The 243,793-nt window shown below is 41.1% G+C and overlaps 1 protein-coding gene and 2 pseudogenes across 1 annotated transcript; 1 reads left to right on the forward strand and 2 right to left on the reverse strand.

Annotated features, from left to right (window-relative positions):
- Window positions 1–102,433: 102,433 nt before the first annotated feature.
- Window positions 102,434–218,423, reverse strand: LOC138848741 (uncharacterized). The gene is made up of 4 exons (XM_070069521.1): window positions 218,311–218,423; window positions 202,801–202,867; window positions 201,220–201,380; window positions 102,434–102,935 (listed from the first exon to the last, which is right to left on the reverse strand). Exons 1-4 carry the CDS (start codon window positions 218,421–218,423, stop codon window positions 102,668–102,670), a joined length of 609 nt encoding a protein of 202 aa, XP_069925622.1. The 3' UTR covers window positions 102,434–102,667.
- LOC100354592 (E3 ubiquitin-protein ligase RNF13 pseudogene) lies at window positions 112,891–113,727 on the forward strand (annotated as a pseudogene).
- Window positions 218,424–221,052: 2,629 nt separating the features above from the next.
- On the reverse strand, window positions 221,053–222,837 carry LOC100354848 (serine/threonine-protein kinase 4 pseudogene; annotated as a pseudogene).
- Between the last annotated feature and the right edge of the window lie 20,956 nt (window positions 222,838–243,793).

Consider the following 243,793-nt stretch of genomic DNA (forward strand, 5'->3'; position numbering starts at 1 on the left):
GGATGCCCACTCTCACCACTGCTATTTAACATAGTTCTGGAAGTTTAGCCAGAGCCATCAGACAAGAAAAAGAAATCAAAGGAATACAAATCAAGAAGGAAGAAGTCAAACTACCCCTCTTTGCAGACGATATGATTCTGTACTTAGAGGAGCCAAAGAACTCTACTAAGAGACTATTGGAACTCATAGAGGAGTTTGGCAAAGTGGCAGGATATAAAGTCAATGCACAAAAATCAACAGCCTTTGTATACACAAGCAATGCCATGACTGAGAAAGAACTGCTAAGATCAATCCCATTCACAATAGCTACAAAAACAATCAAATACCTTGGAATAAACTTAACCAAGGACGTTAAAGATCTCTACGATGAGAATTACAAAACCTTAAAGAAAGAAACAGAAGAGGATACCAAAAAATGGAAAAATCTTCCATGCTCCTGGATTGGAAGAATCAACATCATCAAAATGTCCATTCTCCCAAAAACAATTTATAGATTCAATGCAATCCCAATCAAGATACCAAAGACATTCTTCGCAGATCTAGAAAAAATGATGCTGAAATTCATATGGAGGCACAAGAGACCTCGAATAGCTAAAGCAATCTTGTACAACAAAAACAAAGCCGGAGGCATCACAATACCAGACTTCAGGACATACTACAGGGCAGTTGTAATCAAAACAGCATGGTACTGGTACAGAAACAGATGGATAGACCAATGGAACAGAATTGAAACACCAGAAATCAATCCAAACATCTACAGCCAACTTATATTTGATCAAGGATCTAAAACTAATTCCTGGAGCCAGGACAGTCTATTCAATAAATGGTGCTGGGAAAACTGGATTTCCACGTGCAGAAGCATGAAGCAAGACCCCTACCTTACACCTTACACAAAAATCCACTCAACGTGGATTAAAGACCTAAATCTTCGTCCTGACACCATTAAGTTATTAGAGAACATTGGAGAAACCCTTCAAGATATTGGCACAGGCAAAGAATTTCTGGAAAAGACCCGGGAGGCACAGACAGTCAAAGCCAAAATCAACTATTGGGATTGCATCAAATTGAGAAGTTTCTGTACTGCAAAAGTAACAGTCAGGAGAGTGAAGAGACAACCGACAGAATGGGAAAAAATATTTGCAAACTATGCAAATATCTACAAAGAGATCAAGAAACTCCACAAAAACAAAACCAACAACCCACTTAAGAGATGGGCCAAGGACTTCAATAGACATTTTTCAAAAGAGGAAATCCAAATGGCCAACAGGCACATGAAAAAATGTTGAAGGTCACTAGCAATCAGGGAAATGCAAATCAAAAGCACAATGAGGTTTCACCTCACCCCGGTTAGAATGGCTCACATACAGGAATCTACCAACAACAGATGCTGGCGAGGATGTGGGGAAAAAGGGACACTAACCCACTGTTGGTGGGAATGCAAACTGGTCAAGCCACTATGGAAATCAGTCTGGAGATTCCTCAGAAACCTGAATATAACCCTACCGTTCGACCCAGCCATCCCACTCCTTGGAATTTACCCAAAGGAGTTTAAATTGACAAACAAAAAAGCGGTCTGCACCCTAATGTTTATTGCAGCACAATTCACAATAGCCAAGACCTGGAACCAACCTAAATGCCCATCAACGGTAGACTGGATAAAGAAATTATGGGATATGTACTCTTTAGAATACTATACCACAGTAAGAAACAACGAAATCCAGTCATTTGCAACAAAATGGAGGAATCTGGAACACATCATGCTGAGTGAAGTAAGCCAGTCCCAAAGGGACACATACCATATGTTCTCCCTGATTGGTGACAACTGACTGAACACCAAAAAGGAAACCTCCTGAAGTGAAATGGACACTATGAGAAATGGTGACTTGATCAGCATAGCCCTGACTGCTAATGGACAACTTAATACATTATCCCTCTTAGTATTTTTTTTTTTGTCTGTTCTACTTAATATGACTGGTTTAATTCTGTAATTATCACACAGTTATTCTTAAGTGTTGAAAATTAACTGAAATGTGATCCCTGTTAAACATAAGAGTGGCAATAAGAGAGGGAAGAGATGTATAATTTGGGGCATGCTCGGGCTGACTTGCCCCAATTGGTAGAGTTGGAAACATACCAGGGGATTCCAGTTCAATCCCATCAAGGTGGCATGTGCCAATGCCATCTCACTATTCCAAGTGATCAATTTCAGTTCACAATTGATCATAATGAAAGGACTAAGAGTCAAAGGGAGCACATAAACAAGTCTAGTACCTGCTAACACTAACCGATAGAATAAATAAAGGGGAGAGTGATCCAACATGGGAAGGGAGATACATAGCAGACCCATAGAATGGCAGATGTCCTAAATAGCACTCTGGCCTCAGAATCAGCCCTAAAGGCATTCGGATCTGGCTGAAAAGCCCATGAGGGTATTTCAGGCATGGAAAGCCAAGGCACTCTGGCAAAAAGATCTCTGTGAGTGAGATCCCAGTGGAAAGAACAGGTCATCAAAGAAGGAGGTACCTTTCTCTGAAGGGAGGAGAGAACCTCCACTTTGACTATGCCTTGTCTAAACAAGATAAGAGTCAGAGAACTCAGAGGGCTTCCATAGCCTTGGAAACTCATGACTGGTGCATAGGGAGATTACTGATGCCATAAACAGGAGTGTCAATTTGTAAAGTCAACAACAGGAGTCACTGTGCACTTGCTCCTCATGTAGGATCTCTGTCCTTAATGTGCTGTACATTGAGGCTTAATGCTATAACGAGTACTCAAACAGTATATTTCACTTTGTGTTTCTATGGGGGTGCAAACAATTGAAATCTTTACTTAATGTACACTAAACTGATCCTCTGTAAAAAAAAAAAAAAAAAAAAAAGAAATTATCAACTCCCAACTTGACTCTCACTGGGATTAAACATGACAATAGGTCTGATCTGATTTCATCATCATTTAAAAAAAAAACATCTATTATTTTTCACTTTATGTTTCTGTGTGGGAGCAAACTGTTGAAATCCTTACTTAAAGTATACTAAGCTGATCTTCTGTATATTAAGATAATCGAAAATGAATCTTGATGTGAATGGAAGGGGAGAGGGAGTGGGAAAGGGGAGGGTTGTGGGTGGGAGGGACGGTATGGGGGGAAGCCATTGTAACCCATGAGTCGTACTTTGGAAATTTATATTCATTAAATAAAAGATAAAAAAAAATCAACAGCCTTTGTATACACAGATAATGTCATGGCTAAGAAAGAACTCCTAATATCAATACCATTCAAATAGCTACAAGTGAAATTAAATATTTTGGAATGAATTTATCCAAGGATGTTAAAGACCTATACAATGCAAATTACAAAACATTAAAAAAGAAATAGAAGAAGACACAAAAACATGGAAAAATCTTCCATGTTCATGGATTGGAAGAATATCATCAAAATGTCCATTCTACCAAAAGCAACTTACAGATTCAGTATGATTCCATTCAAAATACCAATGACATTCTTCTTAGATCTTGGAAAAAAAATGCTAAAATTCATATGCAAACACAAGAGATCCTGAATAGCTAAAGCAGTTTTATACAACAAAAACAAAGCCAGAGGCACCATAACACCAGATTTCAAGACAAATCACAGCACAGTTTTAATCAAAACCATCTGGTACTGGCGAAAAAAAAAAATAGATGTGTGGATCAACATAACAGAATAGAAACTCCAGAAATCAATCCATGCATCTACAACCAACTTATCTTTGATAAAGGGGATGAAATCAACCCCTGAAGCAAGGGCAGTCTCTTCAACAAGTGGTGTTGGGAAAACTGGATCTCCACATGCAGAAGTATGAAACAAGACCCCTGCCTTACAACTTACACAACAATCCACTCAAAATGGATCAAGGACCCAAATCTACAGCCTGATAGTATCAAATTACTAGAGAACATTGAGGAAACCCTGCAAGACATTGGAACAGGCAAATATTTTTTAAAGATTTATTTTATTTATTTGAAAAACAGAGTTACAGAGAGAGGTAGAGACAGACAGAGAGGCCGTCCATCTGCTGGTTCACCCCCACATGGCCGCAACGGCTGGAGCTGTGCCGATCTGGAGCCAGGAGCTTCTTCTGGGTCTCTCACGTGGGTGCAGAGGCCCAAGGACTTGGGCCATCCTCTACTGCTTTCCCAGGTCATAACAGAAAGCTGGATTGGAAATGGAGCAGCCGGGACTAGAACCGGCACCCATATGGGATGCCAGCACTTCAGGCCAGGACATTAACCCACTGTGCCACAGTGATGGCCCCCAACAAATACTTCTTGAAAAGACATCAGAAGCACATGCAATCAAAGCCAAAATTGACAAATGGGATTACATGAAGCTGAGAAGCTTATACACTGCAAAAGAAATAGCAAAGTGATTAGACAGCTGATAGAATGGGAGAAAATGCAAACTCTGCAACTGATAAAGGATTAATATCCATAATCTATGAAGAGGTCAAGACATTTAATAACAGCAACAGAAACAATTCAGTTAAGAAAGGAGCAAAGATTTTGAAGAATCAATGATATTGATTTATAGCCCTTGTCTCTTTTATTGAGGAACAGTATTTTGTTTTACTTTGTTTTTTCTTTTCATACTATTTGTTGAACTCTTTTCCTTAAGGTAGCATTAACTATACAAGCATTAAGTGTACTAAATAATAATCATTATAAAAATTAAGAGTAGGAATACGGGAGGGATGGAGAGGAAGTGCTGGAGCATGAGTGGGAAGGAGGGTGTGGGGAAGTGTCACTATGTTCCTATAATGATATAAAGCAAATGTATGATACTTATATATGAAAATGTATCCCACTCCTGGGAATTTACACAAAGGAAATGAAATAAATATGTGAAAGAATTACCTGCAATTGCAAGTTTATTACAACTCAATTCACACTAGCTAAGATATAGAATCAACCCAGATATCCATCAACTGAAGACTGGATAAAGAAATTATGTTACATACATATGAAATATGTTTGTTATATACAATTTATAATTATGTTATATATATGTTATATGTTATATAATCATGTATATTATACATTATATATGTAATATATAATTGTTATATACATACATATTAAATATGTTAAATACATTATAGATTACTATAAAGTGGTAAAAAATGAAATCCTGTAATTTACAATAAAATGGATGCAACAGAAAAGCATTATGCTTAGTGAAATAAGCCAGTCCCAAAAAGAAAAATACCATATGTTCTCCCTGAAATGCCATAACTCTTAGAGTACCTAAAAGGTAATCAATAGAAGTGAAATTGACACCTTGAGATGCAATGATTTTGAACAGCCTTTGTGTCATCTGTTGGAGAACAGTGCTTTATTTTTTCATACTATTTGTTGAACTCTTTACTTGGTGTAGGGTTAATCTCATGAGTATAATGTTAACTGCAAAAAGATCTTTGGGAAAAATAAAAATGGGAATAGGAGAGGGAGGAGGAAGAAGGGTGAGAGTGTGGGCAGGATGAAAGTTAGGATGGGAAGAATCACTATGTTCCTAAATTTGTATATAGGAAATGCATGAAGTCTGTATACCTTAATTAAAATTTCAAAAGAAAAAGGAAGAAAAGGAAGTTGTGCCAAGAACAATGTGGGAATTGGGCTATTATCAGAAAGATACCTCCTTTATTGCAGCAGGGCAAGAGGGGGAAATAGGATTGAAATGCAGAACAATAAGGAGATTCCGGTACAATGGCTTCCTTATTGTCTGTTGAAGATGAACCAGATCCAGCAGCTTGATGGAAAATGGAGAAATTTTGACTGGAAGTTTGAGAAGAGTGGGACAGTTTGAAAGGGGGTATGAAATGAGTGAAACATTTCTGGGCTCTACTGTATGGTCAGATAGCAATGATGCCCACACATTTACAGTGGTCTCAAACTGTACAAAACTACAATCTTCTCAAGTAACATCCAATAGATTCTACAAAAGATAAAACAAAGTGAGTGAGTGAATTTATCCAGGGTCTGGCATTTCTTCAGGTTGATGTACTGAACACAGGAGGTTAGGTCATTAGAAAGAATGTAGTTTAATGATAGAAAATTGCAAATAAGCCAGGTAAGAGTATACTATATTTCACTATATTTCAGCATCAATTAATGAGAAGTTCTGATGTAATGGAATAAGCGATGCCCTGAGAACAGTTGAGCCATCAAGCTCAGAGTGACAAGTAATGAGTCTTAATTATAATTTTGGAGTAGTTTGGGCTCCATATTATGGCTGTACAAGGCTAAAACTGAGTCCCTTGGAAAGAAAGATACTGGGACTGAGGTATTGTGCGAGTCATTAATAGAGTATGAAAACCCAGGATGATGACTGCTCTTTGAAAGTAGAAGCATACTATAATCAGGTTTGGAAATTGAATAACAGGGTGGTCAGTAGAAAATAGCAAAAAGGTAAGATTTAGAGGTTGGTAGAACCAAAACTCCTGAGCTCCAAGAGAGCAAGGTGGAAGTATCATGATTTGCAAGTCTTAGTAATAAAAATAATAACATGCATCCTCCAACCTCCTCAAATGAATAAGTTGTAGCAGAAAAAGTTCCTCAAGAGGGACCCATGTTTCTGCCATAATCAGGAGTTGTACAAAATAGCTTGATAGCAGATAGAAGGGAGTTTGCTAACCATTGGACAGGAGTTCTGAATGGCAATGGGAAGGGGTAAAGGAGAGAAAGTATTGTGTGAGGCTACATCAGTGGAGAGGAAGCACATAGAATGGCAAAAAATAAGACACAAAATCAAGGCCAAACTAAGGCAGTATGGAAGAAGATTGATAATCGCATGCCCTTCAAATCATATTTTTAATTTATTTTTTAAGGAATATAAAATTCATAAGCCAAACTTTAGGAATATAGTTATTCTTCCTACCATATCAGCCCTCTCACCCACAGTCCCACCCTCCTCCTCCCTCTATCCTTGCCAGTCCCATTCTCCACTAAGATTCATTTTCAATTAACTTTGTATACAGAAGACCAACTCTATACTAAGTAAAGATTTCAATAATTTGCACACACACATAAAACTGAAAACTGATTTTACAGTTAATCCTCCATATTACTCTTTAGGACAGAGGTCCTGCATGGAGACTCAGTGCAAAGTGACTTTTGTTATTAATAATCATTAACACTCCAACAAAATGGAGGAATCTGGAACACATCATGCTGAGTGAAATAAGCCAGTCCCAAAGGGACAAATACCATATGTTCTCCCTGATCGGTGACAACTGACTGAACACCAAAAAGGAAACCTGTTGAAGTGAAATCGACACTATGGGAAACGGTGACTTGATCAGCATAGCCCTGACTGTTAATGAACAACTTAATACATTATCCCTCTTAGTATTTTTTTTGTCTGTTCTACTTAATATGACTGGTTTAATTCTGTAATTATCACACAGTTATTCTTAAGTGTTGAAAATTAACTGAAATGTGATCCCTGTTAAACATAAGAGTGGCAATAAGAGAGGGAAGAGATGTATAATTTGGGGCATGCTCGGGCTGACTTGCCCCAATTGGTAGAGTTGGAAACATACCAGGGGATTCCAGTTCAATCCCATCAAGGTGGCATGTGCCAATGCCATCTCACTATTCCAAGTGATCAATTTCAGTTCACAATTGATCATAATGAAAGGACTAAGAGTCAAAGGGAGCACATAAACAAGTCTAGTACCTGCTAACACTAACCGATAGAATAAATAAAGGGGAGAGTGATCCAACATGGGAAGGGAGATACATAGCAGACCCATAGAATGGCAGATGTCCTAAATAGCACTCTGGCCTCAGAATCAGCCCTAAAGGCATTCGGATCTGGCTGAAAAGCCCATGAGGGTATTTCAGGCATGGAAAGCCAAGGCACTCTGGCAAAAAGATCTCTGTGAGTGAGATCCCAGTGGAAAGAACAGGTCATCAAAGAAGGAGGTACCTTTCTCTGAAGGGAGGAGAGAACCTCCACTTTGACTATGACCTTGTCTAAACAAGATAAGAGTCGGAGAACTCAGAGGGCTTCCATAGCCTTGGAAACTCATGAAAAGAGCCTAGGGTGATTACTGATGCCATAAACAAGAGTGTCAGATTGTTAAGTCAACAACAGGAGTCACTGTGCACTTACTCCTCATGTAGGATCTCTGTCCTTAATGTGCTGTGCATTGAGATTTAATGCTATAACGAGTACTCAAACAATATATTTCACTTTGTGTTTCTATGGGGGTGCAAACTGTTGAAATCTTTACTTAATGCATACTAAACTAATCTTCTGTAAAAAAAAAAAAAGAAATTATCAACTCCCAACTTGACTCTCACTGGGATTAAACATGACAATAAGTCTGATCTGATTTCATCATCATTTAAAAAAAATCATCTATTATTTTTCACTTTATGTTTCTGTGTGGGAGCAAACTGTTGAAATCCTTACTTAAAGTATACTAAGCTGATCTTCTGTATATTAAGATAATCGAAAATGAATCTTGATGTGAATGGAAGGGGAGAGGGAGTGGGAAAGGGGAGGGTTGTGGGTGGGAGGGACGGTATGGGGGGAAGCCATTGTAACCCATAAGTCGTACTTTAGAAATTTATATTCATTAAATAAAAGTTAAAAAAAATAATCATTAACACTCTTATGTATAATGTCAGTGACCACCTGAGGCTGTCTAGGCTATGGAAGCCTTTTGAGTCTGTAAACTCTGTCAGTATTTGTACAAGGTCATAAGTAAAGTAAAAGCTCTCTCCTGCCTTTAGAGAAAAGTACATCCTTCTTTGATGGCCACCTTTCCACTGGGGTCTCAATCACAGAGATCCTTCATGTAGAACATTTTTTGCCACAATGTATTGGCTTCCCAAGCTGAAATGCTCTCACAGGCCTTTCAGCCAGACCAGGAAGCCTTAAGGGCCTATTCTGAGGTCAGAGTGTTACTTAAAGCCACTGTCATTCTATGAGTGAGACCCCACTTAATATGATCACTTTAACAATTAAGATGGCATTTTACCACCAAATTTAATGGGATTTGGAGTCCCATGACAAGCTTTTAAACTGTACCCTAGGAAGTAAGTCTGTAGGAATGTATGCAGAACTATACAGCTTTACAGTTACAAACTTCCTCCTCCCTCTTACCCCTACTCTTATTTTTTACTGAGATTCATTTTCAATTGACTTTATACACAAATGATTAACTATGTTAAGTAAAGAGTTGAACATATAATATGAAGAAGAAAAGGACAAAAAAAAAAAAAACACACAAAGAAAACAGAAACTGTTCCTTAATAGCCAAGACCAGGGCAGCTCAAGTCATCCCTTCTTGAAGTATCAATTTCACTTCTACAGATTTTGTTTTAGGTGCTCTATTAGTTTTCACAGATCAAGAACATACAGTATCTGTCCCTGTAGGACTGGCTTATTTTACTAAATATGATGTTTTCCAGATTCATCCATTTTGTTGCAAATTACCAGATTTCATTTTTTTTACCACTGTGTAGTATTCCATAGTGCACATATCACATAACTTCTTTATCCAGTCTTCGGTTGATGGGCATTTAGGTTGATTCCATGTCTTAGCTATTGTGAATTGAGCTGCAATAAACATGAAGATGCAGATAGCTCTTTTGTTGACTGATTTCATTTCCCTTGGGTAAATTCCCAGGAGTGGGATGGCTGGGTCAAATTGTAACTCCATATTCAGATTTCTGAGCTATCTCCATACTGTCCTCCAAAGCCACTTTGCCATTCTACAATCCCATCAACAGTGGACTAAGGTATTCTTTAAATATTTTTCAACATTTATTTAAAGATGAGAGAATTTTGTTTTTTATTGATATAAGTTATCTTAATTTTTATGTTCAAAATCTAGGAAATTTTCACTTGCATTAAGCATGTGGAATGATGTTTTTGGAGATATAAAATCTCTCCTCTTATTTTCTTCTATTAAATTCAGTCAGATAATGGGTATCAGGCAAAGACTCTTTACCTCTCTGACTTGACATTTCTTATTGAGGAGCTTCTAGAATTTTACTTTGAGCATTCCTGGCTCTGTCACTGTCCCTCCTCAGAGAGACATATCTTACTGCTGAAGTTGGAAGAGGTAGGTCAGCAATTGGCATAGTGTCTTCTAAGACTCCTCCTTGGTTCTGCCTACTCTCAGGGTATATACATTTTATGCTCTCTGCCAAATGCACAGTTTTCTAAGATAGATTTGTAGAAAATGAACTAGTAGAGGTCAGGTCGGCTGGTGTCTGGATTCCAAGAATTTCTTAGTATTAGGAAGTATACAGTGAACACAGATGAAATATTTTTATTTCTGATCTTCTGGCTCTCATGTCTCATTCTTCAGATGGCTCTAAACTCAGGAAGAATATATATAGGTTATGTATTACTTTTCTATTGTTGCCCAAATAAGTTACCACAAACTTAGTGACTTAAATCAATACAAATGTGTCATCTTATAGTTTTGTAATCCACAGGTTCCAGGTATTAGGCTTTGGATGTCTTAATGGGACTTGTAATCTGCTAACTATGGTTTATAACCCATCTGATAACCACCTGAAGGCTCAGTACTTAACTACCCTTGGGAGACATTTGAGAAAGGGCAGGAAGTAGTTTTAGCTGCACAATCTCATCTTTCCCAACTTTGTTTCCAAAAGTCTACAGCCATTGTAGAAATTTTAGTAGGTGATTTGGAAGATTTATAAGGAAATAATGCCTAAAGAAAAACTCAGTAAGAGTAATTTCTTCCAGGTTAACAGGTTTCCAGAGCTAAGGAGGTGGAGGGAAAGGTCTTTGAATCCTGAAGTCTGCAAGGAGTTTTCACTATCCTGTGAATATGGAAACAATGGCTACGTGTGCCCCCAGGAAGGCAGGATCTCAGACAAGCACTCCATTCTCCATAGAAATGGTATGGAGACAGAGACCAGACCTCATGGAAATTCTGTGGCTCAGACAATATCACAGTACCCAGGAATATCCTGAATCAGCATTAGTGAGGCCTACTCAAAAGCAACACAACTTTTTTTTACCTTCCTTTCACTTTGGAAAAGCTTCCCAGGTATTGTAGCATGGTGGGTTAAGCTGCGGCCTGAAATGCCAATATCCCATTTGAACTCCTATTCATCTCTCAGCTGTTCCACTTACCACAAAGTTCCATGCTAATGTGCCTAGGGAAACAGTGGAAGATGGTCCAAGCACTTGAACCCCTATAACCAGGTGGGATACCCTGATGAAGCTCTTGCCTTCAGCCTGGTCCAGCCCTGGTTGTTGTGGCCATTTGTGGATCCCTCCCCTCTCCCAATCCCGTCTCCTTCCTACTTGTCTTTCAAATAAAAATTATATCTAAAAAAAGAGGTTTTCCAGTTAACTACAGTGACTATGGGGGTCCTGGTCTGTGTCCCCTTCTCCCTCTTCAATTTCTTGAAGAGAGTATTAAAATACCTGAATTTTAACTAATCATTCTCAACAAATCGAACAAATCCATGCATTGTTCAGTTTTTTGAGCCAACAAGACACAAGGTGCTAGCTTGATCTTAAGGCTGATGGGTATAACATGGAGGCACAGAGATAAAACAGGTAGAGATAAAGATTTATACACACACCCCCCCATTTAAAAGTGCTATATTTAGAAGTTTCACTGATGGTTATTATGCGGAGATGCTAGTAGAACCAGGGCAAATTCATGTTTCCTATAAGGAAACATGAGATAACTACACCAAATTCCCAAAATTTCTTATTAGAATTCTGGCGTGTTCCTTAATGTGGCTCGACTGAAAAGCATAGAAGTCCAAAGGGACCATCTTCTGGGTGTGCCTGAGAGGAACTGATGTAATGTAAAATAGCTGGGGAGATGGAAGTCAGACCGTACAGAGTTCAGCTTCAGCTGTGTTCAGAGACTTGGAGCTTTGAAATGAAGCAAAAGGCTCTTTTGCCTCCTGCTCCGAACCAAGGGGCAGCAGACTGGGTGATTCAAAGGGTGAGTAGGAACCTGGATACCCTGCATGAGTGAGGTTTCTCTCCATTTTCCTTGACTGCAATTTGGACTCCACAGAGCTTCTGAGTCTGCCGTAAATGAAGAATCTGGGCTTCTGGCTCTAACACTCTCTGAGTGTACAGTTTAGACATTTTCCTCAAGTATTGCTTGCTATTTTAGCCTCTCATGATAATTCTATCTTTATTCTTCGTTGACACAGCAGTTATCAGATAGTTATTTACATTTTGTAAGTAAGATCCTACATGTAACTCTCCCAATCAGCACTCAGTCTTAGGAAGAGGAACCATTATGAGGAGACCGATGGAGTGGTAATTTCTAATGTCTCCCCCTTCCCCCTGCTGCAGACTTGGATTCTATGGTCAGCCAAAAGCCATACATGAAATTTTGAACAACAGCAGAAGGAAATTTTAAGGTCAGGTTAATCAGAAGTGACAGAAGAGCAGTGACTCTCGGACCCAAGTGGTTTTGCAGCAGGACACCAGCTGGAGGTCCACTTGCTCCACTTTTTTTTTTTTTTTTTTTACTGTTTGAAGACAAGTTTTACTGTTAATTCTCATAGTACAAATCACTAAGAACAGAGGTCGTACATGGGGAGCAAGTGCACAGTGACTTCCGTTGTTGATTTAACAATTGACACTCTTATTTATGATGTCATTGATCACCTGAGGTGGTCCCTTCACTTGCTCCACTTTTAAGACTCCCCAGGCTTCCTGCTTAGTTGCCCATTTGGGATATTGCATCTCCTATCAAGGCAAGGACTTCCTCCCATGGCAAGTATTCTTTCTGGGTAAAATGTTTAAAACAAGAAACTAACCATTATAAAAACTCTTTGCCCATCAGTCAAAATAAGAAACATTTAATATTCTCCCCCATTCCAGTAAAAAAGTTGAGTTGGAATGAGCATGGAGACAGAAGGAAGAGTACAGATCAGCTAGAACTTAGGCTGGTCCTCACATTATTTCTGAGAACAGTACAATATGTTCCCAGCACCACTGACAGAGAATGGATGTACTGAAGCGAGATGGTGAGACAGGAGAACCAAGCTGTTTCCTAACTTTGTCCTGAGCTGGTGTCATCCTTTGTGAAGAAATACTGAGAATTTCCAGAGTCCCAGACATGGAAATTCAAATTTAATCAGAAAATTACATTCTAATGCAAAAATAATTCTTCCTATAACATTAACCATATGTATTATCTCAGTTAACACAACACAATCAACTCCTTGCTATCCATATTCATAGAAGTTAATGTGGAACAGAAATAAATGACATGAAGAGTGCAAAAAAATCAAAAGAAATCCTGGAAGATAAAACCAAAAGGAAGTGATATTTAATTCCAAGTCTTTGTGATTCCAGGCCATCCTAAGCACCACAGAGAGATTCAAGTACACTTTTATCTTCTTTCACAGTGATAAATAAGGTTACACTTATGAAAACTCTGACTGTATTTAATACCTTTTACGTAAAGAAAGGTAAAGAATTCTAAAAGGCTGAAAAATATACATTCAACAGAAAATAAGACGTGCAATGCCAACCAGTACAAGATCCATCAACAGTGAAGAGCTTAGAAAAGACCAGTTGAAATAATCTGGAGAAAGCACACTTCCTGTGAGAGCTTACTTGGCAAACAACTGTCTTCTTAAGTAGCATGGCTGTTACACGCTTTAAATTAGGCCACTGCAACTACAATAGATTAAACGTGAAGTGACACATCTAACAAGATAATTGGTTTATTAGTTGCAAAAGAACCATGTGAAAGCTGAACAGCTGTGAACTACATACAAAGACATAAAATGAACATGTAGTAACTGCTAGTGCTAGGAATTTTTGTAAATTTAGCCCCAAGACGGATTTCTGAATTATCACATTCAGAAGCCTGTGACTACAGATCTCTAGAGTGCTAGCCTGGATCATTTACTTATGCAATATGTACTATCTGAAGATTTATACCTGCGTATTTTATATATATATGTATATATATATGTCTAGTGTTAAATATACCTGAAATTATGAACACAAGTGTCTATGATAAATAGAATTTAAAACATAGAGTCTAAAAATAAGGACTAAGCAATCCAGAGCTTGTACAATTGGAAAAATTGTCACTGGCAGTATTTGAAGCAAATTTCTTGAATTGTGGGTGTTTTTCCTTTATGATGTGACTCTAAAATGGGACAAAATGAAATGTAAATAGTCACATCTTGAAGACTTATAAGAATACTTTTATAAAGTTTTACCCCACCTTCAGCACCAATTCATCCCTAATTGCATAAGCATGTGACTGATATTTTGAGGTAGGAACAGTAGTTTATGTAAGCTGTTATCCATCAACAGCACTTTGGAAACATGAAACACAATGGACACACAGTACCTGCTCCACATCTTCCTGCTATTTATGTCAGAAATGAATGGGATACAACCGAGCCAATGGAACAACTGCATGCTTAAAGCTGCCATGGGTGCGGCTAAGGTGGTCTCACCAAGTAGACCCCATCTCCAAACAGTCCCACCCCTTCCTCCCTAGTCCCCATGAACATTATCAGTTCACTTCACTTTTGATTCTGAATGTCAGACAGGCTAAGGGCTTAAGAAAAATTGACCCAGGTGGCAAAGTACATGGCACCCCTAGCTGGAGGTAGATAGAAATGCCTATAGTTCTCTTTCTTTGTTGTACCTTTTTCTGGTTTTGAAAGTAAGGTGAAGATGGCCTAATAGAAGGAGTTTGGGAGGATTCCCTCCCTTTCAACTGTTTTGAATAGTTTGAGAAGGATTGGAATTAGTTCTTAAAAGTGTGGTAAAATTCAGTAGTGAAGCCATCTGGCCCTGAGCTTTTGTTCATTGGGAGTGTCTGTATCACTAAGTCTCTGTCATTGTTATTGATCTATTTAGGTTGTCTGTGTATTCATGACTCAATTTTGGTAGATTATATGTATCCAGAATCCACCGATTTCTTCTAAATATTCCAATTGGTTGATATAAAGCTGTTGTAATAATTCCTGGTCATTCTTTTTATTTCAGTGAGATCACTAGGATCATCTCAATTTTTATCTCTAATTTTATTGAGTTTTCTACCTTTTTTGGTTAGTTAGACCAATGATGTGTCAATTTTGTTCATTTTTTCAAACTGCCAGCTCTTCATTTCACCCATCTTTTGTATGATTTGGGGGGTTTCAATTTGGTTATTTCTTACCTAATTTTTATTATTTGTTTTCTGCTAATTTGAGGTTTTGTTCTTGATTTTCTAGGTCCTGGAGCTGCATTGTTAGATCACTTATTTGATATCTTTTCAAATTACTGACTTAACCACTAATTTCTCTAAACTTTCCTCTCTACACTGTTTTGATACGTTGTATTGCCATTTTTATCTCCTTTTTGATTTCTTCTATAATCCACTGTTCATTCAGGAACATCTTGTTCAGTCCCCATATGTTTTTGTATTTTCTAGACTTTCTTATGTTGTTAATTTCCAGCTTCATTCCATTGTGGTCAGAAAAGATAAACAGCATGATTTTAATTTTTAAAATTTGTTTAGAGTTGTTTTATGGTCTATCCTAGAGAACATTCCATGCATTGATGAAAAAAATGTGTATTCCATGGCTATGGGTGAAATGTTCTGTAGATATCAGTTACATCCATTTTGTCAATAGTGTACATTAGCTCTGTTTGTTGATTTTTGTCTAGTTGACCTGTCCGTTGATGAAAGTAGGGTACTGAAGTCTCCCATTACGATTGTATTGGAGCTGTTGTCTTCCTTGAGACACATTTAAGTAGCTGGGTGCTGTAGTACTGGGTGTGTATACATTGACTGTAGTCACATCTTTCTGTTGAGTTAATCCCTTAATCAAACGACCTTATCTCTTTTAACAGTTTGTGTCTTAAAGTCTGTTTTATCTGATATGAAGATAGCTACTCCTGCTTAGTTTTGGTTTCATTTGTGTGGAATAATCTTTTCCATCCTCTCACTTGCAGTATGTATGTATTTGCTACTGAAGTGTGTTTCTTGTAGGCAGCATGTATATGGGTATTATCTTTTAATCCATTCTGACAGTTTGCATCTTAATTTGGGAGCTTTGCCTATTGCACAGCCACAGAACTCTCACAGTCACAGTGTTCCCAAAGTAGTGTTCCCAAAGCCACAAGCTGCAGGGGATCCTCTCCGCCCTGTGAAGCTCCTCATCCAAAGAGAGAGCTGCCCTATCCTTTGATACAGTGCTCTGATGGGAGGAGGGGAGGAGAGAAACACACCAAATGGGTACCCTGCCCCCACCAACTCTCCAGGCCAGACTCCGCTGCCCTTACACTGGGAAGATAATGCTTCCTGCTAGTCCCCAGGCACCTTGGTGGGGGAGAAGAGGGAAGCAATGCACCCTCCATTCACAGAGTTAAATGGGCACTCTGCTCCTCAACCTGAGCTGATCTGCCTGAACTTAAAGTCAGTGGGGGAGCCAGCACTGCGGCTTAATAGGCTAATCCTCCACCTTGCGGCGCTGGCATACCGGGTCAGGGTGCCGGATTCTGTCCCGGTTGCACCTCTTCCAGGCCAGCTCTCTGCTGTGGCCCGGGAGTGCAGTGGAGGATGGCCTAACTTGGGCCCTGTACCCCATGGGAGACCAGGAGAAGCACCTGGCTCCTGCCTTCGGATCAGCGTGGTGCACCGGCTACGGCGGCCATTGGAGGGTGAACCAACAGCAAAGAGGAAGACCTTTCTCTCTGTCTCTCTCTCTCACTGTACACTCTGCCTGTAAAAATAAATAAAATAAAATAAAAATAAATCTTTAAAAAAAAAAGTCAGTGGGGGACAGATTTTCCCCTCTGACAAAATCCACCAGAAGCACAAGTTGCATCCATGGCCTCCACTTGCCTTTTTCTGAGATGATGGAGCTTCTCCCACTGGTGACTGGGTGCCCTGGTAGGGAGAGGGAAGGGAAGCAATGTGCCCTCCATTCACAGAGTTAAGTGGGCACCCTAACCTCCACCAACTTGTCTGTTCTCAAGTTAGTAGGGACCACGAGGATTTCCCCCAGACAGGATCACCACTGGAGAACACTCCTCTCATCTTGCCCTGGGAAGCTGGCATCCCCATTACCTACGGGCCTCAGGAGTCGCTGGTGATATCTCACAAGCTGCTACACATCTGTACAATTCTTGTTGCTCCACGGAGTCTCTCTTCTTTCTATAGACTTTCCACCGAAAAATTCTCTCAACCTATCTTCTAGGAACAGAAATCCTCCCCTGCTTTTATGGTATCTTCTTGTGATCAAAATCAGCACGGTTTTTTCCTATTCAGCCGTCCTGAAATCCACAAATCTTAATGAGTTAAAATAACAGCAGCTCTCTTTCCCAAGTGGACAAGTCCAATTCAGCCAGGCAGCTCTCCAGGACAGCTGCTGTCTGGTCCATGTTTTCATTCTGTTGCTCACCATCTTAACACAGCTTCCACAACTGCAGAGCTCTGCACTGACTACTCAATACTTCAGCTCTGGTATGATATGTTTCACCTCTGTTCATGGCTCATCACTCAGACTAGTCACAGGGCAACAACCTAACTGCAAGGGGAGCCAGAGGATGTGGTCTTCTGAGAGCCCAAGAAGAGAAAAATGAAATGGTGTCTCTGCCAAAATGCTTTCCATCACTCAACTAGAAAATTTCTGAAGAGGCTGTTTCACATATCATATGTAACTCCATTCAATGGATGCCTTTTAGGAAGAGATCTGTCTGAATTTATTTGCTTGAGGAAACTGTGAGAGTGCATGGGAACTCCAACGGCAGGATAAAGCGCCAAAAAAGCATTACTAACCTGTCATGAAGTGAAAAAGAGGAGAATTTGCTTTGCTTCTAAGAAAGACAATCAAGGAAAAAAAGAATGTATTAAAACTATGATCATCTAACAATCAATCAAAATAGGCCAGTAGGAACAAACACTAACGTAAACATCCAGTGTAGCCATAGAAGCCCATTCTTGCTGCAATAAAAAAAGGAAACATTGAAGAAAAATCAAGAAGATTGCCTAGGATTGAAGAGTAATGTGATCACTTTCCATGATCCCAAGTCCTCAGTGAAGTTGGGCAGGTGAAACACTAAGAGTAAGCTTTATTTTTTGTTTCGTGGAAAATGAAGTAGGTGTTGTATAACTGGATTGATGTGACCTATGTCAGGGTTTGTAAGTTGGACTTGGGAGCCAGAAATCAAAGAGGCCATGAAAAATTAATCCTTCAAGAAAGAACAGAAATCTAGATTTTAAATCCTCACTTTACTTATTTCTTAATCAAATATTTCTGGAATCTCCCACTTTAGAAAAAGTCCTAGAACATTCTGCAGGGCCAAGACCAGACTGATGACTTCAGATCATCAAGTCCAGTCTATCAGAGGTGCCAAGCTGTTGCCATTCTAAGCTATGGCCACCTCCCCAGGGGACAACTACAGACAGGGAGGCACCCTGATGCACGTGAGGACCTCATGCCTCTAGAAGCCCCTCATTCTTGGTTTAAATCTCTTTCTTCTTTTTGCTATAGTCAGGAGTTTCTTAATTTCCCTTTTCCCTCTAGAATAATTCCTGGAACATTCTTACGTCTTTACAAAAACACAAGAAGATGCACTGACCTCATATACCTTCTACTTTTAGTTCCTTGAAACTCCCAAGACAGATTAATACAAAAGATCAATCTTCTTTGAATAGTGGAGAAACAGCAAGAAAAACAGTAAAATTTCAAGCAAAACAGAGTAAAACTCTGACAAAATACACATGTGGAACATACACATACAAAATACAAAATGAACTTTTTCTAGGAAATACACCATAGTAATAACACTGTTTTTCTGTAAGAGATGGAGATCATGGATGGTCTCTATTTTCCAGACTTTCTACGGTGAATGAATATTATGGTTCTCATAAATAATCAAGAACCCCCTAAGCTGAGGTGAGCTTACCAATAGCAGATGTGGTTTTCAGCCTGCTGATAGCTTCCCACTCCAGGCTCATGGTTCCCTTTCCTCTTCCAGAAAGCTTTCTCAAGCACTGGAGAGTCTGCTCAGACTGGCTGCTCCCGGTAATACTGTGGAATTGACAACTACAGGCCAATCATCAAGTCGTGGGGCCTGGGAGTCAGTACATAAATGTCTCCCCTCCCCACCCTTTGGCAGTACAATTCTGACTGGTGTACCACAAAGAACTTCAGAGAGTCCTAGCAGGATTCACCTCCGATTACTCAGAGTGGGACAGGCTCAATGGTATACTTTGTAGTGACTTTTCTCTTTCCTGATCTACCTTCCCCAGTTCTCTAGATTCAAAGAACCAAGTTGAGAGAAGCCCTATAACAACCTTCCTCTTCAGCACTAACCTTCCTCTTCAGTTTCTCTCTCTGTATCACCTTGACATAGAACTTTCCCATATTAGACATGCTATTTAATGCCTGTGGAATTAACTTAGACATTGATCCAACATAGCTGTAAAAAAAATTTGAATGCTCCATTAAATAAGCCAGCATCCATTGTGGCGTAGCAGGTAAAGCTGCTACCTATGATGCTGGTATCCCACATGGGCACCAGTTTGAGACCCAGCTGCTCCACTTCTAATCCAGCTCTCAATGTACCAGGGAAAGCAGCAGAAGATGGCCCAAGTGCTTCGGCCCCTGCACCTGTGTGGGTGACCTGGAAGAAGCTCCTGACTCCTGTCTTCAGCCTGGCCCAGCTCTGGCTATTGCAGCCATCTGGGGAGTGAACCAGCAGATGGAAGACATTCATTCTCTCTCTCTCTCTCTCTCTCTCTCTCTCTCCCTCCCTCCCTCTGTGTGTGTGTGTGTGTGTGTGTGTGTTCCTCCCTCCCTCTGTGTAAGTCTGGCTTTCAAATAAATAAATAAAGCATTTTAAAAAAAACGAGGCAGCATCAGTGTAGAGTCAAAATCAGGCCTTTGATTCACAAACTGCTGCCCAAAGTGTGCATTTTAAAAGCGCAATGTATAGTCATAGCAGACCTACTTTGTTTATTGTTTTTTGTTTGTTTTTAAGATTTTATTTTATTTGAAAGTCAAGAGTTACAGAGAGAGGGGGAGAGACAGGGAGAGCAATCTTCCATCATCTGGTTCACTCCCCAAATGGCTGCAACAGCCAAGGTTGGGCCAGACTGAAACCAGGAGCCAGGAACTTCCTTCGGGTCTCCCACATGGCTGCAGGGGCCCAAGCACTTGGGCCATCTTAGCAGGGAGCTGGATGGTAAGTGGGGCAGCCAGGATTCAAACCAATGCCCACATGAGAAACCAGCATCATAGGTGGCATCTTTACTCGTTAGGCCACAGCACTATCCCCAAGTGGATCTATTTTGTAACTCACCACAAGACCCAGGTGTAGACAGCTGAATTCAGTTTTATAAGCTTACAAGTTAGTTCAGGTGGGCACAATTTAAATGTTGGCACAACTTCCTGTGCCCATTCCCTCTAGAGTACGCATGCCCTTTTCCACTAGCCAGATCTCCACAATGGCTCGTTACCCTCAGAGAGTAAAGAATGGCACATTGACATTTTCTCAATATGAGCTCTCCATGAGCCATTGCTTCCATAATTTGCAGGTACAACTAGAATTTATATTCATAATGATGAAACGGAAGCACTAATTTTATGATCCCCAAGTGCTTTCATCAAAGAAAAATTAAATGAGTTTAATTGCAGTATCATATTTCAAATATTGGCTCTCCATCTGTGAGCAGCCAGTGTTTCTCAGTTAACCAGAAAATTTTATTAATGGCAAGCCTCACGCATCTCAAACAATCTGATGTATGCAGGACTTCACTTCTGCCTTGCTAAAGGCATCGACTCTCATATCTGGCACTTAGTGGCCCTGACTCCTGGCTCCACAACGGGTGTGCAGTGCAGCCCCAGTCTTTCAGCTCGACATCCCAAAAGGAAGTGTCGAGGCTGAACGGAGAGGAGTGGATTCCACCGTGGATATCAGAGTCAGATGTAAGTTGAGTATCTTTGTTCCCACATTTAAATTAGCCCACTAAGAACTAACAGGGGTTGGCATTTGGCCTAGTAGTTAAGAGGCCAGTTAGAACACCCATGTCCTACATCCCATACCAGGGTACCTGGGTTAAATCTGGCTCTGGCTCTCAGTTCCAGCTTCCCAGTAATGCAGACCCTGGGAGGAAGTGATGTTGGCTCAAGTGTTTGGCTCCTTCCCACCTCCATGGAAGAGCTGTACTGAGTTCCCTGCTCCTACCCCACTCCAGGGGAATAAAACAGCAGCTGAAAGATGGGAGCATTCTCTTTCCCTAATTTTTAAGAAAATAAGTTAACGAGCTCACCATGACCTATTAGACATTTGAAATAATAAAGACGAACATGATTTTCGTGGCCTTTTTAAATACTAGAAAAAGAATCTCAAGCACTTGATGGCATTTAATACTTACAGAAAACAGTTCTCATCCCTCACTGTATTTGAAGAATAGAATTAATTTGGACTAATCTTAGCAAAGTTAAAAGTCATCAAAGTTCTTCTTTCTTCTAATGTCTTCAATATTCATGCTGAGCTCTCTTCACTCTCTTCGTGGTTTTACAAAGCCAGAACAAAGCCAGGCCTCTGTCTCATATCCCCTTCCCTATATCCTCTCTGATGGAATCACACATCTTCGATCATATGTTCTCCTGGTTTCTCTTATTTCCTTTCCATCTCTTATCACTACCTCCATCTTTTTGTCTTAGTCCCCATCTCAACTCTTTCCAAGAGGTAGATGAAGATTTAAGGTGATTTTTTTTCACATAAAGAAAAAGCTATTGGTTATGTGCTAGGCACCATTCAGGTTAAGAAATCATATCTGATACTTTAATGCCTTTGACTTTCAAAGCCAGCTCACCTTCATATAAATTTTGTGCTATTTTCTCCACGTAAAATTATTGAAGCAGTCAAAGTAACTAGTAAAAATGCATCTGTACATCTTTTATCCAAGTGGTTGGCTTTAAGGCAAACACAAAGGCAGTTCTGAATTTAAAAGAATCAAAAATATACACAAGTACGTCATCCTCAACGAGTTACAGAATTTACCAAGAGAAAAGTACTACCGTTACTGCAATTGGTACCCAGACAAGGAAGTGAACCCAATAATGGAGTAGCTACACTTTGGGCATTTGAATTAGTTGACCAGATTCCATCCCTCGCTACTTAAACTTTTCAAGTCCCAGTTCATTAAAGAGACAAATAGGTTGGCATTGTGGCACAGTCAGTTAAGTGCTACCTGTGATGGTGGCATCCCATAATGAGCACCAGTTGGAGTCTGAGCCTGCCTCGCTTCTGATCTAGTTCCCTGTTAATGCACCTGAGAAAACAGCAGAATATTGTCCAAGAACTTGGTCCCCTACCACCCATGTGGGAGACCCAAATGGAGTTCCAGGTTCTTACCTTCAGCTGGGCCCAGCCCCAGGTATTGCAGTCATTTGGGGAGTGAATCAGTAGATAGAAGATCCCTCTTTCTCTGTGTCTGCCTCTTTCTAACTCCACCTTTCAAATAAATAAATAAATATTTTAAAAGAGAGAGAAAAGAAACAGTCCTGCGACATAATAAATGACCACAAAAGAGGATGGTCTGAGCACAGATTTCTTTCTCTTAAATCTCACTTTCCTTCTCTTTCTTGTCTGATGTGTTTTATATTTAAAATCAATGGCCTCTTTATTTCCATCTTGATTTGCTTGTGTTCTCTGTGTACTATCAATTAGAATCTCAGCTATTCTGAGACTCAAGGTCTGATTTCACCATGGATTTTACCAGTTTCATTGATAGTAATTACATTAACGTTGTGGCTGTTATTGAACCTTAACTAGAGCTGTCTTCAGAAATACTGACTAGTTTTCTCTTCCTGGTAGCATCCTCATTCTGCACTTCCCTGCCACACTCACTCTTGCTTTCAGCATGGTATTGAGGAGGCTATATTCTCCAGCTTCCCAGTTCTGTTAAGGCAATCTAAAGTGTTGCCCAACTGAAACTCAGTTTAAGAAATTATATGGTAATGAGGAAATAGGGAGTGAGTTAATAAAGCAACCATGCACAACGGGAGGTCTGACATGATTCATCCTTGAAGATCAATGAACGTGAAGAAGAAAGAATGTAGCCAGAGATGGAAAGTAGCACAGATGTGTCACATTGTATTTTGAGAACTGTATCCTTACAGTCCCAAAGGCAGGAAGTAAAAATTTGAAGTTATTAATTCATTCAATAAATGTCTGTGGAATGTCTACTATGTAACAGGTACTCTTTGAAATGCTGCAATATAATGCTGAATCAAACAAACAAGAATCTCTAACAGTAGAGACTTAAGGTGGGCTTCCTGCTGGAGTCTGACCAACTTAGCTTTCTCTTCTAGGCTTGTGGGTCTGAAAATAGAATGTTTCATAGGTTTGAAAGAAGCCAAAAGACTTTTTCTCTTCTTTTGCTGATTTTTAGCAGGCAGCTCTTAGAGGAGCTACATGAGTGCATATAAAGATAAGCACTAGGGAAAAAGACTTGGAGAAGTGGGATAAAGAGCTTCCATGAAGATAAAGAACGCCAAGCTCATCGGAGCCAGAAAACATACTTGAACTATTAAGTGAAGGAGTCATAAAGCTGAACACTTCAAAACAATTTCTAACAGCTTAACATTTGTGCTAGAGATGCTGAAGAACACAATTAAATCAGTAAGCATCAAGGAGCCAATGTGGTATGGATGGTCAGATTTCCTGAACGGAACCTTGTTTGTTTGTTTGTTTATTTATTATTTGAGAGGCAGAGAGAGAAAGAGCACTCTCATCCTCTGGTTCACTCCCCCAAATACCTCTATCCATTGGAGGCTGGGACAAGCTGAAGCAAGAAGCCAGATTGAGTTTCTATTCAATCCAGGTCTCAGGAGAGTGACAGGGTTTCAGACTAGAACCCAGGCACCCCAATATGGGATGTGAATGTTCCAAGTGGCATTCCAAGTGCTACACAACCTTTTGTATCTCAAGTGGCAGAGCATATCAATCTACTTGTTCCTGAGACCTGGCTATATAGATGATTTCTGGGTTTTCTCACACTTTAAAGTCTGGAAGCAGCAGCCCTCAAACCATGAATATTTTTGTTAGAAACTAAAATTAGAAACAGTGTAAGTCTATCCTCTGATTCTCCCAAGAATGAATGTCAGAGATGCATATTGATAGTAGATGAGCAACTACTTGTTAAAATGTACAGGATTTAGTCAGAAAAGTCCACGAAAGAACTGAAAAATCGTATGAAGTTGTCAAGAAAATTATGTTTACAGAATATTTTTCTTATTATATCCAAAATGAGAGATGACATATAATCTACTGCAGTCAAATTATTTGACAATATTCAATAGTTTATAACTTTCTCTGCTCCAAAATCCACCCCCGAATTGTAAACTGTACTATCTTATAGCAACACTAACTCCCTGTTAAACAAGTATTACAGTTATATCATTATATTTACTTGGATATGGATTTGATTGGTCTGGTTCCCCTTCTCAGGCAATACATACCACAAAGCAATCATATTTTTTCTTGTCGCTGAATCACTACTACCTAGCACATAGTAGGACTTCCATAAATATTTGTAAGTAAATGAACTTTCAACCTTTAAGATTGTGAAATTGGTTATATTCCAAACACAACATTATAATGGGCAAAGGTGTACGAATAAATCATAAGAAATTGGGAAGTGAGCTTATTTTTGATCATTCAAATTCCAGGAAAGGGCAAGCATTAATCCGTGGATTCATATATGCTGATGTCAACTTCCTCACAGTTGTCAGGCAGTTATTACCACTAATCATTATCATCGTCTGGGGCTATTCTGTGCTAGATACCTTACATTCATTATTCCTAATCTCCAATCACCCTCTTAGGCATGCATTATTATCTCTATTTTATAGCTGAAGAGATTAAGGCTTCCAGAGTTCTTAAGCAGCATAGCCAGTAACTGAGCTTAGTTCTGCTCCATATATACTCTACTTCCAGCCCAAAACTAGCTTAGGAATAACAATTTACTTCCAGTGAATGCATGGTCAGAAATTCCACCACCTTGGATTTCACGACATTGCAGTTTTATTTTTCTGACTTGTTTTGACCCCCTGGTGGCCATTCACTGCATCTTATGGTTACAAATAAATTGTTTCTTGCTGTGATATATTAATTTGTTATAGAGTCCTATACTGATATCTCTGGCTACTTAAGGTAAAAACATAAAACAGACAGCCCTAGCAGGAACACCATAAGGGATAAGCTCAAATAATTCCTTTTTTGACTTGCAGGGTAGAATCAGCTTGAGAATATTATTCTTTTCTCATTGGAAGACAATGGAATATAAAAAGAATTAGTCCTTTTGTTTAAAGATGACTAAAAGTGCACAATTCTTTTCATGTATGAGAAGTTCAATAGTTCAACAAAGCATGCCACATTTTAATCAAAGTTATATTGTGTTCTCATCTCTAAGCACAATTATCCACATAATAGAAACCTTATAAATGGTTTATTTTTCCTAAGAAGTTTATGATTATTGATTGCTTATTGAATCTGTTTGATAGATTTTTCTAGAGAAAAATGAAGATCTTGTTTTCAGATGATAATGAAGACTTAAGGAATAGACCTTCTTGGATTTGATGGCAAGTAACTAGTAGAATTGAGTAGAATTGTGCAAAGGACCATGGCCCTAATTAGTGTATGCCATGGCACATCAGTGTGCCACAAGCTCTAACAGCAAGGCCTACAGAACAGTCAGAGATCAGGCCAAAGTAGCAGCTGGCTTTGGTAAAATGGCTGACTTTCACTGACCCTATATACATGAAATGTCAGCTGCTATGTGGGTGTCCAAGAATGACTGGGCAGTCATGCTGGATGCAATGCATAGAGCATAGGTTGGCTCATAAATTGTTAAGAATGATTTTCTCTTCCCTGTATTGAAACTCAATACCTAGCATGTTAAAACACACATACACATACATACACACGATATACACCTTCCATTTTCCATCCAGCTTCAAGATATATGTTCCATTGCCAAAATATTATGTCATAAGTAAATGACCTGAAGAGAAGAACCATCTCTTAGGCAGCAATCCAAAAGGAAAAAAAAATTGCCTACATTATGTAAATCTAATCTGAGATTGTAAGATTTTGATTCAGAATTTGTATATAAATTGTGGCTGCATAGAATGGCAGATGTCCTAAACAGCACTCTGGCCTCAGAATCAGCCCTTAAGGCATGCGGATCCGGCTGAAAAGCCCATGAGACTATTTCAGGCATGGAAAGCCAAGACACTCTGGAAAAAAAAAAAAAAAAAAACTAAATGAAAGATCTCTGCGAGTGAGATCCCAGTGGAAAGAAGGGGTCATCAAAGAAGGAGGTACCTTTCTCTGAAGGGAGGAGAGAACTTCCACTTTGACCATGGCCTTGTCTAAATATGATCAGAATTGGTGAACTCAAAAGGCTTCCATAGCCTTGGCAGCTCATGACAAGAGCCTAGGGTGATTACTGATGCCATAAACAAGAGTGTCAATTTGTTAAGTCAACAACAGGAGTCACTGTGCACTTACTCCTCATGTAGGATCTCTGTCCTTAGTGTGCTGTACATTGAGATTTAATGCTATAACTAGTACTCAAACAGTATTTTTCACTTTATGTTTCTGTGTGGCAGCAAACTCTTGAAATCTTTACTCAATATATGCTAACCTGATCTTCTGTATATAAAGAGAATTGAAAATGAATCTTGATGTGAATGGAAGGGGAGAGGGAGTGGGAAAGAGGAGGGTTGCGGGTGGGAGGGACGTTATGGGGGGGAAGTCATTGTAATCCATAAGCTGTACTTTGGAAATTTATATTCATTAAATAAAAGTTAAAAAAAAATTGTGGGCTGGAGGAAAGAGTAAAGGGCTTATTTAAATTACTAAAATAAATCTGTTATATTATAAAAGATTCTCTGACAAAATCCTTAAATGGTGGATTAGTGCCTTAAAAATATGGCAGAGCTATGGCCAGGGAGTGCAGTGGAGGATGGCCCAGGTGCTTGGGCCCTGCACCCCATGGGAGACCAGGAAAAGCACCTGGCTCCTGGCTCCTGCCAGGATCAGCGCGGTGCGCCGGCTGCAGCGGCGGCCATTGGAGGGTGAACCAACGGCAAAAAGGAAGACCTTTCTCTCTGTCTCTCTCTCTCACTGTCCACTCTGCCTGTCAAAAAAAAAAAAAAAAAAATATGGCAGAGCAAAGCTGTTAGACCTACTTGTCAAGACGCTGGTTAGAATAACCAAGTCCAAGATCAGAGTACTTGAGTTCAAAATTGGCTCTGGCTCCTGAATTCAGCTTCCTGCAAATGCAGTCCCTGGTAGGCAGTAGTGATGGCTCAAGTAATTGGGTCTCTCCCACACATGTGGGAGAGCTGGATTGCTAGCTTTGGCTCCCAGCTCAGCTTCAGCTGGAATTTGGAGAGCAAACCATCAGGTAGGAGAATACTCTTGCTTTCTCTCTCTCTCTCTCTCTCTCTCTCTCTCTTCCTCTCAAATAAATGAATGGTTGATTTTTAAAAAATGCATGGCAGGATTTAATGGATGAAGTTAATATAACATCCCGAGGCTCCTTCTTTCAAATATTTGGCATTTGGACTTTTTTTTTTTTTAAGATTTATTTGTTTGAAAGGCAGAATTACAGAGAGAAAGAGAAAGAGAGAGAGGGAGGGAGGTCTTCCATCTGCTGGTTCACTCCCTAAATGGCTGCACTGGCCAGAGTCGGGCCAATCCAAAACCAGGAAACTGGAACTTCCTCCAGGTCGTCCTCATGGGTACAGGGGTCCAAGAACTTGAGCCATCCTCTACTGCTCTTCCCCGGCCATAGCAGAGAGCTGGATCAGAAGTGGAGCAGTTGGGACTCAAACCAGTGCCCATATGTACGTAGTGACCTTACCCACTATGCCACAGCACCAGCCCCTGGCCTTGGACTTAAATTGACAAGCTTATTAGGAGAATTTGGCTGTGGTAAATATTGGAAGTATAGTTAGACATCACGGAACCACCTCACCTCCCACATACGTTGTCCTTTTGTCCTGAAATGTTTAGATTCTAAGACCAGCAACCATAATTTAAAAGACTAGCTAAATGAATACGCCTTATTGTTTTAATCAACTAGATGGAGTGATAATTGGCATTAAGGATAACTTAATTCAAACTGAAGTAGAATGAGCTGCAACTGAAGAGAGGGGAAGTGTTATTAAAACTAAAGCAGGCGTTCTTCTCATGCCCTCCAGCTTCAAGCACACAAAACAGGCAGAAGTGTTTATAGGGAATGTCAGTGCCCTTTAGGATAAAAATAACATGCTAATAATCAAACCATGGCCCCTGTAATAGTAATTATAAAGCATTAATTTTATTGAACCGTATTGCTAATAACATCACAGTAAAGATTACGTTACTGAAGTAAATCTCAAAGACTAGTTTTAATGATTAATACCAACCTTAATGCTATTGAAACTGTTTCCTCTGTCCTGCAAAAACCATATGCACTCAATGACATGGATGAAGGAGATACCTTTTTTAAAAGTCCAGAGAAAAACTTTTGGGAAAATAAGGTATCTTCCCTTTTGTATCCCAAGTGGCAGTGAGTATCAGTCCTCTTCCTGAGACCTCACTGCAAAGATGGCTTCCTGTACTTTATCACATCTTTATCTATCTTCCAATAAACACTCATCACCAAAGGTAGCCAAACATTTCACTGTTTATTGCAACCTGAAAAAGTACAGCCAACTTCTCTGGCTAATTCCAAGTTTACTCTACTGCTCAAAACTCACTCCACTGCTTTAAGAGATAGCGAGAAGAGAAAATCTATGACCCTTGCCACACTTCCTTTCTTACATACCATACAATGTTAGAAGACTTCAGAAAATGTTAATATTTGAAAGGTAGAAAAAAACAGAGATAGATCTTCCATCTCTTATTTCACTCTAAAATGCCACAACAACCTAAGGCAGGCCAGGTCAAAATTATGAATCTAGAATTTAGTCCAGGTTGACTTGAGCCATCAGTTCCCGCTTCCCAGTGTGCTCATTGCAGGAAGCTAGAATCAGCAGCAGAACTGGAACCCAAACCCAGGCACTCCAATATGGCATGCGGGTGTCCCAGGCAGTGTCTTACTCTCCATGCCAAACACCTGTCCCTAGAGAACCGCTGAAAATCAACACTGTATCTCTTCATAAAAAGACTGGTAATTTTTAATCTATACACTTTGCTAACACTCACGACACAGGCTGGGGTAAAAATATCAGTTGTCAGTCAGTGCTTCCTCCTTACCCTAATATACCACCTTACAGCTACCAAACTAGCCCTGCACAGAGAGGAAGTCATAACTGTGTTGCAGTGACTGTGTTGCATGGAGTAGTGAATCATGTTTCCTATTCCCAAACCCTGGCTTACTTTGTGCTCCAGAATCTAAAATTATGTGCCCTTATATTTCAGGCATGTGGCTTGTTAGCATATAGGCTATTTAAAAAAAAAAAAAAACAACCTGACAATCTTTATTTTAAATTAGACTATTTTATGGTGATTATTTCAATACAAAAAGTTCTGTATTACTGTTTGCTTCCATCCATTCTGTATTATTCTCTCCCTCTCCTATTTTTGCTTCCTTTAAAATTATTAAATTTATTACTTGTAGCCTCTTTTCCTTTTGATTACATTGTGTTGCTTGTACTAGTCCTGTTTAGGGTATCTATCTCAAACTTCAAACTTTTTCTGATTTCTGGAAAATTTATCACTGTCATTTCTTCAAAGATCATGTCTACCAGGTCCCCTCCCTTTCCCCTATCTCATTTAGCATATTAAGCATAGCTATTTTTAGAGATTTATTTGACTTATTTGAAAGGCAAAGTTACGGGGGGAGGGGTGCGTTTCATCAGCTGGTTCAGTCCCCAAATGGCCACAAGAGCCAGGACTGGGCTGGGCCGAAGCCAGGAGCTTCTCCTGGGTCTCCCACTTGGGTGACAGTGGTCCAAGCATCTGGGCCCTCTTCTGCTGCCTTTCCCAGACCGTTAGCAGGGAGCTGGATCAGAAGTGGAGCAGCCGAGTCTTAAACTGGTGCCCATATGGGATGCTAGTATTGCAGGTAGAGGCTTAACCTGCTATACCAGAATGCCAGCCCCAAGCATAGCTACTTTAAAATCAGAGACAACTAATCCTATAAAACGAACCCCAGTGACTCTGGTTCCTTTGTCTCTATTTCTCGGTTTGTGATCACAAATGCACACTTCTGCACATTATATGAAAAAAAAAAAGTTGAGAAACTTGAGGCTGTGCATAGGCTATCTTCATCCTAAGAAATTTTAAATTTGCGGCCGGCGCCGCGGCTCACTAGGCTAATCCTCCGCCTTGCGGCGCTGGCACACCGGGTTCTAGTCCCGGTCAGGGCGCCGGATTCTGTCCCGGTTGCCCCTCTTCCAGGCCAGCTCTCTGCTGTGGCCAGGGAGTATAGTGGAGGACGGCCCAAGGCCTTGGGCCCTGCACCCCATGGGAGACCAGGATAAGCACCTGGCTTCTGCCATTGGATCGGCGCGGTGCACCAGCCGCAGCCCGCCGGCGGCGGCGGCGGCCATTGGAGGGTGAACCAACGGCAAAGGAAGACCTTTCTCTCTGTCTCTCTCTCTCACTGTCCACTCTGCCTGTCAAAAAAATAAAAAAAGAAAAAAAGAAATAAAGAAATTTTAAATTTGCTTCTGGACCTAAGATAGCAATTCCAGATCACCTCATTTCAGACAGTATTTGACATGCTTCAAAGTCGGAAAATGGTACCAAATCAGAGTTAGAAAGCAGGAGTAAATTCCTAATATTGTGGGATAACTATAATAATTCACAGAAACTACTATATATTTTTCTAAGAAGACAAAAGAGAGGAGCTCCAAGGTTCCCATCATAAAGAAATGTCAAAGATGGGAAAGTCAGTACCCTGATTTAATGAGTACACATTATATACATGCACTGAAATACCACATGGACCCCATGAATACGTACAATTATTAAACAGTTTTAGTGTTTTGAAAGTACATAAGATTTTTAAAGCCATCTCTGTTTATTTCCAATTACAAAGTGCACCACTTTGGATCCCAATACAAAGTCCTTGTCTTCCACAGCTTGACTCATCTACTCTCTAAGCCCTTCACAACTATTCTTGCAACTTCTCAGCCCTTGTGTTGCCTCCTAGATGAATGGCAGGAACCTCCAAGGAAAAGAATCAAGGGCTAGACTCAACTCCTGTGCTGCCTTCTTCTCCTAGATTTTTGATTCCTAAGTTGTCAATGTCTTACTTAATTCAAAAACTTAGAATTTTTTATATATATTTTATTGAGCTTTTTCCATTATTCCCAGTGTGAAGACTGGTCCAAATGACCTAGTTTACCATTATTAAAAGTGGAACTCCTCATTCCTGGAGCCCCTTAGTGAAATGACCATGGAAGAGTCATTCTTGGCTTAACACTTTGCTTATTCTTAAAACCCAAATGCCAGTGAGGAGCACAGTAAACCACTGCACCCATCCACACTTTCAAGAAAATGCATGTCTATTCTTTCCTGTGTGGTAGACTTAGGGGTAGAGGACACAGAGGAAATATTAGATGTGTTAGGCCATAGTTTCTAGCTGGCAGGAACGATCTCACAGAGCCTCTTGGATGTACAGACAAGAGAAATAAATGAGCACACAAATCAATCTGCACACACTCTTTTTGTCTTACAGTTTTCCAGATGCTGTCTAAATGGATATTTGCTGCTGAGAGTGTCTCACTAATCAGGGTAAGGACAACAACCCATCCATCTGTAGCTGCCAAGGGCAAGGTCAATCACCATTTGTACTGTTCCCCCTTAGCAAGAAAAGTCTGCTCAACCTTACCCTGATGTGCAGTTCTCGTGCCTTTCCTCAGGACAGCAATGGCTGATAATTGTGAAATAATTCTCTCAGAGTTTCATGAAATGTATGCTCCCAGCCAAGAGTAACCATGGGCATTTATTTAACTAAATGTTTATTCTCAAGCATGCTTTAAATGTAAAAGGCACAAAGCAAGGTGACATGGAAAGTTAAAAAAAAAAAAAACTGCAAAGATGTAGCTAGTTCCTGTCTTTTAATAAAATGACTCTAGTATTGTTACCATGGTTTTAAGATTTCTATTGTAAACATCCTATTGTAAGTCATGTTAAGTCCTTTGTGAAGGCAGATAAGGTTTAAATAATTAATAAGCCTGAGAACAAATCTCTCTGCCTGTCCTCAAGTTTATGATCCAGAACTAACTCAGCTGATTTGAAGTTAGTCAAACTGAGAGGTCCTTGAATGGAAGGTCACTGGGCTACTTCAGACCATGTAGTGATGCTCTTATGAGGTGGTACCGTGAACTGCCTGCCCAACAATTAACCCTCCTGTCTTAACCAAAGAAAGATTTTCAGACAAAGAATGTAGGTCATTTCCCAATGTTTGGTCCAGGGAAAGGAACAAGGCTATTACCTCATCTCTTCTCTATCTTATCTGTGATCACACAGGTGGATACTCCATGGCAATCACTGGGATTAAAAGGTAATTATTAACCACATTCCTCTCTCCATTTTGAGTTTGAACCATTTTGGTAAGAGGCAGGAATATGACAAATGACAATGAATATGACAGTTCCATTTGCAACAAGCTAAGCTACAGAGTTTGGTTTGATCTATGACCAGAGTTCAGCTTCTTAACCTACATCTAAAATGTGCATTGACCTACCAAATGGAGTCCCCTACCCTCACCCCGCTACCATCGCTGTTAAGGATGGGACCTATCTAGAGAGTTCATCACAGTAATAAGGAAATGCTGCTAAGATCAGGTCATTCCAAGAGATACCCAGGCAAGGCTGAGGCTTCCATACTCAGATCCTTTTGTTGTTCCCATTCACCAAACATGGGTGGTTCATTTTCCCTGAAGAGTACAATGAGGAGTTAGAGGAGGTCACCATGTCCCTCACATTCCTTTCCATGTAAGGGAAGCTGAGTAGTGATTACTTCCTAGCTATGAAAGCAATGGGAGACAGCAGCTTCAGTTTAATTTTGTGTGGTAGAAACTTTGCTTGACAAAGTAGCACTTGTTTTCCACTTGGTTTGAATTCTAATCTTCATAACATAAAAAATAAACTTATTTTTAAACATAAAAATATGTTTTATGCTTAAAAATAAACAGTTTTTAGAAACACTTTTATATATATATATGAGAGAAAAACATACATTTACATATATACATTTGTATATTTCATGGTATGATAGGAAACCAAACTTCTCAATTAATACAATATTAGATTGTTTCAGACATTTTATTAGATATTTATTCTATAAATGTTTAGTTATTGCATAATATTTTTATTAAAGAAAACTCTTGTGGAGTCACTTGCAAATTGATAGGGAACCTGCCCACACAAGCCTTGTAGTCTCTGAAGCTGACTTCAACACTCTTTACTATTTCCAACTCTGTTTTCTCATTGTTCATCTATTCCATCTCCAGACAACTTCTTTACCTCTTAAATATGTACTGCAACATATACAGTTTTCTCAAGATTCTACTTTGTTTCTCAAGATTTTACCTGCTTCTCATAACTAGCAAAAATCTAGAGAGAATAGAAATGACTTGTATTGAGCTTTCAGACCAAACAGGGAAAAACAAAATTTTAAACACTGTGGTTGGGCACATACCCTTGAGTAATAAAACTCAAAAACAGCTGAAAATGGCTATCTCAGTTGAAAAGAGGTCAGTTGTACTCTTCAGTTTACAGAGTACCAGCTCAGAGCCTTCTCGCATTTGATCTGCGACTAGTGTACCATCAGAGGAAAGAATCACAGGACCCACAGATGAGTTTAGCAACTTAAAGTTCTTTAGTTAAATAATTCTTTAGAGCCCCACTGGAGCTTCCCAGCCTGACAAAGTACATCCCATTGGTAAGGCAGATATAAAATCATCTTTGCACTCATCTACTAACTTAAATATAATATAAACCCATGAAGTCTTCCTAATTTGCATGGCCATCCCTGTTTCTTTTATTAGATGTATTTATTAATTAGAGAGTCAGAGTTACAGAGAAAGAGGGAGAGACAAGGGGAGAGATCTTCCATTCTCTGGTTCATCCCCAAGATGGCCACAATGGCCAGGGCTGGGCCAGGACAAAGCCATCTGGGTCTCTGTGGGCCAACTTTCACTGCTTTTCCCAAGCCATGAACAGGGAATTGAATGTGAAGTGGAGTAGCCAGGATACAAACTGGCACCCATAATGGGTGCCGGCATCTCAGGCAGCAGCTTTACCTGCTAAGCCACAATGTAGTCCCACTGTTCCTCTTTTTTTTTTTTTTTTTTTTTTTTTTTTTTTTTTTTTTTTGACAGGCAAAGTTAGACAGTGAGAGAGAGAGAAAGGTCTTCCGTCTGTTGGTTCACCCCCCTAAATGGCCACTACGGCTGGCATGCTGTGCTGATCCAAAGCCAGGAGCCAGGTGCTTCCTCCTGGTCTCCCATGCAGATGCAGGGCCCAAGGACTTGGGCCATCCTCCACTGCCTTCCTGGGCCACAGCAGAGAGCTGGACTGGAAGAGGAGCAACCGGGACAGAATCCGGTGCTCCGACCGGGACTAGAACCCGGGGTGCCGGCACCACAGGTGGAGGATTAGCCTAGTGACCATCGGCGCTGGCCCCCACTGTCCGTCATAAGAAACAAATTATTATTAACACATTGTAAGCCTTTCTCATCTGCCTTATGCTCCCTTGCTACCTCTACAACTAAATATTATCTTGAATTTGGTATTTATCATTTCAGTGCATGACATTTTTGCTATATATATCTAAAAGCAACATAGAGTATTGCTTTTCAAAATTATTTAAATAGTATTACTGTGAATATCACTTCTGCAACTTGCATTTTTTTCTCTCAACATTATGTTTTCCAGATTTAGCAAGCAGCAACTTACAATTTAAGATTTTTGAGCAGCAAAATAGCAGGATTTTCTTCTTTTTGACTTTTAGACCATCATGGTCTTGGAAACACTTGGATAAATGAATAATAACTGATGTATTAACAACTCCAAAATCCAACCAAGGTTATTACTGAGTCTGTCTATAAAGAGTTAAATCAATATCCATATATTTTTATGATGATAACATCACTTTTCGTATGCTACATATCATTTCTTCTTTGATAACTACAACCCCAGACTTCACACCCCTCCATCCTTTCCAACTGCCACTATTCCTCTAAGACAAAGAAAAATATTCAGATAATAATGTATCTTACAGGGACTGACACTGTGATGCAGGTTAAATCACCACTTGCAACATCAGCATTCCATATCAGAGTGCCATTTGAATCTCAGCTGCTCTGCTTCCAATCCAGCTCCCCGCTTCCCTCAGTGCACCTGGGAAATTAACAGAAGATGGCCCATGTGTTTGGAACCCTGACACACCTGTGGGAGACTCAGAGTTACAGGCTCCTGTCTTCAGCCCGACCCAAACCTGGCTGTGGCAGCCATTTGGAAAATGAACCAGTGGGTGGAAGATATTCTCTCTCCCTCTCCCTCTTCCCTCCACCCCCTTCACCCTGTCACCATCTCCCCATCACTGCCTTTCAAATACATAAAGAAAATTATATATGCATATATATTTATATTTAACTTAGACTAGTAAAGGAAATAGATAAAATTATTCATTAATCATTCCACTTTATCCCAGGAAAACAGGAGTCATCTTCAAAGACTTATGACACAGTGAGTGTAGAAGATACTATCTTAGTCATTAGAAAAGCATTTCCCAAAAGTCACAGTCCCAGTTCACAGGGCCTGTCTGAAAAGTAAGCTCCAGGAAGGCAAGAAGCCATGTCCGACTTTCCATATTCCAGTGTCTATCATAGTGTTTGGCACAGAGAAAATATTCACAATGAATATTTCCTGATGAATATGGTGATGATGAAGACAAATTGAAACCCTCCAAAAAATGTGACACTAAATTTTTAGGGTTTAAATGATCAGGATCACTGACTTGTTGCAATTTTACATAAGCTCTCCTACTTCTTTCTAATTTTCTATCACAAACATCCATTCCAGTGTTTTTTCAGTCTCATTAGGGAACACTTGCCATCTTTGAATACTAATTATCTTGACATTTTCATACCTGAGGCCTAATGTATCATCAATGAGATTTAACCTTATCAGTTAGAGCCCTACACCACTGAGCTGACAGGAGGGCCCTTCAGTCCCAGGGGGTATTCTGTCACAGCTGTAAATCCAGACCTTCAAGGAATCAACAAATTCTGCTTCATCCAGGTCCAGGAAGGGAAAATGAAGTAAATGTTTCAGAGAGCCAACGTAGTACTTTGTGAGAGAAAAAAATTCCAGAAGAGGTTAGTAAATATCTGATGCCAAGCATGGGCCTTCTCTCGCTCACATCATTCTGGAGACTTACTGAAGATCCCTGCTTCCTGGAAGGTCTCCTGTGTGTGCCTCGTTGCAGACGTGCAAGGGTTACTGTTATTCTGAGCCTGTGAGGGTGTCCTGCTTGACCTTGACCTATCTTACCTTTCTCTAAGGTCAACTTTGTATTTAGTAGGCTCCTAAGCAAAATTATTACTGCGTGCTTTTAGCTCCATTTGAGTCCTTGTTTGTCCTCCAAGAGCCCTTCTTATTCTTAAGAGTCCATCTAATTAAGCCCTGATCCCTAAAGGAAACCTCTTCAGGGCACTGAGTAATGTGCATGTGAGGCTTGAGCCTAGTGCCATAAAACCCAAGGAGGCACTTTCTTTCTGTTTGAAAATAGTCCAGACTGGATTTCCTGGATCCAGTTGGTACTTATAGACAAGGAAAAAATTCATTAAAATATTACTCATGAAAGAAGCATCTCTTCAAGAAATTTATACAGATGTTCATACAGAATGCTCTCCATTCTAAAGATATCATGGGGGCCGTCACTGTGGTGCAGTGGGTTAACGCCCTGGCCTAAAGTGCCGGCATCCCATATGGGCACCAGTTCAAGACCCGGCTGCTCCACTTCCTGTCCAGCTCTCTGCTATGGCCTGGGAAAGCAGTAGAAGATGGCTCAAGTCCTTGGGCACCTGTACCCATGTGGGAGACCTAGAAGCAGCTCCTGGTTCCTGGCTTTGGATCGGCGCAGCTCCGGCCATTGCAGCCAACTGGGGAGTGAACCAGTAGATGGAAGACCTCTCTCTCTGACTCTCCTCTCTCTGTGTAACTCTGACTTTTGAATAAATAAATAATTCTTTTAGGACTAAGAGCCAAAGGGAGCACATAAACAAGACTAGTGTCTGCAAATACTAACTGATAGAATAAAAAAGGGAGAGAATGATCCAACATGGGAAGTGAGATACACAGCAGACCCATAGAATGGCAGATGTCCTAACAGCACTCTGGCCTCAGAATCAGCCCTTAAGGCATTCGGATCTGGCTGAAAAGCCCGTAAAAGTATTTTAGGCATGGAAAGCCAAGACACTCTGGAAAAAAAAAAAAGACCTAAATGAAAGATCCCCACGAGTGAGATCCCAGTGGAAAGAACAGGTCATCAAAGAAGGAGGCACTTTTCTCTGAAGGGAGGAGAGAACTTCCACTCTGACTACGACCTTGTCTAAATATGATCAGAGTCGGGGAACTCAAAAGGCTTCCATAGCCTTGGCAACTCATGACAAGAGCCTAGGGTGATTACTGATGCCATAAACAAGAGTGTCAGATTGTTAAGTCAACAACAGGAGTCACTGTGCACTTACTCCTCATGTAGGATCTTTGTCCTTAGTGTGCTGTACATTGTGATTTAATGCTATAACTAGTACTGAAACAGTATTTTTCCCTTTGTGTTTCTATGTGGGTGCAAACTGTTGAAATCTTTACTTAATGTATGCTAAACTGATCTTCTGTATATAAAGAGAATCGAAAATGAATCTTGATGTGAATGGAAGGGGGGAGGGAGAGGGAAAGGGGAGGGTTGTGGGTGGGAGGGACGTTATGGGGGGGAAGCCATTGTAATCCATAAGCTGTACTTGGAAATTTATATTCATTAAATAAAAGTTAAAAAAAAATAAAAGTAAAAACGCATGATGTGTCCTATGAAGGCAAGTATGCTCCAGCTCCAACTATCCACTCCATATCAGATTCAGCACAGGCCTCCCAGGATGCCCAAGTGTGAATCTTTATGGACTTTATTTAATCCCAAATACATAGGAAAGAGTTGGAAATTAATAAGATCACTAGTTAAGAGGCCCATCATGTATGACTTCAATGGTATTTATACAATTTGGGAAATGTCAAGAAAATTCTTAGAAAAGGAGAAAGAACAATTATGTCTAATGTTAAAGGCCATTGCTGTGATAATTCCCCATGAATTTAATAAACCCTGAGGACAGGGCCCCAGAGATTGTCCTCAGGCTGAGTGACAGAAAGCTCAAACCGGGCAACGTTCAAGGGGGAAGTTCAAAGCAGCTTCGAATATTGACTCTGTCTTGTCTAGCAGATACAAAACAGGGGAAGGAAAAGCTAAACTGATATCCACAGCCTCCAGCAGAAGGAAAATCACTACACCTCAGTGTATTTGGAACTTTCAGTAATTTCTCTTAATAATATTTACGTATTTTGCATCTAAGTATAAACCAGCAGTTGAGCCACCCATGCCTTGCTGTTCACAGCTATAGCAGAAGACCACAAACTCCTTCCTAAGCAACACAGGTAGGATGCAGAACACGGTGCAAGTAGATCCTGGATTTCTGCCATTTATAGTCCTCCTGTCCACAAATCATTTAACCTCTCAGAGCTGCAGTTTCTTCTTGACAAAACAGGGACCAAGAGCTCATGAACAGATGGCCTACAGTCATTTCTTGTGACTTTCCATGGCCTTTCTTGTCAGACAGCATAGTCTAGTATACAGAACAAAGCCTTACAGTCGGAGTCACAAACTGGACTCCCAAGTCTCCCAACGAGCACCATACCATTTAGGTATAGCAATTAACAACTCTAGGCTTTCTTTCCCTCATCGCAAAATAGGAGTGATTTCACCTACACCTTGCCTTTTAAGGAAACTTTGCAATGAGTTTTTGCAAGGGCCAATACTGGTCACATAGTCGGTACCCAGAGTAGTAGATGATGTTGCTGTTGTTTTTATCATCATTCTGTTGATTGATTGATCTTGCAGAGGCTGGGGGACTGACTTAACAATAAGGTAAAGGAGGAAACTGATAGGAGGTGGCCTTGAGAGAAATAAAGGGAACTAGGAGTCTGAGGAGAGAAGGAATAGGCCAAACACCATAGGAGAGAAATATTTTAGGGAAGAGATGTGCAATTCGGGACATGCTCAAGCTGACTTATTTCAAACGGTAGAGTTAGAAACATACCAGGGGATTCCAATTCAATCCCATCGAGGTGGCATGTACCAATGCCATCTCACTAGTCCCAGTGATCAATTTCTGTTCACAATTGATCATAATGATAGGACTAAGAGCCAAAGGGATCACATAAACAAGAATAGTGTCTGCAAGTACTAGCTGATAGAATCAAAAAGGGAGAGAATGATCCAACATGGGAAGTGAGATACACAGCAGACCCATAGAATGGCAGATGTCCTAAATAGCACTCTGGCCTCAGAATCAGCCCTTAAGGCATGCGGATCCGGCTGAAATGCCCATGAGAGTATTTCAGGCATGGAAAGCCAAGACACTCTGGGGGAAAAAAAAAAAAAACTAAACGAAAGATCTCCACGAGTGAGATCCCAGTGGAAAGAACGAGTCATCAAAGAAGGAGGCACCTTTCTCTGAAGGGAGGAGAGAACTTCCACTTTGACCATGGCCTTGTCTAAATATGATCAGAGACAGTGAACTCAGGGGGCTTCCATAGCCTTGGCAGCTCATGACAAGAGCCTAGGGTGATTACTGAAGCCATAAACAAGAGTGTTAATTTGTTAAGTCAACAATAGGAGTCACTGTGCACCTACTCCTCATGTAGGATCTTTGTCCTTAGTGTGCTGTACATCGAGATAATGGTATAAATCTCAATACTCAATACTCAAACAGTATTTTTCACTTTATGTTTCTGTGTGGCAGCAAACTGTTGAAATCTTTACTTAATGTATGCTAAACTGATCTTCTGTATATAAAGAGAATTGAAAATGAATCTTGATGTGAATGGAAGGGGAGAGGGAGTGGATAAGGGGAGGGTTGCATGTGGGAGGGATGGTATGGGGGGGAAGCCATTGTAATCCATAAGCTGTACTTTGGAAATTTATATTCATTAAATAAAAGTTAAAAAAAAAACAACTAGACTGAGAAATACCTTTGTAGGGGAAATAACCAAGTTAAAATAGGTTGGGGCATTAGGATTGGCACTGTGGCCCAGAGGCTTAAAGCCCTGGCCTGCAGTGCCAGCATATCATATGGGCACTGGTTTGAATCCCAGCTGCTCCATTTCTGATCCAGCTCCCTGCTAATGCACCTGGGAAAGCATCAAAAGATGGCCCAAGTCCTTGGGCCCCTGCATCTGTGTGGGAGACCCAGAAGAAGGTCCTGGCTTCAGATCAACTCAGCTCTAGCCATTTCAGCCTTTTGGGGAGTGAACCAATGGATGGAATACCTCTCTCGCTCTCTGTCTCTACCTCTCTCTATAACTCATTCAAATAAGTAAAATAAATCTTAAAAACATAAAATGAAAAAAATGGTTGAGGGATGAGAAAAACAGAAGTAATGGGTATGGTTCTGGTAGGGAACTGAGGGATGGGAATTCTAGCAAAATCATCAAGCAAAGTCATGAGAACAAAAGGCTACCCTGGGAAATGAGACCACGGGCAGGCACTGTGATGAGTGTGACTTAGAGATTCTGCTGGATCTAAGTGTGCTACCACCACAGCCAACAAGAAGCACAGGGGAAGGTGTGATAGCTGCTGCCATGAAGGTATCTAAGAAGGAACATGCTATGATTACAATGAGAAGATGTAAAAAATGCATACAAATTCTGCCAGGGTATTCAACCTCCTGCTGCCTCCTGGTTTAAGGGAAAGAAAAGAGGGAAGAAAGCACTGCATAGCACAGATATTGGGAGAGGGGACACCATGCTTCTACCCAAATTCAGGACTTCAAACACCAAAATAGAAGACACCAGGCTTGTTTCAGGTGAAATGTGAGAGGAATTTACTGCTATACAAATCAGCCTTGTCAAACTAGAATCAACATATCAGGGTTATTAAAAAAATCAAGCAGTTGCTTGGGAACTATCACACAGGGATTCGGACTTTCTAGCACGCAGTGGAAATGCCTTCCTGGCTCTGGATCTTGAAGGAATGGCAAAGGCACCCCTTAAGTGGCCCTGCACCATCCTTAATCACAGAAATTCTTCCCCTGACCTCCCCACCTTGCTTAACGTACAGAAACTCTTCAACATCCAGAAAAATGAAGCTTGCTCATAAAAAGAACTGAGGGATACTTTTCGACATTGACTTTCAAGGATTCAGGGCATCCTAATGCTAAAAGAGCTTTCTACCCCTCCTCTCCTCCACAAAGAAGAGAAAAAGCAGATGGCATTCTTGAGACACTGGTAAATAATCCAGGTTATAACAAAATACTCCTATCATCCCAGCAACCATACTTCAGTGCTGAGCAAGAAGACAAGAATGAATCCCCCGGTGGGCAAGCAGTATGCTGAGACCCAGCCTGAACAAGGGCAGAGTAATGAAAGGTACGGAGGGACTAGCAATGACAAGTAGGTAAATGCACAATGGGAGGGTCAAGGCTACGTGACCAAGGGGCAACGCAGTCTCTACCCCTGGGGCTCCAAACAGGATCAGGCTGAGAGTGTCAATCCCTGCATGAGACCACTGGCAGCACAGACAGCATGGGTTGGAGGAATGCTGTAACACAAACACTTGCTTCTGCAGTCTCAGCTAGTAGCTTAAATATGGCTGCTTCTCTGAAGAGCACAATCAAGTTGTTTGTCTTCTTTATGGACAGCATGGATTGTTACAGAGCGTGCTGCTGCTTGGTTATATTTTTACATTAAGCCATGATTTATGAGGCAAGAACATGGTGCAGGGTGAGAGAATGTGTTCCTTAGACCTGAGTAGCTTCTGTCAGCCAAAGTATAAGATGTGTAGAACTTATTTCTACAAATCAGCTTTCTAACTGTCTTCATCACTAAGCCTACACATCCCTCAAATGCCTACACAGGGCAGAGTTCAATGGGAAGACAACGTTCACTTTCCTATAGTCAATTAGATCTCAAAATACCAAAATTACATTAAAGGGCAAATCTCTGTAAATCTCTCTGAAAGGTCAATGCTCTCACAAGTAAGAGGTTAGATGTAAACCCCAACACTCCCTTTGTTTTGTCTTTGTGCTGCTTGGTTACTGACACTGGCCCCTATTACAGGATTGAGCAACCATAAGTCTTTTATTGAATTATCCTTCTTTCCTAAAATACCAATCTTCAGGCAGATGTCCTTATACCTAATAAAATTTACTTGGCATCAAAATTTAAATGCAACAAATTTTACAATAGTATGTAACTTAGCATTTGAACTGGGAAGAAAGGGGGAACTAAAGTGGCTAACCTCTCCAGCCCTGTGGAGGTCCCGTTGCCCTGGAAAGCTTGGAAGGACCCCAGTTTTCTGTTATCAGTTATCTGGCATCTTACAAGAAGTAAGACCACCAAGAATTATAAATGAAAATGGATGCCACAGAGTTCAGGATTTATTGCTCTCCTCTTCCACTTCTTTCTTATTAATTCATACACCCAATCTGGAGACAAATAAGAAGACTGAAGAGAATAGAATGACAACAAGAAAGAACCTGGGAAAAGAGAGAAAAGGTGAGATTCATCAGGTAGTAGAAGACTTGCCTAACCAACTAAATACTCCACTCAAAGTCATATGTTCCAACTAAATACTCCACTCAAAGTCAGATGCTGGCTGGCACTGTGGCACATTTGGGTAAAGCCCTGACATCCCATATGGGCACCGGTTCTAGTCCTGGCTGCTCCTCTTCCAATTCAGCTCTCTGCTATGGCCTGGGAAAGCAGTAGAACATGGCCCAAGTCCTTGGGCTCCTGCACCCATGTGGGAGACCCAGAAGAAGCTTCTGGCTCCTGGCTTCAGATCGGCTTACCTGGGGAGTGAACCAGTGGACGGAAGCCCTCTCTCTCTGTCTCTACCTCTCTCTGTAACTCTGTTTTTTTTTTTTTTTTCAAATAAATAAAATAAATCTTTTTAAAAAGGAAGATGTCACTGAAATAAGCCAGGATAATTCACCTGCAGAGGAAAGGGAGCCATTCATCCATTTGGATCACAAAGCCTCCTGAACTTCGTCTTACTGGTTTCTCTTTTCCTTGCTGTGGAAGGATGAGTCACAATTTGAGATACTGAATGGGATAGTAGAGACAAACCATTCTGAACTGAGCTGCAATGATACCATCCAAGCAGTTATTGAGTAAATATGCTTTCTTGATACCTAATTCCTTGCAAGAGATTTTAAATAAAACAGAATACAAAATTATTTTGTTATAAAATAAGAAAAATATGGCAAATCAAACTATGTAAATAGTTTTGCTATTCTAATAGTGTCATATTCATATTTTAAGAGAAAGTGTCAAATATTCATTATGATTGGATTCGGCAATAAAAATATTCCAAGATTTATTATTTCCTGTTAATGAAATATCTCAGACAGGCATCTTTATAAAGAAAGAGGTGCATTTTGCTCACAGTTTTGGAGGCTGAAAGTCCAAGATCAAGCAGCCCACTGATTTGACCTCTGGTAAAGGCCTATTGGCAGAAGACATCATGGTAGAAGAGCATGGGGGAGGAGAATATCACATAAGCAGAAGGGAAGGCAGAGAGATTCAGGGGAAGGGCTTACTCTTACAAGAACTAATTCACAGGACATAGCAGAGCTACCATAAGAGCTACCTTGATCCCTTCCCAGGGCAGTTTCCTAAGGACCTCCCACTGGGCCCCCACCTCTTAAGGATCATAACCACCTTCCACATTATAATACTCAGAACAAGAATCCAACACCAGAACCCTTGGGGGATACACTCAAATCATGCCCAAATCATAACAGAGAAACATTTTGCTGTATTCTTTGTGATTCATTCAACAGCTCTTTGCCAACTTTAAGGAAAGATATCCCGAGTATTTATTGAACATCTATCATGTGAGTAGTCCTACACTGAGTACCTTGCTTCAGTTATGTCATTTAATCTTCACAATCACCCACCAAGTAAATGATTACTGCTACCCACTTTTTAGACCTGAAGAAATGAAGAAACAGGGCTCAGAGAGACTACATAATTTTCCTAAGGACACAGAGTTGGTAAATGGCAACACTGAGATTTAGATGTTCTCTGCTGAGTCTAAGTGTGTCTTGGGAATAACTCTCCTCCTTGTGAGTGTTCCCCAGGAATCCTACAGGCTTACAACTAGAAATCATTAATGTTAAAGTGAAGCACAGGTACCAATTTTGGCCAAACATGATGATACATATAACCACGGGGGAATCATTAAGACTAAGATTAATTTTTCATTAATTTTGCTGATACATTTTTAGCAGGAAGCATGAGAGGGAAAAATAGATATGGAGGGAAAGGAGTGAATGATAGCACAGTTGCCCACCACATTGCTTTGCAAAGTATCCCACAATAGCACAAACATGAATCATGATAGTACTCCAGAGGAGGCATCAACAGGGGATCACCTTAACTTTTCAATTATAGCAGAAAGGTATAGCCCATGACATGCAACAATTCAAATCACAGTACAACAACCTGATACTACCTAACTTCAACAATCATTTGATATATAATGGTAGCAAGAATACAGTTGTTTAGCTTTGCCTCTTTAGGATTTATCGGAGAGTCCTTTCATCATGTCTCCTGTCATTTAGAAAATTGCAACCATTAATGAGGAGGCTCCCTCAGTTGCTGTATTTGACATTTCAAAGTGCTGAAAATTCCTTTCCAGAAGAATGGCAAAATGTGATTAGTACAAGGTCATATTTATCTAATCCCTTTGAATATCCATAAAACATCTCCCTTCAATTTTGATGGACCTTTTGGTACTTTTAAAGATGTATATATTTAGATAAGTCAGAGATTTTCCCCAAGGACAAAAAAAGGTTAAATCCAAATAGGTGACTTCCCAAGTGAAGCAACTCACTTAAGGGTAGGCTGCATTTCATAATCCTCTTTGGATTTCAGCTTTTTGGCTTCCCAATGCTGGATGGTGGAGTCACACTGGCTCTGAGATGCCTCAACTGGGGAAGGAGACCATAGGGTTCACATGGTTGTTTAGCACATCTGAGTTTTAATCTGTCATTTAGATACATATATGCTTCCTGAACATATTATTGCCAACCGTGAAGCCAGAGGCAGACATTCCTCAGGATTTTAAACATAACTGGTAGTTGATAAAAATACTAGTTAATTCAGCTTGTTTCATGTGAAACCCATGTGCCTGCACTTCCTTTTTTACTGCTTCTGGTCACTGTGTGTGGAACTTGAAACCTCCACTGAACTCATCCCAGGGGCCAAATGGAGGACTGGCATATTTGGGGCCAGGAAGAATGTAAGGGATCTACAGTAAATACTGATTCCAAAAATTTAGAGAGAAGTCAGCCCTAGAGGAGGAAACTACTAAGATTCACCCTGTTGATTAAGAGGCGGTTTGTAAATCCACTGCTGATGGAGAATCAGAAAACCCTCAAGATTAATATAACTTACTAGCAATTAATGCCAGCTGAAAACAGAATGCTTTGTCCTGTAACCTGTCTGAAGAAAGAGCTTAATTGAAGTAGTTGAATGGTCTCCATGAAGGATTTTTTAATATCTCGGGGTAGTTAACTTCCTCGTAATAGCAATGCCTCATCTATTATAGAGCTATCATGGTTCATCTTAATTTAACTGATCTACAACTTGCATTTTTTTTTCGAGAATAATTTACTTGCTTTTTTTTATGTATTTATCTTTTAACCCTGAACTCAAACCAGTGCCCACATGCGATGCCAGCGCTGCAGACTGGGGCTTTAACCCACTGTGCCACAGCGCCGGCCCCTGCTTTTATTTTGACTTTATGATTTCAAAGCAACTTTGTGATTATGAGTTTGGCACAGCAGACATTATGACATGAAAAAGATGTTCTGGATATTGAACACATTAACAACTGGAAAACAGTGCTGGCACTGTGGTCTAGTGGGTTAGCCACCACCTGTACTGCTGGCATCCCACATGGGTGCCAGTTTGAGACCCAGATGTTCCAATTCTGATCCAGCTCCCTGCTAATGCACCTGGGAAAGCAGCAGAGGATGGCCCAAGTGTTTGGGCCCTTGTACACACATGGGAGATTGGGATGAAGCTCCTAGCTTCGAGTTTCTGTCTAGCCCAGGCCTGGTCATTGTGGCCATTTTGGTAATGAACCAGCAAGTGGAAAACTTCTCTATCTTCCTTTTCCTCTCCCTCTCTGTAATCCCACTTTTCAAATAAATAAATAAATCTCTTAAAATTGAAAAGTATTCACCCCATTGTAAATCAACCTCCTGTATCAACCTCCTGATTTATCACATAATTCTTGGGGGTTTGGAGAGTGTGTCTGTACCCATGAGCCTCAGAAACTCTGAGCAAACTGAATCCAGACAGCTCTCTTCAGCCATAGCATCTCCACCAAGGAATATCCAATGAGGCAAGAGCTGAGCCATAGCTGACTACTGAACAGCATCTTCTTTCAAAAGCAGAAGAGACGCAATGTTCTCCCTAAGTACTCTTCGATTTTTCAACTTCATCCAACAACACCGGTACTCTCAGCTCATTATTCAAATGCATCCCTGACTATCACAATTATGTTTTGTTCTGGAGAACTGTAATTCTGAAGGCAGATGTTAGAATAAGGAGTCATTTTTATTATGAAGCCTTGATAAGTGAGCTTCTAACTTGTAAATTTGGTAACTTCTCATTCTAGTACCCGAAGGAAATGTGTCTAGTCTACTTGATTGCAATCCAATGTCTACATTTCACGGAACACCCATTTAGAAAGAACAAGTCATGGCCAAATTCTTACAAAATTGCAGTAAAGGATCCTTGCTGGGTACATGTGTGAGACTCCAGACTCCTAACAATGAGAAACCTCACAATTTCTTTATGGAAGAAGTCAGTGTCCTTTCTTTTTTTTTTTTTTTTTTTTTTTTTAATCAATAAGTTATCTTTCCTCCTCTTCTTTGGAGCCTAGGTCTTTCATAAAATGCAACAGTTCATGGCTTTGCATCTAAAATATTTGTCTAAATGAGCATCCAGATGAATCAAGGGTGTTTTATTTGTCAGCGTAAATAAGGCTTAAAATTTGACACTAATTTAGAATGTAGACTTGAAAAGACTGTCAAACTAAAAAATTAAAACAAATTATAGCCAATGCTTATCTTGCGCCAGACAATACTTGGAGACATTTGACACATTTAAATTTTCCTCAGCTACTCTACAAGATAGTTATTATTAATGGAGAAACTGAGGCTTAGAAAGCTTAGGGAACATTGCCAAGATCACACGGCCAAAGTAAGTAAGAGAGTAAGAAAGTAAGAGAGTTCAGCTAGCCAGTGTCTAAAGAATTTTTCCTTTAAATACACTAGAGAGCCTCCCAGAACATCTTTGCTCACTCTGCATGAATGAATAACTTTAAAGCAACAGGTTCCCTTTCCTCAGCTTGTTTATCTATGAAAATAAAGGTAGTACTCTAAATAACTTTTGAGTTTCCTTTCTGCTTTAAATCATTATGACACCTTGTGAATACTGCAGCCAAAGAGCACACTACCAAATATGCCAGTGGCTCCCTAGGATTTGCACAAGCCTGTGAAATCCTAAAACACAAAATCTTGTTTATAATATATTGCTTAAACATTATGTTAGCAATTCCCCTTAATGGCAATTACAAAAATTGAACCTGGAAAGCCACAGATTGACGCAGCTCTTCCATAAAGTTTATATTCAACAGAAAAAAAAAATTCTCCCCAATGAATCTCACTATAATCACATAATCAAGGGTAATCCTTGATGACTGTGCCTGTGAGGAGCTGCAGCCATCAGATTTCTAGATGTACTTTGGGCAGACTTTTCCTTTCAATAACACTCTTTCTTATGTAGATATTAGTAACTGAGGCCTGGAACAATATAGCTGGGATTCTCAACAGAATTTCAGATTCAAATAACCTGGTTTGTTTATAATAAATGCCATGTTTCTATTTTTGGTTTTAAATAGATAAAATGGTCTTTGCTTGTAAGCAAGAAACTTTTATGGGAATAGAAGTAAAGTCAGACATAGGTTCGAGTCCTGTTCTGCCACACACAGTCTATGTGATAGGAAGATAGGTGAAGAGCTTATGAACCCCCTCAGAGCCTCAAGTCCTCACTGGTAAAAGGAGATAATATTTAACTTAACAGGCTGTTATGAGAAAGCCATGAGGAAAACCATGAATAAGCCACCACCATGTCGGCCCTGGATTACTGAACTGATCTCTCTGCTTCTACTACGGCTCCTACAGACTTTTCTCAGCACAGTTGCCAAAGGAATTCTGAATAGGAACTGAAGTGAGATGACTTCACCATCTCATTTGCAGTAAAAGCCAATATCCTTAAAAGGCCTAGAAATCCTCCATGATATTCAACCCCATCACCCTCTGCCACCCACTGCTTCTCCAGCCGATCTGTGACCATGCTCCATCCCCAACACTGTTCCAGCCATGCTGATCTCCCTCCTCTGAGTATGCCACTCTCATTCTCCATTTCCTCACTCCTTTCAGATCTTTGCTCTAAGAGTACTTTCTTGGCGAGGACTTCCTTGGTGTTTTTTCCAAAATTATAACTCCTCTGCCCCCAAGACATCCTTTCTTCCTTCTCCGCTATATTTTTCATCTTAGTATCAACCACCATATGACAGAATATACAATTTACATATTTGATTATTAGCTATATTTTTTTCAAAGATGTTGTTACTTATTTGAAAGTCAGAGTTAGACAGAGGCAGAGAGAAAGATCTTCCATCCACTGGTTCACTCCCCAAATGGACACAACAACCAGAGCCACGTCAGGCTAACACCAGAGATTCCTCTGGACTTTCCATGTGGGTGGCAAGGGTCCAGACACTTGAACCATCCTGTGCTGCTTTTCCCAGGCCATTTGCAGAAGAGATGTATTGGAAGCAGAGCAGCCAAGACACAAACCAGTAGCCATATTAGATGTTGAGGCAAGTGCTTGATCTGCTACTTCACATCAGCCCTCTTATTAGCTATTTTGACCTCTAGACTCTAAGCTACAGATATTTGTCTACTGCCATAGCCACACTTCTTAGAGTAGTTTCTAGAATGTTAGTTTTCAATAAATATGTGTGACAAAGAAAATGAAGAAATGTGGCAAGGATTTGGAGAAAGAGATAAGTCATGGCATGAGACAACCCCATCCCAAACCATATCAGAGTGACTGGGTTTGAGTCCTAGCTCTACTTTCTATTCCAGCTTCCTGCTACTGCATACCCTGAGAGACAGCCAGTGAAAGCTGAAGTACTTGTGTCCCTGCTATCCATGTGGGAGATGCAGATTGAGTTCCAAACTCTTGGCTTCAGTCTAGCTCAGCCCCTTCTGATGCAGGCATTTGGGTAATGAACCAGAAAATGGAAGATACATCTTTACCTGGGTGTGTGTGTGTGTTCATCTGACTTTCAGATAAGTAAATGCAATTTTTTAAATTATAAAAGAAATAGAGGAAGGGACTTTAAGAACTAATGTCCATAGCTGCACAAAACTGAAAAATAGTATCTGCCAACAGGTGAAGGGATAAGTAAATTGTGGCATATAAGAAATAATGACAATAAGTTTCTATGTACAGAAAATATTACTCAGAAATAAAAATGAATTTAAATATACAAAAACATATAAAACTCTTAGAAATATAATTTGAGAGGATTCTAAGATGGCTGGATACTGATTTTGATCCTGAGAAGATACCAGAAAAATGTGAGGATCTTCATTCCTGGGATAGAGTTGGAGAGAAGTTTTCAGTGAAAAATCTGCAGATAGAAGTGAGACTCCATAGAGCAGCAAGGACTCTACGGACATGAAGCAGCTCATGGGATACCACCAATGACTCCCATGGCAAGGGGCTGGCAGGGACACATCTCCCCAGAACAAGCTGAGAGGAGTCTGCAGAAACTCGTGCTCTACTGATCTTGTCTGGGGAAGATCCTCCCAGACCCCATTGGCTTTGGATCCAGCTGGATGAGTTGGTGGGGAGCAGCATACACGCTTACTCTGTGAGCACAGGGCACATTACTTCCCTTTCTTCTCCACACAAAGGCACTCATCAACCAACAGGCAAAGTGCTGTGTTCCCAGAATAAGGTGAGTGGAGGCTGCAGTGGCCTGTGTGCCTCTGGTGGATTTTGTCAGAGGGAGAAGTTTAGGGTCCCCAGAGACTTGGGTCCAGGTAGACAAGCTGGTGGAGGGCAAGATGCCCACTTAACTGAATGGAAGGCATAGTGCTTCCCTACCCTCCCCACAGCAGGTGCCTGGCAACCAGCGGGGGAACTGTCATCTTCACAGAATAAAGTGAGTGAAATCTGGTCTGGAGAGTTGGCAGGGGGCAGGGTGCCCACTTGGCATGTTGCTCCCCTCCCCTCTTCCTAGCAAAGCACCAGACTCAGGGATGAGGAGGCTCTCACTTTGAATGGGATGTTTGCAGGGCAGAGTGGATCACCTGCAACCAGGAACCCTGCACCATGTAAGCATGGGAATCCTGTGACTGTGCAATAGGCAAGGAGACCAATAAGAGCATGGGGTGTGACTGGGTCTTTTGGCAATTACTGAGCCTGAGTCCAGAAGTTCAAAATTCCCTGACTGCTGGCAACAGAAATTATAGGGGGCTCCATGCTTACACTATGGAATGCATGGCTTCTTTATGCAGTTCACGCCCCCGAATGAGTACAGGGTGGAGGCACAGAGAGGTTCACATTGACACAAAGAGGGTCAGAGGCAGTGATCACACCAGCCAAGTTGAACATCATCTCTCCCCTACTTACTACAGAGGAGAGCTATCACACATAACTTGGATGTTACCCTGGACTCATGCCCCATCCACAAATGCTAGCCACAGATCCCTGTCCCAAACCAGCACACATCTCAGGATATCCCCTGAAGGTACAAGTACCCCACTACTCCTAGAGGAATATTCCCAAGAACAAAGACTTCAGAGCAGATGTCAACAAATTTTTCTCCAAATACATAAAAAAGTGTAGAAATAAAAGAAACATAAAAAAGTATGGCTCCTCAAAAGGAAGACAATATTACTTTAATATTATGTTATGAAGATGAGGAAATTTATGAAATCCCTGAAAAGAAATTCAAAAGAATAATTTGAGATTAATCAAAAAGTACAGGGAAGAAATTACACAAGTTAAAGAAATTCTTCCAGGAAATAGAAATATTAGAGAAATATCAAACCAAATATTAGAAATGAAGAATCCAGTATGTCATAAAAAAGTACAGTTGAAGGCATAAATAACAGACTTTGTAAGGTACAAAAAAGGGTGAGTAGGAAGACAAAACAAACTTTTGAAATTTCTGAGAAAAAAAGAAAAAAAATTAGAAAACCAAATGCAGTGGCTAAATGAGATACCATCAAATGACAAAATATGCATTTCTTAGGCATACCTGAAGGAGTTAAAAAGAAGAATAACTTAGGAAATTTACTCAGTGATTTAAATTTCCCTAATTTGGAAATTAAATTGGCAAATAAAAGAGCTATCTGCACCACAATGTTTATTGCAGCTCAATTCACAATAGCTAAGACATGGAATCAACCTAAATGTCTATTGACAGAAGACTGGATAAAGAAATTATGGTATATGTACTCTACAGAATACTACACAGCAATAAAAAATGAAATTCAGCCATTTGCAACAAAATGGAGGAATCTGGAAAACATTGTGCTGAGTGAAATAAAACAGTCCCAAAGGGACAAATATCATATGTCCTGATCTGTAACAACTGAGCATCTAAAAGGAAACTTGTAGAAGTGAAACTGACACTATGAGAAACAATGACTTGATCAACCCTTATCCTGACTGTCAAGAAACAGCTTACCATTTTATCCTTTTGAGAATTTCTTTTTTCTACTGAATACCATTGGTTTAACTCTTTTATTAAAACACAAATATTCTTAGGTGTTTAAAGTTAACTGAAAATTGATCCCTGTTAAAAATAAAACTGGGAATAAGAGAGGGAGGAGATGTACAGTTTGGCACACGCTCACTCGGACTTACCCCTAATGGTAGAGCTAGAAACGTGCCATGGGACTTCAAATCCCAACAAGGTGGCATGTACCAATGTCATCTTACTAGTTAAAGTGATCAATTTAAGTTCATAATTGATCATAAAGATAGGATTAAATGTCAGAGGATCGCAAAAATAAGACAAGTGTCTGCAAATAATAATTAATAGAATTAAAAAGGAAAGAACGATCCAACGTAGGAAGCGGGATAGACAGCAGACTCATACAATGGCAGATGTCCTAAATAGCACTCTGGCCTCAGAATCAGCCATTAAGGCATTTTGATCTGGCTGAAAAGACCATGAGATTTTCTCAGGCATAGAAAGCCAAGACATTGTGGCAAAAAATGACTTAAATGAAAGATCTCTGTGAGTGAGATCCCAATGGAAAGAACGGACTGTCAAAGCAGGACTTTCTCTAAAGGGAGGAGAGAATTTCCACTTTGATTATGGCCTTGTGTAAATAAGATCAGAGCTGATGAACTCAAGAGGCTTCCATAGCCTTGGCAGCTCATGATAAGAGCCTCAGGTGATTACTGACGTTATAAATAAGAGTGTCAATTGTTAAATCAACAATGGGAGTCACTGTGCACTTACTCCCCATGTAGGATCTCTGTCCTTAATGTGTCATACTGTGTGAATTAATGGTAAAAATAGATTTCAAACAGTACTTTATACTTATGTGTGGGTGCAAACTGCTGAAATCTTTACTTAGTATATACTAAGTTGATTTCTGTATATAAAGATAAATAAAAATGAATCTTAATGAACAATGGGATGGGAGAGCGAGTAGAAGATGGGATTGTTTTCAGGTGGGAGGGTAGTTATAGGGGGAGAAACCACTATAATCCAAAAATTGTATTTTGAAATTTATATTTACTAAATAAATTTTCTAAAAAAATTTACCTAATTTGGACAAAGATATGGACATCAAGTATAGAAGCACATAGTGTCCATTTCACTTCAACAAGTTTCCCCTTTGGTGCTCAGTTAGTTGTCGCCGATCAGGGAGAACATATGATATTTGTCCCTTTGGGACTGGCTTAATTCACTCAGCAGAAACAGTGACTTGATCAGCTCTTGTCCTGACGGTTGATGTACAATGTAATACTTTATCCATTTTAGTATTTTTTTTGTTCTAGTACCATTGGTTGAACTCTGTAATTAACACACAATTATTCTTAGGTGTTTAAATTTTAACTGAAAAGTGATCCCTGTTAGGAATTTGGAAAACATTATGCTGAGTGAAATAAGCCAATCCCAAAGGGACAAATACCACTTGTTCTCCCTGATAGGTGACAACTAACTGAGCACCAAAAAGGAAACCTGTTAAAGTGAAATGAACACTAAGAGAAATGGTGACTTGATCAGCCCTCACCATGACTGTTGATGAGCAACTTAACATGTTATCCCTCTTAGTATTTTTTTTGTTTGTTCTACTTAATACTTTTGGTTGAATACTGTAATCAATACACAATTACTCTTAAGTGCTGAAACTTAACTGAAAAGTGATTGCTGTTAAATAGAAGAGTGGGAATAAGAGAGGGAAGAGATGTGCAATTCGGGACATGCTCAAGCTGACTTACTTCAAACGGTAGAGTTAGAAACATACCAGGGTATTCGAATTCAATCCCATCAAAGTGGCATGTACCAATGCCATCTCACTAGTTGCAGTGATCAATTTCTGTTCACAATTGATCATAATGATAGGACTAGGAACCAAAGGGATCACATAAACAAGAATAGTGTCTGCAAATACTAGCTGATAGAATAAAAAGGGAGAGAACGATCCAACATGGGAAGTGAGATACATAGCAGACCCATAGAATGGCAGATGTCCTAAATAGCACTCTGGCCTCAGAATCAGCCCTTAAGGCATGCGGATCCGGCTGAAAAGCCCATGAGAGTATTTCAGGCATGGAAAGCCAAGACACTCTGGGGGAAAAAAAAAAAAAACTAAATGAAAGATCTCTGGGAGTGAGATCCCAGTGGAAAGAATGGGTCATCAAAGAAGGAGGTACCTTTCTCTGAAGGGAGGAGAGAACTTCCACTTTGACCATGGCCTTGTCTAAATATGATCAGAGACAGTGAACTCAGGGGGCTTCCATAGCCTTGGCAGCTCATGACAAGAGCCTAGGGTGATTACTGATGCCATAAACAAGAGTGTGAACTTGTTAAGTCAAAAACAGGAGTCACTGTGCACTTAATCCTCATGTAGGATCTCTGTCCTTAGTGTGCTGTACATTGAGATTTATATAACTAGTACTCAAACAGTATTTTTCACTTTATGTTTCTGTGTGGCAGCAAACTGTTGAAATCTTTACTTAATGTATGCTAAACTGATCTTCTGTATATAAAGAGAATCAAAAATGAATCTTGATGTGAATGGAAGGGGAGAGGGAGTGGGAAAGGAGAGGGTTGCAGGTAGGAGGGACGTTATGGGGGGAAGCCATTGTAATCCATAAGCTGTACTTTGGAAATTTATATTCATTAAATAAAAGTTTAAAAAAGCACATAGAACACACAACAGATATGTGTGTTCACCAGAACACCTCATATTCAACCTTTCCAAAGTGAAACACAAAAAAAACCCTAAAATGTACAACAGAAACATCAGATTACCTTTAAAGGATCTCCAATTAGACTGATATCATAGTTCTCATCAGAAACCCTACATGGGAAGAAAAAATGGAGAGATATAGTCCAAGTCCTGAAAGGAAAAAAAAATCAGCACAGAATACTTTCCCAACATTTATTTATGAAGGTGAAATAAAGAAATTCAAAAACAAACAAAAATTGGAAGAATTTGTCACAGCCTACCAGCCTTACAAATGATACTTAAGGAGGTACTACACACAGAAACAGAGAAAGTTAATCACCATCCTGAAAGAAAGTGAAGGCAGAAATCCATCTAAACAGTAAAAAGGAAATCAAAACAAACAACAAAGGAATATTTACAGAAAAATGTCAAGACCAGCTCATTATTTATCAACAACAAATTTGAATGTAAATAGACTAAACTCTAAAATTAAAAGATACAGAAAGGCTGAATGGGCTAAAAGGCAAGACCCATTTATAAACTGCCTATAAGAAACACTTCACCAACAAAGATACAAGAAATCTGAATGTGAAAGACTGGAAAAAAGAAATTCCACACAAGAGGAAGTCAAAAAGAAGTAGCAGTAGCTATTAATAACAGACAAAGTACATTTTAAGGCCAAAGCTGTTAAATTAAGGAATATAAATTAAAAAAAAAAAAGGAACAAAAAGAGACAAAGAAAGTCATTCTGTAATGATTGAGGGATCAATCCAACAGAAAAATGTGACTGTAGCAAATGTATATGTACCCAATGTGAGAGAATGCAGATACTTAAACCAAATGTTAATGGATCTAAAGGGAGACATCAGCTTCCAATACATTCATAATGGGAGACCCCAAAACCTTACTTTCATCAATGGACAGATCAAGTAGGGGAAAAAAATCAAGAAAGAAACAACAGAGCTGATCTACACTACAGATCAAATGGATCTAATGGATGTCTACAAAACATTTCATTCCACAGTTACACAATACACGTTCTTTACATCAGGGCATGCAACATATGCTATGCCATAAAACAAGTCTCAATAAATTCAAAAAAATTGAAATCATACCAGGTATCTTTTAGGACCACAGTGGAATGAACCTGGAAATTAACAACACAACAAACTCTAGAAAATAAGCAAACACATGGAGACTGAAAAACATGCTCCTGAATGAACAGTGGGACACAGAAGAAATAAGAATGGAAATCAGAAAAACTCCTTAAAACAAATGAAGATGACAAAGCTTTGGTGATACAGTGAAATCAGTATTAAGAGAAAGGTATATAACAATTAGTGCCTACATCAAGAAATTGAAATAATATTAAATAAATGATCTAACAATGCATCTCCAGGACCAAGAAAAATAAGAACAAACCAAACCACAAATTAGAAGAAAAGAAATAAAATAGATAACAAAATTTGAAACCAAAAATCAGTGAAATTATGTGCTGTCTTGACAAAATAAAAAAAATGATAGACCATTGGATTAATTAACCAAAAAGGGGAGAAGATCCAAATACAAAGATAATTGAAAATAAATCTTAATGAAGAATGGGATGGGAGAGGGAGTAGAAGGTGGGACGGTTTGGGGGTGAGAGGGCAGGTATTGGAGGAAGAACCACTATCATCCAAAAGTTGTACTTATGAAATTTATTTACATATATTAAATAAAAGCTTTCTATAAAAATATTTACAACTGATTCAAGTGAAATTAAAATGATTATTAGAAATTATTGTAAACAGTTTTATGCTAACCAATTGGAAAATCTAGAAGAAATGGATAGATTTCTGGACACACAAAATTTACCAAAATTGAGAGATGAAGACGTACAAAAACTAAGTAGACCAATTGCAGAAATGAAGACTGAATGAGTAGTAAAGAGCCTCCCAACAAAGAAAAGCTCAGGACCAGATGGATTCACTGCTGAATTCTATGAAACTTACTGAACTTTTAAAGAACTAATTCTACTATTTAACTATTAAAAACAATTGAAAGGGAATCTGCCCAATCTCCTGCTATGAGGCCAGCATCACCTTAATTGTAAAACCAGAAAAAGATACAACAACAACAAAAAAAGTACTATAGACTGATATTCCTGATGAGTATTTTTTGCAAAATCCTCAACAAGATACTAGATAATCAAATCCAACAACACATCAAAAAGATTATACACTCAGATCAAGTGGGATTTATCCCAGGGATGTAGCAAAGGTTCAACATATGCAAATCAATAAATGACACCTCTATTAGCAAAATGACAAATTAAAAACTACATGATTATCTAAATAGATGAAAGAAAGCATTTGATAAAATACAACATCCCTTCATGAAACTACCTTAAGCAAATTTTAGACAGATGGAATATTCCTCAATATAATCAAGGCAATATATGATAAACCCAAAGATATTATCATGTTGAATAGGAAAAAAACGAAGCATTTTCAATAAGATCCAGAAGCAGATAAGGATGCCCACTTTCACCATTTCTATTCAATATAGTTATGGAAGTCTTAGCCAGCAATTATGCAAGAAAAAGAAATCAAAGGGATGCAAACTGGACAGGAACAGGAAATTATCCCTGTTCTCAGATGACATAAACTATAAACAGGGGAAACAAAAGACATCACTGGGAATACTGGAAATCATAAGAGAGTTACAGGTAATTAAGTTAACACACAAAAATCAATTGCATTTCTATACATAAACAACGCGATGGCTGAAAAAGAGCTTGTAAGATCAGTCCCATTCACAATAGCTCCAGAAAAAATTAAATACCCTGGAATAAATTTAACCGAGAATGTGAAAAATTTCTTTGATGAAAATTATAAAACAAGAAATAGAAGACACGAAAAATGGAAAACTCTTCCATGTTCATAGCTTTGAGGAATTAATGTCATCAAAATGTCCAAACTACCCAAAGCAATTTTCAGATTCAATACAATCCCAGCTGAAATACCAAGAACATTCTTCAGAGATGCAGAAAAACTGATGCTAAAATTCATATGGAAATACAAGAGAATTCGAATAGCTGAAGTAACTTTAAACAACAAAAAGTCAGAGGCATAAAATACTCAACTACAGGACATACTACAGGACAATTATCAAAAAAAAAAAAGTCTGGTAATGGCACAAAAATAGACAATGTAGGGGCTTGCTTCTGGACATAACGGGTTAAGTTGCTGCCTGTGATGCCAGCATTCCAGGCTGATGCCCATTTGCATCCCAGCAGCTCCACTTCTGATCCTGTTACCTGCTAATGGTCTCGGAAAAGCAGCAGCATATAGCCCAAGTTTTTGGGCCTCTGCCACCCATGTAGGAAACAGATGAAACTTCTCACTTCAGCCTGGCCCAATGCTGGCAGGTACAGTTATCTGGAGAGTGAATCAGCAGACGGAATATCTATCTCTTCATCATCTTTCCCTGTAATTCTGACTTTAAAATATTTTAAAATATAGACACATGGACCAATGGAACAGACTAGCAAGCCCAGAAATTAATCTACACAGCTACAACAAAGTAATCTTTGACAAATGGACAAAAGTCAATACTTGAAGAAAGGACAGTCTCTTCAACAATTGATGTGAAAATCACATGCAGAAGTATGAAATAAGACCCGTTACCTTACACATTATAAAAAAATTCACTAACAGTAGATCAAGGATCTAAATCTATGACATGGTACCATCAAATTGCTAGAGGAAAACATCAGGGAAACTCTGCAAGACGTTGTCATAGGCAAAGACTTCTTGGATATGACCCAGAAGCACAAAGCAATAAAAGCAATAATAGACAAATGATATTACACCAAGCTGAGAAGCTTACACATGGCAATAGAAACACTCAACTAATTAAAAAGGCAACCAATAGAATGGGAGAAAATATTTGCAAATTGTACATCTGAGAAAGAATTAATATCCAGGATTGATAAAGAACTCAAGAAACTCAACAGAACAAATAATCCAGATAAGAAATGATCAAAATACATGAAACATACATTTTTCAAAGGATGAAATACAAATGGCCAACCGATACATGAAAAAAATGCCCAGGGTAATGCAAATAAAAACCAGAATGAGGTTTCATCTTACCCCAGTTGGAATGGATATCATCCAAAAATAATAATAAATTCTGTCTAGAATGTGGAGAAAAAGTCACCCTAATACACTGCTTATGGGAATATAAGCAGTGCAACCATTATGGAAGAAAATATGGAAATTCCTCAGAAATCTGAAAATAGATCTACCATATGACCCAGCCATCCCACTGCTGGGAATTTACGAAAAAAAAATCATCATAAGACAGAGTTATGTATAATCCCATGTTTATAGTAAGTTAATTCACAATTGCTAATATGTGAAATCAACCCAGATGTCTATCAATTGATGAGTAGAAAAAGAAAATATGGTGTAGGGGCCAGCGCTGTGGCAAAGTGGGTTAAAGCCCTGGCCTGAAGCCCCGGCATCCCATATGGGTGCCAGTTCTAGTCCCGGCTGCTCCTCTTCCAATCCAACTTTCTGCTATGGCCTGGGATAGCAGTGGAAGATGACCCAAGTCCTTGGGCCGCTGTACCCACTTAGGAGACCCGAGGAGGCTCCTGGCTTTGGATCAACTCAGCTCCAGCCGTTGCGGCCATCTAGGGAGTGAACCAGCAGGTGGAGGACCTCTCTCTCTCTGTCTCTACCTCTCTCTGTAACTGTATCTTTCAAATAAAAAGAAAATATGGTGTAGATACACAATGGATTACTACTAAGATATGAAAGAACTAAATACTGTGTTTTCAACGAAATGGATGCAATTGTAGACCAATATGGTTAGTGAAATAAGCCATTCCCAAAAAGACAAATACCATATGTTTTCTCTGATATGTGTTAGTTAATATAGAACACCAAATAACACTGACATTTATGATTTAATTGTTGGTTTTAGCCCTGGTCTATATTCCTGTGAGACAGTGGACTTTCTACTTTTTACATGTTGAACATTATGGTTAGTGGTGCATTAAGCCTGTGACTATAAAGTAAGTTGAAATTATGTTATTGGAGATTTTAGAGGGAAGAAAAATAAAGGAAGGAGAGTGAATTGAGGAAGAGTAAAGTATGGTTATCTTCTTTAAATTTTAACTATGAAATACATGAAATCTGTTCTCTTTATATTAATAAATATTTTCTAAAAGGTAATACCCTAGAAGATTTTAGTACCAGTGTGTTGCTTCTAGGGCACCTCAAAGTGTTAAACGAAATGAGACAGAGCAGAGGCAGGTTAGCAGTTGTCCAGTGGTTACAGTCTCCTCACTAGGAGACAGAGTCTTATCATGAACCAAAGATAATAACTATCCTAGTTATCCAAGCATGACCGTTCTCTCTCATGCCAAGGAGCATTTGTGAAATGGAAACTTTTTGGCTACTATAGATTAATGGAAGATAGTGCTGGGAGGGGAAGAGCTTTGAGGAGCTGTTCTGATCTCCAAAGATGGGGGCACATTCTCATTAATCACAGTGCAATCAGAGATCAGCAATAAAAGCAGCTGGCTTTAGAAGGAGCTGTTTTCCAGGAGTCATTTATTTAGTTGATGTTATGTCACTGATAAACTGTGCCAGCCGTGACTCTGTGTGATTAAGCCAAGTTTATTCAGTTGCATTTCACTGCCTCCTGGATCCACTAAGGTTGATATGCTCCATCTTTGTCAGAGACTCCAAACTATTTGAGCAACTTCACAAAAGGTCTCTTGTGGTAGCCATCAGGGCAGGAAATGTAAATCACACTCAGCAAGGCACCTGACACAAAAGGAAGAAGAGGTGGGGTGGCACAGGGGAAGGAGAGACCTTGCCAAACCATGTCAGAGAACCTCATCAAAGTCAGCAGGATTGCTCACTGTTGTTTCCTGAAAATCAAGTAATTGTAGCAATATAGAAGAAATAGTAGCCACCATGTCTTGTGGGTCAGTCATATGGCCAGCAGGGTGTTAAGTGCTAACTGTGTCATATCTCATTTAGCCCCACAGCCCAGTGCAGGCAGCTGTGGCATTAGGCCACACCCTCTGAGCTCTGGGCATCAGCTGGGTATCAAGAGGCTAACAATGAGGTTGGTTGGGGTAGAAGTCCAGTTCTGTCCTTTGCAAGCTGAATATCCTTCTATAGTACGTGTCTAATTTCTCTGACCTCCGGTTTCCTCTCCTTGAAATTCATTGTTAATGCAAAAGATTGCTACAAGGATAAAATGAAATAATATAGCAGGTTTCTTTAATTAGTTGTTAATTGCTACTGAGCCTAAATGAAACGTAATATTCTCCTAACAGACATACTCTGTGCATAAATAGACATACCCCATATCCATTTCTGTTCTTGGTATCTCAGGTTCTAAATCATCTTTCCTTTCTCTCAAAACAAGCAAATTGGTTGTCTCTTCTCTCAAAGCAATACCATTTTCTTCAAAGTCAAAGTATCTGAGACACAAAAGGGTTCACATTATTTATAGTAAGTTAAGCTGTCATGTCTACAAAGAGCAAGAGTTGAGACAACTTCAATAACCTCAGTAAGTTGCTGGGAAGTCCAGCTTAGGCACATATTCCAAAATGATCTACACCAAATACCTTAGAAGACAAATCAAAAAATACAAAAAAAAAATGAATACAAGTTTCCAAAATTCAACAATACATGCCTGCATTATTTTCCTTTTACACATCACTCAACACTACCACTCACTTCCAACATCCACCATGCTTTCCAAATAAATCTCTTTGTGTAGATGACCAATTTCTTCTGGTCCATTCTTAAAGACTCACAGTAGTTTCCACATACATATGGCAAATATGACACCACCAACAATAGTTGTGGTATAATTTTAGTGCTTTTTATTTTTCAAATAAAAAACCTTCCATTTACTAAAAAAGATAAACCTTATATCTACACCTTAAATTGCCTCTGATCACTCCCCCTTTCATTTTTATGCATTTTGTGCATGAACACACATACACAATTAACATATGTGTGGCATAAATGCCGTTATACTGTACATTTTGCTACTTGGTTTTCAACACCACGGCATTTAGGAGTTTTACCCATGTTGTCTACAATGTCCTGTTCACTTAGACTCTGTTCTATGGAATTTGATGAAATCAGGGACATCCTATTTGTCACTTAAAAATGTGGAGACAGGGGCTGGTGCTGTGGCGTAGCAGGTAAAGACTCCACCTACAATACCAGCATCCCATATGGGTGCTAGTTCAAACTTGGTTGCTCCACTTCCAATCCAGCTCCCTGCTAATGCACCTGGGAAAGCCACAGCTAATGGTGCAAGTGCTTGGGCCCTTGAACCCATTTGGGAGACTTGGAAGAAACTCCTTGCTCCTGGCTTCTTCAGATTAGCCCAGCTCCAGCTGTTGAGGCCATCTAGGGAGTGAACCAGCAAATAGGAGATCGATCTCTCTTTTTCTCTCCCCTCAGGCCTTTAATTCTGCCTTTCAAATAATAAATAATTCTTTAAAATGTGGGGATAGTTTCCACTTCCAATTAAGGACAGAATCAAATCTACTACATTGGTTTCAGGTAAATCAGGTGTTCTTGTCCTCAGTTGAATAATTCAATCCACACTGATCCTTTATTTATAATGTGCAGTGTCAGGAATCAGATACATCAGTGTAGAAGAGACACCAACAGCTCCTGGAGCTTTAAAACATAGAATCATAAATTTCCAGCTAGGAAGGCCAAAAGATATATTGTATTCCAATTCCCTGATTTTATAGGTAAGAAAATTGAAATCAAGAAATGTTATTAATTTATCCAAGTTACATTGGTTAGGGCTTTGACCCAGAGTTAGGATTTGTTATTTTTCCTACTTCCTCAGCTCTGTCTCAAGGACCTCCGAAGTAATAAAGTAATCTATATTATTTTTTAAAATTGTATCTCACAAGCTACAGAAGGTGTGTGTGGTATTTGATTTGTTCTTTGAGTTGGGACACTGCAGTAAAAATGACATTGATATTTAATCAATCAACATTGTGGGTGACAGATCACTCTCAGTCCATTTCAAAGGCCTAAAAAGTCACTATTTGCTCATGTAGGGAACCCCTGGAGTTCTTCCAGCCACAGACAATATGTGAAAATTAAATTTAATTAAGTGATGCAAGTGAATACCTAGTATGTGAACTTAGGCAGTTTTACATAAGATGTCCCTTTGCTAGTAAACCTCTTTACTCTGAACTGGAAGAAATTGAGGGCCCCGGGCCATGCTTGTGTGACCCTAGGACAAGTCAGCATTCTAGCTTTTTTTCTAGTCTAGCTTTCATTATATTTTAATTAAAGAGGGTGTTATGATGATTTATTATAAACACAGAACCATTTGGATTAATTCCAGAAGAATAAACCTTACTTGGTTCCATTAGGTAAAGTGTCTTCCCACTGTGGAAGTCAGCACACATTCTACCCGACATCCCTGCTCTGTTCAAGTGGAAATGGTTTCCACTCTTTCTCCCAGGCCAGCTCTTCTCCAGGTCTCCAGGCAACTGCCATGTGCCAGCTGGCAGTCAGCACGCAAGTCAAGGGACTCTTCTCAGGTTTTTCACATTTACTATATTAATAAGTTTATCCATTTAGTTCTTTCCAAGGCTTTGTTTCTAAATGAAAAATAAACATGCCGTTGTCCTTGGATAAGGGCCTCCTTGAACTTGTCTCTAAGCAGCTTATGAGAAGCAGATGCGATGTGGTTATAATTTGAAGCCAGGCAAACCCATCAATGTTCTAATCATGTGTATGTAAACCAGATGTTGGCCAAGGTATCCTGGGCCCTTGAGGTGTAGATAAAATCAGCTCCAATCCCTATCTCACGCCTGGAGCAAGTTACTCCACACCCCTGACCAAGTTGCCTGCAGCGTCCTAGACCATCAAGTCCTCCTGGTCTGCCTTGGTCCAGGGATCCTGGTTCTCATGCACTTGTTCTCTCTGTTCAGCACTGAATCTTCCCAGACATCAAACTTAGCTTTATCACCAATTTTTTTAAAAAAATTATTTATTTGAAAGGCAGAATTAGAGGGAAAGCCAGAGGAAAGAGATCTTCTTCCATTAGCTTGTTTACTCCCTAAATGGCCACAACAGCCAGGGCTGGGCTAGGCTTAAGCCAGCAGCTTCATCTGGGTCTCCTCTTTCACTGCCTTTCCAGGCCCATAAGCAGGAATCAGGACTGGAAGTGGAGCAGCTGGGATGAGAACCAGCACCCACATGGGATGCCAGCATTGCAAGTGGCCAAAAATCCAACTCCTTTATCAGCAATTTTTAATTCACCAAACAAACATATCCCCAAATCAGATTTGATTGTCTTAGTGAATTTAAGATTTGGAGGAAGACAGAGGAAAGTGTTATGTCAAAATTTTTATGCATCTTTGTTCTTAAATGTGCTTCATTTACTCAACCTTGGGAAATTTGTACTGACTGCATCTGTTTTAAAATCAGCCTCACTCTCATCTTTCTAGCCTTTTTCCTGTCCAATTGTCCAGCTCTTAATCAAAATCCAAATGCCTCTCCAACATTTACTCACTATCATTCAATTCAGATAAAATAGCAAAGCTCTGCCCCAACAAACTCTTCAGCAGAGCCACACATCCTTTAGAAGGCTGTTGTTTTAGTTACCTAAAAAGTCTTCACTTGTTTCTTTCATTTGCAACATATGAATCAAGTTCTTATCTTGGGATGGGACCAAAGGACCACATTGGTCATGTTAAGGATTTGGGAATAGTACCCTTTGGAGTTGTGTACAGCCGAGCAATATGGTCAATTGAAGCCACATTGAATGGGACCTAAGATCAAGGGGCCAATCGGCTGAGGTTTTAAAAATTAAGTTGTCAAGGCATAGAACAGAAATGAAGCGAAGTTGTGAGAATGGAGAGGAATCTAAGAAAGGGCAATGAACGAAGGTGGAAGGAAACTAAGGGGGTGGTTTTTTTTTTTTTTTTTTTTTTTTTTTTTTTTTTTTTTTTTTTATAAACAGAGAACAAAGGAAGGAACTATGGTAAGGAAAGGAATTCTGAGGGGGCACTGGGAGAATGGAGGTGGCAGAGAACAGAGGCCAGACTGCCCACATTTTCTCCTGCTCCACAATCCTTTTGGCCTGTGACTCAGCCAGTATGCCATTGGGAGTATGGTCTAACAAACAGAGCACTAACCTTGAGCTCTGGTCCAAACCCTGCTGAATGTCTATGAGCAGGTGTCCATGAGGTATGCCAGCTAATTGCTTACTCTACTACCCCACCCCACTGCACTTACTTGTTCCTTTATTTTCCCCACTTCTTGATCCAGATATAGTAAAGCCAGAAGCTCATATGGAGTCAAAGTTCCACATAGTTCTGTGCTATCAGCATCCTGAAGAACCTCAGAAAGAGGATCATGTTCGAAGGCATCTTTAAACCATGATTTCAGGCACTTTTAAATAGCAGTGTGAAATTAGAATGTGTTAGAATAAACTAGTTTTACTGTTTTACCTTTTAAGTTGACCTCAAAGACCAAAATACAGTGTAAATTTACATGCAGATGTATCTACCTTGCTCATGCTTACCAGCTGCGAGAGTGCACAGACTCCTGCTACATGCTGTGGAATGTTTCAGAAAAATATATTGTGGATTGTGCGATCAGGAATACACCAATCAAGGAAGGGTAAGGAGACAAAGTAGGGAATCGGGCAGAAGTTCCAGAAAGAGAATTCAGCAGCCTTTGGTGGTACTCATCAAATTTCTTACCTTCTCAAAGCCCTATCTGTAAAACCTTTCAGGAGAAATTAATTAGAAAACCAGAGATTCTAATTCATCAATTGCTATCAATAGACTATCATTGTAAGAAAAGGCCAGACAATTGAATCCCTACTTATACAACTGAAGTATGATAAGGAACGAAAGGGAGACATATTTTTAACAGATGTGCCTTTTCTGTACTGATACAACACTAAGACAATATATTTCTCCACCTCTATTATTTTTGTTTTTATTTTTTACTAAGTTCTGATACAAAAAAAGCGGGGATGGAGAAAGGAGGTGAGGAAGAAAAGGATAGGAGATAAACTGTAAGAAACCAATGAAGAGTACCAGGAATGGGGAATCTCACTGCTTTACACTGAGCTAGCCTGACGACTGCCTGAGAACTCGTGCCCAGAGATTGGACAGTACTCACAGTTCTCCAAGTCTTAGTGGAACCTTAAAATCTTTGTGTGGTCAAATATATTTGGGAAGTACTGCTTATTATACTCCTGTCTTTGAGATTGACAGCACCTATTAAAGATGCAGAGCTTCTTACAGGAAATAAATAAATACACGTCTCAATAACCTCAGCACCATAAACACATTTGTCTACAGGACCCTTTTTTTTTTAACATAATACCTAGCAGCATAATACAGATCCTATACTGCAAGGACTTATCATAAGCAATTGGCCCAACACCACTCTGATGCTTACAATTAACCCCCCTCCCCAGCACCACTCTCTGCCTCAGGAAGCCTAGGAGCTAAAGTTGGCATCAAAAAAGGCTCACTCCAATGGATGTTGATAGATGTAACCCATGTGTAGAAAAGGGAATGGGTATGTGATTTTAACAAGGACTTTCTTGCTGGAAAAAAAATTGAAGATAAATTTTTAGAAAGTCAAGATATTAATTACTGTGCAAAATCCTTTCACATTGGGGCTCTTATTTTAGCAGAGTAAAGGACTACATGATTTTGAATCCATTTGCCTTCTCAGTTCTTCAGTAAACTGGTTTACCATTAATGCAGGAGTGGATTGTCTTATTTACAAGTGTCATAGAACCAAAGATTCTTACAAAACAAAAATATCTAGCACTAGTATATGGAGTACAAATGCACAAGCAGTAAAATACTATCTGAGAAAACTAATGATTGCAGAGACTCTGAGGCTAGACCACCAATTATCTGCCTTATGACCTTGCCCAGACCACCAAACATTTAGCCATAACTGCTTCACTTCTATTTTTTTAAAGATTGATTTATTTATTTGAAAGGCAGAGCTGAAAGAGAGAAATCTTCCATCTACTGGTTCACTCCACAGATGGCCACAATGACTGGAGCTGGGCCTACCCAAAGCCAGGAGCCATAAGCTTCTTCCCGGTTTCCCATGAGAGTGTAGGGCCCAAGTATCTTAGTCGTGTTCTGCGGCTTTCCAAGGCACATTATCAGGGAGCTGGATTGGAAGTGGCCACAGCACCAGCCCCAACTGCCTCACTTATAAAATCAGAATGTGGGAGACAACATGGCTTCGTAGTTGATTAAAGCCATGGCCTGCAACCAACATCTCATATCAGCACTGGTTCCTGTCCCAGATGCTCCACTCCCCATCCAGCACCCTGCTAAATGGCCTGGAAAAAGCAGTGGAAGATGTTCCAAGTACTTGGGCCTCTGCCACCCACATAGGAGAACCAGATAAATCTCCTGGCTTCTGCCTGGCTCAGCCCTGGTTGTTGGGGCCATTGGAGAGTGAACCAGCAGATGGAAAATCTGTCTCTCCCTCTCTTTCTGGAATTCTTTCAAATAAACAAATTTTTTTAAAGTTAAATTAAATAGGAGCATAGGACTGGATTTGGCTCAAGAGTCCCAGCCAGTTGTAACGGAACAGGAGATAGGATAAAAGTTCAGTTGAATGTACTGGCTTTAGTTCAACCAACCTGAGATTGAATCCCAGTTCTACTGCATACTGTCTGCAGCTTGGACCAATCATGGAGCCTCTCTTTAGTTGGGAATAATAATTCCCCCATACACCCATTTATATTCAATTGAGCTAGTACCTGAGGAGTAGTTACATTAAAATATGTGTATGCTGGTATGTTAAAAATCAGTCTATAAATATTCCCATTATTAACTTTTTGTGCCAATGAATTCTTCACATATAAGTAATAGGTGACCAAGGCCCATAGAAGGGTCAGATTGGGCCAGGTAAATTCAACAGGCACATAATGTATAATAGCTTGACTCTGCTAGTCTTGGTCAAGCATTAGAAATATCTACTTGTAGATCATTTGTGTAGGGCTTTAAATGAATTAATTTAATACTACTAAAATCAGATAGTATGACTGTTCTCCTTATACTCATTGATGGCTTCCAGTTGCACCCAGAATAAAAGATTAAATGTCCACAGGTGCTATTACCATCTGGACCAATTTCCCAAATCTCCCCTCCACCAGTCTCCTTTCTCACTCACTCTTCCACTGTGTGCTCTGATCTCAGTATTGAGCTTATGCTGCTGCCTGGCCTGCTCTTGCCTTCATTCACTGCATGGTTAATTCTTTCTCATCTTTTATGCCCCAACTGAAATGTTACTTTCTCAGAGAGGCCTTCCTTGATTACACCACCTAAAGTGACTTCCAATTTTCCCCACTACCCCCAAAACCCCATATTATCTTGTAAAAAGTATGATCAGTTAATTGGTTAACTCATTTGGATCCAACCACACTATCCAAAAATCCATCCAGACAACAACGACTCATGCAGGTTGGGGAAATCAATTTAGTCCTGATCTTTAACTTCAAAGCCCATTTTCCCACAGCTACAACCTCTATACCTCTTATTTAAAAGGCTTAAAAAATCTTACTGATGCAGCTAAGGCAGAATTTCTTCCCTGGTCCAATTAACTACAGTGAGTAGGTGGAGACATGTCATATGAATATGACCCACTGTTGTGTATGGGGACTGGACAGATACTTGACAACATGTCCAAGCAATGTTAAAGACCTATGGATCATAGTAGGATCACATTCTAAGCAAAAACTAGAAAATTTCTACTTCTTCAAGACACATGTAGCATTTCCTACCTCTTCTCTCCCATGATGTGTCTCTGATGCCCAATGAATCCTCCTTCTAAGGAGTAGTGACTGTTCCCTCATTTCCAAAACAACACATTAAAGCCTGAATCCCTTTGCATTGTGATTATTTGTGACCAAGCATGTCCCTCACTACTTGGTACCTAATGTATGTTAGATGTTCAATAATTCTTCAATAAATGGATGAATTCCTTAGTACTAGAGTAGATACAAGGACTAACTAAAAAGTAACTAGCACCTATAATGGACGGCGATTAAAGGGAGAACAAGAATTCTACTGAACAATGTTGGATCAGACATCAGAAGTATTGATTTGTAGCCATGGGTAGATAATATGATCTTTATATGCCAGTGACTAACACATGGTGAACCTTTGTGATTTGTAGTGAATGGTGATGAATGTGATGATGCTGACTCTAGCACTTAGTGAGGAGATTCATAAAACACTTTCACTTCTAATAAACAGATGAAGACTATCCAGTGCCTTCACCGTCCCTTCTCTCCACACACTTTTAAAGGTCATTTTTCAAAAAGACTTTCTCCTGCTGGTTCTAAGGAAAGATAATTAAAGTTAGAATATCTATATTTCAGAGGATGCTTTAAGCTAAACTGAAATTAAAATCAAAGAAATAATCCCATTTCTGTCCCAAACATCTTGAAATTCTTCTGGTCTTCAGCAGGAGAGGGAAACCCAGTTTTTATCATTTTCTTTGTGTGAACACAGCTGCTTCCTTTTGCTGAAGCAGCTGGAATTTATCTCATTTCCAAAGTTTTGCTTCATAATTTGGCTTTTTCCCTTTTTTTCCAGGCCTGGTGTAAATAAGGACATGGGCTAAGAGAATGAAAACATAAACCAAGAAAAGCCAGCTAAGGAGTTCTAAAATCTGTTTTCATTTTGAGCATTGCTGGGACTCCAATCCATCACCAATTTCCCAGGAATGTTCAGATGTTGCACTAAGTGGGAGACCAGTTATAGATAGTCTGTGGAGAGTAATCACATCCGAAAGCATGGAACTTCGGAGAAAAATGGACAGTTCTGAGAAATACTAATTGCGGGTTAAATTAAATATACTTTGTATGTGTTCTTGGAATCATGACCTTGCCCGAATAGAAAGGTCAAGTCATAATAATTTGGATGAGAAGGAAGCTCTTTGGAGTGTCCAGTACCCCTGTGCAGTAATCCTGGAAGTAGGCTAAAAGTTGCATTGTTTCCTGAAAATTAATAGCAGTGTATTGGACCTCTGTCATTATTCTTAATTATTCATTTAAATTGATAAATACAAATTGTGACTTTTTCATGTACACGTATCAAATTATGTATATACTGTGGAATTGCTAAATTAAGCTAATTAACATTTATCACCTCACACACTTTTTGTGGTGAGAACTCTTAAAATCTACTCAATGATTTGCTAGTAACTATAGTTATTGTGTCATGTGATGGATCTCTTGAATTGCTCCTAAAAATATTTGTATCCTTTGACCAACCTCTCCCCAAACAATTCCAACAGTTATTTGCTATCTGACCTTTAAATTACTTAATATCTGTGCCCCAATTTTCTCATTTGTAGTACAAGGATAATAGTATCTACTTCATGGGATTATGGGAGGATGAGATCAATTGTGCCTGTAATGGAATAAATGTTATATAATATTAGCTCATTGAGTTCTTACTATACACCTAGCAGAATAAAAATTTGCATTTGTTCTATCCACACAGTGAACAATGTTCTGTGACTTTAGATATAGATCCTGGAACTGACATAATGTGCTTGAGATCACAATCTGCATAAGTGGCAGGGCATGGGCTTGAACTCAGGTTAGTCTAACAGGGAAGTCTGCTCCCATTACTGCTTTAGACTGATCAACAAGAGGGATGGGAGTGAGATGTGTGAGCAGAGGTTGAAATGTAGAAGATAGAGAAAAGGAAAAGACAAAAATAAACCCTCAAATGAACAGTTCACTCTGTGACCCAAATTGACATTTCAGAAAGATTTACAAACCATGACCTGTCTAGAAAGGAGAGAATCTTGGAACAAATTCATTGTGTTCTCCATATTTCCCCTAGACTGTAATATTTTTAAACATGAAAAAATCTAGTTACAGGGCACCAGTTTATTTAAAAGATTTGTTAAGAAACTTAAAGGGAGACTTAGAACCCAATACAATAGTACTGGGGGACTTCAATACTCCACTCTCAGAAATAGACAGATCAACAGGACAGAAGATCAACAAGGAGACAGTAGATTTAAACGACATTATAGCCCAAATGGATCTAACAGATAACTACAGAACTTCATCCTACATATAAAGCATTTACATTCTTCTCAGCAGTACATGGAACCTTCTCTAGGATTGACCACATACTAGGCCATAAAGCAAGTCTCAGCAAATTCAAAAGAATTAGAATCATACGATGCAGCTTTTCAGACCATAAAGGGATGAAGTTGGAAATTAGCAACTCAGGAATCCCTAGAGCATACACAAACACATGGAGACTGAACAACATGCTCCTGCATGAACAATGGGTCATAGAAGAAATGAAAAGAGAAATAAAAAAACTTTCTGGAAGTAAATGAGAATAACAGCATAACATACCAAAACTTATGGGATACAGCAAAAGCAGTGTTAAGAGGAAAGTTTATATCAATAGGTGCCTACATCAAGAAATTGGAAAGGCACCAAATAGATGAGCTTTCACTGCATCTCAAGGACCTAGAAAATCTGCAGCAAACCAGACCCAAATCTAGTAGGAGAAGAGAAATAATTAAAATCAGAGAAGAAATCAACAGGATTGAATCCAAAAAAAATTACAAAAAATCAGCCAAACGAGGAGCTGGTTTTTTGAAAAAATAAACAAAATTGACACCCCATTGGCCCAACTAACTAAAAAAAAGAAGAGAAAAGACCCAAATCAATAAAATCAGAGATGAAAAAGGAAACGTAAATACTCTCATGAGAGTATTTCAGGCATGGAAAGCCAAGACACTCTGGGGGAAAAAAAAAAACCTAAATGAAAGATCTCCGTGAGTGAGATCCCAGTGGAAAGAATGGGTCATCAAAGAAGGAGGTACCTTTCTCTGAAGGGAGGAGAGAACTTCCACTTTGACCATGGCCTTGTCTAAAAATGATCAGAGACAGTGAACTCAGGGGGCTTCCATAGCCTTGGCAGCTCATGACAAGAGCCTAGGGTGATTACTGATGCCATAAACAAGAGTGTCAATTTGTTAAGTCAACAACAGGAGTCACTGTGCACTTAATCCTCATGTAGGATCTCTGTCCTTAGTGTGCTGTACATGGAGATTTACTGCTATAACTAGTACTCAAACAGTATTTTTCACTTTATGTTTCTGTGTGGGAGCAAACTGTTGAAATCTTTACTTAATGTATGCTAACCTGATCTTCTGTATATAAAGAGAATCAAAAATGAACCTTGATGTGAATGGAAGGGGAGAGGGAGTGGATAAAGGGAGGGTAGTGGGTTGGAGGGACGTTATGGGGGGGAAGCCATTGTAATCAATATTCTGTACTTTGGAAATTTATATTCATTAAATAAAAGTTAAAAAAAAGAAAAAAAAGGAAACGTAACAACAGACACTACAGAAATAAAAAGAATCATCAGAAATTACTATGAGGACTTGTATGCCAGCAAACAGGGAAATCTATCAGAAATGGATAGATTCCTGGACACATGCAACGTACCTAAATTGAACAAGGAAGACATAGAAAACCTAAACAGACCCATAACTGTGACAGAAATTGAAACAGTAATAAAGGCCCTCCCAACAAAGGACCAGATAGATTCACTGCTGAATTCTACCAGACATTTAAAGAAGAACTGACTCCAATTCTTCTCAAACTATTCAGAACAATCGAAAAAGAGGAACTCCTCCCAAATTCTTTCTATGAACCCAGCATCACCTCAATTCCTAAGCTGGAAAAAGATGCAGCATTGAAAAAGAATCACAGACCAGTATCCCTGATGAACATAGATGCAAAAATCCTCAATAAAATTCTGGACAATAGAATGCAACAACACATCAGAAAGATCATCTACCCAGACCAAGTGGGATTTATCCCTGGCATGTAGGGATGGTTCAATGTTCACAAACCAATCAATGTGATACACCACATTAACGGACTGCAAAAGAAAAACCATATGATTATCTCAATAGATGCAGAGAAAGCATTTGATAAAATACAACACACCCTTTCATGATGAAAACTCTAAGCAAACTGGGTATGGAAGGAACGTTCCTCAATACAATCAAAGCAATCTATGAAAAACCCACAGCCAACATCCTATTGAATGGGGAAAAGTTGGAAGCATTTCCAGTGAGATCTGGTACCAGACAGGGATGCCCACTCTCACCCCTGCTATTCAATATAGTTCTGGAAGTTTTAGCCAGAGCTATTAGGCAAGAAAAAGAAATGAAAGGGATACAAATTGGGAAGGAAGAACTCAAACTATCCCTCTTTGCAGATGATATGATTCTTTATTTAGGGGACCCAAAGAAATCTACTAAGAGACTATTGGAACTCAGAGAAGAGTTTGGTAAAGTAGCAGGATATAAAGTCAATGCACAAAAATCAATAGCCTTTGTATACACAGGCAATGCCACAGCTGAGGAAAAACTTCTAAGATCATTCACAGTAGCCACAAAAACAATCAAATACCTTGGAATAAACTTAACCAAGGATGTTAAAGATCTCTACGATGAAAATTACAAAACCTTAAGGAAAGAAGTAGAAAGGATACCAAAAAATGGAAAAATCTTCCATGCTCATGGATTGGAAGAATCAGTATCATCAAAATGTCCATTTTCCCAAAAGCAATTTACAGATTCAATGCAATACCAATCAAAATACCGAAGACATTCTTCTCAGATCTCGAAAAAATTATGCTGAAATTCATATGGGGACACAAGAGACCTCGAATAGCTAAAGCAATCTTGTACAACAAAAACAAACTGGAGGCATCACAATTCCAGATTTCAGGACGTACTGCAGGGCAGTTGTTATCAAAAGAGCATAGTACTGCTAAAGAAACAGATGGATAGACCAATGGAACAGAATAGAAACACCAGAAATCAACCCAAACATCTACAGCCAACTTATATTTGATCAAGGATCCAAAAACAATCCCTGGAGTAAGGACAGTCTATTCAATAAATGGTGCTGGGAAAACTGGATTTCCACGTGCAGAATCATGAAGCAAGACCCCTACCTTTCACCTTACACAAAAATTCACTCAACATGGATTAAAGACCTAAATCTATGACCTGACACCATCAAATTATTAGAGAGCATTGGAGAAACCCTGCAAGATATAGGTACTGGCAAAGACTTCCTAGAAAAGACCCTGGAGGCGCAGGCAGTCAAAGCCAAAATTAACATTTGGGATTGCATCAAATTGAGAAGTTTCTGTACTGCAAAAGAAACAGTCAGGGAAGTAGAGAGGCAACTGACAGAATGGGAAAAAATATTTGCAAACAACACAACAGGTAAAGGGTTGATAACCAGAATCTACAAAGAGATCAAGAAACTCCACAAAATAAACAAAACAAACAACCCACTTAAGAGATGGGCCAAGGACCTCAATAGACATTTTTCAAAAGAGGAAATCCAAATGGCCAACAGACACATGAAAAAATGTTCAAGGTCACTAGCAATCAGGGAAATGCAAATCAAAACCACAAAGAGGTTTCACCTCACCCCGGTTAGAATGGCTCACATGCAGAAATCTACCAACAACAGATGCTGGAAAGGATGTGGGGAAAAAGGGACACTAACCCACTGTTGGTGGGAATGCAAACTGGTGAAGCCACTATGGAAGTCAGTCTGGAGATTCCTCAGAAACCTGAAGATAACCCTACCATACAACCCAGCCATCCCACTCCTTGGAATTTACCCAAAGGAAATGAAATTGGCCAACAAAAATCTGTCTGCACATTAATGTTTATTGCAGCTCAATTCACAATAGCTAAGACCTGGAACCAACCCAAATGCCCATCAACAGTAAACTGGATAAAGAAATTATGGGACATGTACTCTATAGAATACTATACAGCAGTCAAAAACAACAAAACCCAGTCATTTGCAACAAAATGGAGGAATCTGGAACACATCATGCTGAGTGAATTAAGCCATTCCAAAGGGACAAATATCATATGTTCTCCCTGATCGGCGACAACTAACTGAGCACCAAAGGGGAAACCTGTTGAAGTGAAATGGACACTATGAGAAATAGTGACTTGATCAGCTCTTGTCCTTACTGTTGATGTACAATGTAATACTTTATCCATTTTAGTATTTTTTCTTTGTTTTGTTCTAGTACTATCGGTTGAACTCTGTAATTAACACACAATTATTCTTAGGTGTCTAAATTTTAACTGAAAAGTGATCCCTGTTAAATATAACAGTGGAAATAAGAGAGGGAGGAGATGTGCAATTTGGGACATGCTCAATTGGACTTACCCCAAATGGTGGAGTTAGAATCGTGCCAGGGGATTCCAATACATCCCCATCAAGGTGGCATGTATCAATGCCATCTCACTAGTCCAAGTGATCAATTTCAGTTCACAATTGATCACACTGATAGGTCTGAGAGTCAAAGGGATCACACAAACAAGACCAGTGTCTTCTAATACTAACTGATAGAATCAAAAAGGGAGAGAACAATTCATCATGGGAAGTGGGATACACAGCAGATTCATAGAATGGCAGATGTCCTAAATAGCACTCTGGCCTCAGAATCAGCCCTTAAGGCACTCAGATCTAGCTGAAGAGCCCATGAGAGTATTTTAGGTATGGAAAGCCAAGACACTCTGGGAAAAGAAAAAAAAAAAAAAGAATGACCTAAATGAAAGATCTCTGCGAGTGAGATCCCAGTAGAAAGAGCGGGCCATCAAAGGAGGAGGTATCTTTCTCTGAAGGGAGGAGAGAACTTCCACTTTGACTATGACCCTGTCGGAATAAGATCAAAGTTGGCGAACTCAACAGGCTTCCATAGCCTTGGCAACTCATTACTAAAGCCTAGGGAGATTACTGACACCATAAATAAGAGTGTCAAATTGTTAAGTCAACAACAGGAGTCACTGGGTACTTACTTCTCATGTAGGATCTGTCCTTAATGTGTTGTCCAATGTGAAGTAATGTTATAACTAGTACTGAAACAGTATTTTACACTTTGTGCTTCTGTGTGGGTGCAAACTGATCAAATCTTTACTTAATATATACTAAATCAGTCCTCTGTATATAAAGATAATTGAAAATGAAAAAAAGAAAAAAATCTAGTTAAAAATAAAACCTATTTTCAAATGTTGGAATGCACAGCACAGGGCAAGCCAGTGGTGGCTGGGGTGGATAGCTCAGATTGCAAATCGAGGGGAGGGTATGTATCCCATCTACCCTCTCTCCTTCTGTACTATTCTTTGGATTAACAAGATGGCAGCACTTGGGTGAACACCTGTTTACAGTCGAGCTCACTGGGAAGCTAGTTACCAGAAGAATTCAGAGTATAGGCAATTTAGTAGAAAGCGCCCCGGGATCACCTTGGTGGAAGATGAGAAAAGGAAGGACGGGAAGAAGGGTGTGACAGGGTGGGTTTAAGCTTGAGGTTTTCCCACAGGACATAGCCTGCCCAGGGGGTTATAGGTTATCTTGCTTGGTTGCTTCACAGCAGGGACAGTTCTTTTGAGAGAAATAAGTTATAGATATCATCTGCCTATCCGGCTGTAACCAGCATATTTCTTGCTTCTGTACTTCTGCTTGCTTGCTTGATAATAGCCAAGGCCACCAAAATGTAGTTTCTGCCTTTAAAAACCTCCTGCCACTCAACTTGGGGCGGTCTTCTCTGGACTTGCTCTGTGAGAGGGCAGTCACCAACTGGCTAACAAAGACTCCTAATTTGACCTCAAAGGACTCGCTGTGTTTTTAATCTGTGCACCCCACAACATTTGGAGGCCCCAGCGAGATCTTCCCCTGTCCCTCTTGGGACAAGCTGGCTAGCTCCGACACTGCTCCCAAGCATCTGGTACCTCACTGGTGAGTAGAAATCATTTTTGATTTCTTCTGGTTTCTGGTCTGTGGGTCGACCTGTCTGGGGTTATTGGAAGGTTGGACACAGCACTACTTCCACAACCAGGTCTGAGTTCAAAACATCATCTCAGACCTCTGGTTTTGGCTCTCTGGTTTTTGTTAAGTATAATTTGTGTAAGAGTCAGCTTTGTCTATTTGTTCACTGTTGTGTCTTACACGCTCCGTGTTTTACTCGTTAAGGAAATGGGACAGGGGTCTTCTCTTCCAGCTGACTCCCTGTTGGGTTTCTTCCTGCAAAACTTTGATGAAGTCAAAAGTGTGCAATTGGATCTTTTAGATATGATATGAATGCTCTTCCTTTTCCACCTTTTTTGTGAAAAGGAATGGCCAACCTTTAATGTTGGGTGGCCACCAGAAGGAACCACTAATCTCTTTACAGCTTTACAGGTTTTCAAAGGGTGATTTTTGGGAAATCAGGTCATCCTGACCAGGCCCCATATATTGAGGTCTGGATGGGTTTTCTCTTTAATCCCCCAACATGGCTGAAAGCCAGACTAAAGAAATAGGGAAGGTCATCAAAAGGAAAGCGTATATTGGTGGCACGAGGGAAGGATAAGTTTCCCACTTCAGTTATTCCAAGTCCACCAGAGGATTTAGATGTCCTAGACCCTCCCCAATATGGGATCCTGCTGACGGCCCCGACTGCCCTCGACTCTTGCACTCCAGCATCCCCTGTGGATCAGTCAACACCTGCAACTCCGAGGACCTCAGAGCATCTTCAGTGGACGGATCAGAGTAAGGAGGAGACTAGCCTCATTAGCCCTCCGCACACACAGAGTGGGACGAGGTATCAGCTTTACCCGCAGGTGCTGGAGGTTCCAGATTCCACTCAACCCCTTGCTCCAGTCCACCCTCTTCGTCAGGTTGCCTCCCTGTTAGGGGAAGGCAGACCTCCCTGCATGGTCTATGATCCCTTTTCCACTAGCCATCTGTATAACTGGAAACAGCAAAACCCTTCTTTCTTAGAAAAACCACAGGGTCTCATCTCTCTTATCGAGTTTACTTTCTTCACTCACCACCTGACTTGGCATGACTGCCAGTAGCTTCTTCAGACTCTTTTCACCTTGGAGGCAAGAGATCACATCTAGCAAGAGGTGCAAAAACTGGTCTTGGGCCCTGACGGACAGCCTTCCTCTGAACCCATCTGACAGGAGAGGGTATTTCCCCTTAGCCACCCTGATTGGGACCCAAAAAATGATGCGGGAAGGAGGCTCTCTTTTCTTATAAAGGGGATACATGCAGCAACAAAAGAGCCAACTAATTTATCTAAGGTAAACAAGACCATCCAAAAGCCGGATGAGTCCCCGGCAGCTTCTGAGCGCCTCATTGAAGCATACCACGTGTACGCCCCCATAGACTCAGAAGTCCCTGAAAAATAGTCACGCCATTAATGTGGCACTTGTATCCCAGTTGGCCCCCGATATTAGATGTAAGTTACAAAGATTGGAAGGGTTTGAGGGAAAGCTTCTTTCTGAATTGGTAGAGGTGGCTCATGGGTCTATAATAATAGAGATGACCCCTGTTACTACCCACAAAAAACATGGCCAGAATTATGGCAGTAGCCTTTAAAGAACAGGAAAGAAACCCTGGAGATCAGTCCAAACAAGGGCCCACTTAAGGCAAGATCACCCTTAAGAAAAGATCAGTGTGCATTTTACAAGAAAGATGGACATTGGAAAAATGAATGCCCTAACAGGAGGCAAAGGGAACAAGGATCAAAGTCAGCTCCAATTTTGATGGAACAGGGTGACTGAGGGGGCCGGGGCTCCATACCTTTAAGCCCCAAGGAGCCCATGGTTATGTTAAAAGTAGGAGACAGGACGGCGCCGTGGCTCACTAGGCTAATCCTCCGCCTTGCAGCGCTGGCACACTGGGTTCTAGTCCCGGTCGGGGCACCGGATTCTGTCCCGGTTGCCCCTCTTCCAGGCCAGCTCTCTGCTGTGGCCCAGGAAGGCAGTGGAGGGTGGCCCAAGTGCTTGGGCCCTGCACCCCATGGGAGACCAGGATAAGTACCTGGCTCCTGCCATCGGATCAGCGCCGTGCGCCGGCCGCAGCGCGCCAGCCGTGGCGGCCATTGGAGGGTGAACCAACGGCAAAAAGGAAGCCCTTTCTCTCTGTCTCTCTCTCTCACTGTCCACTCTGCCTGTCAAAAAATAAGAAATAAAAAAAAAAAAGTAGGAGACAAGCCTATTAGATTTTCAGTGCACCCAGGAAGAACTCATTCGGTGTTACAAAAAGCAAAAGGACCAATTATGGAGGAAAAGGCTCTTTTCCAGAGGGCTTCAGGAAAACCAAAAAATAAATAAATAAATAAATAAATAAATAAATAAATAAATCCATGGACAAGGTCTTGGATCACCAACCTGGGAAGGGGAACTTTTACTCAATCCTTCTTGGTGATGCCGGATTGTCCCTATCCTTGCTGGGGAGGGACTTGCTGAGAACTGCAGGCCACCATATCTTTCCACAGAGACTGAACTGTCTTTGAACTCAAGTCCATGCTCTGTCTTGCTTACATCCCCCTGCCTGAGGACTATCTTTTGATGACCAGAACTGAGTCTATTTCACTAAACACTGAGTATCTCCAGAGATTAAAAAACAAAATACTCTGGCAAAAGATCTCTGTGAGTGAGATCCCAGTGGAAAGAACAGGTCTTCAAAGAAGGAGGTACCTTTCTCTGAAGGGAGGAGAGAACCTCCACTTTGACTATGACCTTGTCTAAACAAGATAAGAATCGGAGAACTCAGAGGGCTTCCATAGCCTTGGAAACTCATGACTGGAGCATGGGGAGATTACTGATGCCATAGACAGGAGTGTCAATTGGTAAAGTCAACAACAGGAGTCACTGTGCACTTACTCCTCATGTAGGATCTCTGTCCTTAATGTGCTGTGCATTGAGATTTAATGCTATAACGAGTACTCAAACAATATATTTCACTTTGTGTTTCTATGGGGGTGCAAACTGTTGAAATCTTTACTTAATGCATACTAAACTGATCCTCTGTAAAAAAAAAAAAAGAAAGAAAGAAATTATCAACTCCCAACTTGACTCTCACTGGGATTAAACATGACAATAGGTCTGATCTGATTTCATCATCATTTAAAAAAATCATCTATTATTTTTCACTTTATGTTTCTGTGTGGGAGCAAACTGTTGAAATCCTTACTTAATGTATACTAAGCTGATCTTCTGTATATTAAGATAATCGAAAATGAATCTTGATGTGAATGGAAGGGGAGAGGGAGTGGGAAAGGGGAGGGTTGTGGGTGGGAGGGACGGTATGGGGGGGAAGCCATTGTAATCCATAAATCGTACTTTGAAAACTTATATTCATTAAATAAAAGTTAAAAAAAATCCCTGAGGTTTGGATAGAGGACAATCCCTCTGGGCTGGCTGCCCACCGGCCCCTTATTGTTGTCCAATCAACCAGCTCTGCTGAACCAATCTGGGTTCAACAATACCCAGTAAGCCTAAAGGCAAAGAGAGGGATAGCTGTTCACATTGACAGACTCTGGAAGTCAGGCATCCTCATTCCCTGTCAGTCAGCATGGAATACAACTCTGTTACCTGTCCAAAACCCTGGGATCTCAAATTATAGGCCAGTACAAGATCTAGGAGAAGTCTACAAATGGGTCAAGACCATCCACCCCACAGTGCCTAACCCATATACACTTCTAAGTCTCTTGCCTCCTAGCCACCAGAGGGACTACATCCTGGATTTAAAGGATGCCTTCTTCAGTCTTCCTCTGGCTTCAATAAATCAATCTATTTTTGCCTTTGAGTGGACAGACCCTAAAAAGTTTTTTTTTTCAGGACAATTGACATGGACTAGATTGCCACAGGGGTTTAAAAATCCCCCCACCTTATTTGATGAGGCTTTGAGCAAAGACCTGACCTGCTTCAGACAACACCACCCAGAGGTGTTGCTACAGTATGTAGATGACCTCCTCTTGGCAGCAAAAACTGAAGCTGAGTGCTCTCAGGCCACTGAGGACCTGCTCCAAGAATTGGTGGGCCTAGGATACCATGTATCTGCTCAGAAGGCTCAGATCTGTACTCCCACAGCCACCTGCTCCAAATATGAGCTAAAGAAAGGGAGGAGGTTGTTGTCTTCCAGCCATGAAGAGGCCATTCTTAAAATACCCCAACCAAAAACAAAACATCAGGTCAGGGAGTTCTTAGGGGCCATAGGCTACAGTCGCCTTTGGATTCCAGGCTTTGCAGAAATGGCCTGACCCCCATATACCAGCACTGTGGGATGAGAGGACATGCACCAATGGTCTGAGACTGAGAGTGAGGCCTTCCAAGCCCTAAAGAAGGCTCTCATGAGTTATCAGGACCTGACACTCCCAGACTTGTCAAAGCCTTTTCAGGAATATGTGACAGAAGTTTGGGGTATGGCAAAGGGGGTTCTAATCCAAGCCTTGGGACCATGGAAGAGGCCTGTGACCTATCCATCTAAAAGATTGGACTATGTAGTTGCCGGGTGGCCAGGATATTTAAGGACTGTGGCAGCTACGGCTACTCTCACCAAAGAAGCCTCAAAGCTTACTCTAGGTCAGGACTTACAAATAGGGGCACCCCACTCAGTGGAAGATTATTGTGGAGCCCTTCAGAGATTGGCTCTCAACTGCAAGAATCACCCAATACCAGGTACTGCTCTTAGATCCACGAAGAATCAAATTCCTAAAAACTCCTGCTTTACATCCTGCCACCTTGCTTCCTAATGATGATCTGTCAGAGCCCATTCACAATTGCAAAAAGGTGCTGGGGTCCTTACCATCCTGTGGGCAGACCTAACACCACGTTGAAGAACTCAGATGCTGTTTTGTTCACCGATGGGAGCAGCTTTATCTCCAAAGGAGTAAGGTACACAGGTGCAGCTGTAGTCACTTCCTCAGAAGTTATTTGGGCTCAAGCATTGTGACATGGAACTTCTTCTCAGAAGGCTGAGTTAATAAAACTAATTCAGGCTTTAAAATGGAGCAAGAAAAAAAATCTGTCAACATCTACAATGACAGCAGGTACGCTTTCGCCACTGGCCATGTTCATTGGGCTCTGTATAGAGGGGCCTGTTAACATCTAGAGGAAAACAGATGAAGAATGTATCCAAAATCTTGGCCTTGTTGAAAGCAGTGTGGCTTCCAAAAAAGGTAGCCAGCATTCACTGCAGGGGGACATCAAAACTCAGAGTCCCCAGAGGCTGAAGGAAATGCATTTGCAGATCAAATTGCCCAGAAAGTTGTCTTAAAACCCATGGGGCCCCTCCAGATTCTCCCTGTTGTGCCCATCTAAACTTTGCCAAAGGCCCCCATCTATACAGAAGAGGAAAAAAGTCAAAGGACAGTCACTGGGGCTACAATAGACCATGAGGGATGGATGTGCCTTCCTGATGGGAGGCTGCTTCTCCCGACAGCAGTTGGCCAAACACTGATAACACAAGTCCACCACAGCACCCATCTAGCAAACATAAAATTGACTGAGTTACTACAACACCACGATTACATTCCTGGAATGGATCAGCAAATGCACCCAGTCTTGTCCTGATGTCATATCTGCACCCAGGTAAACCCAGGACAAAGAGGTGAGTTGGCCCAAGGGATTCAGCTGTGTGTAGAGGTCCCTGGAGAACACTGGGAAGTGGACTTTACTGAGACATTACCTGGAAAATATGGTTACCGTTATCTTCTGGTTTTTGTTGCTACATTTTCTGGGTGGGTAGAAGCCTACCCTAACAAGGCAGAAACAGCCCAAGTAGTAGTAAAGAAATTAGTTTCTGAGATTGTCCCCAGATTCAGTCTCCTGCTAACAATGTGGTCCAACAATGGTCCTGTGTTCATCACTCAGGTGACTCAATTACTAGTTAAGGTGTTAAAAATGAATTAAAAGCTACATTGTGCCTATAGACCCCAGAGTTTGGGACAGGTAGAAAAAATAAATAAGATCCTAATGGAAACTAACAAAATTAAAGTTAGAAACTAGTGAGAACTGGGTGAGCCTCCTTCCCTTCACCCTAATATGGGCATGGTTTACTCTTTATGTAAGAGATCTAACTCCCTATAAAATAGTGTTGGGAGACTGCCACTCCTATTTCCCAATCTAGGGGAGGGTCACCTGCTAGAATTGGCTTAAGTCCTTACAGGCTCTTCAGATGGTCCTCCAACGAACCCACACCCTAGTAAGAGCCAACGGACCGGATCTTCCCCAAAGACCCCTGGTGTCAATGTCTGCAGCTTTAAATCCAGAGAACTCAACCCTTAAGGCGCAGTGGACTGGACCCTTGCCTGTAATCTTGAGCACACCAATGATAGCCAAAGTAGTAGAAAAACACCACTGGATCCACCACACTCAAGTAGAAAGAGCCTCGTCATCTGAAGCCCTGGAGCAATAGACCGCCAGCCCTATGAGAGACCCTGCCTAAGATAAGACTTTCCTGTGTTTTATAGGTATTTTGGTGTTTAACACGCTAACAACAGGGGAGAGTGTGGACACACCTCATCCATACCAATTAGTAAAGTATACTTGGGAATTGCAAAGGGCTGGCGCATGGCACTGTTATTGTAAAAACTCCTCCTTAACATCTCTCTGGTTTCAATTTTATCTCAGTAAATTGTTTGGATCCAGAAGTGAGAGACTTTGTTATTATGGGCCAGGCCTATGTTACTCGGCAGGGCCCTACCGTCTGGCCCTGCATTGTGGGGAAGATTGGGTAGAACAAGATCTCTCAACAGACTGGTAATCTGTCCCCAAGGGTCTCCTGGGTATGAAGGAACAGACCAATATCACAGTGCTAGCTGGGGTTGTGAGACCATAGCAGACTGAACTAACAGAGACCACCTTATAAGCCTTTCCCAAGGGCCCAAACAAAAGCAGTGCCAAGGGCCGGCGCTGCGGCTCACTAGGCTAATCCTCCGCGTTGCAGCGCCAGCACACCAGGTTCTAGTCCTGGTCAGGGCGCCGGATTCTGTCCCGGTTGCCCCTCTTCCAGGCCAGCTCTCTGCTGTGGCCAGGGAGTGCAGTGGAGGATGGCCCAAGTACTTGGGCTCTGCACCCCATGGGAGACCAGGATAGGTACCTGGCTCCTGCCATCGGATCAGTGCGGTGCACTGGCAGCAGCATGCCGGCCGCGGCGGCCATTGGAGGGTGAACCAACGGCAAAAGGAAGACCTTTCTCTCTGTCTCTCTCTCTCTCACTGTCCACTCTGCCTGTCCGGAAAAAGAAAAAAAAAAAAAAACAGTGCCAAAGGGCTGGTGTAATCCCATTATCATAAAAGATGGACAGGGTAAGGGGTGGACAACTGGACACTTACTGGACAACAGGACATATGTACTTGCTTATGACCCAGGAATAGAACTCACTATTCAATATTACCCCCCAAAAGTGAAGCCTTAATCCCATTGGGCCCGGAAGGGAGACAAGTTACCACCTTCAAGGTCCCCTCCTGTTCCCCAGCCCATGCCAGTAACTCTCTGGCCCTTCTGCCAATGTCATCCTTATCTGTTACAGAGAGGCCAACAAAGCAGATGGAGTTAAACATACCCTGTCGTCCCCTACTGGACCTCTGGCCCTCATACTTATAGGACTTCTTAGAGGGCCGTGCACCCTCAATTGTCTCTCAAAGTATATTACCTGTAGATTGGCTGCAGTCAAATTACTAGTGCTCTGAACTCACTACCAACAGCTAAGTCAAGAGGAAAAAGGAGAGCCTCAAGGAGAGTCAATGGTTTGACTCCCAAGTAAAATCAGTGGGGAATTTGATGGGGTGGCTTTAAGTTTAAGGCTTTCCCACAGGACATAGACTGCCTGGGTGGTTATAGGTTACCTTATTTGGGTGTTTCAGAGCAGGGACTGTTCCTCTGAGAGAAACAAGTTCTAGATATCAGTCTGCTTCTCTGGCTGTAACCGGCATATTTCTGACTTATGCATGCCTACTTGCTTGTTTGATAATGGCCAAGGCCACCAAAATGTAGTTTCTGCCTTTAAAAACCCCGCCACTGCAACTCGGGGCTGTCTTCTCTGGACTTGCTCTGTGAGAGGGCAGTCACCAGCTGGATAATAAAGACTCCTAATTTGACCTCAAAAGTCTCGCTATGTTTTTAATCTGTGTGCCCCACAACAAGGGGACACTTGAGATGTAAAGCAAAGTGTGCAGCCTCCACCTGTGGCACAGGGTTTCCTGGAGCTAAAGCAGCCACCAAATTTTATCTTCCATGGTGTGAACTGGCTGGGCATTTGTATTCTCAGTTGGATCAGTCAAGCACATGGGATGAGACAGAGGCTTCGTGCAACTGATGCAGCCGCAGCAGTGGCTGAGGGTTGAAGTCTGTCTGCTGGCAGCGCTCCCAGCTGCTGGGATATTTCTTCCTGGAAAGACTTGGGCATGTACCTCACAGCTCCCAGGTCAAGGTGCATCTCTTGCCAAACAACCACCTGCATCAGCATCACCCAAAAGTGGCAGGTTCCTAGACCCCACTTCCTACCCCTGAATGAGAGTCTCCATGGGTAAGGGCCAGGAATGTGTGGTGCAAGTACCTCCACCATGATTCTGGTTCACAGTAGGTTGAGAACAGCTGTGCTTAGGAGAATAAAGAAAAACTTCCTGCCAAACACTGCAGGAACTTGAAAAGGAGAAATCCTCAAACATTGTCACTAATCCCCCAATGCCCAATGTAATTTACAAAGTGATGTCCTGTCTAAAAGACATGTCCCTACAGCCCTGCAGGGACTCTAAGAGGATTTTCCTTCATGAGCACACGTAGGCATTATCTGTGGCAGACCATCCGCCCTGCCTGGCTGCCCACAGATGTCCACAGGGATGCGGGGCTTCCTATACATCAGCAGTAGCCTGGCAGGTCTGGCTCTGCAAGGTTCATTCATTTCCGGTAAGGTCCACGGTTTCGTCTGTGTCCACCTTCTGCAGAATCCTTATTGCTTCTGAAGGGTTAATAGCAGGGCTTGACTAAATCACTTCCTTGGATCAGGAAGCGTGGGAAGGTCATTCAACAAGTTCCCCAGAGCCACATACCCTGAGCAGCCCAATATCCAGACTGGTTTAATTTCTGCTCAACATTTCCACCTTTCTACACCTAACTGCTCATCTGAAACCCATCCTCTGGACCACTTCCATCCTTTCCCTCCTCCCTCCCCTCCTGCTAGCAATGACACAGAAACCAAAGTCCTTAAACCTGAACTAGAAATTGAACCAGCCATGCAAAACTAAACATATGCAAAGCAGCATAGTTTTCTTGCTGATAAAGTAAATACAGGAACCTGTCAATAGAAGACAGAATTCAAACAATTCATGGAAAATGAATTATGGAAAAAACTGCATGGATTTCAAATGTTTTGCCCCCAGAATAAACACTCTGGAGTCCCCTTGCATACAATATGAGATTTAATGAAGTTTATATGCTTTGACCTCACAAATTTGCCTCCTGGAATTAATCTCAGGACAAATAATAAATATGGAAAAATCACAAAGCTGTTCCCTACAGAATTCCCTGTAACAGTGACAACAACCAGATACTCTAATGTGCTTTAGGGCAGATATTAGGCTTAAAAGTTAAGACATCAGTCAAGACATCCATGCCTCAATTTAAAGTGCCTGGATTTGATGCCTGGGCACCCTCCTGAAGCTGACTTCCTGCTAACACAGACACTGGAAAGGCACTGGTGATGACCCAAGTAATTGGATTTCTGCAAGCTACATAGGACAGCTGGATTGAATCTCAATAGCCATTGCTGGCATTTGGAGAGTAAGAGAATGGGAGCTGTCTCTCAAATATATGCTACGAAATCAGAATAATTGAGTATATATTATATTATATAGTTATTGAAATTTGTATCAACAGTCTTAAATAACAAAGAAAAATATTTTCATTTACTGTTAAGTGAAAAGTGGAGGGTACATATTTGTTTATACAGAATTTACTCAAAAATATTTAAATGCATAAAAACACAAAGAAAATTTACCAAAATATTAATAAAACTGTGCCTTGGTGATGGAAATGAAAAATTTCTTTTGGGAATTTTGACTTTATACTATGAGTTTATAATTATTAAAAACATAAAAATGAATAAATAGTTCAATTTGTCATGTTTCATTCTCAATGCTATCAGAAAAGCCTACTAAAGTTAGATTCTTGGGGCTGCCCTTATGTTGAAATGTGTAAGCATCTCTTTGGAATACTCACATCACACATGGGAGTTCCTACTTCAAATCTTGGTTCCTCTACTTGGTATCCACCTTCCTGCTAATGCACAACCTGGGAGGCAGATGATGGCTCAAAGTAACTGTGTCCCTGTCACCCATGTCGAAGATCCAGATGGAGTTCTGGGTTCTTGGCTGTTGCAGGCATTTCGGGAGTAGACCAGTAAATGAAAGAGGTGTGCGTGTGTGTGTGTGTGTGTGTATCACTGAAATAAAAATGAAAATTTTAAGAATCAAAAAAATTCAAATTCTTAAATTTAAAGATAGTGTTTGTTTCACAGATTCCCCATGACAGAGAGAGCTATATTATTATTATAGAAGTGATAAATTGTTGTTAGATGTGTGACCATTCCACAAACTTGGGCAATATTGTGCTTTTTCCATTTGTGTCTTTAGCAGTGTTTTACCTATTGATAATTTGCAAAAGAACTAGCCTTTCTCTGGTGACATAATCAGGGGCACAAGCAATAGCCTCTGGGAAGCAGCTTAGAGCTGCCTGCCCCTGTACATGTGGCATATACAGATTGCTTCGTGTTGTAAATCTGGATGTCTCTACAGATCCTCAGGTATTATTTCTGGTTATTCTGTATGGATTATCTTCTCTGCTTGTTCTCTCAGAGAGAAAAATAAAATAAACTTGGTTATGTAAGAAACTCATTTACATGAAAATAGTAGACAAGCTAAAAAAAGTTTTGAAAGCAAATGAGGTGGGAGAAAATGTGGGACAAACATGATAATACATAGTTTCCTTAAAAAGAGGATGTACAAATAATCAAGAAAAATACAGTTTACTCAAGAGTTAGTAAATAGCTGATGGAATTTTATTAAGTGTACAAACAAGCTAACATTCAAAAGCGAAAACTGGTTTTAAATGTAATATCCAATATTAGAAAGCATAGGATGAGATAGACACTCTCATGGTTTGATGATCAGAGTAGAAATCAACAATTCTTCTAGAGGTCTTTAAGGAGGTGATATAAAATATACATATATATTATATATATATCTGTAAGATGTTTATACTCTTACAGTCTTTGCTTCTCTAGAAGTCACTTCTAAGATTTATTCTAAGATGATCAGAAGCTGTATAACAAATTCTCTAAAACTTAGTTGCTTAAAATATAACAATCAAAAATTTGACTCACAAATGTACAGTTTGGACAGAGTTTTGAAAGGAAGGCTCATCTGTGCTCCATGTAGCATTAACAGAGAGAACTTGAGTGGGAAAACCCACTTTTAAGATACTTCACCCATCTGGCTTCTAAGTCAGGGCCAGTTATTATCTAGGAGGCTTTCCTGGAACTTAGAGCTGTGTAGGGATCTTTCTACAACCTGGCTGGGTTTCCTGACAGCATTAGAATTTGGTAACAAAAATTGGAATTCCAGCCGGCACCGTGGCTCACTAGGCTAATCCTCCGCCTTGCGGCGCCGGCACACCAGGTTCTAGTCCCGGTTGGGGCGCCGGATTCTGTCCCGGTTGCCCCTCTTCCAGCCCAGCTCTCTGCTGTGGCCAGGGAGTGCTGTGGAGGATGGCCCAAGTGCTTGGGCCCTGCACCCCATGGGAGACCAGGAGAAGTACCCGGCTCCTGCCATCAGATCAGGGCCGTGGCGGCCATTGGAGGGTGAACCAACAGCAAAGAGGAAGACCTTTCTTTCTGTCTCTCTCACTGTCCACTCTGCCTGTCAAAAAAAATTTTTTTTTAATTAAAAAAAAAAAAAGAATTGGAATTCCAAGACACAGGAATTGGAATCTGTCATTTTCTTAAGGTCTATGCCCTAAAACTGACAGGAAAACTCATCTGCTTAGATTCAAGGTAGAACACTAGATAAGAGGAGGAGATATCTGGATTAGCACAAGTGTAGGCACAAAGAAAAGACCATAGTATAAATGGTGTGCAAGAGACTTAAGTTTTTCCATTTATATTGAAATATTGTTTTCATTCTAAATAAAAAAAAAAACAAATATTAAATGCAGGATATTAATGAGATCTTTCACTTGATAAACAAACGTATTCATAGAATCATTTATCTAGAAGTCAAATTTTTTGAAAATCATCAATGATTTAAAACTCTAGCAAACAGAACTATACTTTTCCTTAAGCTGGTATGTACGTAGGACAGTGCTCACTAATATCTCTTTTTGAAAACTGAAATAAATTCATCAATGATCCAAAACTTTTTGCTGTCATAAACAGAACACATTCAAATAAGGAAGCACTTTTTTTCGTTTTTAATTAACCTTATATACAGAAGACCAACTCTAAGATTTCAACAATTTATACCCACATATATACACACAAAGTATAAAGTACTGTTTGAAAACAAGTTTTACAATTAATTCTCATAGTACAACTCATTGAGGACAGAGGTCCTACATGGGGAGTATGGGCACAATGACTCCTGTTGTTGATTTAAGGATTAATACTCTTATTTATGATGTCAGTGACCACCCAGGGCTCTTGACATGAGCTGCCAAGACTATAGAAGACTTTTGAGTCCACAAACTCCATCAGTATTTAGACAAGGCCATAAGCAAAGTGGAACTTCTCTCCCCCCTTCAGAGAAAAGTACATTCTTCTTTGATGGCCCCTTCTTTCCACTGGGGTCTCACTCACAGAGTTCCTTCTTGTGGAACATTTTTTACCGCAGTGTCTTAGCTTTCCATGCCTGAAATGCTCTCGTGGGCTGTTCAGCCAGATTCAAATGCCTTAAGGGCTGATTCTGAGGTCAGAGAGGAGACACATTTTTGACACACCAGTCTGTCTATATCAAGAACACTGGAGGCCCAACATGAAAGAGATATTTAACTACTCTTCCATCCGTACTATTGTCTGCCGCACTTCCAGAAAAAGAATGAATTACCTCCAGTGAGAAGCCCAAGAAAGCTCATTTCTAGGAATATAAAAGTGACTTCATTGAGGATTGAGGGGAGAAAGGGAGGGCAGAACAACTTATCATGAACTAATTAAAATTCAAAACAAAATAAAGCTCCCTAAAGTTGAACTGAATGAATAGATCAAGGACCAAGGTGGGGATAAGGAGGTGCATCAAGGGGTGAAGTGAAGATAAAATAAATAAATAAATAAATAAATAAAACCCACTGCTTCTACAATCTTGAACTTCACTATCTCAAACTCTATCCTTGGTTGGTCAGCAGGAGCCTAATGGGAAGGCAGAAACAAGGTTCAGTAAATACACTCCTCTAATGTTTGAAACCCCTTAAGGGACCAAATTATAGGACTTACGCCTCTCTAACTTTATTCCTTTCTTGGTGGAATTTCAAATAAACAAAGCATACAGTATTAGCCAATAAAGGACTTTTGGATATATTTTGATTCACCATGATTCAGAAGAAAATCTCAAAGGATTGTTTACCCTAAGATTTTGATAAGGAATAGATTTCATCTAAAGACTAACTTTCTTGGGGTATTCAATAACCCTCCCCTGTGGGTCCTGTTTTTTGTCATTTCACCCTTTGTTCTAGTTCCTAGAGCTAGGTAAAGGAGATGAAAATAGCACTATACTAAAATCAAGATCTGGTTTCTAGCCAGAGAGCTGCCATTAAGTAGCCTACAGCTTTAGTAAAGTCACTTGACCTATCTGCGTCTTAATAACGTCCTTTGTAAATAACAGTTTACAGTTCTGAAGTCCTTTCCAGCAGTATGGGCCCTGATAGAAACCCAAGAACTTATAGTGATTTTGAGTCTGGACTGTAACTACACCAACAATCACTCTGATCTCCTCTAGAAAGATTTTCAGCATGCAGACAGCATAAGAATTTGCAGTCAGCCAGACCTAAGGTGATAGAGCTGGAAATACAATCTCTGTGATGCTGGGCTGGCCACTCAACCTCTTTGAGCCTCATTAAATTGAAGTGTGTTGTGAAAATTGTACGAAGCAACATATACAAGGGGTATCCAAGACATTCATGGAAATGCACATCATTTTAATTCTATTGGTCCATCAACATTTTAAAGTATCCTCATATATACCATGTAGCATGGTCCCTGACAGATAATTTTAGATTTGCAACCTCTTTACCCACACTTATTAGACATGAGGAGTAGAGAAAAGAGATGAAAAGTAAATATTTGACTAGGAAGAACTGAGATAATAGTGAATAAATAGAAATTTTAACAAAGAAAGATTAATTTGGTAGAGAAAGTTCAGTATCAGCGTCTTAGTATCTCCAGGTTAATGGACTGTTTCCATCAAAGCCACATCTAAATTTTAGCCGTGAGACTCTGGTGTTAATGCCCTGCTTGTCTCATGTACCAAGATGGAAGATTATCTTAATTGACATTTCTTCCCTTATCCTTCTAATGAGAGGTTCATTACACCAACTTCTTAGCTAGTCTCAATAAAAGAGGTAATTTCCTGATATTGGCTTTTTTCTGTGACTTCTTGTAAATGACTCAGTGGGGGAAAATATCTTTTCCCACAACTCTGTGGCTCATAACAATTTTATGCCTGACATAAATATAAAAATGAGGTACATAATATAGCTGGTCCACTTAGATCTCTGATGTCTCTCCCCCTTCCATATGCATTGAACAAAATTAAGCTGAATCACCAACGAATCAATTTCTCAAATAATTTTCCTCCTCCAAGACTCACTCTAAATTCCTTGCAAAGACTTCCCTGGTCTAATTAATGGCTCCATCTTCCAATGCCCAGAGTACAGAGTACATGCACTGCATCTCTACTCTATGCAACCTGCATCACTTTACTTTTTTTTTTTTTTTTGGACAGGCAGAGTGGACAGTGAGAGAGAGAGACAGAGAGAAAGGTCTTCCTTTGCCGTTGGTTCACCCTCCAATGGCCGCCGCGGCCGGCACGCTGCGGCTGGCGCACGGCGCTGATCCGATGGCAGGAGCCAGGTACTTATCCTGGTCTCCCATGGGCTGCAGGGCCCAAGCACTTGGGCCATCCTCCACTGCACTCCCTGGCCACAGCAGAGAGCTGGGCTGGAAGAGGGGCAACCGGGACAGAATCCGGCACCCCGACCGGGACTAGAACCTGGTATGCCAGCGCCGCAAGGCGGAGGACTAGCCTAATGAGCCGCGGCGCCGGCCATCATTTTACTTTGATTGCAATTAGTTTACATCCAAAATCTTTCAAAAATCTGGTATGCAATACCATACACATGGGAGGCCTTTAATAGGTAGCGAGATTAATGATCCATAAGTTAGAAATCAATGTAGTTTTACCACATTCTTCTCCGGTATTAATATAAACATTCCATACTCTGATTCTGATATTGCTTCCTTTCTGAGAAAGAAAATCATAGATAAAACCATGGATAAAGAGACAACCACTGTGAAAGAAAGGGTCAACAAGAAAGGCAGCCTGCCCTGAGCAATTCCAATAAGTAAGATACTGACAAGGTATATAGGACATAAAATTATACTGCAGAAATGAGTGCAAAGATATAAAATCATGATATACATGCTAGAGGGAGGGACCCAGCATTTACTGCAAAGCTCATCTGTGCCATATATACACAGTGTCTGATACAATTCTCACAACACATCAACAAGGAGGTGGCAACGGAGACTCAAAGAAGCACTTCGCCACGTAAGTCCCTGAATCAGGATTTAAGTTTGAATCTATCTGATGCAAATCACGTATTCTTTCCCTAAACCTAGCTACCTCTGTTATTTCTTTCCTATTCCTATTGATAAAATAAACACGGACAGAAATACAACATTCACATTTCTACCTCTCAGCTTTTATTCTATTTCTGCCTCTGTTTTATTCTTTCTTCAGGTAACATATGTCCCAAATTGAAATAACAAGACTGCCTTTATTTGCATTTTCATAGCTCTTGATGATATTCCAGGGGACATGGCGAGTACTTCCTACCAGCAAGGAACTGGGAGCATCTCTGAACCTTTTCCTGTAGTTGACCCAGGATGGAGCTCCTTAGGCCCTAACGTGGGAAGAGTAGGTCTGAAAGTCCATACACTGGAAGGAACCTCATTTATAAGTAACTCAAACTAAGCATTCCATTGGATTCAGGAGGAAATCATTAGGATTTTTCATTAATCTACAATCTCTTTTGCCTCAGTTACACCGAATATGAGTTGGAAGACCCATCTATCAAGTATTTTAGACTAACAAAAAAAACTGTCCCACAAAAGGCAATTCAATGAAACATCCTAACCCCAGGCCCTTACAACCTAGCATCAAATCAAAAGCTAGAACTGCCCTGGCCATATATAGAATCTTTCTTACAAAGAAGTCTCACCCAGAGTTCAGGGCACCAGTTCTAAACCAGTTTCTGACTGAATCTTTTGTGTTTTGCACAATTGAACAGATACCTGTATATTTTTCTATATTCTCGTCGTCCTTACATTATGAGTAGCATTATCATATATACTGCCTGTCCTTTGCTTTTTTTACTTTGAACCAACATGCCTTGGAAAATCATACCATATCAGTTCACAGAGACTCTCATTATTTTTATAGGTTCATAAAACTCCATTATATGGATGTATTGTACATACTTTATTCAACCAAGCTATTACGAATGAACGTTTAGGTTATTGTCAATATTTCCCAATTCCAAACAACGCAGCAAAGGATAACTCTGCTCATTTGTATTTTCATAGTGCTAGGATTGTATCTTTATGGTAGATTCCTAGAAATAGGATTGCTAGGTTCTAAGGAAAATGTCTATGTAGTTTTGCTAAATATTGCCAGAAAAACATGTAGGAAGAGTCATACCAGTTTGCAGTTCAATGGACAATGTACAAGTAATGGCTTTCCCACAACCTCTTTATTATAAGTACTTCTTCATTTTCAGCAGTCTTATAGGTGAGGAATGCCATCTCAGTGGGCCTTTAAAAAATTAATTTGAGTCGGAATGGGGACTGTGGCCAGGTTAACACCCTTGCCTGAAGTGCCAGCACCCCACATTGGTGCCAGTTCAAGTCCTGGCTGCTTCTTTTCCAATCCAGCTGCTATGGCCTGAGAAAGAAGTAGAAGATGGCCCAAGTCCTTGGGCCCCTACACCCACGTGGGAGACCCGGAGGAAGCTCCTGGTTCCTAGCCTCAGATCGACACAGCTCTAGCCATTGTGGCCAATTGGGGAGTGAACCAGCAAATGAAGGACTTCTCTCTTGCTCCCTCTCTCTCTGATTCTCCTCTCTCTGTGTAACTTTCACTTTCAAATAAATACATAAAATATTTTTTAAAAAATTGAGCTTTAGTTATAAATGTTAATTTTTCACATGTTTAAATGCTATTTTATATCTTTTTTAATTGACTGATCATGTCTCCTTTTCCGTTGGGTTTTTGGTCCTGTGTTCCTCAATTTTAAGATTCTTTATATATAACAAATATCATGCCTTACTGTAAAATACATGTTGCAAATATTTTCTGTTCTCAGTTATGGTACTGACATGCAAAAACTCTTTATTAGTCAAATTATCAATTTTTACTGCCTATAAACTTTGAGACATAGTTACATTCTTTGCCTATGCCAAAATTAATGAGGACGTTACTCATGAATTCCATATACTACTGGGTGGTTTCATTTTTACATTTCATCATTGATAAATTTCGAGTTAATTCTGCAAACAGTAAGAGGTATGAATCCAATTTTACCTTTTTCCAAAGAGCCACTAGGACGCCCCAGCTCCAATTACCAAAAAAGTCCCTCTTTGCCTTTTATCCTATATAAAGTTTCACTGTGAACTTTGATCTGTTACTGAGTCTCTTATCCCACAGGTCAATCTGTGTATGCTCCAGAACCTTATTAATAACAGATTTTTATAGTATGGTTTAATGTCTGGTATGGCTACTCTTGCCCCATAATTTTTCTCTTTTTCAGAGTTTCCCTGGCTATTGTTATAATTTGGTTCTCCATGAGAACTTCAGCTTCAACTTGTAAAACTTCATAAATAAGCATACTCATAATTATATAGGCAATGTGGTACATCTAGAAATTAACAAGAACTGATATTTTTGTATGATGCATTTCAGTTAGTTACATCTTTGATTCTCTTGGGATCTTCCTCAGTATACTATATCACATGCAAATAGAAGTATTTTTACTTTCCATTTATGTATTTCTATTGTTTATTTTTCCTCACCTAAGTGCATTGGCTTACAACTAGCAAAATTTTGAAATTTAATGAAAGTATTGGGCATCCATGACACAAATTTTTTATTTTTAAAAAAATTTATATATTTATTTGAGAGGGAGAGTTACAGAGAATGGGAGAGACAGAGAGAGAGGTCTTCCATCTGTTGGTTCACTCCACAAGTTACCTCAACAGTCACAGTTGGGCCGATCCAAAGCCACAAAGCCAGGAGCCAGCAGCTTCTTCTGGGTCTCCCACCTGGATGCAGGGGCCCAAGGACTTGGGCCATCCTCCACTGCTTTCGAAGTCATAGCACAGAGCTGAAACAGAAGAGGAGCAGCCAGGATTTGAACTTGCGCCTTATCCACTACACCTCAGTGCTGGCCCCCACACGTTTCTAATGTTAGGAATCCCTCTAATGTTTTCTCAGTTGTAAGATATTGGCTTTAGACTAATTAATAAACCTTTAATCATATGAGAAAAATACTCCTCAATTCCTGTTTCTTTAAATGCTTTTATCATAAATTGATATTGATTTTCAGCTTCATTAACAACGGCAATAATTATGATTTTTTTTCCTTAGATTCATTAATCTTGTACATTAATGGGTTTTCTAGCATTAAGCCAACCCTAGAATAAATCACTTTGTTGGGGCCGGCGGTGTGGTACAGCGGGTAATACCGCTCCCTGCAATGCCGGCATCCCATATGGGCACTGGTTGGAGTCCCAGCTTCCAGTTCAGCTCTCTGCTGTGGCCTGGGAAAGAAGTGGAGGATGGCCCAGGTTTTTGGGCCCCTGCACACACGTGGAAGACCTGGAAGAAGCTCCTTGCTCCTGGCTTTGGATCAGCCCAGCCCTGACCACTGCAGCCATTTGGGGAGTGAACCAGTGGATGGAAGAACTCTCTGCCTCGTTGTAACTCTGCCTTTCAAATAAAGAAATAAATCTTTTTTAAAAAATCTGCACTTTGTCATAGTCTATTAATGTGATGCTGAATTTTATTTGCTATTTGTGTATCAATAGTCATAAGTGATATTGGCCCGTTATTTCCTTTTCTGTACTGTATTTATCAAGATGAGGTAACAAGATTATCAGAAATGTTTATTTCTGTTTTTGCCTTTGTCCAGTTCATTAGTCTTTGCAGTTATTCTTTAATTCCCACTTACTAATTCAACAATCAAAAACTCTTTCCCCTGACTTTTCAGTTGCATTATTTCTACTTTATCACAACATACAGCATTTATACTTTAGTCTTTCACCCTTGTCCCAAACTTTTCAAATCTATCCATATTTACATATTGAAATTCTGTTAAGAATTGCAATCAAATCACTTTGATAAAATTTTGTCAGTCATCTCTTCAAAGTTCATCCCCCAAGTCCAACAAAACTAATCAAACAATAAACTCATTTTCAATATTTGTCACATAAATCTTATTCTAAATCTATTTATGCTACATTCTCTTCTTAAAACTAAATTAGTAGTAAAATATCAGTTCTGTCATTCCTGCTAGCCACCTCCTCCAGGAAGAAAAAAATCAAATAATGGCAGTATTCTTCCACATTGAAAAAATCTTTTGGAAACCTTGCTGTTAAAAGCAACAAAAACATACCACATGTCAAAAGAAAATAAGCCTCTCCAGAGACCTTTTAATAACATTTCCACTGGAGTATTTAGGTACAATCAGCATTTAATCCAGTCTTTGCTCAAACTTATAACCTTAATGATGATACTCGGTGCTGGCATCATCCCCAGTCATTTGCAGCTCTATTTATTCATTTGACATCTTAACATTCAGCTGAATTATCTAACCAAAACATCCTGAGCACAAGAATGGAGTAATTATATACACACTTGAAGCAGAACAATTATGAAGCTAGAGCAGTTAACATTTAGTTGGGTTAGAGACCTAATCTGCATATGCATATTTTGAGGTTCAGGAACTGGTGCCCCTTCCTCTCTGTTTCACTTTGTTCCACTTTGATTTTTCCATGTTTACTCGTTTTCTTTGATTAGATGCTATAGGATATTTTCTTATGTTTTCAAACTAGTATACACATATATATGAATTTCAATCCTGAGATACACTCAGGAGCCTTGGAAACTCAGGTGAAGTGTAATTATAGAACATCAACAGGGAAGAAATTCATGTAAGGCTTGTCTCGAGTTAGACCATTTCTGATCATGGAAAGCATAAAGTCTTAAATTCCTAACTAGGCTTTCAACCCCTTAGCACATCAGGACAACTTCCTGCATTTAACTGTAAATGAAAATGTGAGGCAATTTTTTAATAGATTTTATTTAGGGGCCAGCACTGTGGCATAGTAGGTAAAGCCGTCGCCTGCAGTGCTGGCATCCCAAATGGGCACTGATTCTAGTCCCAGCTGCTCCACTTCCGATCCAGGTCTCTGCTATGGCCTGGGAAAGCAGTGGAAGATGGCCCAAGTCCTTGGGCCCCTACACCTGTGTGGGAGACCTGGCAGAGGCTCTGGATTCCTGGATTCAGATCAGCCCAGCTCTGGCCACTGTGGCCATTTTGGGAGTGAACAAGCAGATGGAAGACCTCTCTCTCTTGCTACCTCTGCCTCTCTGTAACTCTGCCTTTCAAATAAATAAATAAATCTTAAAGATTTTTATTTAAGATACACAAATTTCATGTATATAGATTTAGGAACCGAGTGATACTTCCACACTACTCTCCCTCCTGCCCACACTGCCACCCTTCTTTTCTCCTCCCTCTCCCAACCCCACTCTTAAAGTAGACCTTTGTAAAAGTTGACAAACATAAAGTTAACTCTACACTAAGTAAAGACTTCAACAAATACTAGGAAGAAAAAAAAAAAAAAAAACACTGTTCCTCAACAGCAGAGACAAGGGCTGTTATTTTCTCAGAACCCTTTTACATCCTTTCTTTTTCTCCTCACCATCTTCTCACAAACTGTAAATTCATTTTCTTAAATCTACCTACTTAGGTAGTTGACAACTTAGCTCAATTCCCACTAAATTTGAGGTTTTGGTTCATGTGCACCTAAATCAGTTGTAAAATAGTATGTTTCTCAAGAATATACCACTTCAACTCAAGTTGAAGTGAAGGTACAGAGCATTGAAAACAGCTTAATAAAACTAAAATTCTCTTTGGAAGACAGCAAAAAAAAAAAGCCACTTTCCATGATGAGATGTTATTCTGCAATGTAAGAGAATTGTAGTCAGGGACAGAACATGTTAGAACACGATGTTCTGTGCACAGGTGACAGAAATATCAAGATGCCTGTGTCCTTGAACAGGTGCACTTTCAATCTCACTCTCTGTGCCACAAAAGACAAAGCAAAGTGAAAATATTACCAGCAGAGGCTCACACCTTTCTCTTTAGACCTCAAGACTTCCAAGGAAGAGGTGTGTGAACTCAGTCTTGATGAGGTAGGCTCAGCACAAAGAGAATGGAAGTGACTCATTGTCAATGATTCATTTTCTCTTAGAAATCCTTTAAGTGCCATGTAACTTCAAAGATTCAAATTATGTGACCAATTTTTCCATTTACACATGTGTTAAGGAATCCCCCATCAATTAATTTCCTAATAGGATGGACAATCTGCTGGCTTCTTTTTTATATTGCTGTATCTTTTTCTAAAATAGCTCAAATCTCGTTATGGATAATTAATCATTTAGTATTATAACAGTATGATTTTTAGCCTTCACTAATAGATGATCAGAGAAGTAAACAGGAGGCTGGCGCTGCGGCTTAATAGGCTAATCCTCCACCTGCGGTGCCGGCACACCAGGTTCTAGTCCCGGTCAGAGCGCTGGATTCTGTCCCGGTCACTCCTCTTCCTGACCAGCTCTCTGCTCTGGCCCGGGAGTGCAGTGGAGGATGGCCCAAGTGCTTGGGCCCTGCACCCGCATGGGAGACCAGGGGAAGCACCTGGCTCCTGGCTTCGGATCAGCGCGGTGCGCCAGCCGCAGTGGCCATTGGGGGATGAACCAACGGAAAAGGAAGACCTTCCTCTCTGTCTCTCTCTCTCTCACACTGTCCACTCTGCCTGTCAAAAATATTAAAAAATAAAAAATAAAAAAATAGAAGTAAACAGGAAATCAGGAGTGGTAATGCTGTATGAATCAACAGGGCAAAATCACAATGTAGTAGAATGAACTCAATGTAGAAGGAAAAGGGCAAGCATGTGATACACAATGAGACAGAGAGACTCTTGCCATAGACAGGCAACTTAAAAGGATGCAAAGAAACCAAATGGCCACTGGATAGTAACTGAATACATCTGCTGTGGCCTAGTCCTTATCTAGAAACTTGCCAACTAGGTACCAGAAACTCTGAAATGAACAGAGTCTTAGTGATAGGGACATAATAATGAAATCGCGCGAGTCTAGTCTATGAACCAGAAGGTCAGCTTATGAAATTTCCATTAGGAGTGTAGTTGTCATGGACACTCATGAGAGAACCTGCCACAAGGAATCCTGCCAGACCACTGGAGGCTGCCACAGTCTTTATCCCAAGGTTATGCTCTTACATGGAAGCTCCATGGAACTCCTGAACACAGCACCGAGCAGGTATGCGGTGGCATGACAATTCCTGCCCAGTATGGACTCTTCTGCAGGCAGTGTCAGAGCTCCCTGTTAGCCTGGTAAATGTTGTTGCACCACAGTCTAAGGCTCTTCCTACTCATTTGTCTTCCGTTCCTCCTGTCCTCTCATAAATGTGTGACCTGCCGTGCAGCCAAGGGCTCTCTGCCTTCTCTTGATTCCTTTTCCCTTCGTCTTTTAGGAACAGCATCCTCAATAAATCTCTTGCATTTCTAACTCTTTCTTGGCATCTGCTTCTCAGAGGACTCAACTCTCCCAGCAGGCCATCCCTTTCCTGTAATTAGAATGCTAAATTTGTATGGCATTGCCCTTGAGTCGTTAGCAAAGTTCCAGGAGAGCTCAACCAGAAATCTGTGTGTTGAATGTAGCAATAAGATGTGATTTGTTTTCCTTGAACTCTATCTACTCCAATAGTTCTGAAATGCTCAAATTTTTCATGCACTTTCTTCCCTCCTCCACCACCTTTCCCTGATTTACTCATATTCAAACTTCAGGATCAAGTGATGTATCTCTTTTTCCAGGAAGTTTTCTCTGACTTGACCTCACTCATAAGTTTGGAAGGCCCTATTCTGTTTCTAAATGATTGTATACACAGCTCTTTCATACAATATATCACAAAAACAACATGGTTATCTACCCCACTAAACTATTATCTTGTGACCAGAGGTCTTTACAGGCCTAGTACTAAACTCAGTGTCTGGGATTAACCAGTGCTCAATAAATGCATAGTGTGGGAGGGCTTCTGATTGTGGAATGACAGCAAAATAAGATAACTGGGAAACATTTCCACTAAAAATACCTAGCAATGCTATATGAAATGCAAGCAGCTTTCTTTAAGATGCATAGCTGTGCTGACAAGAAACAACAGGGACTCCCAAATGTCAGAAATGAAGGCTGCACTAAGACTCAGACAAATCCTTTCTGCAGATGTGATAGCATCTAGGAGAGTTTGGTGAGGAAAAGATAGCACTGTGGTATGGGGTTCCAATATCCACGCAGAGTTAAATATTTCCTTGGGCTTAAAGAGGTGGGATTGGGTTAGAACACTTGAAGGGCTACAGTTTTATTGCAAGTTTTGACTAGAAGAAAATTCCCACCAACAAGGAACATGTACCTCTCTCTGCTGCATTCCAGATTTTTAAAAGATTTTCTGTAAGTTTAAAACCCAAGCCTGTACTTCCTTCAGGTTTGTAATACAAGTTTGCTTTCCCTTGGTATCTCCAAATTAATAAACCAACAGAAATTAACAGCAGAATCCATATACTCTATAGTGCTTATCTTGAGAATATAAGAAGTGCCCTGAAAGGGACTGGTCTCAACCTGAGCTGCAGCTTCTCTTCTACAAATGCACATTGTGACCTAAAATTATGAAATACATAAGGAAATAATTCTCTGTGAGCTGGAGTCAGCATCAGTATTGTCGCTCCCCCTCTTCGTGGAGGAACGACATTAAACCCTGCCTAGGCTTCATATCCGAGTCACGGCACCATTATGTCGCTCCCCCTCTTCACGGAGGAACAACACAGGACCCTGCGCTGTTCTTTCGTCTGCTCGGCCCTCCCCGGGTTTGCTGCTGGTTCTTCCCAGGTTGGCTACCGTCCCTTCCACCTCCGTGGAAGGGCGGTTCCCCCTGCCACTTTCCCCACTTCCGCGGGGGAGCGGCACACCACCGGCCGGCTCTCTCGGGGGCTGCACAGGTGTTCCTTCAGATAGATGTTCCTGGTGCATGTTGTCTCTCTCCTCCTTTATAGTCCTCTTCCACCAATCCCAACTCTGCTACCCACACGCCGAATACGCTGCTCTCCTCCAATCAGGAGCAGCTCCTACAGTTTATTGGTTGAACTGGAGGCAGCTGTGTAGAAGCTGTTTCCTCCTCTCCCAGTGCCATATTGTGGGAGAGCAGATGCATAGAATAAGTCTTAATTCCAGTAACTTAGTCTAGTCCGAGTTGCTCCCAGTTGCTCCCCACAAGTATGATGAAACATCACCTACTGGAATGGAAGTTGGGAAGAATGAAATAAGTCCATGTAAAATTATTAAATATACTAAAAGAAGAATCAAAATCCTAAGAGCAATATGCAAACAAAATTCAGGAATAGAACTTCAATAGGCAATCTGAAAGAAACTGTAAAATGTTATTAAAGAAGTAAAAGGAAATTTAAAAGTCTAAGAAGACCATGATACATTATGTTAAAAGAGGGGATGGGGGATTAAACAAATCACCAGCGTAATACCTCAATACAAGAAATTTGTGTACCTAAAAAAAATTTTTAAATAAAAACACAAGCATTGAAATTTAAAATAGTAGACATAATCATAGCCAATTAAACATGCTTTTAGAGAGAATTGAACTGCAGACATCTATAATGAGAGTTGGAAAACACAAAAAATGAAGATGCTTGAAAGAAAAATGGAGAATTTATGTCTAGAAGATGCTCCAGAGGGCATGAGAGGCTATTTCAAGAAAGCAATGGCTGACCATGGCATGGAATAAAAGAGAAAGAGAGAGAGAGAACGAACTCAATCCAAAGATCTAGCAACCATGCTGGGTCCCAAGAACAAAAAATATGACCCTGAATCCGCACTTAGATGAAACAGAGTAAAGCTACAGGAAACAAATGCAAAAAGCAAATCTTGAATGTAGCAGGGGCAGATGGGCAGGTAGGATACCTTAGAAAGAACTAGACTTAACAACTGACTTGTGTTCAAGAATAGAAAACAAAAATAAATCTGGGTGAAATGAGTTCAAAAATAAATGTATGTTTTAGGCCAAAGATGACAAATAGGTTTTATTCTGTGTACCGTCTTCGTCACCTAGTTATGTCTCCCTGGAAGAATTCTAAAGCCCATTCAGCCTCAGAAAGTAAAATGCTCCTTAATCAATTAGTACCATCTGTCATTGACAGAAGAAAGGCCAGGGACACTCCAGTGTGTGTGCCATCCATCTAAGATCTAGGTCACAGCAAGGCCCCATGAAATACTACTGCCCCAAGGCAGAACACACCTCTCTGTGACCAGAAAACCAGAATAACAGCCCATCAATGTATCTAATGAGGTCATTCCAAGAATCAAAATATGTACAATGCATCTTTGAAACAAAGCTGGACTCTCTAAGTTCAATAGCAATTCTGATCATCACACTGTGGAAAGAATCTTCAGGAACAGGCTTGGAGCTTTCATACTCACCCGCAAGATGTGAGCTCCTACACTCAGCAGAAGGCCATCGAGGAAATTCCGTGATGTGCAGACTGGAAAGGAAATTCAAGAAAGCTCAGACCAGACTGTCTCTAATTCATTTTACCTTTCTTGATAATAACTTGGCATTTATGTGCACAGGTAGGACAGCATACGTATAAGCGGCTTTGGAAAAGCAGACTACAAATTAAAGAAAGGGAGTTTGTGTCCAAAGCTCTATGTGTAGAGTACATAAAAGCCCTTTGGAGTTATAGGTGTATTTTCCCAAAGAAATCATGCAACAAAGAATAATCAGCTGTCTAATCAATGTAAAGGACAAAACCCTGCATTGCCATGTTGAACCTTAAACAGAAGACACATCACTTAGTACTATCTTATCAATGTATGTTGTTCCTGTGGGAATTCCCATGTATAGTTCCAATGTGAAATGGAACATCCAAGTCTAAACTATTCTCCAGCATGGCTTTCATACCACACTATGTAGATTCCAATTTTCTAGCCTGTGGATTCTACACCCCATCCAATCCTCAAACCTAAATGACGCTGTCATGCTGGAGGGCTCCAATAATACTGTGTAAGCTTGGGAGGATTTGCAAGAAAGGTTTCCTTCCCTGTAGAAGATATTGGCATATCTGTAAGCTAAAAAAAACTGGCAGGATATTTACATAAATATTTTGGCCTCAAGAAATGGATCTATTAAGCCCTATTATTTGAAAATCTATTAATTCAATTCTAATGCACTTAATGTTTGAGATATATCAACTGTTTTGGTGAGGTGACGTGTTATGCACTTAACATTTAGCATTTTATAATTCTCTCAGCTCCTATCAGATAGATATTATTTTTCCCTATTTTATGGATGAGGATCCTGAAGCTTACAAATGTTAAGTCACTAGTTCAGGGTCAAAGATTTAGCAAGTGATGGAGACAGGATTTGACAAGACAAAGATGAAGACTGACTCCAGCAGCACACTGTAATAAGGCTTCCTATCCAATCTTGTTAAGCTGTGGGAAGACTGATTACTCACAGGCATGGCAAATAAGTCTTAATTTGTGCCAATGCTAATCTGTTGGTGGTTGGTTGGATAAAGATTCCAGTGTTCCATCAGAAGTCAGCTAAAAAGAATGCTGTAATCATTTAGGCATGTCTGCCATTGGTGAAAACAGTAGTGATGGTCTTTCTTGCTTATTTGCTATCCTTAGAATAGTGAATTCTCTAGAGAGTTTAACTTGAGTTAGAATTATAAGAAGAAAAATAACACTGACAATTGCTGCCACTCCTGTTTTTTTTTAATGGAAAGACACCCATCTGTGACTGAAAACTAAAAAATGGAATACATGGTGCTCAATTGTTCTAAAGTTCGTGTTGGTGAAAGGTAACAAAATCATTGCTTTAAATATTCCATAATCTTTTTTAAAAGATATTTATTAAAGATATTTATTTATGGGGTCGGTGCCATGGCTCACTTGGTTAATTTAGAATTTAAAAAATTACCTAAATATTCCCCCCATGGGCGCCGGGTTCTAGTCCCGGTTGCTCCTCTTCCAGTCCAGCTCTCTGCTGTGGCCCAGGAAGGCAGTGGAGGATGGCCCAGGTGTTTGGGCCCCTGCATCCACATGGGAGGCTGGGAGAAAGCACCTGGCTCCTGGCTTCAGATTGGCACAGCACTGGCTGTGGCAGCCATTTGGGGAGTGAACCAATGGAAGGAAGACCTTTCTCTCTGTCTCTCTCTCTCACTGTCTGTAACTCTGTCAAATAAGTAAGTAAATAAATAAATAAATAACAGATATTTATTTATTTGACAGGCAAAATTACAGAGAGGGGGAGAATCAGAGAGAAAGAGAGATCTTCCAACTACTGGTTCATTCTCCAAACAGCTGCAAAGGCCAGGCTGAATCTAGGAGCTTCATTAGGGTCTCCCTTGTGGGTATAGCAGGCGCCAAAGCAGTTGGGACATCTTTCACTGCTTTCCCAGGCCATTAGCAGGAAACTGGATCAGAAGTTGAGCATCTGGGACACAAACCAGCGCCCATTCAGGATGCTGGAGTTGCAGGTGATGGCTTTACCCGCTGCCACAATACCAGCCCCATAATATTCTTAAATAATAAAGGAGTAATAATCCAACAGCAGAAACCAGAACCCACCTTAATAAATCTTACTTTATCATCAACCCAGAGAAATGCAAGTAAGTCCCATCTGTCTAAATATATCTGTCCAGTTCTCTCCACAAAACCAGCAACCACCAGTGCAAGATGCCCTCATCTCCCACCTAGGGACAAATAGCCCATACCTGGTCTCATTGCTTCCACCTTTACCTATATTTTTAGCACAGGTGCTAGAATGACAACTTTAGAATATATATCAGATCCTGCCTCTCTCCCACCTCTATTCAAAACCACCCAGTGACATCCTATATTACTCAAAGCTCAAGGTCTGCACAGTGGTCTCTGAAGCTCTCCTCTGCCCCTTTTCTCCTATCTGCTCATCTCACTGCTGTCCTCTAGCCCCTCTTCTCTAACAACAGCAGCCTTTGTGTTATTCTGTAATAGTTCATGCACATTCTCCCTCTCAAGGCTTTCCTACCCGTGGTTCCCTAAGGCAGGACAGCTATTCTGCCAGACAGCCCATAGCTCACTTTCTCAGCTCTATTCTTTGCTCCAAGTCATTTTCTTAATGAAGGTTGGAAACCCAGATCTTCAACATCTCCTACCCCTGTTTTCTTTTTTTAACAATATTTATCTACATATCACCCATCCTATTTACTACGTATTCACTACTTAGCTGATTTCACTCGGACTTTCCATGACACTAGACTGTAAACCTACTGAGGGCAGGGATATTTTTCACTTTGTCCTCTATTCTATGCCCAGTGTTTAAAATTGTGGCTGCCATATAGTAGGTATACCATGAATGAACAGACTCACAAATTCCACTTCCTATGAAATATAGAAAAAGAAAATTAAAGGTTATAAATACCTTTTATAATAAATCCAGAATTTTAAAAATTACCTAAATATTCCTCAGGGTGGTTTTACACAAGGACCTGTGCTTAGGACCTAAAAGCTGTAGGTCCTAAGACCCCACTTTGAAGTTCTCTCTCTCTGATAACAACAAACTGTCGTGCTTCCTACTCTACATGTGGGCTTTAGATGCACAGCACCAGCATCACTGGGAATTTGTTTAAAACACAGGATTTCTGTCTGTATGCCAGAACTAATGGATCACAGTGACGTTTTAGCATCCTTTTGCCTTCCCAGGTGACTCTTGTTCACATGAATATTTGAGAAGCCCTATTCTGCTTGATGGCTTTCCAATGAGGACTCAGCTTTTAACACTGGAAGCACAAGCCAATCTTTGAAATCCAGGAAACACAGGTGTTGATTGTTCCTAGAAAACAGATTTTAAAAAAATTGTCAAGTCCAGATATGAGCCTTCATTTCTAACTCATACATCAGCGACATGTGAAATCTCCTAAAGAAATCCTACCTCAATATCCCTGGCCACCAGTAGCTAGCTTCCTATATCCAGAGTACATCACAGCCTAGGTGGAAAAGCCATGTATCAGGAAAGTGAGACTTTAGCTCTTGAGTTGTATGTTCTTCTATGGATCACATTTTTCTCTTGGGGACCAAGATGGCCCATTTGTTAAGGCAGGTAGAAGTCTAAGCCATGTCTAACTCAATGGCATAACAGTCATGAAAGTTCTCTGTGAAGAATAATAGTGCTGTTTGGATCACTACAGCTTTGTAGTATGCTCTGAAGTCAGGTATTGTGATACCTCCAACTTGATTTTTCTTGCTTTGGCTATTCTGGGTCTTTGTGATTCCACATGAATTTGAGGAATCCTTTTTCTAATTATGTAAAGAACGTCACTGATACGGATTGCATTAGGTAGTATATAGACATTTTAATGATACTGATTCTTCCAATACACGAGCAAGGAATCTCTTTCGATTTTGTGTCTGTCCTTGATGATTTCTTTCATCAATGTTTGATAATTTTCATTGTAAAGATCTTTCACTTCTTTGGCTGAATTTATTCCTAAATATTTGATTTTTGTGGCTATTGTGAATGGGATTCCTTTCTTAATTTCTCTTTCTGTAAGTAAGTTCATCATGAGCATAAAAAGAATTTATTTTTTGTATTTTTATTTTGTACCCTGTAACTTTGATGAATTGGTTTATCAACTCTAACAGTTTTTTGGTGGAGTGTTTAGGTCTTTCCCTGTACAACATCAAGTCATCTGCAAACATGGATAATTTGACTTCTTTCCAATTTTGATGCTCTTTATTTCTTTCTCCTCTCTAATTGAATTTGCTAAAACTTCCAGTATTATATTGTGTAATAGTAGTGAAAGTGGAAATCCTTGTCTTGTTCCAGATCTGAATGGAAATGTTTTTTCACCATTCAGCATGATATTGGCTATTCGTTTGTGACATACAGCTTTATAATTTTGAGGAATGTTCCTTCTATATCTAATTTCTGGAGGGTTTTATCATGAAGAGTGTTGACAATTATCAAGTGTTTTCTCTGCATCTATTAAGATGATCATACGGTTTTTGTTCTTCATGATACTGGCATAAAACTCAATACTTAGATCAAAGTACAGAAAAGAGCCCAGAAACTAACCCACATACCTACAGCAAACTGATTTTTGACAGAAGTGTTCAGACTATACAGTGAAGGATAATCTCTTCGACAAATAGTGCTGGCAAAACTGGATGCATATACGTGGAAGAATGAAATTAGATTCATACCTCTCACCATATAGAAAAATCAATTCAAGATAAATCAAAGACCTAAGTGTAAGACCCAAGACTATGAAGTTGCTGGAAGAAAATGTGGGGGAAACACTCCAAGACATTAGGGTAGGGGATAACTTCTTCAACAAGACCCCCAAAGCACAGGCAACAAAAACTAAACAAATGGGACTACATCAAACACAAAAGCCTTTGCACAGCAAAGAAAATGATCAATAAAGTGAAGAGACATCTGTCGCTCCCCCTCTTCGCGGAGGAACGACACAGGACCCTGCGCTGTTCTTTCGTCTGCTCGGCCCTTCCCAGGTTTGCTGCTGGTTCTTCCTGGGTTGGCTACCGACCCTTCCACCTCCGTGGAAGGGCAGTTCCCCCTGCCACTTTCCCCACTTCCACGGGGGAGCGGCACACCGCCGGCCGGCTCTCTCGGGGGCTGCTCAGATGTTCCTTCAGATAGATGTTCCTGGTGCATGTTGTCTCTCTCCTCCTTTATAGTCCTCTTCCACCAATCCCAACTCTGCTACCTACATGCCGAGTACGCTGCTCTCCTCCAATCAGGAGCAGGATCAGCTCCTGCAGGTCATCACTCAAGTTGGCAAGAGGCGGCTGCGTAGAAGTTGTTACTCCCTTCTCAGCGCCATATTGTGGGAGAGCAGATGCATAGAATAAGTCTTAATTCCAGTAACAGTCTAGTCCGAGTTGCTCCCCACAGACATCCTACAGAACTGGAAAATATACATGCAAACCACCTATATGGAAGGATTAATATCCTGAATGTATCAGCAATTTTAAAGTAAAACAAAAATAATGCAGTTGAGAAATAGACAAAGGACTTCAGTAGACAAGTCTCCAGATAAGAAATACAAATGGCCAACAAATATATGAAAAAATGCTCCACATCACTAGCCACCAGGGAAATGCCCATCAAAACCACAAAGATATCACCTCATCCCTGTCAGAATAGCTAAAATACAATACAGAGAGAGTAACAATTGCTGGCAAGGATGTGGAGAAAGAGAAACACTTATAATCTGTTGGTGGGAATGTAAATTAGTGCAGCCACTGCAGAAAAAAACAGTGTGCAGATTTCTTACAATACTAGAAATAGGCCTGCCACATGATCCACCAATCCTACTACTGGGTATGTACTCAAAAGACTTGAACACAATGAATCAAGAATCAAAAATACCTGCACCACCATGTTTATAGCAGCACTGTTCACAGTAGCCAAAATTAGAAATCAACCACCAGAGATGAATGGATAAAGAAAATGTGGCATCTATACACAGTAGAATATTATTTAGCTATAAAAAGAGTGAAATTCTACCATTTGCAGTACAATGGATGCAACTGAAAGACATTATATTGAAATAAGCCAGACCCAGAAAGACAAATGCTGCATGTTCCCTTATATTTGGGAGCTAAAATTTTTTTAAAAGAAAAAAAGGAATGTCTGTGACATTTTACAGAAATTTGTCCCTATAACACTTGAAACTTTGGAAAAAGATCTCCTTATCTATTAATTCATGTAAATAACAAAGTCATTATTTGGTTAAATGCACTTCATTATAAATTCTTCATGGAAAGAATGAATTCTGTTTGCTAAATCAAGTCATTTGGGTCTTGAGTCATCACTGGTTAATGAAATACTTAAAATTCAATAAACAAAATCTAAGAGTAGTGTCTCATAAAGTGAGGTATTAGTTAAGCATTAGGATTTTACTTGCCATTTCCTAACACATGCTTGGCTTAGCTTAGCAAGATGAATTCAAGCCATATCACGATTGGCATTTAAGACCAACTGTTGTTTGTTCTTCTAGTTGAAACCACAGCAGCTAAGGTGGGATATCTTCCAATTGTATGGTTTTAGTTCTAATTATCTTGCACAGCACCCACACAACAGTAAGTTTTCCCTTGCCACTAACAGAATTGTAAGAAATAACTCTTCCTTCCTTCCTGAATCACACAACCATTAGAACTGTGAGTTCTCCCCAGAGGCTTGGCAGTTCTTCAAGCACCAGATCCCTAGTGAGTCTTGTCTCTCTTTGAGGAGCCAAGTAACTATGTTCATGACAAGAAGGAAACTTCATACCTACCAAGGCAAAGAGCTGTTGTCCCTGGGTCAATGGGCAAGCCACAACTTGAGAGTGGCATGCTGTCCCTAAAATTCCTGGTTCCTTGGTACATGAACTCTTGGCCATGTTTAATTCTGTATTCCTACCAGATTTTTTATTTGCTTTGGATATTTGAATGCCAGTTCCAGCTTTCCTTCACAGATTATCTGCTGGATACCTTTTGATTTATGTTAACGCTAACCTTATTCTTGCTCTCTGAATTCAAAGGACTGACCTGAGACTGCAGAATTCCCCAGGTCTCCCAGTGGCAAACCTCACCTATGTGCAGGTACTTCAAAAGGTTTGTAGGAAAAAAATGGAATTAAAATTTCTGATGCAAAAAAAGTTTGAAACCCATGTATATTTTTTAATAGACTTTTTCCAAAAAAATTTTAGAACCCCTGGTATCCTGCACAACCAGAGCCAAAGTGTTACATCTGGTCCGTTCTGGGTCACTTTATCCCCCAAACTATTCAAGACCTAGTGATGAGCACACACATGTTCCTAATGCCCTTGAGACAGAATGCTCTGCTTTTACTAGATCTGGGTCATTGTTATCTTCAACTCCATGGTTGGTCTCTGGCAGCTCCCAGGCTGGATTCATTTAAATAAAGAAAACTTACCTATTAAAGTATAAGCATACAGAAGAGTACACAAACCATAAGCAACTCAAATATTCCAAATAAACACAGTTGTGTAATTCCTGTTCAGAACTAGGAAGGACATTACCAGCATGTCGGAAGTCTTGTAACAGCCCCTCCAAGTTACTACACTCTCTAAGGTAAACATGTGTCCTTCTCAGTCACTAACACACCTCCACAAACAAATCCCCTGGCTTTTCACACAGATTAGCATATGCCTACTTTTGGACTTTGTATACATGTAATGTGTACTTTCTTACTCCTGGCTCCTCTTATTCAATATGATGTTTGGGAGATTCATTCCTAATGTTGCATGTAGCAGTATTTCATTTGTTCTTTAATCACTACATAGTATTTCATTGTAGGAATAACCCACTAATTATAGTTTTGGTAAACATTTGGTCATTTCCAGTTCTGTCCTGTTACAATTCCTGCACGTCTTTTGGTGAACATTATATACACATTTCCTGATATATATTTGGAGTAGAACAATCCGGTTAGAATGTAGACACAGTAGATGTGATAGTTTTCCAAAGTTGTTGTATTAATTTACATTCTGTCAACAGTGTATGAAAGTTTCAGTTACCCTATGTCTTTGCAGCTGCGTGGTAGACTCAGAAAAAGCTCCTAGCTTCAGATTGGCCCAGCTCCAGCTGTTGTGGCCATTTAGGGAGTGAACCAGTAGATGGAAGACCTTTCTATCTCCCTCTCTGTAAGTCTACCTTTCAAATAAATAAAATCTTTTAAAAAATAAAAATAATGCTTATTGTTATACCTCAGAGATGATTTAGGAACATCTCCTTTAAATTTGCTCAACAAAGAAAATACTACTATTCCCTCTGTGCCTCTTTTACAAATAGGAAATTTTGAAGCTTTAAGAAATTTGATGGCAGGAATGTAAATCAATGCAGCCATTGAGGAAAACAGCGTGGCAACTTCTTAAAAAAAAAAAAAAACTAGAAATAAATTTGCATATGATCAGGCAATCATACTACTGAGTATATACCCAAAAGATTTTAATAAAAAGAGAAATTTGCACCACCATGTTTATAGCAGCACTGTACATATTCAGAACAGTCAATATTAGGAATCAACCAAGGTGTCCATCAGATGAAGACAATGTGGTATATAGATACAATGGAGTATTATTCAGCTGTAAAAAAGAATGATAGTCTACCATTTGTAGCAAAATAGATGCACCTGGAGGACATTATGTTGAATGAAACAAGCTGGACCCAGAAAAACAAATACTGAATGTTCTCTTATATGTGGAAGCTGTAATTTAAAAACTAAACAAAAAAAAAAAAAGAGAAATGTCTGTGTATCAGTATTGTTGCAAATACAGTTTTGTAAATCTTTCATACCTTTTGAAACTAATGGTTAAGAACGTTATATGGCTCGCGCCACTGCTCACTAGGCTAATCCTCCACCTGCGGCACCAGCACCCCGGTTCTAGTCCCGGTTGCTCCTCTTCCAGTCCAGCTCTCTGCTGTGGCCCAGGAGTGCAGTGGAGGATGGCCTAGGTCCTTGGGCCCTGCACCCGCATGGGAGACCAGGAGGAAGTACCTGGCTCCTGGCTTCGGATCAGCACTGCATGCAAGCCGCAACGCGCCGGCCACTGGGATGGGGGGCAGTGAACCAACGGAAAAAGGAAGACCTTTCTCTCTGTCTCTTACTCTGCCTGTCAAAAAAAAAAAAAAAGTTATACTACTACAGTGTTAATGACCTGTGATTACTTTCAAACAACTTATATGGGCTTCTTTCACTAACTATAATGGTTTCCAATTGCATCTATTTCATTGCAAGAGAAATGCTTTCACTCCTTTTGTGGTTGAGCAGTATTCCCTAGGGTATATATACCATAATTCCTTTATCCAGTCATTACTTGATGGACTTCTGGGTTGATTCCATATCTTAGCTATTGCAAATTAAGCTGCAAAAAACATGGAGCATAGATAACTCTTCCACATGCTGATTTCATTTCCTTTGGGTAAATTCCCAAGTGAAGGATGCTGGATCATATGGCCAATCTATTTTCAGCTCTCTAAGGTATCTCCATACTGTCTTCCACAATGGCTGTACTAGTTTACATTCACACCAGCAGTGGATTAGGGTATCTTTTCCCACCAGCATTTGGTATTCGTTGGTCTGTATGAAAGCCATTCTAACTGGGGTGAGGTGAAACTATTGTGGGTTTCATTTGCATTTCCCTGATGGCTAGTGATCCTGAACATTTTGTCTTGTGTCCATAGGCCATTTGAATTTATTCTTTCAAAAAAATGTCTACTTTCCTAAATCTTCCCACTAGCATGTAGGAAGAAACAAAACTCCAAATATAATGTGAGAAAGCCAGTGACAGAGCTGGAAGGAGAGGATCAGATTCCTTATCCAGTGGCTCCAAGCCCATCCTTCTACCTGCCAGGATGAAATCTGCAGGAGAAGACAGTGAAGCGAGGGAAACAGACAATGAAGCAATTTCGATACAGTGTGGTGATTTTACGAGATGCTGCTCTCCATAGGGATGCTCATGCTGTCAGCCACACAAGTCTGCACCATCCTGACTGTCCAGCTCTTTGCATTCTTAAACCTCCTGCCTGTAGAATCAGACATTTGAGCATATAATTTTGAAAATGCGTCTCAGACATTTGATGATCTCCCAGCAATATCTGGTTATAGACTTCTAGCTGAAGGTCTAAAGTTGTTTTTTGAGTTTTCAACTCAAAAACAAAAAATGCTGTGAACCCATAGTGCCTCCATCACTAAAAGAAAATTCATCCAGAACATTTATTGTATTAGTCAGAAGACGTGATTTTAATTTTGATATAAAGGTTTTAAATGCACAGTGATCAGGGTACAAAGCAGCCATAGTTCACAATGTTGATTCTGATGACCTCATTAGCATGGGATCCAATGACAGTAAGTACAGTTGATATGTTAAAGAAAATTGACATTCTGTCTTTATTGGTGAGTCATCAGCCAATTCCCTAAAAGACTAATTCACATATGAAAAAGGAGGCCACATTATCTTAGATTTTTAGTCTTTCTCTGGAATACTATGTAATAGTGGGCATCTGTCTCATCTTGATGGCAATTTTCATGATCACAAAATTTGTTCAGAACATAGAGCCAGAAGAAACAGACTTCATAAAGATCAACTTAAGAAACTCCCTATACATAAATTCAAGAAAGGAGATGAATATGATATATGTGCTATTTGTTTAGATGACCATGAAGATGGAGACAATCTCAGAACTCTCCCCTATTCTCATGCTTATCACTGCAAATTCCTTTGGGTAAATTCCAAGGAGTGGGATGGCTGGGTTGTATGGTAGGGGCATATTCAGGTTTCTGAGGAATCTCCAAACTGACTTCCATAGTGGCTTTACCAGTTTGCATTCCCACCAACAGTGGGTTAGCGTCCCTTTTTCCCCACATCCTCTCCAGCATCTATTGTTGGTACATTTCTGAATGTGAGCCATTCTAACCGGGGTGAGGTGAAACCTCATTGTGGTTTTGATTTGCATTTCCCTGATTGCTAGTGATCTTGAACATTTTTTCATGTGTCTGTTGGCCATTTGGATTTCCTCTTTTGAAAATGTCTATTGAGGTACTTGGCCCATCTCTGAAGTGGGTTCTTTGTTTTGATGTTGTGGAGTTTCTTGATCTCTTTGTAGATTCTGGTTATCAACCCTTTACCTGTTGCATAGTTTGCAAATATTTTTTCCCATTCTGTCGGTTGCCTCTTCACTCTCCTGTTTCTTTTGCAGTACAGAAACTTCTCAATTTGATGCAATCCCAATAGTTAATTTTGGCTTTGACTGCCTATGCCACTGGGGTCTTTTCCAAGAAGTCCTTGCTGGTACCTATATCTTACAGTGTTTCTCCAATGCTCTCTAATAATTTGATGGTGTTGGGTCATAGATTTAAGTCTTTAATCCATGTTGAGTGGATTTTTGCATAAGGTGAAAGGTAGGGGTCTTGCTTCATGATTCTGCACATGGAAATCCAATTTGCCCAGCACCATTTATTGAATAGACTTCCTTACTCCAGGGATTGGTTTTGGATCCTTGATCAAATATAAGTTGGCTGTAGATGTTTGGATTGATTTCTGGTGTTTCTGTTCTGTTCCATTGGTCTATCCATCTGTTTCCGTACCAGTACCATGCTGTTTTGATAACAACTGCCCTGTAGTATGTCCTGAAATCTGGTATTGTGATGCCACCAGCTTTGTTTTTGTTGTACAAAATTGCTTTAGCTATTCGAGGTCTCCTGTGTCTCCATATGAATTTCAGCATCATTTTCTCCAGATCTGAGAAGAATGTCTCCAGTATTTTGATTGGTATTTCACTGAATCTGTAAATTGCTTTTGGGAGAATGGACATTTTGATGATATTGATTCTTCCAATCCATGAGCATGGAAGATTTTTCCATTTCTTGGTATCCTATTTCTTTAAGGTTTTGTAATTTTCATCGTAGAGATCTTTAACGTCCTTGGTTAAGTTTATTCCAAGGTATTTGATTGTTTTTGTAGCTATTGTGAATGGGAATGATCTTAGAGGTTCTTCCTCGGCCATGGCATTGCCTGTGTATACATAGGCTATTGATTTTTGTGCATTGATTTTATATCCTGCCACTTTGCCAAACTCTTCTATGAGTTCCAATAATCTCTTAGTAGAGTTCTTTGGATCCGCTAAGTAAAGAATCATATCATCTGCAAAGAGGGATAGTTTGAGTTCTTCCTTCCCAATTTGTATCCCTTTCATTTCTTTTTCTTGCCTAATAGCTCTGGCTAAAACTTCCAGAACTATATTGAATAGCAGGGGTGAGAGTGAGCATCCCTGTCTGGTACCAGATCTCACTGGAAATGCTTCCAACTTTTCCCCATTCAATAGGATGTTGGCCGTGGGTTTTTCATAGATTGCTTTGATTGTATTGAGGAATGTTCCTTCCATACCCAGTTTGCTTAGAGTTTTCATCATGAAAGGGTGTTGTATTTTATCAAATGCTTTCTCTGCATCTATTGAGATAATCACATGGTTTTTCTTCTGCAGTCTGTTAATGTGGTGTATCACATCGATTGGTTTGTGAACATTGAACCATCCCTGCATACCAGGGATAAATCCCACTTGGTCTGGGTGGATGATCTTTCTGATCTGTTGTTGTCGCATTCTATTGGCCAGAATGTTATTGAGGATTTTTGCATCTATGTTCACCAAGGATATTGGTCTGTGATTTTTTTTTTTTGACAGGCAGAGTGGACAATGAGAGAAAGAGACAGAGAAAGGTCTTCCTTTGCCGTTGGTTCACCTTCCAATGGCTGCCATGATAGGCGCGCTGCAGCAGGCGCACCGCACTGATCCAAAGCCAGGAGCCAGGTGCTTCTCCTGGTCTCCCATGGGGTACAGGGCCCAAGCACTGGGGCCATCCTCCACTGCACTCCTGGGCCACAGCACAGTGCTGGCCTGGAAGAGGGGCAACTGGGACAGAATCCGACGCCCCAACCAGGACTAGAACCTGGTGTGCTGGCACCGTAAGGCGGAGGATTAGCCTAGTGAGCCATGGCACCGGCCTGTAATTCTCTTTCAATGCTGCATCTTTTTCCAGCCTAGGAATTAAGGTGATGCTGGCTTCATAGGAAGAATTTTGGAGGATTCCCTCTATGAGAAACAGTGACTTGATCAGCCCTTGTCCTGACTGTTGATGTACAATGTAATACTTTATCCCTTTTAGTATTTTTTTTGTTCTAGTACTATTGGTTGAACTCTGTAATTAACACACAATTATTCTTAGGTGTATAAATTTTAACTGAAAAGTGACCCCTGTTAAATATAAGAGTGGGAATAAGAGAGGAAGGAGATGTACAATTTGGGACATGCTCAGACTTACCCCAAATGGTAGAGTTAGAATTGTGCCAGGGGATTCCATTTCAATCCCATTAAGGTGGCATATACCAATGCCATCTCACTAGTCCAAGTGATCAATTTCAGTTCACAATCACACTGATAGGTCTAAGAGTCAAAGGGATCACATAAACAAGACTAGAGTCCGCTAATACTAACTGATAGAATCAAAAAGGGAGAGAACAATTCATCATGGGAAGTGGGATACACAGCAGACTCATAGAATGGCAGATGTCCTAAACAGTACTCTGGCCTCAGAATCAGCCCTTAAGGCATTTGGATATGGCTGAAGAGCCCATGAGAGTATTCTAGGCATGGAAAGCCAAGACACTCTGGAGGAAAAAAAAAAAAAAAAAAAACGACCTAAATGAAAGATCTCTGCGAGTGAGATCCCAGTGGAAAGAACAGGTCATCAAAGAAGGAGGCACTCTTCTCTGAAGTGGGGAGAGAACTTCCACTTTGACTACGACTCTGTCTAAATAAGATTGGAGTTAGCTAACTCAAAAGGCTTCCATAGCCTTGGCAACTCATGACTAGAGCCTAGGGAGATTACTGACGCCATAAACAAGAGTGTCAAATTGTTAAGTCAATAACAGGAGTCACTGTGTACTTACTCTTCATGTGGGATCAGTTCTTAATGTTGCCCAATGTGAAGTAATGCTATAACTAGTATTCAAACAGTACTTTACACTTTGTGTTTCTGTGTGCGTGCAAACTGATGAAATCTTTACTTAATATATACTAAATCGATCTTCTGTATATAAAGATAATTGAAAATGAATCTTGATGTGAATGGAATGGGAGAGGGAGTGGGAGATGGGAGGGGTGTGAGTTGGAGGGAAGTTATGGGGGGGAAAGCCATTGTAATCCATAAAGTGTACTTTGGAAATTTATATTTACTAAATAAAAGTTTAAAAAAAAGAAAAAAAGTAAAGCAATATCTGTGGACTTTACTCACAAATTTCAGTATGCTTAAGGGGTTTTTTTGTGATCAAAGTAAAAAGAAAATGTTGCATAAAATACCAAACTTAGCAACTGTTAACACCCAGATCATATACCTCTTAGTAAAGAGCATCTTATGCTAGCTAGCTCTGCTAAAATACATTCAGAGGAAACTGTTCAAAGTATTGGATTTTTTTTTTTTTTTACAGGCAGAGTGGACAGGGACAGAGACAGAGTGAAAGGTCTTCCTTTTGCCGTTGGTTCACCCTCCAATGGCCGCCGCGGCCAGCGCACCGCGCTGATCCAATGGCAGGAGCCAGGTACTTATCCTGGTCTCCCATGGGGTGCAGGGCACAAGCACTTGGGCCATCCTCCACTGCACTCCTGGGCCACAGCAGAGAGCTGGCCTGGAAGACGGGCAACCGGGACAGAATCCGGCGCCCCGACCGGGACTAGAACCCAGTGTGCCTGCGCTGCAAGGCGGAGGATTAGCCTAGTGAGCTGCGGCGCCGGCCCAAAGTATTGGACTTTAAAGTTAGTGCTTATGTTTAACAGAACTAGTGATGTATTGAAACAATGTATTATGAATAGCTAAATTATACATCATTGTAACTGTAGAAAATATAGACTTATGTATAATTAGAATGCTAAGAATTTTTATATGGCCTTGTATGAAAGGAATTTGAATGTTAATAAACATGTTTTTCAATTTAAAAAAAGGGAAAACGCCTGTTCAAGTCATTTGCCCATTTCTTAACTGGATTGCTTGTTTTGTTGTTGAGCTTCTTGAATCCTGTGTAGATTATGGATATTAATCCTTTATCAGTTTCATATTTTGCAAATATTATCTCCATTCCATTGGTGGTCTCTTCATTTTGCTTAGTTTCTTTTGCAGTCCAGAAGCTTCTCAGTTTGATGTAATCTCATTTGTCAATTTCGGTTTTGATTGCCTGTGTTTCCAGGGTCTTTTCCAAGAAGTCTTTGCTTATGTCAATGCCTTGCAGAGTTTCTCCCATGTTTCCCCTAGTAATTTGATGTATCAAGTCATAGATTTCATAGATTCAGATCCTTGATCCATTTTGAGTGAATTTTTGTATAGGTATGAGGTAGGGGTCTTGTTTCATACCTCTGCATGTGGAAATCAAATTTTCCCAGCACAATTTGTTGAAGAGACTGTGTTTTCTCCAGGGATTGATTTTATCTTCTTTGTCAAAAATTATTTGTTTGTACATTCATGGGTTTATTTCTGGAGTTTCTATTATGTACCACTGGTTTACATGTCTGTATTTGTGCCAGTACCAGACTGTTTTGACTATAACTGCCCTGTAGTATGTCTTGGAATCTGGTATTGTGATGATTCCACCTTTTGTTTTTGTTATATAAGATTGCTTTAGCTATTCAGGGTGTCTTTTGTTTCCATATGAATTTTAGCATCATTTTTGCTAGATCTGAGAAGAATGTCATTGGTATTTTTATCAGTCCTTTTATCAAAGAGGGGTGTTGAAGTCCCAGATTATTATTTTATTGGAGTCTACCTCTCCCTTTAGATTAACATTTGTTTCAAATACCCAGGTGTTCTGGCATTGGGTGCATATACATTCTTACAGTCATATCTTCCTGTTAAATTGATCCCTTAATCATATATTGTCCTTCTTTAAGAGTTTTTGTGTTAAAGTCTATTTTGTCTGATATAAGAATGGCTACACCTGCTAGTTTTTGCTTTCCATTAGCATGGACTACCTTTTTCCATTCTTTTACTTTCAGTCTGCATGTATCTTTGTTGGTGAGGTGTGTTTCTTACAGGCAGCAAATAGTTGGATCTTGTTTATAATCCAGTCCCAAAAAGACAAATACAATATGTTTTCCCTGATCTGTCATAACTAATACAGTACAAAAATATCTTATAAGAATGAAATTCACATTTTGAGCTTCAATGATTGTTTGCAGCCTTTGTCTCTACTGTTGAGGAACAGTGTTGTTTTCTTCACACTGTTGAACTCATTATTTACTGTAGGGTTAACTTTATGAACATAAAGCAAACTGAAAGTAGATCATTGAAAAAATTGAGAGGGAATATTAAGAGGAAGAAAAAGGCAGGATGGGAGCATGGGAGAGAGTGAGGGTAGGGTAGAAGTATCACTGTGTTTCTAAATCTGTATACACATGAAATATATATACCTTAAATCAAATTAAAAACATAAATAAGTAGAAGACTAGACAGTTGAAAAAACTTATATGGGTGAAATGGTCATTTTTCCATTAAATTATTTATAGCCACTGTCTATATTCCCACTAAACTAGGGTATCTTGCTCTTTACCAGTTAAAATTCTTATTCAGTGAAGTGTTAAGCCTTTTTATTGTAATGTAATTTTAAGATAAGTTATCTCAAAACAAAACAAAGAAAGAGAGGAAATAGGGTGGAAGAGAGAGAGAGGAGGAAGGAGGGCAGGAGGGAATATCATTGTGTTCTTATAATTGTATCCACAAATCACGTTGAATCTATTAAATCGAACTAAAAATTAAAAGAAAAACAATTTTAAAAACAAAAAAGTCATTTTTCTCCTAAGTACGTGGTCAACAATTTGTGTTTACATGAGCGCTTTGGATCTCCAATGGGCCCAGTCACAGAACTGTGTTCTAGCTGCAGAGGAGCTAGAGAGCTTTGCTTCTGGGGATGAAGAAGGTAACTGCTAGAGTCATAAAGGACTTGGCTAGGTGTCTCTCTTCATACGATGGACAGTCTGAGCTTATTCACCTGGTGGTTATGGGGTTCCAAGGGACAAACATAAATGTGCAAGTTTTTTTATAGCCTAAGTTCAGAAATAGAAAACTTCTTGTTACAATCTATTGGTCGAAGCAAGTTATAAGTCTAGCCCAGATTCAAGTGGTAGACTTCATTTCCTGGAGAATTCTGAAAAATATCATTCTAAGTAATTGAAAATGAGAGAGAAATTGTCATATCCATTTTCTTAAAAACATAGCACAGTGATTATACGTACATGCATGTGTTAACTATGTCTTTGTTTCAACTGGAATCTATTTAGAAAGAAAGCTTTTCCAGCAATCTTTAAAATGAAGGTTTATATTTTTCTTCCTTCAACTGAACAAATATTTAAAAACTTTAATAGGCAAGTTAGCAAGGAAGTGAGGAAATGGCACAATAGGCATATACATCAAAGTGCATGTTTTTTGGGTCACTAATTCATGATGAGGAAGTCATTATAAAATAATCAGGGATTTCACAAATACATAGTTCTACGGTTATTCAATGAAACAGTTTTTAGTACTGAAAAAGAGGAAAAGTTGATGTCCAATTGGTCAAATATATGATCACATAAAATATTATACATTCATTAAAATGAAGGTATTAGAGACTAATAATATATGATAGAAGAATCACAATATATTAAAGTCAAAAAGATTACATAAGGTGTTATCTTCTTAAGATTTATTTATCTGAGAGAGTTGGAGAGACAGAGAGATCGTTAATCTGCTGGTTCACTCTCCAAATAACCACAACGACCAGGGCTGGGCGAGGTTGAAGCCATGAGCTTTTTCTGGGTCTCCCACATGGGCGCAGGGGCCTAAGCACTTGGGCTATCTTCTGCTGCTTTCCTAGGTGCATTTGCAGGGAGCTGGATTGAAAGTGGAGCAATTGAGACTCTAACTGGTGACCAGACGGTATGCCAGCGCTGCAGGCCACAGTTTTAACATGCTGAGCCACAGCACTGCCCCCATGTGTTTTCTCTATTTGCATTTTTGGCATAATTATTTCCTAAAGATGGATTTTTTGTTGTTTCTTATAATCTGAAGGATAAATGCTCTTTGACAATAAACATTTTAATCCTTTGACCTGCCACAAATGTAACAACAACAAAAAAATACTTCACGTCTATCTTCAATTATATATTATTTTCATCGAAGTTATATTTTCCATGTACTGTGAAGACTGTGTGAGGACTCATAACTCTGTGCTTTCTAATCAATTGCTGTTTTAATATTCCAATAACAAGTATAGGCAGTACAGTTTACTTAAAATTGAAGTCAGAAATTTTTGATATTAGTGCAGCTTTGCCACATTTCAATTGAATAACCTGTGGAAATTCATCTTTCTCATTTTATTTTCCTATCTCTCAAATGAGGATATCCCTGATTCCAACTCCTTGAAAGAAATAACTATAATTCTAATTCAACTTTGTGTCCTCAAACTTCTCCCCTAGGGGCCCATTTTCTGTGCTCAAGAAATGGCTTACCTGCCTACTACCTGAAGGTGTTTGAGAGTACACAAGTAGGTGTCCCATCAAGCCACAGCAACGTTTCCATAAGGAGGAAGATGAAGCAGACACAATTTATGTACAAAGTTAGATGCTCTTGTATACACCCATCCTCAGGGCATATCACTGTTCCAAGCCCACTGGCTGCAATTGCTACCAACTCTGGGAAATCTGACCAACTTCATATGAACACAATCCAACAGTACCTCAACACATGCCCATAACACATTCCTCTTGCTTCCTGCCCTTTTATTTCCCTGCTGATGCAGAAGAGTGAGAACATATAAGTGTTCCAGTGAACTCCTCACTGTGGCACCAAAGGTCACTTGGCTTCCTCATGTTTCTACACAAAAAGGCCACTCTATGGACCAGGATGATAGAATACAACTGCCATAAGGAACTAAGGTTGCAATCACACAATGAATGAAGGGAGCAGTCTAGAAGCAATGGATTCCCCGAGCATCCTTTGCTGGTTTTCTCCTTAGCAATAGTGGTAAACATACAATTGAAGCAATTCCAACTTAACATAAACTAGGAATAGACCCCTCCAGCCATGAACATGAGTCATCTTACTGGGCATGCATACCAGGTCAACTGAAATAGTGACCACAGATAGAGAAAATCTAGAAGAGACAATAAATAAAGCAGATGATAAACATCAATCAGGACCTTGGGGCTAGCTGTAATAGTGGCAACTATAGTATGTTTTAGGAACCATTTTGCCTATTTAGTCTTTTCGGAATTTGCAATGACCATTGCCTTGAAAGGGTCTCTTAGTGATTGACTTGTACCTTCCCCCTCAAAAAGAGCTTCACTTTGCGGTACAGGAGCCTCAAGCCTGCACCAAGAACTTACTACCTTTTTCCAAGGATTTGCAGTTGATATTAAAGTGTGATACCTTGAAGAATCCATTTATCCATATCTAGAATATCCATAAGAATTAACATTTACAGGTTAACTTTTCACCAAGGGCAGACAAGGTGTCAGAGGTCCAGTTTTTCTCCCTCCCTCCACCAAAACTTCTTAAAAATTGGTTGTTTATAGTTTTCCGGAGGATGATCCTGTAAGATTGAGTTTTGCTCTTGACACCAAGTGATGGCTGATTTCATAATGTACTCTTGTATTGGTTTTCCCTTATTTCCTAACTCATTCCCCCTTTCCTTCCCTCTGGAATTTTAGTGCCTAATAAAAATGCTCTTGAGAAAGCCAGCATAAGACAGAACTGGCAGGCACAAGCATGGTATTCATACCAGAGCATAGAGACAGGATCCTAGCAGTTCAAAGACACAGTCCACTTTTCCCTGCAAAGAAGTGAGTCTTCATGGGTTTACCAGGGTCCTGGTCCAATGTCCAAGACAAGGCAGGAGCAGCCTTTAGTGAATAAAGGAACAGATCCTCACATAATCCTTTTCCTCTTCATCAGTCTTGGAGCACACATTTCCTGATCTGATGATCTGAATGCATTAATCCAAAGATGGGTATGAGATCAGACCTGGTCCATCACAGGCTCTCTTTCCCCTATTGCTATGGATTGAATGTGCTCCCTCAAATTAATGTTGAAATTTAATATCCATTACAGTAGTATTAAGAGCAAGGACATATAGGAGGTGATTAGGTCACTGAGGCTCCATATGATGAATGGGTAGGAATCTTCAAAAGGGGCTGAAGTGAATTAACTCAAGCTCCTTTGTGCCCTTCCTCCTTCCACCACACAAGGATGCCACCGTGAGAAAACACTATCAATGGAGGAGGCTCTCTCCAGACAATGAACATACTGGTGCCTTGATCTTAGATTTTCCAGCATCCCAAACTGTGGGAAACACATTGATATTCTTTAAAACTTACCTATCTGCACCATTTCGATACAGCAGCACAAACAGACTAAGACACCCACATGTCATGGTTGCTTCAGGGATTAGTCTCTGAGTAGAGCCATACCAGTGATGATCCCCCTTGAGAACTGTCTACCAGTGCTGAAAGAAAACATGATTCCTCTGGCACATAAAGCTGCCAGGATGTCAGCCTTGCACCTCAAGTGGCCTCTATCAGTGACACAGGGAATCTGTCTAATAATGGAGTCAACGGGGGTAAAAAACACATAGCACAAAAATAGAGATCTTTTGTTATCACTGTCACTACCATGGTAACTAGTAGGGTCAATCAAGGGATAATTTCAGATCAACATGTAGTAAAAAAGTTTTATGACTACAGCGCTGGGATAATGTGTTAGTAGCTTTATTAGCAGAGATTTGAGGGTAGACAGAATGCCATTAATGTTAGTATAGGGGCCAGCACTGTGGCACAGCAGGTAAAGCCGCCGCCTGTAGTGCTGGCATCCCACATAGACAGTTTGAGTCCTGGCTGTTCCACTTCTGAGCCAGCTCTCTGCTGTGGCCTACAAAAGCAGTAGAAGATGGCCCAACATCCACGTGGGAGAAAAAGCTCCTAGCTCCTGGCTCCAGATAGGCTCAGCTCCAGCCATTGCGGCCATTTTGGGGGTGAACCAAAGGATGAAGACCCCGCTGTCTATGCCTCTTCCTCTCTGTAACTCTGTCTTATAAATAAATATAAATAAATCTTTAAAAAATAAAGTTAGTGTAATAGTCTAAAAGCTACTCATGGTTTCAGACATTGTTGGGTCTTGAGGGTCTAAACAATATAATCATGTTATCTCTATTTTCAGCTCTAGGCTCTGTGTTTTGTTTTCTGTTGGCTTCATTTCTGAGCAGATTCCAGGCGGAGAGAAGCCATGGCCACTCAGCGCAGTGTAGTGGCCACACTGACTGCAGTACCTGGCAGCTGTAGCAGGCAAGAAGCACAGGAGAGTGCTGTGATGAAGCAGCTGAGGAAAGGGAACAGCAAGTACTTCCTCCATTAGGAGGGAGCAGCAGGTGACATCTGCACAAGCAAAGTAAATGTACCACCCACTTCTGCGCTTATTGTAGAATGTAAGGAAAAATAGTCAGAAATCAAAGTCAGAGTTCTAGGGAATCACTCTAGAAGGAAGCTAGAGAGGAAAATCATTCTTCTGATTGGAATGTTCTTTCTCTATATTTGTCCTGCTAAAAGCATGAACCAGATTAGGTAATTAAGAAGCTGACATTTCTCCACTGAGGAGAGGAGGTGAGCACAAGAATATGCCAACAGAACAGAACAAATCTCCCCTCTGATAAAAAAAAAAAGAGATTTACCACATCCAACTTGGGTGTCATCCTGGACACTCCATTAACCTTGAAGCACTGTGAAGAACTCCCTGACCACACCCAGCATTCACCTCTGGGTATTCATTGAAAGAACAGGCACTCTCCTAAGCCAAAGAAGCAGAGTTCAAAGATAAAGGACATCACAAAGGAAAAAAACAAAAACAACAAGTATCACCACAAATGCCTAATAATAAATGAAACAATTCAAGAAACAAGAATATGGAAGACAACATGACAAACCCAAAAGAACAAAACTCTTCAATAATAAATGTGAAGAAGAGATTGAAGAAATGCTAGAAATGGAATTCAAAAAATTGATCATAGAATTATAAGTCATAAAAAACAAATCCATGAACTAAAGAAATCCATAAGAGGAAGGCACCATGGCATAGCAGGTGTTGCCACTGCCTGCAGTGCTGGCATTCCATATGGGCTCTGGAAGGGGTCCTGGCTGCTCCACTTCTGACCCAGCTCTCTCTTGTGGCCTGGAATATCAGTGGAAGATGGCCCAGACCTTGGGCCCCTGCATGTCCACTGCAAGACCATGTCCCCCAATGTGGGGACGTGGAGCAGAATCCTGATTCCTTGCTTTGGATCAATGCAGCTCCAGCCCTTGTGGCCAACTGGGGAGTGAGCCCCAGATTGAAGACTTCTCTCTCTCTCTCTCTCTCTCTCTCTCTGATGTTGCTTCTCTGTAACTTTGACTTTCAAATTAATAAATAAATCTTAAAAAAAAGAAGCTGACATTTGCCTATCACAATGCAATATTCCTTCTTCTCATTATCATAACATTCTCCTGTACACCATTTCGATTTCTCCCTTTCACCCAGAATTCTAACAGCTGAGTCATGTGAAGTGAGATTGAAAAACAATACTTTATTTCTATTTTTATGCTGAACATAACCATTAAACTGGGAAGACCAAGCTTGAGTTTTAAAATTAAATAAAACTCCCAATGAAGTTTACCTCATACCATCTATAATGTACACAGATTTCATTATTTTGATATGTAGGAATTAAAGCATATAAGAGGAGAGATTCCAGGAAATGACTATTGTATTATTTTTACAAAGTTAAATAAAACATTTGAGTTCACTGCGCAGGGGGAAAGAAAACAAATGGCTGTCTCCTATCCTGCCAAAGCAGCAAAACTAAGACGAGATAATCACCATCCACCCTCTCCCAGGCCTTGCCTGGATGTAGACTTCCTCAGCCTGCCGTTCACAACCAGGGCTGAGACAATTATCAGCTGGCGGCCTCCAGAACAGCTGGAGCCACCATCCAGACACATCCTGGGGCCACAATGGTGGCTTTGCTCTCTCTATGATGAATTCAAAGGGTTCCCGGCAGCTCTTATTTCTTTTAGGGAACACATAACTTTTAACAAAGGGAAAATTGGCAAGAAGCTTCCAAATGCATGATAAAGAAACAAGTTTTGCCATAAAAAGTGGTTTTCTGTCACCAATTCTTACTGCTTTCTGGAGGATTATTGCATACTTTGGGCTCAAAAGAACAGAGTAAGGACTGAATTGTTATCCTTCCAAAAAAGAAATGACCAACTCCAGTAAGACAGACAAAGCTAAAGCTAGCAACTATTTAAGAAAATGGGCCTTCCTCTGATTAAAATGAACAGGCCAGCTTAAATTAAAAAAAAAAAAAATCAAGATCAAAATCCTGCAGCTTCCCAAACACCTCATCTTCCTCCATTCCCCTCACCAATGCATTTGCCATGGATTCTGCCTGGAATGAGACTGTGTGGGCAGAGGCCACCAAATAGCAAAAAGAGGACCCTGGGATCAGAAAAGCTTCCCATTAAAGTGATATCCAAGCTGAAAGATAAAAAGTCAAGTTTAGCCTACTTGGGGGAATATGTTCTTGCAAGGAAATTATGTGTGTTAAACCAAGAGGAATTCTCCTGAAGGAATCCAGGAGAGATCATCTATTTTGGGGGCAAAAGGTGGGTAAGGAGTAGAGAATAAAGAAGAGATGAGAATGGCAACTGGGGTGGGGTGGAATGGGTAGACAATGAGGAAGAACTGATAATGGGAAAGAAGGGGCAAGAACCAGATCATGAAGCGATTTAAAATTTATATTTCGATGTTTGAAATTTATCTTCAGAAAATGAGAAGACATTAGTGAGATTTAACTGGGCAGGCATATGTACACACATGTTTGAGAGTCACTTAATTCCAGTCTCTTGCATAGTGCCAGGTTCCTAACAGGTACTCAATGAAAAACAGTGAGGGGTATGAAAGCACAGAAGATGTGACAAACTTATAGAGCAATCTAAATTAAAGTCATCCTTTTAATAAGAAATATTTGTAAACATAAATTCTGATAAATGTATGTCTAAGTAAATGTTTGAAATGTATAGCCCTACAGTACAGTAAACTATCATTAGACCACAGTCATAAAACAGGAAGCCTCATAATGATTAGGATGGCAATACTGCACACTGTTAAAAAAAAAAAAAAGAATAAAAATTAAGAGTGGGAATGGGAGAGGAAGGAGGAAGCAGGGTTGGAGCATGGACAGGAGGAAGGTAGGGTGGGAAATATCATTATGTTGCTCAATCTATATGTATGAAATACATGAAACTTGTATAACTTAAAATTTAAAAAATAAACAAAATAAATTATGAATGTATATTTCCCCAATGCATTAATCAGGTAGTTGTCCTAAGGCAAGCACTAAGGGAAGATTTGGCTTTTCTGAAGGCAAGGAAGAAAGCAGGAGTATTCTGGAACTTAGAGTAGGGAGGGACAACAGCAGAGCCATTAAGGCCATGGACTCCTATATTCTACCAACATTCAAACCCTGGATCCTCGCAAGATCCCCAGATGTGGAGCACTGGTCAATTTCAACCCTTTTGTACATTAGCTTCCTCATTTCTAAAATAAGAATGATGTCAACTCCTAATAAGTTGATATTGTAAGAATTTAGCTATATAATATCTGTGAAGCACTGGCACCATGGCTGGCTATTACAGTACTATTCAGTACTGTAGGTGAAAGAAGTCTTTGAAGAACAAACCATGGACACTTTGGAGACACAGGCAACTCCTGACAAAGAATAGAATTTTTCAAAGAACAAAGAGCACCAGAGAATCCTAATCTATTCTGAAATTGCATCAAGAGTTAAGCCACAGCTTTCTTGAGATTTTCAAGTTGGGAGTAAGATTCTCATTCAGTTTAGGTGCACTTTTTTATTTAACCCATATATATTAGTTATTTGCACTTACTATATTGTAGGCACTTCACCAGCAGCAAGAGAGTAGGCAATGATTTTTTTAAAAAAAAAAAGGCAAAGTGAAATCTGAAGATTTTTCAAGGTATTTCAAAATGTTCTCATAAAATATTAAATTTATTTAATGAAAATAAGGTTAAAATCTGTGCATTTTTCTGATAACACATGTTTTCCATGAGCTTTTTGAAGACCCTGCTTATATGGAAGAACTATTTACAATGAAGACATATCCCTACATTAAGGAAATTGAGTAATCAGTTGGGGTTTTCCAAAACATTTTGTGAAGAACAAAATCCTTTCAGATTTTTATTCCTAAAATGAAGTGCTGGCATTAAAGTCCTGGAGTAGAAGGGAGCACATTGAGAGACAGAGAAAGGTAATTGCATCTGACCAGAGACCTGAACAACCAGCCCACCCCAAGGAACTGATTAAGTCATAGAGACAGCAGAGCTTATGAAACTCCCTGGATGATCTTGAAAACTCTTAAGAGTTAGAGATAGGCGGGTGCCGTGGTTCAATAGGCTAATCCTCCACCTTGTGGCACTAGCACACCGGGTTCTAGTCCCGGTCGGGGCGCCAGATTCTGTCCCAGTTGCCCCTCTTCCAGGCCAGCTCTCTGCTGTGGCCCCGGGAGTGCAGTGGAGGGTGGCCCAAGTGCTTGGGTCCTGCACCCACATGGGAGACCAGGAAAAGTACCTGGCTCCTGCCTTCGGATCAGCGTGGCGCGCCGGCCGTGGCGGCCATTGGAGGGTGAACCAACGGCAAAAGGAAGACCTTTCTCTCTGTCTCTCTCTCTCACTGTCCACTCTGCCTGTCAAAAAAAAAAAAAAAAAAGAGTTAGGGATGAGTTAAGGTAGCACAGGAATGTTTTAGATAATACAATTTTGCTAACAAAGTTCTAGAAAAGGAAAGCCGTGCCTGCTTAAGAGAAGGGGGTGGGGATAAAAAAAAAAAAGTGCTTCCTTACAGGTGGCAGGGAATTCAGAACCATGTAGAGTGGCTTTAGACTGGCAGGGAGGCTACAGAGGGATCAGACTAAGTAAAAGGGAAGAAATTATCATCAGAGTCTCATTAAAAAGAGAAGGGAAACAGAAGTCCTTAAGAATCATGATTCATGTCTGTTACTCAGGAGGGATTTAGGAGGACACATCAAAAGAACACAGCATCCTCTTAATGAAAATATTAAAAGGAGTAGAAAATAAACTACAAAGTAATTGGTCTCATCAATGTAATCAAAAAGGTTTTTATCTCCCCTGAATCTCCAAATTACAGTGTCTCAGATAGATCCCTGCCCCATGTGGCTAGGCAAGCTTAGTCTCCACTGGATTTATATGCACTCATATTTGGGACCCTCCTGGGAAACATTCACCTGCTCTTTAAAATCATCTTGATTGTCACCTGTCACTCAGCCAGCTGCCTGGCTCCAGGCCCCTCTCCATGGACCACCACTTGCTGCAGCATCCCTGACCCCTTACCAGCTCCACACAGGTGCCCACTGGAGGCTCCCTCATCTTATACACCTTCATCTGAGCCCTTGGTACGGTCACTTCCTCAAGTCCCATTACAGCACAGATCAGGTCAACAAGATCATGTTGAAGTTTTAGTGATAATAGGTTAGGAAAAGAGAATAAAACAGAAAAGGCAAAACTGCTTTTAGTGAAAACCTAAAAGCCAAAACCCAAGGCCAACTTCAAAATATCCATGGCAGGATCCTTCCCATGTGGCTCACATTTTAGGAACCTGATCGTGATCCACATGTATACCCTAGTGGAGGGTCCTTACACATGCCCCGCATTTCAGTAAAACAAGTTTCTAATCCCCAGGCCTAGAAAGACAAAGGAGCTCATCCCTCACACCCCAGTCCTTATTTCATTACCTGATAGTGCTACTCCCTTTGGGAGAACTCCCCCCAACAATGCCTCTCAAGGATTTGCTTTATGTCCTTGTGTAGTGCAAGCACATAAATACTACAGGATTCATGCAGGATACATCCCAGTTCTGGCCTGCTTACTCTTGAATAATGCAAGTTTTGAGAAAACCACCCTTGGCCTGCACCACGGCTCACTAGGCTAATCCTCTGCCTTGCGGCGCCGGCACACCGGGTTCTAGTCCCGGTTGGAGCGCCGGATTCTGTCCCGGTTGCCCCTCTTCCAGGCCAGCTCTCTGCTGTGGCCAGGGAGTGCAGTGGAGGATGGCCCAAGTGCTTGCGCTCTGCACCCCATGGGAGACCAGGAGAAGCACCTGCCTCCTGCCATCGGACCAGTGCGGTGCACCGGCCGCAGTGCGCCTGCCGCGGCGGCCATTGGAGGGTGAACCAACGGCAAAAAGGAAGACCTTTCTCTCTGTCTCTCTCTCTCACTGTCCACTCTGCCTGTCAAAAAAAAAAAAAAAAAGAGAGAGAGAGAGAGAGAGAAAACCACCCTGGATTGAGCTTTAGCAGACTCAGGCCACATGAGATAGACCCAGATCCACACATGGTTTTGTCTCGGCTTCTCCCCTGCCATCAGCAGCTGCTGAAACAAACACACACGGACGGATCCAGGGCACAGGCAAGAATGCGTGACTACAGGGAAGTCCCAATCGCCAAAGAGGAGAGCAGCATGTTCCAAAGCAAACAATTCTCTGAGACATAATTCTATTGCAAAGATAAACTTCAAAAATCACAAAGTCCATTAGTTTAGCATTTTGGGACCAAGAAGACTCAACTCTTTTGAAAGGGGACTTCACTCTGTGTTCAACTAAAGGCCCAAGAGATACGGGGATGAAGGCTGCAGAGTAAATCATGAGGATGAACCTCTGGCTAAGGAGGTGCTCCCCTTGAAGCTCTCCAACTTCTACCCACGCCACTGTTAGAGAGCGTCTCAGAAATCGGATTTATAACCGATTTGATAATTGTGAATTTTTAAATATTGTGGCAGTAACTATGAATAAGTATATTACATATTTAAATTTTATAATAAAATGAAACCCAAAGGCCAAAATGCATGTGAAAGAGCCTTGACAAGTGTAAAGAATTCCCTCAACTACCCTAAGGAGGTCAGAACTTATAAAGGCAAAGACAAAATAATTTGGAGCAAAGTAAGTTGAGAAAAGCCCAAGTCCGTGCGTGCTACACAGAAGGTAGTAATGTGCTCAAATGTTCTCATAAGCCTAATCGTGTCCTAGGAACATTTTGAAGACTCATAGGCAGTAACCTATCCCAGGGCACAGGTATTGGAGCAGTTCCTCTCTCTGAGCCCTAACTCGATACTATTTAAAAACCCACTGATGCTCAGGAGTTGTTAGGTAGTCAGCTACTCCTCAGACTGATGGGATGCTCCTTGTATCTCAAGTATTGTCACAAAAATCGTATTTACCTAAGGGATTTTTTTCATAAATCTGAGAATCAACCCTGGATTTCTGGTTCAGCAAAACAACTTAAACAGGGATTTTTTTTAAACATTCATGTAAAATAGAATGAAAAGTTTATTTTGGTGCAAAAGATTTGAAGTCCATACCAAGTCTTCAAAAACTCATGAAGATTGTGTATCTTTAAAACTACGTGTGGGAATTAAATTAAAAAATAAAAAAACTAAAAATGTGTGCATGGGTCTTGAGATTTTTTTGCATCTAACTCTTAATTTCATCTTCCATGAATTTTTTGAAGTGCCCTCATACATTTATTCTTTTTTCCCAGACCACAGAAATCACAAGGAACTATTTTCAAAACTCCTTGTAACAAAGTCCAAATTCTTTAGGCTCAGGAAATTCTTGGAAATGCTAAGCATCTCTGAGGGCATGAGAAAACCCACAGACTGAAGATGAAATCTCTAGTTCTCTTCCCAGTTTTCCTTTCAGAAGGCAAGGCATTCAGGCATGCTCTCCTTAGCCAGTGCATGGTAAATTCTAAGCAAAATGACCACTTATGAACAAAACCCAAGAACATTTTATGTTCTTCCTCTCCTGGATGAAACATCCAGTTCACACCTGATCACAAAAGTCAGCAAGCCTCCACGCTCAGACACCACTTTCCAAAACAGCCTTGCAACGAGCCACTCTCAAAATCAATAGCCAAGGATCACCAAGTGTTTGAGAAGTGCCTCTACAGTAGAAATGGAAATCAATGCAAACATAGGTTAAAAAAAAATACAAAGAGGAGGCGGAACTAATGCATGAAAGGGAAGAATATTTGCAAAGAACTGTTCACTATGATGCTTTAAGAGCTCAAGGATATTTTTTAAACATTAAAGGACTAGAATGTTTTCAAAAAATACAAAGGAACAGCATGGAATAGACAGTTTGACAACTGAAAATATATATTAAAATTATGGGAGAGAAGATAAAAGTTGAACCAATCTCCCTGGAAGACAGGAAGCAGCGGTTGTTTGGAGGTGCAAGCCACTGCGTGCTGTCACCTGAGCTGCTCCTGCTGGAGCGCCGCCTCACCTGGCCTCCTCTAGGGCTGAGCTTCCCAAGCACCGTGTACGTTTAGCCCATCCTCACCAGTCTCAGGCAAACAAAGGCTTTCAGGCTTCTGTTCCTCCCTCCTCTCCTGCAGCTCCAATGCACTCTACGCAATGTGACAATACCCTCCATTAGACAGATGGTTGAAATGCAGGATGCCAAATCAATATTCCACTCAATCTGTATAGGCACTGCCCTGAAGCAGGGAGGATACAGACCCCTCAAAAGGCCCCATTTGCTATGCAATGTGCACTGCATGTTCACCCTGCTTTTCCTGCGTTAGTAGTCAGTTCAAAAGGAATGATTAAAACATAGGCAAAGACGCATGAGCCTTTGGCAACCTTTCCTATTGAACAAGGATCACTTTGGTTATGAAGGACTTTACCCTGATAAGGAAATTTACTGCCTGGAAAATATGTTTCATATTCATGCATCTGCACCCTTGCAAATGCTTTCTTGGCACCCTCACATTTTGTATGATTAATTTTCCACAAGATTTACAAAGGAATAAAAATCCTCCCTTATAAAAGTTTAACTTGTATTTTTTGAATAACTCCTCTCATCAAATGCTGAAATTATGCCTTAGTTTTCATCAGGGAAAAAATGTTATTTTCTTTAGCTGGACACTTCCAGTCAGACAATATCTTTTCAACATAACTACATACTTCATCAAATTTATTTAGCAAGGCCTATATTGAATAAGTATTATAACATACTGAATCCTCAGGCCTATAGAGTCCTCTTTAACTTCCATATAGAAAGAACAGAGTAAAACTGGAGACCTAACTTTCCAGCCCATGACAGAGAGCAGACTACTGGAGACCCATCAGAACACAGTTCCACGAGTGTAAGCAGGAGGTCTCTACAACAGAACGGCAAGGCATTGAGCTGTATATGCAACCCATGCCCAAAATACAAAATTATCACTGCTTTCAAAACTGAAGTCATAGGCCTCGGAAAGTGATAGAAACTTTAGGGTTTTATGTTGAATGAAGAATAGGAAATAAGATGTATACAATGGGTGCCATACATAAGAGGTACTTCAAAAAGAATCTATAATTAAAAAATCTTGTTGCAAAAGAGGTTTAAATACCATGCACAGTTTTCTCTTAATATGACTTTGTGAAAGTCATAGAAAAAGAAAGAAATCATAGAAAGTCAGAGAGAGAGACCGTGTGAGTGTTATAGACAGCAAGTGGCATAGAACAAAAGCAAGTTAAACAAAAATACAGCTTCCTCTCCATCCCTCTAACAAACTCTGCCCACTCAACACATAAACTCAAACTTTATCCCTCTTAGTATTTTTTTGTTCTACTTAATACTATTGGTTGAACTCTGTAATTAACACACAATTATTCTTAGGTGTTTAAATTTAACTGAAAAGTGATCTCTGTTAAATATAAGAGTGGGAATAAGAGAGGGAGGAGATGTACAATTTGGGATATGCTCAATCAGACTTGCCCCAAATGGTGGAGTTAGAAATGTGCCAGGGGGCCGGCGCCACGGCTCACTAGGCTAATCCTCTGCCTTGCGGCGCCGGCACACCGGGTTCTAGTCCCGGTCAGGGTGCCGGATTCTGTCCCGGTTGCCCCTCTTCCAGGCCAGCTCTCTGCTGTGGCCTGGGAGTGCAGTGGAGGATGGCCCAAGTGCTTGGGCCCTGCACTCCATGGGAGACCAGGATAAGTATCTGGCTCCTGCCATCAGATCAGCGCAGTGCGCCAGCAGCGGCGGCCATTGGAGGGTGAACCAATGGCAAAGGAAGACCTTTCTCTCTGTCTCTCTCCCTCACTGTCCACTCTGCCTGTCAAAAAAAAAGAAATGTGCCAGGGGATTCCAATTCAATCTCATCAAGGTGGCATGTACCAATGCCATCTCACTAGTCCAAGTGATCAATTTCTGTTCACAATTAATCATAATGATAGGATTAAGAGTCAAAGGGATCACATAAACAAGAATAGTGTCTGCTAATACTAACTGATAGAAGTAAAAAGGAGAGAACGATCCAACATGAGAAGCGGGATACACAGCAGACTCATAGAATGGCGGATGTCCTAAACAGCACTCTGGCCTCAGAATAAGCCCTTAAGGCATTCGGATCTGGCTGAAAAGCCTGTAAAAGTATTTTAGGCATGGAAAGCCAAGAACTCTGGAAAAAAAAAATGAAATGACCTAAATGAAAGATTTCTGCGAGTGACATACCAGTGGAAAAAATGGGCTATCAAAGAAGGAGGTACCTTTCTCTGAAGGGAGGAGACAACTTCCACTTTGACTATGACCTTGTCTAAATAAGATTGGAGTTAGCGAACTCAAAAGGCTTCCATAGCCTTGGCAACTCATGACAAGAGCCTAGGGAGATTACTGATGCCATAAACAAGATTGTCAAATTGTTAAGTCAACAACAGGAGTCACTGTGCACTCACTCCTCATGTAGGATCTCTGTCCTTAATGTGTTGTACAATGTGAATTAATAGTATAACTAGTACTCAAACAGTACTTTACACTTTGTGTTAATGTGTGGGTGCAAACTATTGAAATCTTTACTTAATATATACTAAATTGATCTTCTATATATAAAGAGAATTGAAAACTAATCTTGATGTGAATGGAATGGGAGAGAGAGTGGGAGATGGGAGGGTTGTGGGTGGGAGGGAAGTTATGGGAGGGAAAAAGCCACTGTAATCCAAAAGCTGTACTTTGGAAATTTATATTTGTTAAACAAAAGTTTAAAAAAAGAATCTTAAAGCATTCCTCAGAATATATAGAAACATAATTTTTACAAGAAATAAACATAATTTTAAGTATTGAGTGATCATAAATATGTAAGCCAAAATGAATACTAAATTAAAAATTGGCTATATATACAAAAAACTGATTTATTATGTCTAACATGGGGCTCTAGTATATGTCTTTAAACCACTTTTAGGTGATAACACTAATCAGCTAAGGATCATCCCCCTCAGTAATGTTACAAGTTCCTTCCAGGGCTTTGGCAGACATAAGACATGAGCTGTGCCCTCAAGGAGCTTGAAATATACTTAGGAAGATGAAATAGGTCAATATAAGGTAAGTGTAACATAAACTATATGAGTACCACAACTTGTAAAAATTGAAGAATGTAAAGGTTCAGAAGCCCACTTGTAAGAGGGAAGCCCAGAGATAATTTTAGAGAATGTTTCAGAATGTGAGGAGGCAGAGAAGAAAGAAGCCATTCTCGGTGAGAGATAGGAGATCAGTGGAGTGGGTGCAGCAGGCCCAGTGACATGTTCAGCACATGCAACCAGCCAGATCTGGACCCAGTGAATTCTTACTGGAGTTTTCACCTAGGGTTGCTTACCTCAAGGTGACTGGTAGGTGGAAGAAGAGAGCCTTGATGAGCAGTCAGCCTAAAACGCCACTTCTTGCCTATCTTCAATTCAGTCTCATTCATAAAGCTTGCTCAGTCCAACCCCACCTTATTTTGCTTTTCTGAATTGAACTACAGCTGAATTCAGAGCATGGAATCAATTGCTTTGTATTACAGAGCATCATCCTAAGGTTCAGTTGCTTCCCCATCACCATAGAGGTGGAAGAAGAGCCAGCAGTAGATCCTTGGTCTCTCTTTGAGAGTCCGAAGTTCTCTACATTACCTCAGCTTCCCTTCTTGTCCAAAGGTTATGGCATCAATTCTCAATGTCTAAATCCATCTCTTCCAGCTCTCATTATCATCCATAGAGTTTAGCACAGTGTCAGACATGTAGAGTATCCAATGAAATCTTGCAAAATGAAGGTATTTTAAATTCTTAACATAGCTATTAGTAAAATAAATGTCAGACCTTCACTTCTGGAAAGATGGAGTAAGCATAGTTACCTCCTATTCCTTCCACTAAGCAAAACTAGTATCTCTGGATGTAATGTGTAAAATACACAAGAGAGTCCAAAAGTGGAGAGAAAGTAACAGATTGGCTGGGAACTCAGAATCAAAAGACCACCACTATGACAGGTTTCATGGTTTTCTTTACCTTCATAAATCCCAGACAGGGAACTGAAAAAGCTAGCAATTTGTCAACAGGGACAAAGTCCCACAAGAGCTTGTTCTCTCTAGCCAAAGGATCAGGAAAGAGGTACAGGTAAGACATACAACTTTTAGACAGTAATCCCTCTGCTCCAGCCAAGCACCATGAAAAAACATGTGGCCCCACCATGGTCAATTCCAGCAAAACTAAATGGGGAGTTAGAGTAGCCCCCCTCAAGCTATAACAGAACATCTTTAAAAAAAAAAAAGATTTATTTAAAAGTCAGAGTTACATAGAGAGAGAAGGAGAGGCAGAGAGAGAGAGGTCTTCCATCTGCTGGTTCACTCCCCCAGATGGCCACAACGGCTAGAGCTGTTCCCATTCAAAGCCAGAAGCTTCTTCCGGATCTCCTATGCTGGTGCAAGGGCCCAAGGACTTGGGCCATCTTCTACTGCTTTCCTAGGCCACAGCAGAGCTGGATTGGAAGTGGAGCAGCCAGGTCTCGAACCAGTGCCCATATGGGATGCCGGCATGGCAGGCGGTGGCTTTACCCACTGTGCCACAGTGCTGGCCATCAGAGCATCTTAAAAGTGGCTCCAAGGTGCTGTCAGAGAAAGCTAAGCAGACTGTCATTTCCATGGGGTGCTGAACTCCACCTTTGCTAACAGTGGAAAACCACAAGTAGTGAACAAACTTTCACTACCACTCAGCAGTAGTAAGGTTAGCCTTCCTTTTGCCCTAGGAGGATATCAGAGGAGGCCCAGTATGGTCAGTATTCTCACCACTTCCCAGTTGTCATGGGGCCACACCGACACTAACAGCATTAGAGGTCATGGGAGGAGCAGTAATAAGGTGCCCTTACCCCTCCTATTCAGGGCAGGTAAAAGCAAAGACTGGTGAGGATCCCACAACTTCCCCATCCTAGAGGCAATAGGAACAAGTGGAAAATAGGTTTCTTCACCCTTCTCAAATTACCAAGGCAGTGCCCTACCCTTTTCCTGCCAGCATAGTGTCAAAGGAAGCTTCCTAAAACAGAAGTCTGGGAAGGCAAAAAATAAGATACTCCAGTTTTAGTAAGAATTACTCTTGGTTGGTGCCGCGGCTCACTAGGCTAATCCTCCACCTGCGGTGCCGGCACCCCGGGTTCTAGTCCCAGTTGGGGCGCTGGATTCTGTCCTGGTTGCTTCTCTTCCAGTCCAGCTCCCTGCTGTGGCCCGGGAGTGCAGTGGAGGATGGCCTAGGTCCTTGGGCCCTGCACCCGCATGGGATACCAGGAGGAAGCGCCCGGCTCCTGGCTTCGGATTGGCGCAGCACACTGGCCGCAACGCGCCGGCCATAGCAGCCACTTGCAGGGTGAACCAACGGAAAAAGGAAGACCTTTCTCTCTGTCTCTCTCACTGTCTAACTCTGCCTGTAAAAAAAAAAAAAAAAAAAAAAAAAAAAAAAAAAAAAAAACTATTCTTCATACAAAATACCAAGAAGTTCCCCACATCCCCACTCTATGATAAAATTGTTATATGACAAAGATTTTAAACCATTGTAAAAATTCTTCAACAAGAAACTATAAACATACTTAATGAAACAAATTCTCAGCAAAAAGAAAGATAAAGAAGCAATTGTAAGTTTTAAAAACCATAAAGCACAAGCATCTAAATTGAAAAACTCAAGGGTGGTAGACACTTGGCAGAGTGATTAGGATGTCCCTCGGGATACCCATATCCTGTATCAGGATGCCTGACTTTGAGTCCTGGCTCTGTTCCAGTTCCAGCTTCCTGCTAAGGCACACCCTGGGAGGAGTAAATGATAGCTCAAGTACTTGAGTTCCTACCACCCACATGGGAGACTCGGATTGAGTCTGGAATCCTGGCCAAGACATGACTCTGTTCCACTTGTTGTGGCATTTAAGGAATAAATCATCAGATGAAAGATTTCTTTATGTCGCTTTCTCCACCTTTCATAAATAAATAAAAATAAATAAAGCAAAACACATCAACAGATAATCTGTTCCAACTGAAATAATCAGAATCTGACTGAAAAAGCAATCAGAGCTGAAGTTCATCCAGCTAGTCAAACTGAGAAATGAAACCCAGAAATAAAGTCACTCGCCTGCATTGGCTGTCCCACAAGCCCGAGTTTGGTTACAGAGTTTATACTTTTCTTACAGGGCAAGTATATGCATTGAGTTGGGTTTTTAACAATACAGACTTATGTGTGGTTATCAATCATTAAAACCAAAGAACATCTCAGTGAAAAACCAAACATCTTATAATAGGTCACAGACTTGATTATTGATTAATTTATATTGCATTCCCAAACTCAGTCCCACATTAGCTATCATTTATGTGCAGGGAGAGGAAAAACATCAGTAATCAATCATCCTACAATGTTCCAAAGACATGGTTTCCTCCTTAGGGCACCGGAGATGCTTCCTTGCCCAGCTGAGGCTTCCTTGGTTACAGATGAGCTCCTGTGTTCAGGAAACATTCACAAGGGGTCTTTATAGCATGGACAGCATCCTGACTGAGGTCTCTGCAGTCACCATTTAAGGACACACTTCAGAAAAAGTGTTGAAGAAAGAGAGAGAGAGAGAGAGAGAGAGAGAGAGACTGATTGAGATTCAGCAAGCTAGAAGGTAGGACAATAGAAATTACCCAATCTGGAAAATATAGACAAAATAGAATTTTAAAATGTAGAGGCTCAGGGATGTGTAGGACTAGATAACAAAAAGACCTGTTTTTTATTTCTGTCATTAGAGTCCCAAAAAGAGAGAAGAAAAGATCAGAGTTTAAAAAGTACTTAAAGGAATAATGGCTGAGAACCTTCCAAAAGACAAATCTTAGGCTTAAGAAGTTGCATAAATCCCATATCAACTTAAATCCCAAAAAGCCAATACCAAGATACATCACAGCCAAATTCCTGAAAACCAAAGGAAACAAAAAATCCCAAAGGCCACAAGAGACAAGTGATACCTAGTTTGTAGAGGGGAGAAAATTTTAATAACAGATTTCTCCTCTAGAAACCATGCAGGCTCAAAGAAGAAAAGAACTGTCAACCCTGAATTCTATATCCAGAGAAAATATTCTTCATGAATTCTGAGGAAATCAAGATATTCTTGGATAAAGAAAAAGTTAAGAAGATTTTTCACTGGCAGATCTACTCTAAAAGACTGGTGAAGGGGGAGCAAGCGTCGTGCCGCAGCAAGGTAAGCTACCACTTGGCACACGTGCCTCCCATACTGGATGCCAGCTTCAGTCCCAGCTATGCTGCTTCCTCTCCAGCTTCCTGTTAATAGGCCTAGGAAGGAATGGATTACGGAGCAAGTACTTGGGTCCCTGCCACCATACTGGAGACCCAGATGGATTTGGCTTGGCCCATTCATAACTGTTGCAGGCATTTGGGGAGTGAACCAGCAGAAGGAATCTCTCTCTGCCTTAATCTGTTCAAGCTTCTACAACAAAACATCATACACTAGAGAGCATATAAACAACAGAAATATATTTCTCCTAGTTCTAGAGACTGACAGGTCCAAGAAGGCAAAAGAAAATTCATGAACTTGAGGGCTCTTCCTGCTCCTGTTCATATAGCAGAAGGGTCAAAGCAGTTCCAGTTCTCTTGTATGAGAGCACCAATCCCATGCATCAGGCACTCGGCCCTGAAGATCCTTTCATCTCCCAAAGGCCTCACTTCTTTTCTTTAAAATGTGTATTTATTTTTAAAGTCACAGTTACAGAGGGGAGGGAAAGAACCAGAGAGATCTTCCTTCCAGTGGTTCACTCCCCAGATGGCTGCCAAAGCCAAGAGCTTCATCTAGGTCTCCCACATGGATGCAGGGTCCCAAACACTTGGTCCATCGGCTGCTGCTTTTCCCAGGCCATCATCAGGGAGCTGAATCAGAAGTTGAACAGTGGCGACGTGAATGGGTGCTCATATGGGATGCCAGCATTGCAGGCGGCAGTTTTACCCACTACACCCAAAGCCATGCTTCTTAATACAATGACATTGATGATTAGATTTCAATATATATTATTTTTGAAAGAACACAAACACTCAAATCACAACCCCAACTTGTTGAAGTGAAATGGACACTATGAGAAACAGTGACTTGATCAGCTCTTGTCCTGACGGTTGATGTACAATGTAATACTTTATCCATTTTAGTATTTTTTTTGTTCTTGTACCATCGGTTGAACTCTGTAATTAACACACAATTATTCTTAGGTGTTTAAATTTTAACTGAAAAGTGATCCCTGTTAGGAATTTGGAAAACATTATGCTGAGTGAAATAAGCCAATCCCAAAGGGACAAATACCACTTGTTCTCCCTGATAGGTGACAGCTAACTGAGCACCAAAAAGGAAACCTGTTAAAGTGAAATGAACACTATGAGAAATGGTGACTTGATCAGCCCTCACCCTGACTGTTGATGAGCAACTTGATATGTTATCCCTCTTAGTATTTTTTGTTTGTTTGTTCTACTTAATACTTTTGGTTGAAGACTGTAATCAATACACAATTCTTCTTAAGTGCTGAAACTTAACTGAAAAGTGATAGCTGTTAAATATAAGAGTGGGAATAAGAGAGGGAAGAGATGTGCAATTCAGGACATGCTCAAGCTGACTTACCTCAAACGGTAGAATTAGAAACATACCAGGGCATTCCAATTCAATCCCATCAAGGTGGCACGTACCAATGCCATCTCACTAGTCCCAGTGATCAATTTCTGTTCACAATTGATCATAATGATAGGACTAAGAACCAAAGGGATCACATAAACAAGACTAGTGTCTGCAAATACTAGCTGACAGAATAAAAAAGGGAGAGAACGATCCAACATGGGAAGTGAGATACACAGCAGACCCATAGAATGCCAGATGTCCTAAACAGCACTCTGGCCTCAGAATCAGCCCTTAAGGCATGCGGATCCTGCTGAAAAGCCCATGAGAGTATTTCAGGCATGGAAAGCCAAGACACTCTGGCAAAAAAAAAAAAAAAAAAAAAAAAAAAAAAAAAACCTAAATGAAAGATCTCTGCGAGTGAGATCCCAGTGGAAAGAACGGGTCATCAAAGAAGGAGGTACCTTTCTCTGAAGGGAGGAGAGAACTTCCACTTTGACACTGGCCTTGTCTAAATATGATCAGAGTCGGTGAACTCAGGGGGTTTCCATAGTCTTGGCAGCTCATGACAAGAGCCTAGGGATATTACTGATGCCATAAACAAGATTGTCAAATTGTTAAGTCAACAACAGGAGTCACTGTGCACTTACTTCTCATGTAGAATCTCTGTCCTTAGTGTGCTGTACATTGAGATTTAATGCTATAACTAGTACTCAAACAGTATTTTTCACTTTATGTTTCTGTGTGGGAGCAAACTGTTGAAATCTTTACTTAATGTATGCTAAACTGATCTTCTGTATATAAAGAGAATCGAAAATGAATCTTGATGTGAATGGAAGGGGAGAGGGAGTGGAAAGGGGAGGGTTGCGGGTGGGATGGACGTTTTGGGGGGAAGCCATTGTAATCCATAAACTGTACTTTGGAAATTTATATTCATTAAATAAAAGTTAAAAAAAAAGAAGTTAAAAAAAATCACAACCCAAATCCTAAAAGTAAACAGGAATAACCATATCAAATAAGCAAATGTAGAGCAAGGACAATTAGAGAAAAAGAATATTATGTACTGGTAAAACAGACAATCCACCAAGAGTAGTTAGTAGTCTAATATATGAATGCACCTAACAATACAGCCACAAAATATGTGAAGCAGAAACAGAGAACTAAAAGATAGGCAAATTGACAATTACACTTGGAGATTTCAACATCCCTCTGTCAATATTGATAGAACAGCTACTCAGAAAATAAAGACAGAAAGGAACTTCACAACACTATCAGCCAACATGATATAATCAACATCTATGTAACACTTCATTCAACAACAGAATAAAATTAATTTCATGCATCTAAGGGGCTGGCCTTGAGGCTCAGTGGGTTAAGATACCACCTGCAATGCCAACATCCCCTATCAGAGCACTGACTGGGGTTTGGGCAACGCTGCTTACACAACAACCTCCTGCTAATGCACCTGGGAAAGCAGGAGAATATGACCCAAGTCCTTGGGCACCTGCCATCCATCTTAAACACCTGGATGGAGTTCCAGCCTCCTAGCTTTAGCCTGGCCCAACCCCAGCTGTTGCAGCCATTTGAGAAGTAGATCAGCAATTAGAACATTGCTCTCTGTCTCTCCCCTTCTATCACTCTGCCTTTCAAATAAATAAAATAAGTCTTTAAAGCAAAGGGGGAAAGAACATAAAGTAATCATATCCTATGCCGTAAAACCATCTCAACATCCTTAGAATTGAAATCAGAGTCACTAAGCTAATCAAACTTCTAAATAATATATGGCTCACAGAGAAACTCAGGAAATTTTAAAAAGCACTGAGCTGAATTAAAATCAAAATAAAATATAAAAACTTCTGGGACACAAATAAAGCACAGCTACGAGGGGAATTGACAGTAGTAAATGCATGTATTAGAAAAGAGGAGAAGTCTCAAATCAATTATCTAAATTTTATCTCAAGAAACTAGAAAAAAGCAGCAAAATAAACCCAAAGGAAGTAGATAGAAGAAAATAAAGATTAAATATAAATAGGGGTGGGATTGAAAAGGCTTGGAGGAGTTGGGGATGGGGAATAGAGGAGTTTGGATAAAGGTACCAACTCAGAGTTAGATCTAGGAAATAAGTTCCCAGCGTTAAAAAGCATAGTGGGAAAACTAGTTCATAATAACACAGTAAATATGTGTGAGCAAATAGAAGAAAGAAGCCCCAGTCACAAAGCAAAGTCAAAAAAGAGGGAGTGCTGATTATCCTGCTTTGATCAGTGCATGTTTGTACATAGACTGGAATACTGCATTGTAGTCCATAGATACGTACAATTGTAAACAAATGTGTTTAAGCGAATAGGGGCCAATGTTGTGGCATAGCAGGTTAAGCTGGCACTTGGGACATCACATCCCATGTCATAGTGCCTGGGATCAAGTCCAACCTCCAATCTAACTTCGTTTCTCACTAAAGCACCTGGGAGGCAGCACATGACATCCCAAGTGTTTGGGTACATGCCACCCACATAGGAGACCCAGATGGAGGTTTCTGGCTCTGGGATTTAGCCTGACTCACCCATGGCTGTTGTGGGTATTTGGAGAGTGAACCAGCAGATGGAAGATCTTGCTCTCTCTTTCTCTGTCTCTTCTGTTTTAAAGTAAATGAAACATTTTAAGTAAATGTAAATAAAATTTTAAAAGAAGACCAATAGCAAAATCAATGAAATAAAAAAAACTGGCTCTTTGAAAAGATTAAAATTATCAAATCTCAAGCAATACAGACAGTGAAAGAGAGAAGATACAAATTACCATTATTAATGAAAAGAGGGGATTCCAAGATGCCTGTATAGGAAAAAGACATGCTAATTGTGACCAGAAGAAGACAGCAGAAGAGAAGCAGGGGAAGGGGCCAGCGCTGTGGCACAGTAGGTTGGCTTCCACCTGTGGGGCAGGTATCCCATGTGGGCACCAGTTCACATCCTAGATGTTCCGCTTCCAATCCAGCTCCCTGCTAATGGCCTGGAAAAGCCATGGAAAATGGCCCAAGTGCTTGGGTCCCTGCAGCCACTTGGGTGACCTGGAAGAACGTCCCGACTCCTGGCTTCAAATCAGCCCAGCTCCAGCTCTTGCATTTGGGGAGTGAACCAGTGGATGGAAGCTCTCCTTGCCTCTTCCATCTCTCTCTGTCTCTCAACTAAAAAAAATAACTTAAAAAAAAAGAGCAGAGGAAGTGTATTCCCAGGGGAGAACTGGAGCGAAGTTTGAAGTGAAAATTCTACAGAAAGAAGAGGGACACCATGGAGCAGAGAGGAAACAGCAGATGCATAGACACCATCAGGGACACTACACAGGACTCCCACTCCCACAACCTGGGAATGGAGGAGAGGTCAGCTTCTGAGAGCGAGCTGAGGGCAGAATATGGAAGCACATGCCACTGGTGATATTGTATGAGGGAAAACCTTTGGAACACACTGACTTTGAGCCAAGCCTGGAGCTCTAGTTGGCAGGCAAAATACTCACCTAATCCAGTGAAAGAAAAGCACATTTCTTTCTCCCATTCCCTTCACTAGGGCACCCGACAACTGGTGGCAAGAAGGTACCATATTGACACCAGTAGAGGCTATGGTGGCTCTGGAGTGTGCAACCAGGGGATTTTACCAGAGGGAAAAAACCTGTTTCCCATTGACTTTGAGTCTGGCCGGGAGGGTTGACAAGGGACTAGGCACCCACTTAGGATTATGAGGTGCCCCCATCCTCTCAACCTATCACAGACTCTGGGGCTCAAGCTACCAAGGTAGAGCACCCACAGACAGCTGGCTCTGGAAATACCTTTATTCTCTCTTTGGCCAGGACAGGCTCACAGAATGGAGAGGGAATCCTCTACACTCTGTGACTGTGGGATCCTTGCACACTGGGATCATGGACATTCTGTGACTGCACGATAAGGCAGGGGTGTATCTCGGTCTCTGGACAATCACTGTGTCTGGTATCAGAGCTCCCTCACTACCTAGGGTGGGTCATTGATGAGGATTCCAGACTCAAACTGAAGACTGCACAGATTCTTTGTGTGGTTCAGGTGCCAGCAAGGGTGAAGGTTGTACCCACTGTAGGCTAACCCCAGGCATTGATCACCTTGGAAGAGAGGAGGTGAGGTTGTAGTTACACAACAGGCATCATAATACCCTCCCCACTACTGACAATAGAGGAGATCTACCATACCCAACTTGGGTGTCAGCCTGGGTACTCACCCCACCACTGAGCACTGACCAGAGCTCTCTGGCTCCACCCAGCACAGGTCACTGAGTATTCACTGAAGGAGCAGATACTCTACTAAACCACAGAGGCATAGTTCAAAGATTAAATCCATCATTGGAGATAACCAACAAGTATTTGCACAAATGCCTAAAACACACACAGAAAAACAAGAAATAAGAACAAGGAAGACAACATGACTTCCCCCAGGGAGCACAACAACACTTCAACATTAGAATGTGAAGATGAATAGACTGATGAAATGCCCGAAAAGGAATTCAAAAGAATGATCATAGGATTACTAAGAAGTAATGAGAAGCAAATTGATGACTTAAAGAAATCCATATATAACAGGGATAAAAAATTTTTCCTGTGAGATTCAAAAGAATCCAAACTGAAACATTAGAAATGAAGAATTCAACATGATATATAAAAATACAGTGGAAAGCCTTAATAACAGACTTGGTGAGGCAGAAGATAAAATATTCAAGCTAGAAGACAAATCTTTATAAATATCTCTGACCAACCAAAAAAAAGGAAATTAGAAAAACTAAAAACAGTGTTCAGTATTTATAGGATACTATCAAACAACCCAACATATGAGTCTTAGAAGTCCCCAAGTTGTACAAAGAGACAATGGGTTATAAGTCCTATTCAGTGAAATAACAGAAAAATTCCTTAATTTTGATAAACAAAAGGACCTCTAAATACAAGAAGGACATAGAACTCCAATAGACATAACCAGAAAATATTTTCACAACATTGTAGTTGAATTTTCAACAGTGAAACATGAAAGATTCTAAAATAGGCATGAGAGAAAAAATAAAACAGGATTACCTTCAGAAGATCTCCAATAAGACCCACAGCTGATTTCTCATCAGAAACCCTACAGGCTAGAAGAGAATGGAGAGATATAGTCCAAATCTTAACAAACTGCCAATCCAGAGTACTGTACTCAGCAAAGCTCTCATTTATAAAGGAAGGCAAAATAAAGACCTTCCATAACAAACAGAAATTGAAAGAATCTGTCACCACTAGTCCAGCCTCACAAATGATACTTGAGGATGTGCTACACAAAGAAACAGAGAATGATAGATATTATGAAAGAATGTGAAGACAGAAAATTTCCTATAAACATACAAAGGAAATCTGAAACAAATAATAGGAATATTTACAGGAAAATGGCAGGGCCAAGTCACAACTTATCAACAATAACCTTGAAAGGAAATAGCCCAAATTTTCCTATTAAATGATACCAACTGGTGGAATGTATTAAAAAATAAGACCCACCTACTTGCTGCCTCCAAGAAACACATCTCACCAACAAAGATACATGCAGACTGAAAGTGAAAGGAGAGAAAAAGATATTCCATGCTAATGGAAAGCAAAAATGAGCAGGTATATGTCAGACAAAATAGACTTTAACACAAAAACTGTTAAAAGAAACAAAGAAGGGAATTATTAAATGATTAAGGGATCAATTCAACAGGAATATGTGACTACAGTAAATGTATACTCACAAAATGCTAGGGCTCCTGGCAATTTAAAACAAATGTTAATGGATCTAAAGGGTGACATAGGCACCAATAGTAAAGGGGCACTTAAACACCCCACTTTCACCAATGGACAGGTCAACAGGATAGAAAGACACAGAAACAACAAATTTAATCAATACTGTGGACCCAATGAATATAATTGGTATCTATAGAACATTTCATCAAACAGCCATGGAACACATTTTTTTCATCATTACATGGAACTTTCTCTAGGATAGACCATATGCTAGGCCATAAAAAAGTCTCAGAAAATTAAAAAAATTGTATCTTTTATGACAATCGTGAAATGAAGCTGGAACTTAAAAACCTAAGAATTTCTAGAAAATATGCAAACACATGGAGATTGAAAAACACACTCCTGGATGAACAGTGAGTCATAGAAGAAATTGAAAGGGAAATCAAAAAATTCCTGGAAGCAAATGAACATATCAAAACGTATGGGCCGGGTTGGGGGCGGGGGGGGTGATGTAGCATAGCTGGTAAAGCCACTACCTGTAGTGTTGGCATCCCATATGGGCACCGGTTCTAGTCTCATCTGCTCCACTTCCAATCCAGCTCTCTGCAATGGCCTTGGAAAGCAGTAAAAGATGGCCAAGTGTTTGGGCCCCTGCACCCACTTGGGATATCTGGAAGAAGCTCCTGACTTCAGATCAGCCCAACTCCAGTCATTGTGGCTGTTTGGGGAGTGAACCAGAGGATGGAAGACTGACCTCTCACCCTCCCTCCTTATCTCCCTCTCCTTCCCCCTCTCTGCCTCTGCCTCTCTGCAACTCTACCTTTCAAATAAATAAATTTCAAAAAAAAAAAAAATGACAAAAAACCTTATAGGCCTACAGCAAAAGCAGTGTTGAGGAAGTGTATAGCCATTAGTGCCTACATCAGATATCAGAAAGGCATCAAATAAATCAGCTATCAATGCAACTCAAGAACCTAGAAAGATAAATTAACCCAAAATCAGTAAGAGGAAAGAAATAATTAAAAATAGAGAACAGACTGGGGCCACGGCTCAATAGGCTAATCCTCTGCCTGCGGCACCAGCACCCCGGGTTCTAGTCCCGGTTGGGGCGCCAGATTCTGTCCCGGTTGCTCCTCTTCCAGTCTAGCTCTCTGCTGTGACCCCGAGAGGACAGTGGAGGGTGGCCCAAGTGCTTGGGTCCCTGAACCCGCATGGGAGACTGGGAGGAAGCACCCGGCTCCTGGCTTCGGTTCAGCATAGCGCCGACCATGGCAGCCATTAGGGGAGTGAACCAACAGAAGGAAGACCTTTCTCTGTCTCTCTCTCACTGTCTATAACTGTCTCTCTAACTCTGTCAAAAAAAATTTTTTTAAAGTTAATAAAACATAAAAAAGAAAGTGTGTTCTCTCTGTAACTTTACCTTTCAAATAAAGTAAAACTTAAAATAAATAGAATTATACCTATGAAATTTTAAATAAAACCAGATATAAGCACTAATAAAATTTTAAATAAAACCAGATATAGGTGGTGTGGTTACTAAGACAACAGAAATAAAATTTTGAACCAAAATATTACTTTCTTGGGGCTGGCACTGTGGCACAACAGGTAAAGCTGCCACCTGCAGTGCCGGCATCCCATATGGGTGCTGGTTCGAGTCCTGGCTGCTCCACTTCTGATTCAGCTTTCTGCTATGGCCTGGGAAAGCAGTGGAAGATGGCCCAAGTCCTTGGGCCCCTGCATCTGCGTGGGAGACCCAGAGGAACCTCCTGGCTCCTGGCTTCAGATCAGCACAGCTCCGGCCATTACAACCAACTGGGGAGTGAACCAATGGATGGAAGACCTCTATATCTCTGCCTCTCCTTCTCTCTCTGTGTAATTTTGATTTTTCAAATGAATAAATCTTTTAAAAAATATTCCTTTCTTGAGAACAAATATTCTTTGAAATATCTCAGATATACTCACCTACTACTCTAGTTTGATTGACGTGTAGACCCTACTAGGAGCAGTATGGTGGATGAAGGAAGTAAGGCCACATACATAGGAAGTAATTTCTAAGCACAGGAAGCCACTCCATCAACTTTGAGTTACAACAAAATGCATCCACAATTGTGGTCCAGCTGGACAGCCAAGCAGGTCAGTGACTTGAAACTACACAAGGAAGGGCAGGAGAGTTGGGGTTGGGGGTGCCTGGCATTTGTGGTACAGTGCATTAAGCAGCTACTTGCAATATGGATAATCCACACTGACTAACCTACTTCCAATCCAGCTTCCTACTAGTGTTCCTGGGAAGGCAGCAAAAGATGCCCAAGCACTTGGGCCCCTGCCACTCATATGGAAGACCACGATGGAGTTCCGGGCTCCCAGCTTTGATCTGGCCCAGACAAGGCTATTTCAGTCACTTGGGGAATGAACCAGCAGGTCGATGCTGTCTCTCCCCTTCTCTCCCTCTCTCTCTCCATGTGTGTGTGTGTGTGTGTTAGTCCCACACTGTTACTCTGCCCTTCAAATGAATCTGAGAAAGAAAGCATGCAAGGACCTATCTTCCCACCTGTGTTACAGGGCATGAGGACAGCCTTGCACAGCCGCCTCACGCTGTTCTAATGGGAATAAGGGGAACCAGCCCAAGTCAAGTGTTGAGTTCCTAAAGAGACTTAGTGGATGAGGAATCAACTTCTGTGGTGGCTCTGGTTACAGTATGAAGGGAAGGGAAGGCGACTGACACTGAGAGCTTCTAGCAGGGCTACAATTTGCAAATGGAAAGCACAATAAGAATGGAGCTGAAAAGGCAAGAAGGAAAGGTTGGTTTTAGTCCCAAATGCCCAGGGCTGGCTCGGAGCCTGAAGTAACCATCCCCACATCCTATTGGATATAGCTTGCCAGTAATACAGAAGAATCCAATTCCATCATTTGATGCCTCCTGTCACATCAAATTGTTAATATATTTTAAGTTGAGCGAAAGTCTGCATTTTGCTGGCAGCTTTCAATTTGAGCCGTAAATATCTGTATGTCATTCCAATGCCAATACTGCCCTCTAGTGGCTAGAACAGGTAGCTGGCTGGACAGAGCTGAAGTCGCCCACCTGGGCAATTTTCCTATTGTCATTTGACAGCACTCTCGCAACCTGCTAATGCCTTGTATTTTAATAAAAATGAATCCATCCTATGGTACCATGAATTATTACATTAGAATGACAGCACTAACTAGGTTATCTGTTGTGAATATCCTTAAGCCTCATTTTGAATATTATCTAAATTATATTTACCTACAAAACAATTTCATTTTAAGCATTGTTTAAATGTTAATATTCCTTTAAATTTGGAATGTGATTTGACTTACAAAAATAACTAACAACTCTTCAAGAATATCTACCATATCAGAGGAATATATGGGTTTCTGACACCATTGATAAAGGAAGACTCTGCCCCCTCACCGGACAAGGATGTTTAGAGAGCTGTGTGGAGCAAAGGGCACATGCTGTTCAGGCAAGTGTGAACCCCAGTTTTGCCACCAGGTCAATTACTCAATTTTGTGATCCCTTCTATTAAAAATGGGAATAAACGGCAGGCGCCGCGGCTCACTAGGCTAATCCTCCGCCTTGCGGCGCCAGCACACCGGGTTCTAGTCCCGGTCAGGGCGCCGGATTCTGTCCCGGTTGCCCCTCTTCCAGGCCAGCTCTCTGCTATGGCCCGGGAGTGCAGTGGAGGATGGCCCAAGTGCTTGGGCCCTGCACCCCATGGGAGACCATGCGGCTCCTGGCTTCAGATCAATGCGGTGTGCCTGCTACAGCGCGCCGGCCGAGGCGACCATTGGAGGGTGAACCAATGGCAAAGGAAGACCTTTCTCTGTCTCTCTCTCTCTCTCACTGTCCACTCTGCCTGCCAAAAAAAAAAAAATGGGAATAAAAATAATGCCTAGCTCACAAATATGTTGAAAAAATATATGTATACTTCCTGAAATAAAATAAGTACTCAATAGTTGTATCTATTATTAGGCATAAGTTAGTATGAACTCACATAGGCCCAAAATATTATAGATAAAATATCATTTAGAAGAATATGAAAAATTATTAGATGAGTGCTTGCCTTTCCTTTACAATTTAATTACCAAGATAGATAAGAGATCATTTCCCATAAGTGCCTTTTTATGGTAGTTCCTTAAAATAATAAAAATCATCATAATCTAATCTGTATTCAATACTTTACATGGATTATCTCATCTAATCCTACAAATACCCTGAAAGAAAAAGGCAGACAGGAAGCCTAAGATCACACAGTTCGTGTGTGGTCCCACAGACACCTAAACCCCACGTGCACCCTCTACACTGCTGTCCCTCCTCTCTCAAAGCCGGAGCATGTGTGGGAAGACAGTCACTCGGGACTTACTTCAGTAACGATGACTTACTCTTCAGAAGACCTAAGTTCAGGTTGACCGAGTTTTAGAAGCTGGAGAAGTGAGCTACCTCCCAAGAGTCAAAATATTTCTAATTTACAACTCTTACTACCTACTCATTTTTTTAAAAGATTATTTATTTGAAAGTCACAGTTATACAGAGAGAAGAGAGGCAGAAAGAGAAAGAGAGGTCTCCCATCCGTTGGTTTGCTCCCCAATTGGCTGCAATGGCCAGAACTGTGCCGATCCAAAACCAGGAGCCAGGAGTCTTTTCCAGGTCTCCCACGTGGGCCCATACAGGATGCCGGCACTTCAGGGCAGGGTGTCAACCCACTGAGCCACAGCGCCTACCCCACTACCTACTCATCTTTTATTTACTTGTCGCAAGTAAACCAGAAAACTAAATTAAGTGAGATGTTTAAATCACTTTGGACTTCACAGTACGCGGTTTCTTCAAACTGTACAGACTATTTTCATCTCCACAATGGTGACAAGGAAAACATCATCACTGTGGATACATCTGAGGCCGAGACTGTTAAGTGGATCATCTGATATCACAGTTGGGAAATGGCAGAGCTGTGACACTTAAACCTCAGTCCTTGACTCCAAGCCTGTTCTTTTCCTACAAGCCTTCTAGAAAATACTGTTTCTAAGCACTGGATCTCAAAACTAACTTCTACAGTGCTGGCAGTCCAAAGTCTAGTTGTAATTAACAGAAAAACTCAAACAACTTTGAGGCTGATCAAGCCAGAGCACCACACTTTGAAGAATCCCCATAGTCTCATCCTGTTCTGGGGTCACCTATGGTTCTGCCAAGTGACAATGGAGATGAGGACAGAGGATAGCTAGATGGGTGTGAACCTTCAAAGCTATGTGTAAATTCATCCACACCACAAGAAACAAATCCTCACCTAGTACTTCGAGGTCAGTAACTTTACTACTGCATTTTGAAGACACACATGTTCTGTCTTATGATCAGCAGACAACCTATGCAGTTTTCTACATTTGCATTTTTTAAATTTCCAATAAGATCTGAAGATGGATGGGTTCTTCCCAAAATTGTCACATCAGACTTCCAGTGGCTCATTCTGTCCAAGAGTTCCTCAATCCCACACCTGCAGTGTGACACTGCACCTATCACATCTTGAGACCTCATCTTCAAAGGACATTTTAGATGTTAAGTTGGAAGTCCCCAGCCTCTTAAGATTTCTGTCCTCCACAAACTTTATGTTGTCATTTGTATACGGAAGCCAAAATGCAGATCTCATGGAAGTAGAGAGTAGAATAGTGACTAGCAGAGCCTGGGAAAGTTGTATGCCTGAAAGGTAGGTGGGGGAATAAAAAAAAAGGTGGTTAACAAACTCAGGGGTGCAATTGGACAGGAAGAATAACAGCTCAGGTAATCTCTCTAGGACAGCACTATGGTTGACAACAATTGATTGTGTCTCACAGAATAGCCAGTAGACAAGACTTTGAATGCTCCCAATACAAACAAATGTAAACGTTTGAGGTGTTAGATAAGTTAATTACTCATCTGAACACTAGACATTGGATACATGTACTAAAATGTCACACACACCCATGAACAAGTGTAATTACAGTGCCAATTAAAATTTTTAAAAAAAAACATTTTAAAAAATTGAGAATTACTTGACAAAAGTTTTTAAAAGTTTAAAAATTGCTGCTTCCATCCTGGAAAACCTATCAACTATTCACGTTTATAATCTTCACTCAGAATGAAACCAAATGATTGCCTTACATATTGAAAAGGGAAAAATCCCTAGAAATATAAACTTGACTGCCTAGCCCCAGTTAAGATTTCTGGGAGTAGGGGGGCTTTGGTGTCAGTTCAGCTCTAAAGGCAAAGTCACCCTCAAGCATACAGGGACAACCATGACTACTACTACTTTCCAAAGTTGTAAGTTGTCTGGCAAATTATCTTGTCCGCTGCTAAAAGAAAAACAAATCCCTATAGATACATGCAGCTGCAAGCAATTACTCATCTCCATTAAACACTCAGTTAAAAGGCTAATTCGAAAGACCCTACTGCCTACACCTGTGTGAAAAAGTAAACAAGTTATAAGAGGAAAGGGCAACAGCTACATTTAAAAAACATTTATTAAAGTATGCAAATGGCCATTTCCAGAACAGTGATATTAACCAATCAAGGCATGAAATAACTATTCTCATTAGTAAGTATCCTGGGTTACTCCCATGTTAAGGTATTTATTGCTTCTGCTGCTAAATATTGTCAATTTCTCACAAAAATACAAGTCTCATGCTATCCTTCTTGAATGACATGAAATGAATAAGACTTTAAGACTCAATGGCAGCCTCCTATTCCCACCCAGGGATGAAGAAATGTATGCTCAAAGATTTTACAGAGCAATCAATGATCTGTGAGAACAGGGGCAGCATTGTGGGGCAGCAGGTCAAGCCATCACTTGAGACAGCCTCGTTCCATATAGGAGTGCCTAAAACCAGGTCTTGTGTCCACTTCCCATGCAGTTTCCTGCTGAAGCACTTGGGAAGAGAGCAGATGGTGATCTTCAAGCATGTGGGTCCCTGCCACCCACCTATGAAACCCAAATGGAGTTCCTAGCTCCTGGCTTTGGCCTGGTCCAGCCCTGGCTATTGCAGAGCATAAAGCATATTTGAAGTTTCATTAATTACCAGACACTACCTACTTTCCAGGCAGTAGGCTGGAACATTTTACAGATTCTTTTGATTTTTGACCAAAAAATACATGGTGTTCTTGGTGTCACTTTCAAGATTTAGAGAAGGAAGTTAACTTGCCTATGATCACAAATGTGTAAGCAGCCAAACAGTGATTAGAATCCTCTTTACTCCAAAGTCTTGCCCATTCTGCTTGTCTGTCGTCAGGGACTGACTGTTTAATACTCGGAGTCTCAAACTTGACTGTATGTTGGAATCAAAGAGTTTTTTTAAAGGCTAACATCTGGATTCAGCCTTCAGGGAATTCAATGTAACGGCCTGAGATAGTCCTGAATATGAGGGTGTTTTTTAAACTTCCAGAGTAGTTCTAACATGCAGCCAAGTTCAAGAATTACTTGGTGTAATATAACAAGAAACTTAGTGCATTTATTTTCATATTGTGTACTGGAAATGAGAGCAGGTTGGCATAAGGGTTTGAAAACCTGCTGCGGGATGTCCTAAGCAGCACTCTGGCCTCAGAATCAGCCCTTAAGGCATGAAGATCTGGCTGAAGAGCCCATGAGAGTATTTTAGGCAGGGAAAGCCAAGACACTCTGGAAAAAAAAAAAAAAAAAAAAAAAAAACCTAAATGAAAGATCTCTGTGAGATCCCAGTGGAAAGAATGGGCCATCAAAGAAGGAGGTACCTTTCTCTGAAGGGAGGAGACAACTTCCACTTTGACTATGACCTTGTCTAAATAAGATCAGAGTCTGCGAACTCAAAAGACTTCCATAGCCTAGGCAACTCATGACAAGAGCCTAGGGTGATTACTGAGGCCATAAACAAGAGTGTCGATTGTTAAATCAACAGGAGTCACTGTGCACTTACTCCCCATGTAGGATCTCTGTCATTAATGTGCTGTACTATGTGAATTAATGCTATAACTAGTACTGAAACAGTACTTTACACTTTGTGTTTCTATGTGGGTGCAAACTGTTGAAATCTTTACTTAGTATGTACTAAACTGATCTTCTGTATATAAAGATAATTGAAAATGAATCTTGATGTGAATGGGATGGGAGAGGGAGCAGGAGATGCAAGTGTTACAGGTGAGAGGAAGAGGTTTTGGGGTTGGGGGAAGCCATTGTAATCCAAAAGCTGTACTTTGGAAATTTATATTAAACAAATACCACTTGTTCTCCTTGATAGGTGACAACTAACTGAGCACCAAAAAGGAAACCTGTTAAAGTGAAATGAACACTAGGAGAAACGGTGACTTGATCAGCCCTCACCCTGACTGTTGATGAGCAACTTAATATGTTATCCCTCTTAGTATTTTTGTTTGTTTGTTCTACTTAATACTTTTGGTTGAAGACTGTAATCAATACACAATTCTTCTTAAGTGCTGAAACTTAACTGAAAAGTGATCGCTGTTAAATAGAAGAGTGGGAATAAGAGAGGGAAGAGATGTGCAATTCGGGACATGCTCAAGCTGACTTGCCTCAAATGGTGGAGTTAGAAACATACCAGGGGATTCCAATTCAATCCCATCGAGGTGACATGTACCAATGCCATCTCACTAGTCCCAGTGATCAATTTCTGTTCACAATTGATCATAATGATAGGACTAAGAGCCAAAGGGATCACATAAACAAGACTAGTGTCTGCAAATACTAGCTGATAGAATAAAAAAGGGAGAGAATGGTCCAACATGGGAAGTGAGATACACAGCAAACCCACAGCATGTGGATCCAGCTGAAATACCCATGAGATTATTTCAGGCATGGAAAGCCAAGACACTCTGGGGGAAAAAAAAACTAAATGAAAGATCTCCACGGGGTGAGATCCCAGTGGAAAGAACGGGTCATCAAAGAAGGAGGTACCTTTCTCTGAAGGGAGGAGAGAACTTCCACTTTGACCATGGCCTTGTCTAAATATGATCAGAGTCGATGAACTCAGGGGGCTTCCATAGTCTTGGCAGCTCATGACAAGAGCCTAGGGTGATTACTGATGCCATAAACAAGAGTGTCAATTTGTTAAGTCAACAACAGGAGTCACTGTGCACTTACTCCTCATGTAGAATCTCTGTCCTTAGTGTGCTGTACATTGAGATTTAATGCTATAACTAGTACTCAAACAGTATTTTTCACTTTATGTTTCTGTGTGGGAGCAAACTGTTGAAATCTTTACTTAATGTATGCTAAACTGATCTTCTGTATATAAAGAGAATCGAAAATGAATCTTGATGTGAATGGAAGGGGAGAGGGAGTGGAAAGGGGAGGGTTGCGGGTTGGAGGGACGTTATGGGGGGGAAGCCATTGTAATCCATATTCTGTACTTTGGAAATTTATATTCATTAAATAAAAGTTTAAAAAAAAAGTCAAAAAAAATATACTGCAAATGTGAAAAAAAAGAAAACCTGCCCTGGGACAAGTCATTCAGTTCAGAATCTGAATCTTAGCTCTGTCACTTTCTGGGTTTGTAATTTTGGCACATAAACTCTCTAAACTTAAGTTTTATCACCAATAAAATAGAAATCCAGAGAGTGTTCATGACAATTAACTCTGGTTATGTATGTAAAGAACTCAGCATAGTATCTGACAGGCAGTAACTGTTCTAAAGCTGTCACCATTATTCCCAATATCTTTGAAGTAGGACACACAACAGGTTTTCCCAAAGTTCACAAAAAGTGTATATTAGGAAAAGCTTTTCATGTATTTCAAAAATTTCTCAAAAGCATCTTTTAATTACATTTTCCATAAACTTTTTAAGTACCTTCATTTATTATTTTACAATTTTCAATTTAAGAAACACTACTAATGTTTAACAACTGTTTTTAGTATAGTCATTAAAGATTGTGGTATACATTTACATATCTCTTCATGTAATACTCATCCTGTCTCTTTGACATACAATCCCACATTATAAATGAAACTCAGAGAGATCAGGTTTCTTCCCCAACATCACACAATCCCTAAGTGGCAGAACCAGAATTTTAATGGACTACCAAGATGGTTCAAGTTCAAGTTAAGAAACACTTCATACAAACTATGAGACTGGCATTTTTTTTTTCAAAATATACAAAAGACCTAAGAATTTTCCTTAATGTAGAGTCCCTATTCTAAATGACTTAAGAAATTATCTTTTAAATGACCTTTGGAGCTAGTTTTTAATTCAAGAGAATTTGATCTCATGAATTAACACATTCAAAGGGATTTGCCCTGATTCTGCAAGTAGTTTCAGGAAAGGAATTTCAAACTTTGTTAAATGTTGACAAAATCCTACTAACATGGCTACTCAGAAGAGACTGAGCCTCTTTAGATGTTTAAAGTCTGGTGTTTTTTTGTTGTTGTTTGTTGTTGTTGTTGTTTGACAGGCAGAGTGGACAGTGAGAGAGAGAGACAGAGAGAAAGGTCTTCCTTTGCCGTTGGTTCACCCTCCAATGGCCGCCACGGCCAGCACGCTGCGGCCGGCGCACCGTGCTGATCCGATGACAGGAGCCAGGTACTTATCCTGGTCTCCCATGGGGTGCAGGACCCAAGCACTTGGGCCATCCTCCACTGCACTCCCTGGCCACAGCAGAGAGCTGGCCTGGAAGAGGGGCAACCGGGACAGAATCTGGCACCCCGACCGGGACTAGAACCCGGTGTGCCGGCGCCGCAAGGCAGAGGATTAGCCTAGTGAGCCGCGGTGCCGGTCTCATTTGCTTTTAATTTGAGTTTCCTTATTTTACTAAGGTAACATATAAGCTCCTAGAGCTAATACTTTAATAAGACCTTGCATTTTCTTTTAACTTTTTTAATATAAAGAGAACAGATTTCATGCATTTCAGAGATACTAACAATAGTTTCCTCTATCTTTACCACTTCTTTATTTTAATTATTTATGATAACAACCCTGTGATTATAAAGCTATTCTAAGATGGCACACACAAGACCCCAAGAAATATCCAACGACTTGGATCATTGCAGGAAAAAAGTGGTTTATTTTGTTTTTTCTACTTTGGCTTCTAACTTATCCAAAGTCTCTAAGTTTTCTTCATATGGGAATATTTTCCCCTGAAACAAAGTTGTAAAATCATTATGCTAAAAGTCACCTGACTTTTCTATGGATTTATAGAAATGGCTCAATCATATCCTTGAGATTTGCTTACAATTTTTCTTTCTTAATATTTCAATAGTTCTTTAAATGATATAATCACAATTATGTATGTGTGTATACATATTCTGTAATTTCATGAAATTGAGAATGTGCCAAAAATGATCAAAAACTAATCTCAGAATATTGGCCTTAAGTAAATATGTATGGAATACATAGAAAGGAAATTTAAAAATTAATGTAGGGGAGATTCCAAGATAGTGGATTAGGGAACAATATACTACGCTAGGCTAGGGATTAATAGCAAAAAAAAGTATAGTAAGTGCACTCTCAGGGGAGAATTGGGGAGAAAACCACGCTGGAAATCCTAGAAGAGGAAGAGGAATGCTGTGGATCTGTGTGGAGGGTACAGACGCACAACACGAACATAACACATGACTGCAGCAGCCAAAAGCCAGAACCGGCAGCAGCTTGGAGATGGAGAGGAGGCCAGATTGCAGCAAACCGTGGTGATACAGCCAGAGGGAGAGCATGGCATGAGACTGGACTGGAGCCCTGGGGACTAGCAGATGCTACTAGTTGCTTGCAGACCAGTGGAAGTAAAGAGGGCATGCATATCTTGTCCCAATTTCCCCAGAACAGTGCCCACTGCCAGGCTGAGAAAGGGCAGGTGCCATTTTGGGCTTGGATGGGAGCTGCAGAAGACCATGAGCACAGGCATAGCAACTGGTCGAGACAGGAAGCCATCTTCCCAGCAGCACTGGCAGCAGAGGCAGGGAGAAAGCAACAGTCAGCCAGTGGCTCTTGTGTACATGTGATTCAGAGATCCTAACTGGGGGAAAACCTGCAGTCCCTACTGACTTCGAGCCTGGACGAGAGGTGGTTGGGCTCCCGCGTAGCACTGTAAGGCACCCCTAGCCTCCCAGGATCAAGATGCTGAGGTGGAGCTGGCTCAGGGAACATCATCCTCTCTGGTGACCGGACAGGCTGGCAGGGAAGAACAAAACCTCTGCACCCCAAGACTGTGGGAGCCTCATGCACGGAAACCATGGGGGTGTGGTTGTTATATGAGAAGGTGTCAGGAATAGCTGGGTCTCTGGGAAATCACCGGATGTGGCTCAACACGCTCAGAGCTCCTTGGTTGCCTGAGGCAGGTCACTGCAGTAGGAAATGTGCTCATAGTGAGGACTGTACAGATCATTTGTGTTGTTTATAAGGTGGCGTAGATGACTATTGAACACACAGGGCTAATACCAGGCACTGCTCAGCTTGGAGGAGAGGGGTTGAGAGAGGTGATTACGCCAACCTAAGTGACCATTCTCCCTCTTCTGTTAACAAGAGGAGATCTACCACAAAGAACTTGGAAGTTACTCTGAATACTCACTCCACTCTGGTGCACTGAACAGAACTCCCTAGCCACACCCACCACATACTTCTTAGTATTCACATTGCACTAAGCTACAGAGGCATAGCTGGAAGATAAAAAACAGAGAGAAGAAAAAGAAAAACAATCAGCTGAACAAATGTCTAAAAATAAATGCAGAAATTCAACAAACAAGAATGAGCAAGACACTGTGACCTCCCCAAAGGAACACAGTAACATTTCAATATCAGATTGTGAAGATGAAGATATTGATGAAATGGAAATCAAAAAATTAATCATAGGAGTACTCAAAAGTAATCAGAAACAAATCCACAAACTACAGAAAACCATATATGACATGAAAATTTTTCCCATGAAATTGAGATTTAAAGAGAAACCAAAATGAAATGTTAGAAATGAATAATTCAATATATCAAGTAAAAAATGTGGTGGAAAGCCTTAACAGCAGACTTGGCAAAGCAGAAGAAAAATATCTGAACCAGAGGACAAATCTTAGGAAATCTTTTAGTCAGACCAAAAAAAAAAAAAAAAAAAAAGAAAAGAAAAGTAATTAGAAAACTTAAACACATTGTTGGAGATTTATGGAATACTATCAAATGACCCAACATACAGATCTTAGGAGTACTGAAGGTCTGGAAAGAGAATGGACTAGAAGACCTATTTAGTGAAATAATTACAGAGAATTTCCCCAATTTAGAGAAAGGGGCATCCAAGTAGAGGAAGCACATAGAACTCCTCACAGACATGACCAGAAAAAATCTTCACCACAACACATTGTAATCAAACTTATCAAACTTTCCACAGAAAAACAAAGAAATGACTCCAAAATGTGCATGAGAGAAATGTCAGGTTATTTTTCAGAGGATATCCATTTAAACTTATAGTGGACTTCTCATCAGAAACTCTATAGGCTAGGAGAGAATGGCGAGATGTATTCCAAGTTTTAAGAGAAAAAAAAAACTGTCAACCCAGAATACTTTAGCCTGCAAAGCTCTCATTTATGAATGAAGGTGAAATAAAGACCTTCTGTAACAAAGAGAAATTGAAAGAATTTGTCACTATTTGTCCAGCCTTACAAAAGATGATTAAAGATGTGCTATACACAGAAACACAGAATGATAGCCATCATTGTGAAACAATGTAAAGGCAGCAAATCCCCTAGTACAAAAAGAAATACATAGTAAACAATAGGAATATTTATGGGAATAAATGGGATGCTGGCATTGCAGGTGGCAGCTTTACTGGCTACACCACAGTGCCAGCCTCTGTTTACATTTATTTTTAAGCATTTATGGAAACACTTAGTTTTTTTTTTTTATCTGTCAGATTTTAGTATTAAAACTCAACAATAAAAACCCAGTTAAGAAATGGGCAAAGGACATGAAAAGGCCTTTTTCAAAGGATGGAATTAAAATGGACAACAGACATACAAAAAGAAGCTCAGGATCACTAGCCATCAGCGTAACACAAAAAAAAATCATGAGGCTTAACCTCATCCCAGTTAAAATAGCTATCATCCAAAAATGAAACTATAAATGCTGTTGAGGATATGGAGAAAAGGTACCCAAATACACTGTAGGTGGCAATGCAAACCTACAATAATCATAGAAGACAGTATGGAGATCACTCAAATATTAAAATAGACCTACCATATGACACAGTCATTCCACTCCTGAGAGTTTACCCAAACTAAATTAATCAGCATATGAAAGAGTTACCTATATTCCCATGTTTATTACAGCTAAGTTCACAATAGCTAAGATGTATAATCAATCCAGATATCCATCAACTGATGATTTAATATGTATGTGTATATATATGGACTAATCCTCACTCATTTAAAAAGAATGAAATCCTGTATTTTGTAACAAGATGAATGCAACTAGAAACAATTATGCTTAGTGAAATAAGCCAGTCCCAAAATGATAACTATCATATTTTCTGATATGTAGTTAATATAGAATACAAAAAAATTGTATAGGAATAAAATGGATGTCTAGGTATTTGATTGTTTTTAGCTTTTGTACTCCTATGGAACTGTTATTTTTTTTTAACTTGCTGAATATTATGTTTAGTAGTACATTATACTTGTGATTACAGAATGGATTGAATTAAGCTTTTTACAAGAATTGAATTGGAAAAAGGAAGGAAAGAGGCATTTTGATAGAGAAACAATAAGGAAGAGAATTATGGTTATCTTCTAATAATTGTATCTAAAATACATAAAATTTATTTTCTTAATATTAATAAAAATATTTTAAACAAAACAGGGATACAGAAGATGGTGTATTAGAAGAGAAACCTATAGAAAGGGAGAGGGAAGCATCTAAGATATTTAATGCTAAAGCATTAAAATTAGAAAGTGCAGCAATTTGTAGGAAAAAAAGGAGATACTAAAATTGACAGAAAATAGCTGATAGAATTACTGATTGCCTGCTGTAGCTAAACCATGAAACTTTCCTCTCACTTTCTTATTTAGTGTAATTGAAGAGAGTTTACAGTAAAATGATATCCATGGCTTATTTGAAAATACATCTGACTTAATTGGCAAGGATGACAGAAAATCTAATGATGATTCCTAATGTTGACTTTAGGTTCCTAATGGTTTTCAGGGGAATTTGTCTCAGTTTGGTTGATAAGCCTGACAGGCTATGAAGTGAAAGCACTGGTAGACTAAATATATTTTTCCTCAAGCTATTTGAAGATCTGAAGCTAAAAATAGATATTTCACGAATTTACATTTTTAATAGCCAAAAATATTTCTTTCTGTTGCTAATAGCTTGAATAGTCTTATTTTTCTCATCTCATGAAAAAATATAAGCTTTGGCTCACCTTTTGGTTTTCCATTTATTTTTCTCAACTGTATTAATGCTATATGCTCTACCTTTCAAGTGATCTCAAGAATTTGTCAATAGGTTCTTTAAAAGTTTTTTCTAAATCAAAAGAACTTCATACTAAGCTAACCATCCCTTGATCATTGCTGACAGGATGTACATCTAACAAGTAACTGTCCTCTTAGGGGAATTAGCCATCAAACATATGGAGGCTCCACTTAGAATTTTTAATGCCTGATCTTCCATTCTGTGCCATGGAGGTTAATAACACCACAGTGCAATGGTTTGTTGCACTTGGCTTTCAGGGCCCTCATCCCAAACAGCATGAAGGGCATCCAGCCAAAACAGATTTCCTAGGAACCACAAGGACAAGTAATGAAACAATCTACATGTTAAAAAAAAAAAAAAAAAAAAAAACTAATGGAATGGGAATTTAAAATGAGTATTATAAATATATAGAAATAACAAAATAGGAAATGAAACAAGCTAAATAAACACAACTACATGAACCAGGAAGATAAATTTTATAAGAACTGAAAAATCGGATATGAAAGATATTACATTGAAATGAAAAACTCAGTGGAGACAAAGTTAAATAAAAAATTAGTGACCAGAGTGATTGAATCTCCCAGATTACATCAGAAAGGATGTAAGTTTTAAAACAAAATGTAGATAAAAAGAACAGAAGTATCCAAAAACACAAGTATGAGAAAAAGGAGAAATCACTTGCAGACCTAAGACTCCCTCAGACCTAAATGATCTAAGACTTCATACTGAAGGAGGTAAGACAATAAGAAGGTTTGCAGGGACAGGGTTATTCATGCAACTCATTTTGATTTAAAAACAAGAAAATTGAGAAATTCATCTGAAAGGCATACATGAAGCAAATCTGTTCCAAAGATGACAGAAATTGATATCAGATTTCTCAGGAGTGTTAGATACATGAATGAATTTGCTGGTAACTTCAAACTGCTGAAAAGAAAGAACATTAATCCTAGAATATTATTTGTTACATTAGCCTTTAAAAGTGAAGACTAAATATATTTTTAGATTTAGAAGAGCTCAGAAAATAGACCAACATGAAAGCTGTTTGAGCCTATATGAAGAAGATACACGTATACAAAAGGAAGCAAAGATGTATGGGAAGTAAGCGGAAATGAAGGTATTTATAAAGTGTGTGGCTTAAATAAACAAGAATTTACAAAAAATATTTTGAAAGAAGATGATACATCCATAACAACCTGGGAGAGGGAAAAGCAAATACTCCTTAAAGCACCAACAAAAGAACATAAATAGACCAGGGAGGAAGAAAAGACAACTGGAAAGTGAAAGTGAGCTCTTGTCCTGTCATTACTGGGAAATAAGTGAGGTGTGGAGGCAAGGCATGAGTACAGAGGCCTTTATAAATTCATAAGGGAAATAGGCAACAATATTGCTTTCAACTGAAGGATACCCATCAGAATGAAAAGTTTAGCTTTCAAGCTTATCCAAAAAAGGGATTTTTAAAAGGCACAAAACAGGTAATTTTTCAGATACTTTGAGAGTTATTATTTGAAATGCAGAGCAACAGAGACTAATAATGAGAGAGAGCAAGAAAGAACGAGAGCAAGGAAGGACGAGAGAGAGAAAGAAAGGATGAGAGAGAAAGAACAAAAGAACGAACAAACGAACGAAAGAGAATGTTCTAGCAGCTGATTCACTTCCCCCATGGCCGCAACACCAAGTCTGGGCCAGGCCAAAGCCAGGAGCCAGGAACTCCATCTGGGTCTTCCACATGGGTGAAACAGGAGCCAGGAACTCCATCTGGGTCTCTCACATGGGTGGCGGGGCCCCGAGTATTTGGACCATCAACTGCTGCCTTCCCATGAGCATTACAAGAAGCTTGATTAGAAGCAGGGGCAGCCGGGACTCAAACTAGCCAAGGTTGCAAGTGGAGGCTTGACCTGCTATACAACAACACTGGCCCCAACTTTGATATTTTTGCCTGTTAGTCTATAAGGTTTTAAATGATCATCACATGAGGGGGTCCTCAAAAAGTTTGTGAAATGCTTATTAAAAAAAAAAAAGTATGGATTCCAAAATTTTTTGCACCAAAATAAGCTTCTTTTAATTCCATTATCCATGAACTTTTTGAAATACCCTCATATGAGAAACAGGTTATGTTTTTCAAGTCAACAAGACCCATCCCTAGATGTTCAGTTTCACAGGATATACATTCAATGTGTCAGAATGTCTCAAGGGGCTGGCGCCAGAAGAAGCTCCTGGCTTCAGATCAGCGCAGCTCCGGCTATTGCGGCCAGTTGGGGAGTGAACCCTCAGATGAAAGACCCCTCTCTCTCTCACTGCCTCTCCTTCTCTCTGTGTAACTTTGACTTTCAAATAAATAAATAAAATCTTAAAAAATAAGAATGCCTCAAGGCAAGTTTTGGTCCACTGTCCTTTTCTGGCTCACGAAAGGTCAACATCTTCACATGATTACTTCTCCATCATTCCTCACTAAATCCTGGGATTACCACTATCAAAATATCACATTGCATTGCCAACTTCCCGTCTCTGTATCTGCCATTGCATGAGAAGTAGATGACAAGAAATGATAGCAGGCCGCTGGGCTGAAGCTAGCCCTGGAATCAGAACTGAAACCAAGCCTAGGCTATACTCTACTAACTTTGGTACATTGGGCTATTGATCTTATGGTCCTATCTTACTTTTTCTCTACAAAGAGAATTCTCGTCCAGCTCACAGGAATCTCTACTCTGAGAAAGGATAAAACAATATTTGTCATGTGCAAGAGCTTTATAAAAGTTATAAAGAATTATACTTTATGTGACCAAGGAATCTGCTTGGCCTTATAAGTGGCTATGATAGTTCATGGATGGCTTGCACCAATTTGTATACTAAGTAGCAGAAAGAATTTTTCTAAATGACTACCTTCTAAATGACTAGGCTTTTATTCTCAAATTTAAGATTTTCCTGAATTAAAGGATCTGATTTTTTTCCATCACATTCAAGATAGAACATTTAGTCTGTATCTAATGAGCAATATTCCTTCCAAGTCCTTAATTTGAAGAAACCCACATGAGACATAATCTGATTCAATCATTTAAATGGCCCCATAAATAGTGTTCAGCCTCTCTGAAGAAGCATTTCAGAATCCCAGTTGCCTCTGCCTGCCAAGCCGCTCTTCATAACTTGGTATCCAAGTGTCTGGGGGAAACCCTGGAAGGGAGTCTCTCGCAACACTGGGGTTAAGTGGTCCCCTGACCTAGATTGGGGATGCTGTGTGCACTGGCTAGCTTGAGTCTGCCTCTGGCACAACAGCCCAGGTTTTCCTGGCTGCCCTGGTTCTGTTGGCCTCCCACCATGCAGTTAGAATAATTCACTCGTTCTTCCAGCTTGGAGGGTGGACATTTGCTGACTCCTCATCGTTTGGCTCCTACAGGCTACATGCCCCTGAGCCTCTGCCACATCCTCTGTTGACAGTCCACCTCAAACTGTTCTATGAGCCCCTAAACAGGTGCATTGAGCCTCAATTCACTAACTTCCTGACAAGAATTAGGTTATCTCAAGAAAGCTGGCCGGTGCCACAGCTCACTAGGCTAATCCTCCGCCTGCGGTGCCGGCACCCCAGGTTCTAGTCCCGGTTGCTCCTTTTCCAGTCCAGCTCTCTACTGTGGCTGGGGAAGGCCGTGGAGGATGGCCTAAGTGATTGGGCCCTGCACCTGCATGGGAGACCAGGAGGAAGCACCTGGCTCCTGGCTTCAGATCAACACAGCATGCTAGATGTAGCAGCCATTTGGAGGTGAACCAACGATAGGAAGACCTTTCTGTCTGTCTCTCTAACTCTGCCTGTCAAAAAAAAAAAAAAAAAAAAAAAAAAGCTAACCTACTGACTTCTTTATGCTCACCACTCTGTTACTGCCCATGGCTGCATGCCAAAGAAACACAAAACAGATTCTCTTCCACCTGACATTACACTCACACACTCAAAGTTCCTGTTTCTCCTCAAACTTAACCCTGGAGAAGGAAGAACAAGTAGCATACATCTTAACTATGTCCCTTTCTCCCCTACCCTACAGGATCAGCAAGATATGTTTTCTCTGCCCTCCTATACCTCATGCCCTCTCACAGAGGGGCTGGCATGGCATGAATAGACAGAACATGTTCCTCACAAATGGGAGTACGCCCCTTGGTTTTTGTCCCAATATTATTTGATGATTTTCTTAAAGTGGATGAGGGAAACTGAAACATTGTTTCTGTATACCATATCATTGTTTGCAATCCTATTTATTGTCTTGATAACCGAACTGACTTTAAATACCAAGATCTGAGTTTATTCTTGCTCTTATCCTTAACATTCATTTTGCAATATACTCTATTCCTGAGCTCTTCCTTCCACACACGGATGGCTGCCCAGGACAGGCTAAGTCAGAAACCTCACATTCAAAAAGGAGGAAAAAAGAAATCAAACTAATATGTTTTAAGTTATTTCATCTATGACATATAAGTACATTGTGCATAGGACAACATTTTCATGGAATAATGAGGAAGAGAATTCAAACATGGACAATGTCTGAAAGGTTGACCTTTTGGAGTTTAAGATCTTAGCACAGCAATTCCATGTTGTTCAGGGAACATGGAAGACTCAAGAGTCTTTCAGGATGGTTAGTTCTATAATCAATCTATAACCAGTATCCTAAATACTCCTGCCACTGATGGTGTGGAAGGGGTTCCACTAGAGTACTCTGAGTCCCTGTATTTGTATATGGCAGAGGGCATAAACTTACATGAGCAGAGGCTGCAGGTACAGAAGTTTTATCTCTGAAGCAGCTGACTGTAGGATGGTAGAAAGTGCATCAGGCTTCAGGGGCATTAGAGAGAGAAATGCCTATTTTTAATGCCTTTAACAGTGTTTCTACCCTGAAACAAAGCATTTATTAAGGCCAGATTTGGCTTGCAATCCAAATTTCTCATAGTTGGGACGCACACAGACTAAAAGGATCCTAAGTTATGAGAGTTATCAAGGGCAGAAGGGGGTTGACAACTTTGAGGAAGTAAACAAGCATCTCAGACCTATTATCAAGTCAAGATTAACTTGCTACATTTCACCTCATGTTAAACTATACTAAAAATCTGTATTTTTCACAAATCTAATTTTGTCTGTATTCATGATGAGGTGGGAATAAGATTACATAGTGAGAGGCCGGCGCCGCGGCTCAGTAGGCTAATCCTCCGCCTAGCGGCGCCGGCACACCGGGTTCTAATCCCAGTCAGGGCGCTGGATTCTGTCCCAGTTGCCCCTCTTCCAGCCCAGCTCTCTGCTGTGGCCCGGGAGTGCAGTGGAGGATGGCCTGAGTACTTGGGCCCTGCACCCCATGGGAGAACAGGAGAAGCACCTGGCTCCTGCCTTCAGATCAGGGTGGTGTGCTAGCCGCAGCGCGCCAGCTGCGGCGGCTATTGGAGGGTGAACCAACGGCAAAGGAAGACCTTTCTCTCTGTCTCTCTCTCTCACTGTCCACTCTGCCTGTCAAAGAAAAAAAATATAGTGAGAAGTTTATACTAATCATGGTTGACATTTAAACAAACCAAAAAAGAAAAAAAGGAATATCCAAATGGCTTCCAGGTTCATGTAGGTAGGACAACTGTGTAGAGAAAGAGATGGAACAGGGGATTGGTAGGAAAATATCAAGGCTTCCTATAGGTATTCAAATGAAAAATGAGGTATTTTGTATGATCCTGAGTCCCTTGGGTCAACAGGACACCACTTGAGAACTCTAGTACATGCAAACAACTCATGTATCTTCTAAAGAAATTTAATTGGTTTCCATTACATAAAAGATTGTGATATGTGAATTAAGTTTATCCTCTGTCCCAGCACACATGGGTGTCTGAATCCAGACAGACACACAGAGCACTGTCCCCTCAAGGAGTCCTGTGTGCAAGTCAGTGAGATGGCCAAGCAAGATACAAAGGTCACAGATTTCAAATCTTCCTCTTCAAAAATGTCCGAGAGACATTCATGCTTAAATCATCTCATTATCTTAAAAGTAACTCGAGTTAAGAAAACCATGGATTGATGAATAGGGGAATGAGATAGAAGGAACATAAATATAAATCCCAGGTTCCCCCTATGTTTGTCCTGTACCTACAGAAGCCCTCTATAATTTAAAACATCTGATGTTTTCTAACAATCCAAGTTACAGTCAAACTCTCCCACAGACATTATTTTACTTTGCTGTCCACAGCCTTCTAAATTTTTAGCTCATTTCCATCCTTTGAAACTGGGAATTTCAGAAGGCCAAGCAGTACTTTGGCCAACACTCTGCCTAGGCTGAACAGGGGACATTTTCCCCCAGATAGGAATCATGTACCCCAACTCATTGCAATCCCTGCCACTCCCTTTTGCATCAAACCAGAGAGGTTGTCTGTCATCACTATCTGGTGCTTTGTCATTGAGTTTTATCTTTAATTGGTTGGTTACTAATATACATCACCCCACCCTGCTGTACCATAGACTTTTGAATCTACATCCCCTCTTCTGGAATCCCATTTCTCCTCCCCTTTCTCTGTTGCCCCCAACATCAGGTCATGTTCAAGACTGTCCCTTCCCTGCCTTCAAGTTCAACACTCTGCCTATGTACTTGAGGGAATACCATCTGTGGGAGACAAAGAGAGCACACAGATAGGCGGGTGTTATCTTGCTTACTAGGGGTAGCAATTACTCCTGTTTAAAAGGAGTAATCATGGCTCAGCTAATCCTGACTGTACTACCTAATCTGGGGCAGAGTCTATGAGACAAGCAGGCTTTTAATTTTACAGTTCTGGACAGCAACTAGCATAATTTCTGGAAAATTCTTACATAAACCCTGAAAGTGACTCGTTCCAATTGTTGCCATATATAAATTTGCTCCTCTAGACAAAGAGCACACAGACCTTAGTGAAACTGACTTAGTAGCCATAGTTTCTCCATTTTACCCTATCCTCAGGAAAGAGGAAATATACATCATTAAGCCTGATGACCATTAGAAGGGTATGAAGGGAGCCGGCACTGTGGCACAGCAGGTTGGCGCCCTGGCCTGAAGTGCCCGCATCCCATGTGGGCACCAATTCAAGACCCGGCTGCTCCACTTCCCATCCAGCTCTCTGCTATGGCATGGGAAAGCAGTAGAAGATTGTGGGGAGCAACCCGGACTGGACTGAGTTACTGGAATTAAGACTTATTCTATGCATCTGCTCTCCCACAATATGGTGCTGAGAAGGGAGCAACAACTTCTATGCAGCTGCCTCTCGCCAACTTGATTGACTGAGCTGCAGGAGCTGATCTTGCTCCTGATTGGAGGAGAGCAGCGTACTCGGCATGTGGGTAGCAGAGTTGGGATTGGTGGAAGAGGACTATAAAGGAGGAGAGAGACAACATGCACCAGGAACACCTGAGGAACACCTGTGCAGCCCCCGAGAGAGCCGGCCGGCGGTGTGCCACTCTCCTGCGGAAGTGGGGAAAGTGGCCAGGGGGAACCGCCCTTCCACGGAGGTGGAAGGGACAGTAGCCAACCCGGGAAGAACCAGCAGCAAACCCAGGAAGGGCCAAGCGGACAAAAGAACAGCACAGGGTCCTGTGTCGTTCCTCCACGAAGACGGGGAGTGACATAATGGTGCCGTGACTCGGATATGAAGCCTAGGCAGGGTTTAGTGTCGTTCCTCCACGAAGAGGGGGAGCGACATAATGGTGCCATGACTCGGATAGGAAACTTAGGAGGGAAGAAACGGGAAGAAGTGGAAAATACCGGAGAGAGAGACTAGCAAAGAGCCTAGGGAAAAGCCAGACAGAAAAGGTGCCGGAAGAAGCTATCAAAAGCCTAGGCATAGACTCGGATATGGACTGTGGGAAAGAAGTTAGGATTTAAAGTGAAAGCAGGAAGAAACTTAGACTCAGATACGGACTGCAGGTTGAAGGTGAAAGTGAAACCTATAGGAAACTTGGACTTGGATACGGACTGTGGAGAGAGGCCAGGAGAAATGAGGGAGGAATATTGTTGGAAGGAAACTTAGGGAAACATACCGGGTAGAGAAAAATGTTAGGGAGGATGAAGCCGCGAGTGCAGGCTGAAGCGGAGACGTAAGCTATCTTGGGATTCTTCAAGTCAGCCCGGGGGGCAAAAGGCGAAAATCTGGAACCAGAGGCAGAGACGTGGGCCGCTAGGTTGAATTCGCCAGGTTAGCCCGGGGAACTTAGATTGAATACCGGTGGTGGCGGAAACGTAAGCTACGCTGTGTGACTCGCGGAAGCCGCCACGTGCAGAGAGAGCACGGGGCGTGAATAGATAGGGAATGTGGGGCTAGTGCGAGGCCGTGGTGTGGGCGCGAAGGGGCGCGGAGACCGCGGAGTGCGCGCGCGACGCTGGGAAGCCGCGCAGATGAGAGAAGCACGGGCTGAAGCGGCGCAAAGCCGGGAAGCCGCCGCGGGGCGGCGAGGCGCCGAGAAGCAGCCTCGGGGCAGGCGCCGGGAAACCACAGGGATAAGAGAAGCCGCGGGAAGTTTAGAAGTAAAATGAGAGAAATAGGAATGCTGGCAGATAGAAGTTAAGTGGGAGAGATAGGAATGCCCGGAGATAGAGAAATAGAGAAAAATAAGGCCTCCCCTCAACATGGCAATGAGGGAGCTTGGATTCGGTCTGCCTGATTAGGGAGGTGGTGAGCACCTGCGGGCGGCTAGCAGCTTATGCTCCGCAGGTCACCGAAGACAGGCACGTTATTAATATCAATAAGTCTCCCCACAATACCGCAATGAGAAGGCTTGGATTCGGTCTGCCTGATTAGGTGATAAGCACCAGCAGGCAGCTCGACCAGAGTATGAGCTGCAGGTCACCGAAGATAGGCACGAACCAACACCAATAAATCTCCCCACAAGACAGCAATGAGAGGGCTTGGATTCGGTTTGCCTGATAGGGCTTGTAAGCACCTGCAGGCAGTTCTAGTAGAGCAGAGCATGTGCTGCAGGGCACCGAACACAGGCACGCATCAGCGCCTAAAAACCTCCTCACAACATGGTGAAGAGAGGACCCGGATTCGGTTTGCCTGACTGATAGGGCTTGTAAGTACCTGTGGGCAACTCTAGCAAGCAGAGCAGAGTGTGTGCCACGGGACACCGAAGACAGGCGCATATCAACGCCAAAAAATAAAAAGAAAGGGGGATCTGTTGGGAGCAACCCGGACTGGACTGAGTTACTGGAATTAAGACGTATTCTATGCATCTGCTCTCCCACAATATGGCGCTGAGAAGGGAGCAACAACTTCTATGCAGCTGCCTCTCGCCAACTTGATTGACTGAGCTGCAGGAGCTGATCTTGCTCCTGATTGGAGGAGAGCAGCGTACTCGGCATGTGGGTAGCAGAGTTGGGATTGGTGGAAGAGGACTATAAAGGAGGAGAGAGACAACATGCACCAGGAACACCTGAGGAACACCTGTGCAGCCCCCGAGAGAGCCGGCCGGCGGTGTGCCACTCTCCTGCGGAAGTGGGGAAAGTGGCCAGGGGGAACCGCCCTTCCACGGAGGTGGAAGGGACAGTAGCCAACCCGGGAAGAACCAGCAGCAAACCCAGGAAGGGCCAAGCGGACAAAAGAACAGCGCAGGGTCCTGTGTCGTTCCTCCACGAAGACGGGGAGTGACATAATGGTGCCGTGACTCGGATATGAAGCCTAGGCAGGGTTTAGTGTCGTTCCTCCGCGAAGAGGGGGAGCGACAGAAGATGGCCCAAATCCTTGGGCCCCTGCACCCATGTGGGAGACTCCCGGCTCCTAGCTTCGGATCTGCACAGCTCCGGCCATTGCAGGCAATAGGAGAGTGAACAAGTGGATGGAAAAACCTCTCTCTCTCTCTGCCTCTCCTCTCTCTGTGTAACTCTGACTTTCAAATAAATAAAAAATCTTTTTTTAAAAAAAAATGGTATGAAGAAGCTGTGAGATAAAAATGGATTTTTCCCTTTTTTTTTTTACTAATTCAGAATGGTTTTTCTGTTTCAGATGAAAAATTACAGATCTTACCAAAATCTCATAATGAGACCACCTCAAAAACCTATACTCCAGCTCACTAACTGAAGTTATTCACCCTATTCAAAAACATCTTCTGGCTTCTCAGCAAACATCTGACCACTCTGAAGATCAGATTTTTGGCTTCTGGTCTTCTTTTCAAGCAAAGGTTAAGCCCAATAGAGTAAAAGGACTCATTTATGAAACAGAATAGGTACTATATTTTTTTTGACAGGCAGAGTTAGATAGCGAGAAAGAGAGACAGAGAGAAAGGTCTTCCTTCCATTGGTTCACCCCCAAAATGGCCCCTACAGCTGGTGCGCTGCACTGATCCAAAGCCAGGAGCCAGGTGCTTCCTCTTGGTCTCCCGTGCGGGTGCAGGGCCCAAGGACCTGGGCCATCCTCCACTGCCTTCCCTGGCCACAGCAGAGAGCTGGACTGGAAGAGGAGGAAGCGGGACAGAATCCAGTGCCCCAACCAGGACTAGAACCCAGAGTACCAGTGCCACAGGCAGAGGACTAGTCTAGTGAGCCGCGGCTCCGGCCGGTACTATATTTTCTAAGAAAGGAAACAAGAGGTTAGGGAGTAGCAGACAAGAAGTAGAGAGAGTTATGACCAAATGACATTTACATTGGTGTATGCAATATGAACATTTTTAAATGCCTCCTAGCATATTTTTCCTTTCTTGATAATGGCTCCTTTCCCTGCAGCATTTGTTTTCCCTAGAGAAGAGGACAAATACTACCTAGGGCTGTGGGACAGCAAGATGTTGAGGCAGGTGTTTCAGGTAAGCAGGACAACAGGAAATCCTTGCTGTGAGTAGTCAGATAAGGTTCTACTGAGAGAGCAGGGAATAAATTAGGAGACCCAGTCAGCAATAGGCCAAGGCATGATCTGGAATCAACATTATCCTGTTTTTTCAAACCCCTGTGGCATTTTTTAGTAACTTATAAACTGAAAACTTAAGGAAGGGGTTCATTTATAAACTTCTTCCACACCAGTAAAAATCAGTATGAGATTTTATATACAGAATATTGGCAATTCTACTGAAATACAGCTTTGATTAAATCAGAGATTTTTAACATCTTAAACAATGATAAGAATAAAATGGACCATTGAATTTGGTTAAGAATATCAACCTTCCATAGGAAATGGGAAGAAATAAAATGAAGCGGTACTGTTCATGTGAGGTAAAATTGAAATAATATGAGACAAAGCAGTGAGAAAACTTCTTGGCTGATTAACTGGGATTTTCCTGAAGGATTTTATTGTCGTGAAGCCAAAATCAGACTTTTATTCTTCTTCTCAAGAAAAGGCCCAAGAGGTGAAAAAAGTATTTTGTGATCAAAAGTAGACATATATAAGCATTAAAAATTAGACTCATATAGCATAAAAGTCAAAACTCAAAAGGACTGGAACAGGAACTCAGCCTAATGATTAAGGTATTGGTTAAGTTGCCCATGTCTTGGGCTGGTGTTGTGGCATAGCACACATATATAATAAACTATATATGTGTATCAGCTTGTGTCCCAGGTGCTCCACTTCTAATCCATCTCCCTGCTAATGGCTGGGAAAGCAGAGGAAGATGGCCCAAGTGCTTGGAACCCCGTGTGCCCACATGGGAGACCCAGACAAATCCCCTGGCTTCAGTCTTGTTCAGCAATGGCCATTTAGGGAGTGAAGCAGTAGATGGAAGCTCTCTCTCCCCCTCCCCCTCCCTCCTTCTCCCCCCTCCCTCTCCCTCACTCTCCTTCTCCCCGATTTTCAAATAGATAAATCTTTATTTAAAAAAAAAAGGCTATGTCTCATATCAAAATACCTGCATTTGATGCCCAGCTTTTGACTCCAGCTTCTGACCAATGCAGGCGCTTGTGAGGCAGGCAGAGATGGCTCAAGTTACTGAGTTTCTTCCACCCCTGTGAGAAACTTCCAGTGCATTTCCAGCTGGCCAGAGTCAGCTGGCCTTTGTGGGCATTTGGGATGTGAACCAATGGATGGGGGTGCCCTTTCCCTCTCCAATTTTTTTTTTAATTTAAAAAATGAAAAAATCACAAGGTCAGTCATGGACATTGACAGTATTAACATCAATGTAACAAAGATGCTTAACAGTTAATGGATTTGGAGGTGAAACATTATCCTTTCTATCCAAAAATGGTCGAACAGACACGCTAATCCTCTGAATCAGTTATTCTCTTTCCCGTGACAGAGACCCTGCAAAGAACAAAAGTATAAAATATGAAAGGAAGTCAAAGTGAAAGGTGTTCTCAAGATCAAATATAGAGAATGAAAGAACACAAAGACACATTATGCTATCCATCCTGTTCCTTCCTTTCCTATGGCGAGATCCATAGACCAGTCCTTGATCATTTGCAAATCACACATTCAATAAACTCCATGAATTCCTACATGAAACCTCAACATTTGGACTAAATCATGTTTTTAATGCCTCCAACTTTTCCTTAAGGCCTATGGTAGCATCTTGCTGAATTAAAAGTATGAATAACATCGTGAGTTCCAAAAACCCAAAGATATGAGCTTGAGTCTACATGAGTTGAGCCTTTATTCCCCATTCTCATTGAACTCTTCAAACCAGCTCCCATCTGCGCTCCAAGCAAACTTGCTCTTCAGCAGCTATTTGGTGGTGCCACTCTTGTCTCTAGGGTTCTCTCAGGGCATGTTCCACACTAGAATAGCACCTTTATGTTTGTCCATATACTTTCCAGCCATCCCTCTACATCACCAAGTCACTGGGCTTTTCTGTAGCCTTTTCCAGAAGCTACCACAATTCATATTTTCTCATGCTCACTCATTGGAAAACAAATGGTTCTCTCTTCTAGATTTCATTCCATCTCAACTCAACAATTCTTGAAGTTTCTATTTCTTCAGAAAATATAACTTCCATACCATGAATAAGAAAGAATACTAGTACAAGTTCATGAGGATAGTGAGAATGTCTAAATCTCTTTTATTGTATTGGAGGACCCTACATGGTAGGAAGAGATCTTGGCTCTGTTATCTCTAAAAATAAATCAGTTGTTACTTATAATATATATTTTATATATACATATATGTATATATTGGTCTTTGGTCATTTCCTGTACAGAACTCCTAAAACCCTTGCAATTTCCTGAGCAATAGCGAAGTTGGGTGTATCCTTTTTTCTAATATTGGTCTTTAACTCTAGTTTTTGATTACAGAGCTCCAAATCCCTTGGAATTTTCTGGATGATAGGAACAGCTTTTGTTCTAATGAGGCAGATTTGGGTAGGCTGTTTCATGAGAGTTGATCACCAGCAAGACGGATGCATGGTTAGAAGCTTGGAAACGTCATCCTCACTCTCCATCCTCCAGGAAGAAAGAGGCTGGATATTGAGTTAATAATCACAAGGGCTGGCGCTGTGGCTCACTTGGCTAATCCTCCACCTGCGGCGCCAGCACCCCGGGTTCTAGTCCCGGTCGGGTGCCGGATTCTGTCGCGGTTGCTCCTCTTCCAGTCCAGCTCTCTTCTGTGGCCCAGGAAGGCAGTGGAGGATAGCCCAAGTTCTTGGGCCCTGCACCAACATGGGAGATCAGGAGAAAGCACCTGGCTCCTGGCTTCGGATTGATGCAGCACGCCGGCCGTAGTGGCCATTTGGGGAGTGAACCAATGGAAAAAGACCTTTTTCTCTGTCTCTAATTCTGCCTGTCAAAAAATAAAAAAATAAAAAAGATAATCATGGGGCTGACACTGTGGCATAACGGGAAAAGCCATCACCTGAAGTGCCAGCACCCCATGTGGGCACTGGTTCAAGTCCTGGCTGCTCCGCTTCTAATCCAGCTCTTTGCTATGGCCTGGGAAAGCAGAAAAGGATGGCCCAAGTCCTTGGGCCCCTGCATCCACGTGGGAGATTTGGAGGAAGCTCCAGACTTTGGATTGGCTCAGCTCTGGCCGTTGTGGCCATCTGGAGTGTGAACCAGCCAAAAGACTTCTCTTCTGCCTCTGCCTCTCTAACACTGCCTTTCAAATAAATAATTTTTAAAAAAATAATCAATCATACTTATGTAGTGAAACTGCCATAAAAATCCCTTAACTACATGGTTTGGTGGTCTTCCTGCCTAGTGACCAAATCCCCATGCTGAGAGAGTCATCCACCACATCTCCATAGAAACAGAATTTTCTGTTTGCAGGACCCTTCCAAACCTTTTCCTACGTTTCTTTTCACCTGGTTGTCCATTTTTATCTTTTAAATTATCCTTTGAAATAACTCAACAGCAGCAAACTATTCTCCTGGGTTCTGTGATCTACTCTAGAAAATCATTGGACCCAAATTAAGAGGCTACAGGAACCTCCCATTTATAGCCAATTGATCAGAACCACAAGAGACAACATGGACTTGTCATTGGGGTTTGAAGCAGGGACAATGTCTTAAGGCTGATCCTTTGACCTCTGTAGTCTCTGCTACCTCCAGGTAGATAGTGTCAGACTGAATTAAAATATAGCCAACTAGTGGAGAATTGGTCAATTGGAAGAGGGGCAGGGATAAGAAGTCCATGCATCTGGTGCCAGAAGTGTGTTGTTCCAGAAGTTTTAAGAGAAGTGTCAGTATATAGAGGAAAACATTTTGTTTTTCCTATACAGTTATTAATGCTATTAATAATGAAGTTGAAAATCTCTACTGTCTGGCTCCATTCTGGAACAGGGGCTGGAAGCTCACATTAGAGAGACTACAATTAAAAAAAATGGCAAACGTTGGCTAGGATGTAGAGAAACTGAAACTCTTCTGCATTGTTGGGGGATTGTCAAACAGTGAATCTTCTATAGAAGACAGTATGGCGGCTTCAAAAAAAAAAAAAAAAAACAAACTAGAACTACCATGTGATCCAATGATCCTACTTCCAGATATATATCCAAAAAGAGTTAAAAACAAGTTCTCAAGGATACATTTGCACATCTATGTTCATAGCACTATTTCTAATCGCCAAGTGTAGAAGTAACCTATCAGCAGGTAAATGGATAAATAAGATGGTATATAAATATGACATAATATTATTTAGCTTTAAAAAAGAAGGGAGTTCTTGACACACTATAATATGGATGAAACTTGAGGACATTATGCTAGATGAAATAAGTCACAGAAGGTATTTACTGTATAATTTTATTTAAATGAGGTGTATGAAACAGTCAAAAAAACAGGAAGTGAAGTGCTAGTTACCAGAGGCTAGTGGGAGGAGGAAAATGAATTGTTTAATCGGTACACAGCTTTGGTTCTGCAAGACAAAAAGGCTCTGGAGATCTGTTTTTGCAACGGAGTATATATACTGAACATTCTTTTAAAAATGCATAAATCTTATATTTTATATCACGATTTAAAAAAATCAAAAGTATGATCAGATTCTTGTCTACAGAATATCTGCTGGTCTCTGATACTTTGTATGCTCACAAATAAAACCTGCTGACTCAGCCCACTCAGTGTGTCTTGCTGAATTCAACATAAAATGAAAAATGCAACCTGTTTTTTTGCCCTGAATTAACCAGCTAAACTGATAGGTTAAATATGATTCGGCCAACTAAGTCAGACTCTGAATATCAAAGCCTGAGGCATGTGAAGATGTTTGCACAGCTAATACAGAATATGAAAATAGTCTATTTGCAGGCTCAGGAGAAGACAGATAAATCACAATGGGCACTTTTCATCACATAGGTGTTTCTGGCCTAAGTCCAGGACCGTTTAAATTGTCACAATGTAAAGTCAAGTCTGAAAATTTATGAATAGAGTCACTAAGAGTCTCTGCCCTCTTACTAGCTGGACCAGTGCCTTGAGTCATAAAGGAATACTTTACCACTAAGAATTCAATTACCTGACTCCTAAGGTGCCAGGGAATGTTGTCATCACAGTTCCTCTCCTGAAAACAAGTCCTAGTTGGTCAATAGGCTTTGTTCATAACTCATTCATCATGTACTCATTAAACATCCCAATGATCGGGCACTCTGCCAAATATGATGACTGGCTGAAGGTGAGGGAGTCCAGTTTCCCTTTCCCTCAGAAATCCATGGAGTCTGGGTCTGAGCTGTGGGTAGAGATTGGGACTCTAAGCTCTGAGGAATAAGCAAGATGGATGGTCTGAGAAACACTGGCAGGGGAAAGGCATCCAAACAGAATATCCATGCGGAGAGATAGTGTACATGAACAGAAGTGGATAGAATCCAATGAAAAGTAGACCGAATGGATTGACCTCCCTTATTGAGCCAAATGACCCTATTTTATACTCTTCTGAAACCACAATCCCTTCTTCATAGCATTTATCTTAGTGATGATTGATTATGTCATAAATGCAAATAGTGAACCTGAACTCAATATTCTTATTGTGGTCTCAACAAGAAATGAAATGAAGGCCACCTCGTTCATCATCCTACAGTCCAGAAAACTGAAACCCAGTAAAGTTGCCCAGGGTCAGCCAGCAAGGTCAGCTACTCAACCTGCATAGTCTGCCCAACCCACAGGTCCCAGTTCAGCCGTGGCTGCAGAACACCTCCAACCATTGAGAGTCAGGTAGATAAGATTGGGAATTCAGAGAGGGGGACAGTAGGCTATTAGTCAGGAAGTGTTAAACTGCTAATTTTTAAGATTGAACCATTTAAAACTGCCCTGGGAGAAAACATAAAAGAACCAAAACATCTCTCATACATTTGTGGAGACTGGAAATCAGGATAGATTCTACAAGAAGAATTTATTTAATTGATTTTAAAATCTTCATATCATTCATAAAAACTTTAACACTGCTAAAGATTCATGGATTGTGCTATTTTTAAAACATTTCAATGTATAAATGTAGAATACTATCTTTATATTATAGGAATGCAGAATACTATATTTTAGGAAACTAAAGGGAATTTTTCAACACTAAGCAAATAGAAGACTGTCCCATATAACCTCAACAAATCTCAATGGCAGTCTTACCTCTTTTGGAATCAGATTTTGAGAATAGATCTTTAAACATAATTCTGTTAAACTAGACACGACTTCCTGGCCCAGTTAACATCCTCAGCCCCATGGTTGTGAGCCTCAAACTGCTCTTCCTTTAACCTGAGACCAGGAGCATCCATTGCACCCTAACATTAGGGGGGCCCATGGGCTGGGATAAAAAGTCATGTTGCCTTTAGGGGCTAAGATACCCACTGCTCTCATCTGGCTCTTCCTTCCAGAAGCTGTGAAACTGCTGTTTATGGAGAAAGTTGAGCCTCTCAGGAAGACAGCAATGGTGATGGGTATGTGCTTAGCTTCAGAGTCACAAATTAACTCTGGGAAATATATTTTCATCTTGAGTTTTTCTGTGATGGGAAAATATTTACCATATTTTCTCACACATTGATCAAAGCCCAATTTGTTAATGCTTATGCATTATCTCACTGAAGCACTGAAACCTTTAAAGAAAAACTGTCTGGAATTCTCCAATATTGGCTGACACACATGATCCAGCCTGGACCGACTGGTCACTGGTCACCGACAGTGACTGTTTTCAGAAACTCACTCCTTATAAACCACACTAATGACCCAGGGTAACAGCCAATGCTCTCCTGTCCACTGGGAGTCATGGTGATCTATTTTTCCATAAATTACAATTTGTTTTCAAGTAGCTTTCTTTTCGTGGTCTGCTTCAAGTTATGTATTATAAAAGGTCTTCAATGACACCAAATGTAATTAAATTTGCCAAAAGGGAGAATTGATCAGAAAGCATTAAGCAGATTTTAGAGCTACAATTTACAAAAAAAAAAAAAAAAAAAAAAAGCAAAAGCAGGTGAAGCCTCCCTCTGGGAAGGGATGAGTGGCCAGAACAGCAACTCTTCTCCCTCCCCAACCCCCTCTCCAACCTCTACTGGGCTCAGTCAACAATTCCTAATGAAACACTTACTAGATGCCAGGCACCCCTGGCCCATGCTTGACACACCCAATCTAGGATTAGAGATTCTATTTTACAGTTACATCAATGAATTTGAAGCTAATTAGGCATAATGTGTCCAAGTCACAGAGCTCGTTGAGAACCACTCTGATTGCAAATCTTCGGTTCTCCCTCTCCCCATACTCCTGTTCTATTAGTTGTCCAGTGGAGACCCCTGACTGGTCTGGAAGCAGGAAAGGGATAGTATATAGGAGACTTATTTAAATAAGTATGCATTTCCTAGACATAAATTATTATAAAATTTACATGTTAAAATGAATTATCAGGACCATCAACCAGAAGTTGATGACTCAATCTCTTTACAAGAAAGAGAACAGATTTCTCCTTAAGATAGATGTGGTCTTAATTCCAAGCACTGACACTAACAAGTTACAAATTATAAGGTTTCTCTAACTGGGTTTTTCACTGTAAAATAAAGCCAAAACCACCTATCAAGAAGGTTAGGAGCCTGTAAATGACTTAACATATAATAAATCATCTAAAGCACACCGAATACTGAAGAAACGCTAAGGCCCTTAATCCTTCCCCAAAGCCTGGTGAATCTCCTCTTCTTCTATCTACCAGACTTATTTTTCCAAAAACCTTTAAAAATTTTATTTTCATTTTATCTGAAAGTCAGAGACAAGGACAAAGATCTTTCATCTGCTGATTCACTCCCCAAATGCCCATGACCGTCAAGGTTGGTCCAGGTTGAAGTCAGAAGACCAGGAGCCAGTGTTATGGCACAGAGGGCTATGCCGCCACCTGTGACACCCTCATTCCACATTGGAGCACTTGTTAGAGTCCTGGCTACTCTGCTTCTGATCCAGCTCCCTGCTAATGTGCCTGGGAAAGCAGTGGATGATGGCTCAAGTGCACAGGGCACTGCTGCCAGTGTGAGAGATCTAGATCGAGTTCTACATTCCCAATTTCAGCCTGGATCAATCCCAGCCACCTGGGAAGTGAACCAGTGGATGGAAATCTCTCATTCTCTCTCTCCCTCCTTCTCTATCAATCTGCCTTTAAACAAATAGTCTTTTAAAGATCTAAGTTAGAAGACTGGAACTTAATCTAGGTCTCCCATGTGGGTCAGGGAGCCAAGAACTTGAACCATCATCTGCTGCCTTCCAAGGTACATATTAATAGGAAACTGGAATTGGAAATGCAGTCAGGATTCACACACAGGCACCCTGATACAGGATATGGGCATCCCAAGCAGCTTCCTGACTGCTACACCAAGTGCCCAATCCTATCTGCCAGCTTTATGCAAGATGAGCACACAACTAGCAGATTAACCCCAGTCCTAACAAATGTATGACCTCACTATGGCCCAGCACTCTCTTTTGCCCTATACTTTTATAGTCCATTGAAAACAAACAAATCATCTGAATAAAAATCTACTTTCAGGCAATCCATTCCCTTTGGGTTATTCTCTTTCCCCTACAAACTTCACTTACACATAGAACACAAAATGCACTTGAGACTCTGCTTTCATCCATCTTCCCTATGGGCACAGCTCCCAGAAAATGTCTTCACACCTCATAAACATCACCAAGTTGATTAGAATTCAGTTTTGGATAGTCTCTTTCTGTCCCAAAAGGCCCAGCTATTATAAGTCCCTCCCCAACCCCAGCCTTCAAGATTCTAAAGGGAACTGACAATACAACACAAATTTATTTCCACAGGCATATTGTAAGTATTACCACTGTTTAACGTACTATGCATATGACTTGCCATACTGATAAATAAAGATAACATTTGGAAATAAATATGACTGTTAGAATCAATTGAATTACTGTATCAGACAACACAATCCATTTTCTAATTTGGAAGGAATTATGACTGAAATTTTTCCTTTGTATTTTTGTATTACTTTGAAATCCCTAATTAATTTTATTCTTATTCCCCGAATCTCTCTCACACATTCATGAAAATCCTCCCATGCTCCTAACCAAGTATATTTTAATGGTTTCCATTGATATCTACAGAGGATTCTAGTTCCAGGAAGGCAGATGCCAAATAATTTTCATTTTGGCTCCTGGCTCAATATCTTACACATAATAGATGCCCAATACATATTCAAAATGTATTGAACCTCTTGAATATAAGAAAGCTTGAAATATTACTAGATATCTAGGCCAGCCCTCATATATCCATGGTTATTTGATTGAGTTTGTAGATTGTTAACTTCTTTAAGGCAAACATGCTTCTTCACATAGAATACAATGTATGGTGAAACATTCTTTGAATATTCATAAGAATTAAATGGAACATTTGATATAATAAACAATTAACTAGTGGGCTGTACAAAGCAGCATTGGGTCCTACTTCCCCACTCTTGATGAAAATGGGCAACTGTTAGTCCTTAGTACAAAAATGAAGGAAAGATTCACTTAAAGTGTAGAAACATCATTTTCCTCATTTTGATATGTAAAGTTCTCACTACACATAAGTTTCTTCCTAGTTATAAAAGAATCGAATTTTTAGATACTGCCCGGAACAAGACCAACAATGTGGGATTTGCAGTGTACAAATTTTAGACCTAGGTTTAAAGTGGGAAATACCTGTATTCGACATAAGTGTTTCCCAAATAGGGGCAATTCTGTCCCTAGCAGACATGTGGTGATATCTGGGGGCATTTTTGACCACCACAACTTAAGCAATGAGGCATTTTACAAACTGCATCTAGTAGGTAGAGGCTAGAGATGCAGCTGAACATCCTACAATGCACAAGACAGCCCACCACACTGCAAGGAATTCTCCATCTCAAAGTGCCTATAGTGCTTAGATTAAGAAACCCTATTTTACATCAAACTCTGCTACTTACTTCTTATGAACTCTTAACTAAGAAGTCTGTATCTACTATGCAAGTGTTGTAAAGACCCAATGTGACGAAAACCAGAAAAAAAGTGATTAAACTCTACCTATAGAAATACATGCTGTAAGGCCAGTGCAGTGGCTCAATAGTTTAATCCTCCACCTGCGGCACCAGCACACCGGGTTCTAGTCCCGGTCGGGGCGCCGGATTCTGTCCCAGTTGCCCCTCTTCCAGGTCAGCTCTCTGCTGTGGCCAGGGAGTGCAATGGAGGATGGCCCAAGTGCTTGGGCCCTGCACCCCATGGGAGACCAGGAAAAGCACCTGGCTCCTGGCTTCAGATCAGCGCGGTGCGCCAGCCACAGCAGCCATTGGCGGGTGAACCAATGGCAAAAGGAAGACCTTTCTCTCTGTCTCTCTCTCTCACTGTCCACTCTGCCTGTCAAAAAAAAAAAAAAAAATTTAATTAATTTAAAAAAGAAATAAATGCTATTAGTATTAAAATGTATTTAGGAAGAATCAAAGTTAAATTGCTGGCTAGCAAGTGCCCCAAAGGGTTTCCTGAAAGGATAGTAGCTTTACCGTAGATTAGGCCATAATCCAAAAGGCCATTCCCAAAGAAATTCAGTCCCTCAATGAGCATCTAGGGGATACCTACAAAAGCCACTAGGAAAAGGTGGTTTGTTCTCTCCACTGATGGGCCTCCATCAGACACCAAGGCAGTAACTGGTCTGGCCTACCCTATGCGATACCTCCAACTGGAGCCAACCAATAAGGCTAAATTCCTTTGCATTCCAATGACAGTTCCTTAAACAAACAGAAATATTGTTTGTAGACCAGAAATAACTTCTTAAAGCTATTATATCTAAATATGTTGCCTCCAAACCCTGATATGTGAGTGTGTAGAATTTAGGGATTATCAACAAGTTCAAGCCCAAGTCCAGCCCAAACCCCTATGGACATGAGATAAGATAGTTTAGAAAAGCAGTTAGTGTCAACACAGATAGGAAGGTCAGATCTTTCCAGCACAAGACAATTCTAGCAGAATATTAGCCTAAAATATTTTTTCCTTATTATAGAGTTCTTAAGGGAAACTTCTTTCTTCACAAGTCATAAACTTACTTGATGGGTATAAAAGAAACACCTGAAGTTTCAAACTATATTCCTAATTTATTATAAACTCAGATGTTAGGACATTTTGTGGCTATACCCCAAAGGCCAATTAACTGAAGAGAAAATTCTGAGATTTTTTTCTGAGGTTTGGCATTAGTGTTGGTTCAGAGTCAACCTGCATCAATAATCTCCTATAATTTAATATAGGAATCTCTACGGTTAGACTTGCAAAATAGATGTTAAAATTGGAATAGAAATTACAAAGATATATACAAAATCAAAACTTAAAAGACTTTAGCATAGGATTGAGTAAAGAGAAGTAATAAATCATAGATATGTCACTTTAAGCAAGTCATCCTCAGTTAGAAGTCCAGAATTAAGGCCAAGTTTTCCTTATATTGTTGGTCATGAATTTTAAAGCGTGAGGGTGGCATTAGTTTCCAAATAACAAGAAACTAAGAAAGTTAATGTTACTGAAAGTAACATGTTACTTTGGGCCTTAACTCTTTTCTTTCTCAGATCTTTTAGTATACATTTTCTGGAAGAAAAAGTATTGATTCTTTCTACATTCTGTACCAGAAAACAGAAAATCAACTTTATTCAAATGTGCTTATTTCTTTCTCCTTAAATTATCCCTAGACTAGAGGCTATAAGAAATAATTAACTATTGACAGGCTCTCCCCACCCAAGTGCAAAGTACTTTGTTTAGGCTCTCAAAAAGGCATCAAATCCCATGAGTTTCCTGCCCTCATTTTTAAAAATTGGAATGTTTAAGTTTTTAGCTTTACTGGGGAAATATGAAAGAAAATATGTTAACATAAGAGATTAACAAAGATTCAGTGCACAATCGTAAGGAATCTTCTGAAGCATAATATGTTCAGTTATCCTATGCATAGCTTAAACTAAGTATTATTAGAAAACAAAGCCAGATGAATGACAATGAGCCAGAAAGGCATCACAGAGAGAGGTATCAGAATCGGGATTTCAAAGATATACAGGATTCTGACAGGCAGAATAAAAGGGGAAGCATTTCACTGTGCTTTCATTTCAAAATGCAAAGGTGAGAAAATCTGGAGGAGGAGGGGTTGAAGGGTCTGACGGGACGAGAGGATAAATGTGAGTCACCAGAGAGATGGAGAGAACTCAGTGTGAAGGACCTTGACAGTCGGTTGAAATTTGGGTTTTTCCTCTACTCAAAGAAAGGCAAGTAGGAGGGGAGAAAGGAACCCTTCCTTGATGCCCCAATCCTGACATAATCAACAAGGTGGACCAGAGTAAAATACATGCAAGCTTGTTTGGAAGTCCCAAGAGGGGAGCACAGAGCTACTTGTATGCCCTGGAGCCTTTTAGGGGAGAAGTTTGGCCTCTTCACCCGAGTGCAGCTTCAGGAGGGATGCCCACAGAGCAGTGCAGGAGGAAGGCAATACCTGCCTCACTAGCCAAATTAGCCGAAACACATATGTTCTATCTGAATTTAAAATAGTGACTACTGGAGCCGAGATTGTAACCTAGTGGGTTAAGCCACTGCCTATGACACCGGCACTCCACATGGGTGCCAGTTTGTGTCCCAGTTGTTCCACTTCTGACCCAGTTCCCTGTCAATGGCCTGGGGAAAGTGGGAAATGGCCTTGGTGCTTGGGCCCCTGCTCACCACGTGGGAGACTTGAAAGAAACCCCTGACTTCAGCCTGTTCCAGCCCTAGCTGTTGTGGCCATCCGGGAAGTGAACCAGCAGCTGGAAGATCTCTCATTCTCTGTCTCTCCCTCTAAAATCTCTAACTTTCCAATAAAGAAATGCATCATACACACACACACATAATACAGATATAATATGTTATATATATATATTATGTATTATATGTATTTTATTATATATAGTACATATAATACATGTGGGTGTGTATGTATGTATGAGATTACTAGAGAGCAGGAAAGGAGGGGGTAAGGAGGCTAGGGAGATTGGATAATGAATACCAAAACAACATAGAGTGACCATATCCAGTTCTGTGTTTTTACAGCAACAGTGGAATAATTATGGCTCACAGTGATGCATTTTTTTGAATGCAAAACATGCAATAGAATGGGGCCAGCACTGTGGTGCCATGAGTAAAGCCACCACCTGCAGTGCCAGCATTCTATATGGGCACCGGTTGGAGTCCCAGCTGCTCCACTTCTGATCCAGCTCTCTGCTATGGCCTGGGTAACAGTAGAAAATTGCCTAAGTCCTTGGGCCCCGCATCCGTGTGGGAGACCCGGAAGAAGCTCCTGGCTTTGGGTCAGCTCAGCTCTGTCCACTGCAGCCAACTGAGGATTGAACCAATGGATGGAAGACCTCTCTTTCTCACTCTCTGCCTCTTTCTGTGTGTAGCTATTTCAAATAAATAAAAATCTTTTTAAAAAATGGAATAGAAGAGCTTGTAGATTATAAACATAAATAGAAGATAAGGAAATATGCTGGTTTTTTGGTATTGTTGATTGAAAATATATAAATGTTGCATTGTGCTCCTTAGAAGTTTTTCAGCATTACATGTTCATTGAAAATTTAATAAATTTAAAATTTATACACACAAAAATATATACACATATACCCCATACCAGATCAGACAAAACGGAGTTAGATGGGCTAAAACCAAAGATCAAAACTGCTAGATACCTTCAGACACCAATTTCTTTAGCTATCCATAGTTATCCAAAGCTATGTACAAAAGTTACTAAGAATGATATAGTAATTCAACTCACCTGTTAAAAGATACAGTGGATAACTATTTAAGTATATTTCTGCCTATCAATCAGTATTGTTACAATGAATCCTTCTTTGGTAGATTCTACTACTCCAGAGGCAGGATGTTGATAAATGACAACCAAAAGCAATAGAACAAAGTTTTGTTAAGATTATACAATATTATCTTGGTTAAATCGTAGGAATATTGTCCAAATCCAACGGTTCTTCTACTAGTTCCTACATATCTAGACTTTGGTACTAAGTTCTAGGGACCACATTTTAGAAGGGTATTGTTGGATGTGCCACAGTTGAAAAGTACAGCAACAAGTTTGGCCAAGAATCCTGAAATAAGGCCAATCAAAAATAGTTTTGGGAACAATCCATGCTTCATATAAACCTGGTTGCTTCTCCCTGGGTTATTACATATATTAATAATATATATCACTCATGGTAACTCTCACAAAGAAGAGCCATCATGGAGAAAAAGCGTTATACCATTTTAGATAGGAGATATACATGTATATGTATGTAGAAGGTGTAGGTGTGTATATAAAATGGGGAGAGAGTATAAAAATGTTCAGAAAACTAAAGGTAGCTATTTGATAATTCCTCATGCCACAGCAAGCTGTAGATAATTAGAAGTATTGAGGCTGAAACCAAATCACCAAATGTCAAGGGGGCTTTAAGACCGATTCTTAAATTCAGCTGGAAATCTAAGATTTTATCCAATTCTTACATCTATATCTCAGGATTCTTTCCACTCCTGAGAGCCATTTATTTACTAGGCATTGACATCTAATCATACTAGCTTAAACAAAGGAGAAGTGTCACTGAAAGGACTCAGGGTTGTCTCAGAGCCCAAGGCCAAGAAGAATGAGTGACCCTCCGGAGGCACTGGAAATAGGAACAGAAAGTGACCAAGAACCAGGAATTCATCTTTCTCCCCCACTTCCTCCCTTTCCCATCCTTCTCCATCTCTAATAGTCTATTAGTTCTACTTCTGTGTGTCTACTTCTTTATGGATCTGTGTACCATATCATGGAGTCTTATCTCTAGATCTACCATTCCACAGGCTTAGAGCCTACAACTAGCTTATCAGTTCAGTCCCTTGATTTCTGGTAGTCATTTATTTCTCCCTAGGGTAATAAAGAATTAGGACTGCTCTTTTGTGGATAGATGGCCATTAAATAACCTAAGAAGATATTTTGGATGCAGAGAAGAAATGATTGGCAATCCCAAAACATTAATTTTCTATGCCTGTTTGCAAAACATGAAATATCCAATCAACATGGTAAGTGAGTTAGAAGTCAATAGGTTGGTATCTCAGATAGCAATATCAAGTAGGGATTAGTCTTAAGGTCTCTGTTTACAGCTCAGCTTTGCCTCTTACTAAATATGTGATTTCTGGCAAGCTCCCCATTCTCCAGTTTCCTGATCCATAAAACAGGTATTATTACATCTTCAAAATCAAACATCCTGATAGCACCAATACTTCCAGTGCATATCAAGATCTCATTTTTATCATCAAAACTATAAAGGTTTACTTCATTCCATAGATTATAAAATTGATTCAATGTCAAATGAAGTCTACTATTTCTACAGTTAATGGCCTACCTGAGCTTATATCCAAAATTTTCCAAGTCCTTTCAACTGCTTCCTGCACACAACATGCTGCTTCTCTTGATCATTTAATAAATTCATGAGCTCAGTAAGAATCAGTTCACAGCCTGATGATTAACAAATCCGCTGCCTCTTATATATCTTCTTTGCATGACATGCTGTTCTGAATAATATGTTACATTTAACTCTGCCTTTAGAGGTAATTTCAGCGACTATTTTAGACAAAGGCAGTTCTGTCTTCCTGGGACACACTTCTTCCAAATATGTATCTCCTCTTCTTCACTAAACTATAAACTACATGAAGAAAGGGTCTAGAATACCTGTAACAATGCAGATACACAATAAATGCAAGTCAAAAGAATAATCTCATCTCTGTGCCAGAGAGTCTGTGGCCCTCCAGGAATTCTGGATCCCCTTATAATTAACAGCAATTTCCTGCAGCCCCTCTGTTTAGTTTTGCTTAAAACAACATGCATCACACAGAATTGAAGACAGCCTTGTACAAAAAATGTAGGTAGGACACATTTCCAAAAACCAGTTGGGGTCTCATCAGAACCTGCCTAACCCAAAAGCAAAAGAAATGGGAGGGCAGGCACAGATCCACCTGAAACAGAGTGGACAGCAGCCTTACCATAGAATGACTGAGGTCTTAGATGGTGAAGTAGTGATGAGAGCAGAAACTACTCAAGGGCTGGAAGTTTGGCGTACCAGGAGTAAGCACAAAACGAAGATTGCAAAGGGATGATTAAGAACCAGTTATCGGCCGGCACTGTGGCTCACTAAGCTAATCCTCCGCCTTGCAGCGCCAGCACTCCGGGTTCTAGTCCTGGTTGGGGCGCCGGATTCTGTCCCGGTTGCCCCTCTTCCAGGCAAGCTCTCTGCTGTGGCCCGGGAGTGCAGTGGAGGATGGCCCAGATGTTTGGGCCCTGCACCCGCATGGGAGACCAGGAGAAGTACCTGGCTCCTGCCATCAGATCAGCGTGGTGCGCCGGCCGCGGCGGCCATTGGAGGGTGAGCCAACAGAAAATGGAAGACCTTTCTCTCTGTCTCTCTCTCTCACTGTCCACTCTGCCTGTCAAAAATTTAAAAAAATAAAAAACCTTCCCTAATTTACTACCTTAGCAGGTATGTTGGCCTGAAGGACATACAGTGGTCATCCTAATCTATGTGTTTTGTGTTCTTAATATTTATTTGAAAGTTACAATTAGACATAGAGGGAGATCTTCCATCCACTGGTTTACTTCCCAGATGGCCACAATGGACAAGGCTGGGCCAGGCCAAAACCAGGAGCTTCTGGATCTCCCACATGCATGGCAGGTTCCAAGCACTTGGGCTAACTTCCACTGCTTTTCTCAGGCCGTTAGCAGAGAGCTAGATTGGAAGTGGAGCAGCCAGACACTAATAAGCACCCGTATGGGATGTCGGCATTGCAGGCAGTGGCTTTACCCACCATGTCTCAATGGCAGTCCTGTGTTGCACCTTTGATCTACAACCCCCTTCATATGGGGCTAAAATTAATTCTGCTAGCCTTACCCTTTCTAAGTACATCTTACATGTTAAAGCAAAAACTATTTCTATGTCCTATAAAATTAAAGATTTCAATTAGTTTCACCTTAGAAAGTGAGAACTTGATTAGCGTAAAAACAAAACAAATTCCAAGTCCCTGTTTATTTAAAACCAGTATATTTTGCCAGGGACAGACTCTGAATCTAAAATTTTGGCATTCAGTACAAAAAAAAATCCCTTTTCCTAGACAATAGAGGTATTTAGTTTATCCTCGCCTGTTGGTGAGGACTAAAGAAGTGGGTTTATCAATAGAAATTATAAAGTCCTCACAATGTCTCTCAGCACCTTCCCAGGTCTAGGGAAGCAGAGCTTCTACATTCCGTGTGGAACGGCCTAACTTCATTTTCCCTTAGAACAGGCTGTGTGAACTGCAGGCTCTCAATAACACCAGGAAGGACTTGCTCAGAGTGCTAGACGCAAGGCAGTATTTCTTTGCACATTTTAATGGGTATGTATTGCTAGTGCTTTCTCTGTGTCCTTCCTTGTCTTTCACTACCACCAGCAAACCCTCAGAAGGCCTCTTGGCACTGTCCATAATTCAGATTGCCCTCAACCAGTTCTATTCTACCATAGAAATAAGTTACAAGAATAATGGCAATTAACTGTCACTCATCACACAGTAAAAATCTTTGACATCAAAGGAGACAAAGTTTTATCATTTTGGTCATAATCTTAAGTATTCTTAATGCATGATTATTTGGTACTGAAATGCCATAAAAGAATTGCTTTAAAAGAAAACAACATCCTGTATGGGCATCGGTTTGAGTCCCAGCTGCTCCACTTCCAATCCAGCTCTCTGTTATGGCCTGGGAAAGCAGTGGAAGATGGCCCAAGTCTTTGGGCCCCTGCACCCATGTGGGAGACCCGGAAGAAACTCCTGGCTTCGGATGGGCACAGCTCTAGCTATTGAGGCCATTTGAGGAGTGAACTAGCAGATGGAAGACCTCTCTCTCTCTCTCTCTGCCTCTCTGTAACTCTACCTTTCAAATAAATAAATCTTCAAGAAGAAAGAACAACTCTTGAATTCAGAACCCTTCCTTTTTAAACCTGGTTTCCCAACCTCTTCCACCAGTAGGTAGATTGGACCCCAGTAGACCACTCAAATAACATTAATTTAATTCTTTTGAGAATGTGCTTGAGGAAATGTCAGAGGACAAGGTAAACTGGTTATTCCAAAATATGTGGACTCGAGGAAACTGGAAGCTAACTCCTAGTCTGCATGCAAGATACTTAGTTCTCCATCACTTGGCTCCGCAGGTGTGATAGCCACACAGATGAAAGCTCAATACAAGAGAAAAATTAAAATCAATTGAGCACTAATGGAAGCTCATTCCATGTTATCAGTAGAAAGCTGAACCCAACACATGTTATTCTTTAGTTTACTGGAAAGAATCATCCATGAGCTATTTATTTTGCTAAGCCTGTCTGTGTAAGGGTATAAAATATCTAGGTGTCTAATCTTCTCCCAGACAAAAAAGCCATTTATTTTCCAGACCACACTGCTAGATTAATGAAGCTGGAAGAACCATAAATCCTTCCATCCCTCCACAACAGCTGGTTTCCCAGGAAGGCACTGGCTTTTATCTTTAGATCCAGGTATTCAAAAAAATTCTCAAAAAATCAAATCCAACTTCTGAGTCCTGCTTTTATTTTTCTCCCACTCTAACTTTACCTTTATTTTTCAGAACACAACACGTTTTGATTTTTTTTTTTTTTTTGACCAGCAGAGTGGACAGTGAGAGAGAGAGACAGAGAGAAAGGTCTTCCTTTGCCATTGGTTCACCCTCCAATGGCCGCCACGGCCGGTGCACCGCGCTGATCTGATGGCAGGAGCCAGGTACTTCTCCTGGTCTCCCATGGGGTGCAGGGCCCAAGCACTTGGGCCATCCTCCATTGCACTCCCTGGCCACAGCAGAGAGCTTGCCTGGAAGAGGGGCAACGGGGACAGAATCCGGCGCCCCAACCGGGACTAGAACCCGGTGTGCCAGCGCCGCAAGGCAGAGGATTAGCCTATTGAGCTGCGGCGCCGGCCTACGTTTTGATTTTTTGAAATTTGATTTTATCTTTCCTTCAGCCACACAGTTGTTGTCTGTTTATAGAACTCTTTACAATTCAAATGTGTCTCAGAATTTTAAGTAACTTACAGTTCTGAAAAGTTTAAAAATAGCCAACTATCAAGAACTTCTATCCTACCTTCAACTCAAGCACACGGGGACCCCAGGGGAACAGAGAGGATGGTGGGAAGGTCAAATAACGCACATCAGTTGCCTCTCACCCCCTCTCCATTCTTGCATGCTCTGTGCCCACTTCTTTGGCAGGTAGAGCTCCCAGCAGTGAACCACACAACCACGGCCATACTCTGCCATCACAATGCAATGTGTCACCTGCCACAGAGAAAGCACATGAGAGAATCCTCTTAGGACTGGCTTCACCAGAGTACAATCTGTGTCATCACACGGAGCCCCCTGCTTGGTTTAATGCTGTTATCTCTGTCTTGAAAGTCTAACCGTCTTAAAAGGACTCTACAACAACACTACTCCAGGTCCTGCAAGGTATGCAGCCAGCCTTAGTCATATCACCCAATATCACACAGAGGCCCTTCTCCCTCTCAGGCCCAATCCAGCGTCTAAACTCATTCCAGCGACTCAGCAGGCTGCCCTTGTCTCTTCAGTGCCACCACTGCACTCATCCCTGGGGCCTGCCACTCCCGGAAATGCTGCAGATGGTGGGTCCCCTGGCTCCTGCTTCCCAGCTGATTGTCTTACAGGTGATCACTAAGAGAATCAAAATTACTCAACGTGGAGATGCTGTGAAGTTACCAACCAAGCCAGAGGAGACAGCATGTTCTCCAGCCACCTGCTTTATTATTAGGGGTGAAGTCAAAAACACCCACCCCATCAAGCCTAAGCAGCAAAGCAGGAGAAAACAGCAGACCCTCAGTGAGTAAGGGCCCTCCCTGCACCCAACAGACCGCATGACATGCGGCTCACAAGGTCCCCAACTCCCATGAGAAAGAACCCTTGAGACACCAAGGCATTATTTTCAGAAGCTAAGCCTCCATAAAGATCCACACACAGGTAAGTTGAGCCCAGTCAGAAGATGAGGTCCCCCACTCATGTAGGGCACCTTTAATCCCAACAGCACCTCGGTAAGATGCATCCTACTCAGGCTCATTTGGAACAAGAGAAAACTGTAGAGACACAAACTTCGTACCACACAGCTAGTGAGAGGGGGGACCAAACCCAGAACCCAACCCCAAAACCTCCAGTCTTGATCTTTGTGCCTCACCATCCGTGACCCTAGCCTTAATGGGGAGGCACTGCACTATTGCTCCAAAGAATATTCTCTACTGGGTAAAAAAGCAGGGGCAGAGACATAAGGAGGCCAGTCTCCCAGCCCCTCGCCCCACATACATGTCTACCTACAGAGGATCAGGCTTGGGGCCAGGGAGGGACTACAACAGGTAGGTAAAGGCACACCTTTCTCTGCACAGGTAGCTGCATTCAGGGGGAGGGTCATGAGGTCACGACAGAGGAAAAGCCCAAACGAGGCACTGGGGTCAGCGAGGCGGGGAGCTGTTCCAGGAACAAGGAAGAGCAATTTGGAGCAGCTGCCACGAGCAGGAACGTGAAGAAAGGAAGAGAAGTTGAATTTCAGGAAGGTTTCCGGGTGGAAGGCTGCATGAGGTGCCTTCACTGCCCTTCCCCAGAAAGCTCTAGGTTTTTAACAGAAGCAATTACCCTCAAGTCATCTGCAGTGCGGCTGCTGTTTCGTTGATGCAGTATGAACATACACTGGACCCCACGAGACACTGGGGTTTATTTAAGTTACAGAGAGAACACAGCTGTGCTTTACCACCACCTGTGCCACTTTGGAAATAGCTAGAAGCTCTCCGGCATGATTCACCCTCCAAGAGCTCTGCCCCAACCTTAGCTCCAGGAAATAGTAGAGACTTTTTTTTCTAGTCAGGAGAGATCATTTTTAAAGAAATAGACCAGAAATTAGACTTTAGAGTTTTTAAAAAGCACTTCAGGAAAAAAGGGAAAATGTCGGTAAAATATAATCAAGCTGAGGAGCAGAAAGTAAACCGTATATACAATGAATCAATGTAACTCTTCCCAGGCGCTGAAAATTGGGTTGGATAAGGGGAAACCGGCAGGGACGTGGGTTTCCCTAATAGGCATCTGGACTCCAGATGAACATTTTAGACTCCGGAGGACTCTGGGAGCATGTGTGTTTTGAGATAATTAGTCATCATTTAGTGAACCATTTTGCCAATTTTTCATGTTAGTGAAGTCTCAGGTGAAGAGTCCATTAAATTATTCTTGCCCTTTGGGAACTGACTTCCTGATCTACCCAGCAGAGTAATGAAATAGCAACCATCATATCCTATCAGGAGATGAAATTAAGGAGGCTACCTTCACCATAGCGGGAATAATTCACCTGGTCAACATTCCATGGCATAGGCAGGAGCTACGGGGGTGCTAAAAGGTCAAAAATTAAAACTTCGATGTCAAGTTAACTCTCAAGCTGCTGTAAAGGAAAAAAAAGTCTAGACTCGGTAAAAAAATAAAAAGCCCTTTCCTGAAGTAGGGACTGGCTCCAGGACCAGCAAAGCAAGGCAAGGGGGACATTGTACCCACTGCAGTAACACAAACCGCTCAATGGAAATCCAATTTTCAAGTAGAAGAGAAACTTTCATCGCTTTGACCCAAGCCTTTCCTAAGAACAACAGTAAGCTTTCCACCATCGTGGTGTGCTCAGGATCTTAAAGAATAAATTATTCCAGAACCCTCATTTTTTCCAATAAAACTGTGACATTTAGTACATTCATAATGTTGTGCCTCTGTCTAGTTCTAAGATATTTCACTTTAATTTTTTAAAGATTTATTTGAAAGTCCGAGTTACACAGAGAGGAGAGGCAAAGAGAGAGGTCTTCCAACCACTGGTTCACTCCCCAATCGACTGCAATGGCCCGAGTTGAGTCAATCCGAAACCAGGAGCTTCTTCCAGATCTCCAACACGGGTGCAGGGGCCCAAGTGTCTGGGCCATCTTCCACTGCTTTCCCAGGCCACAGCAGAGAGCTGGATTGGAAGTGGAGCAGCCGGGACTCTAATGGCACCCATATGGGATGCCAGCACTGCAGGCGGTGGCTTTACCCGCTATGCCACAGTGCCAGTCCCATATTTCACCACTCTTAAAGACAATATAAACAAACAAACAAAAAAACTTTGTACTCATTAGGCAGTCACTCCTTGTTCCTGTCTCCCTAGTCTGCTTTCTGTTTCTCCAGACCTGCCTACTCTGAGTGTTTCAGATAAATGGCATCACACAACAGGTAACCTTTGGTACCTGGCTTCTTCCTCTTAGTATAGTATTTTGAAGGTCCATCCATATTGTAGCATATATCAGTGGCTCATTTTCTTGGCTGTATAATATTCCATTGTATAAATTTACCACATTTTATCTGTCAGTAGACAGATACTTCAGCTGTTTCTACATTTTGACTACCGTAGCTACTGCTACTATAAACTGGAGCCCTCATCACAAATACATAACACCTATAAAACACTTACAATTCTCAGACTTGTATCCAATCCCCCGTTTGACCCTCTAATGATACCTAAGCTACTCATCCCTCAGGATTATTTCTGAGGAACAAAAGACACGAATTTTAAAGAATTCCAAGTTGTCTATTTACAAAACGGTAGGACTCAGCCCTTGGAGTCTTAGTAGAGAGCTTTGGCTCCACACACAAGGACTTCTAGGCCTTCTGAATGCTACCTCATTTTCATGTGGGACTTGTTTTCCTTGGGCAGATGAGGCTGTGTGAATTCATTTCAAGCTCCAGACTCCATTCTGAAGATTCCAGAGTGTAGGATAATGTTTCATTGAGCATTGTAGTCTGACATTTAACATTTACCTAACATCACAGAGCTAGCAGCAAAAATTTGGAGAGAGAACAAGGGAGAGGAAGGAAATAGGGAGAAAAAGATAAAGGACACACACTAGACAGATTTCCACTGTCATGGCTAGGAAAATCTTGTTTGCTCCTGTGATTTTTTGAGTATGGTGCTCCTTTTCCACACCACGGGAACATGACTCAAGGATGCCTTGGGGAAAGTCTAAGCACCACGTAAAATCAGTAGTGAAGAATCCCGACTATATTCCCACCCGGCAAATCCCTGCCATGGCATTAGACCTTATGCCTTCTGTCATCAAACAACTACACCTTGAAATATCAAAAATGAATCTGAAAGCTAAAGTCAACGAGAGCGAAAAATGCTTTAACGGGCAAAATAGGTTCGTTATACTACAGCTAAGGTTATACTCCCCTGCCTTCAGTGTGTCCAGGACAAAGTACGGCCCTGAATTCAGCCTTCTTAGAGCCAGGAAAGCCCTAGATTTATTTACGATCCTACATTTAAAAAATGCAGTTTCTAGGACACTGGACTAAATATCAGAAAATAGATTCTGATTCTAGATCATTCTGATTCTAATCCAGAATCATAACACTTCAGAAGCCAGTCCAAGCTTTTCCTTATCCCAACACATGTGAAAAATGACATTCCTACGGCATGTTGGGATAGTGGACAGCTGCTCACAGCTGAAGGCAAAGGGCCTGAGTGTGCTAGCTGAGAGGGATGGGATGTTTTTTAAAACTAAAGAAACCAAAACCCAATCAAGGAACTTTAGCAACTGATTGGATGTTACTGCCCTATGGCAGTCACTTGGGGCTTAAAATTGTCTTCCCGGTTTCCTGCTTAAACCTTTCACTTTAGCAACCCATAATCCTCACAATGACTATTTGAGGTAGATAATATTCCCATTTTATAGACGGGAAGCTGAAGCTAAGAGTAGTGAAATGGTTTATTTAATCATTCAGCTAATACAAGGTACATTCACTGCTCTAAAGCAGGTCTTCTGTTTAAATCCATTGTTCCTGATCCGGTTTCTTATCAAACTTGGATATGCATCAGAGTCATCCGAGAAGCTTGTTAAAATACAGATTATCAAAGATGGAATCCCTTTCATTAAACCCCAGGTGCAACTAGGCTTGGAACTCCTATTCAGGAATGCCGGCTGAGTTGACCCATCTCCCACCATAGCTGTCCAGAGAGCTTAGAGTTGGCCAGCTGCCTTCAATCACCCAGCGTTACCCTCTGATTTAACTCAACCAAAATGGAGTCAGGCTTCTCATCTCCCTACAGATTCATAAACTTCAGCTCCCCCCGAACCCGAACCATCACTGAAACAGAGAACATCTGCCCCCGAGAGCGCCTTCTGAGCACTGGCCAACTGCACCAAGAAGCATTTCCCGTCAAGTCACCCTCCCGCTCTCCACCCCCACCTGATTGCCCAACATCTCAATAGCTCCTGCTAGCCCGGCTCACCCCTTCCTCTCAAAGTCTGTCTGCCCAGTTGTGTATTTGCTGATCTTGAAACTGGGGAGTTCACCTATAGTCATGGGCTCCTTGAATAAACTTTCCCCTTCCCTACATCCAGATTCATTTTTATTTGACAAAGTGCTTGGCCACTGATCAAGCCTGAAGCTTCCTCGTGGTGTCTAGAGAACAGGATTTGGCAGCACCATTTTCAATTGCAAACTGGCTGGGGATTTTCCCCTGTGGACAGCTTTGAGATGCCGTGATGGACAAATATGTGTTTATCTGGAGTTCACTGTAGACCTTTCTGATCTTAGCTTAAGGACTTCATTCCTGGCATTTCAGTATCAGGCCTCTGGGGACCCTAAGACGAAAGGCTTTCTACGTCTCCAGGATTTCCCAAACTCAAAGGAGGTAAAAATGTCTCCCATGAAATATTTCTGGCCTGAGACACATCCAGCATCCGCGTGTCCTCGGGAGATGTTTTGCCGAGTTGCCAAGGCACCTCCTGTCAAAGCAATCTTGAAAACCGACTTCTGTCCTCTAAGGAGCTGCTTCCCTTGGCTTTTGCAACTACCCAAGGCTGAGATGTGCACTTTCATAAGCTATGACTAAGCAGAGTCTAAACAGCCTTAGGCCTGCCTCTCCAACCCTCCTCCCAACTGAACACTTGACCTTTGCTTTGCAGAACTTCTGCCAAGAAATCACCCAGACACTAAAGATGCAAATTTTATGGGAAGAGGAAAGTGCCAAAGAACAAAATTAAAAGGACTTTTCTCAATGTAAAATCCTTTCCCAGACTCAGAAAGCATTAAGCAGTTTCTAGTCTAGTTCAAACAATTTCATTTGATGGTTGTTTCTATTAATTATTGTACAATAATGCCCTTTGCTAAAACTAATGCCAACTTTTTCATTTATGCAAGAGAATATTAAAATCCATATTTGTTAGATCATGAGAATCACAGGAAATGTGCATCTCAAAGATACATACGTGATACCAGCACAATTCTGAATAAAAAAAAAATCACTGGGTAATGCCTTCTCCCAGGAGACTCAGAGGCAAAAGAAGTCACCAAGATATTAACAGAAAGCAGCAAGCATTGAAAGAGGAATAAACCAAGTACCTGGGTTTAAATCCCAGCTCAACACTAAGGTAAGTGTGGTCTTAAGGCTAGTCACTAAACCACACCAAGCCTCCATTTATTGCTCTAATAAAAGTAGGCACAAATTACAAACAACCCAGCCCATTCAATTTGCTGAGGAGATGAGAGAATTCAAGTTTTTTTGAACAGTAAAGTGTTTTAGAAAAACACAGCACACACAAGAACGACTGTTTTCAACCTCCAAGTCATCCCACAACATTTGCTTTGTACTTGTATGTTCCTCCTCCAAAATAAACAATTCTCATCTTTGTAATCTATTCCCAAGTCTTCAGGAATGTTTTTGTCAAAAAGATGACAGGTGAATATGGTACATTAACAACTTTCAGAGTGGATACCGTGTGTGTTTAAGACAGATCAAAGGCCAGCACCGTGGCTTAATAGGCTAATCCTCCGCCTAGCGGCGCCGGCACACCGGGTTCTAGTCTCGGTCGAGGCGCCGGATTCTGTCCCAGTTGCCCCTCTTCCAGGCCAGCTCTCTGCTGTGGCCTGGGATGGCAGTGGAGGATGGCCCAAGTGCTTGGGCCCTGCACCCCATGGGAGACCAGGAAAAGCACCTGGCTTCTGTCTTCGGATCAGCGCAGTGCGCTGGCCACAACTCACCAGCCACGGTGGCCATTGGAGGGTGAACCAACGGCAAAAAGGAAGACCTTTCTCTCTGTCTCTCTCTCTCTCTCTCACTGTCCACTCTGCCTGTCAAAAAAAAAAAAGACAGATCAAAGACAATAAATACCAACATTTAAGAATAACACCACTCACTTGTGTAGGGCATCATTTAAACACTTGGATATTAAGCATTTTACCTAACACAGACTTTTTGTCCCTCTTATGGACCAGAAACATGCAATGTGTTTCCAAGCAGATGTTATCACAACGTCTCAGGTACAAGTATACTTGTATTTCTCATGCTAGACCTGCAACAGAACATTATAATATCATTACTGCATAGAGCAGGAAATGGAGGCACAAAACAAATCAGAGCTTTTAAGCACCATTAGCACCAGGCCTTGAAAAGTAGTTCTAAGTCTCTTCCTTCCATGAATTTACCTGGAGTTGTGGAGGGAAGACATACAGAACTGGCAATCAGAGGCATAAGAAAAGCTGTGTCCCCACAAAAACTCTGAAACAGAGCAGACACCCAGTGTACACCCAATTCCTTTCTCCCAGATCACACTCATCTTCAGTGAGGCTCAAAAGTGTGACCTTGGGACCAACAGTGCCTGCAGCTAAGCACCTTCCTAGAACCCTATATTCTCTGGGTCCACCCCAGACCTGAAGTAGACACGCTGAAAACTGGGCCCGGCAGTCTTTGCTCTAACAAGCTCTCCAGGTGACTGATGCACGCACAAGCTGAGAACGACCGTCTACATCACCACATGGTGGAAAAAGCACAACATGCCTGCTTTTAGGATTTGTGCCAGAAATGGTCTGGAGTTCAGAGCACCACGAGTCTGACACTTTGTATAACTTATTTCTTAAAGATAATGCCATGTGTTTTGTTAAAAAAGTAGAGGTGGGAGGGTTGGGGAGTGAGCAACGAAAGACAAGTAGAAGATGCCGTTACCCCACAACCCAGACAAGCAGTGAAGACCACACCACTGCACAGCTCTAGGCCTGTTTCACACATTATACAATGTGAGTTACACAACCGACACTCGAGCTTTTGTGAACATCTTCCCCAAATATCCTGCAGACAGAGGCGATGGCACTATCATTTTAGAACCTGGGTTGTCACTGAAGGCAATCATGAATGCTTTGTCATTTAAATATTTCAAACACATTGTGCTGTTTTTAGATGACAGCATGGGCTGTTAGTGGATTTGCTCTCATTTAAGAAATCGTATGAGTACTGTTTGATATTTTGCTTATTTATAGTTTGGAACCCTTATAAGTATTACAACAACCAACTTGTAGTCATTTCTTTGTGCACATCTGTGATCAGTTCTGTGAGACAAACTCTAAACAGAGATGTTAGTAGGAGTTTGGCTCATCAGTGCTATTCCTGATGGTAAAAACCAGTCTCTGCATTTGGCAATCTGAGTTACCTGCTTGTGTTTGTTCAAGCAGATATGTGAGACTTTTTCTGTCTGTATGAATTACCAAATCTTCCAGATCAATAAAGGATCAGTACCGACACACATGGATTTGTCCACTTTCTGCTAAATTCAGGAGAATTGAGATCCTGGGCGCAAGACAACTTGCTTTGCAGACAGAGAAGGCCTGACATCCCTGCAGTAACAGCAATTATCCACATGCTTCCTGAAATCAGAACTGCTCTCTTACAGCTTTGCAGAAAGCTAATTAGCTCAGCTGAATTCTGTCAACAGCATCACATAGAATTTCCCCCCATTCCTGATGCAATTTGGTCTTTGAATTTAAGCTCCTTCCCAGCATCTGGAATCCTTCAGTGGCCCCTTGTTTCCTTCCACCCATGACTAAATGGACCTTTAATCAATTTGCATGGCGTAAAAGCAAATCCACTGTGCAGCGACTGGCCGTTACTGCACACTTAGCACTGGTAGATCGCACTGCAGCCTTCCTGTGCTGCCAGTTCATAATGGAAGGCATGACAGGCACTCCACAGCCCTGCTGGCCTGTAGTTACAGGCTCTAGTACCTGCCTTAGGCCAGCGGGGAAAAGCCACATGTCGGTGTAGCACACGAGGCCCCTTGCTGGAGTGCAGCAGTTGTTTACCTGAATGCTGGCCCCCTCGCCACCCCTCGCCAGTGCACCAGCTGGAGGGGAGGGAAAAGAGAGAATCTCACAGTAAAACAGAACTTGCTCACCTCTCTGGCTGCCGCAGACGGATGTGCACGCTGGTCTCATGATCCCCAGCGTGTTGAACAGGGACAACCAACCAGCTGGCACGGGCTGGAGAGAACTCAGGCTTTTTCCACATCACCACACCATCTGTTGGGTTCTTGGTTTCTCTCCTTGATGGCAGCCACTGTAACACAGAAGGGAGTTATGCAGCTTATTAAGGGAAAAGGTGGTCGGGAAGGCACATGGAAGAGAAGCTCGCTTAGGCCCATGCTCCAGTTTCTCCCCCTCCACTGATTCCGCCCTGCTGTGCTCACCTGTGAACTGGTGCACACAACAACCCTCCTTATCACTCTCCCACACTTGCAGGCCATTGGGCCGGACCAGCAATTCCCATCCTTGATGAGCTGCCCCTATGCCCCACCACCGCCTTCAGTCTTTGGGGGCAAGCCTGGAGGTTCATAAAATCAACATTCCGAAATACAGGTGGGCCCTGTTTTGTCGCCCACACCCTCCTCCTCCACCTGTTCCAATGCTCTGTGACCTTCAGGCATCCTTCAAAATCACAGCCTATCCGGACCCCCGTGCTGCACCTCCTACCCCCAAGCTGATTCTCACTTCCCAGTGAGAAATAGGTTCTTGCTTTCCTAATCTTCTGGAGCAGCTGTTTCTATTACTCGGCTGGGACTTACACTTGCTCCAGGTAACATTTCGGTTTTTGTGTCTAAGTCTCACCTCCACTCCTTATAGTCAGGGAATATGAAGCTTACTTTCATGCAGTCCCTGCTCACAGTGCATTCCCATGACAAAATCTTTCCAAAGAAAGCAGTCAACACACTTAGGACTGATTAGTGGCAACCAAACAGCAACAATAACCAGTCCAAATGATTCTTTTCTCCCAACAGATCCTGAAAGAGCAGCAGTAATCCGTCCCTCCTTCACTTATCACACTGTCACCTGCATCCTAATCCCCAAGAAAAGGCTGTTCTCTTCTCTAATCCTCCAAAAGGCTCTGGAGATAGCTGTTCTGGGGGTGAGGAGGGGGAAGCGGTATCAAAACACCCCCTCTAAGTGGTACACGGTTGGCAAAGCTCCCAGCTGCCTCCAGTGTCCCCAGAAAACCATCACAACAGTTTACAAAAATCTGGGAAATAAACAGAGGCTCTAAAGGAAGTGTGCAGTGAAATGAATAGAGACAGTGGGGTGTGTGAAGCCTGGGGCATCACTGAGCATGAAGCTCAGCCGCAGGCAGAGCTGAGCAAGGTGGGCTCCTCTTCTGTTCAGCCCTTATCTCCTCACTGAAGCTTGATATTTGTTTAAAAATAGACAAAGACTTTTGTTCTACAATCATATTTAAAATGCAAATACCCACGGTGTTTAAATTAACATGAAGACACAAATGGTCTGTGTCAGATCCCTTACTTAATGCAGGCTTTGATGACAGAACAATAAAAAGAGATGTCACTGAATGAAGAAAGGGAATTGAAAAGGAGCAACAGGCTCCCTTTGGGGATAAAAATACATGTTAGCCCACCCCACCTTTCCAGCCCTGGTTGCATCTGCCCTGGAATAATAATCAATCAGCAGAGTCAAAAACAGCGACTTACCCTGTAGTCAGTTGTGCGCCACAGAATACCTTTGTGTCTGTTGTCTTCTTTGTTTCCCAGAACAATCCTGTGAAATAGACAGAACTGTCTGTTTTCTTAACTGGTGAAGAAAACAAGTGTCATGGAGACAAAGTGAGAACCTCAACCTATCACAGATTGTGAATAATAGGATCAGTTCCCAAAGCTTGGCCACAAATTCATTTATTAAGCGAGTGATTATGAAGGACCTACTATGGGCCAGACTTGTGCTAGGTGCCAGGGATAAAATAGCATACAAAACCCAAAGCCCAGACTCTGCATTTAAGGACTTGGGACTCTCCTAAAGAGAACAGATGCTAATAAACTAGTATCACATGTAAATATAGCATTACAGCTGTGAGGGTAGTAGAGGTGATAACATGGAGAACTGAACTGAATACAGGGAAGACAGAACTGAAGGGAGTGGTTTCCTGCAATGGGACCAAGCAAGCCAAGAGTTTTGCAGACAGAGGGAATTAGCACATGCAAAGGCGCCAGCACCTGCATTCCAGAAACTCCAGAGAGGGGGCATGGCAGCGGGAAGACAGCAAGGGAGTAGATGGTGCAGATGGAGTTTGGGGGTCTGGTTTGGGGGTCATGCAGGATCTGGCTTGCCATCACATGGACTTCGCTCACTCCACTGAGAACAATTGATGGCACTGAAGTGAGTTAAACAAGGCAATAATCCTGAGAAGTTTCCACAACAGAAAAGCACCACTGTGGACAGTGACATCATGTTCTCACCCCATAAACATTCAAAATCAAACTGAACATCTACACTGGGGAGCCACAGCCCTGCCACTTGCCACAGCTGTCCAACTCCAAGGCCTCTGCACCTGACACAAAGCCACTAAGCTTGCCTTTCCCTTCCCAACAAATGCTTCTAGGGAGCCTACGGGGAGGTGCAGTGGCACCATTGCAGATGATGGTTTTCCTTATGCAGATTCTACTCTCAAGAGGCCCAGAGCCGGGAAGGGGAGAAGAGCCACATGGACCTAAACTCTCAAACAAGATGGAGAGCAATGACTGCCTTCTGTTAAAGGGAGAGGACATGATCACAGAATGACAGAGCTGCAGTCTTCCATCAGGAGTCGGTACCCTTAGGTGCCCCTATTTCCTGGCAGGTGGAAGCCATGACAACTCATTCTGCTCCATGTCATCTCTCCGTTTTACTCTGTGGACATCTGCAGGCGTTATTCCTGTGCCCTTGCAATTCAAACACTTTAAGTCAATTCCCTTTTTGACTATTGCCTGCTATAAAGACAAGTACTTTTAGTCAGCCTGTTCAAATCTTTTTAAACTCAGGAAATTTTTTACTGTTTACATATATGAAGGTATTTCAAAAAATGAAATTAAAACATTAGTTAATTTTTGTGCAAAAATGTTTAACTTCGTGCATAAATTTTTCACAATATGCATTTTTCATGAACTCTTTAAGGATACCATATTGCTATTGCTTCCATTACAAATGTTCTTGGGGCCGGCACCGTGGCTCACTTGGTTAATCCTCTGCCTGCAGTGCCAACCTCCCATATGGGTGCTGGGTTATAGTCCCAGCTGCCCCTCTTCCAGGCCAGCTCTCTGCTGTGGCCCGAGAGGGCAGTGGAGGATGGCCCAAGTGCTTGGGCCCCTGTACCCACATGGGAGACCAGGAAGAAGCACCTGGCTCCTGGCTTCGGATCGGTGCAGCGTGCCAGCTGTAGCGGCCATTTGGGGAGTGAACAAACGGAAGGAAGATCTTTCTCTCTGTCTGTCTCTCTCACTGTCTAACTCTGCCTGTCAATTAAAAAAACATAAATAAATAAAAATAAGAAATGCTCTTGTATATTCTCAGGAACATGCAAAATGATTAAATTAGCTCAGTGTTCTCTGTTGTATGAGTAAATATATGTGTAGACCTATATCTAAATATAGATACACATTTACAGATGTCCTAGACTTATGATTGGTTTGCATGCATTGATAAGCCCATCATGAGTCAAACATGCACTTAGGGGCTGCCGCTGTGGCAGAGCAGGCTGCAGAGCTACGTGTGATGCTATCATCGCATATAAGAGTCCCAGTTACTGCACCTCTGATCCAGCTCACTGTTAATGTGCCTGGGAAATCAGCAGATGACAGCCCAAGCACTTTGGCCCCTCTCCCCTTGTGAGAGACCCAGATGGAATTCTAAGCTACTGACTTTGGCTTAGCCCAGTGTTGCTCATTGTGGTCATTGGGGAGTTAACCGGCAGATGGAAGATCGTTTTTTCTCTCCATTTCTCTCTCTATCACTTTGTCTTTCAAAAAACAAAACAAAACAAAACAAAACAAATCTTTTTCAGAAATTCATTTGCTACACCTAACTTACTAAATAGCATAGTTTAGCAGCAAAATATATTGTAGAGTTTTGGCGATTTACTTGTTCACTACCACTGCCTAACATCATGAGATAGTGTCATTCAACACGAGGCCAGCCCAAGAAAAGACCAAAACTCAAAGTTCAGTTTCTGCTGAATGAATATCATTTTCATTCCACTGTAGAGTCAAAAACCCTAAGTCAAACCACTGAAAGTCAAGGATCATCCATGCACATACCCATATATATATGTACATAACTATATCTGTTCAGATATATAAGATCATCTGATGTGCATGTTTGAGAGTATTATCTTATCTTTCATTATGTGCTGTGTCTTTTCCTCTAAGAGCCATCCTGTTTATCTTCTACAACATTAATCTGATGTTCAGTAAAGTCCACTCTTTTCATTACTGCTTCTGATGAGAATTTTAAAATATACTTCATTTCTGATTTGTCTTTTTTATTGTATCATTTGCCCTGATTACATCTCTAGTTGTTCTTCCCTTATCATTTTCCATTTTTGTTTCGGAGCCCCCATGACCTGTAGCTTTTTACTGAGGAAGGTAAATAGTTGCCAAGTATTTCCTGTGGATCCTAAGTAAAGGATGTTATGCATCTGCTCTTCCTCTGAGTTTTCTGAATGATGTGTCTTTTCGCTTGTTTTGCAGAGTTTTGTCCCATAGGATACATGTTGTTACTGTTTTCTATTTTATTTTTATTAAGATTCAAATGAGGAGAGAGCTATCCAGACCTGCATTTGCCAAAAGGTAAGAAATCTAGAATGCCCTTGACCCAATTCTATTCCACTTAGTCCTTATTTAAAATCTCTGCTCAAACCAGAGATTGCTTTGCACAGCACAGATAATACTTTCCATCCATGAATGGACTTTTCTCAGAGCATCTCTGCCAGGCTTCTGTGACATCGTCCCCAACCCTGGCTCCTTCCCTGCTGGGCTGAACACATGGAGCGAGTGAACACCTCTCTTGGCTCCTGACTTCAGCTGACTCAAAATTAGCACCACTGTGATATTATGAACCATAGCGAATTACCACTTCCTGTCCCAATCTCTGAACAGAGGTGAAACAAGAGAGGGGAGTGCATTGTGGTAACCTAAAAAGCATGCTGGCCATGTAATTATAGAGATCTGGTTGATATAAATCTTGTATTTCACATATAGGCGGCCCTGTAGCTTATGTATGAAGGTACTTTCCACCTACACTTTGGAAGGCAGGCTGAGTTCATTTCTGAGCACAGGTGAGCTGTTAAATGTGTCCAAGTTCTTCAGCCACGTAGTTTATAGAAATCTCTCTTAAACTCTGGCTGCTGGTTAACTCTCAGCAATATTACCCATATTTTTCAGTATCTTCCGAGGTACTTTATTAGAAGCTTAGAGAGGTTATGTAGAGATATTAAGTTCCATTCAACACATTTTTATAGGAGCTCCTCTCTTTAATGTCAGCACTCAACTGCAAGACTATCTGCAAAGTTAAGAGAGGGAAAATGAGGGCTACAAAAATCCAGTCCACTTCCTCTGGGGCTGCACATTGTCACCTGTCTGTAGAAGAGAGAACCTGCAAGTGAAAGTATAAACACAGAAGTGAAAGTGTAAATACAGAGCAGGTCCACGGCACAGTGATTACTACTTCAGCTCCGTATCTGAGGCTACACTTGACTCCCCTGAGTCTGGTGAAACGGAATACTCACCTACACAAGTTACATGAAGCAGGTTCATTTCTTCAGATAGGCAGCAAGGGCCAACAGAAACCTGTAATTCACAATGAGCTGGTTTCCCAAGGCTCAGGAAAGCTGCCCCGGGGCAGATGGAGTCATGCTCGTGGGCGCCTCACTTGCACCCTAGCTGAGGGAGCCCAGAAAGCGGTCACGTAACATGCTCTTGCTGAGCTGAAGTGCTGAAGAACATCCTGTTCTACGAGGAGCTGGACCAGAGTCTGGGCTGTTCCAGCCAGTCCTTGTCAATCTCAGGAGGTTACATTCCCAGTGCATTCTATGACTCCTGAGAACTACTAGCAAGGAATCAGGGACCTAGGTTGATCCAAGGCCACCAGAGAATTGTCCTACATTACAGCTGAGGATTATAACCATTCAGCGTTTATACTGCCTGCCTCTAAGAGAAAGATTCCAGGAACTTCAGATTGGACTCCACACCTGAAAACTTCATGGCAGTCAAGCCAATTTTTTTTTAAATAAATAAATGTCAAGGCTCAGCTAGCACCTAGAGGCTCCAGGTCTAGCTCTGTTTCTAATTGGCTTTGTGTATCAATTTGGGAAAATTCTTTTACTCTAAGTCTTGGAGGTACTCGTCCACTTGTCCATTTTGAAGGGCTGTTGCTCTACATCAGTGATTCTCAATTAGGAAAGATGCTACTAGTAGGACAGAGCCACAGTGATTTTCAGTCTGATGAAAGATTGAGAGTGATTAAATCCCTGCCCAAGGTATAAAATCCTATGGTTTTATAAAAACTGAATTTGGCAAAGGAGAAGTGGAGTTCTGGGGACATTTGCTCCTACATCCTAAAAGCCCATCATTTCCTTCCAGAAAATACTCTTGCCAAAATTTCTAGAGTGACTTAGCCCAAGATCACTTTAGGGCTGGTGCATGATGTCCAAAGTGGTAATGCTCCTTAGATTGCCAAGCCAGCTGTGCTGGACTGAAACAATGATAAACAATGAATGCAGAATCATTAAACCAAATCAGGCAGAAAGTCATTTCAGCAAATATATGTCACACAAAATACATGTTTTTGTTTTGGTTTGGGATTTGGATTTTGAGTTTTGCTTTTTTTTCTTTCTTCCTATTACAGTCAGAAAGGGACAGAAAGCCTAGAGCGCTTGGATTTCAACAAGAAAGGGGAAATGATGCCCTCTAGTGGTACTTTTAGTCTGTCTCCTGTTTTAGCCCTTTCCTGCTGCCTTCTCCAAATATCCATGCCCCCCTCCCCATTCCCATATCTACCCTCTCCTTTTCCACCCCCACACACAGTTTCTCACTTTGGGAATCTCTTAGGTGCTCACCTCATATACCCACACATGCTCACGTACTGTGGGTGTGTGTTTGTAATTATAGCTACTATTTATTGAATGTCTGCCATATAAAAGGGGCTTTTAATAGATGTCTGTGCTATCTAATTCTTACAGCATCCCTGAAAGGTATTTAGTATTGCCCACATTTTACAGGAAGAAATTAAGGCACAGACAAAAGGCAGTTTGCTCAAGAGCCCACGCTGGCATTTACAATAATTGGGTAGACACTAGGCCTAGACAGCTCCAGAACCCAAACCCAACTCAGGAAAAAGAAATTTAAACTTAAGGAATCGGAAACCACAAAATAACCTCTAACCAGGGACTTTTTACTAGAATGATCTGAGCAAAGGCACTGCTCTACTTGAACCATTTTTCCTTGCCTGTTTCTGCATTCAATTTACAAAAGCCTTCAAGTCATGCCGCTTGGTCAGGGTCCCTGTACTGCTGTTCGTCTGAGGCAGTCTGGTTCAAGTAGCTGTCTGCTCAGATAAACTCTTCAAACCACTAAGGTGCCCGAGTGGATCTCCTAACACTGGTAAATGCACAGTCCGTACAACAAGCAGGCATTCTGACTCCAGAGCTCATGCTATCTTTACTATGTCACCCTGCTTCTCTCGTTTCATCCCCTAAAACCTCCTATTACATCCATGCATAGGTCACAAAAAATGTGAAGGATGAAATCAGATGAGCCAAGTGATTTGCAGATTTTTAAAATGCAACTGCTGGATTCAGCACAGATCACAGGACCCCTGTGGCCATGGTAAAGAGACAACATTTTCTTTTTTTTTTTTTTTTTAACAGGCAGAGAGAGAGAGACAGAGAGAAAGGTCTTCCTTTGCCGTTGGTTCACCCTCCAATGGCCGCCATGGCCGGCGCGCTGCGGCCATCGCACCACGCTGATCCGAAGGCAGGAGCCAGGTGCTTCTCCTGGTCTCCCATGGGTGCAGGGCCCAAGCACTTGGGCCATCCTCCACTGCACTCCCTGGCCACAGCAGAGAGCTGGCCTGGAAGAGGGACAACTGGGACAGAATCCGGCGCCCCGACCGGGACTAGAACCCAGTGTGCCGGCTCCGCTAGGCAGAGGATTAGCCTATTGAGCCGCGGCGCCGGCCAAGAGACAACATTTTAATGCAAGTAATTGAGAGCTTACAAAGTTTGTGGAAGACCTAAAGGAGCCTGCCTCCCAAAACACTCCTGCCGCACTGGCCCACCTCTGTGCTGCTTATACCTCTGTCCCAGTCAAGAATCTAGAAATGCACCCCCCCCACCCCACCCCCCCGGCAACACTACCACCACACTGCTCTCCAAATTGAATTTCTGCCTGTAAGTCTCCTCCGAGTACATGCAGTCACTGGAACCCAAATCATTTCCAAACCCCTGCCACAAGAACATCTGTGAAATAAAGTTCATAGTGTTCCAGCCTCTGCAGTAGAACAAGGCGTGTAAGAAAGAGTTTCAACACCTACTCTGACATAGGTTTTGAGAGACCCAAGTTGCAGCTCCCACCCCATCACTCTTAACAGGAAGGCATTTCTGAAAGGGTATTAGATTCAAGTAGAGGCGCTCTTGGTCACCTAGATAACAGCCACTGCTCTGTCCATTGGTACAGCCAACCTGTGTGCTGAAGAGTCGGTTTTGTCCCAGGGTTGTTAAAATGCCCCACTGGTGACAATGAAGGCCTTCAAAGGATTTTACCCAGCAAAGTCATCAGTAAAGCGGCGAATTAGGGGCCAGCCTATTTCCCATCTCCAAACCTCGAGAATCTCTCTCACAACACCGAGAGCAGACAGACAGTGCTAAATTGCCCCTCAGCAGTTCGCGAGAGTTGAAGTATTTCCTGCGAGCTGTAATTTGCTGGCCTCTCACCACTTGGGTCTGACCCAACTCTTGGCATTTCCGTTCGGCACGCTGAGGACTTGGCAGGGAGAGAAGCCATCCCAATCCAAACCAGGCAAAATGAAACACTTCCCTCCCCTGGTTCTCAGGCCAGAAAAGTCTGCGATGACTCCCATCTTCCGTAATCACCTGTATTTTAATCAGTCCACGTTCCCCTGACTGTGTCAGGTGGGCTGCAAACCAGAGGTACCATGCAAAGCAACTAAACATTTATTTAAATGAAAGAATGCATTTCTTTCTTTTTTCAGAAAGGAAAGGAAATGTATCCTTTACTTTCCATGGGCCAGTCACTGTTCTAGGAATCCTGCACATTACTTGATAAATGCTCTCACTGAATCTACAAAATAATTACTCTCTCACTGTTGCCACTGGGAAATCTGAGGCTCAGAAATGAAAGAATTTGCCTCAAGCTCCACAGATAATGTGCTGTGCAGCCGAGATTCAGACCTAAATTTCTGACTCTGCAGTCTTTGTGGTTCCCATTACGTGAGTATTTCTCAGCCCTTTTTAACCATATCTCACCCCCAAAAAAACTTCACCCAATGTTCCTTTGGGTTGCTTATATTACAAACATAATCAGTACTCCCTTCATTTTTCAAAAAAAAGTTACTATATTTTATTTACAAATACATAACTACAATGTCATAATATTTACTCTACTTTTGCAAACTACACATGCAGCCCCATTCCTCCAGGACTTACAATAACACACTGTTTCCATCACCACTACTATTGTGTACCATAAGGGCTTAATGTCAAAAAAAAATTGAAAAGGAAGATAATTTATTTTTGTTTGAGAGTCAGATAGAGCGAGACAGATGGGAGAGAGAGTTAGAGAGAGGGCTTCTATTGGCTGATTCACTCCCCAAATGCCCACAATAGTCAGGGCCAGAGGCAAAACCCAGGAAAGCAAACCAGATCTCCCTCATGGGCGCAGGAACTCAGTTATTTGATCCTTCACTGCTGCCTCCCAGGGTCAACATTGGCAAGAAGCTGGAGTCAGGAGCTAGAGCTGGATTTTGAAGCAGGGTACTCTGATACGAGATGCAGGTATACTAACTGCTAGCCTAAATGCCTACTCCCTATTGAGACGATTTCTAAACAAACTGAAAAGCAATATCCTTAAACAATCATTTTAGAATAGACAGCCCCAATTGAAGTTTGTATCTCTTAGGAGTTGGATTCTTCACGTACACGTGCATGATATCCCACATGGGTGAAAGGTATGGTATATATTATGCAAAATAAGCTGAAAGAATGTCCAAAGGAAAAAGCAGCATCATTTTTGGATAACAAGACATCTATAACTAAATTGATGGTTATGATTTGAACAAGACAATGGTCATATTAAAAAGGAGCTGCTTTCTTCCTTAGGTGGGTGTGAGCATATTTCTCTGAAACAGATTTCTCCCAGACACCCGCACCCTGGGCTCGGGGAGTGTGGTCTAGTGACGGAGCACAGACACACTTTAGGGTCAGAAGTGCCAGAGTTGAATCCTGACCCTTCTCATACTAGTTGAGCATAAATGTTCTCTCTGGACATTATTTCCTCATCTTGAAAACTAAGGATTTACCCACAAGAAAGGTGAGAAAAAGTATATAAAACCTCTGTATATTCATATAATTGCATTTCACACACTGCTTCATTATCACTGAAATAACTGTGCAGCAGGGAACACAGTTATCTCCTGATTAAAATTTTACTTTTTTTAAAAAAAAACAAGGGTTATATATTTGTGTTGATGCTAAAGGAAGAAAAAAAATTACCCACTTGACCAATGGCCTAATAGTTGATGAAGATAAAAACTTTTTGACTACCACACTGTATTCCCAGAAATTCTAAGATGAAGTTTGGGTGTTTCTATAGCTTCTTTTTTGAACGATTTACATCCAGATATTATGTGTCTAACAAAGATATGGTTTTCTTAGTATTACATGCAGCCCCATCAAGCTTATGCAAACAGATCTGACTCTCAGCAGCGCCACCTGGTGGGACGGGAAGCAAGTGCACACCCAGCCTCTACAATCTGGGATAATTGCTAGCTCTGCCATGTTTCTGGGACGCTGCACAATTTGATAAGACTTCCTAAAACACAAACTACACATGCAGACATATTAAGATGAGTTATATGATTTCATTTATCCACAAAATGTCTATTAAAATGGAAAAAATAACCAGGAAATGCCTTTTAAAAATACTTAAGGCCAGCGCCGCGGCTCAATAGGCTAGTCCTCCACCTGTGGCGCTGGCACACCAGGTTCTAGTCCCGGTCAGGGCACTGGATTCTTTCCCGGTTGCCCCTCTTCCAGGCCAGCTCTCTGCTGTGGCCCGGGAAGGCAGTGGAGAATGGCCCAGGTCCTTGGGCCCTGCACCCCATGGGAGACCAGGATAAGTACCTGGCTCCTGCCTTCGGATCAGCGCGGTGCGCCGGCCACAGAGCACCAGCCATGGCGGCCATTGGAGGGTGAACCAATGGCAAAAAGGAAGACCTTTCTCTCTGTCTCTCTCTCTCTCTCACTATCCACTCTGCCTGTCAAAAAAAAAAAAAACTTAAGCAGGGATTGGCGCTGTGGCATAGCAGGTAAAGCCTCTGCCTGCAGTGCCAGCATCTCATATGGGCGCTGGTTCGAGCCCCAGCTGCTCCACTTCTGATCCAGCTCTCTGCTATGGCCTAGGAAAGCAGTGGAAGATTGTCGCTCCCCTTCTTCGTGGAGGAACGACACAGGACCCTGCACTGTTCTTTTGTCTGCTCGGCCCTCCCCGGGTTTGCTGCTGGTTCTTCCTGGGTTGGCTACCGACCCTTCCACCTCCGTGGAAGGGCGGTTCCCCCTAGCCACTTTCCCCACTTCCGCGGGGGAGCGGCACACTGCCGGCCAGCTCTCTCGGGGGCTGCACAGGTGTTCCCTCAGATGTTCCCCTTAGATGTTCCTGGTGCATGTTGTCTCTCTCCTCCTTTATAGTCCTCTTCCACCAATCCCAACTCTGCTACCCACACGCCGAGTACGCTGCTCTCCTCCAATCAGGAGCAAGTCCTACAGTTTATTGGTTGAACTGGAGGCAGCTGTGTAGAAGCTGTTACTCCCTTCTCAGCGCCATATTGTGGGAAAGCAGATGCATAGAATAAGTCTTAATTCCAGTAACTTAGTCTAGTCCCGAGTTGCTCCCCACAGAAGATGGCCCAAGTCCATGGGCCCATGCACCCATGTGGGAGAACTGGAAGAAGCTCCTGACTCCTGGCTTCGGATCAGCACAGCTCTGGCTGTTGTGGCCAATTGCAAAGTGAGCCAGCGTACTGGAAGAACTCTCTCTCTCTCTCTGCCTCTGCCTCTCTGTAACTCTGACTTTCAAGTAAAATAAATTATCTTTTAAAAAATATTTAAGTAAGAGACCTGTGTTCTGAGAATATGAGAAAAGCATGCTGTTAAAAATGTAGAAAATACTCTTTCTATGCATAAATGTAAGAATATTTGTTGTAAATTGATATTAAGAGTGACCAATATGTATTAGCAAGTTTTTCCCCCAAAAATGGTAAAACTTATATCCTTATTCACAAATTCCAAGTATCAAAGAACCTAAATTTTTTCTGTATTTTTGGGGGGCGGGGCATCTAACTTGATAGGGGACTAGAGACTAATGGAAAAAATATTGGAAGAGCCAGGAAGAACCAATATGAACAGGACACATACACACTAGCAACTTCAGGATGTGTGATGTCTTTTCCTGGGGCTACAAATACAATGAAGAGTCACTGTTATCTGCATTAATGCCACTCTTAAGAGGGGATGGAGGGTAGGGGTGTGAGTACCTGAAAGCCCTGGGGATTTTGCCGATAACTGGCCTGGGCTGATTCTTTTTGTTTAAAAAGATAACAAATCCAAGACATTTTGTGGAAAATTATCACATAGGACTCTAGAGAACAGGTGCCTACCAAAACCCATTCGTTAACCAACAGAGGTTTGGTTTAAATTCTCTACCAACTGTTTTTAAGTTTGAAATATTTCAAACATACACAAAAATACAAAATAATGATATGAACATATGTGAACCTGAATGGAAAATGTTAACAGTTTCCCCAGTATACTTCAAGTATTGCTTTTTTGTTTTTGTTTTAAGGAACAAAATATTGCAGAAATTGTTGAAGTCTCCGAATAACTCCTCCCTTAATCTCATTTCCTTTCTTCTACCCATAGCTAGTCACAATCGTGAGATCAATCTGACCCATCTCTGTACACACTCTTATGGTCTACTATAGCTACATTTTCAAGAGTATATACGTGTATATTCACAAATGATCTAGTGCAAGGGAACTTCACAAGGTTCATGGAAATGAAATTAAAAGACAAGTTTATTTTGGTACAAAAAGTTTTGAAGTCTTGAATCGATTTTCAAAAAATGCATTTTTCATGTACATTTTAAAGACTACTCATATGAATAGATTTTTTGCACGAAAGTAAATCTGCCTTTTGATTTAATTTTCCACAAACTTTTACAAGTATATCTGCATAATCATAGATATTTCAACCTTAAATAAATGCTATCATTCTATATGTAATATTCTGCGATTGGCTTTTTTCACTCGATGTTATTTCTTCTAGGGTACGTGGTGATGGATGAAGTCCTAGTTCATCCAACTACAGTGTAGTATTTCCATCCATCTTTTTGCCATAATTTATCTTTCTATCTCCTACTGATAAGCATTTAGGTTATTTCCAATATTCCCTAATTATAAATAGGGCCCCAATTAAAATGATTACATTTGTCTCCTTGAATACAACTGTAAAATTCCTCTAGGATATATATATTCTTTTTTTAGGATATATATTCTTATCAATAGAAAAATAAAAGAAGTTCCTAGAAAATGGAATATTAGTGTATACTCCCCAGTGCCCCCCATTCTTGCCATCACTTGGCATTGCCACACTTAACCATGCTCATAATATTCAGATCACTAATCCATCTGGATCATGTTTCATAAATTTTTCAAACAGGAAATTAGTGTAATGTTTCTCAAACTTGAATAACCAGAACCAGTTCCTGAATATTTCATCCTTTCCTCACTAATACTATGCTAAGTATTTAGGATTTCTCTGTTTCATTCAGTTGCTCTACTTGACCTTCCATAAGTCAATATTATACTGCCCAAATAACTTTATAGTAACTTTACATATCAGCTAAGGGAAATGTGCTTACCTGACTCAACTTACGTTAATTTTTAACAGATTTAATATAGTTCATAATACAATTCTAAGAATATACTGATATTCCCTTCCCCCTTCTCTCTCTCTCACCCTCCCTCCATTTTTTCTTTCATTCTTTTTTGTGTTTTTGAGATAACATGTTTCTTTTTTTTTTAAGATTTGTTTATTTATTTGAAAGTCAGAGTTACACAGAGATATAAGGAGGAGCAGAGAGAGAGAGGTCTTCCATCTGCTGGTTCACTCCCCAATTGGCCACAATGGCTGGAGCTGCACCGACCCAAAGCCAGGAGCCAGGAGCTTCTTTGAGGTTTCCCACGCAGGTACAGGGACCCAAGCACTTGGACCATCTTCTACTGTTTTCCCAGGCCATACCAGAGAGCTGGATTGGAAATGGAGCAGCCAGGACTGGAACCAGCACCCATATGGAATGCTAGCACTTCGGGTGGCAGTTTTACCCATGACACCACAGTGCTAGGCCTGAGATAACATGTTTCTAATTCACATTACAGTCAAAGGCTTAAGGCTTCACAAATAAGAAATTTAAATAGTGAAAAGCAAGGGCCAGTGTTGTGGCTGAGTGGGTAAAGCCTCCCCCTGAGACACTGGCACTCCATATGGGCACCAATTTGAATCTAGGCTGTACTACTTCCCATCCTGCTCCCTGCTAATGCGCCTGGGAAAGCAGAGGAAGATGGCCCAAGTGCTTGGCCCCTGCCAAGCACATGGAAGACCTGGAATAAGCTCCTGGCTCCTGGTTTTGGCCTGGCCTAGCCTTGGCCATTGTGCACATTTGGGGAATGAACCAGCAGATGGAAGATCTCTCTTTCTACCTCACCCTCTCTCATATATAAAACTCTGTTTTCAAATAAGTAAAAAATTTCTTTAAAACAAAAGCAAGTAAAAAGTAAAATGACCACAGTTTAGCAGGAAGATAGTCAAGGGCTATAAATGATAATTAAAAGTAAAGATGACCATTTCACCCATATAGAGTAAATGTTAAAGTAATCACAGATCATTGAAACTATAGTAGTACAACTTTCTTAACCACTGGTATGACAAAGGTATAAAACAAAGATTTACAAAACTGTATTTACAGCAATACTGATATACACAGACACACACAGACATTTCATTCTCTTTTGTTATTGTTGTTTCTGTTTTTGTCTTGTTTTTAACTTTTTTTTTTTAATTTTAGCTCCTACATATAAGGGAGAACATGCAGTATTTGTCTCTCTGGGTTGGTTTATTTCACTCAATTGCATCCATTTTGGTACAAGTGGTAGAATTTCATTCTTTTTTATAGCTGAATAATACTCCATTGTGTATATATACCACATTGTCTTTATCCATTCATCTGATGATGGACGCCTTGGTTGATTCCATATTTTGGCTATTGTAAACAGTGCTGCTATAAACATGGTGATGCAGTATCTTTTTTAACACAACGTGTTCATGCTTTTTAGGTATATACCCAGTGGTGGGATTGATGGATCACAAGGCAAGTCTAATTTTTTAAGAAATCTCCAGGGGCCAGCACTGTGGCGTCGTAGGTTACACCTCCTCCTGTGGCACCAGCATCTGATATGGGCACCAGTTCATGTCCCAGCTGCTCTTCTTCTGACCCAGCTCTCTGCTGATAGCCTGGGAAAGCAGCAGAAGATGGCACAAGTGCTTGGGCCCCTACACCTACATGGGAGATCCAGAAGAAGCTCCTGGCTCCTGGGTTCAGATCAGTACAGCTCTGACCATTGCGGCCATTTAGGGAGTGAACCAGCAGATGGAAGACCTCTCTGTCTCTCCCTCTCTCTGTCTATAACTCTGCCTCTGAAATAAATAAATAAAACTTTAAAAAAATAAATAGCTAAAAAAGAAGCTCTTGGGCTTGCTATCAACAAAGTTTTTTGGTTTTTTTTGTTTGTTTGTTTTTTGTTTTTTTGGTGTGGTGTGTGTGTGTGTGTGTGTGTGTGTGTGTTTTCCAAAGGACAATTTATTTAAAACAATGGGACAAAGTGCAAGAAAAAGGATGGAGAACAACAATTCTAAAATAAAAACACATAGGAAGCATCTCAAGTTTCAAAAAGGGGTTCAGGGTGGGGGACGAGGGAAGAAGCTACCTCTCACACATATACAAACTGCTGACCTCAAGTGATTATTGACATTCAACCTTACAAAATAGCATTTCAAGTCAGCACTTAAGCCAGTGTTACTTGTTTTCATTATAAAATGTTAAAGCTACAAACTTCACATTTTCAAACTGTTCATCAGCAACAGCATGTAAGTTCCCACCCTCCCACCCCCGCCCTAAGTTGGTCTGAGTACAGGCTGGTGGAAGAGATTTTTTTTCCTGCAAACACAAACAAGAACGTGGATTCCAAAGCCAATTAATCCAATCATGTTGGAAACACAAACCTAATACTTAAGAAAGGATAGGGCAGGGTGAACAGCGTGGATTGGGAAGGACCATTTTCCCAACAAATAAGGAGCTACAATCTTTAAGAGGCAACGTGGCGGCCGGCGCCGCAGCTCATTAGGCTAATCCTCCACCTAGCAGCGCCGGCACACTGGGTTCTAGTCCCGGTCGGGGCGCCGGATTCTGTCCCGGTTGCCCCTCTTCCAGGCCAGCCCTCTGCTGTGGCCCAGGAGTGCAGTGGAGGATGGCCCAGGTGCTTGGGCCCTGCACCCCATGGGAGACCAGGAAAAGCACTTGGCTCCTGGCTCCTGCCACCAGATCAGCGCGGTGCGGCGCCGGCCGCAGTGTGCCGGCCACGGCAGCCATTGGAGGGTGAACCAACGGCAAAGGAAGACCTTTCTCTCTGTCTCTCTCACTGTCCACTCTGCCTGTCAAAAAAAAAAAAAAAAAAAAAGGCAACGTGGCACCTTAGAAAGGACACATATGGATCAGAGAAGCTGCATTTGAATCTGGGCTTTGCCAAATCCAGCCATGTGACCTTGAGCAACTAACTGTACTTCTCTGAGCCTGCTTTCTCATCTGTTAAAATGAGGACACTAATACCGAGATCTCCGAGAGCTGTTAAGTCTCTGTAAGAAAGATCTAAGCCTGTTTAGATTATCTATTTCTTCTTCAGTGGGGTTTGGTGCTTTGTATTTTTCAAGGAGTTTGCCCATTTTCATTTAAATTGTTGGAGTTGTTAGCATCACCTTGTTCAAGATACCCTATCACTAACTTTTAATTTCTGTAGGATCTATAGTAATGTCACTTCTCTCATTTCTGATATCGGAAAAAGCTACTGAGTTTTAAGTGGCATTATGAATTTCTGGCATGTGGTAGGTGCTAAGTGAATATTTCCTGGATCAGAATCTAGTTTCATGAAATCAAAGCTATCATTCTTAAGTTACTTTAGATTACTGATTCTATCTATCTGTCTGTCCATCTACCCACCCACCCACCATCTTCCCCTCTCCCCTAATTAGTCAAACACTCATCCATTCAATGGTTGGTTGGGGAAAAGGAGAAAGAAGAATAGACATGTGCTTCAAAATTACTAATGAGGGAGAAATGAAGATATTTTTAGAGAATATGAGGGCTTCTGAAGACACAACTAGGTATGGGTCATTGTTTTTCTAAAAGCAGAAAACAAGTGAGGGCCACAGTGTTCCCTGGAAGCTTGAGTTGCAAATACTCAAGCAATGACTAAGGCTCAGGGCTCAATGAAAACAAAGTAAAATATCTTAAATTTAGTATTCAAGGGAAAAATGACTAGGGCTTGCTACTCTGCCTGTCACTAGAAGGCAAATATACCTTGCCAGGAAATTTATCTGATCCAAAACAAACTGACTTCTCGCCAAAGAGCTCTGTCCAGCTAGATTAATGATTAGCAATAGACTATTTAGGTGCACACAAGCTTGGAACGAAACAAATTCCAGATTGGGGTTCATGGCCCAAGAATATTTATGGGGAAAAACTGAACTTTCTTTTACTTGGATCCAGCTGAGGGAGAAAATGGGCTTTTTCTTCCTGTCTAACCAAATACAAAGTTCTTTGTTTAAAAAAGGAGGATGCGGCAGGATTTTTCCATAGCACAGCAACTGGCATGGGGGTATTTATGCTCAATGCTTCAGCTTTAAAAACTCAATTGTTTGTCCGACCTGACTACTAATTCAGCTCTTTTCTAACCTGAAAACATCACATAAAGTTATGTAGTCGCTTCATTTTAAACACACTTTTGATTTTCTTCTTCCTCATAAATAAGAGTATTAGACCTGGACAGTGATTCTACCACCTCGTAGCTCTATTGCTTTGGGAAGACCCTTTCTCCCTAAGCCCATTCCTTCATCTATGAAACAGAGGTAAAGCATTTAACTCATGGGTGATTGTGAAGTTGAGAGCCTGCCCTGTCTGCCAAGAGCAGGTGGTCAGCAGATGCTGGCTGCCATTTATTATTCTAGCAACACAAACTGTCTTCTGTTTTGCGTATCTGCCACACAGTTACTCCACTGACCAAGCCCTGAAGACCAACAACTGCTTCCTACATTTTTAAAAAGTTGCTTTAGTTGAAAAAAAAAGAAAAAAAAAAACAAACCAGAATCTGACTACAGAAGAGGAACATTCTCTGGGTAGCAATCATGCAGTCAAATTAGTTTCCTCAGGTGTAACCCAGTCGTGGCTCCCCTAACTCAAGGAAGGAAGGAATATTAGAAGAAAATGAAAAGATACTTGTCTTTCCTAACTGTCTACTCTGCTGTGTGCCTCAACGTCATGGAGCCTTGAGCCAAAGCTGCAGGAGGCTGGCTCCATGCTGTCTCGCAAAGTCCTTGGTCTACCTCAGGCCTCAGTGTCCTCCACGAGTGCTTGGCCAGGCAAGATCAACTTTTTGTGAACGAGCTCCCTGGGATACCCTAACTTAGAACTGACACATGCCAAAGGGCTGCTTGGCTACGTGGCCCAGGAGGGGAGCTCCAAGTTCTAGTCTCATCCTTACTCTGGTTTGCCTCATGATTTTGACCATGTCACTTCCCTTCTCTAAGCCTCAGTTTTCTCATCTACACAACGAAGGACCAGACCACATGATCTCTATGGTCCCTCCCAGCTTAGGCACTCTACATGTCTGTGTTGAGCTTCCTGGAAAAGAAATCTTAGTCTGGTATCCAAACACCTTAATGGTAAAAGAAAAAGAAGAGTCACATATGAACGTGAATCAGCAACAGCAATGCCCTCTACCCTGTCTATAAGCAATGCAGAGAAAAATGCCATGTGTGTGACTTTCACATGAACACACATGAAGAGCTTGGGAAACCTTTCCCTTTTGGAGGCTTAGCACAGCTGCAGGTTTGCTGCGAGTTCCTGGCAGACCTATCCCTCCGCTGGATCACGTCTCCTCGTAAGGCACTGGGAAGTATCTGTATTGTGACTCCAGGCAGTTTGGAGAGTGGAGATGGATGAGAGGTGTTGAAACAGGATGGGCAAAGAGGATGCCAGGCCGCTCCTGGGGTTCAAAGAGCAAATACAAACTCTCAAAGCTTTCCCTGGGACATCACCAACAGCCCCAGAGGCCAGTGGCGACCATACAAGCTGAAAACTACACAAAGCCTTATTTTTAAAAGTAGTCCTACAAAGGGTGAGACTGGCTCCTGGGATTCAGTGACCGCTCTTGCAGCCCCCAGGGGTCCTCTGCCCCTTGTTCCACAGTACCATAATATTACAGAAAAGAGGCAACTGTTCAAAACTGTACCTGTACAGTGATGCCACCACACTGAGTGGGGAATCTATTTATAATTTATATATATATATGTGCATATTTATATATCTTTCAAAAGTCTTCCAGAAAGAACAATCAAAAGCTATTGGGAGAAGAAAACGAAAAGATGAGGTAAAACCTTCCCAGCTATCACTCCACTAGGAGTCTCTGTTCCTGGGATGTAAAACTCTGAGTTAAAAGTGCCACCTTTGAAATAACACAGCTGACCCACACAGATACACACAACAAGATGGCACGCTGACTGGCAAGGCAGCCCTTCCCACTGGCGCACGTTCCTGAGTTCACAGAGGTGCTGTGGAAAAAAGAGAAGTGCTGGAGAACAAATGTGGAGGTGACCCAAGTGACCCAAGGCCTGGTCCCAGCCTCGCTCAGAAGTTTTGCTGCCGCCTCTTCTTAGCCTCGATGGCATCCAGGATTGGCTGCCGCTTGGACTGGTACTTCTGTCGGATCTCTTCAATCTCCTGCTCCATCATGGGGTCCAGGGCCAAGAGCCTCTTCTGAAGGTCCTCCACTGTCCAACTCTTAAGAAACTCATAGTCTCCATCCAGTGGTACTTTCCAATCGGAAGAATTTTTCAGTGGAGCAGGTACACTCTTGCCAAAGCTGTTGACCTGGTTTTCCTTTTCTTTTTGTTCAAAGTATTCAAGGAAAGATGGTTTTACAGGCTGCATGGTCTCATCCTTTCTTTTCATAGTCCCTTCCTCTTCCTCATCCTCTGCATTGGTCACCATGGTGCCCAGCTGTGAGGGCAAGGTGTCTTCATGCTCAATCATGGTACTGGCTCCATCACTCATGGTGCTGGCCACACACACAGTGCCCATCTCGTCGCCTGCCGCGCGAACCATCGTGCCAGAATCCATTTCATCCTCCTCTGAGTTATCTTCATCGTCTTGGTCCACTTCCTGCTGCTGGGATTCCTGGCGTTTCAGTTTCACATCCATGGCTTCGTTAATTAAGTCCCACAACATTGACACTCCTTTAGCATTCCTGACAAACGGGTGCTGCAGGAGCTGAGTGGCTGTGGCCCTCTGCTCAGGGCTCTTTACAAGACACTGCTTCACGAAGTCTGTAAAGTTATCTGACCACAGCTCTGGTTTGCGGAATGTGGGGGGAGGGTTTGTAGGAATCATGAAGATTGCCCTCATGGGATGGATATCAGCATATGGTGGCTTTCCTTCAGCCATTTCTATAGCAGTTATTCCCAGAGACCAGGTGTCTGCCACACAGTTGTACCCAATTTCCTGAATCACCTCTGGAGCCATCCAAAATGGTGTTCCTATTACTGTATTACGCTTGGCCATGGTATCTGTAAGTTGACCTGCTACACCAAAATCTGTGAGTTTTGCATGTCCCTCTGTATTTAGCAAAATATTTCCTGCCTTGATGTCTCAGTGTATTTTTCTCATAAAATGAAGGTATTCCATTCCTTTAAGAATTGAATGTAATACTGTAGCTATTTCATCTTCTGTTAACGTTTTATTTTGTAATCGAATGATATCAGATACAGAGCCAGCTCCACAGTACTCCATAACAATCCATAAGTCTGTGTTCTTAAAATAACTTCCATAATATTTGACTACATGAGGGCTGTCACATTGCTGCATTATGGAGATTTCTTTGATTATCTCCTGAAGATCTGATTCTACAGGAACTTGCTTAATAGCCACAATCTGTCCAGTCTCTTTATGAATAGCTTTATACACGCTGCCATAGGACCTTTCTCCAAGTTTCTCCAAGACATCAAATACTTCTTCTGGTTGTTTGGTTAAACTGTCTTCATCCAACATTTTCAGCTGCCAAGCACCAGGAACCAGCCACGTGGATGAGCATCTAGGCCAGGAAGCCTAGAGCACATGGCCCGAAGGCCATGCGCCCTGGAGGCGCAGGGCTACAGCAAGCCCTGTCCTGGCAAGAGGCCAAGGAAGAAGAGCAGGGGCCAGATTTTTTTTTTAATTAGAAAAAAAAATCTCCACAGGATTTTCCACAGTGGCTGCATGGATTTACATTCCCACCAACAATGTATAAGAGTTCCCTTTTCTCTACATCCTCACCAGCACTTGTTACTCCCTGTCTTCTGGATTTTAGCCATTCTGAAGGGGTGAAATGATATCTCATTGCGGTTTCCATTTGTATTTCCATAATGGCTAGTGATGTTGAACATTTATTCACATATTTATCGTTCATTTGTATTTCTTCATTTGAGAATTGTCTGTTGTGGTCCTTTGCCCATTTCTTAAATGGATTGATTGTTTTGTTGTAGTTGAGGTTTTTAAGTTGCTTATATATTCGGAGTATTAATCCTTTGCTGGAAGGTGTCGCTCCCCCTCTTCGCGGAGGAACTACACAGGACCCTGCACTGTTCTTTTGTCTGCTCAGCCCTCCCCGGGTTTGCTGCTGGTTCTTCCCGGGTTGGCTGCCGTCCCTCCACCTCCGTGGAGGGGCGGGCCTCCCGCCACTTTCCCCACTTCCGCGGGGGAGCGGCACACCGCCGGCTGGCTCTCTCGGGGGCTGCTCAGATGTTCCTCAGGTGTTCCTGGTGCATGTTGTCTCTCTCCTCCTTTATAGTCCTCTTCCACCAATCCCAACTCTGCTACCCACATGCCGAGCACGCTGCTCTCCTCCAATCAGAAGCAGCTCCTGCAGCTTGTCAAGTTAGTGAGAGGCAGCTGTGTAGAAGCTGTTTACTCCTCTCCCAGCGCCATATTATGGGAGAGCAGATGCATAGAATAAGTCTTAATTCGAGTAACAGTCTAGTCCGAGTTGCTCCCCCACAGAAGGTAGCTTGCAAATATTTTTTTGCATTCTTTTGGATATCTCTTCACTCTATTGATTATAATCTTTGCTGTCCAAAAGCTTCTGCATTTGATACAATCACGTGTGTTTAGTGTTACTCTTGTTGCCTGTGCTTTGAGGTCTTGTCCAAGAAGTCATCCCCTACATAAATATCTTAGAGTGTTTCCCCTACATTTTCTATCAATAACTTCATAGTCTCAGGTCTTAAATTTAGGTCTTTGACACAGGAGACCTCGAATAGCTAAAGCAATCTTGTACAACAAAAAAAAAAAAGCCAGAGGCAACACAATACCAGATTTCAGGACATACTACAAGGCAGTTGTAATCAAAACAGCATGGTACTGGTACAGAAACAGATGGATAGAAACACCAGAAATCAACCCAAACATCTACACCCAACTTATATTTGATCGAGGATCCAAAACCAATCCCTGGAGTAAGGACAATCTATTCAATAAATGGTGCTGGGAAAATTGGATTTCCACGTGCAGAATCATGAAGCAAGACCCCTACCTTTCACCTTACACAAAAATTCACTCAACATGGATTAAAGACTTAAATCTATGACCCGACACCATCAAATTATTAGAGAGCATTGGAAAAACCCTGCAAGATATAGGTACTGGCAAAGACTTCTTGGAAAATACCCCAGAAGCACAGGCAGTCAAAGCCAAAATTAACATTTGGGATTGCGGGCCGGTGCTGCGGCTCAATAGGCTAGTGGCACCGGCACACCAGGTTCTAGTCCCGGTCGGGGCGCCAGATTCTGTCCCGGTTGCCCCTCTTCCAGGCCAGCTCTCTGCTGTGGCCTGGGATGGCAGTGGAGGATGGCCCAAGTGTTTGGGCCCTGCACCCCATGGGAGACCAGGAGAAGCACCTGGCTCCTGCCTTCGGATCAGCGCGGTGCACAGGCCTCAGTGTGCCAGCCACAGCGGCCATTGGAGGGTGAACCAACGGCAAAGGAAGATCTTTCTCTCTGTTTCTCTCTCTCTCTCTCTCTCTCACTGTCCACTCTGCCTGTCAAAAAAAAAAAAAAAAACATTTGGAATTGCATCAAATTGAGAAGTTTCTGTACTGCAAAAGAAACAGTCAGGAAAGTTAAGAGGCAACCGACAGAATGGGAAAAAATATTTGCAAACTATGCAACAGATAAAGGGTTGATAACCAGAATCTACAAAGAAATCAAGAAACTCCACAACATCAAAACAAACAACCCACTTAAGAGATGGGCCAAGGACCTCAATAGACATTTTTCAAAAGAGGAAATCCAAATGGCCAACAGACACATGAAAAAATGTTCAAGATCACTAGCAATCAGGGAAATGCAAATCAAAACCACAATGAGGTTTCACCTCACCCCGGTTAGAATGGCTCACATTCAGAAATCTACCAACAACAGATGCTGGCGAGGATGTGGGGAAAAAGGGACACTAACCCACTGTTGGTGGGAATGCAAACTGGTTAAGCCACTATGGAAGTCAGTCTGGAGATTCCTCAGAAACCTGAAGATAACCCTACCGTTTGACCCAGCCATCCCACTCCTTGGAATTTACCCAAAGGAAATTAAATTGGCAAACAAACAAGCTGTCTGCACATTAATGTTTATTGCAGCTCAATTCACAATAGCTAAGACCTGGAACCAACCCAAATGCCCATCAACAGTAGACTGGATAAAGATATGGGACATGTACTCTATAGAATACTATACAGCAGTCAAAAACAAGGCAATCCGGTCATTTGCAACAAGATGGAGGAATCTGGAAAACTTTATGCTGAGTGAATTAAGCCAGTCCCAAAGGGAAAAATATCATATGTTCTCCCTGATTGGCGACAACTAACTGAGCACCAAAGGGGAAACCTGTTGAAGTGAAATGGACACTATGAGAAACAGTGACTTGATCAGCTCTTGTCCTGACTGTTGATGTACAATGTAATACTTTATCCATTTTAGTATCTTTTTGTTTTGTTTTTTTTCTAGTACTATTGGTTGAACTCTGTAATTAACACACAATTATTCTTAGGTGTTTAAATTTTAACTGAAAAGTGATCCCTGTTAGGAATTTGGAAAACATTATGCTGAGTGAAATAAGCCAGTCCCAAAGGGACAAATACCATATGTTTTCCCTGATCAGTGACAACTACCCAAGCACCAAAAAGGAAACCTGTTAAAGTGAAATGAACACTATGAGAAACGGTGACTTGATCAGCCCTTGCCCTGACTGTTGATGAACAACTTAATACGTTATCCCTCTTAGTATTTTTTTTGTTTGTTCTACTTAATACTTTTGGTTGAATACTGTAATCAATACATAGTTATTCTTAAGTGTTGAAACTTAACTGAAAAGTGATCGCTGTCAAATATAAGAGTGGGAATAAGAGAGGGAAGAGATGTGCAATTTGGAACATACTCAAGCTGACTTACCTCAAACGGTAGAGTTAGATACATACCAGGGGATTCCAATTCAATCCCATCAAGGTGGCATGTACCAATGCCATCTCACTAGTCCCAGTGATCAATTTCTGTTCACAATTGATCATAATGATAGGACTAAGAGCCAAAGGGATCACATAAACAAGACTAGTGTCTGCAAATACTAGCTGATAGAATAAAAAAGGGAGAGAACGATCCAACATGGGAAGCAAGATACACAGCAGACCCATAGAATGGCAGATGTCCTAAACAGCACTCTGGCCTCAGAATCAGCCCTTAAGGCATTTGAATCTGGCTGAAAAGCCCATAAAAGTATTTTAGGCATGGAAAGCCAAGACACTCTGGCAAAAAAAAAAAAAATGACCTAAATGAAAGATCTCCGCGAGTGAGATCCCAGTGGAAAGAACAGGTCATCAAAGAAGGAGGTACCTTTCTCTGAAGGGAGGAGAGAACTTCCACTCTGACTACGACCTTGTCTAAATATGATCAGAGTTGGTGAACTCAAAAGGCTTCCATAGCCTTGGCAGCTCATGGCAAGAGCCTAGGTTGATTACTGATGCCATAAACAAGAGTGTCAATTTGTTAAGTCAACAACAGGAGTCACTGTGCACTTACTCCTCATGTAGGATCTCTGTCCTTAATGTGCTGTACATTATGATTTAATGCTATAACTAGTACTCAAACAGTATTTTTCACTTTGTGTTTCTATGTGGGTGCATACTGTGAAATCTTTACTTAATATATGCTAAACTGATCTTCTGTATATAAAGAGAATTGAAAATGAATCTTGATGTGAATGGAAGGGAAGAGGGAGCGGGAAAGGGGAGGGTTGCAGGTGGGAGGGAAGTTATGGGGGGGGAGCCATTGTAACCCATAAGCTGTACTTTGAAATTTATATTCATTAAATAAAAGTTAAAAAAATTAGGTCTTTGATCCACCTTGATTTGATATATTTATATATGATGAGAGTATGGATCTAATTACATTCTTCAACATATATACATCCAGTTTTGCCAGCACCATTTGTTGAAGAGGTTATCCTTATCCCAGCTCATAGTCTGAGCACTTTTGTCAAAAATTAATTGGCTATATGTACATGGATTAATTTCTAGGATCTCTGTTCTGTTACATTGACCTATGTGTTGGTTTTTACAGCAGTAGAACCTGCTTTAATTACTATAGCTTTGTAGTATGCTTTGAAGTGTTTATTGTGATGCTTCCAGCTTGTTTTGTTATCCCATATGAATTTTAGGATTGTTTTTTCTAGTTCTGTAAAGAATGTCATTGGTATTTTCATAAGGACTGCATTGAATCTATAGGTTGCTTTAGACAGTATGGACCTTTAAATGATATTGATTCATGACTCTAGATATTCCATTTCATAAGGCATTATTTTATATCCTTAAAAGGCATAAAGGTCTTGCACTTATTTTACTAGTTAGTCCTAGATACTAAATATTTTTGTTTACTTTATAAATTTTAAGGTTATTCAATACCTCTTTCCCCATTCTGAACAAGACAAAGTCTTTAAAATGCTTGAACTCTTCTTTGAATATATCACCACCTCATTATTCTTATGTATAGTTTATTTTCTTTGTGTGTACAAACCAAAACTGATTCATTTTACAGTAAATAAACTTTACTGACATTTGTGTTCACCACTGTTTTTGCATCCTGTCTTTCACCTCTGGATTGCCCCTTACTTAAGGTCTCTTTTAGTCGTTCTTTTGCTGAATGTTCATCATTTATTTTGAGTATAAGATACCAAATTGACAGCTATTTTCCTTTGGCACCTTGCAAATACATGTATCTCAATTTACTTCAATGTATTTTATTACTGATGAGGTACTTGCCACCCTTCTAATTGTCATTCACTTATATGTAAGCTGATGTGGCTCTTTTTTTTTTTTTTAAGATTGTTTGATTCTTCAGTTAACAAAAATGTGTTTACATGTGAAATTATTCTTTTTTAAAAAGTTTAATCCAGGGGCCAGTGTTGTAGTTTAGTGGGTAACGCTGCTGCCTGCAGTGCTGGCATCCCATCTGCTCGCTGATTCCAGTCCCTGCTGCTCCACTTCCAATCCAGCTCTCTGCTATGGCCTGGTAAAGCAGTGGAAGATGGCCCACATCCTTGGGCCCCTGTACCCACGTGGGAGACCTGGAAGAAGCTCCTGGCTCCTGGCTTCAGTTTGGTGCAGCTCCAGCCTTGGCAGTCAATTGGGCAGTGAACCAGCAGATGGAAGACTCTCTCTCTCTCTCTCTCTCTCTCTCTCTCTCTGCCTCTCCTTCTCTCTCTATGTAACTCTTTCAAATAAATAAATAAATCTTTTTTAAAAAGTTTAATCCAAGAACTTTTGTCTTCCATCAAAAAAATCTCAGGCACAGGATTTAAAATATTGTTTTGATATCCTCTATTCCTCTGAAACTATTAGTTGTAGATTGGATCTTGTCAATATATCTTCAGAATCTTCAAACTTTTTCACATCTTCAAAATGTACTTTCTGAGTAATTGCTTTTATATTACAATTTGTTAAGCTCTCTTTCACTGGCTCAGTAATCAATGTTTCTATTTTGAAGTTTTATATTGTTTGTTATTTATATACATACACTTGATGTTATTTCACATCTCTATTTTATTTAATAATTGATCATCCCTTGTTAAAAATTCTCATAGTATTAAGCTTTTATGCATCTCTTTGAGATATTTGGCATACTGCTAAACCATTAGAGGGATTTTGAAAGCCAGTTTTTAAAGCCACTTTATTATTTTAATTTCAACTATGCTGAATTCATCTCATTATTTATAGTCTTGGCTGAATTTCTTAGCTCTATCTTTAGAACTTTATTTGAAGACTTGTTTTGGGGTCAAAATTTTTCTTACTTTCTCTTCCCCCTTTCTACCCTTTTCTGTCCAAATGTATTATGGTTACTTTATTTTTTTTAGAACAAAGTTAAGTCAGAATTGATGAATATGACAGATGCCCCTCTAGAGAGCACCTTGCTTCTGTTATCAGGGAAAAGGTTGGGTTTATTTTGTTTTGTTTTCTTTTGTTTTGTTTGTCTTAAAAGCATCAACCCAAACATTTGCTCTATAGGGGGGTTTCTCCCAGCATCCTCTAACAAGAAATGGAGGCCCTAGCAGGTCCTGGGTTCAAATGTTCATGCTGACTCTGTCTCTCTATCTTATGAGGAGCAATTTTAATACCATCAGCCCAAAGAACCCAAACTTTCAGCCACCCCATACACACTTAAGCACCACCACCATTTATGTTTCTGATTCTGGTCTTGTATGAGATGAGATTTTAATCTTTTCTTTTTAAGTATATTATTCTGCATTAGATAAAAAGAGGAATACCTTGAACACACAGAGCCAATTTTATTAAAAGTCTTTCCTCAGTTCTCATAATACATAACATTATAGAGTCAGTGCTTAGGATATAAGCTCCAAAGGTTAGTAGAGAAATTTTTCTCTCATAGGTAGTTTGAGCAATCTACAACTAGGGGATACTCTTAGTAATTTTGTGGGGAAGCTAGTGACTACATAATTGAATAAATCTTGGATTGTCGTATTACTGAAGGACTCAGAGTGGAGATATTTTCTCCATTTCTGGCTGAGGACTTAAAATTCAAATAGGAAAAACACAGCACCCATCTATCTCTACCACCATTCCTTCCAAATCCAAAACAGATATCACTAATTAATAACCTTCCACCCTCCTAGAAGTATCCTCAGAATACTTTTCAACATGGAGACCCAGTGTCTGTCACAGGGATGGCATTCTTTTCACTCTGAGATCATTTCGTTTTGCTCCAGGCACAACAATCTCAGTCAAGGGGCTCAATACTGTTTGATTTCTTTTATTCCAATAGCTTCCTTTGCAATGTTTCCCCCATCCCTCATGTGTTATTCATTATCCAGAATGTTCAGGATCACATTAGCAGTTACCATCATCAACCAATGGGATTTCTGAAAATGAGGGCAATATTTCAAATCAGTCTTTAGTCTTTTGTTGATACTGCTAACTCAGTGTTATTAAACATTTGATCTGCTACTTCCTAGCTTTGGGCCTACACTGTCGGAAAGCTCTTATCATTTTAGAGCTACTAAACTCTACTGTATTATTAAAGAATCACAAAATCTCCTTCATCCAATTCTTTTCTGAGATAACTTTTTGAAATCACCATAATAAAATAAACTTTATAATAGAATAAATCTTGTGTTGCCTCTTGTTGCAAAACTTTACATCATAAGCCAAGTAAGAATTCTAGAGTTTTATTTTCCTAGCTAGAGATGTGAAATTTATCATATACTCAAACAGAAATACATCCTGTTTGGAGATGCTGATTATTTGATTTTTGCCTGCTATTACATTGCCCATGCTTTTATATATTATAATACCAAGGGGGAGGCTCTCTCCACCTGCAGGACCTTAGGAAGACAAAAGGAATTCTTAAGATGACTGGGTTCACATTTCCAGTGAAAATTCTATCCAATCCACTACCTATAATTATATATAACCTTAATGCATGGGTTTCAGCAACTGGTAATAAACTAGCTGTCAGAGCTAAGGGAACAGTTGTGGTGGTCCTTATTCAACCTCTGTGTGACTCTGTAAGCCCTGAATGATCGTATTTCAGAGCCCCTGCTACCCTCACATATAACTTGTAGGATTCTTTATTGACGCTGGGAGACTGGAATTCTGTAGCTCTCCCACTCCCCTCCACACCAGGAGACTTGTGTCTGCATGGGAACCTCACTGCAGCCGAGATACATCTGAGCACTGTGGCATTGGAGGTGCAGTGAAATCATGGCCTTCTGCAGGACTCAGAGCTGCAAATGCATTCTGTATGTGCAGAGGGACAGGATGTTTTATGTGCAGAACCAACACACAATCTCCCACTTCCTCATAAAACTGACTAAACAATATCCAGGGCAGTATTGTTGAAGTTCCAGGACTGTTGGTGTCCTTGAATAGCTATGAGGGACATTCAGTAGTAGATCTATTTCCTGTCTCCCACGCCTAAAATTAGTGAATGTTAAAGCAGAATCTTGACCTCAAAAATGAGCTGTCATCATTGGTTACATATGAGTATTTTCATGAGCCTCTCTAGCTACAAAAATGCTCAGTCACAAAAAATAGACTGACTTGGTTCATTGACTCAAATGGTAGGAAAGGAAATAAGAGATTTGGCTGAGTTTATCTACCTTTCAATTCTACTTCCTTTACAAATTCTGAACCTCCTACCCTACTAAAATCTTTGTTTGAACTCCTGCTTCATTTAATCCCCACCATCCATTATCACTGACTATACACTGAACCATGTATCCTGCTATTGGCATTGGTCTTGACTCTGCAGTCCTTCTTTGAGTACAAATGCCCCCCCAAAACACATGAATCCTTCTCAGTATCTATCCTACCTCTAGGCACGTGTGACATGCTCACTAAATGTTATGCTTGATAGTAGAGGCCTCGTGATTCACTGTCATCTAAGGACCAAAAGAATTAAGGGATAGCCTTTCTGCATCTGGCTCCCAAAGCAAAAGCCAACATGCTACACAACCAAGCTTTCTCATACATAGTCACTGTCAAGCGTTTCTTTGATCAATGACAAAGTCTAAATGGAGTAGGTAAGAGATAGAGGCTGCAGAGGAAGACCCAGACTGTGCCTCAAAGCCCACTACCAGTTACAGTGATGCCAATTTGGACCTGTCCCCCAGTTGATGATGTGCAGAGAAAACCTCTATGATCAGTGGTATAGTGGGTGTCACAGCATCACACAACTTTCCTGTGAAAGTGCCTCTGTGTCACCCTTGCTTTCCCTCCAGCCATCCTATGATTCCTTTGTTTTTATACTATGACTCTTAAACAGGGGTCTGCATCTTGATGGATACCCAGTGGTATATATACCCAGTGGATAGCACCCATTGCTCTGTCTTGGGTGAAGAAAATCTGACTCTAGGGCAGTTTCTTTCCTCCCTATTTTGTTTTGGAACTGCTAAACAGAAATGAGTTGGTGAGGGCAATTGTGACAAGCCCCTATTAGACGTGTGACCCTGAGAGAGACCCTGACTTGTATGGTCACTGTGTCAAAGAAGCATGAAATTCATACCTTTTCCTTCTAAAACAACTGATTTCCCCATTAAACCAGCCAGTGTGCTGTGCATACAGATTACATAGGACTATATTCTTGCATTCTAGGGCAATGTATTTCCTATCATGATTTAGTACTTCAGGAAAACAGAAGAGAACACTAAACAAAAATAAAAAAACAATATTTACACCAAAAAAAGAGAGATTAGCATTAAAATTAAGAAAAGTAAAGGATCAATTATGCTGTAATCCTTCTAGAGGGTTTTCGCTTTGCCATGTGAGCTTCCCCCAAAATGTTCAACCATGTTGATATTTCTCCTCCTCCTTTTTACCTCACTTGACCCATGAGAACTTGTATCTGCACTACACAACCCAGCGCACCCAACCTGTCCTCAAATCTATATCTTTGTTCATAAACGTGTTGTCATTATCATGATACAATGGAAAGAGACTTAATTTAGAAATCAAAAGAACCAGCTTCTAGCCCTGGTTCGTACACTAACTGACAATGTAATTGAGGCCAATCATTGCATGATAGGATATATGAGGTGGCACTTCTGCCAGGGAAAGTTGCTGAAAATAAGAAAACAATAGTGTATTCCTTTTCTATTTTGTAATGTTAACATTGTGTGTAAATACTCTGGCCTCAGAATCAGCCCTTAAGGCATTCGGATCCAGCTAAAATGCCCATGAGAGTATCTCAGGCATGGAAAGCCAAGACACTATGGCAAAAAATGACCTAAACGAAAGATCTCTGTGAGTGAGATCCCAGTGGAAAGAACTGGGAAGAAGTAGGTACCTTTCTCTGAAGGGAGGAGAGAACTTCCACTTTGATTATGGCCTTGTCCAAATAAGATCGGAGTTGGTGAATTCAAGAGGCTTCCATAGCCTTGGCAGCTCATGACAAGAGCCTCAGGTGATTACTGATGTCATAAATAAGAGTGTCAATTGTTTAATCAACAACAGGAATCACTGTGCACTTACTCCCCATGTAGGATCTCTGTCCTTAATGTGTTGCACTATGAGAATTAACAGTAAAATTAGTCTTCAAACAGTACTTTATACTTTGTGTATCTGTGTGGGTGCAAACTGTTGAAATCTTTACTTAGTATATACTAAGTTGATCTTCTGTATATAAAGATAGTTAAAAATGAAACTTAATGAAGAATGGGATGGGAGAGGAAGTAGGAGATGGGATGGTTTGCAGGTGGGAGGGTGGTTATGGGGGGAAAAACCACTATAATCCAAAAAGTTGTACTTTTGAAATTTATGTTTATTAAATAAAAGTTTTGTAAAAAAATTTATGTGTAAATAAAATTAAAAATAAATAAATAAGGCCTGAAAATGAAGCTTTGGAATTTGAATTCCTACTTAACTCAACTCCTAGTGTGACTACCTTTGAAAATCCACCTTAATATTAGAATAATAAAAGAAAGCTATAAAAAGAACATAAGCTAATTGGTGGTATTGGAATAACCCACCTTGGTAAAGTGTCTTTCAACACTCATTCCCCTCTCTTTACTCAGCCTCTCTTGGAGCTCATGTAGTCATATATTTAAATTCTGCTAATAGAAGGCAAAGGGAAGAGTCCTATAGCACATAGACATCCTAGCTGGTGTGTACTCTCTTTTATTCTTTGCCCCCCTCTATCCAGCTACTTGGGATCTGGATGAGATGGCAGGAGCTAACATGAACCATGTCTCCCCCCAGGGTAGTATGTCAGTGAGCAGGAGAGAGCCTGAGTCCCTGAGGACTTTGTGAGCAGAACCACTATGGCAACCCTGAACTGCTAACCCCAGTATTTCACATGAGAGAAAAATAAATGTCTGTCTCCTGTATTCTTGTTAGTATTTGGTATCGTTTTGTTATTCTCAGCTCAGCTAAACTGATTCTTAACTAACGCAGAATTTTATACCTAAGGGTGGGGCTACATATGACCAAACATAAAATGAATGGCATTAATTTAGAACAAGCTACTAGAGGAGAATGAAAAGTACACTAACATAGTAGGATGGAGAGATGGTATCCTCATTTTAAGGTGGCAAAATATCTGACTGTACTGTCCCCTGCTTTACCTCAGGACGCCAAATACTGATGAAAACCAAAAAATCCTGGGAAATAGTTAGAGAAAAAAATCAGAATAGTGTTTAATGTATTTAAAATGTTATATCTTCTTGTTGTATTGATCCCTTAATCATTATATAGTGTCCCTCTTTGTCTCTCTTAACAGTTTTTGTGGAAAAGTTTATGTTGTCCGATATTAAGATGGCTATGCCCGCTCTTTTTTCATTTCTGTTGGCATGGTATATCTTTTTCCAGCCTTTCACTTTCAGTCTGTATGGATCTTTGTTGGAAAGATGTGTTTCTTGTAAGCAGCAAATAGATGGGTTTTGTTCCTTAACCCAATCAGCCAATCTGTGTCTTTTAACTGGACAGTTCAGGCCATTCACGTTCAATGTGACTAATGATAAGTGGTAACTTTGCCCTGCCATTTGCCAAAGATAAGTTCTAATATATGCTTTGAATTCCCTGTGATCTTTTGCTGTGAGCTTTCCTTCCTTTACCTTCTTTCATACTGATGACCGTGTTTCTGTGTTTCTGTGTGTAACACATCTTTAAGCATCTTTTGCAGGGCTGGACGAGTGGCGACAAATTCTTTCAATTTCTGTTTGCTATGAAAAGTCTTTATTTCACCTTCATTCACAAATGATAGCTTTGCAGGATATAATATTCTGGGCTGGCAGTTTTTCTCTCTTAGTACCTGGGCTATATCTCGCCATTCCCTCCTAGCTTGTAGGGTTTCTGATGAGAAGTCAGCTGTGAGTTGTGGGGAGCAACTCGGACTAGACTGTTACTCGAATTAAGACTTATTCTATGCATCTGCTCTCCCACAATATGGCGCTGGGAGAGGAGGAAACAGCTTCTACACAGCTGCCTCCAGTTCAACCAATAAACAGCAAGACCTGCTCCTGATTGGAGGAGAGCAGCGTACTCGGCGTGTGGGCAGCAGAGTTGGGATTAGCGGAAGAGGACTATAAAGGAGGAGAGAGACAACATGCACCAGGAACATCTATCTGAAGGAACACCTGTGCAGCCCCCGAGAGAGCCGGCCAGTGGTGTGCCGCTCCCCCGCGGAAGTGGGGAAAGTGGGAGGGGGAACCGCCCCTCCACGGAGGTGGAAGGGACGGTAGCCAACCCGGGAAGGACCAGCAGCAAACCCGGGAAGGGCCGAGCAGACAAAAGAACAGCGCAGGGTCCTGTGTCATTCCTCCACGAAGAGGGGGAGCGCCATAATGGTGCCGTGACTCGGATATGAAGCCTAGGCAGGGTTTAGTGTTGTTCCTCCATGAAGACGGGGAGCGACAGTGAGTCTGATTGGAGATCCTCTGAGAGTAATCTGACGTTTCTCTCTTGCACATTTTAGGATCTTTTCTTTATGTTTCACTGTGGAGAGTTTAATTACAACGTGTCGTGGTGAGGATCTCTTTTGGTCGTGTTTATTAGGGGTTCTGTGAGCTTCCTGTACTCGGATTTCTCTGTCCTTCTCCAAACCTGGGAAATTTTCTGCTAATATCTCACTAAAAAGGCCTTCTAATCCTTTCTCTCTCTCCATGCCTTCAGGAACTCCTAGAACCCGACTGTTGGGTTTTTTAATAGTATCCTGAAGATTCCTAACAACATGTTTTAGATTTCTAATTTCCTCTTCTTTTCTTTGGTCTGAGTGTATCCTTTCCTGTTCTCTGTCTTCTAAGTCCGATATTCTCTCTTCTGCTTCACCCATTCTGTTTGTAAGGCTCTCTATTGTGTTTTTCATTTGATCTATTGAATTCTTCACTTCATTATGATTTCTCGTCACTATCACAGTTTCCTGTTGTACTAGTTGTTTTGTTTCATTTTGATTCCTCCTTAATATTTCATTTTCACGAGAGAGATTTTCTACCTTGTCCATTAAGGATTTCTGTAGTTCAAGAATTTGTTTTTGAGAACTTCTTAATGTTCTTATCAATTTTTTGAGATCTGCTTCTTGCATTTCTTCTATCTCATCATCTTCATAATCTTGAATTGGTGTGTCTTTTTCATTTGAGGGCGTCATGGTGACTTCCTTGTTTTTATTACCTCGGTTTTTGCGTTTGTTATTTGGCATATTGGAGATATTTGGTTTCTTCACTGTGGTGCTTTTTCTTGTTATACTATGACTCTAGATTAAGTGGACTGTCTGTTTTTGATGGAGCCTTAGAGGCTTGAGATGGGTGTGGCCTGAGAGCTCTGTTTGGTGTGCCAAAGGTGACACTCCCAGGTTAGGCGTGGTAGATCTCTCTCTCTCTTTTTCTGATTCAAAAGGGAAGTAATTCCACACAGCTGAACGAAGTTGGAGGTAGTTAGCAGGCAAATGATGTACCCACAGGAGCCAGAGATTGGAAGCTCTTTCCCAAGGACCACACAGGGAATCTGTTCGGCCCTCAGAGTGGGCTCAAATTCTCCTTCAGTCTCCCACTGGGTTGCCAAAGTTATGGAATTGTAGCGTCTCTGGAGAGTACTCATGTGAATTCGTGAGTTCTCTCCCCCACCATCTCTTTTTTCAGTCTCAGTTCAGTAGCACCACAAATTTACTAGGTCCTAATCTCCTGTTAATTCACCCCGCCCAGAGTCAGGTTTTTCTGCTAGGCTCAGGGCCGGTGCAGACCTGAGGTCACTCTGCTTATGATGTATGTCCAAGATGGTGCCTGCTCTTTGTCTTTCCTGCCCTTGAGAGGTGAGCGGAGAGAAACCCATGTCCGTACCAGTCACCTTTTTTTCTCTCTCTCTCTCTCTCTTCCAGTTAGCCTGGTGAACTTTCCCCCCCGGGGGTTGTTCCCTCTAGTCTCCTCTCTCCGCTTGCCTGCCGGTGTCTCGGGCTATTGAGGTTCGGCTCACCTCGAGTTCCAGCGCTGGTGTGTTGAGTCTGCCGCTGGTGTCCCAAACTGTGGGCTCCCACGCTCTCCACGCAGGTCCACTGTGAATCACGCGTTCCGGAAGAGTTTCTTCTGCTGTTTCCTCCCCTACTCTTCCTTGAACCTGCAGTATCTCCACTTTTATTAAACTGTCTCTCCCCGGTCTATCAGTGTGCTCCCTTCCTATTCGGCCATCTTGCCTCCTCCCAAAATGTGTTTTTTAACTGTGTAAGAGAGAAACTCAGCCTAGAACTAATTAGTCAACAAGATGAGTTGGAAAGTTAGATGCTCTGTAATGGAAGTCCTTTTTTTACCTACAAATTGAAGCCTTGCAAAATTAAAAATCCAACTGCTTTTAGGTCCCAAACTGAAATAAAAATAGGCAGATTTCAAAGGCGTGGCCTTAATAAGAGACGACTGATGCCCTGCTGCATACAGGCGTCCTGAAAGTCACAACACCCTACTGTTTAAGCCCCAGTTCAGAGTAATGCCTTCCCCCTAGACCCACGGTTTCATACAGCCTCCAGATCGCAATATTCAACTGAGACGGAGGAGCAGGGGAAAGTGCGGGAGCCAGAAATAAGTAAAAACTTAAGAGTCTTCAAGCTTAAACTTCCTTCTACACAAGACCTTAGCTATGGCTCTATGCACATGGAACTGCCTGGAAATTTACTAAATTTGCATGAGAATAACATAGTCAAAGACAATACAAGCCAGCCAAGACCTTAATGGACACCTCAGCCTGGAAAATATGCAGATGACAAATAAGGATAGGAACAGATGCTCCACACCGTATGTCACCAGAAAACTATGCAAAGTAGAACAACAAGGAGATACCACTACCTACTCATTAAAATGGCCAAAATCTGGAACATGGACAACAGCAAAGGCTGGTAAGGATGCGGAGCAACAGAAACTTCCATTGATTGCTCAAGGGAAGGCCAAATTTTAATGCCAAGACAGTGTGGCAGTTTCTCACAAAGCTAAATATACTCTCACCATACGATCAGCAATTGCACTCCTTACTCAAAGGAGCTGAAAAGTCCTGTCCACATAAAAACCTGCACACAGATGTTTACAGCAGCTTTATTCATAATTGACAAAATGTGGAAGCAACCAAGATGTCCTTGAGTAGGTGAGTACATAAATTGTGATACATCCAAACACTGGAATGTTATTCATGACTAAAAGGAATGAACTATCAATCACGAGAGGACATGGTAGAATCTTAAAATCTATTACTAAGTGAAAAAATCTGAGGGGATGGTGCTGTAGTGCAGCAGGTTAAGCTGCTGCTTACGGCATTTGCATCCCATATGGGCAGTGGTTCAGGTCCCCGCTGCTCCATTTCCCATTCAGCTCCTTGCTAGTATACCTGGAAGGGCAACAGAAGATGGTCCAAGTACTTGAGATCTTGCACCCATGTGGAAGACCTGGATGAAGCTCCTGGCTCTTGGCTTCAGCCTGGCCCAACCCTGGCTGTTGTGGCTATCTGGGGAGTGAACCAGTAGATGAAAGATTTATCTCTCTCTTTCTCTCTCTGTCTATCTCTGCCTCTCCCACTCTGTAACTCTGTCTTTAAAATAAATCACCTTTGGGGGGGGAGAAAAAGCTAATCTAAAAAGACTTATGGTTAACCTTGAAAAAAGTCATTTAAGCATCTTGGAGTTTGGAGAAAAACCATTTGATGAGACTATAAAAAAGAAGAGCAGCAATTTAATGAATAAATAGTCTGAAAAAAATGGTGAAAAACTTTAAAAGAAAAAATTACTATGTTCCCTGTCTAGTGCAATCTTCCAGTTATACATATTTGCCCTTCAGTACCATTGAGTAACTTTATAACTCTGTGAGGTATTCAAGTCTGAGCAAAGCCACTGCTCACTTGTCCAAAATGATGTAAGTGAAATTTTTCCAAAGATGTTTCCAACCATAACATTTCTGTGCTCTTATTATTCAGTTATCTATCTACTAGTTAATTCATTTCCAGATTTCCAACTACCTATGTGTGTGTTCTTTGAATTCTTTTTGAAATAGTTTAACATATAATGATTCATTTTTTAGTGAGTAAAGCAAAAATGTCTCATAATTTTATTTTTATATATAACATATATATACACACATACATATTATGACTTTATCTTTTTCAAAGTTACCTTTAGCACCCACTTTCTCATCCAGACTTTCTGAATGACAGCGCCATAGTTTGAATGCTGAACCCCAAACTCATGTTGAAATTGATTTGCCATTGTCACAGTATTGAGATGTAAGACATTTAATAGCTGACTAGACAGAGCCCTCATAAACAGATTAATGCTGTTATCGAGGGAACTGGTTGGTTTGTTACCACAGAAATGGGTTCCATATGATAGGAAACATTCAACCCCCTTCTCTCCCTCCCTCCCTCCTTCCCATTCCCTCTCCTCCTTTCTTGTCTCTGCTCTTCACAATGGGATGACACAGCAAGAAAGCTCTGACTTCTCAGCTTCCAGAACTATGAGCCAATAAATTTCTGTTATAAATTGCCTGGTCTCAGATATTCTGTTCTAGCAGCATAAAATGGACCAAGGCACACAGAAACCATAATCTTAATATCCCACACAAGCACTAAAAACTGGAAAGTCGACCGTCAGCAGATCAGAAATCAGAGGACTCTTTGAATACAGAAAACATTTAAAATCCAAACAGCAGGAAGACAAGATGCAGGTAAATCCACTGCAGAGGGAACTGCAATTCTTCCCTCCACAGCCTAAGAAACCCAGAGCTCAGGTCCAACAAAGAGAACAAGCAGGTGTATCCTATAGCTTTAACGGACGTTTGTCCTCAGGATTAGTTGCAGAAAATGCCTTTTAAAACTAAGTAAACAAGCTTGGGGGTAAAAGCATGCTGCTAGCAAGGATATGGGGAGACTGATACACCCAGGGAGCTTCAGGAAAGACTTGTACAACAGAAAGGGAGGGAAAGCTAAACCCAGGAGTGAAAGTAGACTAAAGTAACCCACCTCTGGAACAGTCTCCTAACTCGGGCAAATGAAGTCATCTCCAGCTTCACATTAGTCAAATCAACCATTTTCCACTTGTCTTCATTAAACAAAGATTTGTAGATCACATTCCGCTGGCACTTCCCCATTTTTAATCATTGCACAAAGAACACTGATTTATTCAGTGACTATGTTGATAACTCCTGTTTACCTAGGTCAAAATACTTGTCCCCAGTTTTCAAAATTCGATGCTGTCTAGCATCTTGTCTAAGATTTATAATATTTCTTCTGACTTCCCCAATTTGAAAAGCACCCTTCCTGCTGCAGGAAATGAAAACAATATAAGAATTGTGTACATCTACCTCTCTGTTCATCCTACCATCCTGAGAGAGGAATCGCTTTCACTTTATTGCTAGGAGAGGAGCAAGCCTGGTAACACTCATCCCTACAACACAGAGTGTAGCGTGTTTGGTTGCACAGTATATGACCTGCACAACTGAGGCCGGCCAGTGGGGCTGGGGGTCTGAGGGCTCTTCAGACATAGGTGGAATATCCTTCACGAGCAAGCTGTCAGTGCTGGCTGGAAAGCCTGTCTCCAGACCAGCTGGCATCTTTCCCACTAACGGCTCCTTGTGCTGCATGTTGACCTTGGGGCTTTAAATCACATCTTCAGGGTGGGTGCAATCTTTCACTCAGAGCTGGCAGGGGAAGGGGCTGGGCCCCTGGGGGAGGCAGACTTGTTCCAGGAGACTGAGGCTATCTTGTGTGAGTTACAGCATTAAGTCACACTTCCAGCGTAGCCGCAAGCTGCAATCTTTTACCCAGAGCTAGCAGAGGAGGGGGCTGAGCCTCTAAGGAGATGGACAGTCTCCAGGAGACCCTGCTATCTCCATGAGGCCCAAGCCAATCAACATACATATGTGAAACCCACCATCCAATGGGCACCCCCAGTAGGATGACCCAATGAACATATACTAATGCCTTAAATACCCGGACACTTCCTCAAAGCCAGTGTCCCGCTTGGGCACTCCGCCTGGTCTCCTCTCTGGCCAGATGCTTTCTCTGTCTCTTGCCAAATAAAAGTTTTTGCCTCTTTGCAAATTGTTTCCTGGCTTTTTATTTTATACTAAGCTGAGGAAAAGAACCCGCAAGACTCACTCCAGCAACCGCCCTCCCCTCCGTGACCAGTAACAACAACCATACATGGCAGTCTGAGACACTTCCAAGTTTTAGACCTATGTCCTATTATTTCCCCATGAAGCAATACACCTAGATGTGACAATAACAGCACATAGAACATCAATCGGAATATTTCACAGTACCTATGCACTGCCGTCTATTAGGGCAATAAGCATACGCAACATCATGTAATACCTTACTCATTTTTTCCTATATCTAAGTCCTTTCTGGAAGATGATCACATCTTAGCCACACGCTTCAATGCTTTGACTCCGTACTTAATGAGTGACTTGGGAGCATTGTGCTGGAGCTCAAAAGGAAGCTCTTTGGGGGTAGTGATTCCAGGCATTTCGTCTACTCCACAAAACATTATTTTGGTGTTTCCATTATATTGTCTTTTCATTTCATACAACCTTCAAGGACTGGAGGACAAAACAATTCTCAGCAAAACAATGAGAATACAGAAGAAATGCTTTGTGGGGCAATAACAAGGCACTTGCCTGGCTATTCCCACAGACCCTCAGAGCTAGGGGTGTGGAAGGGAGAACTGAGGCAGAGGAGGAGGGAAGCAGAAATTTGCAAGCAATCTTCCATATGCAGCTTCAGGCTTCATTGACATGAAAATTCAGGGATTAAAAAAACCCTTGAGCATCTTTGAAACAAGAGAAAGGACACTGAATAACATTTAAATCACGCTTCCCTTGCAAAACAAATCAGAGTTGTGACATGTTTATACCATAAAATAGAAAGTCGGGTTTCACCCTTGCAGAATAGGTGATTTTAAATACAAGCGTAGTTTGGGAAGTAATAGTATCATTAGCATTTAAAAACGCTGTTCTGAGAACGTGCACTAGAGAATTATAATACAAAGCTCTTGTATTTAACAGCCCACTGCTTCTATTTGCTCTGCTCTCATTTAGAGCAAACACATAAAAGTGAAAGGGCATATTTGCCCAGTTTTCATGATAATATGCACAAACCATAAGCCTTCTACAATAGCCCCAATATTATCTTAATGATCTTTGGATGCCCCATCAGCTTTCTTTCCTAAAGTACTACCTCCTAGCTCTCCTAACACAGGACCACAACAGAACTTACAGACAGAATCTTTCAGAGGTACCATTTATGTAGAACATGACAAAAAGTTGCAATTATTTTAACCTCTTTACATCTATTCATTGATTCTGGTTCCTAGAAGCAATCAAGTCCAATCTGTTAATAATGTGTTCATATTTCAACATAAGGCAACGATAAAATCAAAATGTAAACATGGCTCTTAAGTCTTGCAATGCAAGGAAAATTACAAGGGAAACATCAACCTGCTGTTTTCTAACATTATAGCTTTGCCCTTTCATCAACAGTAGAACTACTGAGGCAGGGGAAGGGGGTAGGGCTCAGCTCATGTGCCTTTTTCTCTTCACAGCATTAAGGATATGCTGGATCAAAGACACCCACATTTAATCTTGACTCTGCCACCTAGTAAGTGTGTGGCTTTGAGCAAAAATTTCTTAAAACTTTGGTTCCTGGGGCCGGCATGGTGGCATGTTAGGGTAAGTAGCCACCTGCAGTGCTGACATCCCACATGGACACCGGTTTGAGTCCTGGTTCCTGCACTTCCATTCCAGCTCCCTGCTAATGTGTCTGAGAAAGCAGCCAAAGATGGTCCAAGTCCTTGGGCCCCTGCCACTCACATGAGAGACCTGGAAGAAGCTCCTGGCTCCTGGTTTTAGCCTGGCCCAGCCCTGGTTGTTGTGGCCATTTGGGGAGTGAACCAGCAGATGGAAGACCACTATCTGTCTCTCTTCTCTGTCTGTAACCTTACCTTTCAAATAAATAAATAAATAAATTGGCCGGTGCCACGGCTCACTAGGCTAATCCTCCGCCTAGCGGCGCTGGCACACCAGGTTCTAATCCCGGTCGGGGCGCCGGATTCTGTCCCGGTTGCCCCTCTTCCAGTCTAGCTCTCTGCTGTAGCCCGGGAGTGCAGTGGAGGATGGCCCGAGTCCTTGGGCCCTGCACCCGCATGGGAGACCAGGAGAAGCACCTGGCTCATGACTTCGGCCACAGCGTGCCGGCCGCAGCGGCCATTGGAGGGTGAACCAATGGTAAAGGAAGAATGTCGCTCCCCCTCTTCGTGGAGGAACGACACTAGACCCTGCGCTGTTCTTTTGTCTGCTCGGCCCTTCCCGGGTTTGCTGCTGGTCCTTCCCGGGTTGGCTGCCGATCCCTCCACCTCCGTGGAGGGGCAGCTCCCCCTGCCACTTTCCCCACTTCCACGGGGGAGTGGCACACCGCCGGCCGGCTCTCTCGGGGGCTGCTCAGATGTTCCTCAGGTGTTCCTGGTGCATGTTGTCTCTCTCCTCCTTTATAGTCCTC

Source organism: Oryctolagus cuniculus, chromosome 2 (genome assembly GCF_964237555.1).
Source record: "Oryctolagus cuniculus chromosome 2, mOryCun1.1, whole genome shotgun sequence".
Taxonomy (NCBI): Eukaryota; Metazoa; Chordata; class Mammalia; order Lagomorpha; family Leporidae; genus Oryctolagus; species Oryctolagus cuniculus.

Coding starts and splice junctions, on each gene's coding strand:
- LOC138848741 (XM_070069521.1), bottom strand. CDS start 218,423: ATGGGCAAACTCCTTGAAAAATACAAAGCACCAAACCCCACTGAAGAA. Junction 201,381..202,800: donor GGCGCACAACTGACTACAGG/GTAAGTCGCTGT, acceptor TCTGTGTTACAG/TGGCTGCCATCAAGGAGAGA. Junction 102,936..201,219: donor CGTCTGCGGCAGCCAGAGAG/GTGAGCAAGTTC, acceptor TTTCCTTTCCAG/TCTGCACATCACGGAATTTC.